The following is a 288,358-nucleotide window of genomic DNA, read 5'->3' on the forward strand; positions in this document are numbered from 1 at the left end:
ACAGTTATGTATTCTCTGGAGTTGGTTTTCCTGTTGCCTTATAAGATTTTCTTTCCACAGGTTGGGTTATGGTACCACTAGCGAATGTACCAGTCAGCGACAACACGCTGTTGACCTTGATGACGAAGGTACTGCTGGTACACGGGCAATAGGCCTGGCACCAGCAACAAGAAACTTAGATTGTTTTTTGCATACAATATGGTCCTGAAGAAGCGCGATTGGATCCATTAGGGACCACCAGATGCGCGAAACATGTTGACCTAATTATTTGTTTTTTCTTCACTTGAGCACTTACCCTGAGAGTAGCGTTTAGTTACACATTCACCTCTATTATTTACTACATAGGGTTCTCCAGGGTCCACTTCCCCTTTTTTAAGCAAACCCCACAGACCCCTGAATAAACTAGTTTGAGGGCACTGTCAAGGTTTTTTTTTAACTTTTTCTCTGTTTTACTCCCACTACACACTCTTGCTAGGCCCCCAGACTCCCATGCACAACTGCGGCATCTCCAAAAAAAGAACTCCGCCAAAGAGCCCCCTGGCGGGGCCCGTTAGGGACTGCAGCGCCACCCACACGAGGAGCAACGCCCAATGATGATCTAGGGCTACCGCACGGTTGTCTGAGGGCACTAGGTTACAAAGGAGAAGCACTTTCTTCACTTCTTGCATTTCTTACAACTCCGCCTGATAGTTTGGCATTAGAGAAAAACCATTTCCCTTCACTCACCCCTTTTTTCTAACTTACCTATTGGAGCATCCTATAGTTAGGAAGACTCCCTCTGAGGAACTTTTGCCCAACGTTGTGTTTCTATATTTGACTTTTGGAGCAAGGGCACTGGACCTCATTTTTCTGTTTCCCATTAGAGCTCCAAGTCCCCCCCCTCTTTTAGTGTATACACTGAATATTTAAAGTCTTTCCAGATGTGCAATATTACTCAGGATGAAGCAATGCCGGTGCCAGTAGTTAACACGACAGACAGTTTTTGTGTACAAGGCTTTGGGAATCTTAATGTGGGAAGGATTAATTGCAATTATACTTATGTGTTGAGCACGACCAATAGCCCACCTTTACTTCCACCCCATAATGTTTATTTTGTTTGTGAGTCCCAGGCTCATGTGTGGCTTCCTAGGGGGTCGTCTGGCATATGTGATGTCTCTTTCCTCCTTCCCCCGGTGTATATAGCACCGTCTAACTACCAAAGAGATCACTGATTGTGGTGTAGGGGTGTCCATCTATCCCGTGTTAGAAGGGTCATCAATGCAGAAGACATTGATCAGACAGACACTACTCTGCAGCAGCTTACTGATGCTATGAAGGGTATCATTCCCTTCAGGGGCCCTATGTCCAATAGCCTTAATATTTGTCGCCTTGCCAGGGTGGTGGAAGGAGTCATTAAAACCACGGCTGGAATTCTGACTAAGATTACAGCTGAGCTCCCAGGCTACGAGGCTCGTTGCTCTTCAGAACAAGATGGTGTTAGACGTCATCCTTGCTGATCGGGGTGGAGCCTGACGTGTCATCGGCAATAGTTGCTGTGTATCCAAAATGGACCACGCCCCTAATGTATATGCTGCAACACAGAAGTTGCACAGGATTGCATCTGACATCCACCATGGTACCTGGAGTTTCTCTGGTTGATTCTAGGGTTTAATAACATCCTGGGGATGGAAAATTCTTCTCTTTCTCATAGCATAGCGGGTGTTATGTTTACATGTTGTCTATGCGTACATTGCCTCCAGGCTTGCTGTGCTTATTCTGTTGGAAAGTTGACCCCCACACCAAAGGCCCCAATATATGATGCTAAGTCCTCGTCCATGATGATGCAGGCTATCCATGATTTGATGTCCATTGATGAGGGCATCTTTGAATATTAACAATGTGCGAATTATCATGTATTAGTAATGATTTTCTTAATATGTGAGTAACAATATGCCTTCTAGATAAAGACAAAATTGTTAGCAAACGCTAAAAGGAGGGTCTGTTGGACTGAGAATGCGTCTAGCCGACTCCTTCTAGCATTATGCTAGTTAAGTTAGCATTTGTGGCACCATTTTGTATTCAGCCTCCATTTTGTACCATGATTGAAAATAAGCTCCTGTCTCATAATGTTTACCTCAGCAGAAAAACAGCCTTGATTGTTTCTCTTTAGCTTTATTCAAGGTTGAACTCCACTACACTAATGAATAGATCCTTCTGTCTCTGCATGCCTTTCCTCTAGAGTAAGCCCTGCTCCCAACTCAGAGAGACAAACACCGGCAGAGTAACTTTGAAACTACAATAGCATGTACCTGTTCTCAAGATGGTAGCTTGCTTTTCTGTACTCCCTTTGTTCGTTAGTGGAAAATTCCAGTCTGGGCGGGACTTTAGAGGTGTTGGATATGTGTATTTTGTGTTACCGTGTGGACGGGGGTCAGTCTCTGGGCAGCTATCTAAGGAGGCTGGTCAGACCAGACTCCGCACAAGCGAATACTAATAAAATAACTTTGGTTTATATTCTCTACTGTCTGACCGACTCTACATTTGTATGGAAGGCTGAGAGGTGGTCGCGAGTGACCCGGTGGCCCTAATTGGGTCACTTCCTTCAGCCATGATAGTGTCCTATAGAAGGGCTAATGTACTGTAGTAATATGTGCCTCGTTTCGTCTTTCCTAAGACCCAAGGGGCTGTTGTTTTAGTAAATTTTCTTGGTGGGTCAGTTAAAGTTGCAAGGTTAGGAATTAAATGCCCATAGTACGTGGCTTGGCCTAGGAAGCTCTGGATGTCCGACAGAGACTTCAGGAGCTCAGCCTCTCTGATGGAGGCCCCTTTTCCAGGGTCCATCCTTGTACACTCTCTAGAGCAGATATATCCATAAAATTTCAACTTCTGCTGTAGATATCACACTAGTTTTGGTTAAAAGTTAGTTCCAGTTTGGCAATCCTTTGTAGGGCAGCCTTCAGTTTCTGCTGGTGGTCCAAGAGGGTGGGGTATACATTAGGATTTTGTCACTGATGTTTAGGAGACTCTAAAAGAGGAACTTCTCTGATTGCATTTTACAATACTTCTGCTGCTGAAGAGATGCCAAAATTTAGGCAGCTGTATCGCTGATGTCAGCATGGGTGGAAGAAGTTGTTAAGATGACTGCACTCTTTACTAAGCTCAAGCTGATGGCATCCAGAGTTCAGATATAGTTTAGAAAAACAGCAGGCTCTGCTGAGTTAGTTGATGTGATCATCTATTGGTTGAGCGATGAACTGCTCTCTCTTTAAAGCGGCATGTGCTAGTCGCTTGTCAATGCAAATTCTGAAGCTTTTTGGTTGCTTAGGTATGCTGTTGACCACCATGAGGAAGAGCAAGGGGCAGGACAAAAAACCTTCTTGATGACCCCTAAATTGTCAATCTTTTGCAACTCTGCCTCTACAGCCAGTGCTTTAAATGGGTAAAAATAAGTGCAGGTACTCATTAAAATAGAGGTGTGACAAGTGGGCGGGGCTAAAGGCAAAATATGATCATACATAATTCTGCAAAAGGCTGCTTCAGCCGTGTTAATTACCAGCTCCTCGGAAGCAGAGTGGCCTCTGCACTGGAGGAGAAACCTAACCTGAACCTACCCTGCTGTCGATCAGAGTACCGTTACTCTCCCTGGCTCCAGAGAAGTGCCGGTATTGACGGCAAAAAATCTGGAAGTGCCGGTACTCAGTACTGTAATAATGTAAATACCAGACTGACACTGGAAGTTTAATTAACTTCTTTATTCCCCGGAGCGCCGGGAACTTGTGGCCGTGAACTCCAGCGGTCGGCGCCGATCACAAGATGCCCGCCTTCCGCTTCCCGTCCCCTCGCTTCCTGTTCCGGGGACGGAACACTAGACCGCTACTGTAGGAAGGTAGATCCCTGACTATGGTTGCCCCCAACTTTTTGCCTGGTGTTTTGCTGGTTTTCTGACTTAGTTGACCTGGGGCCCTGCTATTCAGGACCCCAGGCCCACTGCTTTCTCTGTTAAAATGGATTCCATGTACCCTAGGTACATATCTGATTGGATACTGAGTCACCTTATCAGTCCCTGTACAGTATACCTTAGGTATCCCGGGCATAGGTGTACCCAGGGCCTACCAGGGGCTGAAGCATGTATTATGCCACCCCTGGCTGGCCATCCAAAACTGACACAACTGGCTGCTTGACAGCTGGGGCAAGGTGGTGTAATCACCCTTTGCTTTAGATATAGTATACCTATATCTAACCCTAAAATGGACACATATATTCCTATCAGTCACTCCTATGGCAGGCCTTAACAATCCTGAAGGCAGAGTGCTTGGAATAATGTGAAATGGTGCTCTGGCATGAGCTGAGCCCGTTTGCAGCTTGCGGAACCAAGTCCTAATAGCTGTTCCATGATAACGCTATACCATATACTCTTAAGTGCATTATGTACCTCGCGGTCAAATGCTAACTTTGGTATAACATTATCAAAACATGTCGAGTAAGGTGTCATACGAATTGGAATACTAACCCCTCGCCAATTCTGGCGACGGGGTTAGCATTCCACCCTTCTAGAGGGACACGACATGTTGGTAACCTATAACCCCGGTTAAAGTCGGACATAGCCTCAGCTCCACAAGATGGATGCTGCCACCGAAACACAAGTCTGCCCTCCTGCTGCTGGGAGTCCTCCCAGCGCGGGAGGCAAGGACAAAGGGTTTCCTGTCAGGGGCGGTGCCAGCACCGTCCCAGACAGGGTTTTGTGTATCCTAGGTAGGCAGGGCTTTAGAGGAAGGTGACTGCAAGTGGCACCCCGGTGCTCACTGTGCATAGGCCGGCTTGAACCAGTTCCAGGGGCACACCAGACCCTGAGCTGGGGAAAAGCCCGCCAAAGGAGAGGGGTGTAACCACCCCCCTCCTAGTCCCACCCATAGGGCAGGACTTAGTCGCGTGCCAGCCCCCTTTTGCAGGATAAAGGTAGGAGCAGGCCCCCTTCCAAATTAGATCATCTTTGAATCCTGCAACTACTTTCTACGAAAGGAACTCTCGACTTCTTCTCAAGATTTCTCCCTTGTGACTAAGGAGTAGTCACCCTGCAGCAGCAGGCACCAACCAAGCATCGCGGTCTGCTGTAAGTCTCTCCTACGGATCAAGACTGCCCAGCACGACGAGAACCGGCGCCCCTGGCACCTCTGACCTCAACCCTATGCAGCCGCAGCCCCTGGGCTAGGTAAACTGAGTACTCCGGTGCTCCAGCATAGTCCAACACTCCAAGTGTTCGGATCCACTCTTGTTTTCGACCCACCTAGTCGGGTTCGCCCGAGAACAGTAACTTTGTGATTGCTAGTATTCCTAGACTTGTTCCCGCATTACGCGTGGGAGTTCCCACTCTGCACATGGCGTCCCTAGGCCTCCTGCTTCTAATCCAAGGGTTCAGCATTGTAGGCCTAGCGTTTCTACAGTCTAGAAAAGTATTACTTACCTGCTAGTAATTTCGCATTCCACTTGTATAGTATATGGTTTTTCGTGCCCCTCGGGCATTTGTGTAAATTGTGCGACTTTAAGTATTTTCGTAAGAGTTTTGTTGTGTGCTTAGCTCCCTGTCTCATAAAGAGCCAGGGTAGTCTTGTTAGAAATAAATATACATTTATTTTCATAACAACTTGTGTGGTGTCCTTTCACTTGGTGTTCAAGGGGTATATGTGATGGTAAAACAGCTGGCTTAACACGCCCTCTAGAGTCTTAGCCTTAGACTGCTAGTATCCATGCTACTAGGATAGCTGGTCTATAAGGTTGACTTACAACCAATCATCAAAAAGGGTTGTCTGGACTGATACATAGTGATCACTAGAATAGTGAGCACTGCATATCAGGCCAACTTCTCACAGCTACCACATAACTCCCCCCTTCATGCAATAATCAAATGTTGTACAAGAAAGTCCTTACTTCCAGTTCATGTCATAGTCCTTGAACTTCTCAGGTACCTTTACAGTCCTTCCAACTCTGGTTCCCACCACTTCAGTACTTCCTTCCCCTTCTGGTTCCCTTCTGTCTGACCTTCTCCCTGCTCCTTCTCTTTCTCTGTCCATCACGTCTTCACTGCGTTCTACCTTGCACCCGCTCCTCATACCTTCACTCGTCCCGCCTTCTCCTTCGCTGTCTTCCACTTGCTGCACTCCTTCTTCTACGTTCTCGTTACACCTTCCACTACGTTCTCCTTCGCTTTCATCTCCTACTTGCTTTGCTCCTTCTTCAGTTTCATCTCCCCACTTCAAGATCTTGCTGCATTTGGCCATTCTGTCCTGTGACCACACCTTTCCGTCACTGAGCAGGGCAGACCGAGCGTAAGGCTCCAGCACTTGCAAAGGTGGTGAAAATTTGCTTTCCCCCTTCTTCTTGAGGATGGCCAGTTTCACTCTCACCCAGTCTCCCTTCTCCAGCTCTACTCCTTGAACGTTGCGTCTCTTGTTAAAGTGCATCGTGTATACTTCTTGTGCTTTCTCTAGATTTCTCCTGACCACAGCCGGTGACCATTTGCTTTGCACCACTAATTTCCTCCATGCCATGTTGTCTTTCGTGAAGGCTTCTCTTCCTCTCAACACCTTAAATGGGCTGTATCCCGTGTTTCCCGGGGTGATGCGATAGGCCCAGATCATCTTCTCCAATTCCTTCTCCCAGTCCATTCCATCGTTGATGGGCGCTTGAATGGTGCCCATGATCACCCGATTGAAACGTTCCACCTGACCGTTACCGGCTGGATGGTAGATGGGCGTATGTTTTACTTCTATGCCATTCCTGGTCGTGAAGGCTATCCACTTCGCCGAGGTGAATTGCGGCCCATTATCACACGTGATGATTTTCGGGATGCCTTCTCTGATGAACGTGGTACGTAAGAAACGCACCACAGCCTCCGTGTCCACACTCTCCATTATCTCCACCTCTGGCCACTTGGAATATTTGTCGATGAGAACTACAGCATACTTCTGTGTTCCTTCTTTGTTGAGGATGGGGCCCATTATGTCCACTGAAACCATTTCCCACGGTCCATCCGGTACTGGGAATTTTCCCAAGGGTGGTCTTAACATGCTCTGTGATTTGTCCGCCTTGGCACATGACTCGCATCGCCGCACATGTTCTATCTGCGCATCAATGGCTGGCCACCAGTACGCCTGCCTGGCGAGATCTTTGGTCTTGGTGATGCCCTGGTACCCTTCGTGCAGTAGAGTCATCAGATGATCCATTATGCCTTGTGGAGAAATCACCTTGTCGCCTCTGAGCAGAAATGTGGGGTTCTCCACCAATGATAGTTCATCCCTTACTTCCCAGTACTTTCTCAGTTCTTCCTTGAGGTGTCTCTTTTCTGGCCACCCGTGGACCACGTATCCTTTGATGGCCTCCAAGTCTACGTCTTCTCTGTATGCTTCTTCCCACTCCTGGGCACTGATCACTTCCTCCGTGTCCTGAATGGTGGCTACCATATATCTTTCCCACCTTTGTTTCTCACTGCTCTCCGCTTCTTCCATTGCCGCCCACCTGCTCAGGAAGTCCGCCACTTTGTTCTGCGGCCCAGGAATGTGTTCCACCTCGTACACAAAGTCCAGCAGTCTAAGAGTCATTTTGGCGATTCTAGGGGTCGCGTGAGCGTGGCCGCTTGACGTCAGTACTCGGACCAAGGGCTTGTGGTCCGTTCTGACTAGGAATTTCGCTCCCCACAAGTACTGTCTAAATCTCTCCATCGCCCATACCACTGCCAGCATCTCCTTCTCTATGACACTAAACTTCTCCTCCTTGGACGCAAGCGACCTGGAGGCAAAGCTAACTGTCGATGTTTCTCCGTTGTCCGATTTCTGCATTAGGACCGCCCCTAGGCCACGGTCACTGGCATCTGTTGTGAGGATGGACTCCGCTCCTGGGTCGAATCCCTTCAGGGGAATGGCGGTACTCATCTCCTGTTTAAGGGCCTCAAACTCCGACTGTTCCTCCTGGCTCCATAGGAATTTGTTCTTTTCCTTCAGGAGTTGACGTAGGAGATGCGTTTTCGTGGCAAAATGGGGAATGAATTTACTGTAGTATTCGGCCATTCCCAGGAATGACCGAACATCCTCTTTCTTGTTGGGTGTGGGGGCGTCTTGAATAGCTTTCATGTTGGCTCTTTTTGGCATTATCCCGTTTTCGCTCACCTCATGGCCCAGGTACGTGACTGATCGCACTCCGAACCTGCACTTTGTCCATTCCGCCATCAGACCATTGTCCTGCAGCGTCCGTAGCACTTTGTGGAGTTTCTCATTGTGGTCCTGTTTGGTTCTCCCCATTACCAGGATGTTGTCTTGAAAAAACTGCACGTTCTCCACGTTCTTCAGTAACCTGTGCATCAGCTTCTGAAAGACCGCCGCTGCAGATGCTAGTCTAAATGGCATTCTCACAAATTCGTAGCAGCCGAAAGGCGTGATGAAAGAAGTGAGATGGCTGCACGATGGATGTAGTCGTACTTGGTGGTACGCCGACGACAAGTCCACAGTGGAGAACCACTCGATGTCTTTGGTCTTAGCTAGCATCTCATTTATCCGGGGCAGGGAAAATTTGTCAATCACAATATTTTTGTTCAGTTCCCTTAGGTCGACACACAGCCGTACCTTACCATTGGGCTTCTGGGCCACCACCAGAGGTGAAAGCCATTCAGCACTCTCTATGGCTCTGATCACTCCCTCCTTTTCCAGCCTGTCCAACTCCGATTGCACGGCTTCCCTACTGCGGAACGGGATGTTCCTCACCTTGTGCACCACGGGTTTCGCTCCCTCTTTTAGCTTTATGAGGTGTTTGCACTTCGCCAGTTCTCCAATTTGTCCATTGAACACTTTGGGGTACGCTCTCTGCCACGACTCCACGTCGTCCTTCCTTTCCATGTCCATTAGCAGGATTTTTTCAATGCCCCCCGGGTTGAGTTGTATACCCAAAGCTCCTTGGTCCTTCCAGCTCAATACCGAGGGGCCCTTCTCGGCAACGTACAATTTGCACTGTGCGTGGCGACCTCGGAACTCGAACAGGAGGGGGCAAAATCCCAACATGGGAATCCTTTGTCCCGTGTATGTGACCGGCCTCAAATCCATAGGGTGCAGTTTCTCCTCGATCTTGGGTGCGAACTTTTCTTCCCATACTTGTCGTTGTATGATGGAGATGGGTGCCCCGCTGTCCGCTATCATTTCCAGGGGTATCCCGCCGATGTGCATATTCAGTCTGGGTTTGTCCGTTCCTTCTCCTTCCATTTCTAACACCTGGACATCAATATATAGGAACTCTTCCTGGTCTTCCGCGTCTTCTTGGTCGTCTGCATCCTCTCTTTGTTCCTGGTCCACATATCTGACCATCGCTCCTTTGGGTTTCTGGCGGCACACCTTCTCATAGTGCCTGAACACGCTGCAATATGAACATTTTGCCCTGAACGCAGGGCACGCTTTGTCATTGCCCAGATGTGCAGTACTACCACACCTGTAGCAGCTCGGCCTACCTCCTTTATTCATCCTATTGTCCATCTGGCTGTTGTAGCTGTTGTTGGGTCTTCTTCCGTCTTGATTCCTTTGCTGGTCTCTCTGCCTTGGTCGTTCACTTCTCGACGCGTCGTTATCTTGCATACTGTTTGTGTCCCACCTGCTTCCTTCTTGGCTGCTTGCGCACAACGTTTTGACAATTCCGCCTTTTTGACCATCGCCCATATCTCTTTGAGGGGAGCGTCACCATTTACCCACAGTTTCTCTTGGACGTGGGAGCTGGTAGTGTGCATGATAATTTGGTCTCTAATTAGGTCGTCATGTAGCCTGTCAAATTTGCACGTGAGGGCCAACCTTTGTAAGGCTACTACATACTCGTCCACCGTCTCTCCACTTCTTTGCTTTCTTTGAAAGAAATTGTATCTGTCTATCGCGGCGCACACAACTGGCCTGTAGTGTGCGTCCAGGTCCGCAAGGGCGTGACCGAAAACATCTGTGTCATTGGCATCCCTCTCGCCTTTAACTATGGTATCGTAAATTCTGATCCCTTCTGGGCCCAAGTTGTGCAATAGTATTTTTTTTCTCCTCTTGCTCGAGAACGGAGTGTCGCCTTCCTCTTCCAAGGCTTCGAGATAGTTAAGGAAGTACCTTTTCCAGTCTTCCCATTTCATCTCTGGTTCTCCGCACTTTGTCAGGAATGGCACTAATTGGGTGAGAGAAGAAGACTGGACCGCCATCTTGGGTGCACCTCTCTGAGTCGCCGGAATGGGGATCGTCCGACCAGGTGGGCTCCCTGGCGTATGCTGCTCAGTTGCGTCCCCTTCACTGCGATCACTGCCGCTATCTTCTCCCCTCTCTCTCCCTGAGGGACCTGGCAATGCCTGTAGGCTGTTCCCTTTGGTTGGTCTCGTCGAGCTGGGCGCTTCTTCGCCTGTCCGCTGCTCCGCCAGGTTGCCGGGCACACCTTCTCTACAGCTAGGGATGGGGTGTACCACTTTGTGGCTCTCTGGCTTTTTCCTGCGCCCAGAGCTCTGCACAGCGCTGGAGGTCGTATATCCTCAGCCCTTTCCAGCAGAGAGATGCTCCTTGTCTCACTTCTATCCTATTTTTCCGCTCTGTACGTTGTTTGTTCCGTGTTGGAGCGCTGGCGTGTGTTCGCGCTCTTTTCTCGTGCCCCTTCAGCTCCTCTGCCACGCTCCGGGTGTCTGCAGCGCTTGTGCGAGCCTGCGTAGCCTTTCCGCGGCGTGTGTCGTGTGTGGGGTCTATATCTCAACCCTCGTCGCCATTGTAATAACGTAAATACCACACTGACACTGGAAGTTTAATTAACTTCTTTATTCCCCGGAGCGCCGGGAACTTGTGGCCGTTAACTCCAGCGGTCGGCGCCGATCACAAGATGGCCGCCTTCCGCTTCCCGTCCCCTCGCTTCCTGTTCCGGGGACGGAACACTAGACCGCTACCACAAGTACCGGCCCATTCAAAGCACTGTCTACAGCTGGTTAAAGAAGAAAGGGTATTCATGTTTACTTATCACTTCGTTATGAGTCTCTCATGATACACTACAGAAGCGTTGACATAATCGAGAACCCGGTCTTCTTCTTATTGGTACTGATGCTAACCAGGTCTCTCATATTTGTCCTTATTCCAACTGCTATCAGTTTGGAATCGGATTCTAAATCACAAGTTTGACTCAGTTTGAGTTTAGGAGGTATCTATGCAGCCAAAACAATAAGGTAAGAACAAAACTGGGGGATAAAACCAGTCAGAAAGACTGTTAGCACTATATTCTGCGTGACTAGTAGAAAATAAAAACTGGGCTGCTAACCTGTAGCAATGGGCCGTTCTCGGAATCTGTAGTAACAGAGTCTAAAAACATCCCAGCTCCTTTAAAGCCAGACAAGGGCACACATTTAAACGCACATTTTGAAACGCTGCAATTGTGCTATTAGGCCTGCCTAGCGTTGAAATCTTTCCCGAGAGTGAAAATTGGAAAATATGCAGAAATACGCTCCTTTTATAGGTAATTACGTCTTTGACAGTTATAAGTGTTTTTAGATTAATGCAAGTTATGTTGCAACCAGCTGCTGCTACACAAAGGATCTTCATCAACAGGAATTAATATGGTGTCCATAAGTGGAGCTCCCACAGCACACACAATGGCAGGAGCCAAATGTGTCGTTAAGTGAGCCTTTCCCGTATAACAAAAAGCTTCGACAGGAAATCGTGTTAGGTAGTTGAGAAACCTAACACAAAGGGTGTGAAAGGGCAACATTTTTAATAATAATAGCTCATATCGTGCCCAAAAAAATGTAGCTACGCAACCACCCGCAACCACAATACGTACGCTGTTCTTACGCAATTTCGTTTGACTTATCGCAGTCGCGAATACGGCTGGTGCACTGCGGCTGTGCTGCGGTGCAACCAACCTTCCGCCTACCTTGGCAACGCCCTATCCCACCCCCAAAGCGTTCCATTGGCCATGTCTCACGAAAGAACGCGTCACTAACAGAAACTCGGACCCCAATTGGTCTAGTTTCCGACTACTAATTGTCGCCTCGTATAGCTGGCTAGGTTTAGTTGACACGGGTTTGTGAGACAGAAAGTTTAGCGTCTGAGCCGACGCAGTAACAGCCGAGTACTGGGCGAGCTCCATGGAGGAAGAGTAGCTGCTGCAGTCGCTCGCCCCGCATCCGCGCTGCCGCCCCCACGCTCTCCCCCCCCCCCATCACCCCCTTTTTTATTTTTTCTCCCCTGTCGGTGTCACTAAAACCTGAGAAGCTGAAGAAGCCCTGAGACAAGTAAGGAGATTGTTTCTCTGCGCGATGCATGGCGCGGCAGCGTCGTCTCAAAATGGCCGCCATGGCTCTTATGTAGAAAATGGCGTCAGGCGGTGCATGTTGGGAGGGTATAGATTTAGCTAATATCGATGATATTTTACGTTTCTTTCCTGTAGAAATGTTCAGCATTATGTGTGCTAATGTTCTGTTTTGGGGCTAAAGATGGAGGCATCGTCAGGAGGCTTGTAATGTGTGGAGATGCACTCTGTTCCCCAGCATATAGTAGAAAATCAATGACTGCGGCGTAACGCTCTATTGCACAGAAATTGTCCATCGAGGGCATGTCTTAATGTGGCAATTTCGTATTACGTTATGTATTGGCTGGGTTTTTCCTTCGACTACGGCCATATCAGTGGTCTTAGGCCATAGTACGCAATTTATGCCGGTAACGCCACCCACAGACAGTCCTTTTGTGCGTTTAACTCAGTTTCTCCGGGAATCGGAAGTTGAGTTGGCTTTTTATTGTACTGGAGAGGGTAGGTTGCCGGAGGTACTCGGTCCCACCTCTGTTTTCAGTTCAGATCGGTTCTGGGCCGCAATGCGTGGGCGCTGTAAGGACCCGGAGAACAAAGACATCTGTGCGTTTTTACGACAGAGTGCTTTCCTTTGTATGTCAAAGGCAGTGAAACGCTCGCTTAATTTGGGATCTCTGGGCATCAGCGTGTCACTGCTCCTGGGTTTACTGGCGGGGGTGGGCTCGGTCAGTGGGCATTTGAACCTGGGACATACAGGAACTCATCGGATGGGTCACTAGGTGTGGCCACGGCATAATGAGATCATCGGGTCGTGCCGGGTTGTGAAGTCAGCGAGCGTTGAAAGCCGCATTTCTCAAAAGGCTTCGTGATAGTCAATTGTGGATTCACGGTATAGTCAATTGTGGATTCACGGTATTATGGTTTGGGATCTGCTGGTTACTAGACAGTCTTACTCAATCTGGTTGCCAATTGTTCCCCGCCACCGCTAATTTCATATCTTAACTTGTCACGCTCCAATGTATAATACGTCTTGCTGAGGGCAGCGCGTATCGATCAGTGACATTTTCATTAAAACCCTCTGTCATTTAGGCATGCAATACGAAGCGTGAATGAGGAGCCTGTCTCAAAAATACCCCGGAAGTACTTGCTGCTCCTTTTTTTTCTTTTCTTCCACCCCTTCCCTATAATCCTAGTTTTTCATGTTTCAATATTATTTTTCTACAAATTTGAGTATTCTCCATCAAAACAAACTATTCAGTTTTGCATATAATGGGCAACGGGGTTATCCCTAGATGTCTGGAAGGTTTCTGGCTTGTCCAGTGTGCTAAGTTTTGTGTACGTGAGTGGGGGTGTCTCATTGGGCTTTAAGATTGTTATAGCTAGTCTTGACTATGGTCTCAGTGGACTGCGTTTAACTATGGCTAGTTGTTACCGTAGCCCCTCTTATGCAGGTAAAGGCTCATTGGGGCTTTATGTAGGCGTAGCCAGCCAAAACGTTAATTTTGGATCTCCGATTCAGTGTTACATAAGTTAAGGCTGGATATGACCAGGGTTCTTGACAGTTACACTAGACTAGAAAGTCAGCACTTAGTATTTTGAGTAACGAGAGCTGGAGATTCATCCCTTTAACCGTTGCTTTACACTGTGGAACCAATGTTTGTGGTGGTGTCTAGTTGGAGATGGGGTTGAGATTCATCTATGACCGTTTGGAACTTTTCTTGCTATAGCCCAAACTTGTGCCAAAGGACTTGCCGAGAAAGGGACGAACCTTGGAACACTACAAGATAATGGTGTAGATTTTTAGATTTTCTATGATAATTCTCTCATAATAGCAGACACTTTATCTTGCTTTAAAACAACTGTCTGTTGGACGTGTGCACCCGCTCTGTACGAAATTGTGTTGCTTGATTGAATAATTGTCAAACTTTTTTTTTTTTTAACCCCTTCCACTAAACTGAACAGTCTATCAAGTCCACAGGAGGTGTTCAGTATGTTAGAACGGTGATTTTAAGACTGGGAAACATAGTCCCACATAATCGAGAGTTCCTTGCTTTCAGTGTGTCGCAAGGGTTGGTTGATAAATTGTGTGTAGTATAGTGATTTTAGTTGTGTAGGTTTGCAATCTTAGTACCTTGCCTGGTGAGCTTGCCCGGAACACGGTGTGGGCGCATTACCAGCCCATTCCTTTATAGGTTATTCGGTCTGTGTGAAACACTCATATTCTTTTGTATTTTGCGTTCCTTGGTTCCCAAGGCTTTCAGAAAATTTTCTGAAGATCCGGTCATTTTGGCTGGTTGGGCTGAGGTTAGGTGTAGTAAGTACATCAGTAATATATTAAGATTTCAGTGTCTCTCTGTCCCAGACTATGTAGCTAAACGTTACTGCTTAAATAACTAATTTACCTCCAACCCCCTTAAGAGGAATAACTGGATCACCCTGGAGTGCAACAATATTGAGGTGAAAATCCTTTCCTAGCCAAAACCTTCCACTCTGAATCTCAGGCTGCATGGTTTCATTTAGGGTTCAGTCTATCACTTGGTTCTTGGTATAAATCAAGTTAACGATCTAGCTTTCTTGCTAAGGAACCTTGGTGATTTAACATTAGTGGTCCTCTTAAGATCCAGTTCCTGTGTAGAATATATGGTTTACATGATGGTAACCATGTAGGGCAACTTTAACTGCTCTCCAATCATTTCTAGTGGTTGTCCGTGATCAAGTCTGGGGTGTATTGGGCAGGTCTGTTGCCAACAAGCGAGTACCCAGTTTTTCCACTGTCTTTATTTGTGTGTCAGTCCCATGTTGGCAAAACGTAAGCTCAGCCTTGTTGAATGTTTAACATGTAATGCATCTCTGTCCTTGTTTTGTGCTTGGGTGGGCTTATTTTGGATTCGGACTACAGGTTTCGATTGTTCCAGCCAATCAATTCTTTCCCCTTTCCATGGTTTCTCGGCAGTATGCATCTTAAGCCAGTCTCGTTTCTGCTCATGTCATAGAGTGCTGTTGTATTCTAGTCCCTGTCCTGGTGTGCTCCAGAATGCATCTTGGGAAGGTACAGGCATGACCTTCCACTAGATTGCTTTAACTGCTGGGGGTGGGCCCCATTGGACGTAGTTCCCAGCGGGTTTAGCGCTGCGATGATTGCTCTGGGGTACGGGAACGCAAGTACAAATGAGACACCCTAACCTCTGATAAGCTAGACCCCTTTTGCAGGCACCTCCATATTACGACGGGTCGAGTTCTATAGAGTCCTAGACTTTCACCACACTAAGGCATGTAACAAACAAAGATTATATTAAGGTAGCTGGTGGTGGGGGCCAGCCGGTCTACCACACTGGCCGTAACATCGTAGGGCACTCATCACGGAGACAGTGGTGTGCGGCAACTAACCACTACCAAAGTTATATGACCCCTTGTAATAGCTGTAGGGCGGCTGCTTATCAATAACATCTACATGTACATATTTTGTCTCCATGTAGAGTGTGACTACAGGGCGCTGCTCCCAAAACCTCGCTCATTCAAGCGATTCGCTCTATGGAACTCGGTGAGTGATAGCCCGTGTTCTGGTTGAGTGGACGCGTTGCAGTGACGCTCTTTGGCTATGGATGGAACAGACCCCTGCGTGTTGTACGAAGTGGACATTGTTCCTTAATGAATTGTCCGATTTGGACTAAGCTAACATGCGTGCCAACTTGGTGCTGTAGGCAGTGTGAATGTGTACAGATGCTGAGTGAGATGGGGGTACGCGCTCTTATGAAAAGGGGCATTTGTTTCTTATACATTGAGTACAGTAATCTAATGGAAAATCTGTTTGGACCCAGGAATGCCTAAATGAGGGTCAGAGGGTGGTGTTGTGGGATCCGGAAGGTCCTGGTGAATGCCGCAGTGACCCAACACTGTGGGCGCAGTTACATTGGCAGAAGCATGTCATCACCTTTACTGTAAGGAGTGGTGAAGGCATCCTAATCTTCTCATCACCACCATCATTTACGTTTTTAACCCTATCTTGGTGGCCCAGGAATAAAATTGGAATCCAGGACACATCCGAGCTAGTTTTAACCTTCACTTTCCTTTGGTGATCCCACAAATGTAAGTTTTGTATTGTCTCGCCCTCCCTCTTGCTCCTCCCAAGCCATTGGTCTGCGCAGGGGTGTTAGTTAGCAGGCCAGATGATGAAGCATTTCACAATATTGTGAGTGAGGGCTGTTTTTACCAACAGATCCCATGCCACCACCAGTGTACACTCTACTACCTCTTTTTGTGTGTAAGGGTCATTAACAGAGTACCTTTCTTCCGTAGGGGTGAATGAGTGTGACACAAAAGCAATTCAACCTCATTGCCACTCGCATCAACTTGGGTGAGACACCACCTAAACCTTTGCTGCTTGCATCTGTTGTAACAATTATTTGCTATAGGGGCTTTGCCAACTGCATTTTTAATCTCATCAAAACCTAGTTGGCTATCATTGGAAAGACACATTCTTCTTTAGCAGCGCTCTCATGATAATGGTCTTTTCTGAAAGTTTGTCCACCAATTTTAAATGAAACTCGGCAAACTCAGCCAAACCCAAGTATAACCCGAAGTCATCCTTGTATTTGGGAGAATGCATGTTAACGATAGACCTCAGCAGTTTTTCCTTGCGTCTTATTCCACTACAACGGACCTCATGCCCTGTGTAGGTGACTTTTTTTTTCCTCAGCACATTTGTTTTGAGAATTCCACTGTTAACCCTTTGTTAAACAGTGCACTCAATAACTTTCTAAATCTTTTGTGTTCTTTCTTACTCCCACTAACAATCAGGATGTAGTCTTGAAAAACAGCCCCCCCCCCCCCCCCCCCTCAGCATATCACCAAATAGTTCAGACATAAGTCTCTTTAACGCTGCTGCAGAAGTAGGGCCAAAAGGTGCACAGCAGAACTGGAAGTGCCCAAATGGGGTACAAATGCTGTTACACTCCTATAGGGGTGTAGAGAAATATCCATCATGGAGAACCATTTGGCATTCTTAGTTAACAAAAGCATCTAATGAATTCTGGGTGTGGGAATTAGTCCATCACTAAGTTGTCATTCAAACACCTAAGAGTCACACTTAGCCGAATTTTACCTTTGGCCTGTCTAGCAACGACCATTAGTGAAACCCAGTCAGAGGCCTCTGTTAGCTCAAGGATTCTAACATCTTGAAATTTCCTACGCCCTCTTAACCTAATCTCTCTCAACCCTGGGTATATTGCATGCCTTATAATAATGCCCTTTTTGTCTTTCTGTCCTAAAACATAACTTAAATGTGGTCTTCTGTCTTTAACGAAGTCTAAATCCCAACATAACTGTTTTTGCATAGGGTTCATGTCCGTGGCTTCTAGATAAGGACCAATAACGCACACTAAATTTAAGTTCCATCTTCCACGTCATCTGACGTGTTTCTGGATGAATCTGAACCACTTTCTATGAGGCAAGCTGCCTTGGTCATCTGACGTGTTTCTTGATGAATCTGAACCACTTTCTGTGAGGCAAGCTGCCTTTTTTTAGGTCGAGCCTAGCACCGCGTGCATGCGCTGCTCTAGGAGAGGGCCTCTTGGAATCACTCCAGACTTCAAGAGACTCCTCTGTGTGGGTTGGACTTCTCTCACACATTCCATTGGCCTTTGCACCCGTGCTTGTCTACGCGTATGTGTGCATTTAGGTATCTCATATTTATTTGTCCCCTCTGACGCATAATATAAACGATTTATCTGTTTTCAGTATTTGTCCAACATATATGATGTGGAAAACTTATTATAAGGGCACATTTTGGGCAGTTTCATTATTTTGAACGGCAACCTGTGCACAGGGCTGCTTCTCTTAAACATTTTGAGCTGGATTCGTCTGTCGTCCTTGTACTGTTGCAGCGATTCAGTGTACCGCTCAATTTAGTCCTGCGCCTGTTTTTAGACCATTCTGTCGTTCAGGCTCATAATGATGATCTCTCTATTAATTTGCGTCACCCAAGTATGGCCAGGAGCACGTATGGGTGTAGATGACACAGGCATGCAACGATAAATCATGAAATGAATCTATAAACAGGTCGAGATTCTGAATACTAATGAGGCTCTCTCACTTTTTTTGGCAGGGTTGTCTAGGCCGTACTTGCTGAGAAGGTGGGACTATTATGCCCTTTCAAATTTAAGGAAGCGCGGGTACTCGTACCTGCTCATATAAGAATAAAAACAGCCCTAGAGACTCAGTATAAGCAAGCGAGCCAACTCCTCTTTAAACCTTTCACGTTGTCCTTGCTGCACGCTTGTGATATGTGATTTAAACAAATATGCTAATTAGTTCTCCCAAAGACCCCATAACACTTGGGAGCTCCCCTTTAGAATACCAAGTGGAAGATCAGTCCGAGAGTGATTAATCTGTTCTTAAGATCACATGTTACGCCAAGGTCTCGGACTCACATTTATTAAGTTATATATTGTGAGACAAATTAAGTCAGCCGTATGTATTGGATGTTTTCCTCCTTCGGCCAGCATAGACTATCAAGATTTTGTCACCTGACAATGCAAGTACGAGTTAGACGTTTTATTTTGTGGTGCCAATTCCTCACTTGTTCTCTGAAAATCAGTATGTTTGGAGATTGAAGTTTGCCTATCTGAATTAGCTTCTTGAGATTGCCAATGATATGTTCCACAGTACCCGCCATACAGATGTGTTGCAAGGAAAATCCTACTTTCCAAACTGGCTTTGTGAATGGCAAAAATAGTAATTGTATAGCTATACACCACCCAGGATTATATGCTGCATAGCTAAGCACTTACAAGGTCCCAAAGGCAAGACCTATTGCCTATGCTTTTTTGTTATTTTGAAATATCCCTAAATTCCGCATTCATCCTTTTTCACAGGGTATTTGTCAAGCCTGGCATTGTGAAGTACTACCACAACGGAAGCATGCAAAACTAATGACCTGTGCCTGGCTGTTGGTCCTATCCTTCCACCCCCTTTGTTGTAGCTAGCTCGGTCATGAAGACGTTCTTTTCTCTTTAAAAAAAAAAAAAAATCCCTCCCCATCAGAAATCCTTCTGTTGGTAGAAAAACAGCGTTGGCACATCAGATAGCTCTAATTTTAATCACTACTTTTCACTTATTCAATGATTACCCTAAAAGTCTAATCTCGTTTTTGTTAAACCATTTTATTGGGTTTTCGATGCGCGCACAAAAGAGATAAACATTACATATATGTACCCTACGGAAGTGCAGATATTACATAATGGGTACATGACTGGTCTGAGGCAGCATTACATAGAATAATCAAAAGGACATTTTGCGGAATGCCAATGAAGCGTGTTGGGGCGAATCGCTCCCATGGAAAGTGTCTTTGTGTGTGTGTGTGTGTGTGTGTGTGTGTGTACCCAAGAGAGGAACAATAAGTGGAGAAGGAGCTACTGGGGTACTAAACTAGGATGAGTGATTAGGGGGTAGTTGAGTGTGTTTGAATAGCCGGGACTAGACCTAGGAAGAGTGCATAATGACTCCGAAAGTGTGGCGGCGACAATGTATTTGTGCGCAGAAAGGGTGGGAGGGTCTTTAGAAAGCCGGCCTACCTAGCCCTTAGGGAGGCCGCTCAGTGAGTCACCTCAGGTGAGCCCTGTGACTTTTAAGGTGTAGTGTCATGGTCGATAGCTCGATGGAAGCACCGGAGTAAACTGGCCCATTCAGGGGAAATGAGGCCGCAACTTGCACTTGCACATCCTCTTCTGCAGTGTCCCACATATTTACTGTCCTTATCCAGCCCTCCAAAGGGGAGTGGGGAGGTCTGTAAACCACGATTGGACATTGTGGTGTTTCCTGCATCATAATATTCAGCAGGCTTCCTAGAAGGGGATGTCCGGGAGGTCTGTGACCTCATGCAGTATGGCATTGATGCCGCTCCAATAGTACTGCAGGGTTGGATAGATCCAGAACATATGTAGGAAGGTTGCACTAGGGGTCTGGCAGCGGGGGCAAGCAAACTCACTCTGGGTAGTGATGCTGAAGCTGCGCTGCCGTCTGGTATTCCTGGGCAGTATAATAAATTGTATATTTTTGCAGCTGTAGTATGGGATACCACCTTTGGGAATTCCAGAGCGCGCTCCCATTCATTGTTGTGGCCTCCCAAGTTCCTCTATTTGTTCATTTGAACAAGTGGGGCAGGGGTCAGTTCCCAGATGGCCTTGTACGTCCAAGTGGGGTGTCAACCGGGGCCCATGGTCAGTACTTTAAAGCACTGAATGGGTCGCCTGCTCATTTTGTGATAGTTCCCAGAGGCGCTGGCAATCAAGTAGAAGTTGCCTATGAAGAAGGAACTGTCCTGGGGTTGAGTCCGCTAACCTTACGCCAGCTGATCGAAAGGGAGAAGTTGGCCCTCAAAGAAAAGGGACTCCACTTCTAGAAGCAAGTGATCGTTCCTGGACTCTGTAGTAGCCACCACTACGGGGTTGGCCGGCCAGCGGTAGCAGTGTGGTGTAGAACCGGGCCCTTGGGACAGGTGAAGAACGAGGAGCATACAGGCCTTTGCTATAGTTACCTGTATTGAAATGGGTCCAGGCAGGCTGGACCCTCGGCACAAGCAGACTGGATTGCCGGTAAGGATAAAAGCCCAGTGTCACCAGGCCTCCCCCAGGTAGCAACCCGCTGTCCAGCAAGCTCTCCCTCGCCTCATTTTTTAGCTAGTGCATATTTATCTGAATGTTTAACTTCCTTGTATTTCATATCCAATTCTACCAACCCGGGCAAGCCGGTGTTCAAAGCCTTAGCCTCCACTTCTCGAGGATTTCCTGTGCCAACTTTGCCAAAGGGACATCAACACTTCTGCACGTTTGGCTATACCTGTGTCCATTGTATATACCATAAAGTACTCCCATGCAGTTTTGAACTGGGTTTTTGATCCAACATTGTTCAAGTATTCTCTTATAGCAGTAGCAAAATCAGACAGATGTGACACATCAAGCAGCGGCCTGGATGGAAATCTCCATAGTAAGGCATGGGGAAGAGTCCGATTCCCGAATTATGATCTCCACTGGATATAAAGCAGCGTTTCTAGACATCTTAACTTAATATAAGAGTGCTTGTCCTGGTTCTCAGGTTAAAATGTGTGCCTTCTGGCCCTCTTCACCACAGATTAGTCTGCCATTGAAATCTAGTAACCTGCAGTACGTTACATAAAACGGAGTCTTCATAATTGAGGATGTGGATGTCTATTAAACGTTGTTTCCTGCATTTCCCATAATTACATATTTGTACTGTTATGAATGAATCTTTGGTACACATTTGACAACCTTTCCTGACCCATATTCAATCTCACCCCACCCAGGACGTTGCATCACACAGACCAGGAAAGCCAGTTTTGCAGCATGAATCCTTTTCTGGATTCAACCGCTATGCTTTATTCTGCCATCTAGTGGGTTGGGTGTGGAATGGTCAGTCCCCCTTTTCCCGGGGTGTTGTCGATCATTCTTTGGTGCTGGACACCTTTCCTCTTCAGGGATACAGGCAGAGCAACAACACAGTTGGAACGAAATAAGATTAGGTATGGGCCATGGAAATACCCCTTTCAAGTTTTGCCCAAATTGCCACCACAAGTTATCCAAACACGATCTACACAACGGTTGTAACCTCTTGCCTGATGAAGGATCACAAGGATCAGGACTGCAAGACCTGCGCAGTATTCATATCCCTCTCAAGGCCTGTTAAAAGCAGAGGGAGGACCATTACGCAGCCATGCTCCAAGGTCGGAAACAATAGACATTGCCGAGGGACTTGGGCCTCTCAAGTGACAAGGATGACCGGGGGGCTTCAGGCGCCGAAAGGACCCTTTAGGTGGAGAAAGATGTCTGGAGGTAATAATGGTGGCACTCCAACAAAAGTTTGAGGCGCTTGAAGAATTCAGAATCCTGGTAAAACCCTCAGCTACCGCAGATGCTGAGGAGGATATCTTTGAAGCTACGGCAACCCCAGAACCTAACGAAGAGGACATTGAAGAACTCTGCTCCAGAAGAGGAGGAAGAATTTGTAACTTTCGAGGAAGAATGGAACGACCTGAACAAGGGGTCTGTGGCCATCCCTTGAAGGCTTCTCCACCAGACGACATAGCCTTCTTACAACAGCCTCATCAAAGAGAAGCTGATGCATTTGGGGCCCCCTCTAGAAACTTAAGAACTATCCACCAAGGGGACACAATACCATCCAATGCTGCCAAGCATTCTAGACGAAGGCAAGAGGCATTCAAGGAGGGGCCTGCCTTAGCAAAGTGGGTAACTCCCAAGGTTTGAGAAATAGGGCCCTAAATACATCCAGGGGAACACAGTTGCAGACTCTTGTCACCCCAGCAAGGAGGAGAAACACTTGTTACTCCACTGGCCCACCTCCAGAGAGAGAAAGTAAAAGAATGGACATGTGGGGAGAAGGAGGCAGCAATGCAATGGTGCTTTGCAAACACTAATGCCTCCTCAGTTGGTGTGGTCACCAACAATGGAACAACATCTAAGAACTGATTAACAAGTTCCCAGAAGAGGATTAGAAAAGAGCAAAATCAACCATACAGAAGGGGAAGGAACTTAGCGAACATATCTGAAATCTGCCCTAGACGCAGCTGATGCAGCCAATTTCAAGAAGTCCAAACCTCCATAGTTAGCAAACTCTTCACATGAGACTCCCTGTTTGGAAGTGAGGTAGATGAATCCCTGCAACAAATGAAGGACTATGACTGGCAGGTCCAAAGGAGCCCTGCAGCAGAGGGGCACATTCAAAGGAGGTTTTTTTTTTATTGAGTTGGCTATATAAGCTACAAAAGTAAGGCTGGGCAACTGAAATATGTTGTTGGCGATGCCTTGAGTGTTCGGTCTGGGAATCATTTGGCAGCACAGCTTTCAACCTGACTTGTTGCTAGCACTATACAGAGTGAACTTTGGGTCTGCCCATTTCACTTCTGGCTTTCTTCTGCCAGCTGGGTTCAGCCATTAGCTTAAGATTGTCAATTACGTATTGGCTCGGCACAGTGGAGTATTCATCTAATCGAATGCTCTGCCCTTCTGCTTCTGTCTGGCTACATTGTTTTTCAAGAGACTGCTGCACAGCTATAACCCCCTTTAAGCTCCTGCTGGCCCCCTTTCTCCAGTGTGCTAACACTGCATGTGTTGGCACATTAATCCAAGTCTTTTTGACTTTGCCACTGCTTGATCTGCAAATGCTAATCTCGGGTCATATGAAGTCTGACAGACGAGGAAACTTGGTTGACTGCGACGAGGCCTAATTAATCCCAATGTGTGTGAGAACGAGATCTGTCATGGTCCGTGTAAGTACTCCAAAGAATCCAAATCCGCAAATGCTGCTCATTCTTCAGCATGTAAACCTCGGACAAATGTTGAAGTGAAACATGCTCCTGGCTAAGCAACTCATTTCAGACGACTCAGAAAAACCCCTGCCAGCATCTGGCTAAATCGGGTTTCTCCCAAATAAGCTTGATCAGTGCCCACTTAGTTATTACGAGTAGCCTGGCCCATCACTGTGAACCAAGGGTGGAGGAGCAAACATCTGCCCATCGCCCACTGTATTTCCTGTTCAACTGCACCCACCACAGCATGTTGAACAAAGCCACCATCTAAATTTACCACGTCTTAGCATGTAGTCAATTGGTGTGAGCTTGGCCCAGTTATGTCTCTCAGAAGGTGGAAATGTATGCAATTAAGTAATCTTCATTTGCTAGTTAATTAAAATCATTCCAAAAAGACAGTTCAGTACGGAATTTAAAAATCTGTAACGAATAAAGCCAATTTAGTGTATGCAGAATTGGGGCTGGTAGCACTAGGTCTGTGTAATTTGATCCTTGGATTTTTGAGCAAGGATACAGGTCAAAATTTGAGTTTTAGGCCTTCCTGTATCCCTGTGACTAAATCTGGGGAACTTGTAAGGAGCTCCCTAGCAGCTAAACCCATCCTAGGAATTTGCCATTTTCAAGGGTAAGGTGGCTATAAAATGAGAAGATCAGGGAACTGTTTGGACCTTTGTGTACCAAGATGTAGCCCCAGTGAGAAATTCTTCAAACAAAGACCGACCGTGGCATAGAGTATTTGGGAGCTGGCTATTTACTGTCGGCTTGCAAATTTATTGCATGTTTTACATACTCCTCATTCAAAACCTCATCACTCACAACTAAACAACCCAAACTCCACCATCATTCTAATAGTGGTATAAAACACACTCGGGGTATTGTTGCTCTTTATTAAGATTAATAACCTAATACTTCAGAATTCACGAACATTGCTTGTATTTCTACTAAAATGACCAGTTAACTTGCATCTGCTTTTCCGTACTTGGTTTTTGGCCCATTAGAAGGTCGAACAATTTAGATTCAAAAGTCATTAAAAACTGACATGAACATTAATATCCATGTGTGTAGTGTTAATTCCATAATATAGATGACTAGTTTGTAAGAGAATTGTTGGGTTCAAGCAGTTGTATTGTTAAATATCCATTCTGCACCTCTCCTCCCAAGTAGAGGTAGTGGACTGATACCGAAAAATGCTTATGGTTTTATGTAATAAACTATTAGGAAAGCCGAATATAGTGAAGAAACATTGGGCATTGTAACCTGAAGTCTAAAAATGTTGTTTGTTTTTGTTCTGTAGGTTTTGTTTCTCCCCACCCCGACCTTCCATTGAACAATATTCTTTTGAAGATTCTTAGTTGTCAAGCCGCCAAAGTGGAGAGTGCGATTGCAGAAGGGGGTGCTTCTCGTTTCGGGTAAGTTACATTTCTTTTCATTTACAACTTAAAATGATCGAATCGGATGTCATAATAGTTGTCTAGAGGTTTTAAAAAATGTTCATGTGTAAACGAAGATCCAGCTAGTTAAGTGTTGGAATTGTAAGATTAGTTGTTAAAGCAGATCACTGGTTTTAATTGGCTATTGTTCCTTTTCCACAACTTTGATATAGGGGTTTCATATAGGATTTAAAGCCTAAGATGCTCATGTTATTTTGAGAGTGGCCACTTGGATAAGTTTTTAGGGGTACGCCACGTTTGGGTTGGATGCTTATATGTACTTCAGTGCGTATATATAAAAACTTACACGGGGTGAATGATAGCCTGGGAAAATAAGTTTGCTAAATCTGCTCTCTCTTTATGTATAAAGGGTTAGACTCGGAAACTTCATTTGGAGGTATCTTTCTAAAAAACGAAGTATCTTGGTTCCTAAGGAAAGTGGCTAAAGCAGCTGGCCAAATCACGTATCCCAACCTGCTTAATCAGTCTTGTCAAGAAGGTTTTTCCTTTTTGAGCTCTTGCTAGTTAGCTTGCCAGAAATACCGATGACCGTACTAATCGAAAGCTGAAAGACTGATGGAAATGAGGCTTGACAGTGGCCAAAGAATTTCAGTCAAAATGTTGAGGATCCGTGATCTTATTTGCCTCTTTCTGCTTTAGGTGACCAATTTTAATTGGCTGTTGCATGGCGTCTGTCTCCTCGCATTGTACGGTTTTAAAGTTTAGCATATTCCAGGTCCACTGACAACGAATGCTCAGCTGCTTCGTGAATTACAGCCATACTTTGCCTAGAAAACCATAGTCCAAGAAGGGCAGTTGTCACAGGCAGCACCCTTGAATGTGTTTTCGTTTGCCAAGATGGCCCTTGCAGTTTTAGATTAATTATGTTTATTTTGAATCTAGATGGGGAATAGGTATGGACATGGCTCAACGTAAATCATCTTTTCTGCCTGCCTGGGAAATGCATCTAAATGAGCTGTGATCATCCATTGCAGTATGATCTAGGTTAACATAATAACATTTTTAATATTATTCATAGTCTGTTTTACAGACCTGTGCAGCATTGGATTTGTCGGAACCATTTTGAAAGCGTTGTACTTTCCCCTAGCCATAGAAAGGGTGGTAGCTTCTGAACAAGAGGGTTTGTTTCCTTATCAAGGCCCATACAATATTAAGACTATGAAACCTAATGTTGCTACATGAGCCAATTTGCCCTATTTTCCTGCTTTGCAGTACCACCAGTTAAGATATTTGTGTTGCTGAAGTATTCTGGATCCATGCTAATGTCTGGTCTTCTCCTGCTTATTTTTTTAAGACGTATTGGTTTGCACATTAATATTCCTGAGTTAGGACCGTCGTTGCAGTATTCTTTTGAGCTGTTCCCAAAGGCATCTCATGAGCGTGCCTCGGCAGAATGTTGGGAAGTGTTGTCCTCAGATTTTCATAATTCAGTTTTTTCTTTTCAGTATAGAATTTCAGTTCGTGTACAGTGAACTAGCATAACTAGGTACATTTCTAGATCTGCCTGACAATACTTATTGGAATAGACGGATTGCGAGACAGAATGGCTTTGTCTGTTTAGTAAGAAGTATCTTACAGATGTGAGAAGAGCTGTACATTTTAGGGAGGGGGGCGCTCATGAGACGGCTGGAGACACATATTGCACCACATGTCAGCCAATTTCCAGGTTTGCAAATTAGAATCATCCTTTTCAGCACTAGTCTGGCAGGCTGAACTGCAACAAAAAATGACATTGATCTTATTGATACCAGTGCTTCTTCGGGCGGAGGAGGAGGTAGGGGTGCACCTCAGCACTATCCCAAGACTGTCTGCAACGCTCTTCTGACATGCTGGCAACCTTGGAAAAGAAGTCCTACCTGCATGAGCCAATCAGAAGGCAGTCTTCGTTATGGCAATTGTACGCACCGCAATCCCCTACGGCCAGCAGGGCGCAAAGTTCAGGATTTTTTGTGTTACATTTTAAAATGCAAGTGTGAAAAGTGCATTCTTTTTGTAGCAAGGAAATTAAGTTTTCAACAATAAAAGGGTCATTCTGTTCCATTTTTATGAAAGTGTGAGAAACGCTTTTACCTGAATACTTAATGCCAGTTCTAGTTTCCATTCCACTTTTCTGTGAAGGATATTTTTTTAGTACAATATTTCTGACGGGATCTTGGTAGGTGACTTTTCATAAGCAGACCAACTAAGCGGTCTGTTTTGAATGGGTCCTCGAGGTGTGGCTCAATGGTTAGAGCGGCAGACCCTGATGCAGAGGCCCCCACAACGCTAAGGAAGCCTGGCCTCCACCTTGGGGGGTGCCCAGGAGTGGACACCTCACAGGGAAAGCCAGGATGGGTTCCACAGCGGTATTCGTACAAGCGCCTTGATACCCTTGCGGGTGAGTAGTGCGCTATACAAGTATCAATTTACAATTTAAACTGAGGGACTGCCTTCTCTGCATGGTCCCCCATTCCCTTAATTGAATTGTTGGACGGCAGTTTTTCTTTGAAATGGTGAAAGTGCCTATTTGGAAAGCGGCGTTTGGCGCACATGGTATCTTTACAGCATGTTTTTGTTTCTAGCCAACATATCCCTATACTTGATATCCACTTGCTTATTAAGTGCGGGCTCCATTCACCTTTCGTTGTTAAATATGACGTTCCCATGCCTCATTGAAAGCAGCCTTTTCATTCCCCACACCCCCTCTTCCTCTCTGGGTTTAAGCCAGCTTGAATTAGTCAATGTGCAACTAACTAGTTGCACATTGACTAATTCAAGCTGGCTGGTCCTTTGGTGTCTCGCTCAGGAAAAATAAACTAAGAATGGCACTCCCCTCAACTGGGAAATCTCAAACCATTGCATTCAATTCTACTTAATTAGAAGCTTGGTATTCCTTCAGGAACAACCCATAACTTAATACATGAATATTGGGTATGGTGGAACGTGATAACGCGCCTCCTATCCCCTTTCACATCCTTTTCTCCTCCGTCTCGCCCACAGCCACCTCGAACATCTTCGTGTGGGGACAAATGTGACCTTCCATATCATAACAACAATGCTCGTTTGTCCAGCGTGTAGCTGTATGGACTGCACCTCTAAATGGCTGCAAGTCTGCTTCATCATATTAAAAATGTAATGTAACTGGTCCATGACCTGTGGTCATGGGTCACCAGCAAACTGAAATATAGTTGTGACTAGCTATTTGAGAGACTGCTCCTAAAGCTTGATTTCCTCGTGGACTGCATAGATGGTTCTGACTGACCTGCGTCTATCCTAGTTACTGGCTTTTTTAAACTTGCCTTTAAGGAAACGTCTGATCCTACTATGGAGATCCAAACATGACCTTGATGTGGAGTGTACTGTTGTGTGATCTGACTTAATAACTCCTACCTAGAGTAAGCCATGGACGGTGAAATGCCTGAAGGGAGCAAATGGATTATGTACCTGGAGTGCAGTAGTATTGAGTGGGTTTGGATTGCTTAACTCCGTATGCAGCCCTGTAACCACTGAGCTAGCCTCTGTCCCCAAAGAACTACCACGTGCTCCAGCATGACTGCACAGAGAACAGTTTTCTATATTTGTGAGAGCAATCCGTTAATATATTTTTTTCCTTAAGCCTATATTCTGGGGAAAAGGCTCCACTTTTAGACTTTTGAGACATGTTAAGGAAAAACTAGATTTTTGATCACATTCACGGTTTTTCCTTTAAATACGGACAAAATCCATGTTTGAATGTTCATGGTAGTGAAACTGCCGGGGTTTCTATTAGTTGTAACACGGTTATAAAAAAAAAAAGTGGATGGCGTGAAGTACATTGGTCTTGCTATTTGGAGGGGGCACATGCTGTTGTGCGGGATAGGAGCCTTGACTGTGTACGTGACCTTTCTAAAACTAATTTCTAACAGTCATGTACACACCTTCCCAAGTCCAACTCCGTGATTAGGTTTCAATTTACGTTGCACACACTAAGCCACAACACCGCTCTCCTTGCCCTCATGCCCGACTAAACTGTCATGACACAAATTGTTTAAGATCAACTTTTCGTGCAGTTTGATTCCATAAGGTTAGTTCTAACGTGCATAGGTCTCCTTAATTTTGGGGTTGGTGAAAGGTTAACTGTGAAGAGACTAATTACCTAAGCTGGCTGATCCAGCAGCAGAAATATCTGCGTAGTCAAAATTCACCCGGTTCTCCACATTTCGCTGACCTTCAGGAAAGGCAGTTCAAATGACTTCGAATCTGGTTTTAGGTTTCTTGTGGTGTTGCCACTTTAGTCCATGAACTCTCAATTTAAAAGGGATTCTAGTTAAGGTTTGGCATTACTGGGCTGCTTGATTTAGGGGCAAGCATTGGCACACACTTGTGCTTAACTTTCACATCTGTTCTTGCGTATGGGGGGTGCACACTAAATACTGGGTCCTTGAAAAATACCAGCAGTTTAAAAGGGCAGTGAATTTGAGGTTACTTGATGCAACAATTTTTTCTTGGTATCGCTACCAAATCTGAAAATTGTCTGTATTCCATTGAGGAAATTCCACTACAGAATATTCTGTTTTGCAATCTTTGTTTATTTGGTTCATTGTCACTTTGGAAAGCTGGCTTACCTGTCCTTGTTTTCCTGTAGTTACTGTAACCTTTGCAATGCAAGTGGCATTAACTATTATGAATATTAAGAACGTAAGTACTCAATGAATGAATGGTAATCTTATAGACGTTGAGGTACCACATTGCTAACTCATTACAATATACTTCTTGCTAAATGGTAGTTTTTACTTTGTTTCAATGGTCAGGTCAAATTGAATTGATATGAAATAGGCTTGAGATATTGCTTTAATTTCATTATTTCTGATAACAGTGCTTCTTCGGGCGGAGGAGGAGGTAGGGGTGCACCTCAGCACTATCCCAAGACTGTCTGCAACAGGTATCAATACTTTGTTTTACTTAAACATTGTGGTAGTATTTTAATAGGCTATCATGTAGAAGTGGTGGCAGATACCAGCTCTAGTTACATTGTAGCCATTAATTTCTTGGTAACCAAAGCTTAAGTTGGTTTGTTGTTTACCACTAAGACTAACATACATGCTGCTTTCGTGATTCCAGTAATTATGCTTGGCACCTTACAATTTACAATTTGGCTATCATTGCTGAAAGAAAAGCCGTGCGTGCCTAAAAATTTAATTAAAAAGTGAAGTGAACAGTTTCATTTTGCACTTGTCCCAGTAGCATTCAGTACGGATGGTGCTGGGGATCCTGTGAATGCAGTCTGAGCTGGTGGGTTTCATAATTTGTCTCCATGGGGTGTGTAAGGCAGTGACTTATGTCTGTACATCAAACCTCCTCCAAAGCTGAATCACAGTGCTGAAAGCCATCATTTTGCTCTAGGAATGTTCATTGCAGTGCTTATTTTGTTTTTACGGACTTGATATCAATTGTATCACGTGACATCCAGATTTCTAGCCATTGCATTGCCCCCTTTTCGGATTGAATACTACATATTCGTGCAATATGACTTTTTTCGTTAGTCGTTGCATGTAGCAGATGTGTTGGGACATTGTGCTTTTGGAGCTTCATTGTTTCATGTACAAAGTAACTTTGAAGCAGTCTCCAAAGCCAACTTCCCTAAACAATATCACGGGTCAGTAGTCATTACCTATACAAACAACGTTTTACAATTTACAAGTAAGTTGCATATAATATATTAATGTTAACTATGCAGACTGCATTAACCTGATCCCCAAGTGCAAATATTAGGGAGCTACATGGGACTTGGTGTAAATTGAGGTCACAGCCGTTCCAATCGCTTTATTTAAATACTTCAGTGAAGCAGCACAGCATCTGCTTAGGACTTGCATTACTGGCATCGTCGTTCAGACGTCTGTTATCCGTAACTTGTCTGATAACAGCATGTTGAAACGTGAATGATTCACTCAACGTGATTTGAAGCTCCCCTTCTCATTTTGGCTCGTTGAACAGCATTTGCGCATAGGCTGCTTGAAAGGTATGATCAGTAGTTTTTGCTAGAAGTTTGAACTGCCCCAAACTCCCCATTAGCTGTTTACTTAACAAACGGGTGTATTTTCTAAACTCCACAGTTTGTGCAGTTGCATGCGGCGTGCGCTAGAGCGAGTAAATTGCGAGTTGTGCATGTCGACCATACAATTTCGCTACTCGCTGACTGTATTTTTTCCAAACTTAAGTTACTGTGTTATACATTGCCGACTTTTGATATAAAACTATAAATTGCCTTTAGTAAGAGCAGCTTACAGAAAACATGTCAATTCCAATATTTAAACATTAATTATGTTTGCATGCCCATTGCGCCCCCGCCCTGTTTTTAGTCTCATGCGTGAGGTGTTCCAGCCCTTCACTGGTTTGGCTTTTTTTAAATATGGACACCTGGCAATAAGTTTATTTTGAAACCCCCACTGGAATATCCATAAAGAGGTCTAAGCCATCTAAATCGATTAGCAGTTCAATGACCTCTTGGACGTGCCATTTAGTGTCCTGTATGGCCATTGTTCATGTTGAGCATATTGAATATATTTTGTACTTCAAGGAGCCTTTTGTCGGCTTTCTTCCATCTGCTTCTCTTGTTTCGGAGCCTCCAGCCTTCGGCTTGAGATATCGGTAAACACCCGTTGGATCAGCCCACACAAGCATTTTCGTTTAATAGTTTTTCCGTTGGCTGTGTATTCCACATCCATTGAAATATATGAAGGACTATTGTATATCTGAAATCGGTCGTTAAACTACCTAGTAGCACTGTATGGACCGAAAACTGACAAGCATCTGAATAAGTGATGCAGGACAAGGTTTGCTCTTTTTACTGTATCATCAATTTTCAGGTCTCTTGCACACCCAATTAAGCATTGGTAGACTGCGTGCACGTGCCGGCTGCTGATGTGATACACATGCCTTTATTTTAGTAGTGCTTTTTAAAAAATTGTGTACACAGTGAAATCTAAAGAAGTTTAATTCGAAGAATGAATATTTTAGGACGAGAGCCTAGATGTCATTTAGCTTGATCGGTTGCCATGAATGTTATGAACTTCTTATGACGGGTGGTGTTGAATCGTTACAGTGCAATTTGACTTGTCGTTACTTTTGTTAGAATATTTTTTTATTTTCGTAGCGAGTACCTGGGGAAAACCCCAGGGCCTGGCGTTCAGAAATGGATTCCTTCACGAAGCACTAGACGAGATGTCAATCCCACTAACAACTCCGCAATTAACCCTGCGAACAACTCCGCAAGTGAGAAAGAACGGCATGATGCAATTTTTAGGAAAGTACGAGGGTAAGTTGTGCCAGCTACACTTCTACTTAGTTTGAGTTATATAAAATGGGCTTTCTAATATGCACTGATGTACCACAGATCCTCAATTGCTTCCTGTGCTGCGCTTTTTTTGGGGCTGCAAATTAGTGTAAATCATCATTGACCTTATCCGTGTATTCTTTTGCTGAAGTAAATAAAGATTGCACTTTATAGGTTTAGCTTGGGATGTGGTAATGAAATGCTTTGTGCTCTACAGTTTTAGGAATGACAACATCCCTCGCATTTTCCATGGAAATAAATGTTGCTTTCAAGTGTTTGTGCGTCTGTTAGCGTTTTTTTTTTGTGTAAGAGGCCACTACTATTGTGAATTTAAAAAAAATCACTAAATTTTGGAGCCTTAATTGGTAACCTACTTTGTTTGACAAGTTCGATAACATCCTGGAGCCTGAGTGTAAGATCTTTTCATGCAGGCAAGCGGCTCCTGAAAGTATTGGGTCTTACATCTACCTCCAGATGACTGAAGTGATCCTTGTGTTTGAAGCTATGGACTCTCTGGGTACAGAATGCCATTCCTGACCCAGGACGGAGAAGTACAAGCACTCCCCCCCCCCCCCCAAGGACCCACCCTACATCCAGAGAATGGTCACTGCAGACTCCATCATTGCGGCAACAGCAAGGAAAAGAGCCAATGTCCCGTCAACGTCTGGACCACCTCCAGACAAGGAGAGCTGAAGGATGGACCTGACTGGAAGGAAGATCGAGAGAAATGCTGCAAACGCACTGGCGCATGGCCAATTCAAACGCCCTGCTGAACAGACACCAACACCAGACCCTGGACGACCTGGGCCAGTTACTCAAACATCTCCCACAAGAACACCAGCAGAGAGCTACTAACCTGGTAGAGGAGGGGAAGAATGTGGCAAATTAATGCCTAAAAACAGCACTGGACGGTGCAGACACAGCCAGCAGACTTATGATGCTGGGCATCACGGCAAGGAGACAAACCTGGCTCAGAATATCAGGGTTTAAACCTGAGGTGCAACACAATATCCTGAACACCCCGTTCAACGGCGAAACACTGTTCGGAGCTCGGGTGGACGAAAAGCTCACCCAGCTGAAAAAGGACCATGACACCGCAAGATCCATGGGGGCCTTGCAGTTCAGAGGGACAAAGAGAGGAACCCCGTCACGGAGACCAAACTGGAGAGGGGAAACCAGCCGGGCACGTCGCACCAGACCTTCCACCAGTCACACCAGGGCGACACTCTGACGCAACAGGCCAGCAAAAACAACACTGGCAATACCAACAGAGGGGCCAGTCCTTTCGCGGGGAAGGGGAATGGCCGGGGAAACAGAAGAGGTGGACAACATCCCACCTCCAAGTGACTCTGCCACACTACCAGTGCACACCCTCTCAACAACTCCAGGTGGTGGGGCACACATACAAAAAAGGAGTGGCTCGGACTACACATGCAAGAGCACGTAACACCGGTGGGAGGAAGATTGAACCGTTTCTACCATGAGTGGAAGAAAATAACTACAGAGACGTGGATTCTCAACACCATACAGTACGGTTACTGCATAGAGTTGGAAAAGACACCAACAAACAGAAAACCAAAAAGAGCACTAGCAAACAAGGAACTAGAGCTACTTCAAAGGGAAGCACAAGAACTCTTGTTGAAGGAGGCTATCGAGCCTGTACCTCCCGTAGAGGAACAAGAGGGTGTACTTCCTGGTACCAAAGGTAGACGAAACGATGAGACCCATCCTGAACCTAAGGTTCCTCAACAAATACATGAAAAACCAAAAATTCAAAATGACGTTCCTGCAAGAGGTCCTTCCACAGATACAAGGCGGGGACTTCATGGTCACTATAGACCTCAAAGATGCCTACCTGCACATCCCAATGAACAGGCGGCACAAACATTTGCTAAGATATGTCATCAACACAAATCACTATCAATTCACGGCACTGGCATTCGGACTAAAATCGGCACCAAGGGTATTTACAAAGTGCCTTGCAGCAGTCTCCGCACACTTAAGGAGGAAAGGGATCCATGTATACCCTTACCTGGACGACTGGCTAGTAAAGGCAAGATCATACAAGACATGCAACGGCACGCACGGCGAGTGACAGATACACTAATGGCCCTGGGTTTCTCCATCCACTGGTGAAAATCCTCAATGAATCAGAACAAGTAAACCTTTTCCTGGGTGCGCAGATCAACACCATACAGAAGGTGTTCCCCAGCGAGAAGAGACCGCTGGCACTGGTGAAGGAGGCGCGCCTCCACCGGAAGGGGCGTCCTCTGACAGTGAGGGCGGCGAGCAAGATGATGGGCATGATGGCCTCATGCATACACATAGTGCCGAATGTACAACTCCACATGAGACCACTTCAGGAGTGACTACAGGACCAATGGTCACAAGCTACAGGTTGTTGGGAAGATCTAGTGGTTGTAACGCACGCAGTGCACGAGGAGATATCCTGGTGGAACAAAGGAAACCACAAAAGGGAAACCTCTAACACCACCAACTGTGACCATCACCAGACGCATCCCAGAAGGGATGGGGAGCACACATGAAAAAGCTCAGTGAGGGGTCTGTGGATACCAGCGGATGCGGTCAAACACATCAATTACCTGGAACTAAAGACCGTGTTCCTCGCACTAAAGGCATTCCAGACGAAGCTGTACAACTAAACCGTGTTGATCCAGAGAGACAACACCACAACGATGTTCTACATAAACCAGCCGAGAGGAACACAATCGGTCCCGCTGTCAGAACTAGCGCAGGAAATATGGAAATGGGCCAACCCACCTAAAATAGATCTACTGGCGAATCACCTACCAGGGAAGGACAACGTGGAAGCGGACTGGCTCAGCAGACAGACATCGGCTTCACACGAATGGGAGCTCAATGCCCAAGAGACAAGGAGACTGTTCGACAGGTGGGGAACACCATCAATAGACCTGTTTGCAACACGCCAGAATGCAAAATGAGGGTCACTGGGGAATGCCCTATGGATAAGCTGGTCAAAGACATTTGCTTACACTTTTCTGCCGATCCCCCTAATACACAAGGTACTCTGCAAATGCAGAACAAGCAACATGACCCTGATACTGGTGGCACCACAATAAGCCAGACAGACCTGGTACTCGCAGATTATGGAGATGACCGAGTGCACCACACAGATTTGGGAGGAGGAAAGACCTACTCTGCATGCAAAACTGAGAGGTGTTGCATCCAGACCAGAAAGCCGCAGACTGGCTCCTGAGGACATAGAATTTGCACACCTTAAATTACCTGAGAGCACCCTGAAGGTACTTAGAGAGGCGAAGACCTAGCACGCGGAAGTGCTACGTGGCCAAATGGAAGAGGTTCACATTATGGTGCAGAAAGGAAAAACTGCAGAACAAAATGACAAGAGACACAACGGTGCTTAAATACCTCACGCACCTGCTAGAGGCTAATCTGAGCTCATCCTTGCTAAGGGTACACCTGGCAGCCAAAGTCGCGTATACTAGAGGAGAGACGGGGAAGAGCTGCTTTACTTCACAAATTGTAAAAAGATTCTTGGAAGGGGCAAAGAGGATCGCACCGCCAAAGAGGTTACCAGCACCCGCGTGGAACATCAACCTAGTACTAACGGAACTCATGAAAGCGCCTTTTGAACCGATCCACAGGGCCTCCCTACAAATGTTAACCTTGAAGACCGTTTTCCTGGTGGCAATCACCTCGCTGCGCAGGGTGAGTGAGTTACAGGCGTTAACGCTACAAGAACCCTACATACAAATTCACAACGATAGGGTGGTGATGAGAACGGACCCACACTTTATGCCAAAGGTGGTGTCTAAGTTCCACACCAACCAAACTATTCAAATACCTGGTTTCTTCCAAAAACCAACGACAAACGCAGAAAGGGCACTGCACACTCTGGACGCCAGACGAGCTGTCATGCACTACATAGAGAGAACGAAGGATCACAGAAAAACATAACCATTTTTTGTGTCATTCGCAGACTGTTTAATGGGAAAAGCAGTTACTAAGGGAGGGGACAATTGCACGATGGATCGCGCAAGCAATACAATTCTGCCACAAACAAGCTGGGCAAGAACTGGCAGAGGGGCCACGGGCCCATTCAACCAGGAAAAAGGGAGCAACAATAGCCTTCCTGGCTAACACTCCCATTCAGGACATATGCCTGGCAGCAACATGAGCTTCAGTGCACGTTCACAATACACTACTGTGTGGACATACAAATGAACAAAGAAGCACAAGTGGGACAGAAGGTGCTTCAACACATATTCAAAAATCGAAGCTCATCTTCCACCCAGCCGCCACAATGATAACAAACCGCTACAAAGTCGATGCACAGCATAGTGAATCCAGAAAGATTCACACTGCAAAACGAATAGTTTCTTACCTGTCTGAGTAGTTTTGCAGAAGATCTTTCTGGCTTCACTAGCGCACCCACCCACCTCCGCCAGAAAGATGAGACTGGATTAAGAGGTGGTAAAAACGGGGCAAAGACTTGAACATACTTTAAGGAAAAAGCGGTGAAACAAATATTCAAACATTGCCATACTATTCGGAAACAAAACCCAAACGGGGAAGAAAAGAATCCGAAGATGGTGCCCAAGGGTGGAAGCTTCTGCAGGAAGCATGCCGACGTCACAGGAAGGACACCAAAAGGTGGGACGTCGACGCCCACGCCCACCTGGGCTACGAAAAAACAAAAAAAGAAGAGTACGATTCCGGACCCAACCACTAGACCGCAGAATAATGCACAGCATAGTGAATCCAGAAAGATCTTCAAGCTGCAAAACGACACCGACAGGTAAACTATTCGTTCTGGTGCAATTACACCTCTTCACCTGCAGGGGATGCCCTTCTCCAGACATCCCCTACTCAGCCCTTCACTCCATGAAGCACTTTTCAATTCACCCTGAGCTGAAGAACAAAAGTTCCAGCCCAGAAGGTTTAAAATGCAGGCTGAGCCCTGGAGGGGTTATTCTTTCCAATCCCCAAGACACTTAAGGTGGGACTTTTCACTTCGTGCAGGGGGGAGACTGCTTCTCCAGCAGCTACCCAGCACCTGCACATTCATGTGGTGGTGACCTCGTCCTCCTGGCGCCACCACAAGCAAAGAACATGCGGTTTTGACCCTGCAGGCCGGTCCTGGCCTGTAAGGCATTATGGGTAGGCTCGCATATGGAAGCAACAGTTCTCCCGCTGTGCTGGGGAGAGCCGCACTCAGCTTTATGGCGTTCCGCGCCGCCTCCTGGGCCTCGTGAGGGGCCAGGTCCCACCAGGACCCCCAGGTAAGAGGATGCGGCTCAGGGAGCCCGGCCGCTCTGCCAGTTGTTGGGGGGGGGGGGGGGGGCTCAGTCCCACCCGGGCCCCCTACGCAGACTGTTGTTCCGCAGGTCCCGGGTGGGTCGCATGTCGCCTGTCCTTGAGGGCAGCCGGAAGTCCATTTCTGATCTGCGGGCAGACGCTGGGCCTCTTTCTGCTTAAGTGGGCCTTCGGGGGAGTGCGATGTCACTCCCCCAACTCACTTCGGGGGCCAGGGATGGGGTACCGGGCCCCTGAACATCTTTGGGGGGGGGGCTGCAACAGCGCTCCCCCTCACTCTGCCACCTCGGTCCCGGAGATGGGGTCCCGAGCCCCTCCTGGATGGGGTTGCGTGACGGCGCGCCCCATCACAGTTTACGTCGGGGGCCAGGGTAGGTTTCTGGCACCCCATGGGGACATTTTCTCAGGGAGCGCGAGCGCGATGGCGCTCCCTGGCTTTCCTCCTCGGGGGGGGGGGGGGGGGGCGGGGGGGGGTGCATCTTCGGTGGGGGCCAGGGTGGGCTCCTGGCCCCCCTGCAGGGCACTTTAATGGGGAGCGTGGCGGCGCTCCCCGGATTTACTTCTCCTTGGGGGCAGCCCCTGGGACCTTACCAACCCCGGGGGCATCTCTGCGGCGGAGCCCCGTGCGGTTCGTCGTCTGTCTTCTTAGGGGTCAAAGGTCACCTACCTTCCCGGGGCCATATCTCAGCCCCTGGGTGTCCGATCTGCCCCATTTTTGCATCTTCTTGCTCCTGCTGTTGTCCCCCAGCCAATGGGAGCACTCCTTCGCCCTCTGGGTCTCCAAGAGGGTGCATTCTGCAGGGAGCGGTCTTCACTGGCTCCCTGCGCCTCTCTTCTCCCTGCACAGAGGCCCCTGCTTCTGCGCACCGGTCCTGGGCGCTTTCTCTGGTGCTGTTAGGGGTCTTGTTTACAGTCAAGGGGGGGTCTCTTCTTCCAACTGCCAATTCCCCGGCTCCAGCACCTTCCGCCTCATCAGACCACACCCCAGAGAGAGCTTCTCTTCCTGTGCAAGTACTTTTTAAAAGTTGAGTAGTGGGCTGGCAGGAAGTCTCGGTGTGTCCTATCAAACAGCGACACATCACTTCTATGCCCCTGCTCCCTCCTTGTCCAGCCTCTGGGTGGTTCAAAATGGAGTCGTCCAGTGTATCTGGCCACATGGCCCCTTTTCCCTCAGTGCTGCCTGGCACCCAGCGACAGCAGTTGATGGATCGGCTTGTAGCTCCACCTATCTTTTCTCCGGGGGGGGGGGGGGGGGGGGGAAGAAGATCTTCACTCTGGGAAGAAAGGTAATTAATCTAACCTGCCAGGGCCAGACCCCAACCAGAGAAATATGACCTTTCCGGACGACCCAAAAGCAGTACAAATATGACTTTGGACTCTGCAGAATACTTCTTTTCACATTATCTACAAGGGGCTTTAGTGCATATCTGGAATCTGTAGGCCTTGTGGACGTTACTCTAGCCATGGGTTCCTCCTCCCCAGAAGGGAATAATGAAGTGAAAAACACAGTAAAACACACTGACTTTCCCTGGCATATTTCCTTCCAGTGTATAAAGCCTATTCCATGTCACCACCCAATTCTGCATAAGTCCTGCCACACCATTCACTCTGTAGCTGCTCCTGGACTGCGCATGCTAGGAATCTCCCCTACGCAGCCCCTACAAGTGTGCACACGCATGTACACATGTCTGCATGTAACCAGCGTGGTGCCCAATACTCCAGCTGCTGGGTAGCGGCCTAGTCGAGCTAGGGGGACACCAGTAAAACCTCAATGCAGTCTCCATTATGAGTTCAATGTGGGTGAGGCCCAGATTATGAGGCTCTCCTACAGTTAAATCTCAACAATTAGGTGCTCAAAAAGCGAAAAATCCGGGCAGCCCCTAGTGTCAGAACCACCTTCTAACACTCCTGTACATAACTTCACCTCCGAAACCCAGCAGGTCAGTAAGGGCGTCCCCCAAGGATCGGTGCTCTCGCCTTAGCTTTTCAATATCTGTATGGAAACACTTTCCAAATTACTCAGGAAAGCCAACATCCGCTTCCACCTCTACGCGGACGATACACAACTATCTGGAAACTTACTCTCTCAAAAAGCAGGCCAAGCCAGGAATCTGAGAAGCTCCAACTCCTCCTGCTCATCGTACCTAAAACTAGAAAGAAAAAAACAGCGGACTGCTCGTTCACTGGAAACGCCCCCAAAATCTGGAATTCCAGCACATCAGAACTATTTCATCTTTTGTGGAATTCAAAAGGCAACTCCAATCCTTGTTCCTTATCCGCTCCCTCGGTTGCGGATAACCGGGGCCAGTAAGCAACCCCTGTACTATTGTGACTACAACTAATCATGTAACCAAAGAAGTTCGGCAGCACAATCCTGTTCCGCTTACTATGTTACTCCTTGAATGCTAATACCTTTCATGTCATGTTTATGCAGATCTGTCTTTCCCTTACTGTAAAGCGCTCTGTTACCTCCGGGTCTTGACCGCGCTATAGAAAACTTCCTAAATAAAATAAATTGTTTGAAATAAGGGGGGTGAATTTGTGAGAACAATAGTATAAGGGAAATGAGGAGGGTGGAGTTAGTTTGTTGTCCTCCTCAGACTCAATTCCTTGACTCTGGATCAGACCTTCTCAGGTGATTTTCAGTCTGTCTCACGGGAACCTGAAGTCCGCCCAACACCTTAAGAGGATTGTAGATGTCCTTCACGTAGGTAATGCTTCACTCTTTAACATGGTGTAAATAGGCTTTGTAAGTCTGAAGCTACTTGATGTAGGAGCGGCGCTTGAATGTAGAGGAGGGAGTTTATGTATCGTCTCCACAAAGCCAATTCCTGTAAAATAAAATCAATCCTTTGTGAAACTATCAAATGCAGTATCCTATTTGCATGCAGGTCGTGTACCCTTCAACTTACCTGAACACGCTGAGCTGCGAAAAAGATTCTAATCTAACGGTATCTATAGGAGAGCCTTGTAGGCTAAAGATGGCTTTATACCAACTGACTATCATATCCTAAGGCTTACTTCACCAACTCAATGTGCTGGGAAAATATACCAATGAGCCCTTTAAAGGACAACTTTTAAGAGCTACTCCTGCTCAAATAAAGGGAGATTGTTGCACGGGGATCAGCAAAGTAATTTATCTAGTGGATCAACAAAGCAAGCTGCCTCATTGATGTAACCTATTTTGGTACACTTGTCATTTTTTCACTCCAGTATATAATTAACAAACTGATCCTTTTTTTTTCTTTTCAGCATACTAAACAAGCTTGTCCCTGAGAAGTTCGACAAGCTATGCCTTGAGCTCCTCAATGTCGGCATAGATACTAAGCTCCTCCTTAAAGGGGTGATACTTCTGGTAAGTTGATCTTATTTCTTCAGGTGCTGTCTGTTTTTCATATTGTGTTCATTTTAGGCAGTCTATATTTAGGTCCTGACTCTTGCCCTATTAAGTTTTGTGTGTGCCACTTTAGGTGATTTTTGTGGTGGTAATTGGTGTGCTAGGACAGTGTTGAAAATGATTGGAGTAGGAATTGAGCACCTTTATGGCCTCTATGCTGTACTATTCTTTAACAGGATCAAGACTCAACGCAAGCGCCATACACTGTATGTATGCATTTGATGGCCTTGTAAGATAAGGTGCTAAAAGTATTCCTTTCACCAGGAAACTTGCCTAAAGTGAAAGATTTGTGGGGGGCAAATGTGTTAAGCATCAAGTACTATAGTTATCTAAAATTGAGAACTATGGCTTGATCCAGTCCAAATATTTTTCCTTGAAAGTCCTTGTTTGTATTGTGCCTCATAACCATTTTACGGGAATCTTTGTCTGTAAAAGTGCAAAACATCTGACTCATTGCATCAGGCTGTCATGGGAAAGACCGGTCTGCTTAAAGTCTTCATTTCTAAGTAATGGATTTTTCAGATGCATGTTCAAATGTTTCCGCACCTCAGCCTGAGAATTCTCAGGTTATTGATGTCGAGAGCAGATTTCGGCTCGCCTTAATCAAGCTGCTATGATTTTCTAGTGCAGGCTATAAAGTTACAAATCTGCCATTAGGCGGATTCACCCTTGAAGCTTCCCATTTGGGGTGAACACAAGTGGCTTCCTGTAGGAGGGAGGTGACCCCTTCCTGGCCTGCAATCCCGCAAACTCCAGAAGAACAATTTGGCACGTCTCTCATGGAGGGCAGGAAGAGGTCTTGTGGAACAGGCTCGTGCTAAAACTGCACATTGCCACACATTACATTAATTTCGACCTGATTTAAAAGTCTGGCTTAATGTCATGAGTTGTTTGATACCTTGGAATGCCTACTTTGGTCCCATAGTTCCGGAGTTAACACTGCTGAGCGTGCAACACTGTACCTGCCAATTTGGAGACCTATTCTTCCTACAGGAAATACAAAGTTAATGTCCTGCCTGTGTCATATGCCAGAGAGGTGACTTGGACACATGTCCAGGGGAAGCTTTGCCATTTCATTCAATGGCAAAGTTGGGCTAGCCGTGCATGACTGTTCTGCTAGTCTGCAGTGGCATACTCCGTGCTATGCAGTCTCTAACCTACATGCCCTGGTACCAGAGTACCATTTACTTGCATGTAAGTCTGCCATTTCCCATTGGGTACGGCCAATTTGACATAGGGTCCGAGTACTGGCACAGAGGTCTGGCGAGCAAGCCTCTGTACACTCAGATGCGAAAAACTAGCTATATCAGTTGAAAAACTTGCGGGGTGACCATACATAGAGGCATTTCCTGATCAGATATGACCTGATGTAGCTCGATATTCCTGTTCTTGTGTTTGGAAAAGCGCAGAGGAAATCAAAATAAGGGTTATAGCTATCCTGAAAAGTTAAATAAGCATCCCCTGCACTGATAGCTGCCCCAGTGAATGGACATTCTGTCCAAGATTCCTGGCCTGATGTAATTCAAGCATGTGATCTGTGAAAGATACAAATGACAGGATAACTCCAAGTAAGTTCTATTTTCTTGTGGACGAGACACCAAGTAGTTAACAAGAGCGTTGTAGGCTTTGTACTTATTTTTTGCCAGAAAAGCCATTCCATTTTTCAAGTTAGATAATATAAAAATATATATAGATATGCACATGGTTTGTAGCTATGGATGTGGGTGTATGTAATGTGTGTATATATGTATATATGCCTGCTAAAGCATAAAGTTGCATTTGTTTACTTGCCGCACTGCTGCGGACATGCTGCCTCGTAAAAGTTAAGATTTTGCAAAAAGCGTGCAAATCCTGAATGACAGTAAAAAAGTTTCCTTAATTAGAAAATACGAGCATCCAAGTAAGGTGGAGGAATTGCATTTCCTGTCTGTTTTGTGTATTTGGCTATGTTCTGCTTTACGATAGTTTTTAAAGTATAATTTTCAAAAGCATGTACCTATTTTTATTAGATTGTAGACAAAGCCCTTGAAGAGCCCAAGTATAGCTCAATATATGCGCAACTATGTCTGAGGTTAGCGGAAGATGCTCCTAACTTTGATGGCCCACCACCAGAGGGTCAGCCACAGAAGCAAAGCACAGTAAGTTTTGTAGTTCACATTACCAGCAACCATTTTAAATTCACAATTTATTGGCTTCATTGGATGCTAACAATATTGTCTGCACCCTTCCACAGACATTCAGGCGCCTATTAATTTCAAAACTACAAGATGAATTTGAAAATCGCTCCAGAAATGTGGACGGTAAGATGAGATTTCAGTTTTGAATTTCTACCATCTGTTAATGTTCCCATGTAACTGTTCTTTTGTTTCACCCATAGTCTATGACAAGAATGACACCCCTCTCCTTCCCGAGGAAGAGGAACAAAGAAACATTGCTAAAATCAAGATGCTGGGCAACATCAAATTCATTGGTGAACTTGGGAAGCTTGATCTTATTCATGAATCTATCCTTCATAAGTGCATCAAAACAGTAAGTTTCTTAGGGCACGTTCACTATTTCATTCCACACAGCCATGGCTTTTGAAATGCACAGCAGCTCAGTATCGAATTTTGTGACAGAAGCCTCTGAGTTCATCATAAGGTTGTGACTTTATTGGCATTAGTAGGTATTATGATTCGTTTTCGATTCGTTTAAATTTTTGTGGCAACAAATAGTTGTTGCTTCCTGCAACTGGGGTAACTCCTGTAACAGGTGCTAGGGGCCTCCTACTGATGAATGAACAGAGATGAGCGATCCCAGACTTTGTTGCACATCAGTGTACTCTGTGCAGCAGTCTTGCACCATGCATATCAGTCATGTTAGCAAAGTGCCCAAGATAGCCTGCGTGGTATGTAAGGCCAAAATAAACTCAAAATTAACGTGTGGTATTTAGTGGAAGGAAGCCAGCAGTAGAATCTACACTGAACGTGTGGGTTGTTTTAATATTTAAATTGCAGTTTTTGCGGTCTTTGTTTTGTAGGCTGGAGCCTGGTGCTAGATTTACATGTTCTTTAGGCATACAAGTAGCAGTGCAGTTCTGCACCAAACTCATTCAGATTGGTTTACTTTTACAGTGATTCATATTTTGGGTCTTCCTTGATGTACATAAACACTGAATATTTAGTCACAAAGTCTGTGTTGAGCTGAACATAAGGGTTTTTTTCTGGAGTTGTTGGGCGGTCACTGGCTATGAAGTGTGCATTTATGTAGTGCTTTCTCCTATTTATATTTTCCTGTAGGGTCAGGGCAGTAATTTTGACAGCGTTCGACTGGCTTAAAATTCTGTTGAATAACCAAGATACTCCTATTGTAGACTTTATTGCTTGCTTTTGTATCTTAGCCTGATTTCAGAAGGTGAAAGGATTATAAACGGTCAGTACGATACAATTCATCTCGTTCATGTCTGTAACTAAAGAAGTTCTGTCCACTTAACCCCCCTGGATTTTTTGCTTTTGGACTGTCTAGTTTTGGACTCTGCTGTGGAAGAACAGTTGCTCTTTACATGTGTATAAAGACATCAGTGATATGGATAATTCATGTTTAGTCTGTGTGAGCAGGATATCTGCATAAAGGCAGATATTTCTATTTCTGGAGTTTCAATGCTTCTGTATGTCATGATTGTCCTGTATCTGCAGAAAACCATCCGAATAGTGTAGGAAGAAATGGAGTGTGCCTCAATTCTTCTTTCTGGACAGGTTGCCACCCAATTTGCAATCCGAGTTGTGCAGCCATCAGAATTTGATAGTCTTTTGAAAGTCCAGCATTTTCCATAGTCTGGGAAAGATACCTCTTTCACCAGGGATTCTGTTAGTGACCCAGCTATTCCTTAACCATTCAATGTTTATGGATGACATGGCAGAATCCCCCATTGTCTCAAGTAGATCTCCATCTCTACGGGCCTATATCTTTTGAAGATTTTTCGTGTGCTGGAGTTGCCCCTTCTGACACCAGTGCTTTGAAACAAATCCCTTTTCTGCACCCCTTCTCAAGCAGGAAATTTGCATGGGACAAATGGGATGGTCCAGAAACTCCTGGAGGTATACTGGTTTTGAGGACCGGGCATCATGAAGAGATATTTAATTATTTAGAGGTTTTATATAGCGCTGGCTGGACCCAGGGGTATGAGAGCGCTTTACATTTTGAGACCAGGTCAGTAAGACATGGGTCATACATAGCATAAATGAGTATAAACAACACCTAAGTCTCCGCCAGACATATGGGAAATAAGAACACCGAAAAGTGGGAGATGTGGTAATCAAAAATAACCAGGCATACATTGAAAAGAGAGCTGGAAAATTGCAGAGGAGGATAGGGAGGTTGGTGGTCAGATTGGGTTTGTAAGGACGAGAGCAGGAGGGGCAGAAATGAGGGCAGAGTGAGGGCAGAGGGAGGACAAGGGAAGGGGGGGGGTGCAGGGAGGAGTGAAGGTGGTAAACAGGGAGGTGGAAGTGACTAGGAGGAAGGGCGAAGTAAGGCTGAAAAGAAGGGAGGGCGGATGTATCTGAGTTCGGACAGATGCGGCCAGTGGAAGATAGCAGATATGGATTATGGTCCCCAATATTTATTGAGGAGATGTAGTTTGAGTTCTTTTTTGATGCAAGGGTAGGAAGGGTTGCAACGAAGATCAGTTGGAAGGGCATTCCAAATGCATGGAGCGTTGCCGGAAAAGGACCGGGACTGGGTGGTTTTCTTTTTTTTGAAGGGGGGGGGGATAAGAAGGAGGGTGTTTGTGCTTCTCAAGGAACGGGAGCAACCGGCTTTTGTGAGTTTGTTAGCGAGGTAGGTCGGTGTATTCTGATGGAGAATTTTGTGTGTAATGCAGGCTGTTTTGTACGTGGATCTACCTTCAATGGGGAGCCATTTAAGGGTAGGGGAGATGTGGTCGAATCGCTTGCAGTCTGAGGTAAGCCTAGCTGCCAGGTACAGCACAGATTTAAGCGGTGCGAGGTGGATCTTGGGAATTCCGGTGAGAATGGCATTGCCATAGTCTATGCGAGAAAGAACAAGGGATTGGACTGCTAGTTTGAAATCATCGATAAAGATGAAGGGCTTGATTTTCTTAAGGTGGCGGAAAGTGAAGAGGGCTCACTATAGATATACATGCAGAATGATAGTGGTGATTGACATAACCTCATCAGAACAAATTGCTCACTTTAAAATGGCTGGTCGGAATGCAGTAGTGTAGGTGGGATCAGTGGTGAGCTATACTCTCCCAGAAAACTAGTCTTGCACTAGTGTTGCCTCTAAGTGCCTCACAATATTTCACCTCAGCCTTCAGATGCACAATGACTGATTATTGAATGGGAAAATGTGTTTAATCTAGCATACTACAGTTCAAGAAGTGAGCAGTGTCTGTTAAAGAAAAAAGTTCTAGTAGAAATATATTTGGAACAAGAAAATAAACTGTTAAAGTGTCTTCAGATGAGTCTTTTTCAGGTTGGCGTTTTAACTTTTAATCACATGGTGCAATTACTATTTTAGCTTTTGGAAAAGAAGAAGAGAGTTCAACTTAAAGATATGGGAGAGGATTTGGAGTGTCTCTGTCAGATAATGAGAACTGTGGGTCCTAGACTAGACCATGCAAAAGCCAAGGTATGTGTTTATTTGCTTTTTATTATTGGGCTTCTTGTTGCCTTGATTGGCCTCTACTGTATAGTTGCTTGTTTTTGTGGATGTCTGTTATGGTAAGATCCCAGATGTGAAGATTCTGATTCAGTATGTTCTCTATGTTCAGATATGTATGGGAGGGTGCAGGTGAGCAGTTAATACTCGTATGGTGGAGCTGCCAACTTTAACATTTGCCTTGAATGTAACGGGAAGGCATTTCACGAGGGTGGGTGAGTGAGCCTTCTCTACCATTCTAGTGCTGTCAAAGGACACTGTCTGCTTGTTTATCACCACACGGGTTAGTAGTTAAAGCTCGGTCATCTTGGTATTTGTAGGCAATACAGAGCCCCCCCATTGCTACCACTCAACCTTTTTTCATACAAAGTTCACAGAACAAGTCACTGCCTATGCCTAAATCACTGGCTGCTTTGGGCGCTACAGCTTCACATGCCTTAGAATACAGTGTGCACTGTATTGCAGGGTTTACCTCGGACTTGATGCTCAACAGAGGTTCGTCCTCTTTCCAAGCATGTATTTAAAATTTCTTGTGGAGTGAATATTGACACTAGAATCTAAAGCATTACTTTTAACCGTGAAAGTTAATGCAGTAGGTAGGCTCTCTCCACTCAGAATTCTTGGGCCAGATGTGCAGACTTGGCTACGCTACTTATCCAATCTTCAGATTGAGAAGCTTAATGCATGAATTTGCTAACCATGTCTGCTTAGACAGGAGGAGGAGGTAAAAGTAAAGCAATATTTGTAAAATGTGTTGCTATAGTTGTACTACATACTCTTGTCTTCGAGTGTTTGGTTCCTGACGTTTGCTCGTTTTACTTGGTAGGTCTTACGAGTCATGTGATGCACTGTCTTCGCACTTAGCTGGCAATGTGCATGTGAATAAACTCATGTCAGCTTGTTTTCCCCCCTCCATCTGGGTCGGATGTGTACCAGTGGTGCTCCTAGATTTTTATTGCGCCCCTTCGTCTGTGACATACTTCAGAGACAAACCAAGTCTACAACCCTGGACTCTGGTCTGCACAGGTCAAAGGCATCTAAGACTTAGAGGCCTTGGTCTGCGGGCATCGCCTCTGCACAGTGGAAGTCTGAAGATCCAGAAGGTTCTATGCCCCTAAACTCTAAAGGCGATTTTGTGACTGAGGCAAAAACACTCAAACGTTCAACTCAAACTGCCATCAGTGCCAAAGACTGATGGCCAGTTCGAACTCTGAGCGAATCATTCTACAAAGGTTTGAGTAGAAGAGGAACAATGAGAGGCAGGAAAGAGTATTCACCCATCACCCAGACAGGACGTTTAGACTAGGCTGCCTCCGCTTTTCTGCTAAGCCTTCCAAAAAAACAACTAAACTTCATACCTGGTCTCTAGCCCCTTGTATTGTAAATCTCTCATTGGTGTACATGCGTTGTGTGGTCATTGCTTAGGAGATCCGCTCTAAACCTAATCTTTATGAAAATATCTAAAAACCCACTTTTTCCAATAATTCCTGTGCTTGGTAGCTTACCTCTCTCAGCACTTGGAAACCTACAGATATTTGCCTTCTCTACAAAACTGAAAATCAAATGGACTTCCTCGGAACCCTCAGACTGCCTTAGGACAGAAGGAAACATAAGAGGCAAACCCGAGCGTCAGAAACATAGGTTCTGGGACACTAGCCTTATCCCCTGCACTGAACTATTCATCCAGTAATACCTTATTGATCACCACTGCTTCCACACTTGCCAGAGAGCCCCACACCCTTTGTACGAGCCTGGCAGCCCTTTGGCCCAGCTGACCCTTTCTAGGTACAACCTCAACCAGAGCTCACAGATGACTGACCTTGATTACCCTGGATCAAGCTCTTGCGCAAAACCAACCTATCTCGAAGACTGGTATCGCTAGATGAATATTCCAGTGCATTTGAACTTGCTATATTGAAGCCAAGAGCATTTCCGGTTGCCCTGAGTGTGCGCACAGTACATGCAAAAATCCCATCAGCAGATATGTATAGCAGCTACTTGGTCAGCTCCACACATTTCTGCTAAGCACTATTGTGGGGATCATAGCCTGGCCCACTGGAATTATCTGGCATGAGAGGACCAAATTATGCTGCAGGGTTGCCTAATGTCTGTGGCAAGAAAAGGCAATTATGCGTAATAATGAGACACATTCTGTGATTGTGTTGCTTCATTATTTCATTTTTTACAAATGGTCAGTTTGGGCAAATATTTAACCTCCTTAGTACCAGTTTAACAACCAAATGCAAAGATGACTAACCTTTGGGAAAGGCCTTTCACTGTTGCCACATTTTTAGTAACTTTTGACCCTGTTGTGCAGGGAAGACTTTTTTTTTGTGGCTAAAATCTGCAGATTATGCTGCCGATCGATTTACGAGACAAATCCTTAATTATACTGTAAACGATGCAAAATTACTTAATTCCTGTGTCGCTGATAATAGCCAAACGGCAATCCATGGTTGGCCAGTCTTAAAGACCTTATTTCAGACATGTACATCATCCACTCGCTAGTCACAGCTTGTAGGAGGTGCTGCTTTCGGTCTGTCCAGCGCATGCATATCTACAGCAACTGTTCGTAGCATATTGTGCTATAGTCGCATGAGCCCATCCTCCTCTCCTGAAGCATGTGGCTTTAGTTATAGACCTTATTCATACCCTTTTTACAGTGTACAGGTGCACTATAATACCTTCGCTTGACACTCCATAGAACTCACCCGATGTAACCTTGCTAGCTAAGGAAGGAGATGCAGTGCATCCTGTGACACTTCTAAACTGAACACTAGATGGCAGGAATACACAGCATGTAAATCTACAGCAGTACACGCTATGAACAGATGCTTATAGGTAAGGCTCCCTGTTTTCCGTTTTTTAGGTCTCGGCCTAGCGTACAGTGTCACACAGCTGAGATTCAATGTTTTCCTATAGTGGGGCTTGAACCCGCCCTTCTTCTCCATTGGCTGGCTTCCTAAACTGAGGCCAGCCATTGGAGGAGAGGGGCGTCACTCCGTTCAAGCCTTGTCTTTTTGGGATAGAGGGGTGTGTTTTGGCTGTTCTTTCTCTCCCTGACGTCCTCGGGAGAGAGCAGCCCCTCATCACGCTGCCTGCACGCCCAAGTCAGCTCTATGATTGGTGTTCCTTATTGACCAATCAGAGGGCCGACTTGGGCGTACAGGCAGCGTGAGCATTTCTGCCCGACAGCCGCCGGAAGAAGTCTGCTCAGAATCCTGTAATTCTGGGCAAATTACTTAATCTCCTCGCTCCTACCAAAAATGAATGTGTACGTGTATAAGGGAACTGTTGCTCATGTAAAGCACTCCAATACCTTGCGGTCGTGTTCGCCGCTCTCCTGCCCCTCGTTCGTTGTGCTTGCTCTCCTGCCCCCTCGTTCGTTGTGCTTGCTCCCCTGCCCCCTCGTTCGTTGTGCTTGCTCCCCTGCCCCCTCGTTCGTTGTGCTTGCTCCCCTGCCCCCTCGTTCGTTGTGCTTGCTCCCCTGCCCCCTCGTTCGTTGTGCTTGCTCCCCTGCCCCCTCGTTCGTTGTGCTTGCTCCCCTGCCCCCTCGTTCGTTGTGCTTGCTCTCCTGCCCCCTCGTTGCTTGTGCTTGCTCTCCTGCCCCGCTATTGGCATTGTACATGACTGCCATGTGTTTGTTTTAAAAACATAAATAAAAATGTCATGAGCAATGCCAAAAGCTCTAACTTTAAGAATGCCGAGACCATTGCATTGTAAATGCTTGTTACTGATTGTGACGATGTGACAATGTCAGCTTAATTTTTCCACAAACCCCAAAATAAATCTGGATAAAAACATAAAATTTGCAAAAAATAAATATGGATAAATACAGACTGAAATGGCAAAAAAATAGATACCATGAAACCGGGAGCCCTTATAGGTTAAGTAATATTTTCTTTCACTGGCTTTGTAAACCACTTTTTCACCACAAAGCTTTAGCTGCTTTAAAAATAGACTTTGATTTGTTCTTACTGTAATTGTTGCTCACGGAGAAATTCACATCTCCATAGTTGTGCGTTACAGTTGTGTAAAGAGTGGACTGTTCTGTGAAGGCTCAACTAAGGTATGTACAACTGATAGATTTAAAGTGAATATAGAAAGTTACGGAGCTGCATTACATATGCTTGTCCTTTGCAATTACAATGCGCTCTGGTCTGTTAAAAGCATGTGCTCATAGCAATACCTGTGGCTTTGAACGATTGAGAATCTACTAACCAAATGTTAAAACTGTTGCAGAATGCGTTGCAGCTAAGCTTTTTTTTGCCTATATTCATTTTATGCTTTTAGCCTACATTAAGTTCTTGGAATTAACAACGATTTCTCATTTCTAGTCCTTAATGGATCAGTACTTTGCACGTATGCGCGCCTTGATGTCCAGTAAGGAATTGCCAGCAAGAATTCGCTTTCTGCTGCAGGTAAGCTAGTTTGTCAATGTTTAACCCTTTACTTGAAAGGCAGCAAATGGATATTCAATGTACAACACTCTTTTTCAGGATACTGTGGAGTTGCGGGGAAATCGTTGGACTCCTCGAAAAGCTTTCATAGACAATGGACCAAAGACTATCAATCAAGTCCGTCAAGAGGCTTCAAAAGTGAGTCTTGTTTTCAGAACTACCACATTATGTGGGTAAATAGTCCAGTGCAGCCACCATGTATTTTGTAGTAATGATAATCCAAACGTGTGTCCTATTGTAACTGGTGCCACAATTATAGTTACTCTTCCTGTACAGCATCTGGTTCCCTTTTATTCCTGGTGTTTGTTCATTCAAGTAAAAGTTGCATTATACCAACCCTAAGCAGAATTGCCACAGCTGATCAACCAGGCATTTTGGGTAGGGTACCAGCAGCAATGCAATTTAAAAGGTCATATGTATGTAGTACCTCCACCTGAATAATGAAATAACAGCCAAAGCATTATGTGCTCTCTGGCACAGAGGTCATAACCAAAAACACGAGGAAGCTACCCCAATAGGTTATACAGGGAGGGGGTAAGTGCAGACTTAAAAAACAACCTTATCCCTGTCAATTCTTATTATGCATTCAGTAGTTACTATACCAAAAGTACAAGTCACCTGTTTAGTTGTTACAGCGGACTCACTAAGCATTTGGGCAGAAGACAGGCAGGCAGACTTAAACATCAAGTTTTGGGTCACTATACATATTACAATCACTTCCAGTTATATTTAAAAACTTTTTATTCATAAAAATGATTCTTGAACCTGGGAGCTCCCTAATGGTTCCAATCTAATCCACAGTTAAAAAAGCACTTTAATACACTTGATACAAAAATCCTTTCAACAATTTAAAAACAGCCGACGCGGCGTTTCGTTGTGCATTCTTTTCCACCTTCATCAGGACTACAATCTAGAAGTGAAAAACAATTCTTTTAGCTTACATATATTGGTTACAGACCCTATTTTGTTTTCTGCCTATACATTTTTTGCTATTGTAGTTTAGCCCACGGTCATTGTTTATCTAGCTCATAGCTATAAGTGCCTCTTTGTATTATATAGGTAGAGGTATATTCTCAGTTTATAAGGTTTTAACAGTTTCACCCTGTGAGAAGTTGGCCTGATGTGCAGTGTTCACTATTCTAGTGATCACTATATATCAGTCCAAACAACCCTTATTGATTGGTTGTAAGTCAACCTTATAGACCAGCTATCCTAGTAGCATGGATACGAGCAGTCTAAGGCTAAGACTCTAGAGGGCGTGTTAAGCCAGCTGTTTTACCATCACATTACCCCTTGAACACCCAGTGAAAGGACACCACACAAGTGTTATGAAAATAAACAATGTATTTATTAGAATCACAACAACCCTGTACTCTTTATGAGGACAGGGTGCTAAGCACACAACAAAACTCTTACGAAAATACTTAAGTTAGCACGTTATACACAAATGCCCGAGGGGCACGAAAAACCATATACGCTAAAAGTGGAATGCGAATTACTAGCAGGTAAGTAACAGTTCTAATAGGCTTTGGAATCGCTAGGACTGGACTAGGGAATCGTTAGATTTCTACTAGGAGACCCAGGGGACTCTGGTGCAGAGTGTGCACTCTCACGCGGGATGCGGGACAAAGTCTATGGAGGCTAGTAAAGGCAAAGTTAGTGTTCACGGGCGAACCCGACCTGGTAGGGAGAAAACGACAGTGGATCCTGACCCTTGGATAGTGAGGCTATGCTGGGACACCGGAGTGCCGAAGTTACCTAGCCCAGGGGCTGCAGCTGCATAGGTCTGAAAAGACGTCGGGGATCTCGTTGCCGGACCAGGAGCCTGGAAGGAAGAAGTTGCTGGCAGGCGACCAGTGAAGAAAAGTTCGATGGATCCAAGCCTGGATCAAGGAAGAAGAAAACCTGAAAGCAGAGGGGACCAAGTTCTTGAATCACTAGCCAGTGATTAAGTGGGCACCAGGATGGCACCGGGCGAAGTCACCGCAGTCAGGAGAGTGGGCGCTGCTGGGCTCTGCAGTCTCTCGGACCAGGAGGCGTTGTCGGCGACCAGGATGGAGGGGCGAGCTGTCCCACGAAGGATGAAGTCGTCGGCGTCGAAGTTACCCAGGATTGGGCAACAAGCCTTGGCTAATTCAAGCCCACGCGGTGGACTCAAAATGGCGTCTTGAGTGGACCAGGAGGGTCCGGGGTGCTCCTCTTCTGGAAGGGAGCAAGGGCCAGTCTGGAGCAACCAGACCAGCAGCAGAAATGTCGTCGGGCGTCGTCAGGAAGGCCACAAGCCAACGGGCTAGTAGCCAAACAACGCGGTGAGCAGCGGAAAGCAGAAGGGCCCCACGCAGATCGTGGAGATGCTGGGGGGCTGCTCTTCGGTGCTGGAGCTGCTCAGGGTGGGGGCTTCTCGGACCCCAAAGCACTCACCAGGAATTCACTCGGCGGGCTTGCTGGAAAGAAGTCGTGCAGTCTTGCAGATGGCCGGTCCCTTGAGGTCTCGTCGCACCCACGGTTCTCAGCTGGGCTGTAGAGGTGGGTAGAGGTCAGAGGTGCCAGGGAAGCCGGTTCTCGTCGAGCTGGGCAGTCGGATTCCGGAGGAAGGACTTACAGCAGACCGCAGTGTTCTTTAGATGGTGCCTGCGGATGCAGGGTGACTACTCCTTAGCCACAAGGGAGAAATCTTAGGAAGAAGTCTTGAGTTCCTTTCGTAGAAAGTAGTTTCAGGATTCAAAGATGATCTGATTTGGAAGGGGGCCAGTCTCTACCTTTATCCTGTAAAAAGGGGCTGGCACGCGACTAAGTCCTGCCCTATGGGTGGGACTAGGAGGGGGGTGGTTACACCCACTTCCTTGGCGGGCTTTTCCCCAGCACAGGGTCTGGAGTGACCCTGGAACTGGTTCCAGCCAGCCTATGCACAGTGAGCACCGGGGTGCCACGTGCAGTCACCTTCCTCTAAAGCCCTGCCTACCTACAATACACAAAACCCTGTCTGGGACGGTGCTGGCACCGCCCCTGGCAGGAAACCCTTTGTCCTTATCTCCTGCTCTGGGAGGACTCCCAGCAGCAGGAGGGCAGACTTGTGTCTCGGTGGCAGCATCCATTTTGTGGATGCTAAGGCTCTGTCTGACTTTTAACCGGGTTACAGGTTACAGGCATGTCGTGTCCCTCTAGAAGGGTGGAATGCTAACCCCGTCGCCAGAATTGGCGAGGGGTTAGTATTCCAATTCGTATGACACCTTACTCGACATGTTTTGATAAAGCGATACCAGAGTTGGCACATAACCGCGAGGATTATAATGCACTTAAGAGTATATGGTATGCGATATCATGGAAACGGCTAAGGGATGGATCCCGAAAGCCGCAGACAGGCTCAGCTCATGCCAGAGCACCATCTCACACGATTCCAAGCACTCTGCCTTCAGGATTGTTAAGGCCTGCCATAGGAGTGACTGATAGGAGATCTGTGTGTCCATTTTAGGGTTAGATATAGGTATACTATATCTAAAGCAAAGGGTGATTACACCACCTTGCCCCAGCTGTCAAGCAGCCAGTTGTGTCAGATTTGGATGGCCAGCCAGGGGTGGCATAATACATGCTGCAGCCCCTGGTAGGCCCTGGGTACACCTATGCCCTGGGTACCTAAGGTACACTGTACAGGGACTGGTAAGGTGACTCTGTATCCAATTTAGATAGGTACCTAAGGTACATGGAATCCATTTTACAGAGAGAGCAGTAGGCCTGGGGTCCTGAATAGCAGGGCCCCAGGTCAACTAAGTCAGAAAACCAGCAAAACACCAGGCAAAAAGTTGGGGGCAACCATAGTCAGGGGTCAACCTTCCTACACACCCTGCTAGAGCATTATTGGTAGAATCTGTATTCCTACCTTATTCACTCTAGTGGGCTATGTCTTGTTACTTTCATAGTCCTGGATGCCCTTCAATAATTCACTTCCTGATGCTGTGAAAGTCAATGCCTTTAGAGTAAGGGCAGATAAAAACAGATATATATAAATTAAAAAAATATTCGTTCTGAATTTAAGATCACCAACCAAGGTAGCCCACTCTTAATTTATTACCTTATTTTGTGGGACTGCACTTCTTAGTATACGTTGGAGCCACCGTACTATCGTTTGTTGATAATCTGTCCGGTCAACTGCAAACGTTAAAGAGATTATGAAATGATTTTCTGTCTCGTATTCCCTGTTATGTACTCTTAATTACTAGTGGGTGTCATTATTTGCAGAATGGTTGTGTCCGGTTGGTATTTTCTTTTTTTGATCAATTTCGATATAGAGATGGTCTATTCATCAATTTAGACTTCGGTCTCTGAAAATATAGAGTAATGACGGTGATTCAGACTTTTAATTCTCCCCATGGTCATACACATATAGTGTCTTATTATTTTTCATTGTCGCTCCTCCTATTTGTGATTAGCAGTCTGGTTAAACATGCTACTCTTGCTCGTCATTATATTAAGAAGACGGATATTGCCTAAATATGCAATCCGCTTGTTGTTTTTTTAAAGACTAACCATTTCACATGATAGCACGGTATTTTTCAGGTCTCGAAATATTTGTCCAGTCAAACAATATCGTTACTCCCTTATATACTGACATCGATATTGTATGTTCGAGGCATATGGGCTGCAGATGGTACATTTATGAATAGATCGCCATCTGGTGTTGGGCTCGGATGATTGCACTTTGTTTTTCTTCTGGAGAAGTCTTTGTCGTCATAGGTGACTCCTCCTCTCGGTGTTAGTGCGCATGGGCATCGGCTCCATCCTTAGATTGTTTTTTTCCGCCATCGGGTTCGGATGAGGATCGAAGCGCTCCGGACCGACTTCAACAAAGAAGGTTATAACCGGCGCGTATTCCTTTCCAAATCGACGGTATCGTTATCGAACGCGACTTCACTCCATACCGACGCGATTCGAAGGACGACGACTACGAGAAACTCGACGTAGTCCAGCCCGGGGTCCATGGAAAGGACTCCATTCAAAAAATGTCCAACGTGTGGTGCTAAGTTCCCACACAAGGACCTACACGAAGTGTGCAACCTCTGCTTGTCCCCTGAACACGAATCCAGGGACTGTGAGGCCTGTGCAGCGTTCTCGTCAAAGTCGACGATTAGAAACCGTCGAGCCCGAAGACACGAGGTATCGAGAATGCAGTCACAAGCAATCCCGGAGCTGTTCGAGGACCAGCAACCAGAAGAGGAGGAAGAAGAGGCCGACGAGGCGGGGTCAGAAGCGGACGAGTCCGACGTCGAGGAAATCGACGTCCAACAAACCGTGAGTGACGACGTCCCTTTACCGAAAAACAGACCCCGCACGGTGTCGACCCCGCCCTCGAGCCCGGTCAGACAACCGAAAAAAGTTTCCAACGCCCCGCCTTCGAGCCCGGCAACGAAACAGAAACCGAAACACTCGGTCCCCCATCATAGTGGTTCCGGTTCCGATAAACCAACCACATCGACACCGAAGCACCAGGTCAAGGAAAGCTCGAAGTCGAAGCAGTCCATGTCGACACCGAAGCACGCTTCGGCGCCGAAAACACCCTCGACACCGGGGACATCTTCGATACCGAAGAAGTCGGATCCGAACAAAACTTCGGCACCGAAAATACAAATGGACATTTCAAAGAAAAGACACCTTTCGGAACCGAAAACTGCGGTACCGACACAGGAACACGGAACGGATCCTAAACAAAAGACTTTGTTTATTGACCCAAAGACTGGCAAGGTAGTCACAGAGCTACCTAAAAAGAGGAAACATGAACATTTGGACGACAAGGCTCATCCAAAGAAGAGAACAATATTGCCTAGAACTCACAGCTACCCCACCAAACATCCCCCCCAAACAGCGTCCAATGAAACAAGATCACCTGACACTGTTAAAACAGGAAGTAATATCACTGCTAGAAAAGCATGCCATAGAGAAGGTTCCACAGCACCAACAGGGAACAGGAGTATACTCCCTATACTTCCTAATCCCCAAAAAGGACGGGTCTCTAAGGCCAATACTGGACCCAAGACCTCTCAACGCATACATAAATTCGGAACATTTCCACATGGTCACGCTCCAACAAGTACTTCCTTTACTGAAGAAAGGGGACTTTCTTTCTACACTGGATCTAAAAGACGCTTACTTTCATATCCCTATTCACAAAGCCCACAGGAAATACCTCAGGTTTGTGGTAGAAGGACAACATTATCAGTTCAAAGTCCTCCCATTTGGTGTCACGACGGCACCAAGGGTGTTCACAAAATGCCTGGCAGTGGTAGCAGCTCACCTAAGAAGACAACAAATTCATGTCTTCCCATACTTGGACGACTGGCTAATAAAAGCCAGGTCGCAAGAGGAGTGTCTGCAACACACACAAGACAATTCAGCTACTACACCAGCTAGGGTTCACGGTGAACTACACAAAGTCACACCTACAACCAAACAAAGTTCAACAATATCTGGGGGCTACCATAGACACAGAAAAAGCCAAAGTGTACCCCAACCCAATAAGAGTCCAAGCAATGCTTACAATCATTCAGAGATTTCAGCCACAACACTCACTAACAGCAAGACTGTTCATGCAGCTACTAGGCATGATGTCATCCTGCATACTGCTAATACCATATGCAAAACTACAAATGCGTCCGCTACAAGAATGCTTAGCGACACAGTGGAATCGGCTCAAGGACAGATTACGGATCTGGTGTTGGTAGACGACCGCACACACCGCTCTCTGAAGTGGTGGAACAGAACAAACATTACCAAGGGGCGGTCGTTCCTAGAGCCAATTCCACAGCTGACAATAACAGCAGACGCATCGCTCACCGGATGGGGAGCACATATGGACAAATACACAGTACAAGGAAGGTGGAGTGTGCAGGAAAAAACACTGCACATCAACTATCTAGAACTACTGGCAGTGTTTCTAGCATTGAAAGCCTTTCAGATACATGTTATCCACAAAGCAGTCCTGATCAGAACAGACAACATGACAGCAATGTATTATATTCAAAAACAGGGGGGGACGCACTCTCTCCAATTATCCAGACTAGCACAGGAGATTTGGAGATGGGCCATTCCTCAAAACATCTATCTGTTAGCCGAACACCTACCAGGAGTTCAAAACCAGATAGCAGACATCTTAAGCAGACAGTCGGAACAAATACACGAATGGGAACTGCACCAACAAATACTGCAGCCATTCTTCCAAAGATGGGGACAACCAGAGATCGACCTATTTGCCACTCATCAGAACGCAAAATGCCAAAGCTTCGCGTCCAGGTACCCACATCACCTGTCGCAGGGCAATGCGTTATGGATAAATTGGTCCAACAAATTTGCATACGCTTTTCCCCCTCTCCCACTAATCCCATTAGTGGTCAGGAAACTGCAACAACATTCAATGACCATGATACTAGTAGCACCCACGTGGGCAAGACAGCCGTGGTTCACCACGCTCCTGCAACTCTCACAAGTGCCACATCAAAAGCTACGAATTCTACCCATGCACCTTACACAGAACCATGGAGAGATAATGCACCCAGATCCAACTCAATTGAACTTAGCGATCTGGCTCCTGAAATCCTAGAATTTGGGTACTTAGATCTCCCCCCAAATTGCATGGAAATAATTAAACAAGCGAGACGTCCAACCACCAGAGCATGCTATGCAGCTAAGTGGAAGAGGTTTGCTATACACTGCACTAATAACAATATCAACCCTCTAGACGTATCAACAAGGGAGATTATTTGCTACTTGTTACACTTACAGCAATGTAATCTAGCGTACACATCTATCAGAGTACATCTAGCAGCTATAGCAGCATACCTACAAAACAGGCAGCGCATATCACTGTTCAGAGTACCAGCGATAAAAGCATTCATGGAAGGTCTTAAAAGAGTCATTCCACCAAGATTACCACCTTCCCCAGTCTGGAACCTCAACGTAGTACTCACCAGACTAATGGGGCCACCCTTCGAACCTATGCATAGGTGCGAAATACAATTCCTTACATGGAAGGTGGCATTCCTTATAGCCATTACCTCACTCAGAAGAGTAAGCGAGTTACAGGCATTAACAATACAAGAACCATTCCTACAGATACACCAGAATAAAGTGGTTCTTAGAACAAACCCAAAGTTCTTGCCTAAAGTAATTTCAGCATTCCACATCAATCAGCCAGTGGAATTACCAGTCTTCTTTCCAAAGCCACAGACGGTGGCAGAAAGGGCTCTACATACACTAGATGTTAAAAGAGCCATTTCATACTACATAGAAAGAACACAAGACTTCAGGAAAACTAAACAACTATTTGTAGCATTTTCCCCAACACATAAGGGCAATCCTATCTCTAAAGCAGGCATCGCAAGATGGATTGTAAGATGTATACAAATATGTTACATTAAAGCAAAGAGAACATTAACTGTTCCTCCTAGAGCTCATTCCACAAGAAAACTAGGAGCATCTATGGCATTCTTAGGGAACATTCCCCTAGATGACATATGTAGAGCAGCAACTTGGTCTACACCACATACATTCACAAAGCACTACTGTGTTGATGTACAGGCTGCACAACAAGCCAGAGTGGGCCAAGCTGTATTAAAAACTCTATTTCAGACAGTTGCGACAGACACTGGTGACCACCGCTAGGGAGGTAACTGCTGTACAATCTATTCATAAATGTACCATCTGCAGCCCATATGCCTCGAACGGAATATGCTACTTACCAGTATGCATCTGTTCTTGGCATAGAGGGCTGCAGAGTGGTACATGCCCTCCCTGCCTCCCCGGAAACCTGTGTCTGTCCCAACATTATCTTATTTAGATACATTTACATGGGCATATCTTTATGTACTACACTACACTACTCCATCTAACCCTACTATGGCAAAACAATCTAAGGATGGAGCCGATGCCCATGCGCACTAACACCGAGAGGAGGAGTCACCTATGACGACAAAGACTTCTCCAGAAGAAAAACAAAGTGCAATCATCCGAGCCCAACACCAGATGGCGATCTATTCATAAATGTACCACTCTGCAGCCCTCTATGCCAAGAACAGATGCATACTGGTAAGTAGCATATTCCTTTAGCTACTCGGGTCTTTTGCCTGTACCTAGTTGTATTATAGGGGGCGTAGCGTGCCGTAACTGCAATATTGAACGGCTAATTCGCATTATTTTAACTAATATGGCGATGTTTGGCAAAATACGTGCTACCCGTGCAATTTTTTGCACCCGTTCTCAGTTCAACACTTTCTACGCAATTCCCCCCAAAAATTTTATGGTGGTATGTTGCAGAAAATGCATGCTACAGCTTCCCTGTTAAAAATGCAGTACGTAATGCAAGTTTGCTCTAAGCATTCTCTTAACTACTATGGCGATATAGAGCAGGATATACATTCTATCGCTTCCCGATTTGAGACAACTCCGCACATTTTAAGGCTCTACACAAATGTGCTATTCTATACCACCTCTTAATTTGGCGGCCTCCCTGCTCCAACGTGCACTCCGGAAGTCTTGTTTAGAACCACATCTGTTAGTCCGTCTTATTTATACTCTCGAGGTTAATGGTTACCCAGAAGTTGAACAATACATAGCGTATACTTTGCAAATGATGTACTAGTATTCTACTCTGTTTAGTGCGATATTGCCCCTTATCCTGTGTTAAACTTATAATTATCTTAGGATTTCTGTGTTCAACGAAAGTATTCGCATATCGGTCCTATCATTAGTGGCCGCCATCTTGGATCGGGCAGCCAGTTTTACTGCTGCCGGAAGTTGAACTTTGTACATAGTATGCTTATATTCGACTGTTTAATGCGATATTATTGCCCCTTATCCTGTGCTCAACTTATAATTGTCTTAAGATTTCACTGTTTACCGAAGGTATTCGCATCGCGATCCTATCATTAGTGGCCGCCACCTTAGATCGGGCAAACTATTTTACTGCTGCTTCAGAAATGGATTGTCACTAAACGTCAGATAATCTTATGGTTTGATAACAAATACACACTTTCTCGAAAAAGATTTAAATTTTTATATTTAGTGTTAGTTAATACAACCTACATACATCAAACACATTGATATTTCCATTCTCAAATTGCGGACATGTCGCAATAAAGTTTGATTCAAATTATGGCAGCTTTATCAGTCATAGTGTTCAGTTACCTTTACCATTTGTTAAGAATATTTTACGTTCAATCAATGACGATTCTTACACCTTGCATAATTAAACATATGTTCTTAACCGCGATGTATGTAGGTTGTATAACTAGCACTAAATATAAAAATTGAATTCCTTTTGCAAGGGATACAGAATGCTGAATATGCTGTGCAGTTAAGTTTACTTCCTAGGGGCTACTGCATGGTCCTGATGGTGTGACTGACCACAGGGGTCGACGTACCTCAAAGTCCTCTTGGGTCCAGTAAAAGTCAAGTCACCACTGGACTACTGGTCACAGAGCACAACTAAACCAGCAGTCACCCTTTTGGGGATAACCTATTTTGGGCAACCAAACTGCTCTCAGACGACTCAAGGGTCCTGCACACTTGTGCAACTTTTGAACGTCTATTCTGTCTCCCAGGCTACACTGCGATGAGCGACTGTGGTAATGGGGTGCATTGTATGATGTGATGTGAGAACGTTTTGGTTTGTTTGTGAAACTTCCAGTGTTCTGGTAATGTAGAATTTACAAGGAGCAGTAAATCCAGTAATAGCATGGCCAAATTTGGCTCTTATCTACTTTTTCACCAAAACCTTTGGGCAAGTTGGAATGCAGTCATTTCAGATCACTCTAGGTGACCATCTCCAGTAGGGAGCAAGGTCCTCGTAAAGTTACATCAGCAAATCAGTCTGTTCCAGGCACTTTTATCCTATGCAGCGCTTTCTTATGAAAGTGGTCCTGGTGCCAGGGAAGAATGGGTTCTGATTATGCACAAAGGATGCTGTGGATAGGATGTGTTCGAAAGGGTTCTTGCTGCAAGTATTCCTCAGTCCATAAACTGGATGAGGTGGTTCTCGTCACAGGTTTGATGTCCCTTCAAAGCGCTCTCGATGCTGGCAGGAGCCCAGTCTCCTCTATGCTACCAGTTCCGCGGTATCGTTGTCCCAGTCAAATCCTTCCTTGCGTATTTTCTGGGGTATCAGGCTGCACTCTCTCTCCCAGGCTCAGCGAACTCTGGTTCAACTTAGAGAATTGGGTCCTGGCCCCTGGTGTAGGAGAGTAGGGTCTGCAATCCTATGATCACCCAGATTTTTGCTTTTTGTTTCACTGGTTTAAGACTTTCCCTGGCTGTGGGCCTGCTAATCAGACCCACAGCCTAGCTGTTCTCTCTATTCCAAATTGTACCCAGGTACTGAATTGGCACTGGGCCCTCTCTAAGTCCCTGTACCCAGGGCTGAGGTGTACCCAGAAGTCTCCCAGGGGCTGCAGCATGTATTGTGCCACCCCTGGGCTGACTAACCAAACCCACAACTGGCTGCTTGACAGCTGGGGCAAAGTGGTGTACTCACCCTTTGCTGTAGATATAGTATACCTATATCTAAACCTAGATGGACACACAGATCTCCTATCAGTCACTCCTATGGCAGGCCTTGACAATCCTGAAGGCAGAGTGCTTGGAATCGTGTGAGATGGTGCTCTGGCATGAGCTGAGCCTGTCTGCGGCTTTCGGGATCTATCCCTTGGCCGTTTCCATGATATCGCATACCATATACTCTTAAGTGCATTATAATCCTCGCGGTTATATGCCAACTCTGGTATCGCTTTATCAAAACATGTCGAGTAAGGTGTCATACGAATTGGAATACTAACCCCTCGCCAATTCTGGCGACGGGGTTGGCATTCCACCCTTCTAGAGGGACACGACATGTTGGTAACCTGTAACCCCGGTTAAAGTCAGACAGAGCCTTAGCTCCACAAAATGGATGCTGCCACCGAGACGCAAGTCTGCCCTCCTGCTGCTGGGAGTCCTCCCAGCGCAGGAGGCAAGGACAAAGGGTTTCCTGTCAGGGGCGGTGCCAGCACCGTCGCAGACAGGATTTTGTGTATCCTAGGTAGGCAGGGCTTTAGAGGAAGGTGACTGCAAGTGGCACCCCGGTGCTCACTGTGCATTGGCCGGCTTGAACCAGTTCCAGGGGCACACCAGACCCTGAGCTGGGGAAAGCCCGCCAAAGGAGAGGGGTGTAACCACCCCCCTCCTAGTCCCACCCATAGGGCAGGACTTAGTCGCGTGCCAGCCCCCTTTTTCAGGATAAAGGTAGGAGCAGGCCCCCTTCCAAATTAGATCAATCTTTGAATCCTGAACCGACCTTCTACACGAAGAACTCAAGACTCTTCTCAAGATTTTCTCCCTTGTGACTAAGGAGTAGTCACCCTGCAGCAGCAGGCACCAACCAAGCATCGCGGTTTGTTGCCAGTCTCTCCTTCGGATCAAGACTGCTCCAGCACGACTAGAACCGGCTTCCCTGGCACCTCTGACCTCAACCTACATCATTAGCCCAGCTGTGATCCGGGGGTGCGACGAGACCTCGAGGGACCGGCCATCTTCAGAACTACACGACGCTTGTCCAGCACGACCACCGAGTGACCCTCGACCGAGTGCTTTGGGGTGAGAGAAGCCCCGACCCTGAGCAGCTCCAGCACCGAAGTTCAGCCCCCCTGCATCCACGAGATCTGCGTGGGGCCCTTCTGCTCTTGGCTGCTCACCGCGTTGTCCAGGTCGCTTGCCTGTTGGCTAGTGGCCCTCTCACGACGCTCCACGACGACAATACTGCTGGTCTGGTTGCTCCAGACTAGCCCTTGCTCCCCTCCAAAAGAGGAGCACCCTGGACCCTCCTGGTCCACTTAAGACGCCATTTTAGGTCCACCGCGTGGGCCTTGCATTTGCCAAGACTTGTTGCCCCAATCCTGGGTCCAGCGACGTCGACAGCAAGAACCTTCGTGGGACAGCTCGCACCTCCATCCTGGTCGCCGACAACGCCTCCTGGTCCGAGAGACTGCAGAGCCCAGCAGCGCCCACTCACCTGGTCGAGGTGACTTCGTCCGGTGCCACCCTGGTGCCCACCTAAATCACTGGCTAGTGATTCAGAACTTGGTCCCTTCTGCTTTCAGGTCTTCTTCCCTGATCCAGGCTTGGATCTCCACGAACTTTCTTCACTGGTCGCCTGCCAGCAACTTCTTTCTTCAGGCTCCTGGTTCTTCAACGAGGGTTTCCGACGCAACTTCAACCCTATGCAGCCGCAGCCCCTGGGCTAGGTAAACTGAGTACCCCGGTGCTCCAGCATAGTCCAACACCCTAAGTGTTCGGATCCACTCCCGTTTTCGACCCACCTAGTCGGGTTCGCTCGAGAACAGTAACTTTGTCTTTACTAGCCTCCATAGACTTTTTCCCGCCTTACGCGTGAGAGTTTCCACTCTGCACACGACGTCCACAGGCCTCCTGCTCCTAACCTAAGTGTTTAGTATTGTAGGCCTAGCGATTCTAAAGTCTAAGAGAATAGTTACTTACCTGCTAGTAATTCGCATTCCACTTCTTGTGTATATGGTTTTTCGTGCCCCTCGGGCATTTGTGTAAATTGTGCGACTTAAAGTATTTTTATAAGAGTTTTGTTGTGTGCTTAGCTCCCTGACACATAAGAGTTCAGGGTAGTCTTGTTAGAAATAAATACACGTTTATTTTCATAACAACTTGTGTGGTGTCCTTTCACTTGGTGTTCAAGGGGTAATGTGATGGTAAAACAGCTGGCTTAACACGCCCTCTAGAGTCTTAGCCTTAGACTGCTCGTATCCATGCTACTAGGATAGCTGGTCTATAAGGTTGACTTACAACCAATCACCAATAAGGGTTGTTTGGACTGATATGCAGTGCTCACTATTCTAGTGATCACTATGTATCAGGCCAACTTCTCACACCTGGTGCTGCACAGAGGCAATCTTTAAGCTTCTGTCGTATTCACTTTGCCCAGCAGGCTTCTCAGCGGTTGTGGTCCTGTGCTGTGAATGAGGTCAGCAACCCGACCCTTTGAGTCTCTTGGATTTGGCTGGACTCTGGAGACTTCTCCAAGAGCAGGACACGACAGGCATGCTCCCTGTTTTGTAGCCCCAGGTTCAGTAGGTGCAGTAAACACTGGTGCAACTTCTTTGCCGGTTACTGGTTGCAGTAGGACAGTCTTTCTTTGGTTCTTCCAATCCAGTTGAGGTATGAGTTCTGGATGCCAGGGATACCCTATGTTCGAGGCATGTGGGCTGCTGAATTCATATCTTAGCATAGATCACTGCCTAGTGTTGGGCCCGGATGATTGCACCTTGTTGTCTTGGAAGAGTCCTCGAAGTATCACGAGATAGGAGACTCCTCCCTTGGACTACAGTGCGCATGGGCACCCACTCCATCCTTAGATTGTTTTTTTACGCCATTGGGTTCGGATGTTATCTCCTATACTCCAACTTCTGAACCAAAACTAACTACTTTCTAAGGCCAAAAGGCCTTCGAACTCGACGGTATTGTTTTCGCTTGGTACCCCTTGACTCCATTAAACTTTCATCTTGATCCGGTCGTCGACGCGGGCCGTTGGGCCTTATCGACGCCACGTGCGACTTTCGTCGATGGAAAGGAGTCCATTTAAAAGGTGCCCACAATGCCACTCCAAATTCCCGCATACTGACAGGCACACAGTATGCAACAAAGTGTTTGTCACCTGAACATAAAGAAAATTGCCCCGCGTGTGCCCAATTCCGATCCAAGAAAACCATCGGGAATCGACGGGCTGCCAGGCAAGAAATGCAGAAGACTTAACCGGAGAATATCTACGAGGACGAACAAGATCTCCCCGAAGCCGCCGACTCCGATCTAGAGATAGTCACCGCTGAGGACCAATCTGACTCCGATGACCAGATCACGCCGGGGCAAACTGTGTACTCAGCCTCCACTCAGCCCAAAAAAGAAGGCTCCGGTCGAAGCATCGCCGAAAGTTCTTAGCCAAGATCGAGATATTCCTTCGGAGACCCCAGCTCTCGGCTCGGCTCCGAAGCCTAAACACACGCCTTCCGGTAGCTCAGGCCCAAAGAAAGACATAGAGCCAAACAGAGCTTTCCAGCCAAAGGTAGTCGAACCGAAAAAGCTGATTGACCCGAAAAGCGCGGAACAAAAGAGGGTGGTCCACCCAAAGGTCATCGACCTGAAGACTAAGGTCGTCGATCCGAAGGGCGTACACCCAAAGAAGGTCGTCGAGCCCAAGAAGCCCGCGGCACCGAAAAACTCTGAACCGAAGAAGGCAGTCTAGGCCAAGGAGGTAGTCTATCCTAACAAAAAAAAGAAACAAAGGCCGCTGATCCTAAAAAAGGGTCAGATCACCCAAAAAAGACTATCGACCCGAAAAAAAACCTTGCTTCGGACAAAATGTACCGAACAAAGAACTCCTGTCGATCCGAAGGCAGTCGTCGAACCTAAAAAGTGCGCTGATCCAAAAAAGGACGCTGAAAAGAAAAAAGGCGTTGAACCAAAAAAGTTACCGACCCGAAATCGGCAGTTGAGCCCAAACAAGCTCCAACACCAAAGGCCCTCGAGCCAAAGACTCCAAAACAAGTCAATAAACCGAAGCCTTCGACGCCAAAGCCACGGACTGTCGAGGAAGAACTCTTCCATCTAGATCCGGTGACTGAAGAGCAACCAAAATTATATATAGACCCTAAAACAGGACACGTGGTAGTTTACCACCGAAAGAAGAGTCCCTTACCACAAGACACTCCTTCTCCCGTTCCTACTAAGAAAAAAGACTTTGGGACATCTCCCTCAAGACCTTTTACTCCTCCTTTCTTTCCTGATATGCCTTTTGTACCTTACTCTCCCACACATTCTGATTACAATGAGGGAGAGTACATGGGGGAAGATCCTCAGTACACTTATGATGAACCAGGGGATCCTAATCCGCAAGATGATACATGGGATGACCAAAATGATCTTGACCGAGCACAACCCATACCAGACACTTCCCCATACCCTACAAAAGTCGCCTACACTATCATGTTTAATCAGCTTATAGACAGGGCAGCAAAATATCACAAAGTTGACATGCACACTGACCCTATAGAGGAGGACTTTTTATTTGACACTTTCCCCACTTCTGAAACAAAATGTCATAACACTTCCTATGCAAAAGCAACTTCCTATGCTAAAGCATGCGCCAGACATATTTAAAGATCCTGCTAGGGCGCGGGTGCTCAATCCGAGGATTGAGAAGAAATCTAAGGCAGCCCCAGCAGACCCTACTTATATAAAACAATTGCCTTTAAATTCCTTAGTAGTTGCAAATGCTCGTAAAAGGGCTAACTCACAGACCACAGGAGATGCTCCCCCTCCTGATAAAGAATCTAAAATACTAGAAGCCTCAGGGAAAAGGGTCGCTTCACATGCCGCAAATTCATGGAGAATTGCGAATACACAAGCTCTTCTAGCGCGATACGACAGCATACTACGACCAGCTCGAAAGTCTCATGCAACACCTACCAGAACCGTTTGAGGCGCAGGCTAACTACCTCATTCAGGAAGTTCATTACCAATGCCTCCATCAAATTTGCGCTAGACTCAGCCGATACATTGGCCAGGTCTATTATTACCAGTGTTCTACTGTGCAGATATGCGGGGCTACGCATATCTGGTTTTAAGAATGAGGTACAATCCACCATCCTCAACCAACCAGTAAACCAAGATTTCCTGCTTGGCCCCGCAGTAGACAACATTTTAGATAAAATGAAGAAAGCCACTGAAACTGCAAAATCAATGGGGTTCCAACATCGCGGTTCCTTTCGTCGCTCCTCATATAGAGGCGCAGGAAGAGGCAACACATCACAAAGCTCCTCCACCTTCAAATCTAATACCCAGAGCACTTTTGACAAAGGCTCCAATAGGGGAGGTTATTGGGGCACCAAGAACAAAGGCAGGGGACGTGGAGGCAATAACACCCGAGCCTCCACTGTCACCAAACAGTGACTTCATCACACTCTCTCCACACCATCTAACACCAGTCAGAGGCAGAATCAACCAATTCCTACCTGTCTGGAACACAATTACCAGAGACAGGTGGGTGAGACAAATTATCCAGTATGGTTATTGCCTGGAACTCCCTTCTACTCCACCCAAACACTGTCCTATGTCCAAAGAACACATAACGATGTTACAACAAGAGGTCCAATCCATGCTACAAAAGGGCGCCATAGCAGTCCCTTTTCAACACCAAGGAACAGGAGTATACTCTCTATACTTCCTAATTCCCAAAAAGGACGGGTCGCTCGGACCCATATCAGACCTCAGGACCAATACATACTGTCAGAGCACTTCCATATGATTACTCTACAAGAAGTACTACCTTCAGCACGACTACTTGCTCGCCACATTAGACCTCAAAGATGCATACTTCCACATACCTATACATCCAGCTCACAGGAAATATCTCAGATTCACAATAGAGGTCAATACTATCAGTTCAAAGTTCTCCCTTTCGGAGTAACTACAGCCCCAAGAGTGTTCAAATAATGTCTAGCCGTAGTGGCAGCACACCTCAGGAGGCAACACATCCAAGTGTTTCCATACCTCGACGATTGGCTCATAAAAGCCAAATCGTACGCCCAATGTGCCAGCCATGCGTCTCAAACACTCCAGCTGCTGCACAGTCTGGGTTTTTCCATAAATTACCCAAAATCTCATCTACAACCCTCCCACATACAGCAATATCTGGGAGCTACCATAGATAAATCAGTAGCAAAGGCATATCCAAATCCAGTCAGGATAGCCAACATGCAGACTCTAATTCAGAAGTTTCAGCCACAACACTCCTTACCAGCTCGAGTGTTCATGCAACTCATAGGCATGATGGCCTCCTGCATATTCATTGTCCCTCATGCCAGACTTCAAATGTGTCCATTACAAAAATGCCTAGCACGGCAGTGGAACCAAGCTCAAGGACAACTAAAAGACCTAGTGTTGGTAGACAGTAGCGCTTACAACTCTCTGCAGTGGTGGAACCCACAAAACCTTTCCAAAGGGCGACTGTTCCAAGAGCTGGTTCCACAAGTAGTACAGCGGACGCATCACTGACAGGTTGGGGAGCCCACCTACATCACTACACAGTCCACGGACTCTAGACAGTCAAGCAAAAGACACTGCATATCAACCACTTAGAGTTGCTAGCAGTATTTCTGGTACTAAAAGCATTCTAAAAATATGAATACAACAAGGCCGTACCATGTATTACATCCAGAAACACGGAGGGGACTCACTCTCTACAGCTTTCTCCCCTAGCGCAGAGCATATGGAAATGGGCAATTCCAAAGAACATTTCTCCTAGCAGAACACCTGCCAGGGAAAGACAACCAAATAGTGGATCTCCTAAGCAGACAGTCAACAAATACACTAATGGGAGATTCACCCTCAAGCTCTCAACCATTCTTTCAAAAATGGGGGCATCCAGAGACAGATCTGTTTGCCACAAACTAAAACTTGAAATCCCAGTACTTTGCCGCCAGGTTCCCACATCCGTTGTCACAGGGCAATGCGATATGGATGAACTGGTCAAGGAGATTAGCGTACGCTTTTCCACCAGCCCCACTGATTCCGCTAGTGGCACGCAAACTACACCAACAGTCACTGACCATGATCCTGGTTGCTCCAACATGGGCGAGACAACCATGGTACACAACATTCCTAGAACTCTCTGTGGTTCCACAACAAAGACTGCGCCTCTCGCCCTATCTTCTAACTCAGAACCATGGAGAAATCAGGCACCCAGATCCCAATCAACTGAACCTAGCGATCTGGCTCCTGAAGTCTTAGAATTTTGGATATCTCAACTTGCCTCCTGATTGTATGAACATTATCAAAGAGGCAAGGCGACCAACTACTAGAGCATGCTATGCAGCCAAATGGAAAAGATTTGTAATTTATTGCAATAATAACTAAATCAATCCATTAGATGCTTCCATACAAAACATTTGTTACCTGTTGCATCTACAAAGATGCAATTTAGCATACTCTTCTATAAGACTACATCTTGCAGCTATAGCAGCATACCTCCAGAACAGGCAACACCTGTCTCTGTTCAGAGTTCCACCGATCAAAGCTTTCATTGAAGGGCTTAAAAGGATAATCCCTCCGAAACATCCACCTTCACCAGTCTGGAACTTAAATATAGTACTTACCAGACTTATGGGACCTCCTTTTGAACCACTCCACTCATGTGAATTGCAATTTCTAACATGGAAGGTGGCATTTTTAATTGCCATCACTTCACTGAGACGAGCAAGTGAGTTACAGGCTCTAAAAATTCAGGAACCTTTCATGCAAATACATGCCAATAAAGTAGTACTACGTACTAACCCCAAGTTCATGCCAAAGGTCATAACCACTTTCCATATCAATCCGTCCATAGAATTGCCAGTTTTCTTCCAAAACCCGAAGTCAGTAGCTGAGAGAGCCTTACATACACTAGATGTAAGAAGAGCTCTTATTATATTATGTTGCCCGAACTAAACCTTTCAGGAAAACAAAGCAACTGTTCGTCGCTTTTTCACCGCAACATAAGGGTAGCCCATCTCAATCAGGTATAGCCAGATGGATAGTTAATGCATTTAAATATGCTACCACAAAGCTAAACGCACTCACAGTTCCCCCAAGAGCACACTCTACGCGCAAAATGGGGGCATCTATGGCTTTCCTAGGAAACATTCCACTAGAAGACATCTGTAGAGCAGCTACATGGTCTACCATACACACTTTCACTAAAGACTATTGTGTAGATGTGCAATCAAAGCAGCAAGCTGCTGTAGGCCAAGCTGTCTTCAAAACTCTTTTTCAAACTGCTGCAGCTGGGGCAGGCGTCCACCACTAGAGGAGATACTGCTATACAGTCTATGCTAAGATATGAATTCAGCAGCCCACATGCCTCGAACGGAAAATGCTACTTAACAGTATGCATCTGTTATTGGCATGTAGGGCTGCTGACATTCATATCGCCCACCCTCCTCCCCGGGGCCTGTTGCAGCTGCAGGATTTTCTTTGCATCGCCATCTTTTACTTTTCTATACTCCCATCTTTGCCACAATGGCGAAAAACAATCTACGGATGGAGTGGATGCCCATGCGCACTGTAGTCCAAGGGAGGAGTCTCCTATCTCGTGATACTTCGAAGACTTTTCCAAGACAACAAGGTGCAATCATCCGGACCCAACACTAGGCGGCGATCTATGCTAAGATATGAATGTCAGAAGCCCTACATGCCAAGAACAGATGCATACTGGTAAGTAGGATTTTCCTAATGCTCAGTGCCCTTAGGGTAGATACGGTTAGTAACCAAAGGGTTACCAGGTTCCCTCCCTGATGACCACTTCCTGGGAAGTGTGGCATAGGGCTATCCGAAGATGCACTATTCAACCCACGCCCAACATGCTGTAACACCTCTGTGTTCAGAGCTCCATAGACTAGACGGATGGCTACCGGGCAGGTTTACCCGCCCATGCAAAAAGTTCAGCGAGTTTCCCCTCCCCTCCCTGGATGGCAGCTAGTCGGCCTAAACAGTGGTGCTGCCCCTCTCCCAAGTAAAGCTGAGGAGTCTGTGTGTCACCCTGTGCTGCCAACTGGGCAACCAAGTCATTTCACAGTAAAATGAGATTTGCATTTTTACTGCTAGAACAAGTAAAATGCATGTTCAGCCTGTAAAATATGGTCGGGGTTCGGTAGCATTGAGTTGCACATATTGACGTAGAGGCTTGGCTGTGACTTTGCTTCAAATGGCAATCTGTTTAAAACTGCACTTCCAGTAGGAGTTGCAGACTGGAAGATTTGTTTCCCTGTGTCAAACCATGGGTGGCAAAACCTGTTCTTCATTCCCTGGAGTAACTAACTTACATGCTCTGGATACCATATACTAGGAACTTTCTGTTAGCCTAAGCCAATTGGGTTTAGCCATTGTAACATACACGTTTTGGAATAAAATACAATAATCCAGCACTCCACTCAACAAAGGTTATTTTAATGAGCAAAATATCACAAATTATAATCCATTCAGCAGGTCTTTATATAAATGTTCTTTATTCAAATTCTTCTTGAGAATCACACGACCGTAGCCAACGCATTTTGTCCAGAAGGACTTCTTCAGGGTGAAAAAAGTATTAGGTATTACTGACTGGTCCTTTAACCTCTTCTCATAGCGTATACTTTTCTTTGTTATGTAGCCACTTATAAAAGTACTTATCGGTTTCAAAATTGTCCTCCCTGCTTACTGGCAGTCTAGGCTTGGTAGACGCTCACAATAATAGTATTCTAACCGATCCTCCGGTCTTTTACTCAAAAAGTGGCCACTTATAACCTCATTATTTTCCAAAAATTCTTCTCCCTGTATTCGGGGAATTCAAAATATAATGCGCGCTCCCAATAAAGTATATCAGCCCATCTGTTTATATACTGGATGCCGTATTCTCACGTCGCGATTCCTTTTCAAAGAACCGTCGACTGGCCACTTTTTGAGTCATACAAACTGTACTTTTGTTGCTGGTGATGCAGAGGGGGGAGGATTGCTAATGAAATAAAAAAAAATGCTGGAAAAAGCCAAAGATTTGTTTTTTTCTGTACTTTCTTGATGCCTTGTAAACACAAGACCTATTGTTTTCAGGATCTTGGAGTCTTTATTCCTGCTCCTATGAGTCAAGGGATGCGAAGTGACTTCTTTCTGGAGGGAGGACCGTTCATGCCACCAAGGTTGAAACTTGACAGGGATCCACTTGGAGGACTTGCTGATATGTTTGGACAAATGCCAGGTAAAGCTTGCAGGGGCTCTTGCTCTGCTGTAGCAAAGTAAAAATGGTTAATATTTGTCAAAAACGGCTGCAGAATGTTATAAAGTAGTTGTAAATGTTCGTAATTTGTAATAAGTGGGAGGAAGCTAATTTGAGTTGTTGAGCAGATAGGTAGTAGCATGAAGCCTAACAAAGTAAACCCTTGCTCTGGAAGAGAACTATCTGTTCGAGGCATGTGCTCTAGATGCACATGTTGTGCATATGTCTGCCATCAAGTTTTTGGATTGGATGATCAAAGGTTGTTTTTTTAAGTCTCGCCTAGCATTGCAGCGCATTCCCTGTTCACTTGTGAGATCTATTGTCATTGGTTTTATGTCTGGCTTCTTTGGAAGTGGGGTGGCCTCACCTAATAAATTATGGCAACCAAAAAATCCCTGGCTGAATATGCCCAATTTCTTTTGTTGGTGGGGGAGTAAAGTCCCTTGCCCAAGTGGCTGCTCTCCCCCCCCCCCCCCCCCCCCCCTGGGGGTGGGTGTGGGGGTTTGGTGGGTGTGGGGGGGGCTGTTGTGGGGCTGTGTGGGGGGCTGGTGGGGGGTGTGTGTGTGGGGGGGGGGCTGGTGTGTGTACTTCGTGGACCCTGCTCAACCTGCGGGAGGAGGCTTGGCACCTTGTCCCGAGAGCAGCAGGCTCTTGACACTGGTCCAGAAACATGTCTGGTGGTGGCAGCTGGCGAGCTGCCACTCAGCCAGACACTGGAGTTGGGTCGTTTTTCAGGGGGCATCTCTAAGATGCCCTCTAAGTGCATTTTTCATGAAATCCCACACTGGCATCAGTGGGTTTAATGTGCTGAGAAGTTTGGTTTTCAGTAAAGCCATTATGGGACTGGGGGAGTTTGTAATGACAAACTCCCAGCACCATATACTCTTAATGGCATTACTGCACTTACAATGTCTAAGAATTGGACTAAAACCTGTAGGGGTACATGACTTGCACACCTGTACCCTCATCACTGGTATAGTGCACCCAGCTAGAGCGGTGGCTGACTTATGCTAGTGGGTTGTAGGCATCCCCGTTTGCCATGTCGACTTAACGTTGTTCTGCACCAAAACAAGCAGCCTGTAATCCGTGTCCTGCAGCCGGATGCCCCTCCGTCACACGGATGCCCCTCCGTCACACCCCCCCCCCCCCTAAAGGAAGTGCGAAAAAAGAGAATCTGCCCCCAATTGCCGCGCCTGCACAGACGAGCTGGGCAACCAGGGCGTCCCCGGTGAAGCGCTTGATGCGAACAACACTGGTGCAGCCTTATGTGCGTGATGAACACGAGGTTCCTGAAGGTTTATGCACGCAAATAATTATACTGAATGTTCAGAACTGACTACTAGAGTGGTACCTGCATGCAAAATGTATTTCTCCGGACAAAGCGGTCCCTGCACTCTCCACTAACTAAAATGGCGGGGGCCATGGGGCCATAAAGAAGAGCTATAAATCGCCTCCACTGCCCACCAGATGACCATGAGGCTACATACCAAAGCTTCAGGGGTCACCAAAAAAGAGATGACGCTCTCCTCTCCTCCTTGCAACACAGGAGCTGTACGCTCTCCTCCCCACCAACCAACATAGATGATGGACTAACCCGACCTGCCCTAGAGAAGAAAGGGAAACCAAACTCTCTAAAAGACATCCACAACAGACAAAGGACTACTACAAAGGACGCTTGTTTCTGCATAGGCTACTCGGGCGGCCATCTTTGACTAGTCCCCCATTGAGGTGGCCTGCTTAGTCTAGTGGCCTCTTTAGTCTATTCTCAATTAGCGAATGTCTGCCTTTTATTGCAGTATTACACTGCTACTTGTATTTAATGCATCGATCGTTACCTCCTATATTTCTGGCCGCTCCCTAGTCTCATTTTTGACTCATTTGGCTCTGTTTGCACCTGTATTTTGTTCCAGTATTTAGTTAGTATTATATTCCAACTTGTATATTGTACATTTTTATAAGCTGCACCCATTTCACTTTCTATTTATGTATCGCACCGATTGCTATCTCACCGATTGCTACCTCATATTTTTGTATATTTTTCTTTCTGTTTTGTAAGCTGCACCCATTTCACTTTTATTCCTGGACTGCACCAATTGCTACCTCCTATATTTTGATTATGTTGGCTGCTCACTAGTGTCACTTTTGTTCCCATGTAATTTATTGTTTGCATCTGTTTATTGCACACGTGTACCACCCTAGTTCATCCTCCCATACTCACCTAAACCGCCACCCCAACATGGATCCCATCGGCAAGCACACATATAAAATAAACTACCCATCCACACTCACCAAAAAAGCCGCTAAACGCTTTAAACACAACTTCCTGAGGTCCCACCCTGAAACCCCCTTTGCCGACACCTACTTCTCACAGATCAATGGATCCCTGAACACAGATATCATCTTCCACACCACACGCAGAGCTCAATGGAGAAAAGCGTTCCTCACCGTCTCAGCCACCAGGAAATCCGCTCATGGCCTAACTCTCTCCATCACACCATCCCAACTCTTCCCAGGTAGAGCCACCATCACTATTTACAATAACGGGATGGTCCTATCTCAATCCACAGACAGGAACCTGGAACTACTTGACAACCTGTTCCACACTTTCATAGAGCACCTCTCCAATCCACGGACCAACACTCGTATTTCCCCCAGTCCTACCACCCCTGACTTCACAGCTCCAACCACCCACAACCTAGCTCAGCACCAGGAAGCTACTATACACATCAGAGACACACCTACCACCCCTGACTTCTCAGCTCCCACCCACAACCCTTTTATCCCAGTTCAGCACCAGGTAGGGACCACTCACGCTTCAAACACAGACCCAGATCTTTCCCCCTCATACACCACTCGCACCCCCTCCTACTGGCCCTCGGACCTCCACGCGTTCCATTAACACTCCGCTCACCCCTGACATCACAGCTCTCACCGACAACACATCTAACCCAGTTCTGCACCAGGACGACACGCACAATGACAAATCCCACCCTTTATCTCCCCCCCCATTCTCAGTCCCCACCTCCCTCTAGCCAACTACGCAGAACACACCTCTCTTAATTTAACTCCCCCTCCCCACAACAGGACCATCTCCAATCCCATGTCCCCACCCACTCTCAGCCCCCATTACCCTTCCTGCACCCTCATCTCCACTAACATACACCCATCCTCCACCTTGATCTATCCGCTTACCACCAATGCCCTCACTCATACCATCAACCTCCTCCCTACCTCTTCCACACTCCTCCCGCCCAAACCATCTCCTCTCCCTAACACCATCTCACACACCAACACAACGGACCCCTGCACCAACACCAGCCCACTCCCCCACCTGCACGCCAATTCACTGGTCAATCATCATTCACCTTTAACTTCCACCCCCTCCCCAACACCTATCCCACGTTGGACAAGATTATGGCCACCCTCATCCAGATCAAAGGAGACATTCACATCCTCTAACTACTATCCACACACACCTTACACCCCTCACCCACCTCCACCACCCCTCCCAACATGTCCCCTACCCCTCCGGTTGACTCTCTCACTCAACACTCCCCACACCGGACTTCAATCCCCGCTCGTAATCGCAACAACCGCCCTCGTCGCCCTTGCAACCCCTCACTCACCTCCACCTCCCCTCCCAACATGTCCCCCACCCTTTCGGTTGACTCGCTCACCCAACACTCCCCACACTGGACTTCAATCCCCGTTAGCAATCGCAACAACCGCCCTCGTCGCCCCTGCAACCCTCTTTCGGACCTCGACACTCACTCTCCTCCGCTCATATGACCCAGCCCCCCAACATCACACATCCACGACACACCTCACCATTCCCACGATACACCCAAATCCCCTTAGACCCCCCACACTAAACAGCAGAACCTCCATCCCCAATAACCTTAGAAAAGTCCCTCTCACTCTAGAACCTTCTACCGCCCTCAACACACCCCGTCTCAAATGCACTCTCCTCAACTGCAGATCGGCCTCGAAACACTCCGCCGCCATCGCTGATCTCCTCTTAACGCTGGACCTTGACCTAATCATTCTGACTGAAACCTAACTGAATCCTCGTCACCTATAATGGACATTCTGGTTCCACCCAACTACCACATCATCAGACTTAACAGGTCAGGCAAAATAGGTGGTGGAATCGCATGCATCTACAGGAACAACCTCTCCGTTCTGAAAATCAATCCATCAATCGGAGCATTTGTATAGCGCACTACTCACCCGGAGGGTCTCAAGGCGCTGGGGGGGGGGGGTCCGCTACTGCTCGAATAGCCAGGTCTTGAGCTGCTTCCTGAAGGCGAGGTGGTCCTGGGTCAGGCGGAGGTGGGTCGGAAGGGAGTTCCCAGTCTTGGCGGCCAGGTAGGAGAAGGACCTTCCTCCTGTGGTGGCTCTTCAGGTGCGGGGGACGGCGGCGAGGGCGTGGCTGGTCGATCGAAGCTGGCGCGTGGGAGCGTAGAAGTTGAGGCGGCTGTTGAGGTATCCTGGTCTTTGGTTGTGTAAGGCTTTGTGTGCGTGGGTGAGGAGCCGGAAGGTGATTCTCTTGTTGACCGGGAGCCAGTGCAGGTCTCTCAGGTGTCCGGAGATGTGGCTGCGGCGGGGGATGTCCAGGATGAGTCGTGCTGAGGTGTTCTGGATCCGCTGGAGTTTGGCGGTGGTTCCGGCGTAGAGGGAGTTGCCGTAGTCCAGACGGCTGGTGACGAGGGCCTGGGTGACCGTCTTCCTGGTCTCGGTGGGGATCCATCGGAAGATCTTGCGTAGCATTCGCAGGATGTGGAAGCACGACGAGGAGACGGCGTTGACTTGTCTGGTCATGGAGAGGGAGGAGTCCAGGATGAAGCCCAGGTTGCGTGCGTGGTCAGTTGGTTTGGGTGCGCTGCCCAGGGCGGGGGGCCACCAGGAGTCGTCCCAGGCGGAGGGTGAGGATCCCAGGATGAGGACTTCCGTCTTGTCGGAGTTCAGTTTCAGACGGCTGTTCGACATCCATTTGGCTACTTCTGTCATCCCTTCGTGCAGGTTGGCTCTGGCGGTGGCGGGGTCGTTGGTGAGGGAGAGGATCAGCTGGGTGTCGTCGGCGTAGGAGATGATGTTCAGGTTGTGCTGGCGTGCGATGGCTGCGAGGGGGCTCATGTAGACGTTGAAGAGTTGGGCTGAGCGAGGAGCCTTGAGGGACGCCGCAGATGACTTTGGTGGCCTCCGATCTGAACGGGGGGAGGCGAACTCTGTGTCCTTCCGGTGAGGAAGGAGGTGATCCACTCCAGTGCCTTCTCCTGGATTCCGACGTTGCTGAGGCGCTGTACTAGGGTGTGGTGGCAGACAGTGTAGAAGGCCGCGGAGAGGTCCAGGAGGATGAGGGCCGCTGTTTCTCCGTTGTCGAGCAGGGCTCGGATGTCGTCTGTGGCTGCGATCAGGGCGGTCTCGGTGCTGTGGTTGGCCCGGAAGCCAGACTGCGAGAGGTCGAGGGAGCCGTTCGTCTCGAGGAAGGCGGCCAGTTGCTTGTTGACGGTCTTCTCGATGACTTTGGCCGGAAACGGGAGCAGCGAGATGGGGCGGTAATTCTTGAGGTCGGTAGGGTCTGCTGATGGTTTCTTGAGTAGAGCGCTGAGTTCGGCGTGCTTCCAGCTCTCCGGGAAGGTGGCGATGTCGAAGGAGGTGTTGATGATGTCCCGCAGGTGGGGTGCGATGACAGTGTCGGCCTTGTTGAAGACGTGGTGAGGGCAGGGGTCGGTCGGAGATCCGGAGTGGATGGAGTTCATCGTGCGGATGGTGTCTTCGGTGCTGATCGGGGTCCAGGCGCGGAGGGTGGTGGTGGGGGGCGGTGGTTCGGTCTTGGCGTGCGTCGGTTGAGTGCTGAAGCTGTTGTGTATGTCCGCGATCTTGTTGTGGAAGTAGGAGGCGAGGGAGTTGCAGAGGTCTTGCGAAGGGGTGATGTCGTTGTTTCCGGCGTTTGGGTTGGAGAGCTCTTTCACGATGTTGAAGAGTTCCTTGCTGTTGTGTGCGTTGTTGTCCAGTCGTTCCTTGAATGCAGTTTTCTTGGTGGCGCGGATCAGCTGGTGGTGTTTTCGGGTGGCGAGCTTGAGGGCAGTCATGTTGTCCGGTGTTGGGTCTGTGCGCCAGGTTTTTTCGAGTGCTCTGCAGTTCTTCTTGGAGCTCTTGAGTTCGTCGTTAAACCATGGGGCTTTCTTGCTGCCGGGTCGGCTCGGCGGGGTCTTCAGCGGGGCGAGTTCGTCTGCGCAGTCGCTGATCCATTTCGTGAGGTTGGTGGCTGCTTGACTGGGGTTCGTTGTGCTAGTGGGAGGGTTCTTGCTCAAGGACGTGGTGAGCTGGTCTGCAGTGATCTTGTTCCAGCTTCTGCGGGGAGCCTGTTGCTGGTGATGGTGGAGCGTGGTCCTTCTGAAGCTGAAGTGGACGCAGCTGTGGTCCGTCCATGGGAGTCCCGTGGCGTGGCTGAAGGCGATGTCCTTGCTGGAAGAGAAGATCGGGTTGAGTGTGTGTCCGGCGTAGTGGGTGGGGGTGGTCACCAGCTGCTTGAGTCCCAGGTTTGCGAGGTTGTCCAGCAGGGTGGTGGTGTTGCGGTCGTTGTTGTTCTCCAGGTGGAAGTTGAGGTCCCCGAGGAGGATGTAGTCTGCTGAGGGGAGGGCGAGCGGGCTGATGAAGTCGGCGATGTCCTCGCTGAATTGTGTGCGTGGTCCTGGGGGTCTGTAGATGAGGGTGCCTCTGTGGGTGGTCTTGGGGTTGACGTGGATCTGGAAGTGCAGGTGTTCGGTGGGTGCGATGGTGTCATCGGTGTTGGTCGTGATGCGGATGGTGTTCCTGTGGATGATGGCGATGCCTCCTCCTGTCTGGTTGACGCGGTCCCTCCGGATGATTTTGTAGCCGTCCGGTATGGCGATGGCGATGTCGGGCGCTGATGAGGCGTTCATCCAGGTTTCCGTGAGGAAGGCGACGTATGGGGCTGTGGTGTCGAGCAGGTTCCAGAGCTCGACGGCGTGTCTGTGGACGGAGCGGGTGTTGAGCAGGATGCACTTCAGGTGGTTGCTGCTGGTGCTCTGCTTGGTGGACGCTGGTGCAGTGCAGGTCCGGATGCAGGAGAACTTGCAGGATTGGCAGATGAAGGGTCCGTGGGTGCGTCTCGGGGTGGCTCGGTAGCATCCAGGGGTTCGGCCGGCGTTGAGTGCGTTGAGGGTGGCGGCGTCGTACGTCCGGCGGGTGGGCTGGGGTCTGCGAGGGCCAGGGGTCCTGGCGCTGGGCGCGGTCCAGGCGCGGACGGGCACAGGCGGGCTTACCTTTGGCGCACCTTCGGCGCTCAATCGGTGCTCTCGCTGCGCGGTCGCTCAGGGGGCGTCATAAGAAGGGGGACGGGAGGGCGGGTCTGCTGGGCTGGGCGAGCGTCCGGGCCAATGGGCCGGTGGTGGGCGGGGCCTCAGGGGCCAGCGGCGGGAAAAGTGGCGAGCGGCCGGCTCCGCTGTGGCTGGGCCGCTCGGGTGCTGGGGGGGGCGGCGGTGGCGGCAGGCAGGCGGCAGGCAGGCAGGGCAAGGAGGCTGGCTAGCAGGGCAGCAGGCGAGTGAAGGGGGTGACCCGGCCTCGAGAGGCACAGTGGTCACTCCCGCAGTCACCCAGGCGCTCCCCTTAAGAAGGGGGATGGGAGGGCGGGTCTGCTGGGCTGGGCGAGTGTCCGGGCCGGTGGTGGGCGGGGCCTCAGGGGCCAGCGGCAGGAAAACTGGCGAGCGGCCGGCTCCGCTGTGGCTGGGCCGCTTGGGGGGGCGGCGGTGGCGGCAGGCAGGCGGCAGGCAGGCAGGGCAAGGAGGCTGGCTAGCAGGGCAGCAGGCGAGTGAAGGGGGTGACCCGGCCTCGAGAGGCAAGTCCTCCTCCCTATCATCCTGTGAATAAATCTGCCTCGACATTATTAGTGAGGGCAAACCGCTATGCTCTCTACACAACATTTACCACCCACCCAGAGACAACCTCACCTTTTCCCAACAAATCATGGATATGATTTCAACCAATTCCGGACGGCAGCTCACCCAAATATACCTTGGCGACTTCAACCTCCACTGGAACGATCGCAACGACGCAGTGGTAAATAGTCTTAAAAGTTTCCTCAACGCCCTTGACCTCACCCAAATATGCAACAGCCCGACCCACGAGAGGCTCTATCCTCGACCTTATCTCCAAAGAGGACTCTATCCAACTCGAGTCCAACCAACCCTGTGACTGGTCAGATTATCACATTCTACATCAATGAAAAAGTTAAATCTAACCCGGGTCAATCCGCCAAGCCCAAAGTCTGGAAAAGAGACCTGAAAAAACTCAACCCAAGCTCTCTGCCTCCTAACAGCTGCAATCTCCTACTCCCACCGACCGGCGCTAAGGACGTTCAATCCCTGACTGACCACTACCTCAACGCTATGACCTCAATAATTAATGAGGCTGCACCTATGCAGCTAAAAAGAGTCTCTACTAAAATCTCCAATCCATGGTACGACGGTAGTCTCAATGAGGATAGACGAGACATGCGAATGGCAGAACGCACCTGGAGATCAGCTCCCTCTGCAATGCACCTAAAAACGCTGAAGAAAAAGAGAAACGCCTATTTCAGGAAAATAAAACGCTCAAAACTAGACTTCTTCAGCCTCCAGCTCGACCAAGCAAAAAACCGTCCGAGAAAATAGTTTGAGCTAATCGGAACACAATCCAAGGAACAACCCCAACCACTCAGCACTGTGCGCGAAGCTCCCTCCTGTGAAGACTTCTCTGCTTTCTTTATCCAAAAAACTGACAACATAAAGAGTGATCTCCTCATTGACGCAAGCCTCTACTCCAAACCCCAATGCATAGCACTCACTGAACCAAAAAACAATGCTACATGGTCATCCTTTGGCACCTACTCTGAAGAAGAAATTGGCAAACTGCTCAGCATCTTGAAACCTTCCAATCACCTCACAGACCCCCTTCCTGCTAACGCTGTAAAAGACTTTACCCCTTTGCTTCTCCCACTCTGGACTAAAATTATCAATAGCTCACTTCAACAAGGAACCATACCTGACTCCCTCAAAGTTGGACAAGTCACACCTATACTAAAGAAACCTACAGCTGACCCCTCTGATCTGAACAATTACCGTCCTATTACTAATATCCCCACTCTCGCCAAACTACTGGAAAAATGCGCACAATTACAATTGACTAAACACATTGAACAGTTTGTTCTCCTCAACCCTCATCAATCAGGCTTCCGAGCAGGACACAGTACAGAAACTGCTATGACTCACATAATTGACGACGCACTTCAAATGCTAGACCAAAACGACACCTGCCTCCTCATCCTTCTTGATCTCTCTTCAGCATTCGACACCGTTAAACATGAGAATTTACTCTAACTACTAAACACAAGAATGGGTTTATCTGGAACTGTTCTCAAGTGGTTCACTTCCTTTTTACACAACAGGTCGCAGAAATTCAAGAGCTACAATCTGATGTCCTAGCCAATACCTGTAACGCTGGGCGTCCCCCCAAGGATCCTCCCTATCCCCAACTCTGTTCAACCTAGTTATGGAACCTCTCACCACCCTGCTACAGGCATCCAATGTACACTTTCACATGTACGCCGATGACACCCAACTTTATCTCAAATTACAATCCCCTAAAGACATTTTGCTCCTGAACTCAACGATCAGAATCACCCAATCCTGGCTGGCCGATAACCATCTCAAACTCAATGCTCTGAAAACAGAGTTCCTTCTGATCTCACCTCCAGCGAAGATCTCCACCACTCAAATTTGGCTTAAACACCTAACAGCACTCAATGTCCAACCCACCATCGTGGACTCAGCAAAATCTTTAGGCATAACACGACACCAATCTCAACATGCAGCAACATATCAGCAAGGCAACTAAGGGAGCGAACTTCCAAATCAATACCCTGAGGAAACTTAAACCTTTCCTCCCAGCCAAAGACTTCCAAACCGCAGTACAAGCACTAGTCATCCCCCGAATCTAATATGGCAGCGTCGCCCTCTGCGGACTACTACTGCACCCCTAAGAGCTTCTCTAAACGCTGCAGCGAGACTCATCACTGGGTCAAAAAAGCACTCTCATATCTCTCCTGACTTTAAATCCCTGAACTGGCTGCCTTTTGATGCCAGAATACATCTGAAAATCGCCTGCATGACACACAAGGCGGTACACCTGAACTCTCCCGGCTACCTCACTCAGAAGCTGACAATCTCTGGCGGTGCTAGAAACACTAGAGGCACAAACCATCTTTTGCTGAAACCTCGTAGATTCCGGAAGGAAAAAACCTATAAATGCTCGTTCTCAGGAATGGCACCCAGGATCTGGAACTCACTCCCTCCCGAAACTAGGCTCATCTCTTCCACTACACTCTTTAAGAAAGAAGTCCAAGCTATCCTCATGGCAAAATACACCTGAACTATTACTTCGGTCTCTTTTATAGACTCTGCACCGATCTGTACTACCTGTTTGACCCCGTTGTTTATTTGTATTACCTGTATTATTGATTTATATGATTCTGATTTATCTATCTGACTATGCTCGCTCATGTACTCCTGCTGTGTAAAGCGCTCTGATATCTGCAAAGATCTTGTCCGCGCTATATAAAACTTTCAAAATAAATAATGGCAGAGTATGTGTAAAGGTACAAGGCTTCTAAGTGTGGTACAATAAGTGCTGCAACGCTCGGAGGCCTTCCCTGGCCACAGTGCCCTTGGTACCCAAGGTACCTTTTACTAGGGACTGACGTGGCTAGAGTTGCCAATTGGGGGTATAAGGTACAGTTTTGGGAAACACCGGCCCTAAGAACCTGATTGACTGTGCCCTGGGTCACTTCCAAAGTGCATCAGGAGAGGGGGGTGGGGGGCTTACTGCAACAGAAACCCAACTTCCTACAAATTGTAAAATGTATCAACTTTTTATGCTATAGTGAACGTCACCCGTTAGCCCTGAAGCTCACTCCTTGTGAAATAGGGGCTTCTATGACCTTTTTAGGCAATATTCTCCTTGCTGACTTGCAGACTGAGCGGGACTACGGACTCTTTCAAACCACTGCAACCCTCACATGCTGGCCTCCGCTTCAGGATAGGGATTGCTATACAGTCTATGCACAGCATGTGTATCTACCTCACAGGCCGTGAATGAATTACTTACTCTGTAAGCGTCTGTTCTTGACATGCAGTGCTTTCTATTCGCATGTGGCCTCCCTGAAGCCTGTGTAGGTCAGTTTATTTACATTCATTCACATTACTTGCATGGACATCACATTACTAATACTTACCACAACTCCATTCTCACCTGCGGCAAAGCAGTCGAACAGTGGAGTCTATGCCTGTGAGCAACAGGAGTCACACAACCTCATGACTCAAATAACTTCTTAGAAGAAACACTTCATCATCTGAGCCCAACACTAGAAGGCAGATATGTGCACAGAATTTGAATCTACAACACTACATGCCAAGTACAGATGCTTATAGGGTAAGTAACATCCTTATCTGGTTTGGATATACAGGGAGTCTCTACAATAATAAAACACATAGCTGGAAGTAAGCTTGATTATATGGAGTAATGCTCACTGACATTAGTTAACTTTGTCATATGAGTGCAGTTTACGCTCCCCCTCCTATATGTATAGCCATAGTGTCTGGTAGACACTTAAAAAAGAAATGTTGAGGCTGATATGTACCCCATAAAAGTTAACTCCAAAAAGACTGAACACTGTACATGACCCACCTTTCTCATGTTTTTTTTTTTTACCTTTCTTACAATTCTAGGTAGTGGAATTGGTACTGGTCCAGGGGTTATTCAAGATAGATTTTCACCCACCATGGGACGTCATCGTTCAAGTCAACTTTTCAATGGCCACGGAGGGCATATTCCTCCTGCTCCATCTCAGTTTGGAGAAATGGGACTGAAGTCTTTTATGAAAAATCAGGTAAATTAAGTGTTGTCCAGGTTAGTTTCTTAATACGCTTAAAATGTATGTGTACTCATTTTAATGTTTTGTGAATTGTAAAACACTAAACCATATGACTGATTAAATCGGTGTTTGCTGATCATTAGTGTAATTGTATCCTGTCCTAGGAGCCTTAATATATTGTAATTTTGCAGCGCGAGTCTTTCTGGATTCACTATGCTGTGCATTATTCCGCCATCTAGTGGTCGGGTCCGTAATAGTCGTTTTTTTTTTTGTGGCCCAGGTGGGCGTCTACATACCACCATTTGGTGTCCTTCGTGACGTCGACATGCTTCCCCAGGAAGCTCCCACCTTTGGTCGCCATCTTCAGATTCTTTTTTCCGCCATTGGGTCTGGATCATTGCTGAAGAGTTCGAGTTTTGGAAGAGGAATCAAGGAAAATCATAGAAATTCGACAAATCAAGTTTTCAGCTACACTACAGGTCAGGTAACCGGGACGACGAGGGATAATGTTTTCGACTAAGATTCGCAGGGGGCTCCATGAGCATGGGGATGAACAAAACACAGTTCAAGTTTTGCACCAATTGCCACCACAAATACACCCAGGACCAGCATCCAGTCTGCAACCTCTGCCTGCTGCTCAACCACAGCAGCGAAGACTGCAACGCGTGCTTGGCGTTCACACCAAGACCCTCCGAGTAAGGGAGAGGCAGAGAAGGGCGAACCACAACATGCAGTGGTCACCTCAATCGCTCTGCGACTTGGGAGAGGAAGACCACATTGCTGGAGGACTGCACTGTCGTCTAGGTCCATACAAGACTTTGCAGGAGGTAAGCGAGTCGTCGACCCCGAAACACTGAGCGACACTCGAAAGAGAAGCTAAAACCCAGAGCGACACTCTCAGGAGTGAAGTTAAGTCCTCAAAGGGAGCATTGCCGCTGAAACACTCGACGAAGGCAACAACAACCAAGGACAGTCAGCCGAGTAGATCCTTCGAAAAGGACTCGCAATCGGCAAAAGCCCTCGAAAAACCAAGATCGTTAAAGGTTGCCCTTGAAGGACACCTGCGCCGAGAAAAGAAGGGCCTACGTCTACTGCCTCAGAGGTGCTCCAACCCTTGAAGCAGAGATGGAGAGGAAGAGAAGGCTCTAGGCCGAAAAGGCGAGCATCCTGCAGCGGAAAAGGTATTTCGAGAAGATGAGCCAATACGCCATCCCGCTCTCTAAGTCGAAAGATACGACTAGGACGCTGAAAACACCCGAACCAGTCGAGCAACAGGAGGACTAAGACTATTTTGAGGTTGAACAAGATTAGCAATCCTACTGGGACTCTGTCCTCCGAGGCACAAGACTTGGAATGGCAAGATCTCGACGTTGGAAGAAGGGGTAGACACTTACCCCTTCGAGGCCGTCTCCGCCAGCTGACCTAGGGATCTACAATATGGTTGTTCAAAAGGCTGTACAGGAAGGGAAGCCCAAGGCATGTTTTCTCCTGTAAATTCTACTGCCTCATCAAACTAGGAGCCAATTCCTGCCCATGCTCCTTAGTGTGCTGGATCAAGGAAGAGCGGCCTGTAAGGAGCCAACAGTATGCAAGGCTGTATCTCCAAGAACAGGGAAGAAGTGTAAACCTTAATCTAAGGACCCTGCATACATCCAAGGGTCATTACCAGCCGACTTCATAATGGCAGCAACGGCTAGGAAGAGGGCCAATGTGCCCATTAATGCTGGACCACCTCCAGACAAGGAGTAGGAGGATGGATCTCACAGAGAAAAATGGAGAGAAATGCAGCAATCCATTGGCGCATCGCAAACTACAACGTCCTGATCAATAGGCACGCATACCAACACTGGGAAGAAGTGGGGCAACTCCTAAAGCATCTACCAGACCAATACCAACCAAGAGCAGCTCACCTGGTAGAAGAGGGCAAAAGCATGGTGAACACATGCCTAAAATTGGCATTGAATGCGGCAGAAACACCACCAAAGCCACTACCAGTTCAATCCCGACATTCGTCCTGAAATCCGCACAAAGGGTGCAGCACGCCTACGATTGCAAGGAATACATGTATACCCCTATCTCTACGACTGGCTCATAAATGCAAGTTCGTAAAGCCAATGCAAACACATCCAGCAGGTGATCTGAACGCTAACACTACTGGGTTTCTCGATCCATTGGGAAAAATCTTCCACAGAACCAGAGCAAATCAAGATGTTCTTAGGGGTAGAGATCAACACCATACAGGCCAAAGTGTTCCCCAGCAGGAAGAGCCATTGGAGATACCGACGGAAACACTTCATTACCAGACGGGGCAAGTTCTGACAGTGAGGATGGTGAGCAAGCTGATGGGAATGATAACGTCATGCATTCACCTAGTCTGAAATCTCAACTCTGCATGAGACCATTCCAGTAATGGATACAGCAGCAATGGTCCCAGGTAACTGGGAGTTGGGACGATCTAGTGGTTGTCACACACAGTGAATCCGGAAATAGCGTGGTGGAACAAAAAACATATCCCAGGGGAAACCATTCACACAACCAACTCCAACAGTGACCATCACAACGGACACCTCCCTGCTGGGTTGGGGCATGCACATGAACAAGCTCAAGGTGAGGGGGGCTATGGTCGCCACAAGATTAGGTCCAGCATATCAATTGGTGTTCCTTGCCTTAAAAGCCTTTCAGAAGGAGCTGTTTTGAAAAAGGGTGTTGATCCAAACAGACCACACCACAACCATGCTCTACATCAACAAACCAGGAGGAATGCAGTAGCCGCAAACTCCTGCGGGAGTCCCTGTAGCGTTGCGAGAGGTCGCTGGGGCTCAGGTCGCATCGCTGAGCTCCTCTTGGTCCTTTGACATGGTGGTCCTGTCTAAGGCCGAGGTGACACTGCAATGGCAGCAGCTGGCTGTGGAGCCACAGGGCTCGGTGGCCCCTCCTCGTCCTGCTCTGGGTTGAGGCCAGGTGAGGACCCCTCGTCCCTCTCCGGGCTCTTCTCGTTCCTTCCCGCAGGCTCCTCTGAGGGAGAGTCGGTGGCTGATTCTTCTCTGGCGCTGCCACATGGGTTGCCGAGCGATCTGTCTCATTCTGGGCCGCGGCTGGTGGAGGGCTTTGTGTCATTCCCTGGGGCTGTGTCGTTCCCCCACGCAGGTGTCTACCTTAGAGGGGGTCGGGTCGGCGTTGTCCCGGGGGTTGGGTCGCCTCCAGCTCCACTCCGGTGCGGGATGACTTGTTGGACTCTTACCCAGTGATGCCAGATGGTTCCGGCGTCCTGCCTCAGGCGGCGGACTCTACAGATCCGCGCAGGGGTTGTACCGCGGATTCGTCTTCGGACGCTCCCTCTTCCCTGGAGACATGCTCAAATTTGGTGTCTTCCTCTCTGGAGACTGGCCGACGTGTGGTGTCCTTTTTACCAGTGTCAAAGGGCGGCTCCCCGCCCTACCCGTGGCAGAGGTGTTTGACGGAAGAGCAGCAGGTCCCTCATTCTTCTGCTTCCCCTGGCTTCCAGATCTGGCCCCTGCCTCTCCCGCTTGGCCTTGGGGACGGCCGCCTTAGTTTGCAGCCGTCGCCCACAGAGGAGCTGCTTTCTCCGCCGCGCGGCCCTATGGAGGCAGGTGGGGCCTTCACTCTCGTGGTGTCCACGACTGTGGGCGTCCTGCGCATGGGTGACCTGGTGGCTCACCTCCCAGTGCACTACCTCTTTGAGGTCATCCACCAGGGCTCTGGTGAGAGATGGAGATCTTACTCCCCTTTGAAGGTTCCCTCCTTTCTTCCTGGATGGGGGCTTGGAGGCGTCCTGCCTCAGGGGACCCGGTGCCTCAGCATTGGCACCTCCCAGCGCGGTCTGTCCCTTCACCCCTCTGCTGCCAGCCACCTTTTGCGGACCAGTTTTCACTCCCTGCCGCCACTGTTGACTCTGCCGTCCCAGGAGGCCTTCTGGCTAGATTCTTGAGGGTGCAACCTTTTTGCCTCGACCAGCATTGCCCTGCGGGCCCTTAACACCTTGTGTGTTCTGGCTACGGCTTCCTCCTGTTTGTGGGACTCTGCTGAGTCTTTGGGATATGCAGCGTCACAGGAGCCTGGTCAGGAGGACTTGAGGCATCATGCGTCGGATGGCCGGGAGCATACAGCATTTATTCTCTGCTCTTGGACATCTGAGGTACTAGGCCAAGCCATGGCTTCCTCAGTCGCTCTCCGTCGCCATGCTTGGCTTCGGGACGGAGTATTCCCTGATAATAATCGGGAGGGACTCCATTGACCTGCTGTTTGACGGTACCGTGTTCCATTCCCCGGCCGACTCTGCCATCCAAAGATTCTTGGCGGGGCTCAGCCCTCCTCCTGTCATCGTCCTCCATCCCCTCCTCAGTGACTCATTAGTTGGGCTGCTTCTGGGCCTTCTTAGGCTGGTGGTTCTGGCTGTGGAGTGTAGTTTTCTAGCCATTGCGTCCTTGCTGGACTTGAGCATTGTTGGCTGCTGGACGGCCCTTTGTTATGTTTGTGTTATTGCGCAGACTTGGCCTCAGATTCGACCTTCTGCTTGGTTGGGCTGCTTGTCAAGCCTTTCGCGGGGGTGTTTCTTTCCCCGAGGCTCTTGTTTTTTCCTCTGCTGCGGAAGTTTTTCTAAAGAGGGTTCCCATAGTTAAGGACTTACCATACCCTTGTGGAGTAGTAGTAGCTATTATATGGCTTGCGCCCTGCTTGGGGTTCTGGTCTCCTTTGGGTGCCTATTCTCCATGATGTTGTGAGGCTGTCTGAGCGGCCACTCGGAGTGGTGTGCCTGGGCTCCTCCTCCTCTCCCAACTCCTGAGGTCTGGAGTGCTCATGTGTTCGAGGCATGTGGGCTGCTAAATTCATATCTTTTGCATAGATCGCCGCCTAGTGTTGGGTCCGGATGATCGCACGTTGTTGTCCTGGAAGAGTCTTCAAAGTATCCTGAGATAGGTGGCTCCTCCCCTGGACTACAGTGCGCATGGGCATCGGCTCCATCCCCAGATTGTTTTTTTCCGCCATTGGGTTCGGATGCGGTCTCGACGTCTGTCGGAACCGAGAAAACTTACTTCTAAAGGTCAAAAGGCCTTCATTCTACGTCGGTATTGTTTGCGTACGGTCTCGAGTTTTCTTCCGTCTCTTTGAGTCGGAATCTGCGGAGTCGTGTTACTCTTCGGACATCGAGGCCTTCTCATCGCAGCAAGACCACGACGTTTTTCAACATGGAGCGGAGCCCGTTTAAGTACTGTCCCGTCTGTGGGTCCAAATACCCACATATCGACGTACACCCGGTCTGTAATAAATGCCTCTCGCCAGACCATAACGAGGAGAACTGCATGGCCTGCTCCAGATTTAGGTCGAAGAAGACGCTCCAGCTTCGGCGCGCGGTGTGCCTAGAGGCCCGACAAGCGGCCCCGGCACCAGATAACATCTTCGGCGACCCAGAAGAAGAGGTCCTAAGCCATCATCTTGAAATCTCACCACCTGCGACGGAGGTCGAGGCCGATCCCGAAGAAAACGACAGACTCATGGACCAAGACCTTGAATACGTCGATGAGGTAGGGGACGACGAAGTTTATGGGGTCGCGGAAGATAGCTCAGGGGATGAGCTATGCCCCGAGAGTTCCACGGATCAGGCTCAGGTCACGGGATCGCCACTCGGCCTTATCCAAGACCCTGCACCGCAAGCCACGGCCCCGCCTTCAGGCCCGGCTACGGACATATCTGCGGGGGCTACGCAGCCCGTATCGAAACCGAAACTGAAAACATCGGTATCGACTGCACCTAAAATGGCCGACGCGAAACCGAAACTACCGGATTCGAGTGCACCTAAAATAGCGGTCCTTCCACCAAAGACACCAAAGCCTGCTACCTCATCGGCTCCGTCGACCTCCGGTCCACAGAAGTTGAAGAAGACTGTCGACTCGACAGTGCCCAAATCATCGGCGGGGGATGCGTCCTCAAAGGTGGTCGTCCGTCAAGGGTCGACCGGGGCGACGCCGACAAAGTCCACAAAAGTAGCCGACAAACATTCAGTGCCGACAGGGACGCAGTTAGTCGGACGCCTCGTTGAGACGGACTCTGCCAAATCCCTCGGTTCCAAGAGCGGAGGCTCCACACAAGTCCAAGGACACTGTCTACGACTGCAGCATCGGCGTCTAAGACTCCAAAGGGACCACAGAACGTCGGAAGCCAAAGCACGGTGGCGGCCTCCTCGTCGGCGCCAGGTGCCGCAGTGAGTGGCGCATCTCACATCGCTAGTTCACTGCATAGAATTCGTGAGAAGGCCAATGCGACGTCTGCTCCCGCGCCGTCGCACCAGAAGCCGATAGACTTGCCTGCAAAGCCTGCTGCCAACCTTCTCTACATTCTGCCGCCAAAGGAGGCACCGAAGGCCTTTGCGCCAAGGTCGGCGCCGAAGACATCGGAATCTTCCACGTCTGGTGGACAACACGACTCAGGAGACGAATCTGAGCGTTATATCGATGCGGACACGGGCAAGTTGACCCTTTATAAGCGGAAAATCACTTCCCAACCAGTGGACTCCTATGTTATTCCACTCAAGAAGAAAAGGCCTGCACAGGACATTCCTGCTCTAGTGGAACCAATCCAGCCTCCGCCTAGGAGGAGTCCAACACCTTCCCCCGACCACTCTGGGGGTGAGGAGGAAGGACAAGATGACCAGTACAACTTCCCCATCAATGACCCTGATGCACAACAGGATTCCTATGATGACACAGGTGACCAGGGAAGCCATCAAGTGGGGCAAGACCCACAGCTTTTTAGTGCACGTGCATCCCCAACAGAGGATTCTGCAGGATTTCATGCACTCATTGAACGGGCAGCTGCTAATCATGACGTGGACATGCATGCTGACCCAGTAGAGGAAGATTTTCTATTTGACACTTTTTCAGTCTCTGAAAGGACAGTCCAGACACTTCCTATGCTCAAAGGTGTCCTTAAGCATGCTGCAGAGATCTTTAATGAGCCTACCAGAGCAAGAGTGGTCAACCCACGCATCGAGAAGAAATACAGACCGGCACCTGCAGACCCTGCATACATTCGGGGACAGTTGCCGCTTGACTCTCTTGTAGTCGCAAATGCCCGCAAACGGGCTAACTCACAGACAACGGGTGAAGCTCCTCCCCCAGACAAGGAGTCTAAAGTGCTTGAGGCAGGACGCAAAAGAGTAGCTGCGCAGGCTGCCAATTTCTGGCGTATTGCAAACACACAGGCGCTATTGGCACGTTTTTACGACACCCTAGAGCAACTTTTACAACACCTGCCTCCACAGTTTCAAGAGGGTACCAAACTGCTCATAGAGGAGGGAAAACTCATCTCCAACGCAGCGATAAAGTGTGCACTTGATGCCGCTGACACAGCAGCTAGAGCTATTAATACTAGTTTCATGCTAAGGCGACAAGCGTGGCTACGCATTTCAGGGTTTAAACCGGACATTCAAACAACAATACTCAACCAGCCCGTCAATCCTGATAGACTGTTTGGTCCTGATGTTGACACCACCCTAGAAAAAATTAAAAAAGACAACGAAACAGCTAAGTCTATGGGGGCCCTTCAATCACAACAATTCCGGGGTAACACTTTTCGTCGCTCAGGGGCACGTGGAGTTACCCGAGGACAGATGGGTCAACAGTCACAGTTCACTAGAGGTGGAGCACAGTCCTCGTACCCCAAGCAGAATAAAGGGGGTTATCGAGGAAACAGTACCAGGGGACGTGGCAGAGGAAACAACAACTCCCGTTCCTCTGCCCCAAACAAACAGTGACTCTCTGTCACTGCCCCCTGACCATTTAACACCTGTCGGGGGGGAGACTCCAGCAGTTCCTGCCAGTCTGGACCAACATCACCACAGACAGGTGGGTAAGACAACTTATCCAGTACGGTTATTGTCTAGAGTTTTGCAGCGTGAATCTTTCTGGATTCACTATGCTGTGCATTATTCCGCGGTCTTGTGGTTGGGTCCGGATTCGTAGTCTTTTCTTTGTTTTTTTTTTTTTTTTTTCTCTTTGCCCAGGTGGGCGTCGGCGTCACACCCCCTTTGGGTGTATTTCCGGTGACGTCGGCATGCTTCCTGCGGAAGCTCCCACTCTTGGGCGCCATCTTCAGATTCTTTTTTTCCGCGGTCGGGTCTGGATCGTTCCCGTTTGGGCTCCAGACATTTTTGGAGAAAGAAGAAAGAAAATACAGAAAAGACGAGGAGAAGTCATCTGAAGACTCCAGGGGACTTCACCGACGAAAGACAAGCAAAGATAAGGCGTTTTCCATCCAGATCTTCGACGACCGTCGACGAACACGCGACCAGAGAGGCCCTGGACGCTCGAGGATGGACAACACGCCGTTCAAGTTCTGCCGTAACTGCCACCACAAGTACGCGCAGAAGGACCAGCACCCGGTATGCAACCTTTGCCTACCGGTGGACCACGAAAGCGGAGACTGCAACGCCTGTTCCGCCTTCACCCCGAAGACCCTTCGTGTGAGAGAGAGGCAGAGGGTAGCACACGCCGCCCTGCAGGGGAAGGCCCCGACCCCGTCGCTCTACGAGCTGGGGATGTCCTCCGAGGAAGAAGACAACGCTGCCGCCGAAGACGACAGCTACACGGTCGTAGAGACCGATTACACGAAGACTTCTGACAAGGTAGGAGACTCTTCGGCCCCCAAGAACCCGAGAGACTCTGAGTCTCGAAAAATCGAGGGCAAGACCCCGAAAGCGCCGACGCCAAAAAAGGCGGCGTCCGCGACTACTCCCAGGCCCAGCGGATCCTCAGAGAAGGAGTCCCCGGCGCCGAGAGCTGCTGATCAGCAGAAGACGTCGAAAATCGTCCCCGAAAAGGATCGATCGACGAGGGAGAAAGACCCGAAACTGTCGACGACGACCAGAGACCCGATATCCGGTTCGACGTCGAAAACTTCGACTCCGAGAGGCACGGCGACGAGCCATCCGTCGAAGAGAGCGGCGGAACCATCCGACGCGGAACACGCGGCCGAGATGGAAAAGAAAAGAAGGCGCCTCGAGGCAGAAATGGAGAACTTCATGCAGCGGAAAAAAGATTTCGACGCAAGGATGAAGGCCTTCACGATCCCTCACAAGACCAAGCCACCAGTGCTGGAGGCGGTCGAGGAGGAAGAAGAAGAGGTCGCCGAAGTCACCGAGCAAGACCAGGACGTCGAGGTGTTCGACGACCAGGAGGAGTACGAGAATCCCCACGAGAGCTACAGCTATGGGGAGGAAGATGAGGGCAGGACAGACACAGAGTCGGCGCCCTATGACCTTCAGGAGGTAGATTACATCGATGTCGACACCGACAGCCCGGAGGAGGTGGTCGACACCTACCCCTCGAGGCCCTCGCCGCCGGACGACATCGGGGCCTACAACGCGGTGATACAATCTGCCGCAGCAGCTTTCAAGCTCAAGCTCGACGAAGAGAAGCAGAAAGCAGACTTCCTTCTGGAAACATTGCTCCCAACACAAACGAGGAGCCAGTTCCTCCCGATGCTCGAGAGCGTCTTGGCTCAGGGGAAGGAAGCTTTCAGGGAGCCCGCAACATGCAAGGCAGTAACTCCCAGAACTGAGAAGAAGTACAAGCATGCCGCAAAGGACCCGGCCTACATTCAGGGCACGGTCTCCGCAGACTCCATTATCACGGCCACAGCAAGGAGGAGGGCTAACGTACCCACTACCTCGGGCCCGCCACCGGATAAAGAGAGCAAAAGGATGGATCTGGGGGGCAGAAGGATCGAACGGAATGCCGCGACCCACTGGCGCATGGCTAATTCCAACGCCCTGGTAAACAGACACATGTACCAAATCATGGAGGGACTGGGGCAGTTGGTGAAGGACTTGCCCCAGGATGCCAAGCAGAAAGCCGAAAAGCTAATTGAAGAGGGGAAGAATGCTGCAAATTCTTGCCTTAAGACGGCCCTGGATGGGGCAGACACCGCCAGCAGGCTCATGATGATGGGCGTCACGGAAAGGAGACACGCCTGGCTCAGGATATCCGGTTTCAAACCGGAGGTGCAACACAGCATCCTGAACACACCATTCAACGGCAGTACGCTTTTCGGACAAACAGTTGATGAGCAACTCAGCCAACTTAAGAAGGATAACGAAACAGCAAGATCCATGGGAGCATTGCAGTTCAGAGGGAACAAGAGGGGCACCCCGTCACGGAGGCCCGGCGGGAGAGGCGGAAACCAGCCAGGTACATCACACCAGGCTTTCCAGCAAACGCACCAGGCAGACTCGCAGGGTCAGCAGGGCCATCAGAAACAGCCCTGGCAGTACCAACAAAGAGGCCAGTCCTTTCGAGGGAGAAATGGACGGGGACAAAATAGAAGAGGGGGCCAGCAGCCCACCTCCAAGTGACTTCAAAAAAATCCGTGTGCCCACCCACAAAAAAGATCCCAGGGGGCAGCACGTACAGATGGGTCAAGACAAACTAGACACCTACGACCACAGGACACCAGTGGGAGGAAGATTAAGATTCCACCTCCAGGAGTGGAGAGGAATCACATCAGACAAATGGATCCTCAACATTATCCAATTCGGATACTGCATAGAGTTGGAGGCGAGGCCAACAAACAGAAAACCAAGAAGAAAGCCGCTAGCAAGCAAGCAGCTGCAGTGCCTTCAGGAAGAAGCAAAAGAACTCCTGCAGAAGCAGGCCATAGAAAGGGTACCCTTCAAGGAAAGAAACACAGGAGTATACTCAACATACTTCCTGGTACCAAAAGTAGACGAGACAATGAGGCCCATTCTCGATTTACGGTTCGTGAACAAATTCATAAGAACGCAAAAATTCAAAATGACCTCCCTGCAAGAGGTGCTCCCACAGTTGCAGACCGGGGACTTCATGGTCACTATAGACCTCAAAGACGCATACCTGCACATCCCAATGAACAGGAAGCACAAGCACATGCTCAGGTTCACCGTCGGAGAAAGCCACTACCAGTTCACGACACTGGCCTTCGGTCTAAAATCGGCACCAAGAGTTTTCACAAAGTGCCTCGCAGCAGTCGCAGCGCACCTAAGAAGGCAGGGAATACATGTATACCCTTACCTGGACGACTGGCTGGTGAAAGCAAACTCATACCAGAAATGCAAGCTGCACGCACATACAGTGACCAGCACGCTCATAAACCTGGGGTTCTCCATCCATTGGAAGAAATCATCAATGGAGCCGGAACAAGTGAAGATCTTCCTGGGAGCACAGATCAACACCTTACAGGGCAAGGTGTTCCCCAGCGAGAAGAGGGCGAGGGCGCTGGTGAAGGAAACTCGCCTCTACCGGAAGGGACAAGCTCGGACAGTGAGGACGGCGAGCAAGATCATGGGGATGATGGCATCATGCATCCACCTGGTACCGAATGTACGACTCCACATGAGACCCATTCAAGAATGGCTACAGGAGCAATGGTCACAAGCTACAGGCAGTTGGGAGGATCTAGTGGTTGTAACGCACGCAGTGCAGAAGGAGATGACATGGTGGACCATGGAGAACATAGCAAGGGGAAAGCCTCTAACGCCCCCAACGCCAACAGTGACCATCACCACAGACGCATCCCTGAAGGGATGGGGCGCTCACATGGAGGAGCTCAAGGTGAGGGGACTGTGGACACCGACGGATGCCACAAAGCACATCAATTACTTAGAATTGAAGACAATCTTCCTTGCACTGAAGGCCTTTCAAACAAGACTGTACAAGCACAGGGTATTGATACAAACAGACAACACCACTGCGATGTTCTACATCAACAAGCAGGGGGGCACACAGTCCGCACCGCTTTCAACGCTGGCGCAGGAGATATGGAGATGGGCCATCCCTCTCAAGATAGACCTGCTAGCCATACACCTACCAGGGAAGGACAACATACAAGCCGATTGGCTCAGCAGGCAGACATCGGCATCCCACGAGTGGGAGCTCAATGCTCAGGAGACAAGATACCTGTTCGACAGGTGGGGGACACCATCGGTGGACCTGTTTGCCACACGCCAGAATGCAAAATGCCAAAACTTCGCATCCAGGCAGCCCGAGGAGGGGACACTGGGGAATGCCCTATGGATAGATTGGTCAAGGACATTTGCCTACGCCTTTCCCCCGATACCACTGATGCACAGAGTACTGAGCAAGTGCAGAGCGAGCAACATGACACTGATACTGGTCGCACCGCAGTGGGCGAGGCAGACCTGGTACTCGCAGATCATGGAGATGACACAGTGTGCACCCCACAGATTCAGCAGGAGGAAAGATCTACTGTCCATGCAGAACGGAGAGGTACTGCATCCAGAGCCAGAGAGCATGAGCCTAGTAGCGTGGCTCCTGAGGACATAGAGTTCGCACATTTGAGACTACCAGAAAGCACCCTGAGGGTACTTCGGGAGGCACGAAGGCCCAGCACTCGAAAGTGCTACGTTGCGAAATGGAAAAGATTCACAATATGGTGCAGACAGGAAAGACTCCACAATAAGATGAAGAGGGACTCCACAGTGCTAAGGTACCTGACGCACTTACTGGAGAAGAACCTTAGCTCATCCTCGTTAAGAGTTCACTTGGCAGCGATAGTAGCCTACACAAGGGGAGAAACGTGCAGGAGCTTCTTCACATCACAGGTGGTGAAGAGATTCCTAGAAGGAGCGAAAAGGATCGCACCACCCAAGCGGGTGCCGCCACCTGCATGGAACTTGAACACAGTCCTAACGGAACTCATGAAAGAGCCCTTTGAACCACTTCACAAGGCCTCCCTAAAGATGCTAACTATGAAAACAGCCTTCCTGGTTGCGATAACGTCCTTACGCAGAGTAAGCGAGCTTCAAGCGCTGACGCTACAAGAACCATACATACAAATACACAACGATAGAGTTGTGATGAGGACTGACCCACACTTCATGCCGAAGGTGGTATCCAATTTTCACATGAACCAGTCTATACAGATACCGAGTTTTTTCCAAAAACCCACAACCAGCGCAGAGAGAGCTCTGCACACCCTGGACGCCAGAAGGGCAGTCATGCACTACATTGAAAGGACAAAGGGGCACAGGAAAACGAAACAGTTTTTTGTGTCCTTCGCAAACAGCTTCATGGGCAAAGCAGTAACCAAAAGGACCATTGCACGATGGATCGCACAAACAATCCAACTCTGCCACAAACGGGCAGGACAGGAACTGGCTGAGGGGACACGTGCCCACTCCACCAGGAAGAAGGGCGCTACAATAGCCTTCCTGGCTAACACACCCATAGAGGACATATGCCTGGCGGCAACATGGGCTTCGGTGCACACGTTCACGAAGCACTACTGTGTGGACATACAAATGAACAAGGAAGCTCAAGTGGGACAGAAGGTGCTACAGCACATATTCAACACCCAACGCTCATCTTCCACCCAGCCGCCACAGAGATGAGAAACCGCTACAAAATCTATGCACAGCATAGTGAATCCAGAAAGATTCACGCTGCAAAACGAATAGTTTTCTTACCTGTCGGTGTAGTTTTGCAGCTTGAAGATCTTTCTGGATTCACTAGCGAACCCACCCACCTCCGCCAGAAAGATGAGGCTGGAGAGAGAAGAGGTGGTTAACTAAAGAATAGACTTTGAAAATACAAAGCGGTAAATACAAACTAAGAAGAACATTGCCATTACTTCGGAAACGAAAGAAACACGGAAAAAAAGAACCCGAAGATGGCGCCCAAGAGTGGGAGCTTCCGCAGGAAGCATGCCGACGTCACCGGAAATACACCCAAAGGGGGTGTGACGCCGACGCCCACCTGGGCAAAGAGAAAAAAAAAAAAAAAAAACAAAGAAAAGACTACGAATCCGGACCCAACCACAAGACCGCGGAATAATGCACAGCATAGTGAATCCAGAAAGATCTTCAAGCTGCAAAACTACACCGACAGGTAAGAAAACTATTCGTTAACGTCCACTCCACCCAACATTCCACCAAGGCAACGTCCTATGTCCGCAGAGCATTTGCACTTATTGCAGCAGGAAGTTGTGGTGATGCTGCAAAAAGGCGCAATCGAGCTCGTGCCGGTGGAGGAGGAAGGCACGGGAGTCTATTCCCTGTACTTCCTTATTCCAAAAAAGGACGGATCCCTCAGACCCATTCTGGATCTGCGCCCCCTCAACCTGTATATACTCTCAGAACATTTCCAAATGCTTACACTGCAACAGATCCTTCCCTTGCTGAACAAAGGGGACTTCCTGGCAACCTTAGACCTCAAGGATGCTTATTTCCACATACCACTACACCCGTCCCACAGAAAGTATCTCAGGTTCACCATCCAAGGCAGGCATTATCAGTTCAAAGTCCTGCCCTTCGGAGTGACCACCGCCCCCAGAGTGTTTACCAAGTGTCTGGCGACGGTAGCAGCGCACCTCAGGAGGCAGAACATACATGTCTACCCCTACATGGACGACTGGCTCGTTCAAGCAAAGTCAGAACAACAGTGCGCCGCGGACATGTCGACCACCATTCACCTCCTTCACAGTCTGGGCTTCTCGTTGAACTACCCAAAGTCGCACCTTCAACCGGCACATGTGCGGCAGTTTCTGGGTGCGACAATACCATGGCTGCTATGGCTCAGCCAAACAATGTCAGGATAGACAGCATGCGGTCTCTAATCCAAAAGTTCAGGGCGCAACACTCGCTTCCTGCGAGAGTGTTCATGCAGTTGATAGGCATGATGGCATCCTGCATCTTCATAGTCCCTCACGCGAGGCTACACATGCGTCCGCTCCAAGAATGTTTGGCAAATCAGTGGACTCAGGCTCGGGGACAATTAACAGACCTAGTGTTGGTTACTGGTCGGGCATACAACTCTCTGCATTGGTGGAATCCACACAACCTTTGCAAGGGCCGACCGTTCCAGGAGCCAGTGCCACAGATTATCCTAACAACGGACGCATCTCTCCAAGGATGGGGAGCTCATGTGCTCAATTACACGGTGCAGGGACTATGGACAACGCAGCAACAGAAGATGCACATCAACTATCTAGAACTGATGGCAATCTTCATGGCGCTCAAGTCCTTCAATGTACATCTGTGCAACAAGGTAGTGTTAGTCCGGACGGACAACATGACAGCGATGTACTACATTCAAAAGCAGGGAGGCACCCACTCGCCACAGCTGTCTCATCTGGCTCAGAGCATGTGGAAGTGGGCCATTCAAAGGAACATTTTCCTCATGGCAGAACACCTCCCGGGCAAGGACAATCAGATGGCGGATCTGCTCAGCAGATACAGCAATCAGATGCACGAGTGGGAGTTACATCCATCAGTACTCCACCCGTACTTCCAGCGGTGGGGTCATCCAGAGATAGACCTGTTTGCCACAAAGGACAACGCAAAATGCCAACACTTTGCCGCCAGGTTCCCTCACCCACAGTCGCAGGGGAATGCGATATGGATGAACTGGTCAGGCAGATTTGCGTACGCTTTTCCCCTAGCACCTCTCATACCGCTGGTGACAAGAAAGCTAAGGCAGTACTCAATGACACTCATCCTAGTTGCTCCAACGTGGGCACGCCAACCGTGGTACACCACGTTTCTAGAACTCTCAGTGGTACCGCATCAAAGGCTGCACCTAACACCCAGGCTCTTGACGCAGAACCATGGCGACATTCAGCATCCAGATCCGCAACAGCTCAACCTGGCGATCTGGCTCCTGAAGTCCTAGAGTTTGGCTACCTTCACTTGCCTCCAGAATGCATGGACATCATCAGAGGCAAGGAAGCCCACTACCAGAGCATGCTATGCTGCAAAATGGAAGCGTTTCGTCATTCACTGTACAGCCAATAACATAAACCCGCTAGATGCATCTATCCCTAACATCATTTGCTATCTGTTACATCTTTACAAGTGCAATCTAGCGTACACTTCCATTCGGATACATCTATCCGCCATAGCGGCTTATCTTCAGAACAGGCAGCATCTGTCTTCAGGGTGCCTGCCATTAAAGCCTTCCTAGAGGGTCTGAAACGAGTCATTCCCCCGAGAACACCAGCTCCGGTGTGGAACTTCAATGTGGTCCTCACCAGGCTGATGGGCCCACCTTTTGAGCCACTGCACTCGTGTGAACTACAGTTCCTAACATGGAAAGTGGCTTTTCTTATTGCTATTACGTCACTGAGACGTGTCAGTGAGCTGCAAGCGCTCACGATCCAAGAGCCATTCATACAAATTCATCCATATAGGGTGGTACTACGCACTAACCCCAAATTCCTTCCAAAGGTGGTGTCAGTTTCATCTCAACCAAACTATTGACCTGCCCGCATTCTTTCAAAACCCACAAACAGTAGCAGAAAGAATGCTCCATACATTAGACGTTAGGAGGGCGTTGATGTACTATATTGACAGAACGCAACACTTTAGGAAAACAAAACAACTTTTCGTTGCCTTCTCGCCACAGCACAAGGGCAACCCCATTTCCAAAGCAGGAATAGCCAGGTGGATTGTTAAGTGCATTCAAATCTGTTATCAAAAAGCTAAACGTACCTTAACAATACCCCCAAGGGCGCACTCCACACGCAAATTGGGGGCATCCATGGCTTTCCTGGGGAACATTCCTTTGGAAGACCTTTGCAGAGCAGCCACATGGGTTACACCACACACATTTACCAAACATTACTGTGTAGATGTGCATTCCAAGCAGCAAGCCGCTGTAGGACAGGCTGTTCTCAAGACACTTTTTCAGGTTTCTGCAGCTGGCACGGGCAACCGCCGCTAATGGAGGGACTGCTATGTATTCTATGCAAAAGATATGAATTTAGCAGCCCACATGCCTCGAACTGAATATGCTACTTACCAGTATGCATCTGTTCTTGGCATGTAGGGCTGCTAACATTCATATCGCCCACCCTCCTCCCCGGTGCCTGTCGCAGCTGCAGACATACTCTTGCATTCAATCATTAGCATGGACATCTTTTACACTTTTCACTCCATCCCTGCCACAATGGCTAAAAACAATCTGGGGATGGAGCCGATGCCCATGCGCACTGTAGTCCAGGGGAGGAGCCACCTATCTCAGGATACTTCGAAGACTCTTCCAGGACAACAACGTGCGATCATCCGGACCCAACACTAGGCGGCGATCTATGCAAAAGATATGAATGTTAGCAGCCCTACATGCCAAGAACAGATGCATACTGGTAAGTAGCATATTCAATACTCCTTTGCCGGGCGCTGCCTAGTCTCCTTCCGGTGACTTCAGGCTGCTCCTCTTGCTTCTGGAGGTTTTAACTGCCGGCACTGTCCTAGATGGCAGGTTGCTCTCCGTTTGGAGTGAGTTTACCTTCTTTTCCCTTCGCCTTCTTGGGTCTTCTAGGCTTATTGTTCTGCTCTTCCTGGCTTAGTATTGGGCGGCAGCTAGGTTGCCTTGTGGAAGAGTGGGGTGCTGCGGCCCCTCCGGCCTTGCCCTTTGTTCCTCTGTTGTGAGTGTGCAGGGCTCTTGCGCCTCCTTCTCTCCCTCCTACCTCCCTTGGGTCGGTGAGGTTCTGCTGGTGGGGGTTCCCATTGCCTGGCATGACTAGTTTCTCCCTGGCCCACAGCTCTGGTCCCCTGTGGGGCCCCTGGTCTGTATTGGCTGGTGGGGGTCCTTTCGCAGACCCTCCTTCCCAGGGGTTATTGCTAGCATATCATTCTACGCTAAGGAATCTGCAGATGGTCGGCTCTATCAGATGTACGAGTTACTTACCTTCGGTAATGTGTCTGGTAGAGACTATTCTAGCCGCAGATTCCTTCACGGACCACCCTTCCTCCCCTGTTCTGCGAGGACCCTTGGGCTCGTCTTCGGTACTTGCCTCCCGGTGGGGAGGCAGTGTCTCCTGAGTGCCTTCCTTGTTTTGGACGAGTGGCTCCATCTGGGGCGGTTCATTCATCTTTGGTTCTTTGGAGGATGGGGTTCCGGTTCTCTGGTGCCTTGGTGCCCTGCTGCTCTGGCTCTTCCGGGTTTAGGGGGGCTTGCTTCTATCACTGTCCTTCCCTCCCCTCACTCCCTTTCTAGCTATCCTCCGATATGGGTCACCTGGCCATGTTTTTCCCTTGGGGGTATTGCCATCTACATTGGGGTGGCTTGGAGGTTGTTCTCCCTGTCTGTCTTGGAACTGGTTCCCTTCCTTGCTCAGGTTGAGGGTGGTAGTTTACTTTGTGTGCCATGACTTCTACGCATGTTCCATGTCTCCGGGGCACAGGGTGGGAGGCTGTGTTATGCTGGCAGGGTGGCGGCGCAGGGCTCTGCTTGTTCTTTCTTTCCCTGCCTTTAGATGCTGCGGTGTTGTCACTACTCTTGTGGTGTTAGTCACCGTTTCTTTCCAAATTTTCTGCTCTTCGTACACCGTTCCCATGCTCCCACAGTTTTTTTTTTTTGTTTTTTTTTTATCTGGTGGTTCCGGGTTGTGGTTTGGAAAAGATCTCAGAAGAAAACTGACGTAGGCGGGCCGGAGCTGGTCTTAGGTGACCTTGCTGACGTCAGTACGCAGACGCCGCCTGGGTGGAGTTGCATGATGTCCCCAGCCCCACCTCCACTGCTGTGGCGAATAGTTTCAGGATCCTGTCTGATGCCTGGGGATAATTCTACTCAAAGGAATCTGCGGCTAGAATAGTCTCTACCAGATAAATCATTGCCGAAGGTAAGTAACTCGTACTTCAAGACGTGGTCTTCAGTGCACACGTTCACTAAGCACTACTGTGTGGATATCCAAGTGAACAAAGACGCTCAAGTGGGACAGAAGGTCTTGCAACACATATTAAGTAACCAATGCTCATCTTCCACCCAGCCACCACAATGACAAACCGCTACAAAGTCTACTCACAGAATAGTGAATCCAGAAAGATTCACGCTGCAAAACTTAGTTTCTTACTTGTCAGTGTAGTTTTGCAGCTTGAAGACTTTCTGGATTCACTAGCGAACCCACCCTCCTCCGCCACAAAGATGACCGGAAGAAAGCGATTAAAGATAAACAAGACTTTAGAAAATATGAGGAAAAATAAGAACAAGACAAAAGAACCCACAGATGCACGTCGACGTCACAAAGGACACCAAATGGTGGTATGTCGACGCCCCCCCTGGGCCACGAAGAAAAAAAAATAGAAAAAACTAAATTCCGGACCCAACCACTAGATGGCAGAATAATGCACAGCATCCAGTCTTCAAGCTGCAGAACTACACAGACAGGTAAACTATACGTTAAAGTGCGAACCATGTAAGCCATGCTGCATAATTAAGTTTTGACATGACCTTTGAACGAAATCAGAAGCTTAAATTAAAATTTCATTTTGTGTAATTTGATACTTTTCAAACAGGGGCAAAGCCAGCTATTCCAAAATCAGGGGCTTTTATCCCAGCAAGGACAGTCCAAGGATATGGCACCTCGTTTTATCAAGAAGGGACAGCTAAATGCGGATGAGGTACTTTAATTTGCTACTGAGAAATTCCTGTTTCAAAGCTAGAAACTGTAGCGGACTATGTCACTTTATTATAGTAATTAGGATAGGCCATCATTGAGCACACGTTCTAATAGAGGGTGAATACTGTCCACTCAGCCCATATGGGGACTCGTGCTAGTAAACTTGAACTAGGGTTCTTTTGCCTTCCCCAGAGGCGATTACTGCTGCGTGCGAGGTTCATTGTACAGTGTGGAAATGGCAGCCTGCCAGTACTTTGCCCAAGGCCCCTTCTACAAATCCTGCCAACCTTGTGGATGGAGTGAGGGCAGCAGTCCTAATTTGTTTAATCTCTGGGACCAATCATTCTGTGCTTCAGCAAAGTGACGCACTGGGCAGGAGCACTTCAGCAATGAGAATACAGATGCTCCCCCCCCCCCCCCCCTCTGGAAAGCTATCCTAAATCTAGGAGTCCTCAGACAGAGTACCTAGACTAGTCTGATCTGGGAGGTCATACTATGGAACAGAAAATCTAAGAGCCTACAAATCGTAGTGGTGCTGTCCTGACATCCATTTTTTTTTTTTTTTTTTTTTAACATTTTGGGGAGGACGGGAGGTGCAGCTACCCTACATTGCCCTGGTGGGCTCTACAGATTTGGGATTCAATGAAGGAATGGCATGCATTTTTGCTGCACTGTTAGCTCTGCATGTCTATTGAGTGGGCCAGAAAAAAATGAAAGCTCCTTTCCCCACTTGCCTGGCGCATCTGCTATTCTCTTAACTTCACATGAGGCTGGCAGATATGGTAGTGTGGAATGTATTTGAGGCCCCAAGCTTTTTAACCTATACCAGAGTATTCCTACTAGTTTTCCTTTATGATGGTATATCTAGTCATCCCAGCCCCACCTTAAATTGAGTACCTTGTGTGATCTGTGAATAGTGCAAGTAGTCTTTCTCTGACCATGGTGCACAAGGCTGACTACATGTCTGCCCTCCTCCCCGCCAATAGTAAAATCTTTTTAAAAAAAAATGAAAAAAACCTGGCAATCCACCAAACCGATGGATCACACTCCTGATGTGATTTTTCTGCATGCATCAAAAAGCTAAATGCTTCAATCTACCCCACCCCGGAAACCCTCCAACAAAACACTGATTTTGATCTGTTGCCTGCAACACTGATACTTGTTCTTTGCCTCAGTCTGGAAGCAAGTTTGTTAAACTGCTTTGTCCAGACTTATTTGGTCATAGATTTACCCAAAAGGAATTTCGTACCTAAATCCTAGTGTTCCCGGATTAAATTTAGTTGTGGATGAGTAGAGTAGTCTTAAGTGCCTGGATGTCCATAAACTATTTCTAATCTTTTCTTGGTTACAGATAAGCCTGCGACCTGCACAGTCTTTCCTAATAAGTAAAAACCAAGTGCCAAAACCCCAGCTGACCATGATTCCACCAAGTGCACAGCCACCACGCACACAGACTCCACCTTTGGGGCAGGTAAGAATCTTTAATGTATTGATCATTTAAAGAGGAAATACTGAGCCATTCTAAATTTAAGTTTAGAAACTTGAGCCATAATCTAGTATTGGAGAATTCATTTTTGACTGGTTTGGATTTGTGAAATATTATAATGAAACTCTTTTCTTAGACTCCTCAGCTTGGTCTCAAAACCAATCCCCCACCTATTCAGGAGAAACCTGCAAAGAGCATCAAAAAACCTCCCCCATCAAAGGAAGAGCTAGTCAAAATGACCGTAAGTTGTATACAAGTGCTTTCTCAGCTTATCTTGGTTTCCTTCAGTTTTTAAATTACTTATTTTTTTAATTTAATTTTTTTAGGATGCTATTGTGACTGCATTCTTAAAAAATGAGAATGCAAATGATGTTCTCAACAGTGTAAAGGAAATGAGAGCTCCGAAACACTTCATTCCAGATATGTTGAGTCAAATAATCCTTCATTCACTGGACCGATCCGATGAGGATAAAGAAAAAGCTAGTTCTTTAATTGGTGTATTACGACAGGAAGGAATAGCCACTAGTGACAATTTCATGCAGGTAAAACGGTTTTCATTTCAATCTTTGAGCCATTGTCTTTGTAAATGTTTAAACCGAAAATTCTAAATTTCGGAATACACTTTCAAAATAAGAAAGTAAAGTACTGGCCAAAAAAAGATTTTATTTTTGATTGTACTTGAATTAGTATTTTGTCCTACTTTAAAGTGTTCCCCTAATTTTCTTTTAGGATACTTTAACAATTTGAATCATACTAGAATCAAAGCACCTTTAAGTGAGCCAAATGGCTCCACAAAGCTCATGGTATTCATTTATTTTTGTTCTAAAGCACATGAGATGTTAATTTTTGTCGATGTGTTTGCTATTTATACCTGGCATTTCTGTAGGATAATTCGAACTGTAGATTTCTCATCTTGTGAATATCCCTAAACTTCACACTGGATTAAGGATATTTCCACAGCATATCCCTCTTCAACTTGGAGGTGTCAACGTACTGCTCCATGTTAACTTCATGGCATCCCAGAGTTGATGATTGAGCTGCATATAAGCGCAGTCCGTTCATGTTCCTTTCGTCCCACTTTGTACATGGATCCGTAGCTCGCTACCAAGGTTGGACAAGTTTTTCCTTTATTTTCCCTTGCTAGCATGCCCATGATGCCAGAATAATTTAACCCTTACAATGGACTTTAAGGTAGGCCAGAGTTAAGCCAATTGTGGAAACAATGAGACGAGACGGAAAGAATACTGGATCTGAAGGTACATAAAAAAATCTTGGCGGGGGGGGTATGAGGGGGGTACTGCAACAGAAACCTGTTTTCTTACAAAACGGAATCAAATCAGTACTCATGAACTTCTTTCAGAAATGGGAAACACCAGAGATCTGTGTTCAAAACATCGTAACGCAAAATGTTAATGCTTCGTATCCAGACAATATTGCCAACAGTCAATTGGGAATGTACTGTGGATTGATTAGTTAGGCAGATTTGTGTACTCCTGCAAATCCCCCTCCCTATACCACTTCACAAGGTGATCAACAAATGCAAAATCTGCAGCATGATTGATACTAAGTGAACCACAGTGGGTGAGAGACTAACATGGGACAATATTGCCAACAGTCAATTGGGAATGCACTGTGGATTGATTAGTTAGGCAGATTTGTGTACTCCTGCAAACCCCCCTCCCTATACCACTACTTCAGAAGGTGATCAACAAATGCAAAATCTGCAGCATGACTCATACTAAGTGCACCACAGTGGGTGAGAGACTAACATGGTTCTCAGAACTTACAGAACTATCTAAGGGGAAAATGTACAAATTACTAAGCAGCTTAAAATGTGGGCACCTAAAGTTACCTGAAAATAAAATTGGCGGTCTTAAGAGAAGCAAGACCGGTAACAAGAATTTTAGCTAAATGGAAACCATGCTCACTACGGTGCCTTGGATGGATTATTAAAAAATATCACTAAAGATAAACCCTTAATAGCGATGTACACAAGGTCATATTGAAGTTTCTTCACGTCACCAGTCATTAAGGGGTTCCTAGAAGGACCAAAGAATTGCACCTCCAAAAAAGATACCAACATGGAATCTAAATATTGTGCTAACACGAAAGATGAAGGCATCATTTGAACCGTTGCACAAGGCTACATTACAGATGCTCACACTAAAGCCTGCCACTTTAGTGGCCATATCACTGCGCAGAGTTAGTGAATTACAAGCACTCGCCTTGCTATTTTAAAGTTTACAAAGACCGAATTGACGTGCACACTGACCGGCAATTCATGGCAAAGGTGATCTGTAGTAGGCTGTGTACACAGTATTACTTCGGTATAGTTTAATCAGAGCCAGAGTCTAGTGGATCCCCAGAAGCTTTACACAGGCTAAAAGTAGAGGAAACTTGTAGAAAAGTGCCACTTTTGCATGGTTGCCCCCAGTTTTTTCCTAATGTTTGATGCTCCTTGAAGTGTGCCCTGGGTTCCTGCTAATCGGGTACACAGGGACTTTGCTTGTTCCCCAAAACTGTACCTTTTCTCCCACATTGGCACTCCTCTGCCTATGTAGAAGGCCCATGTAAAAGGTACCGGAGTACCTAGGGCCTCGTAGCCAGAGAGTATAAGGGCAGAAGCATTTAATAGGCCACCCTCAGACTCCTCCCCTGACCCATAAACACTGCCAGTGCAGTCTGTGTGCCAGGGGAGGCCCTAAAACTACAAGTCGACATGGCACACATCCCTGTGTGCCATGCCCACCAAAACACTGCCTGTGGCATAGGACAGTCACCCCTCAAGCAGGCCTTACATCCCTAAGGAAGGGCTCACTATACCACAGGTATGGGCAGTAGGAAAGTGCCCCCTTTTTTGTATGGTTGCCTCCCCCCCACCTTTTGCCTAATGTTTATGCACATTGAGTGTTCCCTGGGTTCCTGCCAGCCAGGTACCCAGGGCCTTTGTTCTTTCCCTAAACTGTACTGGTGCAAATCCCAGTTGGCAACTCTGGCCACATGCAAGTTTCTTGTAAAAAGAGATACCATAGGTACCAAGGGCACTGTGACCAAGGAAGGCCTCTTAAGGGCCGTCAGTGCTTATTGTGCCACCCCCCTTAGGAGCCCTGTAACTTAAAACGCAGCCTGCAATGGAAGTGTGTGTTTTGTTGCAGTCCTGTGGTGAGGGTACAGGTGCATGAGCCATGTACCCCTACAGTGTTGATGTCCATTCTTAGACATAAGTGCGGTAAAGTCATAAAGAGTTTGTCATTACGAACTCAACAGCACCATAATGACTTTACTGAATTCTGGGAAGTTTGGTATAAAACTTCTCAGCTCACCAAACACATTGATACCAATGTTGGATTTAATGAGAAATGCACTCTGAGGGCTTCTTAGAGATGTCCCCTGAAAAACGACCTTCTAGTGTCTTGGCTGAGTGGCTGCTCGCCAGGTGCCACCACCAGACATGTTTCTGGATACCTGGGTTGAGTCTTCCGCTCTTGTAGTCCTGAAACCAAGCACATCCTAGGTAGAGGTGCCAAGCGTCCTCTGCCAGGATGGGCAGCCTCTATGAAGGGGAAGCTTCAAAGACTTACCGCCTTTGTGAGCGGACACTGCCTTTTGCTTACCGCCTTTGTGAGCGGACACTGCCTTTTGCTGCTCCCAGCAACTGCCCCCCACTGGTTCTAACCTGTGGGGGGCAGGCCACCTAATCTGTGGGAAAACCAAGATAGAAGAGGTGTGCCCACATTTTCAACTCCACACCTCTGGTAAACTAGGTGAGGCTCACCTCACATTTCAGTCACAGCCATCTTGAAGATGGGGGACGCAGCCAACCAGAGAGGTTTATGCCCCCCTCCCACTGGAGGGTGCCATCATAGGGTTGTACCCACACAAGGAAGGGACCTATTGGTTTTGACCTGTACCTACCTGAAACTCCACAAAATTTAGTATTTAGTGGCAACCTAGTCAAATAAGTAAGGACTGAAGAGCCGTGCTGAAGGAAGGACACAAACTGCCTTGGTCCCAGCCCGTCCCGACCTGCTGTAGCAAAAACACTGTCAGCAGCCTCCCAGAAACTGGAGGACATGCCTGCCTTCCCTGCAAAGACTCTCTTGAGCACTAGACTTGCTCAAGAAATACCGTCCAAGTCTGCATCTGATGCCCACAACCAGAGTTAGTGGCCCAACACCACGAGGAGGTCCCCCCAGCAAACCTGAGCGATGATTTGATGATCCCCAACTTACCTCAAGCCTCCCAACACCTGCATCCTTTACCTGGAGGTTCCCCGCAACCAGAGCTAGAAAGGAGACCAGACTCTTGAAGACACCCCATGTCCTTGGGTGACCAGAACGATTGTGTCCAGGCACCCCTGTGCATCTCCACTCACCAGTCGATGGTTGCTTCAAGAAAGCTGCTCTGCCTGAGCCTGCGGTCTGTTCTTACCGGAGATATCCCATTGAAAACAGGGCACCCAATGCCAACTCAGCACCCTGCATTTGGCTGTGCCTGTGCTGCTTTGTGTGCTAACTCAAATCACCCTGTTCCCTGAGCTTAAACCAAGGAACTTTGCTGCCACAACCCAATCGCTTGTTCGAGAGCCGCCACCAACCGAAGGCCCCCAGCTACTTTGGTTAACATAACCCGTTTTGAAAAGCCCAACTTTACTTACCTGTACCTTATCTAAAAAATAAAAGCAATTGGTCTGAGTTCAGTCTTTGAGTGGTTAACATTTCTTGCCTGAGTGTGTACAATAAATGCTTAACACTACTCTCTGATAAATCCATACTGCTAGCCCACGCTACCACAAATCAAGATTAAGGTGTTTCTTTCTTTGACCTCTAAACCTTTGGGGATCCACTGGACTCTGTGCACACTATGCCTTGTTTTCGGCTAGTATATACAGAGCCAAATTCGTACAATACTAATGCTCTCTTGTGGTAGTGTGGTCGAGCAGTTAGGCTTATCGGAGTGCTCTGTTAAGCATTTGTTGTACACAGTCGGGCAAGAATTGATTCCACACTATCAATGACTTAATCCCAGACCAATTGTAAAAATATTACTTTTTGTATGTTTATTAAGTAGCACATGTGGGCACTTGGTGCATTTCTCAAACAGTTCAATGTTCACCTATGGAGTAAAGAAAATGTTGTTATTTCACATGTAAGTTCACAACTTACATATACAGTCTTTGGGTTATAGGACCAGCCCTGGTTCGGGTAAATGCATAGGTCCAATCTGGTCACTGGGCCCAATGTTAGTCAATGGAGACTGGGGGCACGCTTAGAGGTGCAGTTTTAAGTATGTAAATCTTGAGGGTTAGGATCAGCATTGAGTTGGGGGAAGGGGACGGGGGCACAAGGTAGGACCAAACACACACCCTCATTGCCACAGAGGCGGCCGGATGCAGTGTGCCAGCATGGCATTGGGCATCCTGTGCAAAGTAACAAAGCATGAAGAGGTCGAACAAAGGCTGCAGGCTCGGACTAGAAGGCTGGACCAAGGGAACAGGTGGGTTGCTGAACTCTCTTGTCTCTGTCGGTTGAGCTCCCCAAGGCTTAGAGGGGGCGGGGGATGTGCTTCCGGGTGAAGGGGTGTCTTTGGACGTCTGAGAAGTCTAACCCGAGTAGGTCGTAGTTGGGCAACCCTTTGTGTTGAGGCTGCAGGTGGTGTCAGTCCAGGAAAGGTCACTCTGAAATTGACTCAAGCTGTGGACTGCTGGGAAACTACCTTTGAACTGGTGGGCCACTTGGACTCTGTCCAGAGGCGTCTGGTGTAGACGTAGGTCTTGTTGGGCTGTTTAGCAGGGCACTGAAGCTCTTCTCTGTAGTTTGTTTGTGGACAAAGCCGCTGTCCTCATGAGTTGGTCTTTAAGGAAGTGAGGCAATCCTCCCACGGTCGTGGAGGTCCCTGGGTCTGCTCGACAGGCCGCTTTTTAGAGCCTGTTACTTCAAGGGCTGCAGACAGGCCAGTGGCGCTGGAGCAAAGTCAGTTGTCTGGACGTTTTAACTGCTGCACTGCTCTTCTGTTTTTTTTCTTTAGGTAACCAGGAATCTGAGCGTCCAGGCTCAGGGATGCCCTAAATACTAAATTTAGGGACAGAGGTACTGGCAGTTAGTAGCCAATGGGGTGCCTTTAGGGTGTCTACACCCTCTGTATACCTTCCTTGAGGTGGGAACCCTGGTGCTCTCGTGGGTCAGGAACAAATCCTGCTTGGGCTAGAGGTGCGTCTCACCTACCCCGGGACGGCATTCAGGCCGAAGAGTTTCTGCCAGTGGAGATGCCCGCCCCCTTGACCAAGCTCCACTTTTGGCGGCAAGGTAGGTGGGAAAATTAGTAGCCAGATGTGTGTCCCCTCTTATCCAGGACCACCCATAAGGTGTCCTTAGCTGGAGTGACCCCCCTCCTTAAAAAATCTTTCATCTTGGTTGGAAGGATTTTAGCCAATAGGATTACAGAATGCCCCTCCCTAAAGGGAGGGGACAAACTAAGGGTGTAGTCACCCTAAAAGGTAAGTAGCCAATTGGCGACTACCTGTCTGTACTTAACTCACCAACATTCAGTATTTTGGGGCACTCCTGAACCTTAATCTCTCCCCCCCCCCCCCCACCCACACTGATTCCTGCAACCTTTGTGCTTTGCTGCATGGTGTCTTAGTCCTTCAAAGACAACCGACCTGTGTCCAGCTTAAAGAACCTGCGAAGACTTCTGTCCTGTGGCCAGCGACTTCCAGAACCTGAGGAAAACAGCCTAAGCTTTAACAAATACCAGGTCTCCTGAGGACCGCTGCCCTGTCCAGAGGAATCTAACTACCAGGAATCTGGATTCAGCTGGAACTGCGATGTTCGAGGCATGTGGGCTGCTGAATTCATATCTAGTGCATAGATCACCGCCTAGTGTTGGGTCCAGATGATTGCACATTGTTGTCCTGGAAGAGTCTTCCAAGTATCACGAGATAGGTGGCTCCTCCCCTGGACTACAGTGCGCATGGGTATCGACTCCATCCTCATTGTTTTTTTCCGCCATTGGGCTCGGATGCAGATTTGTTAACTCAAGTTCGGAATCGATAGAAAACTTTGTTTTTGGACTTTAGTTATCGTCGGTATTGTCTTGCGATCGGTGCCCAGTTCTTGTTCCGGCTCGGTTCCCGAGCTGAACCTCCAGAGGAGCCGCGTGGCTTTTCGGCACTGCAGGCCCGATCGACGCCAGAGGCCTGATCGACGACCATCATTGAACGGAGCCCATTCAAGAGATGTCCCGTTTGCAACTCCAAATATCCTCATATCGACGTCCACCCGGTGTGCAACAAGTGCCTGTCTCCGGATCACGATGAAGCCAGCTGTATGGCTTGTTCTCGTTTCCGCTCCAAGAAGACGATTCGACTTAGGCGCGCAAGGAGGCCCAGCAGACCGCACCTGACCCTGTGAACATTTTCGATACCGAAGAGGATGAGAGAGTAGAGCAGGAAGTTCGAGAGTCTGATCCTGCATCGGATGTCGACTCCAACTACGACGCAGATGTCGAGATGGTCGATACTGAAGACGTCGTTGACGAGGTAGGAGACGACGATGCGGCCCTTGGGGCCGTTGAAGATAGCTCGGGCGAAGAGCGAGACCCGATCGTTAGTACGGGGCCCAATACCCTCAATAAGGCTCAGGTCGAGGGATCGCCACATGGCCTTACCCAAGATCGTACACTTGGTTCTACGGCCTCGCCTCAGGGCCTGGCTACGGACATTTCTAGCGAGCCATTGGTTGCCCGATCGAAACCGAAAGAAAAAGCATCGGTGTCTACACAACCGAAAGCACTGGAGGCGAAATCGAAACCAAAAGTGCGTATTGCTTTGGTCGGCTCGAAGTCCTCCGAACTATCGGCACCGACTAAGCAGAAGAGTGTTATCGACCCGGTGAGGTCGCTGAACGGTGTCGAGCCGAAGACTGCGACACCGAAAAAACTGGTCAAGGACGTCGACCCGAAAAAGTCTGCGCCGACGGCCGTCGGCACTGCAAAAGGACTCGGAGCTCAGGAGGTTCTAGATCCTATCCTTTGTGCGTCGCAATTCGGATAGCGCTACTTGCTCCCTGTGAATTACCGTGAGGAGCAACTTTCTTAATGTGCACTGCGCATTGATTTAGTCGCGCGTTTTTAAACTAAGCATCCCGTTTTTTGGTATTTTATTTTCTTAATTTGTTATCCCCTGCTTTTAAATCCTTAGTGTAGCACTTACTTACATTATAATTGTGTCCCTCACCGCGCTTTTCGCGGGTCCTCAGGCAGCTTGATTCGACCGCCGCCATCTTGGGGGTAGTTTAGGGACGCTCTACAGGCGCCATCCCCGTGAGCGCTTCAGTGTTAGGCACAGGAGGCGCCGCCCCTACTTAAAGCCACCATGGAGTCGCGCAGCGGAAGCGCCGTCTCAGCGCCGGAGTCACGCCAGAGTCCAGCCCGTCTGTGCTCGTCCGGGCCCAGACAGGCCAGGGGCCTGGCACTCTGGCCAAAAATTCTAGCGCTAGGCGGATATACGCTCGGGACGAGCGTATCGCACTGCGCCATCTGCATACTATTCGTAGCAAACCGGCCTATGCCGACCTGTTGCCGCCACCAGCTTCTATGCCGAGCAAGCCTATTCTCCCCAATAAAGGTAAGAATACCATGTTGCTGGGGCTGCTGAACTGCCATTCCCTTCCGCGGCATTCTATAGAAATCAATCTTCTTATACAGGAGCGGGATTTAGACATCCTTTTTCTTAACGGAAACCTGGATAACCCCCAGCTCCGATGCCGACATAGTGCAGGCCCTCCCGCCGGGTTTCCTCCTGTACAATCTTGACAGATTGGAGGGACGAGGGGGTGGCATAGCTATCTTATACAAGGACACATATGTTTGTAAGGCCCAGAACGGTTTAATTTCAGACTGTGAGAGCTGCCATTTCTCTTTACGGATATGCTCTACAGTATCGCAATCGGGCCTATTGATCTATCGCCCTCCGGTTTCTGTAGGGAATTTTGCCAGCTCCCTGGTGGAAACCGTGACGTCCTTGGCTTCAGCTACGACCAATTTTATAGTATTGGGAGATCTCAATCTACATTTCAATGACCCTGCCGACCTAGTAGCCAGAGATCTTCAGGGCGATTTGAAAGCTTGTGAGTTGGCTTTATTCAATGTTGGGGCTACGCATGAGAAAGGGCACTTACTTGACCCTTTGTTCTCTAATATTCCCCGCTTGGCGGTGAGGCCAGCACTTCCTCTCCCGTGGTCTGACCACTTTTTGGTATCCGCACTCTGGCTAGTTGACTCACCGCCTATAACTGCCAAACAGGCTTATTTGGTGGACCGAGCTTGGTCCAGGTTATCGATAAATGACTGGACCGCTAAGCTGGAAGAGATGCCTCTTACCCTCGATGGTGACCCTATCAAGGGAGCTGCCATTCTTAATCAATGGCTGACGGCCTCTCTTGACGCTCTTGTCCCTAATAAGAGAGTGCAAAAGAGGGAAAAGAGAATCGGTTCCGCCCCTTGGTACAATGCCCAGCTTCGATCCCTGAGGAAGGGATGTAAAAAGCTGGAAAGATTGTGGAGAAAGAAATGGGAGACAACTAGGCATGAGGAGTATCGCGCCGCGATGAGGGGTTATAAACTTGCTCTTCAGCATGCTAAAGCACAATTCTTTGAAGAGCGTATAAAATCTGCCTCAAGTTCTGCCAGAGCGACTTTTAAAGTGGTCAAAACTTCTTAAAGTCCCCGAGCCTGTGGTCATCTATGATGAACATAAGTGTACGGAGCTCGCAGACTTCTTTCATTCCAAAATTGAAAAGATATTAAATTCCTTGCCTCGGCCCCGGACGCCTCATCACAACGAGAATGCTAACACAGCGACTTGGCCAAATGGGGCATCTCCCTATCTAGATACTTTTGGCCCAGTAGCAGTGGATGAAGTGTTGAAGGCCCTTAGATCCATGAAAAGTGGCTCTCCCATGGATCCTGTCCCTATGAAGTTCCTTAAACAAGTAGCAGCCTCCATTGCGGCCCCTGTCACAGATCTAATGAATGCCTCCTTTGCCCTAGGCTCTGTGCCACCAAGTTGGAAAACAGCAGTGGTAAAGGCATTGATAAAGAAGCCTCATCTAGATCCTGTGGACCGCTCAAACTTTAGGCCCATCTCTCGGTTGCCGGGTCTCGGCAAAATTGCCGAAAAGTTGGTGAATCAACAACTGTCGGGTTTTCTGGAGGCTAATGGTCTGCTTCGAGACTCACAAACCGGTTTCCGTCCTGGCCAGGGCACTGACACTGCCCTCTTGGCAGTCGTCGATGAAACCAGACGCATTTTGGATTCCGGATGGTCAGTGGCAGTGATCCTCCTGGACCTCAGTCCGGCGTTCGACACCGTGAACCATCAGGTGTTGATCCGACGGCTGTCTGAGGTGGGTGTCTGGTGTTGCGTTGAAATGGCTGAGGTCATTTCTTACCGGACGGTCATACCAGGTTTAAGAGGGCAGTTATCGCTCTAAATCTATCTCCCTCCAGTGTGGTGTGCCACAGGGCTCCTCCCTCAGCCCGACATTGTTTAATGTCTATATCAGGGGTCTCCAACCGGTCGATCGCGAGCTACCGGTAGCTCGCCGAGACCCTCAGAGTAGCTCGCGCTGCATAGTGCTCTATTTACTAACCCTTTAGTGTTATTTTGGCTATTAGGTCATTTTCAGGCTCCTATGCCTGCCCTCACCAAATCCAGCTGCTCAGATTGGCTGGAGCTTAGCTAGGGCGGGCCGAAGAGGATGACGTTTCTCTCCTTCCTACGTGATGCCTGTCTTGTGACCATCTCTAAGCGCCCCCTGCCTTTTCTTCACTGGCACCACGCTGTTGAGTCACGAATGCTACAAGTGCCAGGGAGGAGCTGCAGCAGGCGTGGCTGGGCAGAGCAGCTGGTTCTCAGGTCGCGCAAGCAGTAGAACTGCCGGGACCCGCTCCATCTGCCCTTTTCAGTACAGCCTGCCACCCTATATTAATTTCCACAGAGCAGCCGGTAAGCTGTGCCGAGATGCCTCTCGAGGTGTTAACAAAGATTTGTTACTTTTGGTGCAGGGATACCGATTTAGAGAACACGTAGCGTTAGGATTCTGGAATGAAAAAAAAACATTTCACAATGTTTGTCAGGCCTGGGTTATGTTTCTGTGTCAGACACTGCCCAGTGCTGGCCCCCCACCCCCTCAAGTTGCTGAACGGCGCGCTTGTGGGCAGGCATCACTGAGGTATTTCAAAGTGTGCAATCTGATTCTTTCTTCAGCTTTGTATAATGTTGATTTCCGACAGAAGAATATTTCTACGGTGGGTTTTATAGACTGTTTGTGGCATTTGTTTTAAGACCAACCCCACCTATCCGGAGAGCACAGGCATGTAAGAAGTGGATGCACCGCTTGCTGCATGCCTGCTCTCAGCTGTGGGAGAAGAATGAAGGGGCGGGGGTTACAATATCACAATATCGAATAAGCAGGCATTTGCAATATGGTGATCTCTGCAAAAGGAAGGCAGCATGGGAGTGACAACATTAATGCTAAAATCCTATTGTGGAGGTGGGAGCATAATCACAGGTGCGGGCCAGCATACGTTCTGCTGGCCAAACCGTCTCTCCGTCATTATCATTAAGAGTCGGCTTATCACTGTGTATCATCGATTGCTTCCGACACCCAAAGAAACACCCTCATATAACCTTCTCTTTAATGCAACCAGCCATTGAAGCCCTTCATGTCTATGCTTCACCCTTAAAATAATGCAGCCACCCTTTGTAAACTCCCACTTTTACCCTAATACCGACACCCGCCCCCATAGCAATGTCCCTAAAATACAAGGTCGAATACAATGCCCACTTCTTCCCAATAACAGCCGTATGGTATGCCCCCACCCTTTTCGTACTGAGTGTTCCACTTTGAAATGCCTCCTACCTCATCCCGACTCTGGTAATGTCAATTTTTTTCTTCCCAGAAACATATCCCATTACAGAGCCTTTGATGCGACCCTGGAATGTAGTTTTACCCCCTTAAACTGCCTCTGTCTCGCCAGCAGTGCAGTCCAGTTACAGCGGAGTGCCCCCATAGTTCCCAATAACACTTTGAACTGCTCCTCCACCGTGGTACGGCTGTTCCCCACCTGAAAATATTTGCTGTTCATCCCATATTGAAGCTCCCATGAGTCTCATTTTCTCCCCCATCAATAAATCCATCGACACAAGCCTTTCTCCTTTTGAAAGGACCCCTTTTCTCCACCATAACTCAGCACTGCCCATGAAATGCCCGCTCTCACCCAATCTCGCAGTTCACAAGAAGTGTTCACTTGTCTCTAAAATACATTTCAGCTCTTAAAATGCCCCCAACGTGCTTCTAATGCCCGAATTTCTCCCCAGTCATGAAATTCTTTACCTAAGAGATGACAATTTTCATCTCGATATGCCGACCCGGTCCTTATGGATAGATGACTGGACTCGGGGTGTTTGTGCCTGCTGCACCAGTGTGTGCTCACTCTCCCCTCGCCAGTGCCATACTCTGATTGGAGGACACTGGATGTCACTGCTGGGCAGTGTCGTCATTTTGATGACCTCCGCTAGGACCATATACGAACACAGTGTCTCTGCTGCACTATTGTCTGCTTCTTCTGGTACCTCAACCAGTGTCATACTCACACAAGGTTGGAGACCCCTGGTTCAAACTCTTTGAAGGACATTTTGCTGCGGTCCCCTTCCTTGCCAGCTTAGCGCTGAAAAGTGGTGATCGGTATGATGGGCTCTGAAGAAATTAGGTTTAATGTCCAAGAAAGTGGGCGTGGGAGTACTCTCAGAAAAATACGCGAGTTGCTTGGGGGTTGGTAGCTCACGAAGATTTTCACTGACCAGAAGTAGCTCTCAATAGCTCTCACTACACAAAAGGTTGGAGACCTCTGGTCTATATGACCCCCCTGGAGGACGTGGTGGCCCCCTATGACATTAAGATCATCAGTTATGCGAATGATACGCAGTTGGTGGTCACCTTATCCCAACTGGTAGAGAATCCCGACTCACTTGACTCCTGCTTGTCGGAAGTTCATACTTGGATGGACGAGTCAGCTCTGAAGCTGAATGGCTCGAAGACCGAGGTAATGCTGTTAGGGAATAAAAATCCCTCGCTCCCTCTGACCAGCTGGACGAGCTGTATGGGAGACCTTCCTACCTCAAAAGAGGTGATCAAGAGCTTAGGGGTTTGGCTAGAGCAAGATTTGTCGTTTAGGACTCATGCCAAGAAAACCGCGGGAGTGTGCTTTGCCCTGTTACGGTCAGCGCGCAAAATTTTCCCTCTTTTGCCTGTAACATCAAGGAAGCTGTTGATCCAGGGGCTGATTACATCTAGATTAGATTACAGCAATGCCATCTTCCTGGGCGCCCCGGAATCCACCTTGGACAAACTCCAGCAGGTCCAGAATGCGGCGGCAAGGTTGCTCATGGGCATTCCTAGGTCACAGTCCGCCCGACCTGCCCTGAAGGCGCTGCACTGGTTGCCAGTGCGAGAGAGTTAAATTTAAGGCACTCTGTACTGCCCATAAAATCCTCTTGGGGAAGGGCCCTCCAATAATGAGGAACCTAGTGGTCCCATATAAAGCCAGTAGAACACTGCGGTCCGATCAAAAAACATCTTCTCTCAGTCCCCAGAGTTAAAAGGGCTCAGACGGGCGGGAGAAGGTTTTCAGTTAACACAGCAAAACTGTGGAACTCGCTTCCTTTTGAAATGCGCGCTGAGACTTGCACACTGCGATTTCGCAAAGGTCTTAAAACCTACCTTTTCCCTGTTTGACTGCACTAAACGTACCGTTTTTTAAATGGTGTCTGGAAAAGCGCTGGGATGCCCAAGGGTAACTGCGCGCTATATAAAATTTTAATAATAATACGCGTCGACCAGATAAGGCTAAAAGCAGCGCGACTCTCTAGCACACACCTGGGGGTGCCTCGAAGGAACCAGTCGAGTCGACGCAGCCGTCCGCCTCCTTCTCTAAGCAGGTGTCGGACTCGCTGAAACGCATTAAAGATAAGGCTTCTACTGTCGGACCGAAGGACACTCCAACGCTGAAGCCTACCACTAAACCTCAAATCTTCGGCGCCCATCCAGTTCACACTGCTGCCGAAGGTGGTACCTAAGGCCTTCGCCCCTAAGACGGCCGTCGAGGCGTCAAAGAAGGTGTCCACGGGGCCGAAGCCTACAACTGCGGAACCTGTCACAAAGCATAGACAGCCCCCGCTTGAAGAGCAGTCGAGGCAATTCATCGACGCTGACACGGGTAGACTTTCTATTTATAAGCGAAAGATAGCCCCTGAACAGCCTATGGAGTCCTATAAAATTCCATTAAAAAAGGATTCTGCTACATCACCTTCTTGAGCCTATTTCACCACATGGCCAAGACACTGCTCCTATCTCGCCAACTTACTCGGATGTGGACGCAGGGGAAGGTGACAATGAGGAGTACAGTTTAGCAGCGTGAATCTTTCTGGATTCACTATGCTGTGCATTATTCCGCGGTCTTTTGGTTGGGTCCGGAATCGTAGTCTTTTCTTTGTTTTTTTTTTTGTTGTTGGTTTTTTTTGTAGCCCAGGTGGGCGTCGGCGTCACACCTCCTTGGGTGCATTTCCAGTTACGTCGGCATGCTTCCTGCGGAAGCTCCCACTCTTGGGCGCCATCTTCAGATTCTTTATTTCCGAGGTCGGGTCCGGATCGTTCCCGTTTGGGCTCCAGACATTTTTGGAGAAAGGAGAATACAGAAATTAGAAAGAAAATTCATCTGAAGACTCCAGGAGACTTCATCGATCAAGAGCCAGAAAAGGAGAAGGAGAATTCATAGATCTTCGACGAACACGCGACCAGGGAGGCCCTGAGCGCTCGATGATGGACAACACGCCGTTCAAGTTCTGCCGTAACTGCCACCACAAGTACGCGCAGAAGGACCAGCACCCGGTTTGAAACCTTTGCCTACCGGTAGATCACGGAAGCGAGGACTGCAACGCCTGCTCCGCCTTCGCCCCGAAGACCTTGCGTGAGAGCGAGCCAGAGGGTAGCGCATGCCACCCTCCAGGGGAAGGCCCCGACTCCATCCCTCTACGATCTGGGGATGTTCTCCGAGGAAGAGGACAACGCTGCCGCCGAAGACGACCGCTACACAGTCGTAGAGACCGATTTACACCAAGACTTCTGATAAGGCAGGAGACTCTACGGCCCCTAAGAACCCGAGAGACTCGGAGTCTCGAAAAAATGAGGGCAAGGCCCCGAAAGCGCCGGCGCCAAAACACCTGGCGCCCGCGGCTACACACAGGCCCAGCGGATCCTCTGAGAAGGACTCCCCGGCGCCGAGAGCTGTTGAACAGCAAAAGTCGTCAAATCGTACCCGAAAAGGATCGATCGACGCCAAGGGAGAAGGACCCTAAAGCACCAACGCCGACCAGAGACCCGAAATCCGGTTCGGCGTCTAAGCCTCCGGCACCGAAAAGCACGGCGCCGAGCCAACCGCCGAAAAGAGCGGCCGAACCATCCGACGCGGAACACGCAGCCGAGATGGAGAAAAAGAGGAGGCGCCTCGAGGCCGAAATGGGAAACATCTTGCAGCGTAAGAAAGAATTCGACGCAAAGATAACCTTCACGATTCCCCACAAGACCAAGCCACCAGTGGTGGAGGTGGTCGAGGAGGAAGACGACGACGCAGATGAACAAGACCCGGACGTCGAGGTGGTCGACGACCAGGAAGATGACGAGAGTCCCTACTATAGTTACAACTATGGGGAGGAAGAAGACAGCAGGACGGACGCCGAGTCGGGCCCCCTCTGACTTACAGGAGGTGGATTACCTAGATGTAGACACCGAAAGCCCAGGGGAGGCGGTCGACACGTATCCCTCGAGGCCCTCGCCGCCTGACTACATCGGGGCCTACAACTCGGTGATAAAGTCTGCCGCAGCAGCTTTCAGACTCTCGCTCGACGAAGAGAAGCAGAAAGCAGACTTCCTTCTAGAGACATTGCTCCCCACGCAAACAAGGAGCCAGTACCTACCAATGCTCGACAGCGTCTTGGCTCAGGGGAGGGAAGCATTCAAGGAACCCGCAACATGCAAGGCAGTCACTCCCAGAACAGAAGAAATACAAGCATTCCTCAAAGGACCCACCCTACATTCAGGCCACGGTCTCTGCAGACTCCATTATCACGGCCACAGCAAGAAAGAGGGCTAACGTGCCCACTACTTCTGGACCACCACCGGATAAGGAGAGCAAGAGGATGGATCTGGTGGGCAGAAGGATCGAACGGAATGCCGCGACCCACTGGCGCATGGCTAATTCCAACGCCCTAATAAACGGGCACATGTACCAGATCATGGAGGAGCTGGGGCAGTTGGTGAAGGACCTGCCCCAGGATGCCAGGCAGAAGGCCGAAAAACTGGTTGAAGGGAAGAACGCGGCAAATTCTTGCCTCCAGACGGCCCTGGACGGAGCAGACACCTCCAGCAGGCTCATGATGATGGGTGTCACTGAAAGAAGACAAGCCTGGCTCAGGATTTCAGGTTTCAAACCCGAGGTGCAACACAGCATCCTGAACACACCGTTCAACGGCGATACGCTTTTCGGAACGGTTGATGAGAAGCTCAGTCAACTAACAAAGGATAACGAAACGGCAAGGTCCATGGGAGCATTGCAGTTCAGAGGCAACAAAAGGGGCACCCCGTCACGGAGGCCCGGCGGGAGAGGTGGAAACCAGCCAGGTACATCACACCAGGCTTTCCAACAAACGCACCAGGCAGACTCGCAGGGTCAGCAGAAGCAGTCCTGGCAGTACCAACCAAGAGGCCAGTCCTTTCGAGGGAGAGGAAATGGACGTGGACAGAATAAAAGAGGGGGACAGCAGCCCGCCTCTAAGTGACTTCAAAAAACTCCGTGTGCCCGCCCACAGAAAAAAACCCAGGGGGCAGCACGTACAGAGGGGTTAAGACAAACTAGACACCTACGACCACATGACACCAGTGGGAGGAAGATTAAGATTTTACCTCCAAGAATGGAGAGAAATCGCATCAGACAAATGGATCCTCAACATCATCCAATTCGGATACTGCATAGAGTTGGAGGGGAGGCCAACAAGCAGAAAACCAAAAAGAAAACCTCTAGCAAGCAAACAGCTAGAGCGTCTTCAGGAAGAAGCAAAGGAACTCCTGCAGAAGCAGGCCATAGAACGGGTACCCTCCAAGGAAAGAAACAGGAATATACTCGACGTACTTCCTGGTACCAAAAGTAGACGAGACAATGAGACCCATTCTGGACCTAAGGTTCCTGAACAAATTCATAAGAACGCAAAAATTCAAAATGACCTCCCTGCAAGAGGTGCTCCCGCAATTGCAGATCGGGGACTACATGGTCACGATAGACCTCAAGGACGCCTACCTGCACATCCCAATGAACAGAAAGCACAAGCATATGCTCAGGTTCACCATCTGAGAAAGCCACTACCAGTTCACAACACTAGCCTTCGGGCTAAAATCAGCACCAAGGGTCTTCACAAAGTGCCTCGCAGCAGTCGCAGCGCACCTACGAAGGCAAGGAATACACGTATACCCTTACCTGGACAACTGGCTGGTGAAAGCAAACTCATACCAGAAATGCAAGCAGCACGCACATACAGTGACGAGCACGCTCATAAGCCTGGGGTTCTCCATCCATTGGAAGAAATCATCAATGGAGCCGGAACAAGTGAAGATCTTCCTGGGGGCACAGATCAACACCTTAGAGGGCAAGGTGTTCCCCCAGCGAGAAGAGGGCGAGGGCGCTGGTGAAGGAAACTCGCCTCTACCGGAATGGACAAGCTCGGACAGTGAGGACTGCGAGCAAGATCATGGGGATGATGGCATCATGCATCCACCTGGTACCAAATGTACGACTCCACATGAGACCCATTCAAGAATGGCTACAGGAGCAATGGTCACAAGCTACAGGCAGTTGGGAGGATCTAGTGGTTTTAACGCACGCAGTGCAGAAGGAGATGACATGGTGGACCATGGAGAACATAACAAGGGGAAAGCCTCTCAACTCCCCCAACGCCAACAGTGACCATCACCACAGACGCATCCCTGAAGGGATGGGGCGCTCACATGGAGGAGCTCAAGGTGAGGGGACTGTGGACGCCAGCAGATGCGACAAAGCACATCAATTACCTTGAATTGAAGACCATCTACTTGCACTGAAAGCTTTCCAAACAAGACTGTACAAGCACAAGGTGTTGCTACAGACAACACCACCGCGATGTTCTACATCAACAAGCAGGGTGGGACACAGTCAGCCACGCTTTCAATGCTGGCGCAGGAGATATGGAGATGGGCCGTCCCTCTCAAGATAGACCTGCTAGCCATACACCTACCAGGGAAGGACAACATACAGGCAGACTGGCTCAGCAGACAGACATCTGCATCCCACGAGTGGGAGCTCAATGCTCAAGAGACAAGCTGGCTGTTCGACAGATGGGGCACGCCATCAGTGGACCTGTTTGCCGCACGCCGGAATGCAAAATGCCAAAACTTCGCATCCAGACAGCCCGAGGAGGGGTCCCTGGGGAATGCCCTATGGATAGATTGGTCCAGGACATTTGCTTACGCTTTTCCCCCCGATACCACTGATGCACAGAGTGCTGAGCAAGTGTAGAGCGAGCAACATGACCCCGATACTGGTCGCGCCACAGTGGGCCAGGCAGACATGGTACTCGCAGATCATGGAGATGACAGTGTGCACCCCACAGATTCGGCAAGAGGAAAGACCTGCTCTGCATGCAGAACGGAGAGGTAAAACACCCAGAGCCAGAGAGCCTGAGCCTAGTAGCGTGGCTCCTGAGGACATAGAATTCGCACATTTGAGACTGCCAGAAAGCACCCTGAGGGTCCTTCAGGAGGCACGAAGGCCCAGCACTCGGAAGTGCTATGTTGCGAAATGGAAAAGATTCACAATATGGTGCAGAAAAGAAAGACTTCACAATAAAATGAAGGACTCCACAGTGCTAAAGTACCTGACGCACTTGCTGGAGCAGAACCTTAGCTCATCCTAGTTAAGAGTTCACTTGGCAGCGATAGTCGCCTACACAAGGGGAGAAACGTGCAGGAGTTTCTTCACATCACAGGTGGTGAAGAGATTCCTGGAAGGAGCAAAAAGGATCGCACCACCCAAGCGGGTGCCGCCACCTGCATGGAACAACATAGTCCTAACGGAACTCATGAAAGAGCCCTTTGAACCACTTCACAAGGCCTCCCTAAAGATGCTAACTAAGAAAACAGCTTTCCTGGTTGCAATAACGTCCTTACGAGCGAGCTTCAGGCGCTGACGCTACAAGAACCCTACATACAAATACACAATGATAGGGTGGTGATGAGGACTGACCCACACTCATGCCGAAGGTGGTGTCTAAATTCCACATGAACCAGTCTATACAGACACCGAGTTTTTTCCAAAAACCAACCACTAGCGCAGAGCGAGCTCTGCACACCCTGGACCCCAGAAGGGCAGTCATGCACTACTTTGAGAGGACGAAGGGACACAGGAAAACAAAACAGTTCTTTGTGTCATTCGCCAACAGTTTCATGGGCAAGGCTGTAACCAAAGACTTGCACGATGGATCGCACAAACAATACAACTCTGCCACAAACGTGCAGGACAAGAGCTAGCAGAGGGGACACGTGCCCACTCCACTAGGAAAAAGGGTGCTACAATAGCCTTCCTGGCTAACACACCCATACAAGACAAATGCCTGGCGGCAACATGGGCTTCGGTGCACACGTTCACGAAGCACTACTGTGTGGATATACAGATGAACAAGGAAGCACAAGTCGGACAAAAGGTGCTCCAGCACATATTCAATAACCAACGCTCATCTTCCACCCAGCCGCCACAGAAATGAGAAACCACTACAAAATCTATGCACAGCATAGTGAATCCAGAAAGATTCACGCTGCAAAACGAATAGTTTTCTTACCTGTCGGTGTAGTTTTGCAGCTTGAAGATCTTTCTGGATTCACTAGCGAACCCACCCACCTCCGCCAGAAAGATGAGGCTGGAGAGAGAAGAGGTGGTTAATAAAAAAAAAAAGGACTTAAAAGTACAAGCGGTAAAATATCACCTAAATAGAACATTGCCATTACTTCGGAAACGAAAGAAACACGGGGGGAAAAGAAGAACCCGAAGATGGCGCCCAGGAGTGGGAGCTTCCGCAGGAAGCATGCCGACGTCACCGGAAATGCACCCAAGGAGGTGTGACGCCAACGCCCACCTGAGCTAAGAAACAAAAAAAAAACAAAGAAAAGACTACGATTCCGGACCCAACCACAAGACCGCGGAATAATGCACAGCATAGTGAATCCAGAAAGATCTTCAAGCTGCAAAACTACACCGACCGGTAAGAAAACTATTCGTTATCCTATAGACACTGATCCTGAAGATCACGGTGAACCCTGGAGATCCACATACTGCCCCAGACAGTCAGGTGTATGCTGTGAAAACCTCGCCTACTGAAGACTCAGCGGCGTTTAATGCGCTTATTGAAAGGGCAGCCAAAAATCATGATGTCCAGCTCCATGCTGACCCTGTTGAAGTGCATTTTCTGTTTGACACCTTCTCCACCTCAGAGAGAACTGTCAAGACTCTTCCAATGCTAAAGGGTGTCTTAAAACATGCTGGAGACATTTTTAAACACAACACCAGAGCACGGGTGATAAACCCCAGGATTGAAAAGAAATACAAACCAGCACCTGGGGACCCCACCTATATCAAGGGACAGTTGCCGTTGGACTCTCTAGTTGTTTCAAATGCCCGGAAAAGGACAAACTCACAGACCACGGGTGATGCTCCTCCCCCTGACAAGGAATCTAAAGTGCTAGAAACATCAGGGAAGAGGGTGGCGGCTCAAGCGGCCAATATCTGGCGCATTTCAAACACTCAAGCACTCTTAGCCAGATATGACAGGGCTCATTACGATAAACTTGAAACCCTGTTACAACACTTGCCAGATGAATATAAGGAGGCAGCAGAGATGCTCATTCAGGAAGGGAAGCTTATATCGATTGTGTCAAAAGTGTGCTGGACGCCGCAGACACCGCGGCCAGAACAATTAACACCAGCGTAATGTTGCGCCGACATGCATGGCTGAGAATCTCCGGTTTCAAGCCCGAAATGCAAACCACCATACTGAATCAGCCTGTAAACCCTGACCACTTATTTGGACCAGAGGTGGACACCACCTTGGAAAAGATAAAAAAGGACACTGAAACTGCAAAGTCTATGGGGGCTCTACAGTCCCAGCAGTTCAGGGGTGGTTCTTTTCGTTGCTCAAACAATAGAGGTGTTTACAGAGGCCAGCTGTCACAGCAAACACAATACAATAAAGGGGGCGCGCAAACCACCTACACCAAACAAAGTAGAGGTGGCTATCGTGGAAACAGCACCAAGGGTAGAGGTCGTGGAAACAACAGCTCACGATCCTCCGCCACTAACAAACAGTGACGCCTTGTCACTGCCCCCGGACCATGCCACACCAGTCGGGGGGAGACTGCAACAGTTCCTACCAGTCTGGACATCCATCACTACTGACAGGTGGTGAGAAAGCTTATCCAGTACGGTTATTGTCTGGAGTAAACATCCACTCCACCCGACATGCCCCCAAGACACCGTCCTATGTCCACAGAGCATTTCCACTTATTGCAGCAAAAGGTACTAGTCATGCTGCAAAAAGGAGCAATAGAGCTCGTGCCTGTGGAGGAAAGAGGTACAGGAGTGTACTCGCTGTACTTCTTAATCCCAAAGAAGGACGGGTCCCTCCGACCCATACTAGACCTCAGGCCCCTGAACCAGTACATCCTATCAGAACACTTTCACATGCTCACATTGCAGCAGGTTCTACCGTTACTCAGTCAGGGAGATTTCCAAGCAACATTAGATCTGAAGGATGCATATTTCCATATTCCGCTCCACCCGTCACTCAGAAAATACCTCCGATTCACCATTCAAAATCAACATTATCAATTCAAGGTCCTCCCTTTCGGAGTGACCACAGCACCCAGGGTGTTCACAAAGTGCCTGGCGACGGTGGCTGCACACCTACGGAGACAGAATGTTCAAGTCTACCCTTATCTGGACGACTGGCTTATCCAAGCAAAATCGGCCAAGCAGTGTGCCGCCCACATGTCCCACACCCTTCACCTTCACGATTTGGGATTTTCTCTGAATTATCCAAAGTCACACCTTCAGCCCGCCCACGTACGGCAGTATCTGGGCGCGACAATAGATACTCTGGCAGCCAAAGCACAGCCAAATTCAGTGAGAATCGACAGCATTCAATTACTGATCAGAAATTCAGACCACAACACTCTTCCGGCACGAGTGTTCATGCAGTTGATAGGCATGATGGCCTCCTGCATCTTCATAGTACCGCACGCGAGACTACATATGCGTCCGCTTCAGGAGTGCTTAGCATGTCAGTGGAACCAGGCTCACGGACAGTTGAAAGACCTAGTGTTGGTGACCGGTCGTGCATACAACTCTCTGCATTGGTGTAATCCACAAAACCTTTGCAAAGGCAGACCGTTCCAGGAGCCTGTGCCACAGATTATTCTGACGGACGCATCTCTCCAAGGATGGGGAGCTCTCCATTACACAGTGCAGGGACTATGGACAGCGCAGCAAAAGAAGATGCACATCAACCTTCTAGAACTGATCGCTATCTTCATGGCGATTAAAGCATTCAAAGTACATTTGTGCAACAAGGTTGTGTTGATCCGGACGGACAACATGACGGCCATGTACTACATACAGAAGCAGGGAGGTACACACTCCACAGTTGTCTCATTTGGCTCAGAGCATGTGGAAGTGGGCCATTCAAAGAAACATCTTCCTCATGGCGGAACACCTCCCGGGCAAGGACAATCAGATGGCGGACCTGCTCAGCAGGCACTGCCACCAGATGCACGAGTGGGAGTTACATTGATCTGTACTCCACCCGTACTTCCAGCAGTGGGGTCATCCAGGGATAGACCTGTTCGCCACAAAGGAAAACGCCAAATGCCAAAGCTTTGCCGCCAGGTTTCCACACCCACAGTCTCCGGGCAATGCGATATGGATGAACTGGTCAGGCATATTTGCGTACGCTTTTCCCCCAGGACCACTAATACCGCTGGTGGCACGCAAGCTGAAGCAACACTCGATGACACTCATCCTGGTTGCTCCAACGTGGGCTCGCCAACCATGGTACACCATGTTTCTAGAACTATCCGTGGTACCGCATCAAAGGCTGCACCTCACACCCAGGCTTTTGACGCAGAACCATGGCGCCATTCAGCGTCCAGATCCGCAACAGCTCAACCTGGCGATCTGGCTCCTGAGGTCTTAGAGTTTGGCTACCTCAACTTGCCTCCCGACTGTATAGATAATCATAAAGGAGGCAAGAAAGCCCACCACCAGAGCATGTTATGCGGCAAAATGGAAGCGGTTTGTCATTTATTGTGCAGACCACAACATCAACCCGCTAGATGCCTACTCACAACATCATTTATCTGTTAAATCTATACAAATGCAATCTAGCCTATGCTTCCATTCGTATACATTTGTCCACTATGGCAGCCTATCTCCAAAACAGGCAGCATCTCTCGCTTTTCAGAGTGCCTGCCATTAAAGCCTTTCTGGAGGGACTCAAACGAGTTATTCCTCCCCGGAACCCACCAGCTTCTGAATGGAACCTAAATGTGGTCCCGACTGATGGGTCCACCTTTTGAGCCTCTACACTCATGCGAGATTCAGTTCTTGACGTGGAAAGTGGCTTTCCTGATAGCAATCACATCGCTGCGATGCATTAGTGAACTCCAGGCACTAACTATCCAGGAGCCATTCATACAGATTCACTCCAACAGGGTGGTACTCCGTACTAACCCTAAGTTTCTTCCTAAGGTAGTTTCACAGTTCCATATCAATCAGACTATAGAACTGCGAGTGTTCTTCCAAAATCCGGAGTCCGTGGCAGAGAGGAAGCTCCACACTAGACGTCAAGAGGGCTCTAATGTACTACATAGATAGAATCAAAGATTTTCGGAAAACAAAACAACTGTTTGTTGCCTTTTCACCAGAACACAAAGGCAACTCCATTTCCAAGGCAGGTACAGCCAGGTGGATCGTTAAGTGCATTCAAATTTGCTATCACAAAGCCAAGCGCACATTAACACTTCCCCCGCGGGCCCACTCCACGCGAAAGTTGGGGGCCTCCATGGCTTTTCTTGGAAGACCTATGTAGAGCAGCCACATGGTCTACCACACACATTTACGAAACGCTACTGTGTAGATGTGCACTCCAAACAGCAGGCAGCTGTAGGGCAGGCTGTTCTAAAAACACTTTTTCAAACTGCTGCAGCTGGCACAGGTGGCCGCCGCTAATGGAGGGACTGCTATTTATTCTATGCACTAGATATGAATTCAGCAGCCCACATGCCTCGAACCGAATATGCTACTTATCAGTATGCATCTGTTCTTAGCATGTAGGGCTGCTGACATTCATATCGCCCGCCCGGTGCCTGTAGCGGCTGCAGCACTTACACTTACTCTTAGCATGGTCATCACTCACGCTGTTACACTCCATCTTTGCCACAATGGCGAAAAACAATCTGAGGATGGAGTCGATGCCCATGCACACTGTAGTCCAGGGGAGGAGCCACCTATCTCGTGATACTTCGAAGACTCTTCCAGGACAACAATGTGCAATCATCCGGACCCAACACTAGGCGGCGATCTATGCACTAGATATGAATGTCAGCAGCCCTACATGCCAAGAACAGATGCATACTGGTAAGTAGCATATTCGTTCTGCCCACTTCACCAGACGCCCACTGCCCGAGTCGGAGTGTCTCACCTGTCGAGTGAAGTCTCCCCAGCAATCAGTCGGTGGCTGACCTCCTGGAATCCACAAGGACTCCTGCGGTCTCTTCACAAAGGGTTCTTGTTACCACGACTGGCTCAGGTAAAGAAACTAAACTCCAAAAGGCATCCCTGCATACTAAACCCCCTGACTTTATGGAGCCCAGTCAACGGTACCCAGAAATGCAGACACTCCTCAGCTTACCAGCCCAGCTGTTGGTCACCATCGTCCAACCTCCTGGTCCGAGCCTGGAGCCTTTGTTGTGCTACTGATCACCCTTTACTTGCATTGGGCGCCTGTCGCTGATATGCACTCTACACCAGGCTGCCTCTGTGCTGCTGATGGTTGGACTGCTGCTGCTTTGTGACCCCCAATGTGCTCGCGTTAACACTGGGGCCTGTGATCTGAAATCGTGAGTACTAACCTGCAAACTGCACCTGCAAACTTGCACAAACTGCACCAGAGCCTGCAAATTCATGAACAATAACTGAGTGGTTCAGGTAGCTCTGTTATGGAATTGTTTATATTTTTGGCAATCTAGGTGAATTGGGATTAGAAGTAACACTCCTAAGCCTAGGAATGTATTCCTTGTTTTAAACTGTGTTCGAGGCATATGAGCTGCAGATCACACTGTGCATAGATCGCCATCTGGTGTTGGGCCCAGATGTTTGCAGTTCGTTATGGTCTTGGAACACACATGAAGATCGGCATGTGGAAACTTGGATCCACATTGAGGACACTTTTTAAAGGGAGTCCTTTCCATGAGCCAAAAGCCCTGATGGCGCAGATAGACCCGAAGGCCTGCTTTGATGACTGGAACCGAAGTAGAAGCTTGTAGAGATGTTCGTCGAAAGGGAAAACATTGATCAAAAACAATACTGGATAAGGATTGCGCGTCGAAAGTTAAATCTGTAATGATACCGAACTGGAACGTGTCGAACACATCTGAGCCCGATGGCGGAAAAAACAATCTGAAGATGAGTCGATGCCCATGTGCACTATGGTCCAAAGGAGGAGTCCCCTATCTCGTGACCTCCAAAGACTTGTTCCAAGACCATAACAAACTGCAAACATCTGGGCCCAACACCAGATGGCGATGAATCTGCAGCTCTACATGCCGAGAACGGATGCATACTGGTAAGTAGCATTTTCCTTATAGGAAAGCTATGGATGCTACTATTATAAACTGCCATTCTGTACTGTGTAATTTAAAGTTTTTATTAAAATAAAGGATTTATTTGTTTGAACTTTTATTTTTTATTTTAATACAGGCTTTCCTTAATGTATTGGAACAGTGTCCTAAATTGGAGGTTGACATACCACTGGTGAAATCCTATTTGGCCCAATTTGCAGCTCGTGCCATAATAGCTGAGCTTGTTAGCATTTCTGAACTGGCACAACCCCTGGAAAGTGGCACCCATTTTCCACTTTTCTTGCTTTGCCTTCAACAATTGGCCAAGTTGAAAGATCGAGAATGGCTTACAGAACTTTTCCAGCAAAGCAAAGTTAACATGCAGATGATGTTGCCAGGTAAGGCATGTGAATCTTGCTGTACACAAATCAAATGATCCTTGTACTTTTGTGTTTACTGCATGAACATTCTATTAACATGATTCAGGTCATAGACCTTAAGCTTGTGATGTTGGCCCTAATCCCACAATGCCACATACTTAAAATGCCACTGAATGAGACCCAGTGATTGTGCTTCAAACATGTTGCAGCAGTGTGTAGCAGTCTTGCACAAAGCAGAATGCAAAATTGAGTAGTCTTGCGGACAGAGCATACAACGCAGCAGAACTGGAACTAGTTTCATTTCTATACTCATTGCTATAGTTAAGTCAAAGTAGTGCAATAAATATTAAGCTACAAGGTGTCACTCCAGCCTTTTTTGCAGCCAAAAAAGCCAGACAATTGACTATATTATTAAACCGCCATGTTAGAAGTGCAGACCCCTATGGATTCACTTGCAGCCAGGCAAGCCAGCAATGTAGTTTGAGTGGGAATGCCTGTAGATTATACTTTAAAATTCTGCTTGGTCCATGCTGCACAGCATAAAAATCATTAGCAAAACCTAGACCTTTTGGCTTTGCCTGTGAAAAGTGTTCCTCATTTCCTTTGTCAGTGCCACATGAGTGTACTGCAGGCACCTCTTGTAAATCCACCTAATACAACCTATTTCATGGACAAATTGTTGAACGCTGGCAGCATTCCTTCCAAAAGGCATTCCTTTTCAAATTGGCAAGTTGATCCCTCTGACACGGTTTGTTGCTCTGCCTCATCCCTTGAAGGAGGAAGAGCGACTTCATTGTTCTGAACCCAAGCGTTAGAGCTCAATATTGAGCCCTGTTGGCCTTTTGGGCGTGGAAAAAGGAAAGGCAGGGCAAAATTGGTCCATGTTAAGGTGGATAGGTCTCTTCAGCAATATGCTATGCACTGGATACAGAGCATCCCCCTGAAGCCAGCAAGCCCATTCCACCGGGGTTAGTGCAGCTACAACAGTGTATTTAAAACATTTGTGGCTGTTGATACACATGCTGTGCATACTCCTGATATAGTGTTTGGGTCGGATGTATGCAGGTTGTTCTTCGAAGAAGCCTTTCGAGTCTATAGGTAGAGGGACTCCTTTCTATCGTGATCATGGGCATCGACTCCAATCTGTTCTTTTTCTTTCTGCCTTCTGCTTCAGATGTGTGCTCAGGTTCTACAGTCGCTGTGCTCTTTGGTTCGCACTGTACCTTCCTTCAGTCTGTTTTCTTTTAGATTGCGTTATTTCCCTTTCAATCTAGGGGTCTGTATCAATTGTGGCTCCTCCTAGGCCATGGCCGTCTGGGCCTACACCAGTCTCCATTGTGAATCTTGAATATTGTTGGTGATTGAACGAGCACCATTTTGTTCCTCGCTGTTACGCCAAATATACTTTAAGCAACTTGCATCAGGTCTGTCATTTTTACCTCCCTCTGGAACATCGCAGAGCAGTCTGCGACTCCTGCTCTAAGACAACTGTTCGCGACCATCTTGCACGTTGGCTCGATGTCACTGAGGGGGCATGGAGGAAACGCCAGACTTTTTCAGTCCTGGAGACCTCCATTGAGGGCAGTTCCTGTTTCAACCTGGAGATCAATCTCCCACCTACTCAATGCCCCTTCCCCCTCGACTCTACCCTGAGCTGCTGTCTGCTAGAAGGCAGCCAGCCCCTTGAACACCAGACAGGCTTTTGGACCACCACTGCCTGCTGGCCATGGTCTGCACTGAACTGCGTTGGATGCCTCTCCCCAGCTCGGGCTCTGCGCAGAAGTCTTTCAAACCGTGCTACTCAGACCACCCTTGCACCGACAGCCATCTGTATCCAGCCGATCTGCTCCTTGGAGATCCTCTGTGTCTGCACTGAAACAAGACTTCTGGATCACAGTAATTTGAAGTTGACATCCAACCCGGACTCTGGCACAACAGTTGAGTCGATCCTTCAAAAACTACAGGAACAGCTCGATTTGAGACAGTCCTTTCCCACCCTTCGGCCTCTGCTGCTCCATCCGAACATCTATCATTTCAGGAAGCTTTGAACACTCCAGTTCCTGCGAAAATACGCGAAATGCAGAGGAGACCACCAGCCGCTTGCCTCTTGCTCACTACCTATTCCCCTGCCTTTGCCCTTGCAATACGGACCTATTTCTCTAGGGGATCCACTTGATTTTACACCACATGGATCCACCACATTCTGAGACGTGTGGTTTTGGAGGGGGTGGAGGGACTCGTTCCATATTCCTCCTCAGGATGACCCATGGGACTCATGACTTGGAAACCACCAGGAGATACAGACCCTGCTCTTCAACCTGCCTTACCCTCGACTACTGATGAGCGTACATCATAGCAGAAACTTGTCAGAAGGGCCGCCTCTTTTTATCAGGCGGAGCATTACAAGAGGCCCTTAAAGAAGGACTCCCCTTTTTTTAATTTTTTTTTTTTTTAAATGCTCAACTCACTGCGCCACCCAAGATCTCCCAGTGATCAGGGGCATGCTCCGTCATTCCCCAGATTTTTAAAGAATGTCGGAGCTTGGGTCATAACATCCATGGTGGACAAATATAAGGCCACCCCGTGTATATTCTTGGTCCGCTTCCACCGGACTCACTGGTCATCAGCACTGCCCATAAATGGCCAAAAGGGGATACCCACCATCAGTTAACATAGTGGTTGACTGATTTCACTGCTGTCCCCGCCACATCAATCCCAGATTGCCAAATCGATGGTCCTCTGCCAAGGTATGACTGTGCCCACTGGGACGAAAATGGAGACCTTCACTGCCTCCTTGAAGAGCATAGAAAATGGAGCCAACAACTTGTATCAGAGGGCACATTTATTTCTAACCATCCATTCATTGATTACTGTGTTCAGCTGACACTGCTGCAAGAGGGGTAAACACAATCCTTCTTCTCTGATGCTCTGCATCTCTGGCTTTCAGTCAGAAGTCCAACAATCTTCTGAGCGTGCCTTTTGACAGTGACCACGTTATTGGCCCCAAGGCAGATCAAATATTAGAAAAAATAAAATCCATACATGCTAACGAAATGGCAGCACTGCAAACACTATCTCTGTTTACTGTCCCTTCTGCTGTGGAGCTTCAAAAAGTACTTCCTCTGAAACAGACACCTTATCAGCCCACGGAAGGCCAGCAGTCTTCTCTGGGTTTATTTCAGATTGTCCTATAAAGGCATCAATTCCAGAGGCGCAAGGGTAGTCTTCCCCCCCCCCCCCCTGGCGTTTTGAGTGTCTCCATTGGGATACTGACCTTAGGGTGACTATACCCTTGGTGTGCTCATTAAAAGTGTGGAAGTGGTCACAATCCCTAACCCTTGATTGGAGAGTGCTTACCATCTGCAAGAAGGCATTGAGTGGGCTTCACCTCGCCTCTCCCACCTGAGGGGTGTGGTTAGCAGAGATGGGCACACCTGGGCTATTCAAATTTTCCCACCTGTCTTGCCACCTGTCCTTCTGCCGAAAGTGTTGAGATGGGAAGGGGGCCTGCACCTGATGGCAGAAGAGGTTGGGGGTTGCCTTAGCAAGGGAGTGCAAGGCATTTGCACTCCCTTGCTAATGACCTGAAGGAGTTGTGCCCTCCTCCGTCCAGGAAAGGCTTTGTTTCTGGGCCCAGGGAGCGATGGCTCACCTCCAGGGGCCATAAACATGTCTTGTGTTGGTTGGCTGTTTACCAGTCGCGGTACCCACCAGAGGTTTAGTATGCTGAGAAGTTTGATACCAAATTTCTCAGAATTCTGTAAAGCCATTATGGGGCTGAGGAGTTCGTAATGACAAACTAGAAGCACCATATAGTCTTTATGGCATTACTGCACTCAGTCTAAGAATTGTTTTAGACACTTTAGGGTACAGTGCTCATGCAACTTTACCCTCACCAGTGGTATAGTGCACCCAGCTCGAAGGGTGTCTTACCTATACTGTAGGCAGTGGGTTGCAGGCATGGCACACTGGTATGTGTGCCATGCTGACTATGCTCTGCACCAAAACATGCAGCCTGCAATGTGTTAAAGCACAGGTCCAATGAGGGTTGCACAATATGTGCTGCAGCCCTTAGAGGCCTTCCTTGGTCACAGTGCCCATGGTACCCTTTACAAGCGACGACTTTTGTGCCCAGAGGTGTGGGGTGTAGTTTTGGGAAAGAACAAAGGCCATGGGAACCGGATTGGCAGGGATCCAGGGCACATCTAGTCAAAGTGCATCAAAATTCTCAGCCTTGTGGGGAATGATTCAAATATGTGAATGTGTGAAAGATGCCAGAGCTGGTGAACTTGAGATCCAGGCAAATAACTAATTTCTTGTAGTGTTTTTGCATTTGCTATGTAACCGTATTTAAGATGCCCAGTACCCTAAGCCTTTATTACCAAGTCTTTATTTAATTTTTTATAAGAAGTATATTCTGACTTTCTGAAAGTGATACTGATTTGATTTCTAAATGTGAATTTTTCTCACAGAAATTGACCAGAATAAAGACCGTATGCTGGAGATTTTGGAAGGAAAGGGACTAAGTTTCTTGTTTCCGCTCATGAAACTTGAGAAGGAGCTGTTGAAGCAAATAGAATTGGATCCATCCCCTCAAGTTATCTACAAATGGATAAAAGATAACATTTCACCAAAACTTCATTTAGATAAGGGATTTGTGAATATTTTGATTACCAGGTGAGCATTTCTGTTAACCCTTTTACTAGTTAAGAATTTAATGTGCAACCATTGGTTGTGAAATTTGATGCCTACATCTCATTGGTGATGATCAGCTTGCATTTTGGGAGGGTCCTACAACCCTTGTGCATTTTGGTTTACCAGTTTGAAGGTGCCTTTTCTTTTGTTTAACCCGTTCTGTGCTTGCGTCGATCAACGGCCGTCGCGAGCACTACCTCACTGGTGCGGCGCACGTCCGTTACCCGACGCAGCCCCGCCCTCTCGTTAATTCTCCCGCACTGCGAGAGAATTTGCGCCGCGGTTAAGGAGGCAATGTGCTGCATCAGTTTACTGCTGCTAGTTAAAGCAAACTACATTTTTAGCAGATGAGGTAGCATAGCCTCAGGAAAAGCTGCCCTTCCAGTGTAATTCACACAGGCTCTCTCCTCAAGCGCAGCGCTGTGGAAAGACTGTTCACCATTTCAGTCTTTTTGGTGTGCTTATTTTCCCAGCTGAATTTTTGATTCATAGGAGCAACATGTAAGGCGCTTTTCTTGGTGCCGTAGCTAGTTCATATTTTGTCAATGTTTAGATAATTGCTTTTTTCTTATTACTACTTGGGAAGCAAGGTAAAATAGTGATCAACCTTTCCACAAATCTTAGTATTGTGAAGCATTTTATGCCTACTAGCTAGGTATGACTGGGCACACTGGGGCGAGATGAAGAGCACATGAAAAAGGCACCAGAGCTAGTCCAAGAAGTAAAACATGCATCTTCTATTAGATGTGCTTTGGATGCTGCTGACACTGCAGCGAGGGAAGTTAAGACATACCTGGCTTAGGATTTCAGGTTTTAAACCAGAAGTCCCAACAGTATTATAAATACCCCCCTTTGACAAGCAACCTCTTTTCAGAACCCAAGTTGATGAGGCTCTAGAAAAGATGAAAAAAGACAGATATGGCGAAATCCATGGCCGCGCTTTAGTCCATCGAGCAGAGGCTCCTTTTGCCACCCCTTTTATAGGGATGAGTCCAAAACTACATCCACAGACCCAAACACTTCCTCATATAAATCCAACACGCAACTCTCCCTCTAGAGGCTTCTACAAAGGAAACCATTTTAAAGGTAGGGGTAAGAGCAAGCCAACGCATAACTCTCCTTTCCCCAATAAACAGTGACTTGCCTACACTTTTCCCCCGATCATTTAAAACCTGTTGGGGAAAACTTAAACCATTTCTCCCCATTTGGCAATCCAGAACATCGGACTAATGGGTGCTAGACATCCGACATGGTTGCCTGGAGCTCACCAGCAATCCTCCCAAAATTCCACCTCACACTCACAAACCGCACCTGCTGCTCCTCAAACAAGAGGTACAAGCTTGCAACAAAAGGAGCTATAGAATAGGTTCCGTTACAGTACCAAGGTTAAGGGGTGTACTCCGATTCCCCCAAAAAGGGCGGCTCCGTAAGACCAAGTTTGGATCTAGATGTTAAATCTGTACATACTATCAGAACACTTCCACGTGGTCACCCTTCAACAAGTGCTTCCACTGGTACAAGAAGGTAATTTTATGTCCACACTGGACTAAAAAGACTCCTACTTTGACATACCGGTTCATCCAGCACATCGCGAATATTTCAGATTTGTGATAGCAGGAAAACACTATCCATTCGAAGAACTCCAGTTCGGAGTAACCCCTACTCACTAACAATTCGAAGAACTCCATTTCGGAGTTACCCCTACTCCCGGAGCGTTCACAAAATGTCTAGCAGTAGAGGCAGCACATCTCAGAAGGCAACAGATTCAGGTCTTTCATACCTAGATGTCTAGCTCATCAAAGCCAGCACAAACCAATAGTGTTTACAATACACTCAGACTGTATTAGACCTGCTCTGCCAATTGGGTTTCAGTCAATGCACCGAAGTCTCATCTTCAGCCTTCACAAATTCAGTCCTATCTGCACAGCTGTAGCCTCCCCAATGCAGTCAGATTCGAAATATTCCAACTCTATTACTACAGTTTCAGACCAATCGATACTTAGCAGTCAGGACTTTCATGACACTGTTAGAGATGCTTGCATCCTGCATTGCAATAGTGCCTCATGCAAGGTTAACCATGTGTCCTCTACAAGAGTGTTTAGCACGTCCTAGGAATCCGTCTCAGGGTCAATTAACAGATCTAGTGTTGGTAGACAGCCTCACCCATCGCTCTCTGCAGTGGTGGAGCACTCAACTTATCAAAAGGGCGGCCCATCATCAACCCTGTTCTACAGATCGTGCTAACAGCAGACTCCTATCTCGCAGGTTGGGTGCCTATCTTCACAATTTGACAATTCAAGGTCTATGGGAAAACCAGTACAAAACTCTTCATCAACTATGTAGAGCTTCTAGCTGTGTATCTAGCACTGAAAGCTTTTCAGTCTCACCTCGGGAAAAGTGGTCCTAGTCCCTATGGACAATGACAGCTATGTACAAAAACTGGTGGAGGGGGGATATTTTCTGTTAGTGTTGCACCTCTTTCAGACCTTTTGGTGTCTGGCAATTCATCAGTCCATCTTCTAGCAGTGCACCTCTCAGAAGTGTATTGATTGCCGACCTCAGCAGAACGCAGTAACAAATACACGAGTGCGAACTTCATCCCCAAGTTCTCCCTCCATACTTTCAAGAATTGGGATTCCCACACATGGATCTGTTTGCCACAGTGGACAACTCAAAATGTACAGTTTATCAAAAGGAGATAGGACACTTGTAGCCACTTTTTCCAAGAGATTTGAAAAAGCCCTCATAAACGCTGCGTATCTCGAGAAGCGGTATATTTTATTCTCCGCCCCACGCAAGCGTTCTGGCAACAGTCATTGGGCTTATTCAGTCAGTGTCTTGCCAGCCTCACCCGAGGCGATCTCTGGTTTTTTGTGGCAGTATCCAGAGAAAAGCGAGTTACCCCACTGAAGCTGAGTGATAAGATAAAAAAGTGTGCAGGTGAATATAGGCTTTATTCAGTTCACTTGACCACTTATTAAAATTTATTAGGTATGCTCTGGGGATAGTTAGGAACCCTTAGCATAGGTCAATTAGACAAAAAATAACGTCGACATGTTTCTGCTCTGTCGGCCCGAGGGTCTAAGAGCTTTCGTCAGGACAAATATACAAAAAACACACAAAGTGAGTAAAAAAATTGAGTAGAGAAATTGAATTGATGTCAAATTTTTGACATAAAGGGACTATTAATTAATAGTCTTACCCTTGAAGGTTTTCATATACCTAAGGATTTAAGAGGAAAGAGAAATGGGGGTAACTAATGACCATTTGGCAATTTCATTCTAGAATACTGGTTTAATCAAACATGCATTGTGTCGATATGCATATTGTATAATTTTTACAACCAATAGTGCAATTATAAGAAACACACAACTGAAGTGACATTAAGGTGAATTTTGGGGGAAGAAACAGCGATATCACAATAGTGCACAGTTAACTTATGGTATGATAATTCATACCTGTGAATTATGGCTTGGTTTTTTAGGCGCTTCAATAGCAAGAGGCAGGAAATGTAAAATCACTCTTGTACTAGTATAGGCATTGTTCCTCGTGGAGAGGTCTTACCTTAAAAAGAAATCAACCGCATTTCAGCAGAAGGATTCAGGCTGAAAGGACATCAAGAAACGGGGTTGTGAGGGAGCTGTGTGTTAGTAACTGACACACGGCGGTGGAAGTGGAAACACTCACCCGCTTTCGAAGCGTACTCCGCGTCTTGTGCTGGCTCTGCCTCCTGGACGCCGGGAGCACGCGTTCGATGGCGTTTTACCAGATTTAATCATGGAAAGAGAGAGCGGACATTTGTTGTATTGCAAAACGAGGTACTTTTAGAGACAAAAAAATGCAGTTAGCTTCCTATGATTTTGCAATAAATGATTTTTGCGTGATGAGCATGGTTTATCTTAAATTACCAGAACTTAAAAGCGGTATTGTTAAACAATCGGCAAAATGCCGAACGAGGTGGTTTTCATACCATTTGCTTCTCACTTCGATGTTAATGTGTCTCATTTATTGTGTGGGGCTTGCAATTGAATTGTTAGGGCTCAATTTACAAAGTTTGCTGTGGTGCTCATAGGTTCAGCGTGCAAAGCGGACATTGTTGTCTGGCAAAACGGGGTACTATTAGGGACAAAAGAATGCATTTAGCTTCCTAAATTTTAGCAATAAATTATTTTTGCATGATGAGCATGGTTTATCTTAAATTACCAGAACTTAAAAACGGTATTATTAAAAAATCGGCAAAATGCCGAACAAGGTGGTTGTCATACCATTAGCATCTCACTTCGATGTTGATGTGTCTCATTTATGTGTGGAGCTAGCAATTGAGTTAGAGCTCAATTTACAAAGTTTACTGTGATGCTCGTAAGTTCAGCGTGCAAAATGATGCCATAAAATACATCATTCAAACCAATTTTATTGGTTTTAAGACGGTCTACCCAACGTTGTTCTTTCTCATATAGTATTTTATCTGCGTTGGGTGTAGTTTCTGATATCTTTTCTATTACTGTCCACCTCAGGTCTTCAATGCTATGATTTTGCTCGATGAAGTGAGAGCTAAGCTTGGTTGTATTCTTTTTAAGGCGAATATTGCTTTTGTGTTCCCCTACGCGTAGTTTCACCTTCCTACAAGTCATCCCTATGTATTTTTTATCGCAAGGGCAGGTGACCATATAGATCACATGGGATGAATTGCAGTTGCTGTGTTGTCTCTGTGTCCATTGTAGTGTAGGGGACAATTGTAGGGTTTTTGTGCTAGTGGTCGATTTGCAGGCTAGACAGGACCCGCATGGATAGTGTCCTGTAACTGGAACCATGTGGGCATTTATTGTAGGTTTTGCCATGATTGTTTTCTTCGGGCGCGTGTGTACCAACATATCCCGTAAGTTCTTTGTGCGTTTGTTTGCCATCCGTGGCTTTGGCCATTTGAATTTTCCAATATTGACAATATGCCAGTTTTTGTGGATGAGTTTGTTCACCTGGTATGAAGCTGGGCAAAAAGTGGTTACGCATGTCATCAGATCCACAGTTTCACTTTTTTCAACAGTTGTCAGGAGGTTATCTCTAGGTTGGTTTGATGCTCTTTTTCTGCATTTTGCTATGGTTGATGTCTTGTACTCCCTTTGAAGCAGTCTCTTGCTAAGTTCTTTTGATTGTGCCAGATAGTCCTTTTTTTGGCTGCAGTTCCTTTTCAACCGTAAAAATTGGCTGTACGGTAGATTGTCCCTTAACGGTTGAGGATGGTAGCTCTTGTAGGACAATAAACTGTTCTTAGCTGTTGGTTTCCTGAATTACTTGGGTTCGAGGCATGTGGGCTGCTAAATTCATATCTTAGCATTAGATCGCCGCCTAGTGTTGGGCTCGGATGATTGCACATTGTTGTCCTGGAAGAGTCTTCGAAGTATCCTGAGATAGGTGGCTCCTCCCCTGGACTACAGTGCGCATGGGCATCGGCTCCATCCCCAGATTGTTTTTTTCCGCCATTGGGTTCGGATGTGGTCTCGACGTCTTACTGTCGGAACCAAGTAAAACTATCTTTTACCGGCCAAAAGGCCTCGATTTTCTTGCGTCGGTATTGTCTGCGCTCGGTCTCGAGTCTTCCGTCTCTTGAAGCCGGAATAAGCGGAGTTTTCTTCGCTTTCTAAACTTTGAGGCCTTCTCATCGCGACACGACAGCAAGCCTTTACGGACATGGAGCGGAGCCCGTTCAAGTACTGCCCGCTCTGTGGGTCCAAGTACCCACACATCGATCTACACCCTGTGTGTAACAAGTGCCTTTCACCGGACCACGACGACGGCAAGTGCAAGGCCTGTGCACAGTTCCGCTCCAAGAAAACTCTCAAGCTTCGGCGCGCGGTGCGCTTGGAAGCTAGGCAAGCGGCCCCAGATCCGGAGAACATCTTCGGCGACCCGGAAGAAGAGGTCCAGGGTCACCTTCTACAAATCTCCCCATCACAGACGGAGGTCGAGGCGGATCCGGGAGACGACGACGGAGTCGCGGGTCAGGCCCTCGAATACGTCGAAGAGGTAGGAGACGACGATGAGATTTATGGGGCCGCGGCGGACAGCTCTGCGGACGAGCTCTGCCCCGAAAGTTTCGAGGATACCGACCGGGACACGGGATCGCCTGTCGGCCTTACCCTGGACCCGTTGCCGCAAGCCACAGCCCCGCCTTCGGGCCCGGCTACGGACTCACTTGCTGGGCGCGATGTTTCGAAACCGAAACTGAAACCGTCGGGGTCGTCAACACCTAAAATGGCCGACCCGAAATCGAAACTGAAACCAAAGGACTCGAGTGTCCCTAAGATGGCTGCCGTGCCTGTGAAGAAGTCGGTGCCCGTCACCCCGTCGGCTCCGTCGACCTCCGGTCCGCAGAAGCCGAGGAAGTCTGTCGATTCCGATGCTCCGAAATCGAAGCCGACGCCCGAGGAAGGGGCCCCCAAGAAAGATGGTCGGCACGGATCAGCGGCTCCGGCGCCGTCCAAGCCCGCCAAAGTCGGCTCCAAAGAGGCTACGCCCAAGAAGTCTGCGCCCCGGCCTCAAGATTCGGAGGAGCCGAAGAAGGTTTCCGCGCCCAAACCGCACAAGGCCCGCGAGGACGTCGGATCCGAGGGACCGCTCAAAGCATCCTTGTCGGCGACGAAACCCACTGGCAGTGTACCGTCCCCCATTGCGGAGTCACTGCAGAGAATCAGGGAGAAAGCCTTTGCTCCATCGGCTCCGATGCCATCACCGCAGCCGCAAAAGGACGCTCCGGCTAAGCCTTCTGGGAAACTCCTTTTTCTCTTGCCACCTAAGGAGGCGCCGAAAGCGTTTTCGACGAAATCGGCTCCGAAACAGGGTTCCTCGCTGCCTGACCCTCTTCCACGTCGTGTACTCGAATCGGAAGACGATTCAGAGCATTTCATCGATGCTGCCACCGGCAAGCTGACACTCTATAAACGGAAGATCACTTCGGAGCCGGTGGACCCCTACGTCATCCCGTTGAAGAAGAAGAGGGTGCCCCTTGACGCCTTAGGCCTCACGGAACCGATTCCGCCTCCTCCTAGACGGAGCCCTACTCCCTCCCCAGAACACTCTGTGGGTGAGGAAGATGATGAGGATGAACAGTACAATTTCCCCATCGATGAACCTGATGTCCAACCAGATTCATACGACGACACTGGTGACCAGAACACCCAAGGTGCGGGCCAAGACCCGCAGACCTTTAATCCACGTGCATCCCCGACTGAGGACTCAGCAGGATTTCATGCACTAATTGAACGGGCGGCGGCCAATCATGATGTGGACATGCATGCCGACCCGGTTGAGGAAGACTTCCTTTTTGACACCTTTGCCATATCTGAAAGGACAGTAAAGACACTTCCTATGCTGAAAGGTGTTCTCAAACATGCTGGAGACATTTTTAAGGAGCCTACGAGGGCTAGAGTGGTCAACCCTCACATTGAAAAGAAGTACAGGCCTGCTCCTGCGGACCCCGTCTACATCCGGGGACAATTGCCACTGGACTCTCTTGTGGTTGCCAATGCCAGGAAACGTGCCAACTCCCAGACAACGGGTGAAGCTCCTCCCCCGGATAAAGAGTCCAAAGTGCTTGAGGCAGGAGGCAAAAGAGTGGCTGCACAGGCGGCAAACTTTTGGCGCATCGCAAATACACAGGCGCTCCTGGCGCGTTATGATAGGGCGCACTACGACACCCTAGAACAGATTATACAACACCTGCCCCCACAGTTCCAAGAAGGCACCAAGATGCTTATTGAGGAAGGAAAGCTAATATCAAACGCAGCCATCAAGTGTGCACTTGACGCTGCGGACACAGCTGCTAGGGCTATCAACACTAGCGTTATGCTGAGAAGACAAGCCTGGCTCCGCATCTCAGGGTTCAAGCAGGATATTCAGACAACAATTCTGAATCAGCCAGTCAATCCTGATAGTCTGTTTGGTCCCGATGTTGACACCACCCTAGAGAAGATAAAGAAGGACACGGAAACTGCTAAGTCTATGGGGGCCCTGCAGTCCCAACAGTTTCGTGGCAGCAATTTTCGTCGCTCAGGTGCACGTGGAGTCACCAGAGGACAGATGGGTCAACAATCCCAGTTCTCCAAAGGTGGGGCGCAATCCTCGTTCACTAAGCAGAACAAGGGAGGTTATAGGAATAACAGCAACAGAGGTCGCGGCAGAGGAAACAACAGCTCCCGCACCTCGACTCCAAGCAAACAGTGACTTTCTGTCACTGCCCCCCGACCACCTAACACCTGTCGGGGGGAGACTGCAGCAGTTCCTGCCCGTCTGGAGAAACATCACCACAGACAGGTGGGTGCGTCAACTGATCCAAAATGGTTATTGCCTAGAGCTGAAATCCACTCCACCCAACATCCCACCGAGGCAAAGGCCTATGTCCGCAGAGCATTTGCACTTATTGCAGCAGGAAGTGGTGGCGATGCTGCAAAAAGGCGCAATCGAGCTCGTGCCGGTGGGGGAGGAAGGCACAGGGGTATACTCCCTGTACTTCCTTATTCCAAAGAAGGACGGTTCTCTCAGGCCCATTCTCGATCTACGTCCCCTCAACCTGTACATACTGTCAGAGCATTTCCATATGCTTACACTGCAGCAGATTCTTCCCTTGCTAAACCAGGGAGACTTCTTAGCGACCTTAGATCTCAAGGATGCTTATTTCCACATTCCACTACACCCGTCACACAGGAAATACCTAAGATTCACTATTCAAGGCAGGCACTACCAGTTCAAGGTCCTACCCTTCGGAGTCACTACGGCCCCGAGGGTGTTCACCAAGTGTCTAGCGACAGTGGCGGCGCACCTCAGGAGGCAGAATATCCATGTCTACCCCTACCTAGACGACTGGCTCGTACAAGCCAAGTCAGAGCAACAGTGCGCCGCAGACATGTCGACTACAATTCACCTTCTTCACGATCTGGGTTTCTCCCTAAATTACCCAAAATCCCATCTTCAGCCGGCACATGTCCGGCAGTTCCTGGGTGCTACGATCAACACCCTGACAGCCATGGCTCAGCCAAACCAAGTCAGAATCGACAGCATTCAGTCACTGATCCAACGATTCCGACCGAGACACTCCCTGCCAGCGAGAGTGTTCATGCAGTTGATCGGCATGATGGCCTCCTGCATCTTCATAGTCCCTCACGCACGGTTACATATGCGCCCGCTCCAGGAGTGCTTAGCGAATCAGTGGACACAGGCTCGTGGGCAATTGACAGACCTAGTGTTGGTTACCAGTCGGGCATACGACTCTCTGCATTGGTGGACTCCACACAACCTTTGCAAGGGCCGACTGTTCCAAGAGCCCGTGCCGCAGATTGTCCTGACGACGGACGCATCCCTCCAGGGATGGGGAGCACATGTGCTCACTTACACGGTGCAGGGACTATGGACGACGCAGCAACAGAAGATGCACATCAACTATCTGGAACTGATGGCAATCTTCATGGCGCTCAAGTCCTTCATTGTACATCTGAGCAACAAGGTCGTGCTAGTCCGGACGGACAACATGACCGCGATGTACTACATTCAGAAACAGGGGGGCACCCACTCGCCACAGCTGTCTCATCTAGCTCAGAGCATGTGGAAGTGGGCCATTCAGAGGAACATTTTCCTCATGGCAGAACACCTCCCGGGCAAGGACAATCAGATGGCGGATCTGCTCAGCAGATACAGCCATCAGATGCACGAGTGGGAGATACACCCTTCTGTTCTCCACCCGTACTTCCAGCAGTGGGGTCATCCGGAGATAGACCTGTTCGCAACAAAGGAGAACGCAAAATGCCGACTCTTTGCCGCCAGGTTCCCTCACCCACAGTCGCAGGGGAATGCGATATGGATGAACTGGTCAGGCAAATTTGCATACGCTTTTCCGCCAGCCCCTCTAATACCGCTGGTCGCAAGAAAGCTAAGGCAGCACTCCATGACTCTCGTCCTGGTTGCTCCAACGTGGGCACGTCAAGCTTGGTACACCACGTTCCTCGAACTCTCAGTGGTGCCGCATCAAAGACTGCGCCTCACACCCAGTCTTTTGACGCAGAACCATGGAGACATTCAGCATCCAGATCCACGACAGCTCAACCTGGCGATCTGGCTCCTGAAGTCCTAGAGTTTGGATACCTTAACCTACCTCCAGAATGCATGAGTATCATCAAGGAGGCGAGGAAACCTACTACTAGAGCATGCTATGCTGCTAAGTGGAAGCGTTTTGTCATCTATTGTACGTCCAATGACATCAACCCGCTAGATGCATCTATTCCCAACATCATCTGCTATCTGTTACATCTCTACAAGTGCAATCTGGCGTACACTTCCATTAGGATACATCTCTCAGCCATAGCGGCTTATCTTCAGAACAGGCAGCACCTCTCTGTCTTCAGAGTGCCCGCCATTAAAGCCTTCCTCGAAGGTCTGAAGAGAGTCATTCCCCCAAGAACTCCACCAGCTCCGGTGTGGAACCTCAACGTCGTTCTCACCAGACTGATGGGGCCACCATTTGAGCCACTGCACTCGTGTGAGCTCCAATTCCTTACGTGGAAAGTGGCCTTTCTGATAGCTATTACGTCTCTGAGACGTGTCAGTGAGTTGCAAGCGCTCACCATACAAGAGCCGTTCATTCAAATTCACCCAAATAGGGTAGTGCTACGCACTAACCCTAAATTCCTCCCTAAGGTGGTGTCACAGTTTCATCTTAACCAAACTATCGACTTACCAGCATTCTTTCAAAACCCGCAAACGGTGGCGGAAAGAATGCTCCATACCTTAGATGTACGGAGGGCGTTGATGTACTACATAGACAGAACACAACCCTTTAGAAAAACAAAACAACTCTTTGTTGCCTTCGCACCACAACACAAAGGCAACCCGATTTCCAAAGCAGGCATAGCCAGATGGATTGTTAAGTGCATCCAGATATGTTATCAAAAAGCCAAGCGCACTTTAACAGTACCCCCCAGAGCACACTCCACACGCAAACTGGGGGCATCCATGGCTTTCCTAGGGAACATTCCTTTAGAGGATATTTGCAGAGCAGCCACGTGGGTCACACCACATACCTTCACAAAACACTACTGTGTTGATGTGCATTCCAAGCAGCAAGCAGCTGTAGGACAGGCTGTTCTCAAGACACTTTTTCAGGTTTCTGCAGCTGGCACGGGCAACCGCCGCTGATGGAGGGACTGCTATGTATTCTATGCTAAGATATGAATTTAGCAGCCCACATGCCTCGAACTGAATATGCTACTTACCAGTATGCATCTGTTCTTGGCATGTAGGGCTGCTAACATTCATATCGCCCGCCCTCCTCCCCGGTGCCTGTCGCAGCTGCAGATATACTATTGTATTTATTTCATTAGCATGGACATCCTTTACACTTTCACTCCATCTCCTGCCACAATGGCGAAAAACAATCTGGGGATGGAGCCGATGCCCATGCGCACTGTAGTCCAGGGGAGGAGCCACCTATCTCAGGATACTTCGAAGACTCTTCCAGGACAACAATGTGCAATCATCCGAGCCCAACACTAGGCGGCGATCTAATGCTAAGATATGAATGTTAGCAGCCCTACATGCCAAGAACAGATGCATACTGGTAAGTAGCATATTCATTTCTATTTGCAGATCTTTTGAGTATATAGTCAGGTCTAGGAAGTCAATGCTTTCTTTATCTGCCATATATGTGAAGCGGAGCCATGGATCACGAGTATTCAGCCAATTCACAAATATTTTTAGATCTTGGGTGTTATGCCATATTAGGAGGACGTCATCAATGTAACGTTTCCAGTAGAGTATACTGGAAACGTAGGGATTGGTTTGTGTCAATACATGGTTGGTTTCGAAATTGCTCACGTAGAGTCCCGCCACCGAAGGGGCAAAGGCACTCCCCATTGAGGTTCCGTGGCTCTGCAAGAATAGTTGATCCTCAAATTCAAAATAATTTTCGGTGAGTGCCATCCGGCAACACTCTAGGACAAAGTGTCTAGGTGTCCTGAAGTTCCAATTCTCAGTGAATAGAACGTCTTCCAACATGTCTAGTGTTTCTTTTTGGGGTAGGCTTGTGTATAAGGACTCGACGTCCAACATGTTGGAAGACGTTCTATTCACTGAGAATTGGAACTTCAGGACACCTAGACACTTTGTCCTAGAGTGTTGCCGGATGGCACTCACCGAAAATTATTTTGAATTTGAGGATCAACTATTCTTGCAGAGCCACGGAACCTCAATGGGGAGTGCCTTTGCCCCTTCGGTGGCGGGACTCTACGTGAGCAATTTCGAAACCAACCATGTATTGACACAAACCAATCCCTACGTTTCCAGTATACTCTACTGGAAACGTTACATTGATGACGTCCTCCTAATATGGCATAACACCCAAGATCTAAAAATATTTGTGAATTGGCTGAATACTCGTGATCCATGGCTCCGCTTCACATATATGGCAGATAAAGAAAGCATTGACTTCCTAGACCTGACTATATACTCAAAAGATCTGCAAATAGAAACCAAGTCATTCAGGAAACCAACAGCTAAGAACAGTTTATTGTCCTACAAGAGCTACCATCCTCAACCGTTAAGGGACAATCTACCGTACAGCCAATTTTTACGGTTGAAAAGGAACTGCAGCCAAAAAAAGGACTATCTGGCACAATCAAAAGAACTTAGCAAGAGACTGCTTCAAAGGGAGTACAAGACATCGACCATAGCAAAATGCAGGAAAAGAGCATCTAACCAACCTAGAGATAACCTCCTGACAACTGTTGAAAAAAGTGAAACTGTGGATCTGATGACATGCGTAACCACTTTTTGCCCAGCTTCATACCAGGTGAACAAACTCATCCACAAAAACTGGCATATTGTCAATATTGGAAAATTCAAATGGCCAAAGCCACGGATGGCAAACAAACGCACAAAGAACTTACGGGATATGTTGGTACACACGCGCCCGAAGAAAACAATCATGGCAAAACCTACAATAAATGCCCACATGGTTCCAGTTACAGGACACTATCCATGCGGGTCCTGTCTAGCCTGCAAATCGACCACTAGCACAAAAACCCTACAATTGTCCCCTACACTACAATGGACACAGAGACAACACAGCAACTGCAATTCATCCCATGTGATCTATATGGTCACCTGCCCTTGCGATAAAAAATACATAGGGATGACTTGTAGGAAGGTGAAACTACGCGTAGGGGAACACAAAAGCAATATTCGCCTTAAAAAGAATACAACCAAGCTTAGCTCTCACTTCATCGAGCAAAATCATAGCATTGAAGACCTGAGGTGGACAGTAATAGAAAAGATATCAGAAACTACACCCAACGCAGATAAAATACTATGAGAAAGAACAACGTTGGGTAGACCGTCTTAAAACCAATAAAATTGGTTTGAATGATATTTTATGGCATCATTTTGCACGCTGAACTTACGAGCATCACAGTAAACTTTGTAAATTGAGCTCTAACTCAATTGCTAGCTCCACACATAAATGAGACACATCAACATCGAAGTGAGATGCTAATGGTATGACAACCACCTTGTTCGGCATTTTGCCGATTTTTTAATACCGTTTTTAAGTTCTGGTAATTTAAGATAAACCATGCTCATCATGCAAAAATAATTTATTGCTAAAATTTAGGAAGCTAAATGCATTCTTTTGTCCCTAATAGTACCCCGTTTTGCCAGACAACAATGTCCGCTTTGCACGCTGAACCTATGAGCACCACAGCAAACTTTGTAAATTGAGCCCTAACAATTCAATTGCAAGCCCCACACAATAAATGAGACACATTAACATCGAAGTGAGAAGCAAATGGTATGAAAACCACCTCGTTCGGCATTTTGCCGATTGTTTAACAATACCGCTTTTAAGTTCTGGTAATTTAAGATAAACCATGCTCATCACGCAAAAATCATTTATTGCAAAATCATAGGAAGCTAACTGCATTTTTTTGTCTCTAAAAGTACCTCGTTTGGCAATACAACAAATGTCCGCTCTCTCTTTCCATGATTAAATCTGGTAAAACGCCATCGAACGCGTGCTCCCGGCGTCCAGGAGGCAGAGCCAGCACAAGACGCGGAGTACGCTTCGAAAGCGGGTGAGTGTTTCCACTTCCACCGCCGTGTGTCAGTTACTAACACACACAGCTCCCTCACAACCCCGTTTCTTGATGTCCTTTCAGCCTGAATCCTTCTGCTGAAATGCGGTTGATTTCTTTTTAAGGTAAGACCTCTCCACGAGGAACAATGCCTATACTAGTACAAGAGTGATTTTACATTTCCTGCCTCTTGCTATTGAAGCGCCTAAAAAACCAAGCCATAATTCACAGGTATGAATTATCATACCATAAGTTAACTGTGCACTATTGTGATATCGCTGTTTCTTCCCCCAAAATTCACCTTAATGTCACTTCAGTTGTGTGTTTCTTATAATTGCACTATTGGTTGTAAAAATTATACAATATGCATATCGACACAATGCATGTTTGATTAAACCAGTATTCTAGAATGAAATTGCCAAATGGTCATTAGTTACCCCCATTTCTCTTTCCTCTTAAATCCTTAGGTATATGAAAACCTTCAAGGGTAAGACTATTAATTAATAGTCCCTTTATGTCAAAAATTTGACATCAATTCAATTTCTCTACTCAATTTTTTTACTCACTTTGTGTGTTTTTTGTATATTTGTCCTGACGAAAGCTCTTAGACCCTCGGGCCGACAGAGCAGAAACATGTCGACGTTATTTTTTGTCTAATTGACCTATGCTAAGGGTTCCTAACTATCCCCAGAGCATACCTAATAAATTTTAATAAGTGGTCAAGTGAACTGAATAAAGCCTATATTCACCTGCACACTTTTTTATCTTATCACTCAGCTTCAGTGGGGTAACTCGCTTTTCTCTGGATACTGCCACAAAAAACCAGAGATCGCCTCGGGTGAGGCTGGCAAGACACTGACTGAATAAGCCCAATGACTGTTGCCAGAACGCTTGCGTGGGGCGGAGAATAAAATATACCGCTTCTCGAGATACGCAGCGTTTATGAGGGCTTTTTCAAATCTCTTGGAAAAAGTGGCTACAAGTGTCCTATCTCCTTTTGATAAACTGTACCTTATTCCGGGGAACCGATAGGACAGCCATTCCTCTTCCTTCCTATTGATAACTAAGGACAACTCAAAATGCCCAAACTTCGCCTCCAGGTTCCAACACCCTCTATCCAAAGGCAATGCCCTAGGGATGAATTGGTCAGGCATACTTGCCTAAACTTTTCCGCCTCGCCCTCTGCTTCCATTTCTGGCTCGGAAGCTTAGGCAACATCCCTCACCTGGATATTAGCGGTACCTACTTGCGCCACCTACTTGCGCCCATTAACCGTGGTTCACAACACTCTTGGAACCACATCAAAAGCTGCATCTCAATTCCAGCCTTCTCATGCAGAACCATGGAGAAGTCGGAAACTAAAACATCAAGGAACTCAGTCTAGTGAGTTGGCTCCTGAAGTCCTTGTTTGGATAGCTCAACTTGCTACCAGAGCATGTTATGCAGCAAAAGATTTGTTATATATTGCACCAACAGTATTGATCCACTAGATGCCTCAATTCAAAATATTATTTGTACCTTCTGCATTTAGAGCGTGCTGGTCTAGCCTACACTTCATTTTGATCGCATCTTGCAGCAGTAGCTATATATTTTCAAAACAGACAACATCTATCTTTGTTCAAAGTTCCAATAATTAAAGCCTTTATTGAGGGCCTTAAAAGAGTAATACCACCCAGGGTACCTCCTGCACTAGTTTGTAATCTGAACATTGTGCTTACACAGCTCAAGGGTCCACCCTTTAAGCCATTCTACAACTGTCCGCTACAGTTTTTCATTAAAAGCTGCCTTCCTCCATGCGATAACCTCATTGAGGGGAAGTTAGTGAGTTATAAGCATTAACCATAGAAGAAGCCTTCTGTTCGAGGCATATGAGCTGTAGATCATATGCTTTAGCATAGATCGCCATCATGTGTTTGGTCCGGTTGTTGGCACTTTGTTTTTGTTCGAAGAAGTCTTTGCAGTCACAAGGTAGGTGACTCCTCCTTTCGGTGATAGTGCGCATGGGCATCGACTCCATACCCCGATTGTTTTGTTTTTTTCCGCCATCTGGTTTGGATGTGTATTGCTGCGCTCCGTATAGTTTTCGAACCCCTTCAAAGCACAATCCTCTACCCTCGACTGCATTGTCTTTCGATCGCGGTTTCCCATTCTACACTTATAGTGTACACTGTGAAAACCTTTGAGTGGGAACTTCGAGGCGGGAAATAAGGCCTACCCGTGCCAACAACGCCAGCAGTCGATGGCACGGACTCAGCTTGAACAATGTCCTGGGTGTCATGCTAAGTTTCCATGCACTCACTTGTACGAGACATGCAACCTGTGCCTATCCCCGGAACACAAAGATCCTGCGAAGTGTAGATCATTCCGATCGAAGACCATCTGTGATCATCTGGCTTGGCACCACGAGATGCAACGCAGCAGCGGCTCTGTACTGGGCATCTTCTGCGAAGAGCTAAAACACTGTCCCGCCGAAGAACTGGTCTCTGTCCGAAGCTGACTCCGACATGGAGGAAGACCTGAAAGTCATTCCAGGTCAACGTACCAGGAGTACAGATCCTCATGTGCCCACTCAAACAAAATATAAGGCTCCGATATCACTCTTACCCTCTGGCTCCGGTCGGCACCGAGAGTTTCCGATGCCCTACCTCCATCCCGGGCTATAAAACATAAACACAAGCCTTCCGGCTCGAGCCGTCCCCATTCCGGTGCCGAACCAACACCTTCAGCACCAAAACATGAGGAGAAACGTGCCATTTACCAAAGAAACCTTAGACACTGAATCTCGGAGCCGAAACACTCCAAAACGAAAGACTGAACTGAAATCGTTAAAGCCTTGGAGCCGAAACGCTTCACACCTAAGAGCTCTGAGCCAACACCCTCCGCGCTGTAAAGTTCGGGGCCAAAACATGCCACTCCGAAAACTCCACAGACTAAAACTAAGCATTCGGATTCAAAACACTCTGCACCCAAAGACACTCAGCCCAAGTCTTCGATGCCAAAATCCACTCCTAAAAGAATAGATACTCCTTCCAAGGAACTTCCATGCTACTCTTCCTAAAAAATGGGGGTTGAACCTCCCAGGAGATGCCTCTACCTCTAAAAGATATGGTTACTAACCCTTCTCCCCCTTACATACCTCCTTCTCCTCCCTCTATTCCTAACTTACACGTTACACCATTAAATTCACCACCTCCAATGTCACCTGACCAACAGGATGACTATTTTGGGGATCATACCACATGACACTGATCCCTGGGATGATATGATACGTATCCAGACCAACCTAATGACCCTGACCTGTTTCCCTCCAGACCTTCCCCACCTGATGACCACATTGGCTTTACACAAGTTCACAACAGGGCTGCCCAATAGCACGGGGTGGAACTACATACAGATCCTCTAGAAGAGGATTTCCTGGTAGAAACATGCACACTCATTAAGTTCTAAAAACACTTTACCCATGCTGAAAGGCATGTTAAAAAGTAACGACTAGGTTCAAAGACCCAGTTAGAGCCAGGATACTGACACCTAGGGTGTATTAAAAAAAATACAAGCATGCTCCTACAGACCCTGTATACATAAAAGGTAATTTACCTTTAAACTCTTGTTTGTATCGAACGCCCGTTGGAGAGCTAACTCAAACTACAGGTGACTTCCCTCCTCCTGATTAGTCAACTTACTGATGCATCTGGCAAGAGAGTAGCTTCACAGGCTGCCAATTGTTGGCGTATTGCCAATGCTCAGGCTCTGTTATCACGCTACGCAGGGCCCACTATGATGAGTTGGAAAAACTTGTGCAACGTTTGCCAGAGGAGTATGAAACTAAAGCAAACAACCTCATTCAGGAAGGAAAGCTTATCACCAACACTTCCATAAAATGTGCCCTAGATGCAGCAGACACAGCTTTTCGTGCTATCAACACTAGCATACTGTTGCGGACGCACAGCTTCGAATCTCTGGATTCAAGCTGGAGGTACAATCCTCCATACTTAATCAGCCCTTTGATAAAGAGCATATTTCTGGGCCAACAGATACTTCATAAGAAAAAAATGAAGAAAGACCACTGCAAAATCCATGGGGCCCTAAAATTACCTTCTAGCAGGGGTTCCTTTCGTTGCCTGTTTTTACAGGAGTGGCTCAAACAGTCAAAATTCCTCCTCTTACAAAGGGAATAACCAATCTAACTCTTCCAGAGGCTATTTTCGAGGTTGTTAGAGGAAATAATAACCAGGAAGGAGGCAGAGGTAACTCCACCTGCACTTCCCTTGCCAATAAAACAGTGACTTCCCTCCACTACCCCGATCACTTCACTCCTGTCAGATTTCTCACAGTTCCTACCCGTCAGGCATTCAATCACCTCAGACAAATGGGTAATGAAAATTATCCAACATGGTTATTGCCTGGAACTTACCAGCACTCCACCAACAATCCTTCCGAGAGAGCGTGCTGGGGCCCTAAAATTACCTTCTAGCAGGGGTTCCTTTCGTTGCCTGTTTTTACAGGAGTGGCTCAAACAGTCAAAATTCCTCCTCTTACAAAGGGAATAACCAATCTAACTCTTCCAGAGGCTATTTTCGAGGTTGTTAGAGGAAATAATAACCAGGAAGGAGGCAGAGGTAACTCCACCTGCACTTCCCTTGCCAATAAAACAGTGACTTCCCTCCACTACCCCGATCACTTCACTCCTGTCAGATTTCTCACAGTTCCTACCCGTCAGGCATTCAATCACCTCAGACAAATGGGTAATGAAAATTATCCAACATGGTTATTGCCTGGAACTTACCAGCACTCCACCAACAATCCTTCCGAGAGAGCGTGCTGTCAACCGGACATCTCATCCTGTTAAAACAAGAGGTCCTCTCTGTTACACAAGCATGCAATAGAACCGGTCCGTTTACATCAAGGGACGGGAGTGTACTCCCTATACTTTTTTTATTTTTTATTATTATTATTCCAAAAAACTGTTCCTTCAGGCCCACACTGGACCGCCGACAACTAAACCTCTACATTCAATCAGACCACTTTCACATGATCACCCTTCAACAGGTGCTCCCATTGTTTCAGCAAGTCCACTTTCTTTCCACTCTAGATTTAAAGGACGCCTACTTCCATATTTCCATTCACCCAGCTCATAGGAGATATTGGGTTTGTGGTGGACGGACAACATTACCAATTCAAAGTCCTACAGCACCAAGTGTCTAGCAGTGGTCGCAGCTCATTTAAGACAACATTCATGTCTTCTCTTAATTAGACAACTGGCTAATAAAAGCAAAGTCGCAACACAGCAGCATACACCCCTCGCAAAGCAGCTCAGCTGCTTCACGACTTCAAGTCTCATCTTCAACCCTCAGCGTACCTAGGAGCCACAAAAGACACTTGCAAAGCTCTAGCGTACCCCAACCCAGTCAGAATACGCAACGTGCAAACCCTAATATCACCATTTCAACCGTAACACTCACTACCAGCTCGAGTGTTTATGCAGTTGATCGGAATGATGGAGTCTTGCATTCTAATTGTTCCTTGCGCAAGACTCCAAATGCGTTGCCTACAGGAATGCTTAGCACGTCAGGGGAACTAGGCTCAAGGTCGGTTAACTCCTCGCTCTCTGCAGTGATGGAATAAACAAAACCTTTCCAAAGGGTAGCAATTCATTGACCCGATTCCACAGGTCGTGCTCACAGCACTCGCCCCTCACTCGTTGGGGAGCTCAGCTTCAAAAACATACCATTCAGGGCATGTGGACAAAAAACAACTCCACATAATCCATCTGGAGCTGCAAGCAGTTTTTCTAGCATTAAACTTTTCAGATAAATCTAGTAGGCAACGCTGTCCTAGTTCGTACAGACATGACGGCAGTGTACTACATACAAAAACGGGGGGAGACACTCTGCAGCTTTCACACCTAGCTCAAAGCATATGGAGATGGGCCATACCTCAAAAAATATATCTCCTTGCAGAACATCTCCCAGGAGTAAACAATCAAATTGCAGATCTGCTCAGTCGTCAAATGTGGGGCTACCCAGAGATGGAGCTATTCGCCACACACCTAAACGCAAAATGCCCTAACTTTGCGTCCAGGTATCCACACCCATTGTCCAAAGGCAATGCTGTATGGGTCGGTTGGGCAGGGATATTTGCTTACGCTTTTCTGCCTCTCCCACTCATTCCATTGCGAGTGAGAACTTCAACAGCATTCCCTCACAATGATCCTTGTTGCTCCAACTTGGGCAAGGCAATCATGGTTCACAACTGTTGCAGCTATCACTAGTACCACATCAAAAGCTGCAACTCCCGCCCAAGCTTCTCTCAAAATTATGGAGATAAAACACCCAGATCCCAATCAGCTCAACCTTGCGATCTGGCTCCTGAAATCCTAGTTTGGCTACCTCCATCTTCCGCCAGACTGTATGAACGTTATCAAAGAAGCTAGACACCCTACAACCAGGGAATTCTATGAAGAAAAATGGAAGAGGTTCTTCATTTATTGCTCTCACAACAAAATTAACCCACTGGATGCTTCCATTCAAAACCTAATCTGTTACCGTTTGCATCTACAACAATGTAACCTAGCGTATACTTCCATAAGATTACATTTAGCGGTCATAGCAGCCTACAAAGACAAATGTCTGTTTTGCTGAGTTCCCGCAATTAAAGCTTTTATGGAAGGACTTAAAAGAATAATTCCACCAAGACCTCCCCAGTGTGGAATCTCAATATAGTCCTTACCAGACTAATGGGACCTCCATTTGAACCTTTACACAAATGTGAACTACAGTACCTTACTTGGAAAGTAGCATTTTTAGTCGCCATCACATCTCTCAGAAGAGTGAGCGAACTCCAGGCATTAACCATACAAGAACCATTTTTACAAATCTATCATAACAAAGGGCAACCCCAACATTTTTACACAAAGTAGTATCTGCCTTTCATCTAAACCAGTCTGTTGAACTACCAGTATTCTTCTCTTAACCAGACTGTGGCAGAGAGCTCTACACACCCTTAATGTTAAAAGAGCATTACTTTACTACATCGAAATAACAAAACCTTTTAGGAAAACCAAATAACTTTTTTGTAGCTTTCTCCCCACCTCATAAAGGCAATCCTATAATCCAAGAAAGGAATTGCAAGGTGGATTGTAAAATGCATACAAACATGCTACCTTAAAGCTAAACACACGTTAACCATTCCCCCTAGTGCTCATTCTACCTGTAAACTAGGGGCATCTATGGCGTTCTTGGGGAACATTCCCCTAGATGGCATGCAAAGCAGTAACTTGGGTCACACCTTCACAAAACACTGTGTAGATGTGCAAGCAAAACAAGCTAGTGTGGCCCAGGCTGAATTAAACACTTTTTCAAACTACTGCAACAGATACAGGTAGCAAGGAGGATACTGCGATATAGTCTATGCATAGTGTACAATCTGCAGCTCATATGCTTTGAACGGAAAATGCTACTTGCCATTATGCATCTGTTCTTTGCATGTAGAGCTGCCGAGTTGTACACGCCCACCCTCCTCCCCGGATACCTCTATCTGATACAGTATTATCTTAGTTAGATACATTACACATGGACACCTTTCTATTTCTCACTGCTCCATCTAACCCTACTGGCAAGACAATCTAATGATTGAGCACTGTGCACTGTCGGCTGAGGGAGGAGTCACCAACCTCGTGACTACGAGACTTCTTTGAAGACAAAAAGAACTTGCAAACATCGGAGCCCAACACCAGATAGCGATCTATGCATAGTGTACAACTATGCAGCTCTACATGCCAAGAACAGATGCATATTGGTAAGTAGCTTTTTCCTTCAGACCACTGCAACAGATACCGGTTTGCCACCGCTTTGGAGTAACTGCTGTATAGTCTATGCTAAAGCGCATGATCTACAGCTCGTATGCCTCCAACGGAAAATGCTACTTAGCCAGTATGCATCTGTTCTTGACATATAGAGCTGTAGTGTATGTGCCCACCCGCGTCCCTGGGTACCTTTATCCGTTGCAGTATTCTCATGTCCATGTATAGTGTATCTAACTCAAACACCCTTATGGCAAAACAATCTGGGGATGCAGTTGTTGCCCTTGCGCACCATCACCAAAAGGAGGAGTCCACTACCTTGTGACTGCAAAGACTTCTTCAAACAAAAAAAGTGCAAACATCCGGACCCAGCACCAGGTGGCGATCTATGCATGACTCCAGTTCTATATGCCAAGAACAGATGCATACTGGGTAAGTAGCATTTTCCTTCAGCTTCATAAAGACAGTAGTTCTTCGCACAAACCCAAAAATTCTTTCCAAGTGGTTTGTGCTTTCATATTAACCAATCAGTTGAGTTACCTGTGCTCTTTCCTCAACCTGATTCCGTAGCACATAGAGCTCTTCATACTCTTTGTCGGAGCGTTCTTGTATTACATTGTAAACAGAGGATTTTTGTAAAACTGTTTGTTGCATTTGCTACACCTCACTAAGTCAATCCGATTTCTAAATCTGGTATTGCAAGATGGTTTGTTAAATACGTTCAACCCTGCTATACTAAAGCTGAAAACGTTATACCTCCTAGAGCACGTTCCACTCCTAAAATAAGAGTCTATGGCCTTTTTAGGTAACTTCTGTACTACACTCCATTCTCATCCTCTTGCGGGAAATCGGTCTAACATTGAAGTTGATGCCTATGCGCACCAAAAGGAAGAGTCCCCTTACCTCGTGACTGGGAAACTTGCAAACATCAATACCCAAATCTAGATGGCAGGAGTACGCAAAGCATGTGATTCTACAGCTCTACATGCCAAGAACAGATGCTTACTGGGTAAATAGCATAAGCCTTTCAATGGAAAGTTTAGTGTTAGTAGAGCCTAGAGTTCAGCACACTAATAGAATGAAAGGAATTTTGTATTCGACAGGTTGTCCTTCAGCTGCAGGTGACCATTATCCTACACCTGAATAGTGGGGTGGAAAGTGCATATCAACCGAACTGTTCATGTTCGAGGCATGTGGGCTGCTGAATTCATATCTATAGCATAGATCGCCGCCTAGTGTTGGGTCCGGATGATTGCACATTGTTGTCCTGGAAGAGTCTTCGAAGTATCACGAGAGGTGGCTCCTCCCCTGGACTACAGTGCGCATGGGCATCGACTCCATCCCCAGATTGTTTTTTCCGCCATTGGGTTCGGAAGTGATTTCGACAACTCCTGTTCGTAATAGTTATAGAACTTTTTCAAGGCCAAACGGCCTTCTTCGAACCGTCGGTATTGTTTGCGTTCGGTGCCCGCCTATATTCTAACTCGTCGAGTTGGATATCCGGGGAGTCGTGTGACTCTTCGGTGATCGAGGCCCAGTCAACGCAGCAAGACTTAGACGGCATGGAACGGAGTCCGTTCAAGAACTGTCCCGTGTGTGGTTCCAAGTACCCACACATTGACGTCCATCCTGTGTGCAACTGTCGCCGGACCACGACGAGGCCAACTGTATGGCCTGTTCCAGGTTTCGATCGAAGAAAACGATCAGGATGCGGCGCGTGGCGCGCCTCGAGGCCCAGCGATCGGCTCCAGCACCGGTGGACATCTTTGACGACGCGGAAGCGGACGAACAAGAGCTTCAACTGCAGATTTCACCTCCATCGGGGGTGGTCGAGTCCGACTACGAAGCGGACGTTGAAGGCCAAGACCTAGAGGAAGTCGTCGATGAGGTAGGGGACGACGACGAAGCATATGGGGCCATGGAAGATAGCTCGGAGGAAGAGCTATGCCCCGTTCGTACTCTTACAAAGGCTCAGGTCGAGGGATCGCCACACGGCCTTACCCAAGACCTTACACCAATATCCACGGCCCCGCCTTCCGGCCCGGCTATGGACACCTCAGCGGAGCCGCCATTATCTAACCGAAACTGAAACCCTCGGTGTCGATGAAAACAAAGATGGCCGAGACGCCATCGAAACCGAAGACGTCTGCTCCACCATCGACGCCATCGTCTTCGGAGGCCTCAAAGCCGCGGAAAGCTGTCGACCAGGCAAAGGTGCCAAAGGTGGTCAAGGAGCTAAGTTCGAAAAAGGCTGTCGTGCCGGTGTCACGCAAGGCTGCCTCGGGCAAGTCTGCCGAGCCACAAAGCAGCAAGCCTGTAGAGACCAAGTCGGTCTGGGGTCCCGACGCAAAAAGTCAAGGCTGCCGATCCGAAGCAGTCGACGTCTGCGGCCGTGGACAAAGATCGAAGCGCACCGGTAAAGGATGCTCCTGCGCCTCACACAGACAAGCAGAAGTCATCGACGCTCGGGTCGTCCCCTGGGGGCGGACCGAGGTCATCGGTCGGGTCGACGAAACCATCCGCTTGCTTTACAAAGCAGGTTGCGGGCTCCCTCAATTGACTTAAGGACAAGGCTTCAGCGTCGGAACCGAACACGCCTTCCGCACCGGAGCCGACTGCCCCACCGAAAAAGACTTCCATGCCGATCCTCTACACGTTACCGCCTAAGGTGGTGCCCAAGGCCTTCGCACCACGGTCGGTGCCCAAGGACTCTGAAGTGTCGAAGCCAACTCACACGGGTGGGAGTCTGGGTCATCGACAACCTTTATTAGAAGAGCGGTCGGAGCATTTCATCGATGCTGACACCGGGTGACTCACGCTTTATAAGAGAAAGATAACATCACAGCCTTTGGAGTCATTTACAATTCCTCTGAAACGCAAGAAGCCTGCACCAGAAACACCTGTACTGGTTGAACAGATTCTTCCACAGGCTGGGAGGAGTGCAACACCTTCACCCACTTTGATGGAAGGGAAGGGGAGCAGGATGAGGAGTACAATTTTCCTGCAAACACAGAGCCTGATGAGCAGCAGGACTCGTGGATGGACACAGGTGATTAAGGGGACCAGCAGAAGGTCCATGACCCTCAGATTTATAACGTAAAAACGTCTCCCACTGAAGATTCTGCGGCATTTAATGCCTTAATTGAAAGGGCAGCTAAGAACCATGATGTGGAAATGCATGCTGACCCTGTGGAGGTTGACTTCCTTTTTGACACTTTCTCCACTGCTGAAAAGACTGTCAAGACTCTTCCAATGCTCAAAGGGGTCCTTAAGCATGCGGCAGACATTTTCAAGGAACCCACGATGTCAAGGGTTGTCAACCCTAGTGTGGTAAATAAATAATTAATTACTGGTACTATTTTTCTGGATACTCATACAAATAGCTCAATAAATAAGAGTCAAGATACGAGGTAGCTAGAGTTGACAGGCTTTAATTAAGCATAAAGGACTGGAACAGGACAGCCTGTACGGGGATGGGATGGCAGGGCCCGGCAGCTGCCGGGGCAGGATCTGGGAATGGCTAGCAAACTTTAATAACAGTGCACAATATTTATAGTTAAACAAAATACATTAAAGTCAATACAGTAGGCGTAGCAGTAGGCGGAGTTTGTAGCAGTCGCGAAAGATAAGGGCAGAATGAGGTAACAAGAAGGCGTGTACAGGGCGTATACATAGACATGTGATGCAAACGTAACAGAATATGTCATAAACGGGGCGGAAACATGGAGGGGGCTACCTGAGCAGCTGGGACCTCTAACCTAGTGGTGCGCGCAAACTGACAATGACGTGTTACTAGGGAGAACTGGGGGGCTATGACTTCTGCGCTAGAAGAGGAGACGAAAGTCTGGAGTGTCAGAGCGACATGTACCTAAAGCCTATCTAGTATCTGGTGTTTAGAGAACATGTTGATAGAATCCAAAAGTTATCAGGGTAAAGGCTAACAGACACTAAGACTGGTGCATGCATAATCCTACATGTAGTGTGTGTGCGAGGAATATTCTATGAATATTAATACAGTATTTCTCTTACATGGAGACATAAAGGCTAGACCATGACGGAAACTATTGATGCGACTCAGTAGCTTAGGAATGCAGAGAAGGAGGGCTGGACTGATAACTAGAATCATAACATACTCTTGGCAGACTGGGAGGCAGAGCCAGGCCGAGCCGGGCACTGCGAGGCATGAAGGTAAGCTAAGGGTCAGGGATACAGGTGGGGGCTGTATCGCTCCTCGGAGAGGGTTCAGGAAACAGGAGCTGAATCTGAGTCCGGGCCCTTTTGAGGCCTAGAAACGGGGACAATTCAATGAATTAACGTGCACACTGTAAAACGTGGCAACGTAGCTTTACATAGGCCTAATATTCGTTGTATTCACGATCACTGGAAACTGGCATACTAGAGATGGACACAACTGTAATTGCGTCTTTAATCGATCAGAAGGGGAATACATGCATATCGATCATGCACGTATAACATAACATGGGGAACACGTAGGCACATAGAACATGGCAAAATTTACTTTTCCACACTAGAATAGAGAAATACAGACCGGCACCTGGCGATCCAACCTACATAAAAGGCCAGTTGCATTTGGACTCTTTGGTGGTCTCTAATGCCCGCAAGAGGGCGAACTCCCAAACCACGGGTGAAGCTCCTCCCCCAGACAAGGAGTCAAAAGTGCTGGAGGCATCGGGGAAGAGTAGCAGCTCAGGCGGCCAACATCTGGCGCATCTCAAACACGCAGGCACTGTTGGCCAGATACGATAGGGCACACTATGACACCCTAGAGCAGCTAATGCAACACCTTCCAGACCAGTTTAAAGAGGGAGCTGAAATGCTTATCCAGGAGGGAAAGCTCATCTCCAACGCTGCTATAAAGTGTGCGCTAGACGTTGCGGACACGGCAGCGAGAGCTATCAATACTAGTGTCATGTTGAGGCGTCAGGCATGGCTCCGCATCTCAGGGTTCAAGCCAGAAATACAGACTACTATCCTCAACCAGCCGGTTAACCCAGACAGGTTATTTGGTCCAGAGGTGGACACCACCCTGGAAAAGATCAAAAAAGATACTGAGACTGCCAAATCCATGGGTGCTCTCCAGTCACAGCAATTTAGAGGGAACACTTTTCGTCGCTCAGGCAATCGGTGTTAACAGAGGACACACGTCGCAGCAGACGCCATTCAATAAAAGTGGTGCACAATCCTCGTACACCAAGCAGGGCAGAGGTGGATGTAGAGGAAACCGTGCCAAAGGCAGAGGCAACAACAGTTCCGGTTCCTCTGCCACGAACAAACAGTGACTCCCTGTCACTGCCCCCCGACCATCCAACACCTGTCGGGGGGAGACTCCCAACAGTTCCTGCCAGTCTGCAAGTCCATCACCACAGACAGGTGGGTCAGGAAACTTATCCAGTTCGGCTATTATTTGGAGCTGACATCCACTCCACCAAACATACCCCCAAGACAACGTCCTATGTCAGCAGAGCACTTGCACTTATTGCAAGAGGTTCTTGTGATGCTGCAAAAAGGCGCAATAGAGCTCGTGCCGGTGGAGGAAGAAGGCACGGGTTTATTCCCTGTACTTCTTAATCCCAAAAAAGGACGGCTCACTCAGACCGATTCTAGACCTACGCCCCCTGAACCAAAACATTCTTTCAGAACACTTCCACATGTTAACACTGCAGCAGGTTCTTCCATTGTTAAACCAGGGAGACTTCCTCGCAACCTTGGACCTCAAGGATGCTTACTTTCACATACCACTCCATCCATCCCACAGGAAATACCTCAGGTTCACCATCCAAAACCGGCATTACCAGTTCAAGGTCCTCCCTTTCGGAGTGACCACTGCCCCCAGAGTGTTCACAAATGTCTGGCGACAGTAGCGGCGCACCTCAGGAGACAGAGCATACATGTCTACCCTTATCTAGAAGACTGGCTGGTTCAAGCCAAGTCGGCCCAGCAGTGCGCCGCAGACATGTCCCACACCATTCACCTCCTTCACAGTCTGGGGTTTGCACTATACTATCCAAAGTCGCACCTTCAGCCAGCCCATGTGCAGCAGTATTTGGGCGCGACGATAAATACTCTGGCAGCCACAGCTCAGCCAAACCCAGCGAGGATCGACAACATCCAGTCGCTAATCCAGAGGTTCAGATCGCAACACTCACTCCCAGCGAGAGTGTTCATGCAGTTGATAGGCATGATGGCCTCCTGCATCTTCATAGTCCCGCACGCACGGTTGCATATGCGTCAGCTCCAAGAATGCTTGGCGCATCAGAGGACTCAGGCAATCAAGTCCTTCAAGGTACATCTGTGCAACAGTCGTGTCGATCCGGACGGACAACATGACCGCCATGTACTACATCCAGAAGCAGGGAGGTACGCACTCTCCACAGTTGTCTCATCTGGCTCAGAGCATGTGGAAGTGGGCCATTCAGAGGAACATCTTCCTCATGGTGGAACACCTCCCGGGCAAGGACAATCAGATGGCGGATCTGCTCAGCAGGTTCAGCCACCAGATGCACGAGTGGGAGTTACATCCATCTGTACACCGCCCGTACTTCCAGCAGTGGGGTCATCCAGAAATAGACCTGTTTGCCACAAGGGAAAACGCAAAATGCCAAAGCTTTGCCGCCAGGTTCCCTCATCCACAGTCGCAGGGCAATGCGATATGGATGAACTGGTTAGGCAGATTTGCGTACGCTTTTCCCCCAGCACCTCTCATTCCGCTGGTGGCAAAAAAGCTAAAGCAACACTCGATGACGCTCATCCTGGTTGCTCCAACGTGGGCACGCCAACCATGGTACACCACGTTTCTGGATTCTCCGTGGTACCGCATCAAAGGCTGCACCTCACACCAAGGCTCTTGACGCAGAACCATGGCGACATTCAGCATCCAGATCCGCAACAGCTCAATCTGGCGATCTGGCTCCTGAGGTCTTAGAGTTTGGCTACCTTAATTTGCCTCCTGAATGCATGGACATCATCCGGGAGGCGAGAAAGACCACTACCAGAGCTTGCTATGCGGCAAAATGGAAGCGGTTTGTCATTTACTGTACAGAACACAATATCAACCCGCTAGATGCATCCATTCCTAATATCTGCTATTTGTTACATCTTTACAAATACAATCTAGCATATGCTTCCATTCGTATACACTTATCCGCCATAGCGGCTTATCTCAAACAGGCAGCATCTCTGTTTTCAGGGTGCCTGCCATTAAAGCATTCCTAGAAGGGCTGAAGCGGGTCATCCCTCCCAGGACCCCGCCGGCTCCTGTGTGGAACCTCAATGTGGTCCTCACCAGATTGATGGGTCCCCCGTTCCAGCCTCTACATTCATGTGAGAGTCAGTTCTTGACATGGAAAGTGGCCTTTCTCATTGCCATCATGTCTGAGACGCGTTAGTGAGCTACAAGCGCTCACAATACAAGAGCCATTTATACAAATTCACTCTAACAGGGTGGTGCTGCGCACTAACCCTAAGTTTCTTCCTAAGGTGGTTTCGCAGTTTCATGTCAATCAAACCATCGAACTGCCCGCATTCTTTCCAAACCCCGAAACAGTAGCGGAAAGAATGCTCCACACGCTTGATGTCAAAAGGGCGTTAATGTACTACATTAACAGAACGAAAGATTTTAGAAAGACACAACGGCTCTTTGTTGCCTTCTCAGCCCAGCACAAAGGCAACCCCATTTTCAAAGCAGGAATAGCCAGGTGGATCGTTAAGTGTATTCAGATTTGCGATCAGAAAGCTAAGCGCACTTTAACGGTCCCCCCCCCAGGGCACACCCCACACGCAAGTTGGGGGCCTCCATGGCATTCCTAGTTAACATTCCTTTGGAAGACATTTGTAGAGCAGCCACATGGTCTACACCACATACGTTTACCAAACATTACTGTGTAGATGTGCATTCCAAACAGCAGGCAGCTGTAGGACAGGCTGTTCTTAAAACACTTTTTCAAACTTCTGCAGCTGGCACGGGCGGCCGCCGTTAATAAGAGGGACTGCTATGTATTCTATGCTATAGATATGAATTCAGCAGCCCACATGCCTCGAACTGAATATGCTACTTACCAGTATGCATCTCTTCTTGGCATGTAGGGCTGCTGACATTCATATCGCCCGCCCTCCTCCCCGGCGCCCGTAGCGGCTGCAGAATTTACACTTACTCTTAGCATGGTCATCGCTCACACTGTTACACCATCTTCGCCACAATAGCTAAAAACAATCTGGGGATGGAGTCGATGCCCATGCGCACTGTAGTCCAGGGGAGGAGCCACCTATCTCGTGATACTTTGAAGACTCTTCCAGGACAACAATGTGCAATCATCCGGACCCAACACTAGGCGGCGATCTATGCTATAGATATGAATGTCAGCAGCCCTACATGCCAATAACAGATGCATACTGGTAAGTAGCATATTCAGTTACCTGTAAGAAACACCGGAAAATGTTGGTGCTTGTGCTGATGCAGTTGTTGACACTGTTTTATGCACCAATTCTCACAACTGTTCTTGTGCCCTTGATGCATTGCAAGTAAGTGCTGTCACCTCCGCTGGCAGCATCATCACAATCTATATGTTCGAGGCATGTGGGCTGCTGAATTCATATCTATAGCATAGATCGCCGCCTAGTGTTGGGTCCGGATGATTGCACATTGTTGTCCTGGAAGAGTCTTCGAAGTATCACAAGATAGGTGGCTCCTCCCCTGGACTACAGTGCGCATGGGCATCGACTCCATCCCCAGATTGTTTTTTTCCGCCATTGGGTTCGGATGTGATTTCGACAACTCCTGTTCGGAATCGTTATAGACTTTTCTTAAGGCCAAAAGGCCTTCTCTGAACCATCGGTATTGTTTGCGTTCGGTCCCGACTGTACTCCAACTCGTCGAGTTGGATTTCCAGGGAGTCGAGTGACTCTTAGGTGATCGAGGCCCAGTCAACGCAGCAAGACCCTCGACGAGACGACATGGAACCGAGCCCGTTCAAGAAGTGTCCCGTGTGTGGTTCAAAGTACCCACACATTGACGTCCATCCTGTGTGCAACAAGTGCCTGTCGCCGGACCACAACGAGGCAGACCGTATGGCCTGTTCCAGATTTCGATCGAAGAAAACTATCAAGATGTGGCGCGCATCGAGGCCCAGCGATCGGCTCCAGCACCGGTGGACATATTAGACGACGCGGAAGCAGACGACCAAGAACTTCAACTGCAGATTTCACCTCCGGCGGTGGACGTCGAGTCCGACTACGAAGCGGACGTCGAAGGCCAAAACCTGGAGGAAGTCGTCGAGGAGGTAGGGGACGACGACGAAGCATATGGGGCCATGGAAGATAGCTTGGAGGATGAGCTATGCCCAGTTCGTACTCTTACAAAGGCTCAGGTCGCGGGATCGCCACACGGCCTTACCCAAGACCTTACACCAAAATCCACGGCCCTGTCTTCCAGCCCGGCTACGGACACCTCAGCGGAGCCGCCATTACCAAAATCGAAACTGAAACCATCGGTGTCGACAAAAACCAAGATGGCCGAGGAGCCATCGAAAACGAAACCGTCTGCTCCAACATCGACGCCGTTGTCGGCCTCGAAGCCGAAGAAGGCTGTCGACCAGGCAAAGGTGCCAAAGGTGGTCAAGGAGCCAAGCTTGAAGAAGGCCGTCGAGTCGGTGTCAAGCAAGGCAGGCGTGCCCAAGAAGGCTGTCGAGCCTACATAAGGCGAGTGTCGAGCCGAAAAGCAAAGGGCCTGTCGAGACTAAGTCACCCAAGGGCGCCGAGCCGAAGTCTGGGATCACGACGCCAAGAGTCAAGGCTGCCGTCCCGAAGCAGTCTGCGGCCGTGGCCAGAGATCGAAGCGCACCGGTCACGGATCCTCCTGCGCCTCAAACAGACAGTCGTTGACGCTCGGGTCTTCCCCTGGGGGCGGCCCAAGGTCGTCGGCCGGGTCGAAAAAACCGTCCGCTTCCTTTACGAAGCAGGTCTCGGACTCCCTCAAGCGGATTAGGGAGAAGGCTTCAGCATCGGAACCGAAAACGCCTTCCGCACCGAAGCCGTCTGACCCGCTGAAGAAGACTTCCATGCCGATCCTCTACACGTTACCGCCTAAGGTGGCACCGAAGGCCTTCGCACCACGGTCGGTGCCCAAAGACTCAGAAGGGTCGAAGCCAACTTGCCCAGGTGGGAGTTTGAGTCATCGACAACCTTTATTGGAAGAAGGGTCTGAGCATTTCATCGATGCCGACACCGGGAAGCTCACGCTTTACAAGAGGAAAATAACATCACAGCCTCTGCAGTCATTTACAATTCCTCTAAAGCGCAAAAAGCCTGCGCCAGACACCAGTACTGGTTGAACAGATTCTTCCACAGCCTGGGAGGAGTGCAACACCTTCACCCACTTACTCTGATGGAGGTGAAGGGGGGAGCAGGATGGGGAGTACAACTTTCCTGCGCACACAGAGCCTGATGAGCAACAGGACTCATGAATGGACACAGGTGATCAGGACCAGCAAACAGTCCATGACCCTCAGATTTATAACGTTAAAACGTCTCCCACTGAAGATTCTGCGGCATTTAATGCCTTAATTGAAAGGGCAGCTACAAACCATTAAGTGGAGATGCATGCTGACCCTGTGGAGGTTGACTTCCTTTTTGACACTTTCTCCACTGCTGAAAAAACTGTCAAGACTCTTCCGATGCTCAAAGGGGTCCTTAAGCGTGCAGCAGACATTTTCAAGGAACCCACGAGATCAAGGGTTGTCAACCCTAGGATAGAGAAAAAATACAGACCGGCACCTGGCGACCCAGCCTACATTAGGGGCCAGTTGCCTTTGGACTCTTTGGTGGTCTCTAATGCCCGCAAGAGGGCAAACTCCCAAACCACGGGTGAAGCTCCTCCCCCAGACAGTCTAAAGTGCTGGAGGCATCGGGGAAGAGTAGCAGCTCAAGCGGCCAACATCTGGTGCATCTCAAACACGCAGGCACTGTTGGCCAGATACGATAGGGCACACTATGACACCCTAGAGCAGCTGTTGCAACACCTTCCAGACCAGTTTAAAGAGGGAGCTGAAATGCTTATCCAGGAGGGAAAGCTCATCTCCAACGCTGCTATAAAGTGTGCGCTGGACGTTGCGGACACGGCAGCGAGAGCAATCAATACTAGTGTGATGTTGAGGCGTCGGGCATGGCTCCGCATCTCAGGGTTCAAGCCAGAAATACAGACTACTATCCTCAACCAGCCGGTTAACCCAGACAGGTTATTTGGTCCAGAGGTGGACACCACCCTGGAAAAGATCAAAAAAGATACTGAGACTGCCAAATCCATGGGTGCTCTCCAGTCACAGCAATTTAGAGGGAACACTTTTCGTCGCTCAGGCAGTCGAGGTGTTAACAGAGGACACATGTCGCAGCAGATGCCATTCAATAAAAGTGGTGCACAATCCTCGTACAGCAAGCAGGGCAGAGGTGGATATAGAGGAAACAGTGCCAAGGGTAGAGGCAGAGGCAACAACAGTTCCTGTTCCTCTGCCACAAACAAACGGTGACTCCGTGTCACTGCCCCCCGACCATCCAACACCTGTCGGGGGGAGACTCCAACAGTTCCTGCCGGTCTGGAAGTCCATCACCACAGACAGGTGGGTCAGGAAACTTATCCAGTTCGGCTATTGTTTGGAGCTGACATCCACTCCACCAAACATACCCCCAAGACAACGTCCTATGTCAGCAGAGCACTTGCACTTATTGCAGCAAGAGGTTCTTGTGATGCTGCAAAAAGGCGTAATCGAGCTCGTGCCAGTGGAGGAAGACGGCACAGGGGTTTATTCCCTGTACTTCTTAATCCCAAAAAAGGACGGCTCACTCAGACCGATTCTAGACCTACGCCCCCTGAACCAAAACATTCTTTCAGAACACTTCCACATGTTAACACTGCAGCAGGTTCTTCCATTGTTAAACCAGTGAGACTTCCTCGCAACCTTGCACCTCAAGGATGCTTATTTTCACATACCACTTCATCCATCCCACAGGAAATACCTCAGGTTAACCATCCAAAACCGGCATTACCAGTTCAAGGTCCTCCCTTTCGGAGTGACCACTGCCCCCAGAGTGTTCACGAAATGTCTGGCGACAGTAGCGGCGCACCTCAGGAGACAGAGCATACATGTCTACCCTTATCTAGACGACTGGCTGGTTCAAGCCAAGTCGGCCCAGCAGTGCGCCGCAGACATGTCCCACACCATTCACCTCCTTCACAGTCTGGGGTTTTCACTAAACTATCCAAAGTCAGCCAGCCCATGTGCGGCAATATTTGGGCGCGACAATAAATACTCTCGCAGCCACGGCTCAGCCAAACCCGGCGAGGATCGATAACATCAGTCGCTAATCCAGAGGTTCAGACCGCAACACTCACTACCAGCGAGAGTGTTCATGCAGTTGATAGGCATGATGGCCTCCTGCATCTTCATAGTCCCGCACGCACGGTTGCATATGCGTCCGCTCCAAGAATGCTTGGCGCATCAGTGGACTCAGGCTCAAGGACAGTTAAAAGACCTAGTGTTGGTGACCGGTCGGGCATACAACTCTCTGCATTGGTGGAATCCACACAACCATTGCAAGGGCCGACCGTTCCAAGAGCCTGTGCCACAGATTATCCTGACGACGGATGCATCCCTCCAGGGATGGTGAGCTCATGTGCTCCACTACACGGTGCAAGGACTATGGACGACGCAGCAAAAGATGCACATCAACTACCTAGAACTGATGGCAATCTTCATGGCAATCAAGTCCTTCAAGGTACATCTGTGCAACAGTCGTGTTGATCCGGACGGACAACATGACAGCCATGTACTACATCCAGAAGCAGGGAGGTACGCACTCTCCACAGTTGTCTCATCTGGCTCAGAGCATGTGGAAGTGGGCCATTCAGAGGAACATCTTCCTCATGGCGGAACACCTCCCGGGCAAGGACAATCAGATGGCGGATCTGCTCAGCAGGTTCAGCCACCAGATGCACAAGTGGGAGCTACATCCATCTGTACTCCGCCCGTACTTCCTGCAGTGGGGTCATCCAGAGATAGACCTGTTTGCCACAAGGGAAAACGCAAAATGCCAAAGCTCTGCCGCCAGGTTCCCTCATCCACAGTCGCAGGGCAATGCGATATGGATGAACTGGTCAGGCAGATTTGCGTACGCTTTTCCCCCAGCACCTCTCATTCCGCTGGTGGCAAGAAAGCTAAAGCAACACTCGATGACGCTCATCCTGGTTGCTCCAACGTGGGCACGCCAACCATGGTACACCACGTTTCTAGAACTCTCCGTGGTACCGCATCAAAGGCTGCACCTCGCACCAAGGCTCTTGACGCTGAACCATGGCGACATTCAGCATCCAGATCCGCAACAGCTCAATCTGGCGATCTGGCTCCTGATGTCTTAGAGTTTGGCTACCTTAATTTGCCTCCTGAATGCATGGACATCATCCGGGAGGCAAGAAAGCCCACTACCAGAGCTTGCTATGCGGCAAAATGGAAGCGGTTTGTCATTTACTGTACAGAACACAATATCAACCCGCTAGATGCATCGATTCCTAATATCATCTGCTATTTGTTACATCTTTACAAATGCAATCTAGCATATGCTTCCATTCGGATACTTATCCGCCATAGCGGCTTATCTCCAGAACAGGCAGCATCTCTGTTTTCAGGGTGCCTGCCATTAAAGCATTCCTAGAAGGGCTGACGTGTTAGTGAGCTGCAGGCGCTCACAATACAAGAGCCATTTATACAAATTCATTCAAACAGGGTGGTGCTGCGCACTAACCCCAAGTTTCTTCCTAAGGTGGTGTCGCAGTTTCATGTCAATCAAACCATAGAACTGCCCGCGTTCTTTCCAAACCCTGAAACTGGCAGAAAGAATGCTCCACACGCTTGATGTCAAAAGGGCGTTGATGTACTACATTGACAGAACCAAACATTTTAGAAAGACACAACAACTCTTTGTTGCCTTCTCAGCCCAGCACAAAGGCAACCCCAGTTCCAAAGCAGGAATTGCCAGGTGGATCGTTAAATGTATTCAGATTTGCTATCAGAAAGCTAAGCGCACTTTACCCCCCAGAGCACACTCCACACGCAAGTTGGGGGCCTCCATGGCATTCCTAGGTAATATTCCTTTGGAAGACATTTGTAGAGCAGTCACATGGTCTACACCACATACCTTTACCAAACATTACTGTGTAGATGTGCATTCCAAACAGCAGGCAGCTGTAGGACAGGCTGTTCTTAAAACACTTTTTCAGACTTCTGCAGCTGGCACGGGCGGCCGCCGTTAATGGAGGGACTGCTATTTATTCTATGCTATAGATATGAATTCAGCAGCCCACATGCCTCGAACTGAATATGCTACTTACCAGTATGCATCTGTTCTTGGCATGTAGGGCTGCTGACATTCATATCGCCCGCCCTCCTCCCCGGCGCCCGTAGCGGCTGCAGACCTTTTCTTGCGTTCAATATTGAGCATGGCCATCGCTTACACTATTACACCATCTTTGCCACAATGGCTAAAAACAATCTGGGGATGGAGTCGATGCCCATGCGCACTGTAGTCCAGGGGAGGAGCCACCTATCTCGTGATACTTCGAAGACTCTTCCAGGACAACAATGTGCAATCATCCAGACCCAACACTAGGCGGCGATCTATGCTATAGATAAGATATGAATGTCAGCAGCCCTACATGCCAAGAACAGATGCATACTGGTAAGTAGCATATTCATTATGGTCTATCCCCAAGAACTGCTCTGAGCATACCATCGATCAATGGAAGTTGACTTTGCGGAGCGGTAAACCAGGACTTTTAATTAGTACATCGTTTAGGTGACTCTGCAAGCACCTAATCGGTGCTTTCAAAATGTGGTCTATTCACCGCTGCAGAAAATTAAGAGCCTTCGCTTTGCTTCAGGTACCTACATCTAGAGTCCATGAGCTATGCTCTATGGCTGAGTAAACTTGATATAATTGCCTATGTTTCTCCTCACCTGGCTCTAATTTAGTGCTCATATTGAGCCAATGGGGCCCACTGCCACTTCTTGTTCCTCAGTGTAGACTTTGATTCGGAGCAAGAGTGAAAAACCAAAAAGGAAGGGCAATTGTGAACAAGAGAACCAGAACCTCTAAGTTGCATGAAGGAGGAGCGAGTTTGTGGTGGATTAAAAGGCATGAGGTGGAATCGGGAGTACGCATCCTTGGTATTAGTCACCCTGACCATCGAAGTTGCGGGCTTATGAGCAAAACATTGAGCCATGTCACTTATACGAATTAAGCTCTATTTTAATTTATTTTCTATTTAGTGAGGGAAATGAGACCAATGTCCATGATTCTCATCGCTCCGTCATGGAAGAGACTGCCATGTTAATGGCAATTTATTTTTTTTATTTATTTTGAAAGTTTTATATAGCGCGAACAAGATCTTTGCAGATATCGGAGCGCTTTACAAAGACAAGGGGTAGTAACAGGGGGAGTGCTTAACATGCTTTTGGGCATAGCATAATAGTAGGTAATAATTGAGGTAGGGTAGGTACAAGGTGCATAGTCAAACAGGAAGTCAATAATACAAGTAATAAAAATAAGCAAAGAAATCAAACGGGTAGTACAGATCGGTGCAGAGTCATAGAAAATCCAGAATAGATCATGTGTATTTAGCCAAGAGGATAGCTTTTAGTTCTCTCAAAAAGTTTGTTGGAGGAGATGAGCCTGGTTTCAGGAGGGAGTGAGTTCCAGATCCTGGGTGCCATTCCGGAGAAGGAGCGTTTATAAGTTTTTTCCTTCCGCAATCTTCGAGGCTTCAGCAGAAGATTGTGCTTCTAGTGGTTCTAGAGCCGCCAGAAATTGTCAGCTTCTGAGTGAGGTAGCCGGGTGAGTTCAGGTGTACAGCCTTGTGCGTCATGCAGGTGATTTTCAGATGTATTCTGGCTTTAAAAGGCAGCCGGTTCAGGGATTTAAAGTAAGGGGAAATATGCGAGTTTTTTTGAACCAGTGATGAGTCTCGCTGCAGCGTTTAGAGAAGCTCTTAGTGGTGCAGTTGTAGTTGGGGGGAGTCCGCAGAGGGCGATGTTGCCGTATTCTATGCGAGGGATGACTAGGGATTGTACTGCAGTTTGGAAGTCTTTGGCTGGGAGGAAGGGTTTAAGTTTCCTCAAGGTATTGATTTGGAAGTTCGCTCCTTTGGTTGCCTTGCTGATATGCTGCTGCATGTTGAGATTGGCGTCAAGTGTTATGCCTAAAGATTTTGCTGAGTCTACGATGGTAGGTTGGACATTGAGTGCAGTTAGGTGCTTAAGCCAAGTTTGAGTGGTAGAGATTTTTGCGGAAGGTGAGATCAGGAGGAACTCAGTCTTCAGAGCATTGAGTTTGAGGTGATTATCGGCAAGCCAGGATTGGGTGTTTCTGATCGTTGAGTTCAGGAGCATAATGTCCTTGGGGGGGATTGTAATTTGAGATATAGTTGGGTGTCGTCGGCGTACATGTGAAAGTGTACATTAGATGCTTGTAACAAGGTGGTGAGAGGTTCCATAACTAGGTTGAACAATGTTGGGGAAAGGGAGGATCATTGGGGGACGCCTAACCAAACAGGTACTGGAGAGGACATCAGGTTGTTGCTCTTGAATCTTCGAGACCGGTTGGGTAGAAAGGAAGTGAACCACTTGAGAACAGTCCCAGATAGACCCATTCTTGTGTTTAATAGTTCGAGTAAGTTCTCATGTTTAACGGTGTCGAATGCTGAAGAGAGCAAGAAGGATGAGGAGGCAGGTATCGTTTTGATCTAAGAATTGGAGGGCGTCGTCAATTATGTGAGTCATAGCAGTTTCGGTACTGTGCCCTGCTCGGAAGCCTGATTGGTGAGGGCTGAGGAGATCAAACTGATCTATGTGTTTCGTCAGTTGTAGTTGTACGCATTTTTCCAACAGTTTGGGGAGAGTGGGAATATTGGTAATAGGACGGTAATTGTTTAGATCAGTGGGGTCTGCTGTTGGTTTCTTTAGTAAAGGTGTGACTTGTCCAACTTTGAGGGAGTTAGGGATGGTTCCTTGTTGAAGTGAGCTGGTAATAATTTTAGTCCAGAGTGGGAGGAGCAATGGGGTAAAGTCTTTTACAGCGTTAGCAGGAAGGGGGTCAGTGAGGTGATTGGATGGTTTCAGGGTGCTGAGCAGTCTGCCAATTTCTTCTTCAGAGTAGGTGCCAAAGGATGACCATGTAGCATTGTCCTTTGGTTCAGTGGATGCTATGTGGTGGGGTTTGGAGTAGAGGCTTGCGTCATTGAGATCGCTCCTTATGTTGTCAGTTTTTTGGTTAAAGAAAGCAGAGAAGTCTTCACAGGAAGGTGTCTCGCCCATAGTGCTGAGTGATTGGGGTTGTTCCTTGGATTGTGTTCTGATTAGCTCAAACAGTTTTCTCGGACGGTTTTTTGCTTGGTCGAGCTGGAAGCTGAAAAAGTCTAGTTTTGAGTTTTATTTTCCGGAAGTAGGCGTTTCTCTTTTTCTTCAGAGTTTTTAGGTGCAGTGCAGAGGGAGCTGATCTCCAGGTGCGCTCTGCCATTCGCATGGCCCGTCTATCTTCATTGAGACTCCCGTCGTACCATGGGCTGGAGATCTTGGTGGAGACTCTTTTCAGTTGCATGGGTGCAGCCTCATTGATTATTGAGGTCCTAGCATTGAGATAGTGGTTAGTCAAGAATTGAACGTCCGTAGCGCCAGTAGGGGGAAGTAGGAGATTGCAGCTGTTAGAGGGTAAGGAGTTTGGGTTGAGTTTCTTCAGGTCTCTTTTCCAAACTTTGCGCTTGGAGGATTGAACTGGGTTAAATTCAACTTTTTCATTGATGAAGAACGTGACAATATAATAATCTGACCAGTCACAGGGTTGGATTGATTCAAGTTGAATAGAGTCCTCTTTGGAGATGATAAGGTCGAGGATAGAGCCTTTGTCATGGGTCGGACTATTGCATATTTGGGTGAGATCAAGAGTGTTGAAGTTTTTGAGGCTATTTACCACTGTGTCACTGCGATCATTCCAATGAAGATTGTAGTCGCCTAGGAAAATTTGAGTGTTTTGTCGTCCTGAGTTGGTTGAAATTGTGTCCATGAGTTGTTGGGAGAAGGTGAGATTGTCCCCAGGTGGGTGGTAGAGGATGTTTAGTGAGCATATAGGTTTGCTTTAGCTGATGACATGAAAGCAGAAGTATTCACAGGAGGTAAGAGAGGGGGCGGTGACTTTATTGACTGAAAGGTTGCTTCTGTAAATACATGCGATTCCACCGCCTGTCTTGCTGGACCTGTCAAGTTTAATGATGCAGTAGTTGGGGGGGGGGGTGGGGGTGGTGGGGGGGGGGGGAGGGGACTAGGATATCCATGATAGGTGTAGAAGATTCAGTTAACCATGTTTCAGTCAGAATGGCTAGATCAAGTGCCAGAGTAATGATGAGATCAGCGACCCCCGCGGAGTGTCTTTGGGCCGATCTGCAGTTGAGAAGTATGCATTTGAGTCTGGGGGTGCAGAGGGTAGAGGAGGGTTCTAGAGTGTGGGGTACATTTGTGAGGTTGTACCCCGCAATGTCTGCTTGTCCGCACAGGATGTTACCCCTCAGAGCAGATCTAATCCCTGCACGAGTAGTTAAAGACTTCCCAGTCTCAAGGACCTTAATATAGCATGTGGCACCTGATGCCTTAGTTTGGTTAACTGCAACTCCCAGGTGAGTTTATAAACCTTTCACAAGCGGTCAGACCTATTACACAAGCTTGCTATGTCACAAAATGGAAAGTGGTACATCATTAATAGCGGGGCCACTGTCAATATGCGTAATACGCCAGTGGCGATTTTCGCATAATTTTAATTTTGCCATATAATCCATCACCTGCTGCATAATGTACAGATTTGAACAAATTGTTTCTAGATCAAATGGTTGGAAAGTTACTAAATGCGATGACTTGCTGCCGTGCAGTGGAAGGCCTTTTGCAAAGCTGGACTGTACACCTTTCTGTTGCTTATTGCTACATTTTGATAACATTGGGCATTGGTTGCACCTTATTAGTACCAGCTTGTTTAAAAATGATGAAAGAAGGAAGTAATATTACAATTTACATTATGTTGGATAATTTAGCTTTTCTTAATGCAACATTTACTCAACCCTTCCACATAATTTGACCCTCTCCTGCCATGTAATTTAAGTGGTACTGGTTAATAGGAATACACAACCTCTACAGGGATCGGTTCCAGGAATGGTCTATCTGGTTAGCAAACCTCTATTGGGCTCCATTTAGCAACAATAGCTACTTGCATGCAGAACAGGCAACCTAGATCTTAATTAAAATCCCAGTACTTGCAGCATTTTTGGAAGGCCTTAAATGTTAGTGCTTCAAGCACCCCATTTGTTCATGTGGCAGTACTTTAATGTATTTCTCTACTCATTGGACTACCCCAGTACTCTTGCCAGATGTAGTGCCGCTCATGGAAAGTGGCTTTTTCTAGTAGCGGTTGCTTCCTTGCACAGGGTTAGTGAATTGTAGGCTTTAACAGCAGAGGAGACTTTCTTGCAGGTACATCAGTATTGAGTAGTCCTGACTGCGAATCTGCCTTTCCTACTAAATGTTCTCTCCCCCCGCTCCCACCCCCTCACACATCAAACTGTTTGTCATAGAACATCATGTACATTGTATGTTAAAAATCTCTAATGTATCAGATTGACTTACTAAATGTATTATCAAATACATGGCTGGTTTTGTCATCTGCAGACTGTGCATAGCAGAAAATAAAAGATGAAACATTTGAAGATGTCGTGTCATTAAATGCTTATACTTTTTTCTGTTCTTTATATGTTGCCTCTCATCCAAAGTAGCTTGTGATAATTGTCTGTGGTCTACTAGCAGCAGTCCATTTGAGGTGGGCAATATACTGTACCAATAACTGTGACCAGTCCTGGTAGTGCAGTCGTCTAGGACCCAGCTGCTTGGTGCTACTAAAATTCAGAGTACAAAAGATGGTTACAAAGTCAGGAACTTATTTCCTTCCAACTCTACAAATAAGGTGTAGCTAACTCAAATGATGCAGTCTAGTGGCAAAGCGGTCTTTTTAATGTGTTCTGTAGTTTCATACATATTCGCAATTCTGAATGCTAAGTTGTACAATACCCACTACAACTAGTAGATCAGTGGATTTGAAAGTGGATCTTCTGGGTAGATCTAATTCTACTATCCCAAGAAACCTTACAGCATGGTATAATGGTCAGTCTCCATTTCGAAGCCCATTTCCATCCAGATACCTAAAAATAGTCATGGATGCATTAAGGCAGTCTAACAGTAACCGTACAGGGCACCTGGTCATAGTTTGATACATTTTAAAGCAAACTAATGTGTACACTTAGCAGGTTGCAGTATTTTATTTTCCATGCCATTATATAGGACTATATTGAAACGGATGTCCCACTGAGGGACAACTAATTTTGTGTTGCACAGCTAATGTTAAAAATAACATATTACAGGTAAGTATGTCTTAGATGCAATCTTATGAAATGTAAATTGAGTGTTTAATCTCAAATTAATTCTTATGCAAATCTTCAGCTTTTTACAGTATATATCAAATGAAGTATGCTCACCAGAGGATGGTGATCTTTCAGCTGCTCCTTCCAAAGAACAGTTGGATCAAGAAAAAACATTGCTTCTCTCCTTCAAGCCAGTAATGCAAAAGTTTTTACATGACCATGTTGATTTGCAAGTCAGTGCTCTTTATGCCCTTCAGGTGCACTGCTACAACAAAAGCTTTCCAAAAGGTATGTTGACATTCCTTGGTATCTGCTGCACACCTGGTTGCTTTTGGGGAGAAGGCAGAGATGTGTGTAATCTGGATTGCATGTTTACATGAAAAGTTAACCTTATTTTTTTGCTGTAGTGATTTTGACAAATTTGTTCTCTCCCTACTTGGTTTCCTACTATCCATACTAGTATTTCAACCCTTTATTTTGGGCTCCCATTCCTAGCTCAGCAAATCCGCTTATATCAGACTTGTTTGTGAGAAGGTTATGGAGGGCACTACATATAAATTGCGCCTGCTTACAGAAGCAAGTTTTTGTACACTGACCAACACCAGATCCGAAGCCTGCCTTTACTAAGAGACCTCACATTCGTGTATCCGTAGCATATAGTGCTTTCCGCTCCAAAAAGACAGTTTGCAACATGTGAGAAAGTGGCTCTATATGTTCGAGGCATGTGGGCTGCTGAATTCATATCATATTCAAAGATCGCCGCCTAGTGTTGGGTCCGAATGATTACACATTGTTGTCCCGAAGAGTCTTCGAAGTATCACGAGATAGGTGGCTCCTCCCCCGGACTACAGTGCGCATGGGCATCCTCTCCATCCTGTTTTTTCTGCCATTGGGTTCGGATGTACTTTTTTTTTACTCCAGTTCGGAAACTTTTCTAAAAGGCCAAAAGGCCTTCGGGGTCGTCGGTATTGTTTCGATCGGTGCTGAGTTCTTGTTCCAGTTCTTTTCGAGCAGGACGTCAAGAGAGCCGCGTGGCCTTTTCGACACCAGAGGCCCGATCGTCGATGGAACGGAGCCCGTTCAAACGATGCCCGTTTGTAACTCTAAATACCCGCACATCGATGTACACCCGATGTGCAACAAGTGCTTATCGCCAGACCACAATGAGGACAACTGTCTAGCTTGTGCTCGATTCCGGTCAAAGACGCTTAGGCTCCGACGTGCAGCGAGACAAACAATGACTAAGCCAGCGCCTTACCCAGTCAATATCTTCGATGAAGACGACGATGAGGTCGTCGAGACTGAGGATCCAGAACGGCCGTCTGATCCAGGTTCGGAGCACGACTCCAACTATTATGAAGACGACTAAGAAAACGTCTATAACGTCGACTAGGTATGGGACGACTCATCCCCCATCGGAGCCATCGATGACCACTCGAGCTATGAACCAGGCCCAGCAGTGGGTACAGTGCCCAAAAAAGACACTGAAAGGCTTCCAAAGGCTCAGGTCGAGGCATCGCCAAAAGGCCTTAGCCAAGATCTTGACAAACCTTCTATAGCCCCGCGTCTCGGCCCGGCTAAGAATATATCACACGCTATCGGTCGAACTACTGAAAGCGAAACCGAAAGCCAGCGAGTCAAAACCGAAACTGCTGAAAACAGTCTTCGGATCGAAGAGTTCGAGCACATCGGATTCGACGAAGAAAAAAGTGTCAACGACCGTGCGGGGTAAAAAATAAAGGTTGTCTAGCCGAAGATTGGTGCGCTAAAGTCCATCGCTAATGCCAAGCATGTCGAACCGACGAGGTTGTCGACGGACAGCGACACAAACCAGGGACTCTAGTCTCGGAAGGTTCTCGATCCGAGGCAACGAGTCGACAGACCACAGCTCGTCAAAGCCCTCGAGCCAAAACCGCCTCGAAGGAGCAAGTCGAATCGAGGCAAAAGAGCGCGCCTCTGACGCAACAAGCACCGAAGTCGACGCAAGGCCAGAAGCACGAAAGGGCGAAGTCGGTCGGTCCTATGTCGACGCCGGCTCCGAAGGTCAATCTGTCTAAAGACGCTATGCCACCAATAAAATTCGGGCTGCCCCTGACTGCACGCCCCAAGGCGATCGATCCGAAAACCGGGGTCAAAACACCCAAGACTGTGTCAATTGGAAAACGGAGTCATCCTCTGGAAGAGGACGTTATGTACCAGGAGCCCTCCTATGATGATCAGTCGAAGCTACATATCGACTCCGAATCGGGCAGACTTACTATTTATCAAAGAAAGATCAGGTCGGAAAATCCTCTGGCATCGTATAAAATTCAACTCAAAAAGAAAAAGGATTCTTCTACATCGCCTGTCCTTTTTGAGACTGTAAGGTACCATGGCCAGGACACTTCTGCATACTCACCCACATGCTCTAATGAGGATTTGGGGTATGACTATGATGAACAATATAATTATCCTGCGGACAATGATCAAGATGATCAGACTCAAGCCTGGACAGACCCTATTGACCAGGGGGAGTCACAAACTATTCCTGATACTCCTTCTTATCCTGTCAAAACTTCGCCAACAGAAGATACAGCTGCGTTTAACGCATTAATAGAAAGGGCAGCACAAAATCATTATGTGGAAATGCATGCTGACCCAATTGAAGAGGACTTCTTGTTTGACACTTTCTCCTCTTCAGAGAAATCAGTTAAAACATTGCCAATGTTAAAAGGTGTCCTTAAACACGCAGGAGACATTTTCAAGGAAACCACAAGAGCAAGGGTTGTTAACCCCAGAATTGAAAGAAAATACAGATCGGCGCCTGTGGACCCTACATACATTAAGGGACAACTGCCGTTGGACTCTTTGGTGGTATCCAATGCTCGTAAACGTGCCAACTAACAAACTACTGGTGATGCTCCTCCTCCAGACAAGGAGTCTAAAGTATTAGAAGCTTCTGGGAAAAGGGTAGCTGCTCAAGCAGCTAATATCTGGAGAATTTCCAACACACAGGCCCTATTAGCCAGATAAGATAGGGCGCATTATGACACATTAGAGCAACTGCTACAACATTTGCCTGATGCCTACAAGGAGAAAGTAGAAACACTGATACAAGAAGGGAAACTGATCTCCAACGCATCCATTAAATGTGCGCTGCACGCAGCAGACATCGCACCCAGGGCCATCAACACAAGTGTCATGCTCAAAAGGCATGCTTGGTTGCGCATCTCTGGGTTCAAACCTGAGATTCAAACCACATTATTAAATCAGCCTGTGAACCCTGATTTTTTTATTTGGTCCTAATGTGGACACAATCTTAGAGAAGATTAAAAAAGACAGACCGCCAAATCTATGGGTGCCTTGCAGTCCCAACAATTCAGAGGAGGCTCCTTTCGTCGCTCCGGTAAAAGGAGCTACAAGAGGCCAGGCATCCCAGCAGACTCCATACAATAAAGGGAGCACGCAAACCACCTATAATAAAACAAGCAGAGGTGGATACCGTGGCAACAGCAGTAAAGGCAGAGGACGAGGGAATAACACCTGATCCTCCGCCAATACTAAACAGTGTCGCCTGGTCACTGCCCCCGGACCATGTAACACCGGTCGGGGGCAGATTACAACAGTTCCTGCCAGTCTGGGAAAGCATTACCACAGACAGGTGGGTGAGACAACTTATTCAGTACGGCTATTGTCTAGAGCTAACCTCCACCCAACATACCCCCTAGACACCGTCCTATGTCCGCAGAGCACATAGACTTATTGCAGCAAGAAGTCCTCAGCATGCTGCAAAAAGGGGCTCGTCCCTCCCTATACAGCAACAGGGTACAGGGGTGTACTCGCTGTACTTCTTAATCCCCAAAAAGGACGGGTCTCTCAGGCCAATACTAGACCTCAGGCCCCTAAACCAATACATCTTGTCAGAACACTTTCACATGCTCACTTTACAGCAAGTTCTACCATTACTCAGTCAGGGAGACTTCCTTGCAACATTAGACCTAAAGGATGCGTATTTCCACATACCAATACATCCAGCACACAGGAAGTATCTCAGGTTTACCATCCAAAATCAGCACTACCAGTTCAAGGTACTGCCTTTCGGGGTGACCACAGCCCCCAGGGTGTTTACCAAGTGCGTAGCGACAGTGGCGGCGCACCTACGGAGACAACATATTCACGTCTACCCCTATCTGGACGACTGGCTCATCCAAGCACAGTCAGCCCAGCAATGTGCCAGCCACATGTCCCGCACTATTCACCTCCTACACAGCCTAGGATTCTCATTAAACTACCCAAAGTCTCATCGTCAGCCCGCCCACGTACAACAGTACCTGGGAGCAACAATAGACACACTGGTGGCAAAGGCGCAGCCAAACTCTGCAAGAATCAACAGCATTCTATTACTGATTCTGAAATTCAGACTCCAACAATCGCTCACAGCAAGGGTGTTTATGCAGTTGATAGGCATGATGGCCTCCTGCATCTTCATAGTCCCTCACGCGAGACTACACATGCGTCCGCTTCAGGAGTGCTTAGCACGGCAGTGGAACCAGGCTCGGGGACAATTGAAGGACCTAGTGTTGGTGACCGGTCGCGCATACAGCTCTCTGCATTGGTGGAACCCACAAAACCTTTGCAGGGGACGACCGTTCCAAGAGCCTGTACCACAAATAGTGCTGACGACGGACTCATCTCTCCTAGGATGGGGAGCGCATGTCTTCCATTACACAGTGCAGGGACTATGGACGACACAGCAAAAAAGGATGCACATCAACCTGCTGGAACTGATGGCAATCTTTATGGCAATGAAGGCGTTCAAAGTACATTTGTGCAACAAAGTCGTGTTGATCCGGACGGACAACATGACTGCCATGTACTACATACAGAAGCAGGGAGGGACACACTCTCCACACTTGTCCCATCTAGCGCAAAGCATGTGGAAGTGGGCCATTCAGAGAAACCTCTTCCTCATGGCAGGGACAACTAGATGGCGGATCTGCTCAGCAGACACAGCCACCAAATGCACGAGTGAGATACATCCCTCAGTGCTGCAACCGTACTTCCAGCAGTGGGGTCACCCAGAAATAGACCTGTTCGCCACAAGGGAAAACGCAAAATGCCAAAGCTTCGCCGCCAGGTTTCCACATCCGCAGTCTCAGGGCAATGCGATATGGATGAACTGGTCAGGCAAGTTTGCGTACGCTTTTCCCCCAGCACTGCTCATACCACTAGTGGCAACTGCGACAACACTAAATGACACTCATCCTAGTTGCTCCAACCTGGGCGCGGCAACCATGATACACCACGTTCCTAGAACTTTCCGTGGTTCCTCATCAAAGGCTGCGATTAACACCCAGTCTTTTAACGCAGAGCCATGGCGACATTCAGCACCCAGATCCGCAACAGTTGAACCTTGCGATCTGGCTCCTGAAGTCATAGTTTGGTTACCTGAACTTGCCTCCTGACTGTATGAATATTATCAAAGAGGCAAGAAGACCTACAACCAGAGCATGCTATGCGGCGAAGTGGAAACGATTTGTCATCTATTGTAACAATGACATAAATCCGCTAGATGCATCTACTCAAAACATCATGTTACCTGTTACATTTACACAGATGCAATCTGGCTTACAGTTCCATACGTATACATTTAGCTGCGGTGGCAGCTTATCTTCAGAACAGGCAGCACCTTTCGCTCTTCAGAATACCTGCTATTAAAGCTTTCCTAGAGGGACTCAAACGAATCATTCCTCCAAGACACCCACCTTCACCTGTCTGGAACCTAAACGTTGTTCTAACCAGACTAATGGGACCACCTTTTGAACCTCTACACTCGTGAGATGCAATTCCTAACGTGGAAAGTGGCTTTTCTAGTGGCGATTACATCACTTAGAAGAGTTAGTGAGCTGCAAGCCCTGACTATTCAGGAGCCATTCATACAAATTCACGCAAATAGGGTAGTGCTGCGAACAAACCCTAAATTTATGCCAAAGGTGGTATACCAGTTTTGCAGTGTGAATCTTTCTGGATTCACTATGCTGTGCATTATTCCGCGGTCTTGTGGTTGGGTCCGGAATCGTAGTCTTCTTTGTGTTTTTTTTTTTTTTTTTTTCGTAGCCCAGGTGGGCGTCGGCGTCACACCTCCTTGGGTGCATTTCCGGTGACGTCGGCATGCTTCCTGCGGAACCTCCCACTCTTGAGCGCCATCTTCAGATTCTTTTTTTCCGCGGTCGGGTCTGCATCGTTCCCGTTTGGGCTCCAGACATTTTTGGAGAAAGAAGGAACATACAGAAATTAGAAAGAAAATTCATCTGAAGACTCCAGGAGACTTCATCGATCAAGAGCCAGCAAAGGAGAAGGTGAATTAATCGAGATCTTCGACGAACACGTGACATGGGAGGCCCTGAGCGCTCGATGATGGACAACACGCCGTTCAAGTTCTGCCGTAACTGCCACCACAAGTACGCGCAGAAGGACCAGCACCCGGTTTGCAACCTTTGCCTACCGGTAGATCACGGAAGGGAGGACTGCAACGCCTGCTTCGCCTTCGCCCCGAAGACCCTGCGTATGAGAGCGAGCCAGAGGGTAGCGCACGCCACCCTCCAGGGGAAGGCCCCGACTCCATCCCTCTACGATCTGGGGATGTCCTCCAAGGAAGAGGACAACGCTGCCGCCGAAGACTACTGCTACACGGTCGTAGAGACCGATTACACCAAGACTTCTGATAAGGTAGACTCTACGGCCCCTAAGAACACGAGAGAACGGCCCCTAAGAACACGAGAGACTGTCTCGAAAAAACGAGGGCAAGGCCCCGGAAGCGCCGGCGCCAAAACACCTGGCGCCGGCGACTACACACAGGCCCAGCGGATCCTCTGAGAAGGAGTCCCCGGCGCCGAGAGCTGTTGAACAGCAAAAGTCAGCGAAAATCGTCCCCGAAAAGGATCGCTCGATGCCGAGGGAGAAGGACCCTAAAGCACCAATGGCGACCAGAGACCTGAAATCCGGCTCTGCGTCGAAGAATCCGGCACCAAAAAGCACAGCGCCGAGCCAACTGCCAAAGAGCGGCCGAACCATCCGACGCGGAACACGCAGCCGAGATGGAGAAAGAGAATGCGCCTCGTTGCCGAAATGGTAAACATCTTGCAGCGGAAGAAAGAATTCGACGCAAAGATTAAAACCTTCACGATTCCCCACAAGACCAAGCCACCAGTGGTGGAGGTGGTCGAGGAGGAAGACTACGACGCCGAGGAACAAGTCCCGGACGTCGAGGTGGTCGACTACCAGGAAGATGACGAGAGTCCCTACTATAGTTACAACTATGGGGAGGAAGAGGACAGCAGGACGGACGCCGAGTTTGCCCCCCTCTGACTTACAGGAGGTGGATTACCTAGATGTCGACATCGAAATCCCAGAGGAGGCGCTCGACACATATCCCTTGAGGCCCTCGCCGCCGGACGACCTCGGGGCCTACAACTCTGTGATAAAGTCTGCCGCAGCAGCATTCAGACTCTAGCTCGACGAAGAGAAGCAGAAAGCAGACTTCCTTCTAGAGACATTGCTCCCCACGCAAACAAGGAGCCAGTACCTACAAATGCTCGACAGCGTCTTGGCTCAGGGGAGGGAAGCATTCAGGGAACCCGCAACATGTAAGGCAGTCACTCCCAGAACAGAGAAGAAATACAAGCATTCCTCAAAGGACCCACCCTACATTCAGGGCACGGTCTCTGCAGACTCCATTATCACGGCCACAGCAAGAAAGAGGGCTAACGTGCCCACTACTTCTGGACCACCACCGGATAAGCGGAGCAAGAGGATGGATCTGGTGGGCAGAAATATCGAACGGAATGCCGCGACCCACTGGCGCATGGCTAATTCCAACGCCCTGATAAACAGGCACATGTACCAGATCATGGAGGAGCTGGGGCAGTTGGTGAAGGACCTGCCCCAGAATGCCAGGCAGAAGGCCGAAAAACTGGTTGAAGGGAAGAACGCAGCAAATTCTTGTCTCAAGACGGCCCTGGACGGAGCAGACACCTCCAGCAGGCTCATGATGATGGGTGTCAACTGAAAGAAGACACGCCTGGCTCAGGGTTTCAGGTTTCAAACCCGAGGTGCAAAACAGCATCCTGAACACACCGTTCAAAGGCGACACACTTTTCGGAACAGTTGATGAGAAGCTTAGTCAACTAAAAAAGGATAACGAAACAGCAAGGTCCATGGGAGCATTGCAGTTCAGAGGCAACAAAAGGGGCACCCCGCAACAGAGGCCCGGCGGGAGAGGTGGAAACCAGCCAGGTACATCACACCAGGCTTACCAACAAACGCACCAGGCAGACTCGCAGGGTCAGCAGAAGCAGTCCTGGCAGTACCAACCAAGAGGCCAGTCCTTTCGAGGGAGAGGAAATGGACGTGGACAGAATAAAAGAGGGGGACAGCAGCCCGCCTCTAAGTGACTTCAAAAAACTCCGTGTGCCCGCCCACAGAAAAGATCCCAGGGGGCAGCACGTACAGAGGGGTTAAGACAAACTAGACACCTACGACCACATGACACCAGTGGGAGGAAGATTAAGATTTTACCTCCAAGAATGGAGAGAAATCACATCAGACAAATGGATCCTCAACATTATCCAATTCGGATACTGCATAGAGTTGGAGGGGAGGCCAACAAGCAGAAAACCAAAAAGAAAACCTCTAGCAAGCAAACAGCTAGAGCGTCTTCAGGAAGAAGCAAAGGAACTCCTGCAGAAGCAGGCCATAGAACGGGTACCCTTCAAGGAAAGAAACGAAGGAATATACTCGACGTACTTCCTGGTACCAAAAGTAGACGAGACAATGAGACCCATTCTGGACCGAAGGTTCCTGAACAAATTCATAAGAACGCAAAAATTCAAAATGACCTCCCTGCAAGAGGTGCTCCCGCAATTGCAGATCGGGGACTTCATGGTCACGATAGACCTCAAGGACGCCTACCTGCACATCCCAATGAACAGAAAGCACAAGCATATGCTCAGGTTCACCACCAGAGAAAGCCACTACCAGTTCACAACACTAGCCTTCGGGCTAAAATCAGCACCAAGGGTCTTCACAAAGTGCCTCGCAGCAGTCGCAGCGCACCTACGAAGGCAAGGAATACACATATACCCTTACCTGGACGACTGGCTGGTGAAAGCAAACTCATACCAGAAATGCAAGCAGAACGCACATACAGTGACGAGCACGCTCATAAGCCTGGGGTTCTCCATCCATTGGAAGAAATCATCAATGGAGCCGGAACAAGTGAAGATCTTCCTGGGGGCACAGATCAACACCTTACAGGGCAAGGTGTTCCCCAGCGAGAAGAGGGCGAGGGCGCTGGTGAAGGAAACTCACCTCTACCGGAAGGGACAAGCTCGGACAGTGAGGACTGCGAGCAAGATCATGGGGATGATGGCATCATGCATCCACCTGGTACCAAATGTACGACTCCACATGAGACCCATTCAAGAATGGCTACAGGAGCAATGGTTGTGAGAAGTTGGCCTGATATGCAGTGCTCACTATTCTAGTGATCACTATGTATCAGTCCAAACAACCCTTATTGATGATTGGTTGTAGGTCAACCTGATAGACCAGCTATCCTAGTAGCATGGACAAGAGCAGTCTAAGGCTAGACTCAAGAGGGCGTGTTAAGCCAGCTGTTTTACCATCACATTTACCCCTTGAACACCAAGTGAAAGGACACCACACAAGTTGTTATGAAAATAAAAGGATATTTATTTATAACACAACAACCCTGGACTCTTTATGAGGACAGGGCGCTAAGGACAATACAAAACTCTTAAAGAAATACTGAAAGTCGCACAATTTACACAAATGCCCGAGGGGCACGAAAAACCATATACTATGAAAGTGAAATGCGAATTACTAGCAGGTAGGTAACTATTCTCAGAGGCTTTGGGATCGCTAGGACTGTACTACTGAACCTTTAGATTACTAGCAGGAGGCCTAGGGGGATCGGGTGCAGAGTGTGCACTCTCACGCGTAATGCGGGACAAAGTCTATGGAGGCTAGTAAAAGCAAAAGTTAGTGTTCTCGGGAGAACCCGACTAGGTAGGTCAAAAACTAAAGTGGATCTAGACACTTAGAGAGTTGTTCTACGCTGGAGCACCGTGGTACTCGGTTTACCTAGCCCAGGGGCTGCGGCTGCATAGGGTTCAAGTGTCGTCGGAAACCCTCGTTGACGAACCAGGAGCCTGAAGTAAAAGTTGCTGGCAGGCGACCAGTGAAGATGTTCCGGGCTGATCCAAGGACTGGATCAGTTGAAGAGTACCTGTAAGCAGAGGGGACCAAGTTCTGAATCACTAGCCAGTGATTAGGTGGGCACCAGGATGGCACCGGACGAGGTCACTCAGCCAGGTGAAGAGGTGACACGGGTATTCTGCTGCTGCACGGACCAGGGCGCTGATGTCGACCAGGCTGGAGGTCTGTGAGCTGTCCCACGTCGGATGTCTGCTGCTGGCGATGCTGGATCCGTTGGAGGAGGCAACAAGCCTTGGCTAAGGCAAGCCCACGTGGAGACACAAAATGGCGTCTGGAGGGGACCAGGAGGGTCAGAGGAAGTTCTCCTTCAAGAGGAGACAAGGGCCAGTCTAGAGGAGCTAGACCAGCGGTGAACAAACGTAGGACGTCGTCTGGAGGGTCACTAGCCGGCGGGCAAGTGACCAGACAACGTGGCAAGCAGCGCAGGAGCAAAAGGGCCCCACGCAGATCTGGAGGATGCTGGGGGGCTGGACTTCGGTGCTCGTGCTGCTTGGGGTTGGGGCTTCTCTTACCCCAGTGCACCCACTCGAGGGTCCCTCGGTGGTAGTGCTAGGTCAGTGTCGTGCTGGTTCTGATAGTCGCCGGGTCCTCTGGTCTCATCGCACCCACGCTTCTCAGCTGTGCTGTAGAGGTAGGTTGAGGTCAGAGAGGGCAGGGAGTCCGGGTCTCGTCGAGCTGGGCAGTCTTGATCCGTAGGAGAGGCTGGCAGCAAACCGCAAGATACTTAGTTGGTGCCTGCTGCTGCAGGGTGACTACTCCTTAGTCACAAGGGAGAAATCTTGAAGAGTCTTGAGTTCCTTTCGTGGAAAGTAGTTTCAGGATTCAAAGATGATCTGATTTGGAAGGGGGCCTGCTCCTACCTTTATCCTGAGAAAAGGGGCTGGCACGCGACGAAGTCCTGCCCTATGGGTGGGACTAGGAGGGGGGTGGTTACACCCCTCTCCTTTGTCCGGTCTCTCCCCAGCTCAGGGGCTGGTGTGCCCCAGGAACTGGTTTGAGCCGGCATATGCACAGTGAGCACCGGGGTGCCACTTGCAGTCACCTTCCTCTAAAGCCCTGCCTACCTGGGATACACAAAATCCTGTCTGGGATGGTGCTGGCACCGCCCCTGACAGGACTCCCAGCAGCAGGAGGGCAGACTTGTGTCTCGGTGGCAGCATCCATCTTGTGGAGCTGAGGCTTGAGTTAGCTTTAACCGGGGTTACAGCTACATACATGTCGTGTTCCTCTAGAAGGGTGGAATGCTAACCCCGTCGCCAGAATTGGCGAGGGGTTAGTATTCCAATTCGTATGACTCCTTACTCGACATGTTTTGATAAGGTTATACCAAAGTTAGCATTTGACCGTGAGGTACATAATGCACTTAAGAGTATATGGTATAGCGTTATCATGGAACAGCTATTAGGACTTGGTTCCGCAAGCTGTAAACTGGCTCAGCTCATGCCAGAGCACCATTTCACATTATTCCAAGCACTCTGCCTTCAGGATTGTTAACGCCTGCCATAGGAGTGACTGATAGGAATATATGTGTCCATTTTAGGGTTAGATATAGGAATACTATATCTAAAGCAAAGGGTGTGTACACCACCTTGCCCCAGCTGTCAAGCAGCCAGTTGTTTTAGTTTTGGATGGCCAGCCAGGGGTGGCATAATACATGCTTCAGCCCCTGGTAGGCCCTGGGTACACCTATGCCCTGGATACCTAAGGTATACTGTACAGGGACTGATAAGGTGACTCAGTATCCAATCCGATATGTACCTAGGTCTAGAGTCTTAGCCTTAGACTGCTCGTATCCATGCTACTAGGATAGCTGGTCTATAGGCTATCCTTGTCCAGGTAAGCCTATATTGCCTAAGTGGCCATTTAAGGAAGTACCAGCACGGGCATGGTTACCCCCTATGTCATGGTCCACTAAGCAATCCCTCACCCTAAGGGTGTCTGAGGGTCTCCACCATAGGGAATCTCTACCTGTGGTGTGTTTTGTCAAAGAAAAAGGCTGGTGCTGAAATGGAGTACTGAAGTGAGGCTCCACTAGCTTTGGGCTCAGCTTCCTCCAATCATTATCCACCATAGAGGCCTTTCTTTCCAAGACTGAGTTGTTTTGGGCTCTCAGGGTCAACCTCTGGCTACCTACAGCTGGAGGTTGGGTCCCTCTGTTTGGCTTACTGGAGGGACAGGTCAGGTCTGGGGCCCTCAGGTCCCAAGTTTGGCTGTGCCCAACAGTGTCCATCTGTGGGAGGTCCCTAACTAAATTTAAGGGGGATCCCTCAGGAGTATGTTTTGTTTTATTTTCACTTGGCTAGGACTACTAGCTTCAGTGCCCTTAATCTGCTGATTGGGAAATTCTTTTGGACAGGGGGCCCCTTGGGGTCCAACACTGGCCTCCCTGACCTCTACAGCCCTGGGCTGACTGAGGCAGGGTAGAGAGGGGCAGGTTACCTGCTCCAGACTGGGTCCCACCTTGGAAGGGTCCACTGACATCAGGGGTTCTGCCAGGCTAGGCCTGACTACCTCTGTGACAGTTTCTTCACAAGGGGTCAGATCAGTTCCCTGGGGAGGCTGATCCTTTCCTAAAGTCTGGTGGGAGGGAGATTTCTCTTCCTCCTCAATACTCTCTGTCTGAGTGGAGTGATCCATAGTTTCAGGCTTCACAACACTGTCATCTGTCTGAGTTTGAGCTGTGGCCATCACAACTCTCCCAACCTTTTCAGGAGGGGGCTCAGTTTGGGTGTGGGCTGTTACCATGACAGCCTTGACAACCTGTTCTGGGAAGGAAGTTGTCTGAGATTGGGTTGTGACTGGCACAACCCTCCTGACCTGTTCAGGGAGGATATCTTGGACTGGGGCTGTGGCTACCACTGCCCCACTAACCTTACCATGGATGTTTACCATTCTAGAATGGGTTTCTTGCTCTACTTCAGCCCAGGCTGAAAGCTCTAAATCATTCCCCAGTAGGCAATCTACAGGCAAGTTTGGTGACACTGCCACTCTCTTGTGGCCAGTGACACCTCCCCAGCTGAGATTGACCACTGCCATGGGATGATCTCTCTGTACTCCATCAATATTGGTCACCTGGTATGTGGCACCAGGTAAAAGTTGCCTTGAGGGGACTAGACTCTGTCACCATAGTGATGCTAGCCCCTGTATCTCTATAGGCCTCAACTTTTATACCATTGATGAGGGGCTCCTGTCTGTACTTGCCCAAAGTGTTGGGACAAGTTGTGAAGTTGGCAAACCCCATGCCAGTCTCACAGACAAGAGTATCTAAGTCAGGGGACCTGGTTAGGCCAGAGTCCCCAGGAACTCCCAAAGTAAATGCACCCAAATTCTTGGGGGCACTCCCACCACCTGGGGGATTACTACTAGTAGTAACAGGAGGTTTTGGAATGTTACTTGGGGGTATGTTTTCCTTATTGTTATTCTTTGGGCAACTGCTGTCAGTTTTTAAATGACCCACCTGTTTACAGGGATAACAATAAGGTTTCTTTTGGTTATTGGAAGGATTCTGGGACCCACCCCCTTCAGAGGATTTTTGGGGCCCTGATGTGGTTTGATCTGTAGATTTATTCCCACCCTTCTCTTGAGGCTTGGTTGATTCCTTTTTCTGGTCACCACCTTGGTTCTTGGGCCTAATCCTGGTTCTGACCCATTTGTCTGCCCTCTTACCCAATTCTTGTGGAGAGGTCAGATCAGAGTCTACCAGGTGCTGGTGTAATAACTGGTTCTGACAATTATTTAAGACTTGCTCTCTCATAATTAGATTATACAATCCCTTGAAATCAGTAACCTTACTACCCAGTAGCCAGCCTTCCAAAGCCTTAGTGGCACAATCAACAAAGTCTGACCAGTCCTGAGACTGAGTTTTCTGGGTGTCTCTGAAAAGCAACCTGTACTGCTCAGTGGTTAAGCCAAACCCATCAACCAGTGCATTTTTCAGGACCTGGTAATTGTTAGCATCCTCCACTCTTGTAGTGAGGAGCTTATCTCTACCTTTACCATCAAAGGAGAGCCACAGTATAGCTGCCCACTGACTCTGGGGAATGCCCTGCACAGTGCAGGCCCTCTCCAGAGCAGCCATCCATTTCTGGATATCATCCCCTTGCTTAAAGGGGGGCACTATTTTAGTCAGGTGTTTAGTATCTAAACCCTTCTCTCTATCTCTTGGGAGATTGCTGCCACCAGTGGGAGCTAACCCACTCATCTGCTGCTCTCTTGCCAGGGCAAGCTTCTCTTTGGCCAGGGCAATTTCTTCCCGTTCAATCCTCAGTTCAGCTTGTCTCATCCTAGCTTCATGCTCTCTTCTCTGAGGGGAAGTAAATCTCCTCTGTGGAGGATTCCTTCTCCCCTGAGAAGAGGCATTAGAGTGCAGAGATCTATTGGAGTCCCTAGAAAGAGATCTATCTCTCCTAACTCCAAGGTTAGGCCCACTTCGGGTTAGTACTGGGGGTCCCCCAGATCCTAGCCCAAGTAAGTCTAAGTTGGTCCTAGTTAGCCTTCTGACTACCTCAAGACCTTTGTCTACCTCATCCCCAGAGAGTACCTCTTGATCCTCCTCCTCAACTGCTGAATCAGTGTTGGGGAGCTCTGGATCCCCAGAGGTTCCCTCTAAGGCTTGCATGTTCTCATGTAACTGAGAAAGCTTTCTGGCATCATATGTCTCTAAGAGACCTATCAGAAAGGGAGTGGTGGGGTTAGACCCCTGCTTCAGTTTCCTGGAGACACAGATATGTCTCATCTCATGCAGCGCTCAGTTTCCAGATCTTGAAGTGACCTGTGGAGGGTCAACACTGACCAGGGGAGTCTCAGTAGAGTCCCCCTGAGTCGACATGCTTTTCTAGTGAGGTGTAAGTGGTGCACTTACCTACACTATATGTTTGCCTACTGATCCCTTGCTAGAGTTGTAGTTTAGGGTGTGCTAGGCCCTAGGAGCTACAACAGCTGGTTCAGTAGAACTCAGAGTATTCTAAGCTAAGTTATATGTACCTTTAGTACTTATGTGATCTTTCACAAGATATTCTTAGGGCATGTGTGGTAAAACAACAGCAAGCTCAAATCCCAACCGCTGCTCACCAATGTGAGAAGTTGGCCTGATGTGCAGTGTTCACTATTCTAGTGATCACTATATATCAGTCCAAACAACCCTTATTGATGATTGGTTGTAAGTCAACCTTATAGACCAGCTATCCTAGTAGCATGGATACGAGCAGTCTAAGGCTAAGACTCTAGAGGGCGTGTTAAGCCAGCTGTTTTACCATCACATTACCCCTTGAACACCCAGTGAAAGGACACCACACAAGTGTTATGAAAATAAACAGTGTATTTATTAGAATCACAACAACCCTGTACTCTTTATGAGGACAGGGTGCTAGGCACACAACAAAACTCTTACGAAAATACTTAAGTTAGCACGTTATACACAAATGCCCGAGGGGCACGAAAAACCATATACTTTAAAAGTGGAATGCGAATTACTAGCAGGTAAGTAACAGTTCTAATAGGCTTTGGAATCGCTAGGACTGGACTAGGGAATCGTTAGATTACTACTAGGAGACCCAGGGGACTCGGGTGCAGAGTGTGCACTCTCACGCGGGATGCGGGACAAAGTCTATGGAGGCTAGTAAAGGCAAAGTTAGTGTTCACGGGCGAACCCGACCTGGTAGGAAGAAAACGACAGTGGATCCTGACCCTAGGATAGTGAGGCTATGCTGGGACACCGAAGTGCCGAAGTTACCTAGCCCAGGGGCTGCAGCTGCATAGGTCTGAAAAGACGTCGGGGATCTCGTTGCCGGACCAGGAGCCTGGAAGGAAGAAGTTGCTGGCAGGCGACCAGTGAAGAAAAGTTCGATGGATCCAAGCCTGGATCAAGGAAGAAGAAAACCTGAAAGCAGAGGGGACCAAGTTCTTGAATCACTAGCCAGTGATTAAGTGGGCACCAGGATGGCACCGGGCGAAGTCACCGCAGTCAGGTGAGTGGGCACTGCTGGGCTCTGCAGTCTCTCGGACCAGGAGGCGTTGTCGGCGACCAGGATGGAGGTGCGAGCTGTCCCACGAAGGTTCTTGCTGTCGACGTCGCTGGACCCAGGATTGGGCAACAAGTCTTGGCAAATGCAAGGCCCACGCGGTGGACCTAAAATGGCGTCTTGGGCGGACCAGGAGGGTCCAGGGTACTTCTCCGATGGAGGGAAGCAAGGGCCAGTCTGGAGCAACCAGACCAGCAGCAAAAATGTCGTCGGGCGTCGTCAGGAAGGCCACAAGCCAGCGGGCTAGTAGCCAAACAACGCGGTGAGCAGTAAAAAGCAGAAGGGCCCCACGCAGATCGTGGAGATGCTGGGGGGCTGCTCTTCGGTGCTGGAGCTGCTCAGGGTGGGGGCTTCTCGGACCCCAAAGCACTCACCAGGAATTCACTCGGCGGGCTTGCTGGAAAGAAGTCGTGCAGTCTTGAAGATGGCCGGTCCCTCGGTCTCGTCACACCCACGAATCTCAGCGTGACTGATGATGCAGGTAGAGGTCAGAGGTGCCAGGGAAGCCGGTTCTCGTCGAGCTGGGCAGTCGGATTCCGGAGGAAGGACTTGCAGCAGACCGCAGTGTTCTTAGATGGTGCCTGCGGATGCAGGGTGACTACTCCTTAGTCACAAGGGAGAAATCTTAGGAAGAAGTCTTGAGTTCCTTTCGCAGAAAGTAGTTTCAGGATTCAAAGATGATCTGATTTGGAAGGGGGCCAGTCTCTACCTTTATCCTGTAAAAAGGGGCTGGCACGCGACTAAGTCCTGCCCTATGGGTGGGACTAGGAGGGGGGTGGTTACACCCACTTCCTTGGCGGGCTTTTCCCCAGCACAGGGTCTGGAGTGACCCCGGAACTGGTTCCAGCCAGCCTATGCACAGTGAGCACCGGGGTGCCACGTGCAGTCACCTTCCTCTAAAGCCCTGCCTACCTACAATACACAAAACCCTGTCTGGGACGGTGCTGGCACCGCCCCTGGCAGGAAACCCTTTGTCCTTATCTCCTGCTCTGGGAGGACTCCCAGCAGCAGGAGGGCAGACTTGTGTCTCGGTGGCAGCATCCATTTTGTGGATGCTAAGGCTCTGTCTGACTTTAACCGGGGTTAGGGGTTACATACATGTCGTGTCCCTCTAGAAGGGTGGAATGCTAACCCCGTCGCCAGAATTGGCGAGGGGTTAGTATTCCAATTCGTATGACACCTTACTCGACATGTTTTGATAAAGCGATACCAGAGTTGGCATATAACCGCGAGGATTATAATGCACTTAAGAGTATATGGTATGCGATATCATGGAAACGGCTAAGGGATAGATCCCGAAAGCCGCAGACGGGCTCAGCTCATGCCAGAGCACCATCTCACACGATTCCAAGCACTCTGCCTTCAGGATTGTTAAGGCCTGCCATAGGAGTGACTGATAGGAGATCTGTGTGTCCATTTTAGGGTTAGATATAGGTATACTATATCTAAAGCAAAGGGTGATTACACCACCTTGCCCCAGCTGTCAAGCAGCCAGTTGTGTCAGATTTGGATGGCCAGCCAGGGGTGGCATAATACATGCTGCAGCCCCTGGTAGGCCCTGGGGACACCTATGCCCTGGGTACCTAAGGTACACTGTACAGGGACTGATAAGGTGACTCAGTATCCAATTTAGATATGTACCTAAGGTACATGGAATCCATTTTACAGAGAGAGCAGTAGGCCTGGGGCCCTGAATAGCAGGGTCCCAGGTCAACTAAGTCAGAAAACCAGCAAAACACCAGGCAAAAAGTTGGGGGCAACCATAGTCAGGGCTCTACCTTCCTACACTAGGGTACATGGAATCCATTTTAACAGAGAGCAGTGGGCCTGGGGTCCTGAATAGCAGTGCCCCAGGTCAACTAAGTCAGAAAACCAGCAAAACACCAGGCAAAAAGTTGGGGGCAACCATAGTCGGGGATCTACCTTCCTACAATGGTCACAAGCTACAGGCAGTGGGGGGGGGGGGGGGGGGTCTAGTGGTTGTAACGCACGCAGTGCAGAAGGAGATGACATGGTGGACCATGGAGAACATAACCAGGGGAAAGCCTCTAAAGCCCCCAACGCCAACAGTGACCATCACCACAGACGCATCCCTGAAGGGATGGGGCGCTCACATGGAGGAGCTGAAGGTGAGGGGCCTGTGGACGCCAGCAGATGCGACAAAGCACATCAATTACCTAGAATTGAAGACCATCTTCCTTGCACTGGAAGCTTTCCAAACAAGACTGTACAAGCACAAGGTGTTGCTACAAACAGACAACACCACCGCGATGTTCTACATCAACAAGCAGGGTGGGACACAGTCAGCCACGCTTTCAACGCTGGCGCAGGAGATATGGAGATGGGCCAACCCTCTCAAGATAAACCTGCTAGCCATACACCTACCAGGGAAGGACAACATACAGGCAGACTGGCTCAGCAGACAGATAACGGCATCCCACGAGTGGGAGCTCAATGCTCAAGAGACAAGGTGGCTGTTCGACAGATGGGGAACGCCATCAGTGGACCGGTTTGCCACACGCCGGAATGCAAAATGCCAAAACTTCGCATCCAGAAAGCCCGAGGAGGGGTCCCTGGGGGCCCCATGGATAGATTGGTCCAGGACATTTGCTTACGCTTTTCCCCCCGATACCACTGATGCACAGAGTGCTGAGCAAGTGCAGAGCGAGCAACATGACCCGGATACTGGTCGCGCCACAGTGGGCCAGGCAGACATGGTACTCGCAGATCATGGAGATGACAGTGTGCACCCCACAGATTCGGCAAGAGGAAAGACCTGCTCTCCATGCAGAATGGAGAGGTGCTACACCCAGAGCCAGAGAGCCTGAGCCTAGTAGCGTGGCTCCAGAGGACATAGAGTTCGCACATTTGAGACTGCCAGAAAGCACCCTGAGGGTCCTTCGGGAGGCACGAAGGCCCAGCACTCGAAGTGCTTTGTTGCAAAATGGAAAAGATTCACAATATGGTGCAGAAAAGAGACTTCACAATAAAATGAAGGACTCCACAGTGCTAAAGTGCCCGACGCACTTGCTGGAGAAGAACCTTAGCTCATACTTGTTAAGAGTTCACTTAGCAGCGATAGTCGCCTACACAAGGGGAAAAACGTGCAGGAGTTTCTTCACATCACAGGTGGTGAAGAGATTCCTGGAAGGAGCGAAAAGGTTCGCACCACCCAAGCGGGTGCCGCCACCTGCATGGAACTTGAACATAGTCCTAACGGAACTCATGAAAGAGCCCTTTGAACCACTTCACAAGGCCTCCCTGAAGATGCGAACTATGAAAACCGCTTTCCTGGTTTTAATAACGTCCTTACGCAGAGTAAGCGAGCTTCAAGCGCTGACGCTACAAGAACCCTACATACAAATACACAACGATAGAGTTGTGATGAGGACTGACCCACACTTCATGCCGAAGGTGGTATCCAAATTTCACATGAACCAGTCCATACAGATACCGAGTTTTTTCCAAAAACCAACAACTAGCACAGAGCGAGCTCTGCACACTCTGGACGCCAGAAGGGCTGTCATGCACTACATGGAAAGGACGAAGGGACAAAGGAAAACAAAATAGTTCTTTGTGTCATTCGCCAACAGCTTCATGGGGAAAGCAGTAACCAAAAAGACCATTGCACGATGGATCGCACAGACAATTCAACTCTGCCACAAGCGTGCAGGACAAGAGCTGGCAGAGGGGACACGTGCCCACTCCACTAGGAAGAAGGGCGCTACAATAGCCTTCCTGGCTAACACACCCATACAAGACATGCCTGGCAGCAACATGGGCTTCGGTGCACACGTTCACGAAGCACTACTGTGTGGATATACAAATGAACAAGGAAGCTCAAGTTGGACAGAAGGTGCTACAGCACATATTCAATACCCAACGCTCATCTTCCACCCAGCCGCCACAGAGATGAGAAACCGCTACAAAATCTATGCACAGCATAGTGAATCCAGAAAGATTCACGCTGCAAAACGAATAGTTTTCTTACCTGTCGGTGTAGTTTTGCAGCTTGAAGATCTTTCTGGATTCACTAGCGAACCCACCCACCTCCACCAGAAAGATGAGGCTGGAGAGAGAAGAGGTGGTTAAAAAAAAAAAGGACTTTTAAAGTACAAGCGGTAAAATATCACCTAAATAGAACACTGCCCTTACTTCGGAAACTAAAGAAACACGGAAAAAAAAGAACCCGAAGATTGCGCCCAGGAGTGGGAGCTTCCGCAGGAAGCATGCCGACGTCACCGGAAATACACCCAAGAGGGTGTGACGCCGACGCCCACCTGGGCTACAAAAAAAGAAAAGACTACGAATCCGGACCCAACAACAAGACCGCGGAATAATGCACAGTATAGTGAATCCAAAAAGATCTTCAAGCTGCAAAACTACACCGACAGGTAAGAAAACTATTCGTTTCTTACCGGTCGGTGTAGTTTTGCAGCTTGAAGATCTTTCTGGATTCACTAGCGGACCCACCCGCCTCCGCCAGAAAGATGAGGCTGGAGAAGAGGGTGGGAACACATGGAATAGAGAGCAAGTTGAAGCTTACAAGATACGTGAAGAGATTTAAGTTGGAAAAAGGATTAACAAACATAGCCATGGATTCACTACAGGGACAAAAAAGAGAAAAAAGAATCCGAAGATGGTGCCCAAGGGTGGGAGCTTCCGCAGGAAGCATGCCGACGTCACCGAAAGTACACCAAATGGTGGGACGTAGACGCCCACCTGGGCACAAAAAAAAGAGAAAAAAGACTACGATTGCGGACCCATCCACCAGATTGCGCAATATGCACAGCATAGTGAATCCAGAAAGAACTTCAAGCTGCAAAACTACACCGACCGGTAAGAAACTGTTCGTTATGCTACAAAACAGCTGGCATTAACTTGGAAACCCCATAGGGCGCACTGCACAAGGAAGAAAGGAGCAGCCCTAGCCTTTATAGCAAACATGCCTCTGAACAAAATATGTACACCGGAGACACAAAGCCAACTATCCCTCGCCATTGGGGAAAAATCTGTTGATTGCAACCATGCATAGGGGTTTATGGGGTGCTTATCTAAAATCGTAGGAGGATAAACACAGCACCAAATTGCTGCAGATATGCCCAACAAAAAAGCGGGAAGAGGACTAACAAGATGATTCCGGGCCCAGCCACTAAATGATGGAATAATGCACAGCATGTCCATCCAGAAAACTCTTCAAGCTGCAAAACTGCTCCCTCTGATAAGTAACCATTTAGTACCACCCTGGGAAATACAAGGTAATAGATTTTATGGCATTCGCTGTTAAGAGTCTGCTTTACATATTGGTGATTTGCTTTTTCCAATACAAACCTGATATTTCTGACACTGTTCTGCTTGTTAAAGACTTGACTAGTTCACGCTAAGATCCCAGATATTTTTAGTATGATACTTTTGAGTCTGCAATTTTATCTAAACTACTAAGGAGACTATAGAAAAAAATTTGTTTAAATCTGAGAAAAGCTTGTATTAAATAGTTCTGACTTGGATTTGCATTTGTGTATTTCTATCCAGGGATGCTACTACGTTTTTTTGTTCATTTCTATGATATGGAAATCATCGAAGAAGAAGCATTCTTGGCATGGAAGGAAGACATTTCCCAAGAGTTTCCAGGGAAGGGCAAAGCATTATTCCAGGTACAATGCTGTTCTTGCTGAGTTGTGTTACAAATGTTGAGCCATGCCTGGTTTTCTTGTACCCCAGAAGCCTCATTGGGGGTGAGGTTGTATATTTGGACTAAATAGGTAACAGCACTGTATGCCGGTTGCAAGCATCCTGGACACAAACTTAAATAGCATTAAAGAAACAAAAGCTTTGCAGAATTAATTTTTTTTCTAGATTCCCATGCTTTTCATAATTCTGCTATCTAGTGCTTGGTTTTGGTAGTGCTGCCTTCCAAAAACGTTTCCTGTACTTACTGTGTGACATTGGAGTAAACATTTTAGATTTTCTTTTAAATTTTATACATTTTTTTATGAGCTTCCTCCACTACCCTTCAGTGAGAACATCTCATGATCTAGAAAAGCTTCAAGCTGCTATACCATTACAGGTAGTTTTGCAGCGTGAATCTTTCTGGATTCACTATTTTGTGCATTATTTCGGCATCTAGCGGTTTGGTCCGAAATTGTAGGTTTTTTTAATATATTTTTGTAGCCCAGGTGGGCGTCGAAATACCACCATTAGGTGTCCTTCGTGACATCTACGTGCTTCTTCCAGAAGCTCCCACCTTAGTCAGTCAAATTTCTTTAATCGATTAATAAAAATCAAAAAAGTGGACACATAATACATTTCATCATTACAAGCACAGTACATTAATCTATTAGTTACAAATTTAAAAAAGTAAGATTCATACAGCCATATTTCATGGGATTAATACATATGGAAAGTATCTAAAAGTTATAAAAAGTTATAAAAACATCATATATATACTAAAAATGATCAGGTGTTAGTTGTGTAGACTTGAGTTTAGGCGATTCTTATTAATGCGAACTCCTGCGACTAAAAAATTTGCTACGTGAAATGTTACTCTTGCACTGGGTAAAAGTTGCAAGAACATGAGTGCTGGCCTGACCTGTGCAAAGCCTGCCTCGCGCAAAATTGGTAGCAGATATTTTTTCCTGATCTTAGTATAGTGATCACAGAACATAATAAAATGTAACGTGTCCTGAAGAGAAAAATTTTCACAGTCACAGGGTTTTGCATTCTCTGGTGTATCCCAATTAAGATAATGACCAAGCCTTAGATAAATAAGATTAAAACGAAATCTGATTAAAAGAAATCGATGAAATGGTCTGGTAACTAAGATAAGATATGGTTCAATGCCCGGGGCAGTCATTAGCGTATAGTTCTTTCTGACAAGTGGCTTCTTTAGTTCATTTTCTTCCCTTTCTGATGTATACATATTAACCAAGGTACTTTTTACTGTGTTAAGATCCTCTTTTGTAATACGTTCTGGGGAGAGAAAAAGCTCAGGACGACCCGCTTGTGTAAGTTGTGACTTAACGTATCTCACCCACAAGATATTTAAGGCTCTATCCAGGGCTAAACAGTCTTTAAGGATTATATGATTTAATGATATCTCCTTATTGAGCCAGGTTTTTAGCCAGCAAGTGACTGTGGCTAACTTTAATGCATCTGTTACGTATCCCAAGCCCAGTTCTGCGTGTAGTGAGTATATAGGGGTAGAATGAGGAACAGAGAGCAATGATCTCAAAAATGTATTTTCCACCTTTTGGATCTTGTCGTGGTTCACGTGACCCCAGATGGGGAGCCATAACCGGCTATAGACAAACATTTGACTTTATATACTTTTATAATAGCCTCCATGGGGCCTGCTCCCAGCCTTTTTGTGAATCCAAGCAATGCTGCAGCCGCTCTTGCTACAGCATTACTTTTTGAGAGTTGCTGGGGGCCCCAGGTTACTCTGTCATCAAATAAGACCCCTAAGTATGGAAAGGATGAAACTCTCTATCTTCTGCCCAGTACAGAAAAATGTGTTCGAGGCATGTGGGCTGCTAAATTCATATCTTAGCATTAGATCGCCGCCTAGTGTTGGGCTCGGATGATTGCACATTGTTGTCCTGGAAGAGTCTTCGAAGTATCCTGAGATAGGTGGCTCCTCCCCTGGACTACAGTGCGCATGGGCATCGGCTCCATCCCCAGATTGTTTTTTTCCGCCATTGGGTTCGGATGTGGTCTCGACGTCTTACTGTCGGAACCAAGTAAAACTTACTTTTAGCGGCCAAAAGGCCTCGATTTTCTTGGCTCAGCGGACGAGCTCTGCCCCGAAGGTTACGAGGATACCGACCGGGACACGGGATCGCCTGTCGGCCTTACCCAAGACCCGTTGCCGCAAGCCACAGCCCCGCCTTCGGGCCCGGCCACGGACTTACTTGCTGGGCAGACTGTTTCGAAACCGAAACCATCGGGATCGACAACACCTAAAATGGCCGACCCGAAATCGAAACTGAAAGTTAAGGACTCGAGTGTCCCTAAGATGGCTGCCGTGCCGGTGAAACCGACGGCGCCTGCTCCCCCATCGACTCCGTCGACCTCCGGTCCGCAGAAGTCGAGGAAGTCCGTCGATTCCGATGCTGCGAAATCGAAACCGACGCCGGAGGAGGGGTCCTCCAAGAAAGACGGTCGGCACGGGACAGCGGCTCCGACGCCGTCAAAACCCGCCAAAGTCGGCTCCAAGGAGGCTACGCAGGCACACGGAAAGAAGTCTGTGCCCCGAACGCAGGAATCGGAGGCGGTACAGACGGGATCCGCGCCCAAGACGCACAAGGCCCACAAGGACGTCGGATCCGAGGGAAAAATCAGACCATCCTCGTCGGCGCCGACACAAACTGTGAGTGTGCCGTCCCCCATTGCCGACTCACTGAAAAGGATCAGGGAAAAGGCCTTTGCCCCGTCGGCTCCGATACCATCAACGCAGCCGCGAAAAGACACTCCAGAGAAGCCGTCTGGGAAACTTCTCTTTATTTTGCCGCCGAAGGAGGCGCCCAAGGCATTTTCAACCAAATCGGCACCGAAACAGGTGGTTTCTTCGCCGACTGGCCCACTTCCACGTCAGGTGCTCGAATCCGAGGACGATTCGGCGCATTTCATCGACGCTGACACAGGCAAACTGACCCTCTATAAGAGGAAAATAACTTCGGAGCCAGTGGACCCCTATGTCATTCCACTAAAGAAGAAAAGGGTGCCCCTTGACGCCTCAGGCCTCACGGAACCAATCCAGCCTCCTCCGAGACGGAGCCCTACTCCCTCCCCAGACCACTCTGAGGGTGAGGGGTATGATGAGGACGACCAGTACAATTTCCCAATCAATGAACCTGATGTGCAACCGGATTCATTTGATGACACTGGTGACCAGAACACCCAAGGTGCGGGGCAAGACCCGCAGCCTTTTAATGCACGGGCATCCCCGACTGAGGATTCAGCAGGTTTTCATGCCCTACTCGAAAGGGCGGCAGCCAATCACGATGTGGACATGCATGCCGACCCTGTGGAGGAAGACTTCCTTTTCGACACTTTTTCGGTCTCTGAAAGGACAGTAAAGACACTGCCTATGCTTAAAGGAGTCCTCAAGCATGCTGGGGACATATTTAAGGAGCCTACGAGAGCGAGAGTGGTCAACCCTCGCATTGAAAAAAAGTACAGACCTGCACCTGCGGACCCCGCATACATTCGGGGACAATTGCCATTGGACTCTCTTGTGGTCGCCAATGCCAGGAAACGTGCCAACTCCCAGACTACGGGTGAAGCTCCTCCCCCGGATAAGGAATCCAAAGTGCTAGAGGCAGGGGGCAAAAGAGTAGCTGCACAGGCATCAAACTTCTGGCGCATTGCCAATACACAGGCGCTCTTGGCGCGTTATGATAGGGCGCACTATGACACCCTAGAACAGATCGTACAACACCTGCCTCCACAGTTCCAAGAGGGCACGAAAATGCTTATCGAGGAAGGGAAGCTAATCTCAAACGCAGCCATCAAGTGTGCACTTGATGCTGCGGACACAGCTGCTAGGGCTATCAACACTAGCGTTATGCTGAGACGACAAGCGTGGCTCCGCATCTCAGGGTTTAAACCGGATATTCAGACGACAATTCTTAATCAGCCAGTCAATCCTGATAGTCTGTTTGGTCCGGATGTTGACACCACCCTAGAGAAAATAAAGAAAGACACGGACACTGCTAAGTCTATGGGGGCCCTACAGTCACAGCAGTTTCGTGGCGGCAATTTTCGTCGCTCAGGTGCACGTGGAGTCACCAGAGGACAATTGGGTCAACAATCCCAGTTCACAAAAGGTGGGGCACAATCCTCGTTCACTAAACAGAACAAGGGAGGTTACAGGAATAACAGCAACAGAGGTCGCGGCAGAGGAAACAGCTCCCGCACCTCTACTCCCAACAAACAGTGACTCTCTGTCACTGCCCCCCGACCACCTAACACCTGTCGGGGGGAGACTGCAGCGGTTCCTGCCCGTCTGGAGAAACATCACCACAGACAGGTGGGTGCGACAACTAATCCAGTATGGTTATTGCCTAGAGTTAAAGTCCACTCCACCCAACATCCCGCCAAGGCAACGGCCTATGTCCGCAGAGCACTTGCTCTTATTGCAGCAGGAGGTAGTGGTGATGCTGCAAAAGGGAGCAATCGAGCTCGTGCCGGTGGGGGAGGAAGGCACAGGGGTATATTCCCTGTACTTCCTTATTCCAAAGAAGGACGGTTCTCTCAGGCCCATTCTCGATCTACGTCCCCTCAACCTGTACATACTATCGGAACATTTCCACATGCTTACACTGCAACAGATTCTTCCCTTGCTAAACCAAGGAGACTTCTTAGCAACCTTAGACCTCAAGGATGCTTATTTCCACATTCCACTACACCCGTCACACAGGAAATACCTCAGGTTCACTATTCAGGGCAGGCACTACCAGTTCAAAGTCCTACCCTTCGGAGTCACAACAGCCCCGAGGGTGTTCACAAAGTGTCTGGCGACAGTAGCGGCGCACCTCAGGAGGCAGAACATCCATGTCTACCCCTACCTAGACGACTGGCTCGTGCAAGCCAAGTCAGAGCAACAGTGCGCCGCAGACATGTCGACTACAATTCACCTTCTTCACGATCTGGGTTTCTCCCTGAACTACCCAAAATCGCATCTTCAGCCGGCGCATGTCCGGCAGTTTCTAGGCGCGACGATCAATACCCTGACGGCCATGGCTCAGCCAAACCAGGTCAGGATAGACAGCATGCAGGCTCTGATCCAAAGGTTCAGGCCGCAACACTCGCTTCCAGCGAGAGTGTTCATGCAGTTGATAGGCATGATGGCCTCCTGCATCTTCATAGTCCCTCACGCACGGCTACACATGCGCCCGCTCCAGGAGTGCTTAGCGAATCAGTGGACACAGGCTCGTGGGCAATTGACAGACCTAGTGTTGGTTACCAGTCGGGCATACGACTCTCTGCATTGGTGGACTCCACACAACCTTTGCAAGGGCCGACTGTTCCAAGAGCCTGTGCCGCAGATTATCCTGACAACGGACGCGTCTCTCCAGGGTTGGGGAGCTCATGTGCTCACTTACACAGTGCAGGGACTATGGACGACGCAGCAACAGAAGATGCACATCAACTATCTGGAACTGATGGCAATCTTCATGGCGCTCAAGTCCTTCATTGTACATCTGTGCAACTAAGTCGTGCTAGTCCGGACGGACAACATGACCGCGATGTACTACATTCAAAAGCAGGGAGGCACCCACTCGCCACAGCTGTCTCATCTGGCTCAGAGCATGTGGAAGTGGGCCATTCAGAGGAACATTTTCCTCATGGCAGAACACCTCCCAGGAAAGGACAATCAGATGGCGGATCTGCTCAGCAGATACAGCCATCAAATGCACGAGTGGGAGATACACCCGTCTGTTCTCCACCCGTACTTCCAGCAGTGGGGTCATCCGGAGATAGACCTGTTTGCCACAGCAGAGAACGCAAAATGCCAACTCTTTGCCGCCAGGTTCCCTCACCCACTGTCGCAGGGGAATGCGATATGGATGAACTGGTCAGGCAAATTTGCGTACGCTTTTCCGCCAGCCCCTCTAATACCGCTGGTCGCAAGAAAGCTAAGGCAGCACGAGATGACTCTCATCCTGGTTGCTCCAACGTGGGCGCGCCAAGCTTGGTACACCACGTTCCTCGAACTCTCAGTGGTGCCGCATCAAAGGCTGCGCCTCACGCCCAGTCTTTTGACGCAGAACCATGGAGACATTCAGCATCCAGATCCACAACAGCTCAACCTGGCGATCTGGCTCCTGAAGTCCTAGAGTTTGGATACCTTAACCTACCTCCGGAGTGCATGCACATCATCAAGGAGGCAAGGAAACCAACTACTAGAGCATGCTATGCTGCAAAGTGGAAGCGTTTTGTCATTTACTGTACGGCCAATGACATCGACCCGCTAGATGCATCTATCCCCAACATCATCTGCTATCTGTTGCATCTTTACAAGTGCAATCTAGCGTACACTTCCATTCGGATACATCTATCCGCCATAGCGGCTTATCTCCAGAACAGGCAGCACCTCTCTGTCTTCAGGGTGCCTGCCATTAAAGCCTTCCTTGAAGGTCTGAAACGAGTCATTCCCCCAAGGAACCTCAATGTCGTTCTCACCAGACTGATGGGACCGCCATTTGAGCCCCTGCACTCGTGTGAACTCCAGTTCCTTACGTGGAAAGTAGCTTTCCTTGTGGCTATTACGTCTCTGAGGCGTGTCAGTGAGCTGCAGGCGCTCACAATCCAAGAGCCATTCATTCAAATCCATTCAAATAGGGTAGTGCTACGCACTAACCCCAAATTCCTTCCGAAGGTGGTGTCACAGTTTCATCTAAATCAAACTATTGACTTACCAGCATTCTTTCAAAACCCGCAAACGGTGGCGGAAAGAATGCTCCATACCTTAGATGTACGGAGGGCGTTGATGTACTACATAGACAGAACACAACCCTTTAGAAAGACAAAACAACTCTTTGTTGCCTTCGCACCCCAACACAAAGGCAACCCAATTTCCAAAGCAGGGATAGCCAGGTGGATTGTTAAGTGCATCCAGATATGTTATCAAAAAGCCAACCGCACTTTAACAATACCCCCCAGAGCGCACTCCACACGCAAACTGGGGGCATCCATGGCTTTCCTAGGGAACATTCCTTTAGAGGATATTTGCAGAGCAGCCACGTGGGTCACACCACATACCTTCACAAAACACTACTGTGTTGATGTGCATTCCAAGCAGCAAGCAGCTGTAGGACAGGCTGTTCTCAAGACGCTTTTTCAGGTTTCTGCAGCTGGCACGGGCAACCGCCGCTGATGGAGGGACTGCTATGTATTCTATGCTAAGATATGAATTTAGCAGCCCACATGCCTCGAACTGAATATGCTACTTACCAGTATGCATCTGTTCTTGGCATGTAGGGCTGCTAACATTCATATCGCCCGCCCTCCTCCCCGGTGCCTGTCGCAGCTGCAGATATACTATTGTATTTATTCATTAGCATGGACATCTTTTACACTTTTCACTCCATCTTCTGCCACAATGGCGAAAAACAATCTGGGGATGGAGCCGATGCCCATGCGCACTGTAGTCCAGGGGAGGAGCCACCTATCTCAGGATACTTCGAAGACTCTTCCAGGACAACAATGTGCAATCATCCGAGCCCAACACTAGGCGGCGATCTAATGCTAAGATATGAATGTTAGCAGCCCTACATGCCAAGAACAGATGCATACTGGTAAGTAGCATATTCATTTAGTTTTCTTTTTCCTACCTGCGACTCCAGTAATCATAATCTGCGATTTCTGAGTGTTAATTTTCAGGACTAGGGAGGCCATAAAATTACCAAGAGGCCACTAGTCGGCTAAGGGCCACCCCAGAACGTGCCAAAAGGACGGCGTCCTCCGCGTACAGGAGGACTGGAATCTTTGTCTCTCCTGCACGCAGGGTATCCAAGGATGCATCCGCCAAAGCTGGCTCAAGGGCGTTAATATAGTGTGAAGAGGAGGGGGGCAAGGATACATCCTTGCCTAACCCCCTCTCTGATTTGAAGTGACAGGTGCACCTCCCCTCCTTGGTAAAGGTCGCGGTGAAGTTCGGCTATGTAGCTAACCAATGGGGGATCAAAACCCATGTCCAAAAGGACACCCCACAGCCTCGCCCTGTTAACAAGGTCGAAGGCAGAGGAGAGGTCCATAAAGGCCATGTACAGAGACCCCCCCCCCGGCAATCGAATACTTATTTATAAGGAGTTCGAGGTTAAGACACTGGTCCAGTGTACTCCTGTTTGCCCTGAAGCCATATTGTGCATTTGCCATAATCCCTTTCCCATCAAGCCATGTTGTCAGTCTCCCCAATAACACTCTGCCCAGGATTTTTACACTAGATTCTATTAGCGAGATCGGCCTATAACAGGCTGGATCTCCCCTCAGACCTTTTTTAAAAATTGGGATTATTATAGATTTTGCCCAAGACTCTGGAAAGTTGTGGTCTCTTGTGGCATTAAAAACATTACTGAGGATTTTAGCCCAAAAAATCGGTGCACACTTGAGATCTGGGCCTGGAGCTTTATTCTTTAGTGTGTCATTTATGGCTTTCTCCACTTCCTCAACCCTGAAAGCTGGGACCATTTCTACATTTCCGGGAGGCGTTATCTCATGTGCTGTAGTGTAGACTGGATGACTATATATGTTTCCAAAATGGGCCACCCACTGTTCACTCGGAATACATTCTACTCCATGGTTCTCTATACCCGAGAAGTAGGGATGGTTTATAATTGACCAAAATTTGGTGCTATCCCGCTGTGCCTCAACCGATAGTAAATCATTCCATATCATATCTTTGATCTTTAATTTACGGGCCTGGATGGCCTGTTTATATTGTTTTCGAAGGGATGCAATAAGTGCTCTGTCCCTTGGTTTTTCCTTTAACGCTGTAAGGAGAACTGAGTGAGCTTTTGTGCAATTGGAGTCAAACCATTTTGGCCCCAAATTCAAACCTGGTTTTATTTTAACCGTTCACTCGGAATTAACTTGATGGCATATAACATTAAAAGCCTCAATTAATATTGCATTTGAGTCAAATGTTATCCAGGCAAATGCCCACCTCTACCTCGACCTTAGCCAGGGTGTCTTGTAAGAAGGTCATTGGGATCACTTTGTCCCATTTTAGCCTCCGATTCTGGTCTTTAGGGACCAGCTCAGTGGCGCAAGGATCCTGCGTCTCAATACATCCCAGTGGTCCCCATCGGGCAACCTCCAGGATTATGGGATTGTGATCACTAAAAACAGAATGTTCTACCCTGTAGTTTATGACCTGCGACAAAACATAAGTGGATAGAAAAATAAAATCAATAACCGTGCTTGTTGTTTCCTACATATGTGTTCAACCTATGCTCAATCTCGCAACATCCAGATTCGTAAAGGTTCATTGATGCCAGGAGAAGCTCCAAAGCCTCCCCCTGTTTTGTATGTTCAAAATGCGTCGGGAGCGAGTTGGGAAAACCCTCGCTATCTTCCCGAGGGCACTCTAAACTACATGGGTGTATGTTAAAGTCTCCCATAAGTATGACATCAAACTCATGTTTACTGGACTCCCTATACTTGTTCAAGAGCTCCCCTAGAGAGTCAAGATGCTCATTTGGGGTATGACTGACTGGACAATTATAAAAGTTTATCAGTAATAGGGTGGGGGAGTTAGTTATCTTTAGTTCAACAACTAAACAATTTCTAGAGCCAGAATCCATCTGTTTTGCTGTATCTTTCATATTTAATGAAATTAATGTGGCTCATCTTCCATTCGCTCTGCCAGCCGTACTAGGTTCGGCTGGAATACTAAAATGGATATAGCCATCCACAGCCAGGCTGTTTCTCGTGTCCCATGTTTCTTGTAATGCTAGAATTTCATGGGCTCTAATCATGCCCAGCCAATTTTCATCCTTGCTTTTGGATCGGATACCGGCTATATTCCAGCTCAGGATACTACATATGTTTTTTGGGAGTGACGTAGCAACAATCACGTCTTTTTTGCAACATTGGTTTGGTTGTCAATCTAGCTCCTCCATCCCAACAAGTGGCAAAAAACGGTTTGATAGAGATATACCCCACGTGATGTGTTAACCTTATTCTTGGGGACCTTAGATGATGTGATAAGTTGCTGAAGTGCGGTACAAGATGCCCTAGGTCTAGGGGTTCCATCGTGAGCAAGTATTCCCAATTGGGGTTGGCTGTATGGTAATGATACAGGCCGCCTACCGTTCTGGGCATTTAACGGTGGATAGAAAAAACCCAAAGGATAAGGTCTAACCCCAGTTTTGGTGATCTCAGAACTGTCCCAAAACAGTATCAGCGGCATTTCTCTCACCGAAATTCACAACGATGCAGTCCCCTAGAATTGACTTTGGGCCTTTACCTACCCACCCCACCCCACTCTCCTAATCATACTAATGGAGGCGGGTAGGTCGTGATCCCCGCTAGAGTAGTGTCTACACAACTCTCTTGCTTTGCCTAAAAGTTCCACTGTAGACTCAGTGGCCTCTTGTGCTAGGGGTGGAATCCCGGTTAATACAGCTACAAAAGGGGCCGCATCGGGGGGAAGATGCAGCCTAAAGTTACTAGGTTTATGAGTGTCAGTAGTGATGTTTGACTGAGATGTTGTATGCTTCTGGGTGATGGAATTAATAGCGAGTGCACCGGTGAAGGTGTTTTCTTTACTATGGGTCAGGTTTTTAGGTTCACCTACATGTTTAACATTAGCTATCGCTCGTGTGTCAGGTGCGATTATACTTGGTCCTGAACATTCCATTGTCTCAAACTATGGAGGGTGCATGCTGGGGGAGGATGTTCCCCTCCCGAGAGTGCGATAGATAGTCTTACCTTTTTAATAAACCAGCTACACAAGTATTTAGAGAATCCACAATATCTTTAGCAATGCTCACGAGTAGTGGTTCTATTCGTGAATTGATCAATTTCTCCAGTTTATCCCCCAAAAATTATTTCGTAAATTGTTCTTGATCTACTAGCAAATGTTTTGCGAGCGCATTTTTTGGGTTTTAACTGTTCCGGAGCTGAAGGATTCCCATGACTGATCCCCTCCTCCAGTAATGATGCACATGTATTAGTGACAATGTCTTTGGGTATATCAGAAAAAGGGATTGTATGCTCACGTGGAGACTCTGAAAGAACAGAGGGGGTAGAAGTCTTGTTGGTAGTGCCATTTGTCCTTTCCACTTCCAAAACCTTTTCAGAGTTTGCAATCTTTTCATTTATTTCCCCCACTGCTGAAGTTAGATAGGAAATGATGGTGTCGGCCTTACGTGGGACTTTAGCATTTTTAGTACCAGGACCCTCCAAGCCCATCAGTTTTCGCTTACCCATGCTTGCAGGTTAGGGAAGTGGCCCGGCCTGGCCCCCTCCGGCCCCACCTTTGGTCGCCATCTTCAGGTTCTTTTTTCAGCCATTGGGTCTGGATCGTTACCGAAGAGTTCCAGAGTTTTGGAAGAAAATCGATAAATCCGTTTCAGCAACACCGGACTACAGGTTAGGTAACCGGGATGACTGGGTGAAAGGTTTGCGATCGCTACGTTCAACGGAGAATGCGCTTGCAGAAGGTCCCCTCCGCGCTGGGATGGACAAAACACCTTTCAAGTTTTGCACCAATTGCCACCACAAATACGCCCAGAAGGACAAGTATCCAGTCTGCAACCTCTGCCTGCCACAACAGCAAGGACTGCAACGCGTGCTCGGCGTTCACACCCAAGACCCTCCGAGTAAGGCAAAGGCATAGAAGAGTGAACCACACCACACAGGGCAGGGGCCACCTCCATCGCTCTGAGACTTGGGTCTCTCCAGTGGAGAGGAGGACAACCTCGCCAAAGGACCAGTGGCTTGCATGTCGTCTAGGTCCATAAGATGTCGAAGGAGGGTAAGCGAGTCGTCGACCCCTAGACACTCGCGACACTGGGTGAAGCTAAAGCCCCAAGCTACACTCGTAGGAGTGGAAGAAAGTCCTCAAAGGGAGCATTGCCGCCGAAACACTCTACGAAGGCAACTGCAACCAAGGACAATCAGCCTAGCGGATCCTTTGAAAACGACTCCCAGATGTCGAAAGCCCATAAAGTCTAAGGCGCTGAGGGTTGCCCTCGGACACCTCCGCGTCAAAAGAAAGCCCAACATCTACGTCGATGGCCCTGAAGCGAAGCTCTCAACTCAACACTGAACATTCCGCCGAGATTGAAAGTAAGTAGGAGGCTCTAGGCCAAAATTGGCGGGCATCCTGCAGCGGAAAAAGGACTTCCACGAAAAGATGAGCCAATACACCACTCGCCAAAACCTGCGCTCCAAGTCTAAAGACGACGAGGACTCCGAATCTTCGAAAATGTCTGAACTGGTCAAGGAACAGGAGGAGGAAGTCTATTTCGAGGGCGATGAGGATCAGCGGTCCTACCGGGACACATCTTTGGAGGCGCAATACTTTGAATGGCATGATCTCCATGCTGAATCGCTGGAAGGTGTAGACACACCCTTCGAGGACTTCACCGCCAGACCACATAGGGGTCTACAATATGGTCGTCCAAATGGATGAAGAGCAGCCCAAGGCATGTTTTCTCCTGGAAACTCTACTGCCTCATCAACTAGGAGCCAGTTCCTGCCCAGGCTCCCTAGTGTGCTGGACCAAGGAAGAGATGCCTTTAAAGAACCAACAGTATGCAAGGCTGTTACTCCAAGAACGGAGAAAAAGTATAAACATTCCTCCAAGGACCCTGCATACATCCAAAGGTCAGTACCAGCCAATTCCATAACCACAGCAACGGCTAGGAAAAGGGTCAATGTATCCACTAATGCCGGACCACCTCCAGACAAGGAGAGTAGAAGGATGGAGAAAAGTGGAGAAATGCGGCAATCCATTGGCGCATTGCAAACTCCAATGCCCTGATTAACAGGCACACCTACCAGCACTGAGAGGAAGTGGGGCAACTACTAAAGCATCTACCAGACCAGTACCAACAAAGACTGGCTCACCTGGTAGTAGAGGGCAAAAGCATGTTTGAAATCTGCCTTGGATGCTGCAGAGAAGTCCAGCAGACTAATGATGCTAGGAGTGACCGAGCGAAGACACGCATGGCTCAATTTCTGGATTCAAGCCAGTGTTGCAGAGCAACATCCTGAATACTCCTTTTAACAGAGCAACTGTTTGGCACACCAGTTGACGACAAGTTAACGCAGCTCAAGAAGGACAAGACAGTAAGGTCCATGGGAGCCCTGCAGTTCAGGGTCATCAGGATGACCCTCCGGATCCTGGGCCTGATGGCCTCTTGCATCCTGCTGGTGACACATGCCAGATGGCATATGCGGGCTCTGCAGTGGGACCTGAAGTTCCAGTGGGCTCCGCATTAGGGCAACCTGTCTGATCATGTCCAGATCTCGGAGGGCACTGCACAACAATTGCAGTGGTGGCTCGCAAATCGCGATTATGTCAATGGCAGATCCCTTTCCCTTCCCCAACTGGAGCACACAGTGGTGACGGATACGTCCCTCCTGGGATGGGGAGGCCACTTGGGAGCGGCGGTGATCAGAGGCCTCTGGTCTCCGGCGGAGTCCCGGCTCCATATCAACCTTTTTGTGCTGCTGGCGATCCGACTTGCACTGAAGGCATTCCTTCCCTCTGTCCGGGGAAGTGTGGTGCAGGTGTTAAAGGACAACACCACTGCCATGTGGTATTGCAACAGACGGGACTGGGTGGTCTTCTGGACCCTATGTCAGGAGGCTCTGCGCCTCAGGACCTGGCTGGAACGTCAAGGCATTACCTTGGTGATTCAACACCTGGCAGGTTCTCTGAATGCCAGGGCGGACTAACTCAGCCACTGGTGCTTGATGGATAATGGCGTCTGAACTCTGACGTGGTGCAAGGTCTTTCAGCGATGGGGAGAGCCTTTGTTATATCTATTCGCCACTGAAGAGAACGCGGAATGTCATCAGTTCTGCGCATTAGAATTTCCAAGGCGGCACTCGTTCGGCGACACTTTTCGACGCGAGTGGAGTTGAGGTCTGTTGTACGCCTTTCCGTCTAAACCACTTCTGCCCAGAGTGCTGAAGATCTGGGGCGACCGGGCCCAAGTCATCCTTGTGGCTCTGGATTGGGCACGAAGATACTGGTTTCAGAGCTCCTCCGCATGGAGATAGATTCCCCGATCCGACTGCCTCTTCGGGAGGATCTTCTGTCGCAGCAACAGGGGACGGTCCGCCACCTGAACCTGTCCAGCCTCCACGCGTGGCGATTGAGCGGCAACAGTTGACAGCTTTCAATCTTCCTCCCGAAGTCTGTGATGTCATTCTGGCAGCCAGGCGTTCCTCCACGTAAACTGTATAAGCCGGCGGGTGAAACAAGTTCATTGCATGGTGCACAGCGAAGGCAGTGGATCCCCTTTCTGCCCCTCTTTCCGAGGTTCTTTTGTTCCTTCTATCTTTGGCCCAGCAGGGCTCTGCTCTGGGCACTATTAAAGGCCATCTCTCAGCCATTTCTGCCTTTCTCCGGCTTCCTGATCAGCCTTCTCTTCTTAAGTCCCTGGTTAACCGTTTTCTGAAGGGCATTACGCACACGTTCCCTCCCGTGCTGTTCATCATGCATCAATGAGACTTTAAACCTTGTCTGATTACTAGGGTTAAGGTCATCCCTTTTAGGACCCATGTTTTATGCACCAATGGTTAGTATTTGCATGGCTCTGCATTCCTGGCGTGGAAAGTAGTGTATAGAACTGGCGTCCATGCGCATTGGGTGGCACCTAAGTAGTCTCGGTGAGGTTATCTTGGTGCTTACAATGCCAGTGACGGGTGCGGAGCCGCAGGACGCCACCTACTGACGTGCAGGGGTACTGTGAAGCAAAACTTTCCGGATCCAGTCTGACACCTAGGGATATTCTAAGGTAAGGAATCTTTCACTAATGAATGTCTCTTACAGAGCTATCGTTACACAAGTAGTAACTTGTTCATAAGGTACCCCTGGTACAAAGGGCCTTGTGACCAGAGTGCCTCTGAGGGCTATCACATGCAATATCTCCCTAGACACACCACCTTAACACCCACACACTGCCAGAGCAGGCTGCATATTTTAGTGCAGACCAAAGTGAACAGCTGACATGTATGTATTTCACATTTATAGAGCGCACTTTAACCTGCAGCCATTCTGGTGGTAAAACACGAAGGAATGGGAGAGTAAGCTGCAAGGAGCTAAACTGCCGGTTACACTCTGGGGGGGAAGCTTCCGAAATGACACAAGTTCCTGTATTCGACTTAATTCCAGGGGGAGACTGCTCCATAGACGGGCAGCAGCACCTCCAAATGCTCTCCCCCCCCCACCCACCTAGTGTGGTTCTCTTGAACCTTGGGATAATTGCCAAACTGGCTGCCGAGGAGCGCAAACTGCACGCAGAGGTGTACTAACTGAACCTGCCCTGAGGTGGTTTGGGTCCAAGTTGTTAAAGCGCTTTAAAAGCGATACACAGACTTGAATTGTATCCTTTGGCTCACCCGGAGCCAATGCAGCTCGGCTAGCACCTGGGAAGCTCATGACCTCAGAGTTCTCATTAGTACAAGCTTTGCAGCTGCCACCTGGATACTTTGGAGCCCCGAGATAAGATACCTCTGGGTTCTCTAATAACCGAGCATTGCAGTAATCCAGGCTGCTAAGGACATCACTCCTAACCACTGTGCCTCTAACCAGGAGAGGTAGCAGTGGTAGTGCCTTCCCAAGTCCCTTAATGAGCATATAACCGTTCCTGACCACTTTGTTGACCTGCGATTCCAGGACCCCCAAATGTCCTGTGCCCACAGGTACCAAAGGGGTTTCTATAGGGATAGGCCAGAAGATAGAACTGTCGGCACTCTGCCCACCCCACAGTGCAGGATCTCTGTTTTGTCGTTATTGAATTGCAAAGCGTTGTGAAAGATTTCTTGGGAGTCAGCCTGCTCTCCTTCCAGGGACCGTATCAGTTGGGTGTCATCGGCATAGTTAACCACACTAATATTGTGGGCTTTGACATCCATGAGCGGCCGCATATAAACATGAAATAAAATCTGACTGATTGTGGACCCTTAAGGGACCCCGTGTTTATTGCTGGTAAAGTCTGATTGAAAAGGGGGTAAGGCAACCGCGGCTGTCTCCCTGATTAATACGACTGAAACCAACGCAGGGCCATATTTCCCACCCCGCCTCTTCCAGTCTTGTCAACAAGGTGAAATGGTTCACCATGTCAAATGCTGCGGACAGGTCCAACAGGATCAATGTTGCAGATTGTCCCCTGTCCGCCCGCATGCGAAGTTTGTCCATCCCGGTGACCAGTGCTGTCTCGGTGCCATGACTTGGGCGAAAACCAAACTGTTCGTCCCCCAACTTATTGTTCCTTTCCAGAAAGCTGGAGAGTGCTCGGCTCACCAGGCGTTCCAATATCTCTACTGGATATGGTAACAGGGAGACTGGTCTATTTCTTCCGACAATTCGGATCCAATGAGGGTTTTTTTAAGGAGGGGTGCACGCCATGCCCAACAACACTGCATAGGGTATGGGTAAGTCTCCCCTCTAGTAGGCCTTTACAGCCCTAAATGCAGGGTACATCATGCCACAGATGAGGGCATTGCTGCAAGAACAATATGCTCCTGCAGTGCCTGTGCCATTCAGACATTGTAATTGCAGTGGAGCCATTTTGTGTACAATGGCTAGGAGTTTGTCAACGCGAACAGCTGATTGCTTTACAGAAGTCTTGGAAGTTTGGTATCTAACTTCCCAGCACATTAAATCCACACACAAAAAGATGCATACTGGTAAGTAGCATTTTTCTTTTAAAGCATTTGTACTGTGGACCACATGCTTTGCATACTCCTGTCATCTAGTGTGGTGTCCGGATGTTTGCAAGTTTTTCTTCCAAGTCTTTCCAGTCACAAGGTAGGTGAATTCTTCTTTCGGTGATATTGCGCATGGGCATCGACTCCATTGTTTGTTTTTTTCCGCCGTCGGATTCGGACGTGAATTGCTGCGCTCCTTGTTGCCAGTCTCTCGTTCCCCCTCCCCCCCTCCTCGGCGCGCAATCCACTTACCCTCAATGGTATTGTTTTAGATTGCGTATTTTCATTCTCCATGTATCCTATCAATACAAAAACTTTTTGGAACGGGTAGCTCGTGGAAGGCTGTCGGGCCTACCCGCATCGATCCGCCTCGCAGTCAATGGAACAGACTCTATACAAATTTTGTCCTCTGTGCTGCGTGAAGTTTCTGCTCACCGACTCGCATGCAGTGTGCAACTTGTGCTAATCTCTGTAGCACAATGAACAGGACTGCGATGCCTGTAAGCCTTTCCGATAAAAGAAAACGCTGCACGACAGTCTGGCTTGTCGCTACTTGCAGAGCCAGAACACCGGTTGTCCAGTATTATGGGTGTCTTTCATAGATTCACATGCCTGAATCATTCCCCGTCGTCGAGATGGGAGTCCCCGGTATATAGAAAAGTAATGTCCTATAGACATACATAGAGAAAAGTAGGCCTAAGGGCCTTGCCGTAGTAGCCTATCTGTCCTTTTGTAAAAAGCACCAAATTCCAGAAGGCAGCCAATCAGCTACCAACTCCCTCTAGAACCTTCCTGTCAGGAGCCTCAGTCTCTCAGATTTTCTACTGCACGTTGTGCTAGGGAGTCTCCACCTGAGTTCTCCTCAGGTTTTACTAGTTTTATCTCTTTTCCTCACAGAATTTGTATATTTCTTTCAAAACTCAACTATGGCTGACCAGCAGAAGGGTCTCTTCAGAGCTTGCTCTTCTTGTGGTAAGAGGCTCCACGTTGAGGAAAAGCATGAAACCTGTCTGTACTGTCTTTATCCTGACCATTCTCCTAAGGAGTGTAGAACTTGTCGAACCTTTTCTACAAAAACACTGAAAGACAGGGAAGGTCGACTGCTGATCTGGTTGAACAGACTTAAAACCAGAGACAACTTGGAGTCTTCAAAGGACGGTGAGATGGCTTCAGTTCCCTCTAAAATATCCTTGAAGCGGCCAAGGGTTACTTCCCCTAGCCCCACAGACGTTCCTCCTAAAAAGACTACAAGAAAGTCTTCAGAGGAAACATCTACAACGTCTGACAAGGAGGTTCCTGCCTTCAGGAAGCCTGCGCAGTAGTCGTCGATGGGCTACGACGCTACCATCAGCCCTGAAGAAAACCATCTCTAATGTCTATCTCCACATCGACGACGGTATTTTCATCGACTACTACTCCATCGTCGACGGCAGGTAAGCCGGTTTCGTCGATTGTTCTCATTAAGAAGCACTCAACGTTGATCAAGATCCCACCGTCAACGACATCAACATCGACGACGAAACCAAAACCGTCGACGAAGACGCCATCGACGCCTGCGCCTTCAACCAAGACATCAACGACGGTAAAAACGTCGAAGACGCCGTCGGCGAGCGCGCAGTCGACGGCGAAAGCACAGTCGACTACCACGCCAGCAATGACGACTAAGCCACCGGCGAAAAGCACAGTCGACGAAGGTACTGTCGACGAGAGAACCGTCGACGAAATCACCATTGCCAATCGACACCCAGTCGACAACAGCGTCGACGACTCCACCAAAAACGCTCTGGAAACAATCAGGCTTGATTTCCACACAGCCGTTGACGATGGCCCCAGCAAAAAAGAGCAAAATACCCCTTACACCGGATAGAACCTCTCCAAGCAAGGTGCACAAATCACCACCAGCTTGTTTGCTACAAGGTGAGGACTCTGACGACGATCAATACGATCAGGCCACCAGCCCATCGGATCTCATAGTCGAATGCCAAAGCACTGATGAAGGCGACGACGTGGTTTCATACAGAAGAGTCTGTGCATACACAGGTTCAAACGCATGTCACACCGATGGTATGCCTCCCGGTGTCTGTAGTCTCAGACCTTCAATTCCTGATACAAGACTATAAACTACGCTTCCCTGACTCGTCCTCAGCCCCATCAACGGAGAAGACTCCACCTACTCCAGGGCATACCACATCCTCAAAACCTAGGCCATCACCTTTGGTGGTCCTTCCAGAAAGGGAACAAGTTCACCATGTCCCGTCTTCGGACGACTAGGACGAAGGGCCAGAAGAAGGGGGAGGTATGGGACGACCAGTCAGACCACAGGGACGATGAAGACTACATCGCTCCTTCCCCAGCCACACCTGAGCCCACTACATCAGATTTGCCGCCAGTGGATATTGGCGGTTTCCAGAATTTGGTGGAGAGCGGCCACAAGATTCCATATGACTATGGAATCCCACGAAACAAACTGTTTCTTGTACGATTTTAAAGACCCTGTCAAGAGAACCTACAGATCAATTCCCATCATTGAACTCATTAGGGAACAAGGAAAACAACTGATGCAGACACCGGCCTCTGTCTCCGCTGTGGTACCAAGGCTAGACAAAAAATATAAGGCACCGTCGACAGCTCCAGCTTGCCTTAACGGGCACCCTAAACCAGATTCCGTGGTTACCCAAGCAGCCCAAAAGAACTCTAGGAATCCATCGTCCCCTTTGTCAGCTCCGCCAGACAAGGAGGGTAGGAAACTAGACGGAATTGGCAAACGATTCTCTACTACATCTGCCATGACCGTTAAGGTAGCTAATGCCATCGCGCTGCTAGGCTGTTGCAACAGACAACTGTGGGAGGATATTGCACCATACCTCACAGAACTACCTGATGATCTCAAGGAGGAAGTCCAATCTCTCCCTAAAGAAGGCCAAGCATCGGCATCAGAGCTCATTGACTGTGCTGTAGACGTGGCAATGACCGGCTTCAGACAGCTGGCGGGAGCCGCGGTCTTGAAGACCAGGCTGGCTGAAAGCAACATCCTTCAGTCCGGAAGTCCAAACAAAGGTCCTCGATATGCCTTATGACGGACAGCACCTCTTTGGGGATAAGATCGACTAGGCCTTACAAGCCATCAAAAAGGATACAGATACGGCACGAGCACTAGGCACATTGCAATTTAAAACCCAGTCCTTTCGAGGGAGCAGGGGCAGAGGGCAGCCCTCTTACAGAGGATCGTACCAAAGCAAATCCTCTTACCCTTATAGCCAAGGCTGATCGCAGTACCAACAGCGACAACAGCCACAGGGCCGCCAGACCTCTTACGGAAGGTCTAACTACAGGGGAAAAACCCAGAGAAAGGCCACTGGCGGACGCCAATGACCGTTTCCTCCAGCCAGTCCATCTACCATCTCGTTCTTTCAAACTTAAAGGAAAATTAACACACTTCCTCCACAATTGGAGATTAATAACTACAGATCGATGGGTACTCCAATTAATCCAATTTGGTCACTCACTGGAATTCCACTCGATTCCCCAACAACTCCTCCTCGCCCACTACCACACAGGCATGTACGCTTACTCCTTCAAGAGGTATCTTCCATGTTGAAGAAAGGAGCAATAGAACGAGTCCCTTCAGCTCAAAAAGGAAGGGATTCTATTCCACCTTCTTTCTCATACGAAAGAAGGTGAAGAAATGGAGGCCCATTCTAGACCTCAGGGCACTCCATACATTCTTGAAGAGTCAATCGTTCCGCATGGTGACTATCCAAGAGATCCTAGGGTCGCTGGAGGAGGGGGGACTTCATGACGTCTTTAGACCTGCAAGATGCTTATTACAACATCCCTATACACAAACGGCACAGGAAATTCCTCAGATTCGCAGTCGCAGGTCAGCACTTTCAGTTCTGCGTCCTCCCATTTGGCCTCAAATCAGCACCTCGAATTTTCACCAAGTGCCTCTCCCCTGTGGCAGCTTTCCTACGACAACATGGACACCTGGTCTTCCCTTACCTGGACGACTGGCAGGTGAAAGCACCATCTTTGACAGACGCCGCCGAGTCCTCCAACTCCTGTCTCAATCTTTTCCAGCACCTGGGTTTGACACTCAATTACCAAAAATCTGCCTTACAACCTTCCCGAATTCTCACCTTTCTCGGGGCAACCTTGGATACGAAATGCTCAAAGGCATTCCCATCAATAGAAAGGACACGCAAACTTATCTCGCTGGCTACCGCAGTGGCCTCGAAGGCATCCCTACGGGTCCGCACTTTCAAGTCCCTCCTAGGGATGATGTCCTCGTGTATACTGCTTGTCCCACACTGCCGGCTCAAAATGCGCCCTCTGCAGGAGGCATTGACCAGACAGTGGACCCAGTGCACGGGCTCTTTTGAGGATCACATCGTCATCACTCAGCAGATCACAAAAGCCTTGCTATGGTGGACGTCGCCCAGTAACCTCACGCAAGGTCTACCATTCCTGCTGCCTGCAACTCCGCACGTCTTAACTACGGATGCCTCCCTCGAGGGATGGGGAGCGGTCCTTCAAGAATTGCAGATCAGCGGCAAATGGACGGACCTGGAACGTCCGCTCCACATCAACCTCCTCGAACTAAGGGCAGTCTTTCTATCTCTACAAGCCTTCCTCCCGCGCATCAGGAACTCCGCAGTGCTTGTCAGAACCGACAACACCAAAACAATGCATTACCTGAACAAGCAGGGAGGAACGCGTTCGCTGACACTATCTCGCGAATCGCTAAAAATTTGGAACTGGCTGGTACTCCAGAATATCGCTCAAACAGCGGAGTATGTCCCAGGCAAGGACAACCTCATAGACGCTCTGAGCAGACGGAGATCGCTGTCCCACGAGTGGGAACTCGACCAAACCGTGCTGAACCACGACTTTTCAGAATGGGGAAGACCGCAGATAGACCTCTTTGCCACCAGGGAGAACGCCAAATGCCGCAACTTCGCAAGTTGGCATCCCAAATCACGGTCCATCGGAAATGCATTTTCCATCGCCTGGCGCAACGTGTTTGCGTACGCATTTCCGCCATTTCCCCTGATCCCAAGAGTCGTTCGGAAAATGAAAACGGAACACTGCACCCTAATTCTTATTGCACCGTTCTGGCCGAGGCAGCACTGGTTCATGGACCTCCATCGCCTTTCATTCCAACCCCCAATCTGTCTGAGCCAACATCCGTCTCTTCTCACGATGTCCAAAGGCCAAGTACTTCATCTGAACCTGCACTCACTCAGATTATCGCCATGGCTCCTGAGTACAACTAGACATTCCGCAGGAGTGCAAGGATATTCTCGCAAGAGCAGATAGCACAAATAAGACCTATTCCTTAAAATGGAAACGCTTTTGCATCTGGTGTAGGGACAAAGGTCTCCATCCATTTCGAGTTACCCCTGAACAGTTGCTTCCATACCTCTTACAACTGGCTCAATCAGGTCTTGTGCATGCTTCTATCAGAGTGCACTTAGCAGCAATCTCCCGGTTTACAAGAACTTCAAAAGGACCCTCTCTGGTCCCACAGGTTAATAAAACAATTCCTTAAAGGGCTCTACAGATCCTTTCCTCGTCCAAGGAGAGTTCCACCATCATGGCATCTCAACGTGGTGCTCAACCAGCTGATGAAGCACCCCTTTGAGCCCATCCACAGGGCTGATATCAAATACATCTCCTGGAAAACAGCCCTCCTACTTGCTCCAACCTCAGCCAGGAGGGTCGGCGAACTACAGGCTCTTTCCATACACGATCCTTTCATGCAGTTCAAGGAAAATAAAGTGATTTTAAGAACTAATCCTCGATTTTATTCCTAAGGTCCCGTCGGACCTCCACCTTAATGAACCTCTGGTCCTCCGTTCATTTTTCCCAAATCCCAGCACTGCAGCGGAAAAATCCCTGCACTCTCTGGATCTAAAGAGGTGTCACGTTTTACCTAGACAAAACAAAGCACTTCAGAAAGACTAATCAGCTTTTCATCGCCTTCAGCAGACCTAGAAAAGGCATGCCACTTTCCAAACAAAGTATCTCACGATGGATATCTTCTGCAATTGCCTGTTGCCACAACAAGGTCGGATGGCCATTACAGTCCAAGGTGAGAGCTCATTCGACAAGAGCTGTGTCCACATCAGCGGCGCTATTTGCTGGAGTGCCGATACTGGACGTTTGCAGGGCGGCGACCTGGAAGTCGCCGCATACCTTCACCAGGCATTACTGCCTGGATACGGAACTGATGCAGGATGCAGCTGTGGGCCAGGCTGTGCTTCGCCATCTATTCCAGTGAGGTGAGCCTTCCTCCTTCCCACCATCCTTCACTGGTATGCACATTTACTTACTTCTTGTTACTTGTTGATGGTTCTTAGTCGCACGATATGTATTATCACAGACTGCTTATGCTGTTCCATCAGAAATGTGCATAATGTATTGCTTGCTACTCTGATTCAGGCATGTGAATCTATGAAAGACACCCATAATACTGGATAAGAAATGCGTTACTTACCTGTAACAGCAGTTATCCAGCATTGGTGTCTTCCATAGATTCACATGCAACCCTCCCGCCTCCCCTGGAAGGTCTCACCTCTCTCTAACATGTATTACGCCTACCTAGCTTGGTGCGTACGAAAATCTGAGAGACTGAGGCTCCTGACGGGAAGGTTCTAGAGGGAGGTGGTAGCTGATTGGCTGCCTTCTGGAATTTGGTCCTTTTTACAAAAGGACATAGGCTACTAAGGCAAGACCCTTGGGCCTACTTTTCTGTGTGTCTATAGGACATTACTTTTCTATATACCGGGGACTCCCATCTCGACGACGGGGAATGATTCAGGCATGTGAATCTATGAAAGACATCAATACTGGATAACTGCTGTTACAGGTAAGTAACACATTTCTTCCATTCTGGACCTCTTTGGAGAAGATTCTGAACAAGAGGTCGTCTATGCCATAGGAGCCGAGGAAGAATAAGAACAAGAGACTTCCTTTTCCCAGCACAGGGGCAACCGCTAAAGCCTGCTGGGTCAAGTTGGTAGACCAAAATCTTCATGCATCACATCCACAGCATCCTTTAAGCATCTTCGGAATCCTTATCCCTTTCATCAGGACCACTCCGTAGGAAATCTCTCTAAAGGATAAAAGTGCCTCAAACTGACTCAATACTGCACCTGCTATTGTAACTTTCTGAGGCCTTTGCAGCCCCCTCCCCCTTTGCCTGGCTCCCTACTGGAGTTGGCGCCTAGGGTGACTAAGTGGCGGCATTCCAACTAATCTAAACTGTTTAAAGTTTCTAGGTGTCAGATTCATTGAACTTGCCAATGCTTGTTTGTTGTTGAGTGAAGATGTCTAAAAATAGTGTATTTTTATAAATTGCTATCCGATTCCTTCAAATGCATTACACTTGTTCTTTTTGTAAACCTTGCTGCTAAGTCACAGCTACCCAGGGCTGAGCTCCAGGGTTGACAAACTAAACCTAAGGGTCCTAGAGGGGTTTGTAAGTATTAAATGGTGAATACCATATAATATACCCCATTTTCCTTACATCACTCAATAGATAGATATATATATTAAAAATTGAGCAACAAAATTGAATATTCGCAAGCCAGTCCTTGACAGGCGTGTACAGCATGTAAATTTACTACACTACGTGTAAGTTTATTATATATATATTTTTTTAACTTCTTGTTATTGGCATTTCGTTATTTGAACAATACAGATCTTATGGGTAAGCATACAGGCAAGTTCATGTAGGACAGTATACAAAAGATTATAACTATGGTGAGAAGTGGATTAAATCTTGAGTCCATTCATCAGTATCGCTGAAGAGTTAGGGGGGTGGAACTCTGGGATAGAGCATGTAGGCGCAGAGCGTGGGCAAATCAGGAAGAAAATGGGGTCGGGTGACTTATGGGTCAATGAACCGTGCTACATTATGTTAGGGTCGCTAGAGGGTGGGGGCTCTGTGTCTAGTGTACGGGGACCAATCGGCGTAGGGACTGGGTGTCAGATTGCGACTGTGGGCCATCCAGGCATGTTATTAGTGGATGTCCGGGGACTGTGGTCTTGCATGTGTGGGGGGGAAATAAGAGGAGGGGGTGTTGGCGGGGGCAGGCGTAGGGGTGTCTGGGTCGTCATCGCGCGTCAACTGTCTAAAGCGATGGAGCAGCATAGCCCATTCCATGGAAATGGGGTGTTTACGGGATCCCTTAGCCTCCTCCTCGTGCAGTGCGTCTTCCTCTGCCTCTGCCCTTTTACACACCGGTCCCACCCAAGCCTCGTAGGGGGGGGGGGGCCCGTAGGTGATCGCCAGTGCATGGCTATACATCTTTTAGTCAGTAATAACACTAGGGAGATAAAACGCTTGTGCGCTTTAAGCTGCTTCCGTATTTTGTAGATGCCCAGCGCACTAGTTTTCCAGGTGGCAAGGGTCGTTAGCCCCGTAAGGTCTCTCAGTGCACTCTGCACTGTCTGCCACAGGGGGGTGGATGTCTGGGCAGCTCCAGAACATGTGGCGGAAGTCTGCATCCGGGGAGTGGCACCTGGGGCAGAGGAATTGAGTGTCTGGATAGAATTTCTGCAAAGGTGCCGGTGTCAGATACGCCCTGTGAAGTATGTTATACTGTATGTTTTTAAAATGGGCGTTCCTGGATGTCTGTTTTGGAGCTTCGAGCCCCTTGACCCATTCAGAGTCATGCAGTGGACGTCCAATGTCGTCTTCCCACCTGGCACGCAGGGACACCAGGGGCATATATGCGAGTTCGCGTAGCGCCTTGTATAACCAGGTGACCAAGTGTTGTCCCACTCCCATGTGCTGGATAGGGTGTATAACTGGATGTGTCTGGTTCTCCGGCGTGGAGGTTGTGGAGGGGAAGGAAGCCCGTAAGGAGCTGGCGGTACCGCAGGAACTGACCTGGGTGGAGATCATATTCGGCCACTAGACGATGGAATGGTTTAAGCTGTCCCTCTTCAAAGAACGACTCCATGTCTGTAATCCCGCACTCCGTCCATGCAGCGAGCATGGAGGCCGGGAAGTAGGATTCTAGTCTGGGCCAGCCGACCAACGGAAGTAAAGGGGAATATGGGGGCGCCCCGGGAGACCTCCGGTGGACCCGGAGCCTGCACCGACGCGCCACTGTAACCTGCAGAGGGTTTGTACGCCGTGGTTTGGTGCCCGGGAGAAGGAGGCGGATGAGCTCCGGTGTGGTAATCCTGCCTGTTGGGGTACACGTTTCTTGTGTGGGTGTGGTAATCCTGCCTGTTTGGGTACACGTTTCTTGTGTGTCGGTCCGCCGTCCAGTAAGACAACCATTGAAATTGTGCCGCGAGGAAGTAAGACTCAAAGGATGGGGCTCCGAGGCCCCCCTGGGTGGTAGGGAGTTGGAGGGTCTTCAGAGCTATTCTGTGACGTGTAAGTTTATTATATAAGGAACATTTTAGTTTTCCAAATTGCAACCAGCTGAAGATTTTCTGCACACTTATGTAAGAAGAAAAATGTACTTTAAGAATTCAGGCGAAAATGCATCCATATGATGGAGTTTGCAGAGTCCTTTATGGGAGACAGCCCGCTTTCTAGCAAAATAATCTATTCCAAGCTCAAACTGTAGGGAAGAATTATGCACAGTATATTACCTTGCAGTTGCTACAACTTTCAGATATATTGCATAGTGACTAATGTGCTGCTCCTCTGCATGAGGAGTGAACTTGAAATCCGGGTTGACAGACTGAGTAAAGGTTATAGTTTTCTGTTATTTTTACCCGACATTCGTTGGTTGCTTTGAAATAAAAAAAAGTGTATTAGTGTCTTTGTCTTTATCATCTGTGGTAACAGTACTTTGTTTACTTGCAGGTCAACCAATGGCTAACCTGGCTGGAAACTGCAGAAGAAGAAGAATCTGAGGAAGAAGCTGACTAAAGAACCAGCCAAAGCCTTAAATTGTGCAAACATACTGTTGCTATGATGTAACTGCATTTGACCTAACCACTGCGAAAATTCATTCCGCTGTAAAGTTTTCGCAATATTTAAAGCAGAAGCATGTCAGTAGGATTTTCTTCTGCATATGGTTTTTTTAGTGTAATGTCTTAATCATAGTCTACCATCAAATATTTTAGAGTATCTTTAATGTTTAGGTAACGGTGTATTAGCAGCATGCAATAATTACATCAAAGTTCTCAAACTGAGGCAGTCTATTGCAAGGACATTCTTTCCTGCCAGTTAGCATAGGCTGTTTTAAGTTGAAAACTGAATAGCAACACTGAATACTGTAGAAATGCACTTTGCTCAGTGTAATACTTGAGTTGTTGCAATATTTGATTATCCATTTGGTTGTTACAGAAACTCCTTAACTGTAATCGATGGTTGTTGCTGTAATAGTATATTGCCTGTATTTCTACCTCTAGTAATGGGCTTTATGTGCTAGATTTTAATATCCATGAGCCTGGGCAAGTGCACAAATCTTCAAAAACTATGGTTTACTTGCACAAAAAAATCAGTTTTGAGATGGATAAATGCCCTTGAAAGTGGTTTTTGTGGGTGTGAAACAAAATGGTGAGAAGCTTAATTGGACCCTCTATTATAGTATTGAAATTAAGTATAATTTATCAAGTCCTGTTCATGCCCTGATTTTATATACTTGTATCTATCAATAAACATTGATACCTGATTTGTCAGATTTTAATCTCCATTTTTAACAGCTTTTTAAAATGTTCTTCTATGCCAAGGTCTTGGCAGAGTCTTTCAAACTCAGTTGACCAAGTACTAGGTTGTTGCCTCTATGCTTTGTAGTTTGTCTTCATTGAAGCAGTTCATGTCAAATCAAGTTTAGCTTGTTAAGATAATATTAGTGTTTGCTTCAGATACACATACTGTGCACACTCCTGCCATCTAGTGTTGGTTTCGGACACAGCACCTTTTGACTTCTTTTATGGTCGACATTCAGCGTCTGCTTTGCTAATTACTTATTTCCACCATCTGGCTCACACTGTATCGGAGCTCAGTAGTTTTGCAGCGTGAATCTTTCTGGATTCACTATGCTGTGCATATTCCGCAATCTGGTGGTTGGGTCCGGAATCGTAGTCTTTTTTCTCTTTTTTTTCGTAGCCCAGGTGGGCGTCGACTTCCAACCATTTGGTGTACCTTAGGTGACGTCTGCGTGCTTCCGGCGGAAGCTACCACCCTTGGGCGCCATCTTCAGATTCTTTTTTCCGCCGTTGGGGTCTGGATCGTCGCGTGAAGCTCCAGAAGTTTTGGAGGAGAAAAGGAGGAAATACAGCAACTCTTCGATGGTAAAGACCTGAGAACATTGGGAGAAGAGGACCATCAGAGAAGAGACGACGAAGAAAGGAAAGAACCTCGAGATCTTCGACGTCCTTGGAGGAATGCACACACAGGGGGCCCCCTGAGCGCAGGGATGTACAAGACACCCTTTAAATTCTGCAAAAACTGCCACCACAAGTTCGCGCAGAAGGACCAGCACCCAGTCTGCAACCTCTGCCTGCCAATCGACCACGAGAGCAGAGACTGCAACGCCTGCTCAGTCTTCAAGCCGAAGACACTCCGAGTTCGAGAGACAGAGGACAGCTCACCACACGATGCAGGGCAAAGGCCAGGCCCCGACGCTTTACGAACTGGGCCTCTCCACCGACGACTAGGACAACATCGCCGAAGGTCCAGATGACTTCACGGTCGCAGAGACCGATAAGAAAACGCCTGACAAGGTAGGAGAGTCTACGACTCCAAAAACCCCCACCGGGCCTCGAAAGCCAGAGGCAGACTCTCGAAAGTCAGAGCCCAGAGCCTCGAAAGGAGCACCGACGCCGAAAACTTCGACGACCGAAGCTGCATCCTCCGAAAAAGAGCCCAGCAGATCCTTCGAGAAGGACTCCCGGAGGCCGAAGACCAGCAAAAAGACAAAGGTCGTCTAAGCAAGCCCCCGATAAAGGGTCTTCGACTTCGAAGGAAAAGGAGCCGAAGAAAGCTTCGACGCCGTCCAAGAGCAGCCGAAACGCTCGACGACTAGCAGGCCGCAGAGATGCAGAGAAGGAAAAGAAGGCTCGAGGCCGAAATGGAGAACCTCCTTCAGAGAAAGAAGGACTTCGATGAAAAGATAAAAAGTTACAGGATCCCCTCGAAGCCAGCAACGGCCGTTGCTGAGATGCAGGAGCACGAGGAGTTCGACGTCAAAGAGCCGCCGAAAACTCCGGAGCACGAAGAGGAAGAAGACCTCTATTACACAGAAGGGGATTACTGGGAGCAGCAGTCAAGCTACGGCTCAGGTTCCTCGACGGCCCAAGACCAGGAATGGCAGGACATCGAGGCCGAAAACCCGGAAGAGGCTGTGGAGACATAACCCTCGAGGCCTTCGCCACCGGATGACATTGGGGCATACAATGAGGTGGTCAGGAAGGCTGCAGCAGCTTATGGAGTTAAGCTGGAAGAGGAGAAACCAAAAGCAGATTTCCTGCTGGAAACATTGCTCCCCACGCAGACAAGCCAGTTTTGCAGCGTGAATCTTTCTGGATTCACTATGCTGTGCATTATTCCGCGGTCTTGTGGTTGGGTCCGGATTCGTAGTCTTTTCTTTGTTTTTTTTTTTTTTTTCTCTTTGCCCAGGTGGGCGTCGGCGTCACACCCCCTTTGGGTGTATTTCCGGTGACGTCGGCATGCTTCCTGCGGAAGCTCCCACTCTTGGGCGCCATCTTCAGATTCTTTTTTTCCGCGGTCGGGTCTGGATCGTTCCCGTTTGGGCTCCAGACATTTTTGGAGAAAGAAGAAAGAAAATACAGAAAAGACGAGGAGAAGTCATCTGAAGACTCCAGGGGACTTCACCGACGAAAGACAAGCAAAGATAAGGCGTTTTCCATCCAGATCTTCGACGACCGTCGACGAACACGCGACCAGAGAGGCCCTGGACGCTCGAGGATGGACAACACGCCGTTCAAGTTCTGCCGTAACTGCCACCACAAGTACGCGCAGAAGGACCAGCACCCGGTATGCAACCTTTGCCTACCGGTGGACCACGAAAGCGGAGACTGCAACGCCTGTTCCGCCTTCACCCCGAAGACCCTTCGTGTGAGAGAGAGGCAGAGGGTAGCACACGCCGCCCTGCAGGGGAAGGCCCCGACCCCGTCGCTCTACGAGCTGGGGATGTCCTCCGAGGAAGAAGACAACGCTGCCGCCGAAGACGACAGCTACACGGTCGTAGAGACCGATTACACGAAGACTTCTGACAAGGTAGGAGACTCTTCGGCCCCCAAGAACCCGAGAGACTCTGAGTCTCGAAAAATCGAGGGCAAGACCCCGAAAGCGCCGACGCCAAAAAAGGCGGCGTCCGCGACTACTCCCAGGCCCAGCGGATCCTCAGAGAAGGAGTCCCCGGCGCCGAGAGCTGCTGATCAGCAGAAGACGTCGAAAATCGTCCCCGAAAAGGATCGATCGACGAGGGAGAAAGACCCGAAACTGTCGACGACGACCAGAGACCCGATATCCGGTTCGACGTCGAAAACTTCGACTCCGAGAGGCACGGCGACGAGCCATCCGTCGAAGAGAGCGGCGGAACCATCCGACGCGGAACACGCGGCCGAGATGGAAAAGAAAAGAAGGCGCCTCGAGGCAGAAATGGAGAACTTCATGCAGCGGAAAAAAGATTTCGACGCAAGGATGAAGGCCTTCACGATCCCTCACAAGACCAAGCCACCAGTGCTGGAGGCGGTCGAGGAGGAAGAAGAAGAGGTCGCCGAAGTCACCGAGCAAGACCAGGACGTCGAGGTGTTCGACGACCAGGAGGAGTACGAGAATCCCCACGAGAGCTACAGCTATGGGGAGGAAGATGAGGGCAGGACAGACACAGAGTCGGCGCCCTATGACCTTCAGGAGGTAGATTACATCGATGTCGACACCGACAGCCCGGAGGAGGTGGTCGACACCTACCCCTCGAGGCCCTCGCCGCCGGACGACATCGGGGCCTACAACGCGGTGATACAATCTGCCGCAGCAGCTTTCAAGCTCAAGCTCGACGAAGAGAAGCAGAAAGCAGACTTCCTTCTGGAAACATTGCTCCCAACACAAACGAGGAGCCAGTTCCTCCCGATGCTCGAGAGCGTCTTGGCTCAGGGGAAGGAAGCTTTCAGGGAGCCCGCAACATGCAAGGCAGTAACTCCCAGAACTGAGAAGAAGTACAAGCATGCCGCAAAGGACCCGGCCTACATTCAGGGCACGGTCTCCGCAGACTCCATTATCACGGCCACAGCAAGGAGGAGGGCTAACGTACCCACTACCTCGGGCCCGCCACCGGATAAAGAGAGCAAAAGGATGGATCTGGTGGGCAGAAGGATCGAACGGAATGCCGCGACCCACTGGCGCATGGCTAATTCCAACGCCCTGGTAAACAGACACATGTACCAAATCATGGAGGGACTGGGGCAGTTGGTGAAGGACTTGCCCCAGGATGCCAAGCAGAAAGCCGAAAAGCTAATTGAAGAGGGGAAGAATGCTGCAAATTCTTGCCTTAAGACGGCCCTGGATGGGGCAGACACCGCCAGCAGGCTCATGATGATGGGCGTCACGGAAAGGAGACACGCCTGGCTCAGGATATCCGGTTTCAAACCGGAGGTGCAACACAGCATCCTGAACACACCATTCAACGGCAGTACGCTTTTCGGACAAACAGTTGATGAGCAACTCAGCCAACTTAAGAAGGATAACGAAACAGCAAGATCCATGGGAGCATTGCAGTTCAGAGGGAACAAGAGGGGCACCCCGTCACGGAGGCCCGGCGGAAGAGGCGGAAACCAGCCAGGTACATCACACCAGGCTTTCCAGCAAACGCACCAGGCAGACTCGCAGGGTCAGCAGGGCCATCAGAAACAGCCCTGGCAGTACCAACAAAGAGGCCAGTCCTTTCGAGGGAGAAATGGACGGGGACAAAATAGAAGAGGGGGCCAGCAGCCCACCTCCAAGTGACTTCAAAAAAATCCGTGTGCCCACCCACAAAAAAGATCCCAGGGGGCAGCACGTACAGATGGGTCAAGACAAACTAGACACCTACGACCACAGGACACCAGTGGGAGGAAGATTAAGATTCCACCTCCAGGAGTGGAGAGGAATCACATCAGACAAATGGATCCTCAACATTATCCAATTCGGATACTGCATAGAGTTGGAGGCGAGGCCAACAAACAGAAAACCAAGAAGAAAGCCGCTAGCAAGCAAGCAGCTGCAGTGCCTTCAGGAAGAAGCAAAAGAACTCCTGCAGAAGCAGGCCATAGAAAGGGTACCCTTCAAGGAAAGAAACACAGGAGTATACTCAACATACTTCCTGGTACCAAAAGTAGACGAGACAATGAGGCCCATTCTCGATTTACGGTTCGTGAACAAATTCATAAGAACGCAAAAATTCAAAATGACCTCCCTGCAAGAGGTGCTCCCACAGTTGCAGACCGGGGACTTCATGGTCACTATAGACCTCAAAGACGCATACCTGCACATCCCAATGAACAGGAAGCACAAGCACATGCTCAGGTTCACCGTCGGAGAAAGCCACTACCAGTTCACGACACTGGCCTTCGGTCTAAAATCGGCACCAAGAGTTTTCACAAAGTGCCTCGCAGCAGTCGCAGCGCACCTAAGAAGGCAGGGAATACATGTATACCCTTACCTGGACGACTGGCTGGTGAAAGCAAACTCATACCAGAAATGCAAGCTGCACGCACATACAGTGACCAGCACGCTCATAAACCTGGGGTTCTCCATCCATTGGAAGAAATCATCAATGGAGCCGGAACAAGTGAAGATCTTCCTGGGAGCACAGATCAACACCTTACAGGGCAAGGTGTTCCCCAGCGAGAAGAGGGCGAGGGCGCTGGTGAAGGAAACTCGCCTCTACCGGAAGGGACAAGCTCGGACAGTGAGGACGGCGAGCAAGATCATGGGGATGATGGCATCATGCATCCACCTGGTACCGAATGTACGACTCCACATGAGACCCATTCAAGAATGGCTACAGGAGCAATGGTCACAAGCTACAGGCAGTTGGGAGGATCTAGTGGTTGTAACGCACGCAGTGCAGAAGGAGATGACATGGTGGACCATGGAGAACATAGCAAGGGGAAAGCCTCTAACGCCCCCAACGCCAACAGTGACCATCACCACAGACGCATCCCTGAAGGGATGGGGCGCTCACATGGAGGAGCTCAAGGTGAGGGGACTGTGGACACCGACGGATGCCACAAAGCACATCAATTACTTAGAATTGAAGACAATCTTCCTTGCACTGAAGGCCTTTCAAACAAGACTGTACAAGCACAGGGTATTGATACAAACAGACAACACCACTGCGATGTTCTACATCAACAAGCAGGGGGGCACACAGTCCGCACCGCTTTCAACGCTGGCGCAGGAGATATGGAGATGGGCCATCCCTCTCAAGATAGACCTGCTAGCCATACACCTACCAGGGAAGGACAACATACAAGCCGATTGGCTCAGCAGGCAGACATCGGCATCCCACGAGTGGGAGCTCAATGCTCAGGAGACAAGATACCTGTTCGACAGGTGGGGGACACCATCGGTGGACCTGTTTGCCACACGCCAGAATGCAAAATGCCAAAACTTCGCATCCAGGCAGCCCGAGGAGGGGACACTGGGGAATGCCCTATGGATAGATTGGTCAAGGACATTTGCCTACGCCTTTCCCCCGATACCACTGATGCACAGAGTACTGAGCAAGTGCAGAGCGAGCAACATGACACTGATACTGGTCGCACCGCAGTGGGCGAGGCAGACCTGGTACTCGCAGATCATGGAGATGACACAGTGTGCACCCCACAGATTCAGCAGGAGGAAAGATCTACTGTCCATGCAGAACGGAGAGGTACTGCATCCAGAGCCAGAGAGCATGAGCCTAGTAGCGTGGCTCCTGAGGACATAGAGTTCGCACATTTGAGACTACCAGAAAGCACCCTGAGGGTACTTCGGGAGGCACGAAGGCCCAGCACTCGAAAGTGCTACGTTGCGAAATGGAAAAGATTCACAATATGGTGCAGACAGGAAAGACTCCACAATAAGATGAAGAGGGACTCCACAGTGCTAAGGTACCTGACGCACTTACTGGAGAAGAACCTTAGCTCATCCTCGTTAAGAGTTCACTTGGCAGCGATAGTAGCCTACACAAGGGGAGAAACGTGCAGGAGCTTCTTCACATCACAGGTGGTGAAGAGATTCCTAGAAGGAGCGAAAAGGATCGCACCACCCAAGCGGGTGCCGCCACCTGCATGGAACTTGAACACAGTCCTAACGGAACTCATGAAAGAGCCCTTTGAACCACTTCACAAGGCCTCCCTAAAGATGCTAACTATGAAAACAGCCTTCCTGGTTGCGATAACGTCCTTACGCAGAGTAAGCGAGCTTCAAGCGCTGACGCTACAAGAACCATACATACAAATACACAACGATAGAGTTGTGATGAGGACTGACCCACACTTCATGCCGAAGGTGGTATCCAATTTTCACATGAACCAGTCTATACAGATACCGAGTTTTTCCAAAAACCCACAACCAGCGCAGAGAGAGCTCTGCACACCCTGGACGCCAGAAGGGCAGTCATGCACTACATTGAAAGGACAAAGGGGCACAGGAAAACGAAACAGTTTTTTGTGTCCTTCGCAAACAGCTTCATGGGCAAAGCAGTAACCAAAAGGACCATTGCACGATGGATCGCACAAACAATCCAACTCTGCCACAAACGGGCAGGACAGGAACTGGCTGAGGGGACACGTGCCCACTCCACCAGGAAGAAGGGCGCTACAATAGCCTTCCTGGCTAACACACCCATAGAGGACATATGCCTGGCGGCAACATGGGCTTCGGTGCACACGTTCACGAAGCACTACTGTGTGGACATACAAATGAACAAGGAAGCTCAAGTGGGACAGAAGGTGCTACAGCACATATTCAACACCCAACGCTCATCTTCCACCCAGCCGCCACAGAGATGAGAAACCGCTACAAAATCTATGCACAGCATAGTGAATCCAGAAAGATTCACGCTGCAAAACGAATAGTTTTCTTACCTGTCGGTGTAGTTTTGCAGCTTGAAGATCTTTCTGGATTCACTAGCGAACCCACCCACCTCCGCCAGAAAGATGAGGCTGGAGAGAGAAGAGGTGGTTAACTAAAGAATAGACTTTGAAAATACAAAGCGGTAAATACAAACTAAGAAGAACATTGCCATTACTTCGGAAACGAAAGAAACACGGAAAAAAAGAACCCGAAGATGGCGCCCAAGAGTGGGAGCTTCCGCAGGAAGCATGCCGACGTCACCGGAAATACACCCAAAGGGGGTGTGACGCCGACGCCCACCTGGGCAAAGAGAAAAAAAAAAAAAAAACAAAGAAAAGACTACGAATCCGGACCCAACCACAAGACCGCGGAATAATGCACAGCATAGTGAATCCAGAAAGATCTTCAAGCTGCAAAACTACACCGACAGGTAAGAAAACTATTCGTTCTTGCCCATGCTAAAGAGTATCACAGACCAGGGGAAGGAAGCCTTCAAGGACCCGGCTACATGCAGATCAGTAACGCCGAGGACGGAGAAGAAATACAAATTCTCCTCCCAGGACCCAGCTTACATCAAGGGATCCGTCACAGCATATACAATAATCGCTGCAACGTCCAGAAAAAGGGCAAACGTCCCAACATCTGCACCTCCACCTGACAAGGAAAGCAGGAGGATGGATCTAACTGGCAGGAAAATAGAGAGGAATGCCGCAACGCACTGGCGGATGGCGAACTCCAACGCCCTCCTGAATAGACATCAATACCAGCATTGGGATGAGATGGGCCAATTACTCAAGCACCTCCCGGAACAATACCGTGAGGGCATCACACCTTGTGGAAGAGGGGAAAAGCATTGCTAACTCGTGCCTGAAGAGAGCCTTGGATGGGGCTGAAACATCCAGCAGACTGATGGCTATATGCATCTCAGAGAGAAGGCAAGCCTGGCTCAGGATCTCAGGCTTCAAGGCTGAGGTTCGGAACAACATCCTGAACACACCCTTCAACGATGAAACACTGTTCGGAGCCCCAGTTGATGAGAAGCTCACCCAACTGAAGGACAACGAGACGGCAAGGTCCATGGGGGGCCTGCAATTCAGGGGGATGAGAAGGGGCACACCCACACGGAGGCCGAACGGCAGGGGTGGAAACCAGCAAGGGCAATCACACCAGGCATTCCACCAGGGGCAACAGAGTGACAACCAAAGTCACCAGGGCCAGCAGAGGCAAAACTGGAACTATCAGAACAGGGGCCAGTCCTTTCGATCAAGAGGAAACTGACGGGGCCCAAGGAGAGGCGGTGAACAACCCCCCTCTAAGTGACTGCTCACGGGAAAAGGTGCCCACCCACTCAAACCCTCCGAGGGAGGAGCACAGAAGAAAAAAGAGAAGAGGGCTACACGGACAAGACACAAGGGAACATGTAACACCAGTAGGAGGCAGGCTAAGATTTTTTCTCCAGGAGTGGAGAAAAATAACCACGGACAAGTGGATACTCAACATCATGCAGTTCGGATACTGCATAGAGTTGGAAAAGACCACCAAACGGAAAGCCAAAGAAAACAGAGCACTCGGGAAGAGAGCTGCGATTACTCCAAGAGGAAGCTCAAGAACTCCTCCTCAAAGCGGCCATCGAACGGGTTCCATTCAAAGAACTGTACAAGGGAGTGTACTGGACGAAAGCCTAAGACCCATCCTGGACCAACGGTTCCTAAACAAATACGTAAAGACTCAAAGTCAAGATGACGTCTCTACAAGAGGTCATCCCGCAGATAAAGGCCGGGGACTTCTTGTCCACCATAGACCTCAAAGATGCGTACCTGCACATCCCCATGAACAGGCAGCACAAGCTCATGCTAAGATTCACAGTGAACAAGGATCACTACCAATTCACAACCCTGGCATTCGGTCTAAAGTCCGCACCAAGGGTGTTCACCAAATGCCTCGCGGCAGTGGCCGCACATCTGCGAAGGAAGGGGATACACGTGCACCCCTACCTCGACGACTGGCTCGTAAAGGCAAGCTCTTACAGGACATGCAAAGATCATGCAGAACAGGTCGCAAGAACGCTAGCAAGCCTGGAATTCTCCATACACTGGGGAAAATGCTCCATGGAACCAGAGCAAGTGAAAATCTTCCTGGGAGCTCAAATCGACACCGTCCAATGCAGGGTGTTACCCAGCGAAAAGAGAACGCTCAGCCTACTGAGGGAGAAACGTCACTACCGGAAGGGGCAAGCTCTGACAGTGAGGACCTTGAGCAAGATCTTGGATGATGGCGTCATGCATACACCTGGTCCCCAATGTACGCCTACAAATGAGACCACTCCAAGAGTGGCTGCAACAGCAATGGTCACAAGCTACAGGAAGTTGGGAGGATCGAGTGGTTGTAACGCACAGGATGCAGGAAAAAATAAGGTGGTGGACCAAGGAAAGAATAACCGTAGGGAAACCTCTAACACCACCGGACCCAACAGTGACCATCACCACAGACTCATCCCAGAAGGGACGGGGCGCACACATGAACAGGCTCAAAGTGAGGGGTCTGTGGAGCCCTACAGATGCAGTCAGACAAATCAATTACCTGGAATTGAAAACAGTGTTGCTAGCCCTCAAGGCCTTTCAGAAACACCTGTACAGCCAGAAGGTGCTAATACAAACAGACAACACCACAACAATGTTTTACATCAACAAACGGGGTGGAACTCAATCATTCCCTCCGTCAAGCTTGGCACAGGAAATCTGGAGATGGGCTATACCACTAAAAATAGACCTGCTAGCCATACACCTGCCAGGGAAGGACAATGTAGAAGCGGATTGGCTCAGCAGGCAGACTTCAGCGTCCCACGAGTGGGAACTCAATATTCAGGAAACTTAGACTATTCAGGAGGTGGGGCACACCAACAATAGACCTCTTTGCAACACGCCGAAATGCAAAATGCCAATACTTTGCATCCAGGCAACCAGAGGCACTATCACAGGGGAATGCCCTATGGATAAGCTGGTCAAAAACATTTGCCTACGCTGTTCTCCCGATACCACTGATCCTCAGGGTTCTCAACAAATGCATGACGAGCAACATGACGCTCATCCTGGTGGTACCACAATGGGCCAGGCAGACCTGGTACTCACAGATTATGGAGATGGCGCAGGCCCCCCCCCCCCCACAAGTTCTCAAAAAGAAGAGACCTACTCTCCATGGAAAACTGAGAAGTTCTACACCCAGAGCCGGAGAGCCTCAACCTCTCAGCCTGGCTCCTGAGGACTTAAAGTTCGCACATCTAAAACTACCAGAGAGCACCCTGAGGGTGCTGCGAGAGGCAAGAAGGCCCAGCAAGTGCTATGGGGAAAAATGGAAAAGATTCACTCAATGGTGTTGCAAGAAAAAACTCTATAGAAAACTGACCAGGGCGATTGTGGCGTACACGAGGAGAAACAGCGAGAAGCTTCTTCACATCTCAAGTCGTAAAAAGATTCCTGGAAGGGGCTAAAAGAATAGCGCCACCAAAGAGAATGCCGCTACCGGCCTGGAACCTGAATGTGGTACTGACGGAGCTCATGAAAGCACCTTTTGAACCCATCCACAAAGCATCACTGCAAATGCTAACAATGAAAACTGCTTTTCTGGTAGCAATCACCTCGCTACGAAGGGTGAGCGAACTGCAGGCACTCACACTGCAGGAACCCTACATCCAGATACAGTGACAGGGTCGTGTTGCGAACAGACCCACACTTCATGCCAAAGGTGGTGTCAAGGTTCCACATGAATCAGAGTATTCAGATTCCTAGCTTCTTCCAAAACCCCATTAAAAGCGCTGAGAGGTCGCGCCACACTCTAGACGCAAGAAGGGCTGTGATGCACTACATTTGAAAGGACGAAGGGACACAGGAAGACCAAACAGTTCTTCGTATCCTTCGCAAACCGTTACATGGGTAAACCAGTGACTAAAAACACCATAGCACGCTGGATCGCACAGACAATACAATTCTGCCACAAACAAGTGGGCCAGGAGCTAACAGGAGGAGCGCAGGCCCACTCGACCAGGAAGAAAGGAGCAACAATCGCCTTTCTGGCCAACACACCAATTCAGGACATATGCCTGGCAGCAACATGGGCTTCAGTACACACGTTCACTAAGCACTATTGCGTGGATGTACAAATGAACAAAGCACAAGTAGGACAAAAGGTGCTTCAACAACCAACGCTCATCTTCCACCCAACCGCCACGAAAGTAACGAAAAACGCTACAAAATCTATGCACAGCATAGTGAATCCAGAAAGATTCACGCTGCAAAACGAATAGTTTCTTACCTGTCGGTGTAGTTTTGTAGCTTGAAGATCTTTCTGGATTCACTAGCGAACCCCCCCGCCTCCGCCAGAAAGATGAGGCTGGAGAAGGTGGAAACCCATAGAAAAGAAAGCAAGTTGAGGCTTACAAGATACGTGAAAAGAATTACGTTGAAAAAACGATTAACAAACATAGCCATGGATTCACTACAAACACAGAAAAGAAAAAAGAGACCGAAAAATGAATCCGAAGATGGCGCCCAAGGGTGGTAGCTTCCGCCGGAAGCACGCCGACGTCACCGAAGGTACATCAAATGGTGGGACGTCGACGCCCACCTGGGCTACAAAAAAAAGAGAAAAGACTACGATTCGGACCCAACCACCAGATTGTGGAATATGCACAGCATAGTGAATCCAGAAAGATCTTCAAGCTGCAAAACTACACCGACAGGTAAACTACTTGTTTCTATGCAATTGCTGCCTATGGACGTCTAAAGGATCCAGCAGCTTGACAGACTGACACTGCTCCAGCAAAGCAGAAACTATGTACTAATCAAGTGACGGCACCAGACATTCACACCGTCTCAATCTACACCCATCGAATGTTCGTCTCGGTAATAGAAGCTTAAGACGAGTTAATTCAGTAGATGCTCTGTGGCTCCTCACCAAGTCTAACCTGTGAAAGGAGCAGTACTGCACAGCATGCAACTCTTAAAAAACATGACTACATTGCGAAGCAGACGAGCTGGACGCTTGGCATATAATATGAAGATGGTAGCAGAGGTGGACTTCTCCCATGGCAAGTGCCACAGCAAGTGTGTGATGCTGAGATGCCAGTTGGGGGGTGTATTCCATTGCCAACGCCCACTAGGTCACCTCAGATGAATCCATTTTTGGAGCAGTCATATGTGCAGTTAGGAGACTATGCTGAGCAGAATCTTACCAGGTACCAGGGTTGAGCCCAGAATGAAGACACGAAGTGCCACCCTAGATAAAGATTTTACATAGGCTTCCCCCCCTCCCCCAATACCACATTGTGCCAAAGCCTTCTGGCTGACACCATGAGCGAGCTTCTGAGCCAAGAAGTGACTAGCAAATTCTCTATACCAATCAGGCAGCAAGGCTAGCAGTGGGCTGGTGCTAGGCCGGCAGTGGTGCCAAAATATCAATCGACTTCAACACACTTTAAAGCAAAACACAAGCAAGTGGCTTCAGCACTGGACAAAGAATGGGAACTTACGAAATGCTCTGTCGACCCATTCGATCACTAAACCCAGACCAACAAATGAGCACTTTTTTCCTGAATTTTCTTTATATGGTTTTGCAGCGTGAATCTTTCTGGATTCACTATGCTGTGCATTATTCCGCGGTCTAGTGGTTGGGTCTGGAATCTTAGTCCTTTTATTTTTTTTTCGTAGCCCAGGTGGGCGTCGGCGTCCCGCCTTCTGGTGTACTTCCTGTGACGTCTGCACTCTCCCTGCGGAATCTCTATCCTTTGGGTGCCATCTTCAGATTCTTATTTCCGCCGTTGGGGTCTGGATCGTCACCGAGAGGTTCCAGAGTTTTTGGAGAAAAGAAGGAAAAAGCTGAAACCTACCAAAAGTTTGGAGAATCGATCCAGGAACAAGACCGCAGGGACGACTCAAGGAGGTGCACTTCGAATACTTCGATGTCCAACGGAGAATGCGCACACAGGGGGCCCCCTGAGCGCAGGAATGGACAAGACCCCGTTCAAATTCTGCCGCAATTGCCACCACAAGTACACGCAGAAGGACCAGCACCCGGTTTGCAACCTCTGCCTGCCGGTCGAACACGAAAGCAAGGATTGCAACGCCGGCTCCTTCATGCGGAAGACTCCCAGGATTGGAGAGAGGCAGAGGATAGCCAACCACAGCAGGCAAGGAAAAGGCCAACCTCTGTCGCTTCGGGACTTGGGCCTCTCCAGTGACGTAGTGGACAACATCGCAGAGGGACCAGTCGTAGAGACCGGTAAGAAAACTACAATAGAGGTAGGAGAAGTTGACCCCTAAAGCCCCAACACTCGAAAGCCTGAGTCAGACTCTCGAAAAAGTCTGTCCCCGAAAGGAGCACTGGTGCTGAAAATTTCGACGGCCGCAGCTGCATCCAGGGACTAACAGCCCAGCGGATCCTTCGAAAAGGACTCCCTGGCGGCGAACAGGCTGCCGAGATGGAAAGGAAAAGGAGAAGGCTCGAGGCCGAAATGGATAACTTCCTGCAAAGGAAAAGATCATTCGACGAGTGGATGAAGAGGCTTACCATCCCGTCTAAGACTGAGTTCGATGCTGAAGAGCCACCGAAAAGTCCGAGCCCCAGGAACACCAAGAGGAAGAAGGCCTATAATATTTCGAGAAAGTTGAAGACTAGCGCACGAGTTTGGACTCTGCATCCTCAGTGGCGTAGGACCTGGATTGGCAGGACCTCGACGCCAAAAGCCCATGGGAGGCCGTGGAAACGTACCCTTCGCTGCCAGATGCCATTGGGATCTACAACATGGTAATCAGGAATGCGGCAACAGCTTATGGAGTGAAACTGGAGGAAGAAAAACCAAAAGCCTGCTTCCTCCTAGAGACCCTGCTCCCCACTCAAACCAGGAGTCCATTCCTCCCCACGCTACAAAGTGTGCTGGACCAGGGGAGAGAGGCAATCAAAGAACCAGCAAGCTGCAGGACTGTCGCACCCAGGACAGAGAAACTACAAACACTCCTCCAAGGATCCTCTCTACATCCAGGGATCCGTCACAGCTGACTCCATCATTGCAGCAACAGCCAGAAAAAATGCCAACGCTCCCACAAACTCAGGCCCACCACCTGACAAATAGGATGGACCTCACTGGAAGGAAGATAGAGAGGAATGCAACAGTACACTAGTGCATTGCCAACTCTAATGCCCTACTCAACAGGCATACGTACCAGCATTGGGACGAGGTCGGACAACTGCTCAAACACCTCCCTGAGCGATACCAAGAGGGCAACTCACCTGGTGGAGGAAGGCAAGAATATAGCCAACTCGTGCCTAAAATCAGCCCTGGGTGCGGCAGACACGTCCAGCAGGCTCATGATGATCGAGGTCACAGATAAGGCATGCCTGGCTGAGAATATCAGGCTTCAAGCCGGAAGTACAGAATATCATATTGAACACCCCCTTCAATGGTGAAACCCTGTTCGGAGCACCAGTGGATGAGAAACGCACCCAACTCCAAAATGAAAATGAAACTGCAATGTCAATGGGGGCCTTGCAATTCAGAGGAATGAGAGGCACACCGACAAGGAGGCCAAACGGAAGAGGGGTAAACCAGCCGGGAACGTCACATCAAACATCCCAGCAGGGCTACCAGGGCGACAACCAAGCACAACAAGGCCAGCAGAAGCACACCTGGCAATACCAGCCTTGGGCCAGTCCTTTCGCGGAAGGGCGAATGGACCAGGGCAAACAAGAGGGGGCCAGCAACCCACCTCAAAGTGACTCCGCACCACCAAGCCTGCCCACCCCCACAACACCTCTATGGGAGGGGCACAATAAAGCCAAGAAAGAAGGGTTACATGGGCTAAAGGTCAACTAACATGTAACACCAGTGGGAAGCAGACTAAAACACTTCCAGGAATGGAAGAAAATAACAAGACAAATGGATACTGAGCATCATACAGTTCGGATACTGCAAAGAACTGGGAAAGAAACCACCAAACGGGAAACCAAAAAAGAAAGCGCGCTCAGAAAAAGAACTAGCGCTACTCATAGATGAAGCACACAAACTCCTACTCAAGGAGGCAATAGAAACAGTACCATTCGAAGAAAGAAACAAGGGGGTGTACTCTAACTACTTCCTTGTACCAAAGGTGGACGAATCGTTAAGGCCCATCCTGGACCTACGGTTCCTGAACCAATACATAAAAACACAATTTTCAAGCTGACATCTCTTCAAGAAGTCTTTCCTCAGATAAGGGACGGAGACTTTGTCCACCATAGACCCAAAAGACGCCTACCTACACATTCCCCTCAACAGGCAGCACAAACATCTACTGAGATTTGCCATCGACAAAGTACACTACCAGTTCACTGCCCTGGCCTCCGGACTAAGATCAGCACCAAGGGTCTTCATCAAGTGCCTCGCTGCTGTGGCAGCGCACCTAAGGAAGGAACGGATCCATGTATACCCCTACCTCGACAACTGGCTCATAAAAGCAAGTTCCTACAAACAATGCAAGGAACATGCACAACGGGTCACAAACGCTAACTGAACTGGGATTTTCAATGCACCGGGGGAAATTCTCAATTGAACCACAGCTAGTGAAGATCTTCCTAGGCACACAGATAAACACTATACAGAGCAAAGTGTTCCCCAGCGACAAGAACACTTGCCCTGCTGAAGGAGACATGTCAGTACCAGAAGGGCCGAGCTCTGACAGTGAGGAGAGCGAGCAAGATTTTTGGGATGATGGCATCCTGCATACACCTAGTCCCCAATATATGGCTACACATAAGACCATTCCAGGAATGGCTGCAACAACAATGGTCACAAGCTACAGGCAGTTGGGAAGATCTAGTGGTTGTAACGCGCGCAGTGCAAGAGGAGATAGCGTGGTGGAACAAGCAGAACATAACAGGGGAAGCCTTTGACACCACGAAACCCAACGGTCGGTCAAATTAAATCAGGTTCCAATATAGACCCATGCCCCCCTAAAATTTTTAAAATGGCCCTGCCAGGCATTCAGACTCAGGTACTGAATTTATTGAACAGCTCACTTAAATTAGTTATTTGCCTACCCGGATGAAAGAAGCCAGGGTCTCCCCACTCTTAAAGAAAGCAGGAACGGACACAACGGCCTTAAAAAAATTATAGGCCCATTTCGCAGTTGCCTTTTCTCAGTAAGATCTTAGAAAAGCACGTTCTCAGCACTCGAGCTGGCCATCTGGAAGAATATCATCTTCTCCACACCAGGTAGGCTGGGTTCCGGCCCCAACACAGCACAGAACTGGTCATGGCCTCGGTCGCCGATGAGGTGAGAGTCAGGGCAGATAACAAGCAGCCGTGCGCCCTGATTCTATTAGACTTATCGGCGGCCTTCGACACGGTCTGCCATACTATTCTGCTGGACCGTGTCGCGAAGTTGGGATCACAGGCCAGGTGCTAAAGTGGCTGGAATCCTTCCTGTCAGGCCGTACCCAGAGAGTGCAGCTAGGATACAAACTGTCTGAGACCTGCGAAGTGACCTGGGGGGTGCCTCAGGGGTCGGCTTTATCCCCCCCTGCTCTTCAATATCTATCTACAACCTCTAGTGGAGGAGCTCATGAGTATGAACTGCGAGATTTTTAATTACGCAGATGATACACAGCTCTTAGTCTGGCTAGACAACACCATTGAGGCCCAGGAATCGGTGAGGAACTTGCTCTCATTCACTTTCAACTGGATGACCAACAATCTGTTGAAAGTGAATGCTGACAAAACTGAGGTGCTGGTGATCAGCAACAACGAGGATCCCTGGAGTGACCTGTATTGGCCCCCTGAGCTGGGAACCACTCCGTCTCCTGGTACCGTAGTAAAAAGCTTGGGGCTAAGGATTGATGCTGACCTCTCAATGGCCCCCCCAAGTCTCTGCGGTCGTCGGTTCCTGCATTGGTGTGTTGAGGCAATTGCGCAAGCTAGTTCCCATCTTATCTGCCTCCACCCTGCAATCGATAGTATCCGCCACAGTCATCTCGAGACTCGATTATGGCAATGCCTTATACCTGGGTTTACCACACAGGCTGTTGAGGAAGCTGCAGGTAATACAGAATGACGCAGCCAGGCTCATCCATTCTGTGCCTAGAAACTCGCAGAAGCTGCACTGGCTTCCAGTGAAATTCCGAGTCCAGTTCAAATGTCTGTGTGGCCCATAAGGCACTTTTTGGGAAAGCCCCAGAGTACATTAAACAACGCCTGAAGAGGTACACTCCTGGGAGACCTTTGCGCTCAGGAACAACCTCCAACCTGACTCAACCTAGGTTCAAATTAAAGACCAAAGGGGGCAGGGCCCTGTCTGTGCTTCTTCCACAGCTGTGGAATGAGCTCCCACCCACCTTGAAAGAGGAATCGCAGCTTCTACCCTTCAGAAAGAAATTAAAAACTTATCTTTTTAGAAGGGCTTTTATGACATTATAGGAGGCGGAACAACTGAGGTTCTAGGAAGCATTAGTGTGTTATGTTTTCTGTTCTGGTAAGCGCTTAGAGACCGGCGGTGATAGGCGCTATATAAATACTCCATAACCTAACGGTGACCATCACCACACTCATCCCAGAAGGGATGGGGAGCATTCATGAACCAACTCGAGGTGCGTGGCCTGTGAACAGATGCGATCAAGCACATCAACTACCTGGAACTAAAGACCGCGTTCCTCGCCCTAAAAGCATCCAGAAACAATTGTATGGGCAAAGAGTGATACAGACCGACAACACCACAACGATGTTCTACATCAACAAACTGAGGAACACAATCAGTCGCACTATCCAACCTAGCGCAGGATATTTGGAGATGGGCCATCCCACTCCAAATAGGCCTCTTAGCTATACACCTCCCAGGGAAGGACAACGTGGAGGCAGACTGGCTCAGCAGACAGACATTAGAATCTCACGAGTGAGCTCAATGCACAAGAAACACAGGCTATTCAAGAAGTGGGGGACTCCGACAATAGACCTATTTGCAACACACCAGAATGCAAAATGCCGATACTTCGCATCCAGGCAACCAGGGGAACAATCACTAGGGAATGCCCTATGGATAAGCTGGTCAAAAACATCTGCCTACGCTTTTGCCCCGATACCACTGATGCACAGGGTACTCAGCAAATGCAGAACGAACATGACGCTGATTCTGGTGGCACCACTGTGGGCCAGGCAGTTGTGGTTCTCACAAATAGTGGAGATGGCGCAGGGACCGCCTCACAAATTCGGGAAAAGAAAGGACTTACACTCTATGCAAAACGAAGAGGCACTCCAGCCAGAGAGCTTCTGCCTAGTGGCATTGCTTCTAGAAGACAGTTTGCACATCTGAAACTGCCGGAGACCACACTGCGGGTGCTACGAGAGGCAAGAAGGCCTACCACACGAAGTCGCTATGTGGCAAAATGGAAAAGATTCACACAATGGTGTATCGAGGAGAAACTGCACAAGAAGATGACAAGGGAATCAGCAGTGTTAACATATTTAACGCACCTACTTAATTCAAACCTAAGTTCCACCTCGCTGAGGGTACACCTAGCAGCGATAGTAGCCTACACCAGGGGAGAGACAGGAAAGAGCTTCTTACATCATAAGTAGTGAAAAGATTCCTGGAAGGGACTAAAAGGATAGCACCCCCCCCAAAGGATGCCACCACCGGCATGGAACCTTAATTTAGTCCTAACAGAGCTTATGAAGGCATCCTTCGAACCCATTCGTAAGGCATCACTACAAATGCTCCCAATGAAGACAGCCTTTCTAGTGGCAATCACCTCGCTACCAGGGTAAGGGTACTGCAAGCGCTAACATTGCAAGAACCCTACATTCAAATACACAATGATAGGGTGGTAATGAGAACTGACCCCACTTCATGCCAAAGGTGGTGTCAAGGTTTAACATGGACCAGACAATACAAATACCAAGCTTCTTGCAGAAACCATCCACAAGCGCAGAGCGGGCACTGCACACTCTGGACGCTAGAAGGGCAGTATTGCACTACATGGAAAGAACCAAAGAGCACAGGAAAACTAAACAGTTGTTTGTGTCCTTCGCAAGCAGCTTCCTGGGTAAACCAGTAACAAAGGGCACCATTGCACGATGGTTCACACAAACAATACAATTCTGCCACAAGCAGGCAGGTCAAGAACTAACAGAGGGGGTACGAGCCCACTCTACCAGGAAAAAGGGAGCAACAATAGCCTCCCTGGCTAACACCCATTGAAGACGTATGCCTTGCAGCAAAATGGGCTTCAGTGCACACGTTCACTAAGCACTACTGCGTGGATATACAGATTAACGAGGAAGCACAAGTAGGACAGAAAGTGCTTCAAAATATATTCAACAACCAACGCTCATCTTCCACCCAGTCGACACAAACCGCTACAAAATCAATGCACAGCATAGTGAATCCAGAAAGATTCACGCTGCAAAACTAATAGTTTCTTACCTGTTGGTGTAGTTTTGCATCTTGAAGATCTTTATAGATTCTCTAGCAAACCCACCCCCACCAGAAAGATGAGGCAGGAGAAGGTGTAAATACAAGGATTAAAATACAAAAGGACACTTTAAGAGACAAAGTGAACAAACACTGGCGTTGCCAATAGGTTTCGCATTTGGAAAGTTGGAGCTATTGGTTTTGTAAATGACATTTTATATTTATATATTGTTATTGACAATGCCAATAACGATATATAAATATAAAATGTAATTTACAAAACCAATAGCTCCAACTTTCCAAATGCGAAACCTATTGGCAACGCCAGTGCTTGTTTAAAACGAGTCACGCGCCATTGAGTTAGTTTGTATTCATGCGGTAACATCAAATATTGCATTTATGCGGTAACATCAAACATTGTATCTATGCGGTGACATCAAACGGCTCCCCTCGCACAGGGGCGGTTACTGCCTTCGTGGCTGGGGACAAGCAGATGGTCTGCCTGTTACCTGAATGCCTGTCTTTGACGCCTCGTGTTTAGCCTGTATCTGATACACATTGCTGGCGATGACAGCTATATTCTTTTAATTGCGTCTACACCCCCCTTTTACCCTAATGATTCTCCATATCGACCAGTGCCGCTTTGGCTGGTCAGTCAATATCTCTTTGCAACAAATATCTGCGCGTGCTTTTTCTCGCAAGAAGACTGGTGCACGCATGCAACAAACGCGTTTGTAATAAGACATCGGTCAGCTCTGTTAGTCCCGTCATGTATGTTTTGGACAGAGGGACATAACTTGACTTCGCGCTGTCTTCCAGCCTGGACTTTACAATACATGGGAAGGCAGGGATGGACTTTCCCTAGAAGTGGGTGCCTCCCCTGGAGTCACGTGCTCCCGTTTTGTTTTGAAAGGCTCCCTGACTCAGTACTTCTACCCAGATGTCAAGCAAATGTTTTGTGTTGTGCGCGTTCGCTTTTTTTGTGATTGGTGATGGGGATGGTGGGTGGGGGGAGGGGTTGTTGAAGGGATCTAGGAGAAAGGGAGAGACAAATGCGGTGCTGTGCACGGATGAAACATCTTTTGTGAATAACACCAGTGCCAAAATCGGTTCCTAATTCTCCGTGTTCACTGCTAAGCCCTTGCTTTTTTTTCTCTCCCGGTCTAGAGGTCTAGAATCCGAGCATGCCGTGTTTATGAAAAAGTGCAGCGTAGGTTAAAACAGTGCCATTAAGATTTAATGGTGGAGCAGAGGAAGCGTGCTACTTAAATTAGTGCATCAGTGGGACGTTTCTTAGTGAATGTAATTTAATGATTTTTACACACTGACTCAGAATTTATAAACGGAGGTTTCTTTTTTCCCCAGTGATACATGTGAAGCGTCTGCTGCAGGATTTTCACATGCACAAATCTGACTTAATTAGGATTGTTTTCGCTAATTCCTTTAATGCTTCAGGGTGACTGCCCAATGACGTCAGCGTCAGTCATGCATGTGACAATAGGGTGATGTAAAATAAGCGTTACACATGGGACAAAGTCCCAGAAATATGTGAAATAAGATGACATGGGGGTTCCCCGTACTGGAGCACCAGAGCGGTTTTCATTCAGACATGCATCTTCTCGCCCGCCCTGCATAACGATAAAAAAAATTCCAAGAATACAAACCTGTCACATCCACTAACGAATGACAATCAGGCTCCAAGCAAGTAATCTGCATAAACCTCTATTAAAATGAATTGCAATCAATGCGAGTTTGGGTGTGTAATACCTCTCAAAGCTCTTGAACAATGGCATTTAGATGCCAGATTTACGTTGGTGGCGACCTCGACTGCAGAAGCTGTACGTTCGAGAAGTGTGAAGACGGCAGCGAGCAATAGCGCTATCTTTATTATCGTCTGTTTCACCGTAGCGTGCTAGTAACCAGGGTTGTGTGAGTTGTTACGCCGCGCTACTACCCCTAGAGGGAGGTCAGGGGTGGGGGTGGGTGGGGGAGTTTTATCAGCTTCGAAACCCGCAATGTGACCACTGGCCCTTGGAGAACTGAAAGAGACATCAGACCCCGCTCGTACCAAATGCAGTCTGCAGATAATGATACAGCTGATGAAAGGTGGTGGCAGGGGCCACGGGCAGTCTAGGACACGAGATGGAACAATGAAGAGGCAGAATTTTGGGGGTAGAAAGACACTAAACCACTGGATAAGAAGAATGCGAGCGAGGGGAGAACACGAAAGACAATTAGAGACAGAGGAAGGACAGTGGTGGGAAAATAGAGAGAGAGAAGTAGAGAGAAAGACACATTGCGACAAGGGAAGAATAAGATCGAGCAACAGATCGAGCTAGACAGTCTCGCTGAGAGTAGAGAGAGAAAGAAAGTGAAAAAAAGCGGGAGAGCAAATGGAGGAGACACAGGACAGAAAAAGCGAGGCATAGAGAGAAAGACGAGGTAGGGAGAAGCTGAGTGCGAGCGAGGGGAGAAGTGTGGCAGGCAGATGCGTGGAGGGAAGCCGGATGGGGGCGGGAATGCGCGCGAGGGGAGAAGTGTGTGGTGGGAAAATAGAGAGAGAGGTAGAGAGAAAGACGTTGCGACAAGGGAAGAATAAGATCGAGAAACAGATCGAGCCAGACAGTCGCGCTGAGAGTAGAGAAAGAAAGAGTGAAAAAAAGTGGTAGAGCAAATGGAAGAGACACCGGACAGAAAAAGCGAGGCATAGAGAGAAAGAGACGACTAGGGAGGGAGAAGCGGAGTGCGAGCGAGGGGAGAAGTGTGGCAGGCAGATGCGCGGAGGGAAGCCGGTTGGGGGTGTGAGAGCCTGGTGGGGGGCGGGAATGCGAGGGGAGGAGAAGTGTGGCAGGGAGATGCGCGTGCTTGTGTGGTCACGTGACCCGCTTTTGTGGTCACGTGACTCACATGCACTTTGAGAAAACCGCAGTGGTTTGACGAGTCGATCAAGCCCTTGAATTTTCACCTATTACATTCGCAAGCGAATGATAATAGGCAAAACTTAAAAATCATTCACTTCAAGGGAGAACTTTAAAACCTTGCCAAGGATTCATGAACAGAACACAAAAGCAAGAAAAAAAAGAATCCGAAGATGTAGCCCAAAGGTGGGAGCTTCCGCAGGAAGCGTGCTGATGTCACAGGAAGTATACCAGAAGGTGGGACGTCGACTCCCACCTGGGCTACGGGGAAAAAAAAGAAAAGACTACGATTGCAGACCCAAACACTAGACCGTGGAATAATGCACAGCATAGTGAATCCAGAAAGATCTTCAAGCTGCAAAACTACACCGACCGGTAAACTATTGGTTTTCTGTCATTGTATACGCAATGCCATCGAACAATAAATGAGGGCACAAATGCACCTGAACAGTGGAGGAGGCACAACCACACCAGTCAATGCAGGTAGAGCATTCCGTGATGAGGTTTAATACTGGATAGGGTGAAATACCGTGATTGAGAAGACAGCACCCCAGTGCAAACTGCATTGATTGTTCATGTCAAAGGGGTTGCAGCATCTGATTGAAGATATATGTTGTAGTGCCTCCTCCATAACCCCTCCCCACACCTTGTATTTTTTTTTTTAAATTCTTTTTTTATTGATGACCGCTTCGAACACTTTTAAAAACCTTTTGAAAATCAGTACACTGTGCAGTACTTCATGCTTTATCGTATTCAAGTCTATCATGTGCTATCTTTTGAATGAGTACCGGTCTGGTATTACTCACTATGTAGCGTAATGTGGCGTTGCTCCAACCGCGGCGGCTCACAGATACTCCCTCTATACTCATTCCACTTCCCCTTATTTAACAAAGGAGCACTGTTCTCCTAGCCGAAGAACACCTTGCGGCCACCTACATCTAAAACAGAATCCTTCCTCTGCAACATCAACAAACGTGGCAGAGAGGCAGGCAAAGAACATTCAAACTCCCTCAAGCGGTAGAAGGCAATGTTTTTCAGAGTACTAAATCATGCAAAAGAAACACATCCAAAAGACTGGGTCAAGAGTGGGTGTGCCACGGCCACTACCCACACAGATGGCAACTGAGCGTAAGGCCACAAGCCTCCTACCAATCAGTCCGCCTCTGTCACTTCATCCAAGATCACCCTTACCAACTCTGGGTTATGAGGGAGGTGATGATGGCCCCAAACATGAACATGTAGATTACAAATGGACTCACAAAGGGATGAGCAAAGCAGCCCAGACCTGTTGGATGACTAAGATGTGGTCCTCCCAGACACGGACATTGAGCCACCAATACCAACTAAGGTGTGTGTATATGTATGTGTGTATATATATATATATATATATATATATATATATATATACATACATGCAGCCTAGAATGTTTCCAACATGGCAAAAAATGCAGAAATTGCATAGGCTGCATAGCAGAGCAATAAAGAAACGGAAACCTTGCCTTTAAGGCTTCCAAGGGTTAGGGTACCCTGCTTTAAGAAAGACCTGCAAGAAGACCCTCTGCTCCCATCATGCACTACAGGTGACCGTTAGGTCAGATCTTTTTGCTGGCTCATTCTATGAGGATCCTGGAGTTTGAGCTCTTCAGTTTTTTGACTGAATTTGGTTATTTACCAGCTTTTCTTCAAAAATTCGAAATTTCTTCATTCCTAGAAGTATTTTCTACTGGTTTTCTGACTTTTACCATCTTTTTTCCCCTGTCAGAATGCCTGCTTTATTTAGGAAATTACCTTCCTATGGCAAGAAATGGCACGGTCAGATCCACACTCTGTGTGTATTGCCTTCCTTCTTCACACAACCCTGACCAGTGTCATCGTTGCCAGAAGTTTTCTAAAAGGACTCTGCGTGACAGAACGCATCAAGAGTTATACCCAGCTGGAGAGATGGAAGCCATTATTGCGGTGGTGACCATGGAGACATCCGAGACTCCTCTTCCAGCAAGCACCATCGAAAACTGCTTCATTCCACCTCCCTGATTCCAGGAAGAAGCAGGTGACTGAATGTTCGCTGTCGCAGAGGCCGAGGCATTCTTCAGCATAGTCACCAGCTAGATGCCGAGACCCTCCCCTTCATGCTAGTAAGTCGATGACGAGGCACAGCACTACGGGCTCGAAGGCTGTGTCCAGGGAGACCTGTTTATGCCCCGTCGACATCTAGGCAGTCTACGTCTAGGCATTCTCCGCCACCCTCGAGAGGGTACGCGTCGCGACCCCCCGGCAAAGACCCTACAGCGAGTGGACAGAATGTAGATGAGAACTTCGAGGTCAAGGCATTCGATGTCTAGGAGATCAACGTCAGGAAGGCGCCATGGGAGGTTGACGTCTAGGTCCCCCCCCCTTACTGCGGGTGGTCTACGTCGAGACAAATGTTGAGGGCAGGGCGGCGTTCTCATAGCATATCCCCGCACAGATAAGACGACTAAGGTGGTACGAACCTTGTCGATGTCGAGGGACAACACTGCAGCGGCCTCGGAGGAGGCTCTGCGCAAATCGACGTCGATCACGGTCGACATAGAGAGCCCATTAATCAATTCCAGGGCTGAATAAAGTACAGATTTCCCCAGAGAGATCTCAAATGACTTGCGGACAGAAGGCTTTCGCTCTGTCTCCACAGTTGCTGGAGAACCTCCAAGGGGAGGGGCGACCTCAGAAGTCCGGGCTCTGACTACTCGCAGACATACTTGCCCTCTAGGACCTCAAAAGTCCCTGAGAGGAAGTGTTCCTGAGAAGCCTTCAAAGTCTCCTCCCAAACGACCCAGGTCACATTCCACTTGCTGGTCACGGGGTCATCATAGCTCACGTCACAAACTTGCACACAAGAGGAGGCGACGGAGATCATCCACCTCTTCTTCATTCACCAGGTCCTTTGTTCGGGACTACTCACCAACCCTTTCATCTACGCCACCTTCAAGGGTTTCTCCCATACATGGCATTAGGACTTTCACTGATGTACTTGGCAGAGGAGCTAAGAAACTGAATATCAGTTTGTATACTCCTGTGGTTCCCACAGCAGTCATTTTTTAAACATTGCACCATCGTACGGCCCCCAGGCCTCTGGTACCAGGCTTCTTAGAACCAGCTATGGCCACATTTCTCACCCCTGCCACAGTGGGTACAGTTCCGTCAAGGATAGCAAAAAAGTACAAGCCTCCAGCCGAAGATCCCTTGTTTCTTAGGTCTGATCCCCCGGCGGACTCAGTCATTGTGGCAGCCGCCAGGAAAGCGCACTCTGCGGCCTCATCCGCTTCAGTACCCCCAGAAAAGGACCGTAAGCTGATCGATTCTTGTGGCAGGAAGATGTACAGCTGCATCGACTAGGAAGTGCAAGTGCTTCAGCCCTTCTAGGGCGCTACGACCGGTCTCTTTGGTATTCCCTGGCTAGATTTACTGACAGGTTTCCCAAAGATTGGCAGGACTTCCAAGAGATTTTGCAGGAGAGTGGTCTGGTTGCAAACCAGGTCATCAGTGCTGCCGCGGATGCCTCTGCTCCCGCCGCGCATTGCTATGCACACTGCATCTGTTCATGGTGCTCATCATGGTTATGCCTCACAGGTCTTAAACCAGACGCCCAGAAGAGGATTCTCAACCTGCCTTTCAATGGTTCCTCCTTATTCGGCTCTCACGCAGATGACGAAGATGAAGACCGAGCTGGACACAGTCGAAGCAGTGGGACTAGAGAAACGGAAGGAGTTTCGTAAACACTTCCCTCAATACAAGCGCCCCTTCCAGTAGAGGGTTCATACCCCTCAATGGTCCTCCCAAAACCAACGGAGGTCACAATTCTAGCAGAAGCGTTCTAGCAGAACGGGGGGGCGACCTCAGAAGTTTATTGTTCCGAGGGAACAATAAACTGCAGTCTTCCTCCAAGCAGCCTCCAACAGTGAAGCACTGCTTCCTCCTCAACGTTCGCCAATCCGGTAGGAGGGAGTATAGTTTTTCATCTGGAAGAGTTGAAATCCATAACAAAAGTCAAATGGGTGCTGAATATTTCAGCATTCAGCATGGCTACTTGCTGAGGTTTAAGTCTCCTCCCCCACAAGTTCCTCTACAGTTGAGGTGCCTTCCACAACAACACAAACTACTGTTACAATGTGAGGTGTATACCCTTCTTTCCAAAAAAGCTATAGAAGAGGTTCCTCTCCTCCAGCAAAACCAAGGGGTATACTCACGGTACTTCCTGGTCCAAAAACAAGGAGTATCCAAAGAGTAGAGACCTATCCTTGATCTGCGCCTGCTGAACAAATTTATAAGGAAAGGGAAATTTCGGATGCTAGCCCTGCACTGGATATTCCCACATTTCCACCAGGGGGACTGGATGTGTGCCATCGACCTGCAGGACGCATACTTTCACATTCCTGTGTCAGTGAAGCATCGGAAATTCCTCAGGTTCCAGGTTTGTCAATGGCACTATCAGTACAGTGTACTTCCGTTCTGGCTCAAATCTGCCCTCGAACGTTCTCCAAGTGCATGGCTGTGGTGGCTGTTCCTCTGCGAGCGGAAAATCGTTGTCTATCCCTACCTAGATTGGCTCCTAAAGAGTTCCAATCCTTCACTACTCCAGAGCCATCTCACTTACTGTCTCCAACTTCTTCACTCCCTGGGGTTGCAAGTAAGCTACAAAGAGTCAGTCCTCAATCCGGCATAGAAGATGTATTACGTCGGTGCTTCCCTGGATACTGCAAGTGCAAGCGTGTGTCCTTCGGAGGAGAGGTTGTCATTGATGCTGGAAAAGTGCCGCTCTTCTCAGCACTCCAAATCCCTCAGCCAGGCAGGTGTCGTCGTTGCTGGGTTCGATGGCCTCTTGCATCTTTATTGTTCCCAATGCCAGACTTCACATGCGGCCTCTGCAGCAGTCCCTCGATCAGTGGACCCAGCGATCGGGCAGTTGGGAAGATCGTGTGTCGCTTCCTTAAGCTGTCTGGGACTCCATCAAATGGTGGATGAAACTATCACCTTCTACAAGGGATCTCTTTCCACCAGGTCATTCAACCCAGACTATTGTTATAGATGCCTCATTGCAGGGTTGGGGAGCTTACATGGGAAAGCTTCAGGTACTAGGTCTTTGGTCCGAGACAGAGCAAAGTTATCACATCAACTTCCTGAAGCAAAGGGCAGTTCATCTGACTCTCAAGTCTCTGAATCTAAATGGACCTGGATTGGAGAGACCAATACAGACAGACAACACCACTACAATATACTATCTGAACAAGCAGGGAGGCACCAGGTCATGGGTCCTGTCTCAAGAGTTCCAGACCATATAGAAGTGGTTTTTGGCAAGGAGTCTCACGATTGTGGCTGTCTTCCTTCTAGGAACTTTGAACGTGCAAGCAGATGTTCTCAGCAGACACTTCGTAGAAGTACACGATTGGGTGCTAAACGACGAAGTCGCTCAGGACATTTTTCGGCTTTGGGGAGTGCCAGACATCGACCTGTTCGCAGACGCGTCAAATACAAAATGCCCTGCCTTCGCGTCCAGATTCCCACAACGAGGATCGCAGGGGAATGCACTTTTGATCAGATGGTCGCGGGCATTGCTGTACACTTTTTCACCACTCCCTCTGATCCCGGCGGTCATACAGAAATTTTACAGGACCAATACAAGAATGATCCTGATAGCTCCAGAGTGGCAGCGCCAGTGGTGGTACCCGGATCTTCTGCAGCTGTCAGTGGTGGTACCCGGATCTTCTGCAGCTGTCAGTCCCCACACCGGAGGCTACCCTGCTGCCCGGATCTGCTGACCAAGAACAAAGGGAGAGTATTTCTTAATCTCACAGCCCTGCGATTCACAGCCTGGCTCCTGAGGTCCTCCAATAAGGACACTTAGACCTCTCAGCGGACTGTATGAGTATCCTCAAGGAAGCAAAGAGGCCCTCCACCAGGAAATCTTATGCTTTCAAATGGAAGAGATTTTACCTGTGGTGTAAGTACGCTTATGATCCGATCAAGGGTCAGAAGCAAGTGATCCTTCCTGTTTTGTTATACTTGGCTAAATCCGGCCTGCAGTATTCCTCCATCAGAGTTCACCTGGCTGCAATTACAGCTTACAGAAAGTCTCCTAACAAAGTACCATTCTTTCAAATGCTAGTGGTCAAGGACTTTCTGGAAGGACTCAGGAAGGTTTATCCACCAGTGAGATCCCCTTCTCCACCTTGGGAGCTTAACATTGTTCTTACCAGACTGATGGGTGCTCCTTTCGAGCCCATTCATAAGGCGTCTTTGCAGCATTTTACCTGGAAGGCTGCTTTTTTAGTAGCCATTACATCAGCCCGCAGGGTGAGCGAGATTCGGGCGCTGTTCTGTAAGGAGCCGTATACAGGGTTTCATGCCAATAGGGTGGTGTTACGTACACATCAGAGCTTCCTTCCGAAGGTGGTCTCGGATTTTCACATCAATCGGGTTATTACTCTGCCCACCTTCTTTCCTAAACCTGCTACACCCCCCCCCCCTGAGATCTTTACACTCTTTAGATCTCCAGAGAGTATTGAAGTTTTATCTTGACAAAACTCTCACGATTAGGAAATCTGACCGGCTCTTTACAACTATGGTCCCACTAACACAGGCCTATCTGCATCTAAAAGATCAATTTCTCTATGGATTGTTTCTTGTATAGCTTAATCCTTCCAGTTGGCTAACAAGACTTTACAAGGCAAACATAAAGCACACTCTACCAGAGGGAAAGCTCTCCTTCGCAATGTTCTACTGTCTGAAATCTGTAAGGCAGCTACTTGGCGATCGGTGCATACTTTTACATGCCATTACTGTCTAGATTCTGATGCACAGGCCGATGCCCAGGTTGGGCTGGCCTCGCCTCTTTGAGGAACTTGTTTGCCTGATTGCAATTTTAATGTAATGTTTTTATGTTCTGTAAACTGTTGCTCGTCCGCGAGTTACTGGGTAGGGGCTTGCTACTCTATTCATGGATTATGACTATTGATGAGTATCCCCTAGATGAGAAGGATTAGTTACTTACCTTTAATCCTAGTTCTCATCCAGGGGTATACTCATCAAAGTCATAAGCGAGCCTCCCTCCTCCCCGGACGAGCATCATTGGAGTTGTCCTACAGTAATTGCATATTCTACTCCGTTTTATCTATATAATGCACCTCCAAAAAGAACTGACTTAACTGTCACCTGTGGTGCATGATGGGAGCAGGGGGTCTCCTTGCAGGTCCTAAAGGCAGGGTACCCTAACCCTTGGAAGCCTTAACCCCTTCCACGCTCATGACGAGCTGGGCTCGTCATGAAGTAGCCTGCTGCTACGCTGATGACGAGCCCAGCTCGTCATGAAAGCATGAGGATCCCGGAATCCCAGCACAGCAGGGGAATTCCCATAGCATTCAAGTGGTTAAAGGCAAGGTTTCAGTTTCTTTGTTTCTTTATTGCTCTGTTATGCAGCCTACAAGCAACTGGCTGCAATTACAAGCTTTCCTTAAGGAAATAAAGCATTGTTGTATGACAGTTTCTCACCGCTTCCTCTTTTCCTTATGGGTTAGGAGGGTATTGTACTTGCAATGCAAACCTATGTAATTTCAGCCTTTTTGCCATGGTGGAAACATTCTAGGCTGCATGTATGTTTTTTTATATATATATATATATATATATATATATATTCACGCTCCAAGGTTGTCCACCATGTGAGTAGCACGCAAGCAGCAGCTTTATTTATGTGTAGGTGAGGACGGGGATCCGCTTGTAGACGCCGCTCCGTAATGGATCTGCCCGACGCGTTTCGAAGCTCCATCTGCTTCTCTTCAGGGGCTTTAACGGAAGCGGTGTGCGCACCCGCTACACTTCTCCAATTATATAACTCGCCCGTCGATGGGAGGCTCCAGTGAGACTTCTGGGAAGTGTAGTACGGAAAGGACACAATCAAGTCCTGTATGGACTCCACAAGTGGGCCCGTCCTCGATTCCATGTACGGCTGCTACTTCACTGCCGTGACCCCCACGTTAACGGGGTGGTGCATACTCTGCGGCTGGACTGCCGCATATAGATTCACGCTCCAAGGTTGTCCACCATGTGAGTAGCAGCTTTATTTATGTGTAGGTGAGGACGGGGATCCGCTTGTAGACGCCGCTCCGTAATGGATCTGCCCGACGCGTTTCGAAGCTCCATCTGCTTCTCTTCAGGGGCTTTAACGGAAGCGGTGTGCGCACCCGCTACACTTCTCCAATTATATAACTCGACGGGCGAGTTATATAGAACTCCGCTTCCGTTAAAGCCCCTGAAGAGAAGCAGATGGAGCTTCGAAACGCGTCGGGCAGATCCATTACGGAGCGGCGTCTACAAGCGGATCCCCGTCCTCACCTACACATAAATAAAGCTGCTGCTCGCGTGCTACTCACATGGTGGACAACCTTGGAGCGTGAATCTATATGCGGCAGTCCAGCCGCAGAGTATGCACCACCCCGTTAACGTGGGGGTCACGGCAGTGAAGTAGCAGCCGTACATGGAATCGAGGACGGGCCCACTTGTGGAGTCCATACAGGACTTGATTGTGTGCTTTCCGTACTACACTTCCCAGAAGTCTCACTGGAGCCTCCCATCGACGGGCGAGTTATATAATTGGAGAAGTGTAGCGGGTGCGCACACCGCTTCCGTTAAAGCCCCTGAAGAGAAGCAGATGGAGCTTCGAAACGTGTCGGGCAGATCCATTACGGAGCGGCGTCTACAAGCGGATCCCCGTCCTCACCTACACATAAATAAAGCTGCTGCTCGCGTGCTACTCACATGGTGGACAACCTTGGAGCGTCAATCTATATGCGGCAGTCCAGCCGCAGAGTATGCACCACCCCGTTAACGTGGGGGTCACGGTGTGGAAAAGTAAATTTTGCCATGTTCTGTGTCCCTACGTGTCCTCCATCTTATGTTATGTGTGCATGATTAAATATGCATATGTATCCCCCATGTTTGATTAAAGACGCAATTACAGTTGTGTCCATCACTAGTATGCCAGTTTCCAGTTTTCGTGAAAGCTACGAGTATCAGGCCTATGTAAAGTTACGTTGCCACGTTTCTCAGTGTGCACGTTATTTCATTGTAAAGTCCCCGTTTCTAGGCCTCAAAAGGGCCCGGACACCAGATTCAGCTCCTGTCTTCTGAGTCCTCGCTGAGGAGCGATACAGCCCCCACCTGTATCCTCGACCCTTCACTTACTTCCTGCCTCACAGTGCCCGGCTCAGCCTGGCTCTGCCTCTGAGTCTGCCAAGAGTATGTTATGATTCTAGTTATCAGTCCAGCCCTCCTTCTCTGCATTCCTAAGCTACTGAATCGCATCAATAGTTTCCGTCATTGTCTAGCCTTTACGTCTCCATGTAAGAGAAATACTGCATTTAATGGTCATTTAATATTCCTCAACACGCACTACATGTAGAATAATGCATGCACCATTCTTAGAGTCTGTTAGCCTTTACCCCGATAACTTTTGGATTCTATCAACATGTTCTCTAAACATCAGATACTAGATACTGTTTAGGTACATGTCGCCCTGACTCTCCAGACTTCAGTCTCTGCTCCTAGCACAGAGTTCATAGCCCCCAGCTTCTCCTAGTAACACGTCATTGTCAGTTTGCGCGCACCATTAGGTTAGAGGTCCCGGCTCCTTAGGTAGCCCCCTCCATGTTTCCGCCCCATTTATGACATATTCTGTTACGTTTACATCACATGTCTATGTATACGCCCCTGTTACACCCACTTTTATGCCTTATCTTTCGCGACTGCTATTGACCACACCCACTGCTCCGCCTACTGTAATTCACTGTAATGTAACTGTTTTAGTATATATATGTTATGCATTTGTTATTAAATCCATCCGTCCTTCCTGTCCTATCCTGGAGCGCGCTCATCCCAGATCTTGTCCGTGCAGGTTGTCCTGTTCCTGTCCTTCATGCTGTATTAAACCTGCAAACTCCTACTACCTCGAATCTTGACTCTTATTTATTGAGCTATCTGTTATTGCTATGTCCAGACAAACCTAGATCCGGTATTTATTTATATACCACATAATGGCGCCCGAACAGGCACTTGCCCTTTCCCCACGCGCCGGTGAAGCCACGCCGGCCCCCTGACCCTCTGCAGCCGTGACGGAACCATACCGTGCACGTGCAGATATTTCTGCTTCAAGTATCCCTCAGGCCCACGGAGGAGACGGAGGTGGTGGTCCAGCATCCAGACGAGGCGGTGGAGGAACGCGGCGAGTCCCGACCAGAGCCCAAGCCGAGAGTCCAAGGTCCGAGGTATCCGGAGGCCCACCCGTAACAGAAGTCCGAAGTTCGTCCGTCCGGCGTCGAAGCAGTCCAGTCCAGTCCGAGGCCTTCCATTCTTGCTGCCCGATGAGTACCATTGCTGGGGTAGTATCTAGACAGGGTCAGTCTAATTGACTCTGGTCCGTGGGTTGGTGGTACACAGACCCAAAACGAAGTGTCCACTTCGGTGGATGCGGGTCCTGACGTGTCTCTTTATGAGACCGGTAAGTTTCGTACTGTTTCAGCAGTGCATCTAGTTTCTGTTCTAGTCAGTTCTGTTCTCGAGAAAATTCATGTATTCTGTTTTCAGTATTCCAGGTAGTATTCTGTTCGAACTGTTATTTTAAATGTTCTTCATGTATTTTTAATGTCGTGGTATGAAAGTGGTGTAGTTATCGTGTTCGTTGTGTATTGTATTGTGTCTAGATTACAGTTCAGTCATGCCTTTATTCTCGAAATTACGTCAGTTAAAAACCAGAAAAGGTCTGCTAGAAGCAGCAGTTCCTGTCCCGCCTAGGGACAGTCCAGGTCATTTTATGTATCAGAAGCATGGCATAAGTGCCATATTATATCTAGATTTATGGGTAGAGTATACCAAGGAATTAGTAGAAAAGTATAGATGGCCCGTATCGGGTACATGGGATGCCGAGTGCATCATGAGAGTAGAAGAAGCATTATGGAAAAAGAAAGCCAGACAGTCACAGAAAGATGCCATCGAGTTATGGCGTAAAGAATCTCATAGAAGAACCGAAAAAGAAATCAGAAAGTCAGAACTAAGTAGAGAATCCTTAGAACGAGCCCAAGAAAAGGAATTAATCGAGATAGGTGAACGAGTCAAAACCGAACAGTAAGACAGACAGAGGAATGCCCTTATTAAGGGTATGTATCCTCTTCTTGCCGAGGGCTTGCCACAAGCGACCCCGGAGGCATCCAGTAATTTCCCGCCACCATTAGTTCCGACCAAGCTACGTCACAAACCGACCGCAGCTGATATTTTTATTTCGTCCTATTTGGACGACACAGTCCCAGAATATGCAAATCCTGTTCCGCCAGCTCCTGTAAATAATGTAAATCCTGCTCCTCCAGTCACCGGAGTACCCGCTACGGTACCCCCGGTCCAGTCAACATTACAATTTCCCACTCTGCCAGCACGAAGAGTATCAGTCGACGATTCCAGTTTAGGGGCCGCAGGAGGAGGTCCTCCTGGTACCCCACCACCGCACCAACGTAGAACGTTGGCCGAGTTACATGAATGTGCGTTACAGCGTACGCCCAAATATAAGTCCGTTGCAGACATCCGACGAGCTCTCACTGAATGCCGCTATGATCCAGTTGCAGGTGATGATAGTACAGTAATATATTCCATCCGTGTAAGACTGGTGACCGGGTATTTGGACACCCTACCAGATATGAAAGGAGATCTAGACAGAATATATCGTTTCATCCGTACAGGGGATGATCCAGAAAGTATTGGCGAAGCCATGTCTCAAAGGAAAGCTGAGATCCAGCTCATGTTATTAAAGTTTCTGATTAATTGTCTAATAAGAGAACAAGATTCCCCGACTAAAGATCCGGCCGAAATGAAAATCCTGACAAGGTGGAGTGATAATATAGCCGAGGGTAAACACAAGACTATCAGTAGTATAGAGAGTATGTACAAGAAAATTCGTAAGGAAATACTAAAGTTACACGAACAACGTAAAGCAGCACAAGTAAGCGAGAAAGAAAATGACTCTACCGAAGAGGTAGACGACGAGAATCCCACTAGAATAGCGTATGTAGGAAAATCTAGATTTCCAGATCGCCATTTGCGCCTAGAACACAAGTCAGTTTTACATCATCCAGCACCAGAACAAGGTTCTCTGGAACAAGTATTTCAAGCTACCGATCACATTCTGAAATCACGAATCGGTTACAGTGAATTAAGTACTATGCATGAACAAGAACTAGCCCGATCAGCAGTCCGATGGATTACTGATTCTACCACTTTTCCAGACGAAATAGTGGCACAAATGTTCCTGAAACTGCCCCCAGCCGAGCAACGACTGGTGGGTATGTATATGATCCAGCACCTCATTACTCTGTATGAGGGTCAACATTCTGATCCAGGTCCGTTACACGATGTCCTGAACGAGTTACTCCAGTATAGATGGAAAGGTCTAGGTACCGATTTAATTAGTGTCATCCTAGAACAGCGCCACAAATATAGAACGTTTTTGAACCCGCATTTTGTTCATGTCTCACCTCCAGAAAGTAAACCGTTTTACATAGACAGACAGAATCCGTTACGAGAAGTACACCCAGTTAGGACAACAGATGGTGAAATGCAACGAGTGTTTGTTTACACTCCGATTACAAAGATGGAACTCTTAGAGATGAAGAAATTAATTCCCTGTCATGACAAAGATCCAGCAGGGTTCCACCGAGAATTAAAAGACATGCTCCGTATGGGAGAATACACATATCCAGATATTATTAAAATGTTAAAGGTCCTGTTGCCCGCAGGGGTATACGAGAAACTCAAGGAAAAAGAATGGGAGGTGGGAGAGAAAAAGATCGATTGGGCAGTTCTAGAAGCTGAAGATAAGATACGAGTACCAGGTACCGGTCTAGGAGAAAAATGTAAAGAATTACCAGAATTGTTAATACAAGTTTTGCCAAGATTATTAGCCACTAAAAAGGAAGACTGGGATGCAATCTCAGCCTGTAAACAGAAACAAGATGAAGACACTAGTGATTTTTATTCTAGATTCGAGAAATGCTTTAGTATTAACAGTGGCCTCAAGACAAGTAGCGAGTCATACCCTCATCTTTTTGTTACTAAATTAGTCGAGAATTCAAGTCCACAAGTGAAGAATCGAGTTTTGAAAGTCGAAAGTACCTGGCAAGCTAATACTCCGTCCCAGATGTTACAAATGCTTCAATACCACCAGAATAGAATCAGAGAAGAACAAGATCACGAAAGGAAACGTATGAAAGACACGAAAATGAAAGTACTAGTTGCACAATCTGTTCCTCAAGACAGTCAGAAGAGGGGTACGAATCAAGCCAGTCATTCTGCAGTTCCCGTTAAAGGGACCTGCAATTATTGTAAACAGCCAGGTCATTATATAAACGAGTGTGCAGTTCTGAAACACAACATAGCTACTGGTAAGACTAAAGAAAGACCACGTCCGCCTAGACAAGAACAAGTTTCACAGACTTCTCAGCCACAGAATGCACAACAGACAGTTCCAGCACCGCAGCCTATTGCTGCAACACAGCATGTTACACAGCAGATGTACCAGTATGCACAGTCCGAGTATCCAGAGTATCAGCCATATTCATGAAACAGCCTAGAGAGGGAGGTAGGCTTGCCTCTCATCGAGATACCTGTAGATCAAGAGGGTCCCTATGTTCATAGTCAAGTATTAGGGAAAGACAGAAAGTTTTTGATTGATACAGGGGCAAGTAGGACCACCATCAGTCACGCCGAAGTTCCAGGGGCTCCGCTCTCAGGCTCTAGAAATGTTTCCCTTGGATTTTCAGGAAAGCCTATTGTAAATGAGATATCTAAGCCAGTTACTCTAGAAGTAGGTCCATTGTCCCGCACTACTGATCTGTTACTTACGAAGTCATGTCCAGAAAATTTGTTGGGTATTAAAACACTGAAAGAATTAGGTGCAGTTATTTGCTGTTCCCCAGAGGGAATACGACTGTTCCTACGTGACTTCAAGGGTCACTATGTATTACGAGATTTTGATCCGAGATTGTCTAATGTTCCGCAGCATCTATGGGCACAAGGTCCAACTGATGTTGGCTTCATGCAAATCACACCCCATCGTGTGACTCTCAAGCCAGGTGTAGTGTTACCACGAATCAGACAGTACAGATTGCCACCTGAGGCTGTAGCAGCCTTATCCAAAATTATTGACGAGCTCATGGCTCAAGGAGTGGTTGTAGAAACTGACTCCAATGTATGTAATTCTCCGATCATTCCAGTCATGAAACGTACTGATCCAAATGCACCCCCAGTATATCGATTAGTGATTGACCTCCGAGAGCTTAACAAATGTATTATTCCCCAGTACCCAGTTGTCCCAGATATCTCTTCCCTATTGACAGCCATTGATTCTGAAGCCTCATTTTTTTCAGTCATAGACCTCAAGAACGCATTTTTTAGTGTCCCCATTCATCCAGACAGCCAGTTCCTTTTCGGATTTTGTTTAAATGGAAGGAGCTATATGTTCACACGCGCTCCTCAAGGTTTCACAGAAAGTCCTAGTATTTACAGTCAAGCACTTAAGAGACAACTAGACAATATTCACATGCCAACTGACACTGCCCTGCTCCAATATGTCGATCTACTGATCACAGCCCGTTCTGAACGTGCTTGCGAGCGAGCATCCCTTACAGTCTTGTATTTCCTAGCCGAGATGGGGCACAAGGTGTCTCCTTCGAAGCTTCAATTCTGTGTCCAGCAAGTGATCTATTTAGGCCACTTACTGTCCAAAAGGGGTAGGCAGTTGACACCTGACCGTATCCAGTTAATAGCGAGTCTTCCTCAGCCCAAGACACAGAAGGAGGTACGTGCTTTTATTGGCCTCACTTCTTACTGCAGACAATGGATTCCTCAGTATGCATTTCTAGCTAAGCCACTGATACAGTTAACGACACAGGAGGCAGCCGTATCGACTGTCCTCCCTTGGACATCTGAACATACACTTAGTTTCAATGAATTAAAGAAAGCCTTATGCCAAACTCCAGTTCTTGCTACACCGAACTACAGTAAGCCTTTTACGCTTTTTGTCACTGAACGCGAAGGTACAGCATTATCTGTTCTCACACAAGATCAAGCAGGACAATACAAGCCCTGTGCTTATTTTTCGAGCACATTAGATCCTGTAGCCCAGGCTCTGCCTGCGTGCCTCAAGTCAGTTGCAGCCACAGCACTAGCTATCAGACAAAGTGATTCCATAGTATTAGGACATTCCTTGACAGTACAAGTCCCACACTCCGTGGAAGTTCTTTTAAACCGAACACAGACTCAGCACTTGACAATTGCACGTTTAACAGGTTATGAATTGACACTGTTCCAGCCACACATAGAAATCAGACGCTGCAACGTTTTAAATCCTGCCACACTGTTACCGTCAGTTACTTCAAATCCTGCCACACATGACTGTGTGGAAGTAGTTAACACTATGACTAAGCCAAGACAAGATCTGACAGATATTCCATTACCAGATCCCGACCTGACACTTTATGTGGATGGTTCATGTATGAGAACAAGTACAGGAGAACTAGTAGCCGCGTATGCAGTGACTACAGACACTGAAGTTATTGAAACACACCGTATTGACACCTTGTCTGCTCAAGCAGCAGAGCTAGTCGCTCTGACTCAAGCCTGCATACACGCCAAGAACCTGAAAGTTAATGTTTACACAGATTCACGTTACGCATTTGGAGTCGTACACGACTTTGGAGTGCTCTGGCAGGAGAGAGGTTTCATGACTTCTCATGGAACCAAGATTCAGCATGGTCTCCTTATTCAAGCTCTGTTAGATGCCATACACTTACCGACATCTATTGCTATCATGAAATGCAAAGCACATACGAAAGTTACTGACACTATTTCTCAAGGTAATGATCTAGCAGATCGCACAGCCAAGCTTACAGCTCAGACACCAGACATTCCAGTTAATAAGACACCGACACACACTCCAGATCCAACTACCTGTATGACAGTTAAGGACCCCACTCAAGATGTCATAGATATCCAGTTACATGCTACTCCCGATGAAATCAAGAAATGGTCCGAACAAGGAGGGGTCCAGACAGATCAGGGATGGGTAACGAAGGGTAAAGCCACATGGTTTCTCCCCGACTCTATGGTTCAAGTCATTATCAATACCGCACATAGTCCAGCACATTTAGGAGAAAAAGCTATGTTAGATAGTATCCAGACCATTTGGTTCAACAAGCATTTACGAGCTGCAGCCAAGCAGAAAGTCCGTACCTGTATGATATGTTGTCAGTTTAATCCAGGTAAAAGTGTCCCGGTGGAACAAGGTGGATTCCAGCCCCCTGACCACCCTTTTGAAGTCCTCCAGATGGATTATATTCAGATGGAGCGATGTCGAGGTTTCAAGTATGTCCTCGTAGTTGTATGCGCTTTGTCCAGGTGGACAGAAGCATATCCAGTCCCAGATTACACAGCCGCGACCACTGCCAAGCAGTTGGTTCGTGAATTCTTCCCCCGCTACGGACTCCCAAGAGTCGTATATTCTGATAACGGCCAGCCATTCTCATCTGAGCTCATGAAACATATTTCCCTGTTGTTAGGGTACCAGTGGAAGTTCCATTGTGTACGCCATCCAGAAGCAGCCGGTCTCGTAGAGAGACATAATCAGACCCTGAAAATCCGAATTGCAAAAGTATGTAAAGAGAAAGGTGTGGACTGGCTAGTAGCTCTGCCAGTTGCCTTGTTTTATATGCGCATGGTCGCACATTCCAGATCAGGTCTGTCCCCTTATGAGGTCGTATTCGGCCGCCCCCCTAACATGTGGGGTACTCCTAGACCCCGAAGTATTACCGATGTTTCAAGTAATATGCTGACAGATTACCTAGCTTCCTTGATGTCTGCCCTCAACTCTTGTCGTTCACAGGTTGCTGCCGCCTTTCCAGACAATACCGAGGTGGCACCGCATGAAATCGTTCCCGGATCCATGGTTCTTGTCAGGAACTTTGATCGTTCAAGTCCGCTGGAGCCTCGCTGGAAAGAACCCCGACTGGTCCTCCTAACCACTCGTACAGCCGTGAAGTTGGAGGGGAGAAAAGGCTGGGTGCATCTGTCGCATTTAAAGAAGTTTTATGGACTGAAACCTGTTTCAAAGAACATTTCCGAGGATTCTAAAAACTGCCAAAGTACTATTCTTAAGGACTGTCCCGCAAAAGACATTGCTACGAACCCTTCCCTGTTAGAGAAAACTCCGCAGCAGGAGTATAAGCTTAAACTAAGGTCTAGTAAAATAAGTCAGCCAGTTTGATTGTCTAAGTCCTCCCCTAGGTGAAACGGTTAGACCGGTTTCTGACATGTATATAATAGACCCCCACAGAGAGAGAGTTAGTGAGAACTCTAGAAGTTGCACTATTTTATGTTTTCTGCTATATTTTAGCATTATGATTTCCTGCACCAGTTATGCATTTTATTTGTGTTTTTCAGTTTCTCATGTAAATAAGTCTGCTAATGTTACAGTAGAGCACACGTTTAGTGATCTGCCTCCTCATGAACTTTCTTATCGTTTTGCTATGCGTAATAACTCCTTTATCCGCATGTTACATTATTCACACCAGACCAGCAATGCCACAAATTGTTGGGTGTGTGGTCGACTCCCCCCTTTCCAGACACCGAAGGGAGTTCTGCCACTCTTTCCTTATCCATTTTCACATAATGGTTCGTGTGGAGCATGGTCCACGTTAACGTCATCCTCAACAGATATGTCTTTACTTAACAGTACATGTTTCCCAGACAAGCAAGGTCTTCCCCACAGAACAGGGTTAGATCTAGAAAATGAAGTTTATAATCTAGGTAATTATTCTTCGAATTTCATGGTCCTGAATGTTCAGTCTGATTCTACTCCAGACTTACCTGCTATGTCAGTATTACCAGTCAAAGGTGAATTATGTGTCCGAAATAATGGTTCCGTACATGTAGGCCATAGTGATTGTACTACTATTGTCAAGTATATTGACAGTGGGAAATCTATTTTCAAAGCTTCACGTCATTCTTATTTTGTTTGTGGTCAGACCGCATATGTTCGTCTGCCCCTTGATTGGGATGGTACATGTTACATTGCCTTCCTACTGCCACCAGTTTTCCTAGCCCCACCTGACTATCATAGGAATTCCCACCTAGTACATACTAGACACAAGAGAAATCTCCCGATTGTCGATTATACTGAAACTGCTCTAGAACAATACATAGATATCAATAAAGGTGTCTTCCCCTACTTAGGTACTGTTGTAAATAGTAAACTGATACGTAGATTAACCAGAACCCTTGAAGCAGTAGTGAACGAGACTACTTCTGCTCTAGGTAACTTAACCGAAGAGCAATCCTTTATGAGAATTGTCGTGCTCCAGAATCGTCTCGTCCTTGACGTCATACTGGCCGATAGGGGCGGGGCATGTAGAGTCATCGGATCTAGTTGCTGCATTTTCATTCCTAATAACGCACCGTCTGTTTATTCAGCTATTACCAGACTCCATAAAATTGCCCATATGTTACACCAAGATCCAGGCACCTGGACATGGTCCGGTTGGTTCTGGAATATAATTTCCGCCTGGGGATGGAAAGTATTGTCATTTCTGGGTATTGCAGTAGCGATCATATTCAGTTGCTGCCTCTGTTTACAATGTGGCCCTGCGATTTGCGGCATTTGTGCTACATCTTGTATTCCTAGTCCCGAGTCCCGTCCTAAATCCCGTTCCAAGAAAATTCGAGACGAGCAAATGATACTGTATGAAATGATAGATGGTATCATGAATATTGATGTTTCCTGATGGAAACGTAGTGACAAGGAGGGAATGTGGAAAAGTGAATTTTGCCATGTTCTGTGTCCCTACGTGTCCTCCATCTTATGTTATGTGTGCATGATTAAATATGCATATGTATCCCCCATGTTTGATTAAAGACGCAATTACAGTTGTGTCCATCACTAGTATGCCAGTTTCCAGTTTTCGTGAAAGCTACGAGTATCAGGCCTATGTAAAGTTACGTTGCCACGTTTCTCAGTGTGCACGTTATTTCATTGTAAAGTCCCCGTTTCTAGGCCTCAAAAGGGCCCGGACACCAGATTCAGCTCCTGTCTTCTGAGTCCTCGCTGAGGAGCGATACAGCCCCCACCTGTATCCTCGACCCTTCACTTACTTCCTGCCTCACAGTGCCCGGCTCAGCCTGGCTCTGCCTCTGAGTCTGCCAAGAGTATGTTATGATTCTAGTTATCAGTCCAGCCCTCCTTCTCTGCATTCCTAAGCTACTGAATCGCATCAATAGTTTCCGTCATTGTCTAGCCTTTACGTCTCCATGTAAGAGAAATACTGCATTTAATGGTCATTTAATATTCCTCAACACGCACTACATGTAGAATAATGCATGCACCATTCTTAGAGTCTGTTAGCCTTTACCCCGATAACTTTTGGATTCTATCAACATGTTCTCTAAACATCAGATACTAGATACTGTTTAGGTACATGTCGCCCTGACTCTCCAGACTTCAGTCTCTGCTCCTAGCACAGAGTTCATAGCCCCCAGCTTCTCCTAGTAACACGTCATTGTCAGTTTGCGCGCACCATTAGGTTAGAGGTCCCGGCTCCTTAGGTAGCCCCCTCCATGTTTCCGCCCCATTTATGACATATTCTGTTACGTTTACATCACATGTCTATGTATACGCCCCTGTTACACCCACTTTTATGCCTTATCTTTCGCGACTGCTATTGACCACACCCACTGCTCCGCCTACTGTAATTCACTGTAATGTAACTGTTTTAGTATATATATGTTATGCATTCGTTATTAAATCCATCCGTCCTTCCTGTCCTATCCTGGAGCGCGCTCATCCCAGATCTTGTCCGTGCAGGTTGTCCTGTTCCTGTCCTTTATGCTGTATTAAACCTGCAAACTCCTACTACCTCGAATCTTGACTCTTATTTATTGAGCTATCTGTTATTGCTATGTCCAGACAAACCTAGATCCGGTATTATTTATTTATATACCACAACGGCAGTGAAGTAGCAGCCGTACATGGAATCGAGGACGGGCCCACTTGTGGAGTCCATACAGGACTTGATTGTGTGCTTTCCGTACTACACTTCCCAGAAGTCTCACTGGAGCCTGCCATCGACGGGCGAGTTATATAATTGGAGAAGTGTAGCGGGTGCGCACACCGCTTCCGTTAAAGCCCCTGAAGAGAAGCAGATGGAGCTTCGAAACGCGTCGGGCAGATCCATTACGGAGCGGCGTCTACAAGCGGATCCCCGTCCTCACCTACACATAAATAAAGCTGCTGCTCGCGTGCTACTCACATGGTGGACAACCTTGGAGCGTGAATCTATATGCGGCAGTCCAGCCGCAGAGTATGCACCACCCCGTTAACGTGGGGGTCACGGCAGTGAAGTAGCAGCCGTACATGGAATCGAGGACGGGCCCACTTGTGGAGTCCATACAGGACTTGATTGTGTGCTTTCCGTACTACACTTCCCAGAAGTCTCACTGGAGCCTCCCATCGACGGGCGAGTTATATAATTGGAGAAGTGTAGCGGGTGCGCACACCGCTTCCGTTAAAGCCCCTGAAGAGAAGCAGATGGAGCTTCGAAACGCGTCGGGCAGATCCATTACGGAGCGGCGTCTACAAGCGGATCCCCGTCCTCACCTACACATAAATAAAGCTGCTGCTCGCGTGCTACTCACATGGTGGACAACCTTGGAGCGTCAATCTATATGCGGCAGTCCAGCCGCAGAGTATGCACCACCCCGTTAACGTGGGGGTCACGGCAGTGAAGTAGCAGCCGTACATGGAATCGAGGACGGGCCCACTTGTGGAGTCCATACAGGACTTGATTGTGTGCTTTCCGTACTACACTTCCCAGAAGTCTCACTGGAGCCTCCCATCGACGGGCGAGTTATATAATTGGAGAAGTGTAGCGGGTGCGCACACCGCTTCCGTTAAAGCCCCTGAAGAGAAGCAGATGGAGCTTCGAAACGCGTCGGGCAGATCCATTACGGAGCGGCGTCTACAAGCGGATCCCCGTCCTCACCTACACATAAATAAAGCTGCTGCTCGCATGCTACTCACATGGTGGACAACCTTGGAGCGTGAATATATATATATATATATATATATATATATATATATATATACACACATACATACACATACATACATATATACACACATACATACACATACATACATATATACACACACACTTTCTATATGCTCCTGGATCCCGCACATGGGCGGGGATTATTCATAGATTATGGGTATTGATCAGTATCCCCTGGATGAGAACTCCATCCTCCAAAGAACCAAGAGGAGAAACGAACAGCAACTAGAGGAGCCACCCGTCAAGAGCAGGAAGGCACTCACAGGAGATATAGCCCCCCCACCAAGTACCGAAGACCAACCCAAGGGTCCTCACAGAATGGGGAGGAAGGGCGGGCCATGAAGGAATCTGCAGCTAGAATCGTCTCTACCAGATGCATCGTTACCGAAGGTAAGTAACTCGTGCATCTGATTGAGACTACTAGCTACAGATTCCTTCACGTAGAATAGATACCCTAGCCATACTCACGGGGAAGGAGGGTCTGCAAAAGGACCCCACCAACCAGGACAGAGGGCCCCACAGGGGACCAGACCTGCGCACCAAGTAAGTAACCCGGTCCCTTCCAGGCTAAAGGAGCCCCCACTAGCAGAACACTACCGACCCCAAGAGGGATGGAGGAAGAAGAAAGAAGATTGAAGAGGCCCTTACACTCAAAAGAGAGGAACCAAGGGCAAGGCCAGAGAGGTTGAAGCACCCAACCTCCCCTCCCACCCCAAGTCAACAAAGCTTCCATCCCAAGCCAGGAGAAGCTGGGAGGGCCCAAGGGAGCGAGGGAAAAGGAGGCGAGCCCATCCCAGGTGGAAGGCAACAGGCCAGCCAGAGCGGCGCCAACCGACATAAGCCGCCAGAAGCAAGAAAAAACAGTCCGGAGCCCCAGGAATACCGGGCGGGCGACGCCTGACATGGGAGAGCACAGAATCATCCCAGCCCACAGGACAGGAGCAGGAAGGTGAGAAAATGTCCGGACACCACCACGAGGGGCCGTACACACGACCACAAGAAGCAATAGCAACATACATAAATACCATGTAGAACAGGCACCCAAAGGCTACCAGGGCTCCCTAGCAGAGCGCAAGCTATATATCAGGTACCACTACCCCACATAGGGTACGGAAAGTCCCAAGACATGGGAACCCTCTTTGGAAGAACTTCCACAGCAGAGGAAAAAACAAAAGAACCACAGGGGAAAAAAAGGACCCGCAGAAGGCTTGTCATGGAACCTAAGAGAAAAACAGAAGGCCTAATCTCAGGGGCAAATCTGTGCAGATAACGGCAGCAAAACACAGTAAACAAAGGGCCGTCCAGCAGCCAACAACGCCATAATCCCAGCACGGAAGACTGGAATGGCCAGAAAACACTCCACAGCAAGGGCAACCGATCATAAGAAGGTCCAGAACCAGCTCAACTCAGCAGTCACTGATGAGAGGAAGGAGGAGGAGGATAAGGCGGAGGAGGAGGACGACGGAGCCCTGCCAGGAACCTTTGGATGGCGGAGTCAGCTGGGGCATGGAACAGGCTGCCATCAAATGGAAGATCAATGAGCCTTTCCCAAATATTTTTGGGGAACACGCCACCCCGAAGCCAAGCATGGCGACAGAGGGCAACTGATGAAGCATTGGCCCGGCCCAGCACTTCAGAAATGTCCAGAGCGGAGCAGAGAATAAACACCTCTAGCTCCCAGCCATCCAAAGCATGATGCCGTAAGTCCACCTGAACAGTGTCTTGGGAAGGTGCGGAGCCCAGGGACTCAGCAGAGTCCCAGAAACAAGAGGAAGCCCTTGCCAGTAGACACAAGGTGTTGAGGGCCCATAGGGCAGCGCTGGTCGAACCGAACATGTAGCGCCCCCAAGAGTCCAGCCAGTGGGCCTCCCCGGAGGCGGAGCCAACAGTGGCGGCAGGGAGGGAAAAGCAGTTCGCAAAAGTGGACTGGCGTCAGAGGGGTGGTGGGAAAGACACGCCGGGTCACACTGCACCAGAAGGTGCAGGTGTAGAAGGTGTTGAGGCACCGGATCCCCTCAGGTGGGACGCCTCAAAGCCCCCGTCAGGGAAGAAAGGAGCAAACCATCAAAGGACAGCAAGATCTCCCTCCCACCAGAGCCCTGGTGGAGAACCTCCAAGAGATGGTCCACCAGAAAGTGAGCAATCTGGTCACCCAGCGCAGAATGCCCACAGCCGTGGACACCACGTGAGCGAAGGCCGCACCTGCCTCCGTAGGGCCTCGCGGTAGAGAAAGCAGCTCCTCCATGGGCAACGGCTGCAAACTAAGGCGGCAGTCCCCGAAGCTAAATGGGACGGGCAAAGGCCAGACCTGGAAGTCAGAAGGAACCGAAGAATGCGGGACCTGCCACTCCTCTGACGAACACCTCTGCCTCAGAAATGGTGGGGAGCAGCCCTTCGACGACGCCGGTGAAAAAAAGACACTACATGGCGGCCAGTCTGCGGGGAGCACATCACCAATATGCAGCTGACCTCTGGACAAGAGGGTGCGTCTGAACACGAATCCGCGGCACGACCCCTGTGTGGAGCCGTCGAATCCTCAGTCTGAGGCAGGGCGCCAACACCATCTGGCGCCAAAGGATGCGCCATACAGGGTTCCTCCAAGTCACACCGTGCCGGGGACTGGAGTGGAACCGAAGTGGCCAAGGGGCGGCGCCAGAACGACACCGACTCGACCTCCGCCGAGGCAGCCGCCTGCGTGGAGAAATAAGGGACCGGGGTAGTGACACAAAGCTCTCCGCCAGCCTCGGCCCAGAATGTGGCAGGGCGACCCATACAGTGGCACCAGGGGCGATTCAACCTCTGATGAGGCAGCCGCCTGCGGGGAGGGACGAGAGGGGTGCAGGGAGGGACGAGAGGTCCCCACCCCGCCTCGACCCAGAGCGGGATTAGGAGAGGTCACCAACCAGGGGCGCCGCCTGGAGCAGGCACCGGCAAAGAGGTGGCATCAGCTCAGCTGTGGACGAGGCATATTCCTGGCCAGAGGGGCGAGCGGGGGTCAGGGATGCGACCAGAACCCCGAGACCTCCCACGACACCACAGGGACTCCTGCTGGAGTTTACAGCGAGGCAGAGGCGTCGTGGCCTGAAGGAGGGACCCCAGAGGGGCCACACCCCAACAGCACCACATCCTCCAAGCCTGGATCCGAACCAGTCGTGCCGGAGCCGCTGGCGGCACCTCGGAGGGCCCATTGAAAGGCAAGGCATCCCCTGACACCCCAGGAGGGGGAAGGAGGAAACAGCAGGGCCTGCAAAGCCGCCGCGTATGTCTCCATCTGGACTCTTGACGCCCCATCACTGGGAAACTGTGGATAGGACGACATGCGGGGCCGCATAGCCTGCAGAGAGTCCACGCCCCTGGCAGGCCTAACACCAGCACCCGGGGACAAACTGCAACACTTACAACTCAGGGAGCGATGCTCGTGAGACATCGGAGAAGGGCGAGGACGACAACAGCTGTATCTGAAGCAGTCTGCCAAGGCTGACCGAGGAGAGGAAGCCGACCTGGAGAGACGCGCCGAAAGTAGTTTTATCCGGTGCTCCCGCCACTACTTCAGCTTCAACTGTTGGCACGCCTCACAATCAGTGGTGCCGTGATCCTCCCCTAAACACCACATACAAATGAGGTGAGGGTCCATCGCAGACATAAGACGCCCACACAACGTGCAAGTCTTGAAGTCCAAAGGCATTCGCACACTGTTCCACCAAAAGAAGAGACCATGATGAAGAAAAAAGGGCCCAAAACAGGCCCGTAGCAAGGACCGGATCCGCGTTACATGCGGAAAAGAAAATAAACTGCGGTAGGCGCGCCGGGGTGGGGCTTATCCAGTATTGGGGTATCTTTCATAGATTCACATGCATGAATCATTCCCCGTCGTCGAGGCGGGAGTCCCACGGTAAAAATATATACAATAGCCATGCCTAAAAATTTCTTGTAGTAGGCTGGAAAAGCCTAAAGGCCTAACTAGGCCTCAAAACTTAGCAGCCTATCTACATCATTATGTAAAAAGACCTGAAATAGTAGCCTCAGCCAATCAGCTGTCCTCACCCTGTAGAACCTTCCCAGCCCAGGCAGTTCTCCTCAGATTTTCACCGCACTTCGTGTGTAAGGGAGTCTCCCTGAGTGCCTACTCAGTTTTTTGGCTTTTTTGGTTTTTTTCCTCAGAAAAATGTCTGAAAAGAAGGCTCTTTTCAAGGCTTGTGGCACCTGCTTTAAGAAGAGGGTCCATGTGGATGACCAGCACTCTGACTGCATTTATTGTCTGCACCCTTCACATTATGTGAAGGACTGTAGAATTTGCCGTACCTTCCCTTCAAAAACTATCAGGGATAGGGAGGCAAGGGTTCTTTTGTGGTTGAAATCTTCTTCCACTGATGATGAGGACAAGGCCTCTACCTCCAGCAAGAGAGCCAGATCCAGGGAAAGCTCTTCTCCTGAGAGAAAGAAGAAACTTAAATCCTCTCTGAGAGCCTCAGAACCCTCAAAGAGTGCATCTTCTCCTCGGACGACAACTGTGAGTACAGCCCAGGCTAAAACTGTTTCTCTGGTGTCTGCTCATACTACTACTTTGACTTCTTCTACAACTACTTCTACGGTCACCACTTCAGCTATTACCTCACCTCTGATGTCTATAACAATTTTGTCATCATCTGTGAAGTCTTCGACGAAAACCAAGTTACCAGCTGTCCCGTCGTCGACGTCTCCGTTGACGATGGCCCCGTCTACCAAAACTTCCGGTCCGTCGACGACAATCCCGTAGACGAAACCATCATCGTCGTCGACTAAGGTCTCGTCGACTAAGACACCAACGACGCTATCGTCGACGAAGGACGCGTCGACCAAGAAACCATCAACGGCCTCGTCGACTAAGGACCCGTCGACGAAGACACCATCGACGGCCTCGTCGACGAAGGACCCGTCGACGAAGACACCATAGACTGCCTCGTCGACGAAGACACCATAGACTGCCTCGTCGACGAAGGGCCCGTCGACGAAGACACAATCGACGGCCTCGTCGACTAAGGACGCGTCGACCAAGAAACCATCGACGGCCTCGTCGACGAAGGACCCGTCGGCAAAGACACCATCGACGGCCTTGTCGATGAAGGACCCGTCGACTAAGACACCATCGACGGCCTCGTCGACGAAGGACACGTCGACGAAGACCCCATCGACGGCCTCGTCGACGAAGGACCCGTCGACGAAGACACCATCGACGGCCTCGTCGCCGAAGGACCCGTCGATGAAGGGTTCGTCGACGAAGACATCATTGACGACCCCGTCGACTGCGAAATCATTAGTACCGTCAACGGGCAAGCCATCGACGGAGAATCCGATTACAATGGCTTCATCGTCATCGACGACGGTAGTGGCATCTGCTCAACTGTTGCCCGCTTCTGCCCCTACAAAAGTCCAGTATACACATTTTCAAATGAAAACGTATCAGCGAGATTATTCCCACATTTCTCCGCTCTTACCATCACATATTTTGGAGACATATATGGAAGAAAATTCAGATGACGGTGAGGAGGATGAGGGTCCTTTTGGGGTTGCCCGTCACCCGTCTCAATTAAATATCAAATATCAGGAGGACGATGAGGATGATGACCATGGTCATTATGAACATGAGGATTTCTCGACGCCATATCAATCACCCCATGCCAGACCTCAACAATCGGAGAACACTACTCAATTGCCATCTACTTTAATTCAAGATTTACAAGCAATGTTGGCCGACTATCGCCAGAGATTTCCTCAAACTCCGGTTGCACCTGTAATGCCGGCTACCCCAGTTAACTTGCCAAGGCCTCCGTCACCGCGGACATCATTGTCTCCCAGACAAGATACTGGTCCTTCACCTCAAAATGACACGGACACTTCTTCTCATGATGACGATGATGACCGGGAAGAGGGCGAATTGCCAGATAATACACCTGTAGATCCATGGGAGGATTAAGTCTTCCTATGCCTTCACCGCCTGCACCCCGCCCTTCAGATTCTCCACCTGAGGATATCGGCGGCTTTCATAATATTATGCAACGTGCAGCTAATAGATTTGAATTGACCGTCACAGTGGAGCAGTCTGACTGCTTTTTGCATGACTTTAAAGAGGGATATCGCAGAGTTACCAGGGCAATCCCCATTATTGAATATATATGGAAGGAAGGGCTCAACATCATGAAAACGCCTGCTTCCATTCCTGCAGTCCTTCCAAGAATAGAGAAAAAGTATCGAGCACCATCGGATACTCCATCTTGTTTGATAGGTCACCCTCGACCAGACTCTGTCATATCCCAGGCTGCACAGCAGAAGTCCAAGAATCCTTCTGTTCCCATTTCCACACCACCTGACAAGGAAGGCAGGAGAAAAAAGTTCTCTGCAAATGCAGCAGCCTCCATTAAAGCTGCTAATTACTTAGCTATCCTGGCTCGTTACGATAGGCAGATGTGGTCCGATCTGTCTGAATACCTTGAGTTGATCCCCGAGGATCAGCAACAAGAGGTGCGCAGGATCGTACTAGAGGGGGAAAGGGCAGCTTCGGAAATCATTAATTGCGCCCTTGATATTTCTAACACCAACTTCAGACAATTGGCAGGAGCAGCAGTACTTCGCCGTCAAGGTTGGCTCCGGGCTACCACCTTCAGGCCTGAGGTACAAACAAAAATCTTGGACATGGCGTATGATGGAGATTCACTTTTTGGTAACACATCGATGACGCTTTGCTGGCAATAAAGACAGATACAGAAACAGCTAAATCCCTTGGTACCCTACAGTACAAGAGGGGATCCTTTAGAGGAGCAAGAGGCCGTGGTTACTCCTCCAGGGGGAACTATTCCAACCAGCAAAATCGCCAATACCAATCTCAGTACAAACAACCGTACTATCAAAGCTCTTACAGACAGCCTGCCTCTGGATCTTTCTCTCGTCAGGGAGGGAAATGACGCTCAAGCAATCAAGGGCGTGATTCCAACAAGCGCCAATGAGCTTTGCCGGATGTCGGCCATTCATCCTCCCCTTCCCGTGGGCGCCAAAATTTCCACCTTTTACCAACAATGGCGGAAAATAACTTCGGATCAGTGGGTCCTGGATCTTGTCATGAACGGACACACTCTGGAGTTTTTACAGAAGCCACCAACCACGCCGCCCAGGGGTCCCCCTCCCCCTCGTCTTCACTTACTCTTCAAGGAAGCCTTAAAGATGCTACACAAGAATGCGATAGAACGAGTTCCTCCTTCTCAGAAAGGGAAAGGATTTTATTCTCGCTTCTTCCTCGTAGAGAAAACTTCAGAAGAGTGGCGTCCAATACTAGATCTGCGCAAACTCAACAAATATCTAAAGAAACAGAGTTTTCGCATGGTAACGTTGACGGACATTCTGAATTGTCTCAACAAAGGGGACTTTATGGCTTCTCTGGATCTGCAAGACGCCTACTTCCACATCCCTATTCACCCAAAACACCGCAAATACCTAAGGTTTCAAGTGGCTGGCGTCCATTTCCAGTTCAAAGTACTTCCATTTGGCCTCAAATCGGCCCCCAGGATCTTCACCAAATGTTTAGCCCCAGTGGCAGCAATGTTGAGGTCCCAAGGTATACAAGTCTTCCCATACCTTGACGATTGGCTGTTAAAAGGGCCATCGAGAAACTCCACAATGGAAGCGGTCAGGAGTTCCCTCTCCCTCTTTTCGAATCTGGGTCTGACTCTCAATTCGAACAAATCTCAGCTTCAACCTAGTCAGGAGTTTACCTTTCTGGGAGCGGTCTTGAACACACGCCAGTGCAAGGCGTTCATGACTCAGGAGCGGCAAAACAAACTGTTGAAGCTAGCAAAACAAATATTTGCAAGAAGGTCACTTTCAGTTCGGACATTTGCTTCCCTTCTGGGGATGTGCTCCTCTGCAATCAGCCTCATCCCTATGGGGAGACTCCGAATGAGACCGTTACAGGAGGAGTTACTTCGTCAGTGGAGGCAAGTCGACGGATCGTTCGACGACCGCATCAAAGTAACTTCCAAAATGAAGCAAGCCCTTCTTTGGTGGTCGAAGGTGCCCAATTTGTCACCAGGCCTCACCTTTCTACAAGACATTCCAGAGTTCACCCTGACTACGGACGCTTCCATGGAAGGTTGGGGAGGTCACCTTCAGGACCTTCAGATCCAGGGACGATGGCCTTGTCGGTACCGACGGAAACACATCAACAGCCTACAGCTGAGAGCCATTTTTCTGTCCCTGCAAGCCTTCCTTCCCAGGATTGCGAATTCGTCCGTGCTGGTGCGTACGGACAATACCACCAGCATGTACTATATCAACAAACGGGGGGGGGGGGGGGAACAAAATCTCTCACCCTATCGCTAGAGGCTCAGGAAATGTGGGAATGGGCCATACGCCACGGCATATCCCTCAGAGCGGAACATGTGCAAGGCGTCCAGAACTCTCTAGCCGACCACCTCAGCAGAGCTTTCACGGGCTGTCACGAATGGGAGCTCGAACAACATCAAGTAGGAAAGGATCTTTCAAACTTGGGGAACGCCAACGCTGGATTTGTTCGCCACGCAGCAGAACAGCAAATGCCTGTTTTATGCCAGCTGGTTTCCTCAACAGGGGTCAAGGGGAAATGCCTTTTTGATGAGATGGTCCGGAATATTTGCGTACGCTTATCCTCCGATTCCGCTCATTCCGAAGGTACTGCAGAAGATGAAGCGGGAACATTGCACTCTCATCCTCATTGCTCCCCGTTGGCCAAGACAGTTTTGGTTTCCGGAACTCCTTCTGCTCTCTCAGCAGCCTCCACTTCGTCTCAAACCGACAGTGTCAATGTTAACAAGGGAGGAAGGCCAGGTCCAACATCCGGATCCTCAATCACTGCACTTGCATGCTTGGCTCCTGACTTCCTAGAGTTCAAGGATCTTAACATCTCCTCAGACTGCAGGGCGATCTTATCACAGGCCCGTGCGCAAAGTACTATCAAGACATATCGTTTTAAGTGGAAACGATTTTGCTCATGGTGTGGAGTGTGAGAAGTTGGCCTGATATGCAGTGCTCACTATTCTAGTGATCACTATGTATCAGTCCAAACAACCCTTATTGATGATTGGTTGTAAGTCAACCTTATAGACCAGCTATCCTAGTAGCATGGATACGAGCAGTCTAAGGCTAAGACTCTAGAGGGCGTGTTAAGCCAGCTGTTTTACCATCACATTACCCCTTGAACACCAAGTGAAAGGACACCACACAAGTTGTTATGAAAATAAACAGATATTTATTTATAACAAGACTACCCTGAACTCTTTATGAGTCAGGGAGCTAAGCACACAACAAAACTCTTACGAAAATACTTTAAGTCGCACAATTTACACAAATGCCCTAGGGGCACGAAAAACCATATACTCAGGAAGTGGAATGCAAACTTGCTAGCAGGTAAGTAATACTTTTCTAGACTCAGGAATCGCTAGGCCTACAATTCTAAACACTGGGGATAGATGCAGGAGGCCTGTGGACGTCGTGTGCAGAGTGGGAACTCTCACGCGTAAGGCGGGAAAAAGTCTATGGAGGCTTGCAGTTGCAAAGTTACTGTTCTCGGGCGAACCCGACTAGGTGGGTCAAACGGGAGTGGATCCGAACACTTAGGGTGTTGGACTATACTGGAGCACCGGAGTACTCAGTTTACCTAGCCCAGGGGCTGCGGCTGCATAGGGCTGAAGTTGCGTCGGAAACCCACGTTGAAGAACCAGGAGCCTGAAGAAAGAAGTTGCTGGCAGGCGGCCAGTGAAGAAAGTTCGTGGAGATCCAAGCCTGGATCAGGGAAGAAGAAACCTGTAAGCAGAGGGGACCAAGTTCTGAATCACTAGCCAGTGATTTAGGTGGGCACCAGGATGGCACCGGACGAAGTCACCTCAGCCAGGTGAGTGGGCGCTGCTGGGCTCTGCAGTCTCTCGGACCAGGAGGCGTTGTCGGCGACCAGGATGGAGGTGCGAGCTGTCCCACGAAGGTACTTGCTGTCGACGTCGCTGGACCCAGGATTGAGGCAACAAGTCTTGGCAAATGCAAGGCCCACGCGGTGGACCTAAAATGGCGTCTTGAGTGGACCAGGAGGGTCCAGGGCGCTTCTCTGAAGAAGGGAAGCAAGGGCCAGTCTGGAGCAACCAGACCAGCAGTGTTTGTCGTCGTGGAGCGTCGTAAAAGGGCCACTAGCCAACGGCAAGTGACCGGGACAACGCGGTGAGCAGCAAAGAGCAGAAGGGCCCCACGCAGATCTCGTGGAAGCAGGGGGGCTGAACTTCGGTGCTGGAGCTGCTCAGGGTCGGGGCTTCTCTTACCCCAAAGCACTCAGTCGAGGGTCACTCGGTGGTCGTGCTGGACAAGCGTCGTGCAGTTCTGAAGATGGCCGGTCCCTCGAGGTCTCGTCACACCCACGAATCTCAGCGTAACTGATGATGTAGGTAGAGGTCAGAGGTGCCAGGGAAGCCGGTTCTCGTCGTGCTGGAGCAGTCTTGATCCGAAGGATAGACTGGCAACAAACCGCGATGCTTGGTTGGTGCCTGCTGCTGCAGGGTGACTACTCCTCAGTCACAAGGGAGAAAATCTTGAGAAGAGTCTTGAGTTCTTCGTGTAGAAGGTCGGTTCAGGATTCAAAGATTGATCTAGTTTGGAAGGGGGCCTGCTCCTACCTTTATCCTGAAAAAGGGGGCTGGCACGCGACTAAGTCCTGCCCTATGGGTGGGACCAGGAGGGGGGTGTTTTTTTTTCTTTACCCGCCCTAAAAATTATAGTGATGGCTATGGTGCTTTCGCGCCTTGATTATGGGAACATCATTTATAATGGCGCTCCAGCTTACGCCATTCGCCGCTTGCAGCTAATGCAGAACCAGGCTGCCCGCCTGATTCACGGCCTGCCTAAATTCCATCGAGCCACCCCCCTATTGCAGGCCTTGCACTGGCTGCCGGTGAAAGAGCGTGCCCTGTTTAAGCTTGGTTGTACCACTTTTCAGGCTAAATCGGGCACCGCCCCGGAATTTATTTGTTCTGCCATCACCCCCTACACACCCGGACGAGAGCTTAGGTCCACTCATCAGGCTCTGTTAACCATCCCCCGCTTCAGCAAGAAAAAGACTGGCGGTACGAAATTCGCAGTGCTTGCTCCTGCGTTTTGGAACTCCCTTCCCTTGGAACTCCGCATGTCATCTTCTTATATTGAGTTCAGGAAGGGTCTCAAAACTTTTCTCTTTTCCCGAGCCTACAATGCTTAAATCCTCCCTCCGCACCTGCCTGCTTCCTCACAATTCAACAGCGCCAAGAAACCACATGGTAAAAGTGCGCTATAGAAATGTTTTTAAATTAAATTCAAATCCTTTGGCGGGCTTTCCCCAGCTCAGGGTCTGGTGTGCCCCTGGAACTGGTTCAAGCCGGCCTATGCACAGTGAGCACCGGGGTGCCACTTGCAGTCACCTTCCTCTAAAGCCCTGCCTACCTAGAATACACAAAATCCTGTCTGGGACGGTGCTGGCACTGCCCCTGGCAGGAAACCCTTTGTCCTTGCCTCCTGCTCTGGGAGGACTCCCAGCAGCAGGAGGGCAGACTTGTGTCTCGGTGGCAGCATCCATTTTGTGGAGCTAAGGCTCTGTCTGACTTTAACCGGGGTTACAGGTTACATACATGTCGTGTCCCTCTAGAAGGGTGGAATGCTAACCCCGTCGCCAGAATTGGCGAGGGGTTAGTATTCCAATTCGTATGACACCTTACTCGACATGTTTTGATAAAGCGATACCAGAGTTGGCATATAACCGCGAGGATTATAATGCACTTAAGAGTATATGGTATGCGATATCATGGAAACGGCTAAGGGATAGATCCCGAAAGCCGCAGACAGGCTCAGCTCATGCCAGAGCACCATCCCACACGATTCCAAGCACTCTGCCTTCAGGATTGTCAAGGCCTGCCATAGGAGTGACTGATAGGAGATCTGTGTGCCCATTTTAGGGTTAGATATAGGTATACTGTATCTAAAGCAAAGGGTGATTACACCACCTTGCCCCAGCTGTCGTGCAGCCAGTTGTGTCAGATTTGGATGGCCAGCCAGGGGTGGCATAATACATGCTGCAGCCCCTGGTAGGCCCTGGGTACACCTATGCCCTGGGTACCTAAGGTACACTGTACAGGGACTGATAAGGTGACTCAGTATCCAATTAGATATGTACCTAAGGTACATGGAATCCATTTTACAGAGAGAGCAGTAGGCCTGGGGCCCTGAATAGCAGGGTCCCAGGTCAACTAAGTCAGAAAACCAGCAAAACACCAGGCAAAAAGTTGGGGGCAACCATAGTCCGGGATCTACCTTCCTACATGGAGAAAATAATATTCATCCACTTCAAGCTCCTCCTGAAGCCATCCTTCCATATCTGCTGTCTTTAGCTAGGGCTGGACTCGTTTTTTCGTCCATTAAGGTTCATCTAGCGGCGATATCCAGGTTCAGGAAGAGTTCCAACAAACCATCCTTATGCTCATCATCATTGATCAAACAATTCCTTAGGGGGCTATTCTGAGCTTTTCCACCAGTTCGTCCTCCTCCCCCTGAGTGGGATCTTAATATTGTTCTGTCTCAACTTCTAAAAAGGCCTTTTGAACCTATTCACAAAGCGGAGCTAACGTTTTTAACTTGGAAAGTGGCTATCTTACTGGCGCTCACTTCAGCTCGCAGTCAGTGAGATACAGGCCTTCACTATTGCACAGCCTTTCTTACAATGCTCTAAAGACTTTGTCACACTTAGAACTAACCCAAGATTCATTCCAAAAGTACCAACTCAATTCCACATCAATCAACTGGTCAAACTCAAAACTTTTTTCCCGGATCCTAAAACTTCAGCGGAGAAGGTTTTGCATTCTCTGGATGTGAAACGGTGTCTGAAGTTTTATCTTCAAAAAACAAAGGACATCCGCAAATCCAATCAACTTTTTGTTGCTTATGGTCAAGCCACCTTGGGTCAAACTGTAACGAAAGCAACTATAGCTAGATGGTTGTCTTCTACAATTATCTTCTGTCATGATAAAGCCAACAAACCTTTAACAAGAAAGGTCTAAGCGCATTCCACCAGAACAATGTCAGCGTCAACGGCCCTTTTTGCTGGAGTGACGCTGGAGAACATTTGCCGAGCTGCTACGTGGAAAAGTGTGCACACTTTTACCAAACATTACTGTCGGCAGTTCATGATGATACAGCAGTTGGAGAAGCGGTACTGCAGCATCTTCTACACTAAGGTTAGACTTTTTACGGTCTTTTATTCTTCATTTGGCTGTTTTAAGCATATCTTCATTATGATGTTTTCGCATTTTCAAATGTGGTCATATATCTAATGTACTTCTGAAGGTTTTGGTGCATATGTTATGTTAACAAGTTTGTGCTCTATTACCTTCCTGGTTGTGTGGGGATATTTATGGTTTATTTTGTCTCCCACCTTCCTCTAACGACAGACATGATGTCACTGCTTGCTACTCTGATTCAGGCATGTGAATCTATGAAAGATACCCCAATACTGGATAAGAAAACCAGTTACTTACCTGTAACTACGGTTATCCAGTATTGGTATCTTTCATAGATTCACATGCACCCACCCTCCTCCCCGGCACGGCAGTTCTGTTTTATGGATACTACTTCTCACTTGTGCTGGGAAAATCTGAGGAGAACTGCCTGGGCTGGGAAGGTTCTAGAGGGTGAGGACAGCTGATTGGCTGAGGCTACTATTACAGGTCGTTTTACATAATGATGTAGATAGGCTGCTAAGTTTTGAGGCCTAGTTAGGCCTTTAGGCTTTTCCAGCCTACTACAAGAAATTTTTAGGCACTGCTATTGTATATATTTTTACCGTGGGACTCCCGCCTCGACGACGGAGAATGATTCATGCATGTGAATCTATGAAAGATACCAATACTGGATAACCGTAGTTACAGGTAAGTAACTGGTTTTCTTATGTGACCTCGCTGACGACACCTGGGCAGTCGGTGATGCTACCCGACCCCCCCGGCACGCAGGGATTCTGTGGCAAAAAGTTTTCGGATCCAGTCTCACGATAATTCTACGTGAAGGAATCTGCGGCTGGTTGTCTATCAGATAATGAGATACATACATATATATCATAAATGTGAGAAGTTGGCCTGATATGTGATGTCCACTATTCTAGTGGGCACCCTGTATCAGTCCAAACAACCCTTATGGTGATGGTTGTAAAGTCAACCTTATAGACCAGCTATCCTAGTGGTAGCATGGACAAAGCAGTCTTAGGCTAAACTCAAGAGGGCATGTGAAGCCAACTGTTTTACCATATGTAACCCCTTTAATACCAAATGAAAGGACACCACACAGGATATATATATATATATATATATATATATATATATATATATATATATTACTAAATTAATCCTCTGAACTCTTTATGAGATCAGAGGCACAAGCACATAACAAGATACTTAATTGTCATACAATAAGTTTGTAGAAATAAAGAAGTCCAGTAGACAGTTCTTGTAGTTGTAGTTTATTCCTTAAATTATAGCTTAGTAAGTTCCAATACAAGTCTTAATGTAAGTTCTTAATATAAGCCCCACCAGGAGCAGCCTCCTGGCTTCTCAGCGCATCTTCTCTAACTGCCCTCACTTCAAGTACAAACCTCCATAACATTCTAAATGACATCACATAGCTAGAGCATCACAGCCAGGGAAATTCATTTCATAAGAAGGAAATTACTACAAAGTTGCACAAAATTCAGTAATGCCCTAGGGGCACTTCAAACCATATACTAAAATAGTGGTATAAGAACCACGTCACGAACAAAGGATAGGCCTAGGGCCTGGAGAATCGCTGGGGCTATGCTGTACTACCAAAGGATAGGGAGCAGGAGGCCCACGGGATGCATGTGCAGTGTCTTTATACACACACGAGTTACCATAGAGTTAGAATGGGAACGAAAGAATTGGAAACTAGTTCTTTTAGGTCCTTTCCGGATGGACAAGGAGAAAGCTACTTGAAAGATAGGCACTAGGATAGTAAATACCCACAAGAGCACCGAAGTACTCGCGTTACCGCACCCACAGGAAGCGGGTGCATAGGTGTCAAAGTGTCGGGTTTCGTCACTGAATCCTATGGAGCCTTGAAGAAAGATGCTGCAGGCGACCAGGAGAGAAGTGTCCGGTTGGATCCAAGGGCGGATCGAGGATGAAGAGTACATGAAAGCAGAGGGGACAGAGTCTGGGTCACTAGCCAGTGACCAGGAAGGAACCAGGCGATGTCGCGAAGCGATCAGGTGATGTCGTGAAGCTTGTCGCTGCAGCCACGTGGACCAGGAGGTGTCGACGACGATCAGGACTCGGATACGGACTGTCCCACGAAGGCTCTCGCTGTCGGCGGTGTCGGCTTCCGGATTGGAGTCAACAAGCCTTGGCAAAGGCAACCCACGCAGGAATCGAAGATGGCTTACAGATCAGACCAGCAAGGTCTGATGGGCTTCTCCTTTTCAGGTAAGCAGGGGCCAGTCTGGAGCAACCAGACCAGCGGTGTAAATTCAAAGGTTCGTCGTCACAGAGGCCACTAGCCAACGGGCAAGTTACCGGACAGACGCCTCGAGCAGGAAAATGCAGAAGGGCCCCACACAGAACTCGTGGAGTGTGGAGGGCTGATCTTCGGTGCAGTTGGTGCTCGGGGCTGGGGCTTCTCAATCCCCAATGCACAACTGAGGGTGCCTCAGAAGTTGCATGGAAAGCAATTCGCTGGCTTTCCAAGA

At 48.4% G+C, this 288,358-nt stretch overlaps 1 protein-coding gene across 3 annotated transcripts; it reads left to right on the forward strand.

Moving 5' to 3' along the window:
• Positions 1–12,012: 12,012 nt before the first annotated feature.
• On the forward strand, positions 12,013–228,688 carry EIF4G2 (eukaryotic translation initiation factor 4 gamma 2). Of its 3 annotated transcripts, XM_078680941.1 has the most exons (23): positions 12,059–12,241; positions 15,732–15,796; positions 24,888–25,002; positions 29,879–29,944; positions 32,156–32,317; positions 40,907–41,009; positions 43,061–43,189; positions 43,285–43,351; positions 43,429–43,580; positions 46,572–46,682; positions 51,050–51,133; positions 51,212–51,310; positions 72,833–72,977; positions 84,785–84,945; positions 104,234–104,338; positions 105,689–105,808; positions 105,960–106,064; positions 106,150–106,365; positions 131,993–132,251; positions 136,706–136,910; positions 179,423–179,631; positions 201,174–201,295; positions 227,875–228,688. In XM_078680941.1, the coding sequence occupies exons 2-23, from the start codon at positions 15,787–15,789 to the stop codon at positions 227,938–227,940; spliced, it is 2,811 nt and encodes a 936-aa protein (XP_078537067.1). In that variant the 5' UTR covers positions 12,059–12,241; positions 15,732–15,786; the 3' UTR covers positions 227,941–228,688. The 3 variants fall into 3 exon arrangements, with proteins under 3 accessions (XP_078537069.1, XP_078537070.1, XP_078537067.1); XM_078680943.1 differs by lacking the exon at positions 29,879–29,944 and having other exon boundaries at positions 12,013–12,241; XM_078680944.1 differs by lacking the exon at positions 15,732–15,796 and having other exon boundaries at positions 12,013–12,241.
• The last annotated feature ends 59,670 nt before the right edge of the window (positions 228,689–288,358 follow it).

The sequence above is a fragment of the Lissotriton helveticus genome, chromosome 3_1 (assembly GCF_964261635.1).
Source record: "Lissotriton helveticus chromosome 3_1, aLisHel1.1, whole genome shotgun sequence".
NCBI classification, from domain to species: domain Eukaryota; kingdom Metazoa; phylum Chordata; class Amphibia; order Caudata; family Salamandridae; genus Lissotriton; species Lissotriton helveticus.

Coding starts and splice junctions, on each gene's coding strand:
- EIF4G2 (XM_078680941.1), top strand. Junction 43,352..43,428: donor TCGCTCCAGAAATGTGGACG/GTAAGATGAGAT, acceptor TTTCACCCATAG/TCTATGACAAGAATGACACC. Junction 106,366..131,992: donor CTAGTGACAATTTCATGCAG/GTAAAACGGTTT, acceptor ATTTTAATACAG/GCTTTCCTTAATGTATTGGA.